The following is a 281747-nucleotide window of genomic DNA, read 5'->3' as shown; positions in this document are numbered from 1 at the left end:
CCCAACGTCCCCTCTCCGATGCCTAAGTCAGTGGGCCATTTTGAAGAGTATTGAGAGTTGAGAGTTTAGTATATTTTCAGCATATATTCAGAGTGTATTTTGTACCTGGGGTAGTAGCTTATTTATAAGCACATAATTCTCAACCGCATTGTTCCACCTTCATGTCCTGGCTGAGTGGGACCCTTAGTGGGATGAGATAGAGGTTAAGTGGGAGAGTGGGAGAGTGGGACACTTACTCCTCATGGGATAATGTATTTATTCCATGTGTTCCAAACATAGCCTTCAAGGTATTAGAAGACTCTGTTAAGCCTTAGTGACTGAGCGGGTCAAGTTAGGCCAGCAATATCAACTGGGCCCTGGTTCGGGTATAGACCCATTTGCCTAGGGAGTTTGGCGCCGTCTGTGGGAAGCGACAAATCGTTTCTTGCAAAAAAAAATAAATTCATAATGGTGACTTACGATCAAATCACATCTCTCATCAACAAAAGCAGATTCGCAAGGATCTGGGCTTACATGCAGCAAATTTGACAGATTTATTCTCAGTTGGCACCAAATCGATACTCACCCCATCAAAAATGAGATAAGTTTATTCTAATGTGTTTTCGGTCGATTTGTTAATCTTTAGCATTCAGCAATTGACTCAATAGCTTCTTGTTTGACTAATATTCAAGAAGATGACATACACAATCTCAAGAATAATAAAAATATTATGATAATTGATGAAGTTCTTCTATCTCTTCGTTTTCTAACAACAAAGGTTAATAGGAAGACCTGCTTTTAATCTTTCGATTTCCGTGCACTTTGTACAAATTCATAAAAGGAGGCAGCATATGATTTTGGAAATTGATAATTGTGTTTGATAAAAACCATTTACGTTTCATATATGCAAAATTGACCGTGGAACTGACACTTCAATTTATGGGCAAAAGTTGGTCCGCATAATGTTACTAGCGATGTTGTTCTAACTTCGAGAAATACACATGGCAATACTCAGCATCATAATTCAAGGCATCTTGTTGCAGGAAATTCTTCAATTGCTCAAAAGTCGAAACAGAGATCTACGATCAAGCGATCCAGTGATGTCCAGTCCCCAATAACACACATCAGATCCACGTTTCTTCAAAAGGAAAAGTATCTCAGAGGCCGAGATCACGCACAAACGGTTTCAGACGTTATACAGAGAGTCGAACCAGGTACAATTTTCAGAGCAAAGGCCCGACTGTCTTTTCCCAAGAAGTTTACCTTCCGAGCTCAAGCATTACGACCGAGTATCCATCGCAATCCTCACTATCTAGGCTCACTCTACGACATGTGTTGGTTCGAAAGAATAGCTACAGAATATTACCAGGGAGACTTTTCTCTCCCAATGTCGTAAAAAATGATCAATTCACGAGGGTGAAAAATCTGAAGCCGTGAAAATCCGAGCCAAGGGTGAAATTCCGAGCTGAAGAAAACAACCCGAACCAAGGATAAAATCAGAGCAGAGGGTGAAAAATCCAAATCCGTGAAAATCCGTGCCGAGGGTCCAATTTTCATCGAAAGTGAAATCCAAGCCAAGGATAAAATTCGACCGAGGCTCCAATTTTCCCGAGGGTGAAATCCTAGCCAAGGATCCAATCCGAGCTGAGGGTGAAAAATCTAAAGCCGTGAAAATCCGAGCCGAGGGTTCAATTTTCCCAAGGGTGAAAAATCCGAAGCCGTGAAAATCCGAGTCAAAGGTAAAACCGAGTCAAGGATAAATCTGACCGAGGGTCCAATTTCACCGAGAGTGAAATCCGAGCCGAGGATCCAATCTTACCGAGGATAAAATTTGACCGAGGGTCCAATTTTCCCGAAAGTGAAATCCGAACCGAGAATCCAATTTTACCGAGGATAAAATTCGACCGAGGATCTAATCCGACCGAGGGTCCAATTTCACCAAAAGTGAAATCTGAGCCGAGGATCCAATTTTACTGAGGATAAAATTCGACCGAGGCTTTAATCCGACCAATGCTCCAATTTTCCCGAGGGTGAAATCCTAGCCAAGGATCCAATCCGACCCAAGGGTAAAATCCAAGCCAATGATAAACTCCGAAGCGAGGATAAAATCCGAGCCAAGGGTAAATTCGACCGAGGCTCCAATTTTCCCGAGGATAAAAATCCAAGACGAAGATAAATTCAGAGCTGTGGAAACATTCCAAGCCAAGGGAGCAATCCGATCGAGGCTCAATGCACAACTTCATCAAATATGGAGATAAGTTTACTCTTTGCATTTTCATTTATGCTAGCCTACTCATAAATTTTTAGACAGTCAAATATATCTCATGCATTGATCAGTGAAGTTTAAAATGAACTTCTCACCGCAACATATAAAAATGATTACACATCAAGTCTAAAAATTGGGGGGTACTCACAAACTTTTCCACCGGTAGTACAAAACAAATATCCTAAACTTTCATACTTAGCTAACAATTAGCTAAGTATAAAAGTTGGGGGGTACCAACTCGGTAAAATAGAGAAAACTGAAACAGAAGACTATATCAAATCGCATGATTGAATCTTAGTGCAATTTTGCATACTTTGCATTAATAAATTGTTAATTGCTAGATTCTGCTGCATATATGCATACTTATGTGTCTTTTAGACACAATCAAGGCTAATATTTCATACCAGAGGTCTCTATCTAGCGAGATCGGAAAATTATGAAAAAATACTCATTCTTTGTCAAGCTTCTCCTACGCAGGTCTTCCTTGGCTACAAAAGTCAAGAGCTCGTCAAAAGGGCCCGTCGAGAGAATTTTGATGGCAACCAACTAAAGAATATTCATTGGAAGACATGTGGCTTCCAGAAGACCCTGTGTTGCATACTAAAACGCAAAAAGCCAACACAACAAACTCTGAGACTTGGATCACGTTGAGGGGATTCAAGTCGCAGAAATGCCGAGACTTGAATCACGTTGAGTGGATTCAAGTCGAAAAAATTCCGAGATTTGAATCACGTTGAGGGGATTCGAATCGGACAAATGCCGAGACTTGAATCACGTTAAGGGGATTCAAGTTGAAAAAAATTTCAAGATTTAAATCACGTTGAGGGGATTCAAACCGGACAAACTCTGAGACTTGGATCACATTGAGGGGATTCAAGTCGCAGAAATGCCGAGACTCGAATCACGTTGAGGGGATTCAAGTCGAAAAAATTTCGAGATTTGAATCACGTTGAGGGGATTCAAACCGGACAAATGCCGAGACTTGAATCACGTTGAGGGGATTCAAGTCGGAAAAACTTATATGACTTGAATCACGTTGAGGGGATTCAAGCACTACAACCTCATCCTGCCTCGAGATTACTCGGTACGATTTGAGCGCAAAAAAGCCTCGACACCAGTCAGAGCATCGAAAGCCTCAGCCAAGGCTCTAAACATCATCAAACGCCAACAACCACATTTGCTTGGAAATCAGCCTATCAACTCAGGTATGCAAACTAATCATTATTCGATACATATATACATCTGTTCTAATAGATTTCAGGCATCCTGCTTCGGCAAAAGTCATCACAACAAACCAAACAGGGAGACAACCCTTACAAAAGAAAATGTCTCCGAGACAAAAAAAAAAAAAAAAAAAAAAAAAAAAAAAAAAAAAAAAAAAAAAAAAAAATTGAGACTAAAAAGTCTCCAAGAAGAAAAATTTTCAAGTCTGAAAATGTCTCCGAGACAAAAAAATTTCCGAGACTAAAAAAGTCTCCAAGAAGAAAAATTTTCCAAGTCTGAAAATGTCTCCGAGACAAAACATTTTCCGAGACTAAAGAAGTCTCCAAGACGAAAATTTTCCAAGTTTGAAAAAGTCTCCGAAACAAAAAAAAAAATTTCCTAGACTGAAAATGTCTCCGAGACAAAAAAATTTTCCGAGACTAAAAAAGTCTCCAAGAAGAAAAATTTTCCAAGTCTGAAAATGTCTCCGAGACAAAAAAAAAAAAATTCGAGACTAAAAAAGTCTCCGAGATGAAAAATTTTCCAAGTCTGAAAATGTCTCCAAGACAAAAAAATTTCCGAGATGAAAAAATTTTCCAAGTCTGAAAATGTCTCCGAGACAACAAAAAAAAAAAAAATTTCCGAGACAAAAAATTTTCCGATACTAAAAAAGTCTCCGAGATGAAAATTTTTCCAAGTCTGAAAATGTCTCCAAGACAAAAAATTTTCCAAGACTAAAGAAGTCTCCGAGACAAAAAATTTTGCAAGTTTGAAAGTCTCCGAGACAAAAAAAATTTTCCTAGACTGAAAATGTCTCTGAGACAAAAAATTTTCCAAGTCTGAAAATGTCTCCGAGACAAAAAAATTTCCGAGACTAAAAAAGTCTCCGAGATGAAAAAATTTTCCAAGTTTGAAAATATCTCCGAGACAAAAATATCCCGAGGCCGAGATAGCCCGTGTATCCCGAATAGAACATTGTCAAATGAAAAAGATTGCTATATTGACACAGCTAGGAAATCTTCTGATCTGTCAACGGCGAGTATAAGGCTTCAACTGCGAACAGCTTCGAGCATTCAAAATTACTACCACATGCAAAAAGTCACAAGCACAAGGGGGTAAAAGCTATGCCGCTTACTAGACACTCCGACAACCATGGTCTCCACAAGCGTCTGACCATCAACATTGAATCCTCATTATCAACGGACAAAAATAGCCCCATCTGCAAGTACAAAAGAAGATTCCCAATGCCTGACCAATTGGACAAATCAGCCAATGGGAATCGGGGGTATCTGTTAGGGAAATTATCATCCCCTAGGCAAATGGGTCTATACCCGAACCAGGGCCCAGTTGATATTGCTGGCCCAACTTGACCCGCTCAGTCACTAAGGCTTAACAGAGTCTTATAACACCTTGAAGGCTATGTTTGGAACACATGGAATAAATACATTATCCCATGAGGAGTAAGTGTCCCACTCTCCCACTCTCCCACTCTCCCACTTAACCTTTATCTCATCCCACTAAGGGTCCCACTCAGCCATGACATGAAGGTGGAACAATGCGGTTGAGAATTATGTGCTTATAAATAAGCTGCTACCCCAGGTACAAAATACACTCTGAATATATGCTGAAAATATACTAAACTCTCGACTCTCAATACTCTTCAAAATGGCCCACTGACTTAGGCATCGGAGAGGGGACGTCGGGAGACCCCCCTCTGACGCATTGTTTGTTCTTCCTTGCAGATTATGAAGAACACGGCGAATCAAAGATCTACACGTCACCGGACTGAAAACTGTTCTAACAACTATATCATCCAGACGGTTTGCAGCTGTCTTCCCATATCTGTGTCTGAGACAGAAACACTATTACTTGTCGAACATTGAATGGCGTCCGGACGGTATTGCCACGTCATCCAGACGGATACACTCGAACACTAGATTCTTCTCGAACTCTTAATAGCGGCCGGACGATTTGCCATTACGTCCAGACGGATGCAATCTTGAACAGTTCAAAGTTTCTAGACACTAATGGGCGTCCAGACGGAAAGTTCTCGTCGTCCGGACGGATGTTGCTAACTGATGAGCGTTCGGATAGGAACACCACATTGTCCAGACGGTTGCTTGGGATCCGACTTCTCTGAGTTGGAATCTGCACAGAATCTTCCTTGAACACTGAAATAGCCTTCATAAAGCTTGTGACACTTGCAACTTGTCATAATACGACTCTTTCCACATCAGAGAAATAAACTCTGAATATCTGAAGACTCTGAAATATACGGCATCCTTGTGAAAGCAGCAACATTACATAATAGTGATTTTGTCAACAGAATGTTGCCAATCAAAATGTTATGGGCCTACTGGATGGATCAACTAGGAATACTCTTTGACAGCAGCAGCCCATGGTAGCAGAAGAGAGACAGCCCACCTCATCTATTCACCCACGTTCTAGAGGGGATATTCACCTAGCTTCTAGAATAAATCCACCTCATCTATGTTATTGTTTTATCCTTGTAACGGTGCGCCTAAAGCATCTTTTCATTGTATTCCTTTAGTCATATAGGTGGCGGGACAGCTGGCAATCGGTTAGAATATATTCTAACCGATTAGCCTATTAAAGGAGGGAGAAGGATAGTCAGCGGCAGAGAAGAATCAAGAAGAATTTCCATTGTATTGAGAGATTAGGCCTCTCTAAGAGCCCTTCTCAATATTCAGTACCAATTATCCTCACTTTGTCGCCATTTTTCACTCTCTTCTTAAGAAAAACCCTTACAAGTGGTACCAGAGCCAGTCTTTCTTACCCATCGCTTCTGCCCTCTCTCTCTCTCCCTGCCCAAAATTTTTTTTTCTCATGGCTGACGCTACTCGTCTTGCCCACCTGACCGACTCCTTAAAAACTTGCCATGACCACATCGCCCAGCAAGAATCCACTAATGAAGCTGTTCAACAACAGCTGACTGAGTTGACGGAAATGTTTCGAACTTTTATGGCCACTCAGCCCAGACCTCCCCCGGAGCATCCACCACCTGATGAGGCTCCTCCGTTTCAGCTTCCTTTTGCTCCAGGGCGTGTTAATCAACCCCCGCATGTTCGTAACAGGCGTGCTGTCCTAGAGGGTCGAGACGACCACCGGGTTCATAGAGACCACCTTCGCCAAGGAGGTCATGACGGTTGGGATGTGCGGGATGAGCGCCATCTTCGATTTGAGGATGACTATCCTGAGCATAACCGGGAGGAGCGCTTGTTTCCTGCTCGACCTTTTCGTCTGGACTTTCCGCGATTTGATGGTGAAAATCCTGCCAGTTGGTCGTATAAGGCGAACCAGTTCTTTGATTATTATCAAACTCCTCTGTACCAACGTATCCGCATCGCCTCCTTCCACATGGAGGGGGACGCGCTTATCTGGTTCCAGGATGCAGAAGATGCTGGCCAGTTTCCCACTTGGGAGGCTTTCCTTCAGGCCCTGCTTACCCGCTTTGGACCGACGTATGATGACCCAATGGAGTCCTTGATGCGTCTTCGTCAAGTCTCCTCTGTATCGGACTATACGTCCCAGTTTGAGGCTCTCTCAAACCGCTTGCGTGGGATTTCTGAATCCAACCGCCTTAGTTGTTTTCTTAGCGGACTCAAGGATGACATACGTCTTCCGGTCAAGATGTTACATCCCCCTAACTTGGTGGCAGCATTTGGGTTGGCCAAGTTACAAGAAGAGTACATTCTCACCTCTCAACGGCCGATCCGCTCTTCTTCCACATCTTTCTCTTTTGGCCGTCACCTGTCTTGGGGCCAGTCCAGCAGCTCCCCAGCTACCTCGAGGCCGTCCTTGCCCTCAACCCAGGTTGCCAAGAACCCTTCCGGGCTTCCCATCCAGCGCATTTCACCCGCTCAAATGAAAGAACGGTGTGACAGAGGCCTCTGTTACTACTGTGATGATAAATGGTTACCTGGGCATAAATGTAAGTCTCCACGGCTATATCTCATGTCTGGATTGGCACTTCCTATGGAAGAACCATCTGAGGACGTTTTTTATGATACGACGGATTTCGTCGATTCCGTTCCTGCATTCGATGTGGTGGAATGCAAGGATCCGGAGATCTCCATCAATGCTATTTCTGGTTCATCAGGCTCCAAGTCCATGCGTGTCCTCGGAGTTTTGCAGTTTCACCCAGTAAGCATCCTCATTGATTCAGGAAGTACTCATAACTTCCTGGATCCATCTATGGCCGCCCGAGTCAACCTCTCTATTATGTCCACTTCCATGTTGCATGTTAAGATTGCTAATGGAGATACTATTCCATGCTTCGGGCGTGTTTCGGCAGTTTCCTTCAAGGTTCAAGGACACCCTATTCTGGCCGATTTCTACATCATCTCCTTAGGAGGCTGTGACATGGTCCTTGGTGTTCAGTGGTTGCAAACCCTGGGGCCCGTTCTTTGGGATTTTTCTTTAATGACTATGCATTACTCATGTGATGGCGTGTCTACCTTGTTGCAAGGGTTAAGCTCTCTCGAGTTAACACTGGAAGAAGGGGGTCAATTTCTTAAACCAGCTGCTTCGGCCAATAAAGGGTTCTTACTTAAACTCATTTCAGGCTCTACAGATCACCCAAAACCCACGTACCCGCCTGCTCTCCAGTCCCTTCTTCACACATACAAGTCAGCCTTTGCCGAACCCACTGCCTTACCACCTCCTAGATCCTATGACCACAAAATTCCCTTGACTACCACACATCCAGTCAATGTACGTGCCTATCGTTACCCTTACTTCCAAAAATCAGAAATCGAAAAACTTATCCAGGAGATGTTATTGTCTGGCGTCATACGCCCGAGCCAAAGCCCTTTTTCGGCTCCTGTCCTTTTGGTGCGCAAGCCGGATGGTAGTTGGCGGTTATGTGTTGACTACCGGGCGCTTAACCATGTTACAATCAAAGACAAATTTCCGATTCCCGTCATTGACGAACTGCTTGATGAACTTCAAGGGGCGGTGGTTTTCTCTAAATTGGATTTGCGTTCCGGCTATCACCAAATCCGCATGCACTCGGATGATATTCCTAAGACGGCGTTCAGAACACACGAGGGACATTATGAGTTCCTCGTCATGCCTTTCGGCCTCACAAATGCCCCAGCCACTTTTCAAGGTCTTATGAACGATATATTCAGACCTTACCTCCGCCGTTTTGTGCTCGTCTTCTTCGAAGACATCTTGATATATAGCTGTTCTATGGAGGATCATTTGCTTCATTTGCAGACAGTACTTCAGGTTTTGGTTCAACACCACCTTTTTGCCAAACTATCGAAGTGTAGATTTGCTGAATCTGAAATTGAGTATCTTGGTCACTTGATTTCTCATCATGGGGTGCGGGCAGACCCATCTAAGTTGGACGCGATGATCTCCTGGCCTCTTCCCCAATCCATTAAAGCTTTACAAGGATTTTTGGGCCTCACCGGTTACTACCGGAAGTTCATCCGCAATTATGGATTGATCGCGGCTCCCTTAACAGCCCTATTGAAGAAGAATTCTTTTGTGTGGACTCCTGCCGCTACTCAGGCCATTGCAGCTCTCAAAGAAGTGGTCAGCTCCCCACCTGTTCTTCGTCTTCCAGATTTTTCACAGCCCTTTGTTATTGAATGCGATGCCAGCGGTTCTGGGTTGGGAGCCGTTTTAATGCAGGCCGGAAGGCCTATTGCCTTCCTTAGTAAGGCCTTGAAGGGCCGAGCCCTTTTTCTTTCTACCTATGAGAAAGAGCTGCTCGCCTTGGTCACTGCTGTTCAGAAGTGGTGTCCTTACTTGCTCGGGCACTCGTTCACTGTTCACACCGACCATCAGGCCTTAAAATTCCTTTTGGAGCAGCAGGTTGGAACGAGTACGCAACAGCGTTGGTTGTCAAAGCTTTTGGGTTACGACTTTGTCATTGAGTATAAACAAGGACGGGACAACAAAGTAGCCGATGCCTTATCAAGGCAGGCTGACGCATGTGATTCAACTCAGGCAGAATTCTCAGTCTCTTTAATTTCCTTTCCTACTCCGGATTGGATACCTGACTTAAAATCCTCTTACAAAGGTGATCCGAACACTCTGGCAGTCTTGGAAGAATTGCAGTCAGGTAAAACCAACTCTGGTCGGTTCACACTTCAGCAAGGTCTACTTCTCTGTAAGGGCAGACTATGGATTGTCAAAGGGTCTCCCTTTCTAGGGTTGGCAATTTTTGACACGACCCGCGAACCCGACACGAACACGACACGAGAAAATAGGGTTTAATAGGGTTTGGGTTTTTGTAATCGGGTTTGGGTTTTTGTAATCGAGTTCGGGTCGAAATCGGGTCAACCCGATTCTGACCCGATTACAATCGTGTCAGGCGGGTCAACCCGCGGGTTGACCCGCCAGACACGATTCTAAACCTCTTTTTTTTTTTTTTTTTAGAAAAAAAAAAAAAAAAAAAAAGAAAAAAGAAAAAAGAAAAGAAGTAAAGAAGAGTCGAAGACCGTGGTGAATCCGTGATTGATTCTGTCAAGTTTCAACCCGAACTGAAGGCCCGAGACTCCGAGTGCGAACCGCCAAACCCTAGCCCATTGCCCACTGCCGCCTAGTAGCCCGCACGCCGCCCGCCCGCCCGGCGACACCACCATCGGCAGATAAGAGCGAGTCGACGCCCGCCATCTACTGACCGCACCACCAACGGTCCAACACCACCGGCAGATACGGCTTACCCTTCTCTCCCCCTTCTCGGAACGCCATGTGAGTGTGAGTCTGTGACAAGTTCAACAGCCCAGCAGCACCACTGTACTGAACGGTCCGAAGACTCCGAACGCCACCACCCGGCACCCACGACCCACCATCCTATCCAGCTAGAATGGTCAAGCTCGACTACAATAGTTTTAAATCTGGTTTGGTATTATATTTTTATCCCTTTTGTTCTGTGTATAGGAAATATTAGGAATTCAAGTGGTTTTCCATTTTGCTTAAATTTTTGATACATTAGTTAATTTAGTTCTATTCTGTTTAATTTTGCTTAAATATTAGGAATTCAAGTGTCGGGTCGTGTCGGGTAAACGGGTGACACGATTCTTAGTCGTGTTTGTCGGGTCGTGTTCGGGTCACGTGTCACAACCCGATTAATAATCGGGTCGGTCGGGTTGACACGAACCCGACCCGAATGCACGAATTGCCCACCCTATCCCTTTCAACATCAAATTTTGGAGTTTCTTCACTCCAACCCAGCAGCAGGACATTCCGGGTATCATAAAACTCTTGCTCGTGCCAAGGTCAAAACCTTTGTCAGAGAGTGCCAAGTCTGCCAGGAAAATAAACATGAGACTATGCTCCCTGCCGGGCTCCTACAACCTCTGCCAATACCCTCTCGGGTTTGGTCAGATATCTCTCTGGATTTCATAGAAGGTCTTCCTATTTCTGATGGGTTCTCTGTTATTTTGGTAGTTGTAGACCGACTAACCAAGTATGGCCATTTTATTCCATTGGCTCATCCTTACACTGCCTCTCGGGTGGCTCACTTATTTATGGCCAACATTTTCAAGTTACATGGTATGCCCTACCTTCACAAGTTCGTTCTGGCGTGAACTCTTCCGTTTGCAGGGCAGCACCTTGACCTTCAGCTCCTCTTATCACCCTCAATCAGATGGCCAAACCGAGTCCCTTAATAAGTGCCTCGAAACATACCTCCGCTGTTATGCAGGGTCTAAGCCTAAAGCTTGGAGTACTTGGCTACCCCTGGCTGAGTGGTGGTACAACACCAGCCACCACTCTTCTACTGGGTATACTCCTTTTGAAGCTGTCTACGGCTATGCACCACATTCCCTACTCTCTTATGTTCCCGGCACCTCAGCAAATTTAGCCGTGGATACCCAGCTACGGGATCGTACTATGGTGCTTACTCTACTCAAGGAACACTTACATCATGCCCAACATCGCATGAAAACCTATGCCGACAAACATCGTTCGGATCGTCAATTTAGTGTAGGCGATTGGGTGTACCTGCGGCTCCAGCCGTACCGGCAGAAATCCCTGGCTCTGCGAAAGCATCTCAAATTATCACCCAGATTTTTTGGTCCCTTTAAAGTCCTGAGCAGGATTGGCACTGTGGCTTACCGATTGGACCTTCCATCCGAATCCCGCCTGCATCCCGTTTTTCATGTTTCTTGCTTGAAGAAGAAACTGGGCCAGTCTGCCTCCCCATTGTCTTCCTTGCCACCAGTAGACCTCAATGGTGAGCTTTACCCTGAGCCTGAGCTAATTGTGGATCGACAGATGGTCAAACGCCGTGGCCGTGCAACAACAGAAGTTTTGGTACGCTGGCTTGGTGCTTCGACTAAAGATGATACTTGGGAGCTTTTGTGGACTTTGCAGGAACGCTACCCGCACCTTGTGGGCAAGGTGCTCTAATGGGGGAGGCCTTGTTATGGGCCTACTGGATGGATCAACTAGGAATACTCTTTGACAGCAGCAGCACATGGTAGCAGAAAAGAGACAGCCCACCTCATCTATTCACTCACGTTCTAGAGGGGATATTCACCTAGCTTCTAGAATAAATCCACCTCATCTATGTTATTGTTTTATCCTTGTAACGGTGCGCCTAAAGCATCTTTTCATTGTATTCCTTTAGTCATATAGGTGGCGGGACAGCTGGCAATCGGTTAGAATATATTCTAACCGATTGGCCTATTAAAGGAGGGAGAAGGATAGTCAGCGGCAGAGAAGAATCAAGAAGAATTTCCATTGTATTGAGAGATTGGGCCTCTCTAAGAGCCCTCCTCAATATTCAGTACCAATTATCCTCACTTTGTCTCCATTTTTCACTCTCTTCTTAAGAAAAACCCTTACACAAAAAACTAACACGTCCGGACGATGTATGATCCCGTCCGGATGATATCCTCCATAAGGCAAGTCGTGCATTCAACATTCAACCGTCCGGATGTCAACCTTCATGGTCCGGACGCTCAAATTTCTTATATGGAAATTGCGTGCATCATTTCAACCATCTAGACGACAGCCTTCATGGTCCGGATGTGGCTCGAATCAGGAAAGAATTTCAGCGAAATTTTTAGAAATTCGATCGCACAGTTGTCCGTCCAGACGGCCTATGAATACCGTCCGGACAACACCCAATTTTATCAAGCCAAACGCTCATTTGAACCCTTAGTTAGAGGCCCTTAGGCTTGAGAACTGCAAGAATTCGGTATTAAATTTCTTTAGTGCTTAGAGAGTTATATTGTGAGATTATTGAGCTGAGTTAGTCTCTCTAAAGCCGTTATTGTGTGTGCTGTTGCTGCGCTGATCTGAAGTCTATCTTAGGAGTTGGACTTAAGGTAAAGGATTCCATTGAAGACTCTTTCAGGTAGGAGTCCTAGTTGGGAGGCGTTCGTGTTCAGTTACACGTCAGAGTTCAAGGTACGACCACTGCATTAAGTTATGTGAGTGCTACTACTTTGTAACTAGCTTTGTCTTCTGAATAATGGATATCCTGGGTTTAGCTGTCCCGTAGTGGTTTTTCTCTTAATTGAGTTTCTACTTCGTTAACAAAATATTTATGTCATTTAAATTTCGCATTTACAATATTTTGTTACACATTGCACACACGGTTAAATTAGAAGTCTCTTTATTTTTCACGCTTTTAAAGCTAACTAGGTACCTTAAGCTATTATTAGGCTAATCCTTGGTTCTATGTTCTTATTATATCTTGCTTATTAATTATAAGATGCACTTACTATTTTATTTGCCTACTTATTATTGTTAAGTCATATTACCATTGTTAATCCCTTTTTATAGTTTGTTGCTTATTTACTAAGTTACCAATATATTTTTAACTCATATATATATGCACATGTATATATTCATATATACATATACACATTCAACGCTTAAACCTAATCTGATGATACACTAAAATACTTAGTGTACATGGATAAATGAATTAGGTACTTAGTCACCTTACATTGCTATTAACTATAAGTCTTATAGTTAATTATCCATTTAAGCTAACTAAGTGTATTCGGTCCCTATATATATATATATATATATATATATATATATATATATATATATATATATATATATATATATATATATATATATAGAATGCTTATTAAGTTAAGCACAACCCCATAATACACTTAGGTATAAAATCATCTAATAACATCATCAATTGACTTCGGAATCTATTTACATATTTCCATAATATTACTATTTGTATTTGTTGTCCTAAGGTTATTTTGACAATTTACCATTTTATAGTATTCCCATTTAATCACTACACTTAATACTTAATCCTTACTAATAATTAATCATCTTAAGTAACTTAAGCTATAAGACCTTATCCTTATTTAATGTACTAATCTAACAACTCTTTAGATTAGATTACAATAATATTTTATAATATGAATTCATTTACTAAAACTTATGCATATATCTCAAAGCTAAGCATTATACTTAGGCTCTAGGTCTAACTCATGTTTAACTTATCTTACCTCAAGGCTCCAAGTCAATACCCAAGTCCAACATCATCCATTCTTGCATTTTAATACTAACAACCATAATAGAGATTAATCAAACATTATTCCTTACCGATTAGCTTATCAAAACAGCCCTTAGAATCCATAAAATACCAATCACCATCATTACAATCTCTATTCAAACAACAAGCCAAGATTCTCCTACCACCAAACCTTCAATATCTATAGCCTTTCATCAAGATCAATCAAAACGCCTCCTTTACATACAATGGGACATAGCCTTTAAGGACTACAAAAATCAACCACTAACATTAGACTCAATCTCTAGCAAATAATCATTAACCAACATCATCAAATTACCAATCCAAAAACCAGATTTGAATCCCATCAAAATACTCATCAAAACTAGCCCATACCTTCTCCAAAACTCAAACCATAAATTACCAAGTCAAGTCCTAAAACACAACATCAAATATGGCAAGATTTTCCTTCACATCAAACCACTAAAATTCCAATAGTCATAAGCCACAATCATCTACCAAATTTCTTCCAAAACTAACCCAATTCAACCAAACATTCTACCATCTACATAATGGAGCATTAACCATCAATTAACACAATTATCCATAATCTAGGAACACAAACCAGATCTGGAATTTTATCAAAATATTACTTTTCCAATCCAACTAACCATGTAACAATCAATTTTAGAGTACAATACATGGGCTACCATCTACAAAATCAAAACCCCAAGGGATAGCACCATTCGGCCATTACAAAGGGGCCATCAACAATCTCATTTATCTATCATGAATCTTACCCAAAATCAACTCATAATAGAGTACAAATCATAGATTAAAACCACGAAAAACATCAACTAAATCCTCTACAAACCGAAACCCATTGAGGCATATACCATTCGTCCAACACCTCCCATGAAACCCTAGATTTCTCAATAACATCCAAATCAATTTCTCCTTTCGTTTAGCATAACCCTAAAATTATAAACACAAACAATAACCCATAAAAACCCCAAGATTTCAATCTATAAATCAAACCTTAAAGAACCCATACAGTTTACAGAAAAACCAAAGGGATAAAAGTGAAATCATAGACAAGAAGGAATAGGAATCTTACCTACAGTTTCTGCATTTCGTTCTCTCAAATTTCTGCAAAAATCTCTCTCTTTCGGCAACTCAATCTCTTGGGTCAGAGGGTGTGTGTGCTAAAGAGAAGAGGGAGAAAGGGAGCTACATGTGGGGAGAAGAAGAGAGGAAAAGAAAGGGAATGGAAATGGAGAGGACAGGGGTCGGGTTGCTGCTAGTTTGGGCGTGACCGAAGGAAAGGAAGAAAGGAGAAGAAGAAAAGAAGAGGGGGAGAGAGGTGTGTCGTGCGTGAGAGGAAGAGAGGGAGAAAAGAAAGTGAAAAGGAAGAGATAGGGTGAGTGGGACATGTGTCAGTGTGTGAGTGGTTGGGAGAAGATAAGGTTATCTTCTCTGAGCCAACCGGATGCTGACACGTGGCAAGGAGGATTACATTTTTATTTAAATGCACCAACTTATGTAAATTACACTAGGACCCCATTTTATAATATTTCTATCATTTAAGAATTAATATTTGACCCCACATTTATTTTAACTACATTTTACTAATGCAATTATTTATTCCACTAGGGCTCATTATCATTATTTCCCAAGGATCCATCTTAACTCCGTTGTATTCTATTCTCATAACATGAATATTATTACGTAGGATATAATTATTATTCCAATTTCCATTATTTTATATTAAACTTTTAGTTCAAGTACATAAATATAGTCACTAAAAATATAAGACTAATTTCATCTTATTTAATAAATATGATCTATTAACTGCTAAATTCCCTATTTAATTTCTTGGTCTTTACATCATAGACTTGTGCACGCTCCCTCATCTCAGGCTGGGCAATGGCTCTGATACCATTTGTGACGACCCATCCTCAACAACACAATATTGTCCGCTTTTGGGTTCCCCGAACCAGACTTCACAGGAGATTACCCATTCTGGTACTACTCTCGCAGAAGCACGCTTAACTGAGGAGTTCTGATAGGTTCATGGCCATCACGGCTTTAAAACACGTTGTGTTAAGAATGGTGTGTTTATACATGTAACGCCCTGCTTTTTACAAAAAAGAGTAAGTGAAAATTTCAATTTTCATGTGACATTACGACATCATTAGAGCTAAGAATTTCTAGCGGAATATATATTTTTAACAATGGGGAATATAACACAATAGAGCTGACTGAATTACTTCTAGTCATTTATTAATAATCATCATTTTCTTAATATTAAATACATTAAGACATGTGTCGCAGATGACACAAAACATACAGGGAAATTTTAATGAAACACACATATCACAAGAAATACAATACAGTGTTTACAATGAAATACAACTAGATAGGCTAAGGACTCAAATAAGCGTCTGGCTTGATAAAGCTGGGCGCCGTCCGGACGGACAACTGTGCGACCGAAATTTTGAGATTTTTGCTGAAAATCTTTTCTGTTTGAGAGCCGTGTCCGGACGGTGTTGCCCTATCGTCCGGACGGTCGCACGTCCACTGCAAGTAATTTCCTTATAAAGGCTTCGCGTGTCCGGACCAAAGGAATGGTCGTCCGGACGGGTGATCTGCTACACGCAATTTCCATCTGTTGAACGCTTGTCCGGACCATGTCAAACTGGCATCCGTACGGTTGAATTTGAATTGCAAACTTGCCTTAAGGAGTAGCGCGTCCGGACGGGAATCCACGTCGTCTGGACGGTTGTAGCAATCTTCCCATATTTGCTTTTGGAATGAAAATCTAAAGCTTGGTCGAACACTAAGAGTCGTTCGGAAGGGCTGCTGAAATGTCCGGACGGATGCAAGCTGGAGCAGTTCAAAGCTTCTCGACATAGAGGAAGGTCCGGACGGGAATCCACGTTGTCCGGATGGATGATGCTTTAGTTTGATGAGCGTCCGGACGGTATGACACGTCGTCCGGACAGCTGGAGCTTTTGACAGCTGGGCGTCCAGACGGGATGACACGTCGTCCGAACGGCTGACAGGGAATTGCATTTTCTGTACATATTTTTTCAACCAAAGTGAAGGAGACAATTCGTAAAGAAATTGGTAATGCAAAGTTTTGCATAATTGTTGATGAAGCTCGTAATGAGTCAATGAAGGAGCAAATGGTTATAGTTTTAAGATTTGTTGACAAAGATGGTTTTGTGCGAGAACGCTTTTTTGGGCTTGTTCATATCTCTAATACTGCGGCAGTAACCCTACAAAATGGTATATATTTTGTATTGTCTTAACATAAGTTAGCGATTGAAAATATTCGAGGACAAGGATATGACGGCGCAAGTAACATGCGAGGTGGGTGGAATGGGTTGCAAGCTTTGGTTTCAAATGATTGTCCATATGCCTACTACATTCATTGTTTCGCACATCGTTTGCAATTGGCATTAGTGGCAGCATCAAAGGAAGTTATTCCTGTTCATTAATTTTTTACTAATTTGACTTTTATTGTCAATATTGTTTGTGCTTCGTGCAGTCGATTTGAAGAATTACGGATTGCCCAAACTGCTGAAATTGCTTACCTAATTAAAATTGATGAGATTTTGAGTGGAATGGGACTTAATCAAATTAGTAATTTACAACGGGCTGGAGATACTCGTTGAAGTTCTCACTTGAGATCAGTTTCTAGCTTGATCAAAATCTTTAGTCTAGCTTGTGAAGTTCTTCTTAAAATAATTGATGTAGGAACTACTTCTTCCCAACGAGCAGAAGCATATTCAGTTTATCAAGTAATGACTTCATTTGAATTTGTCTTCATCTTGCAACTCATGAAAGAAACAATGCAGATCATTGATCATCTATGTCAAGAATTGCAATCAAAATCTCAAGATATTTTAAGTGCCATGAATCTTGTTTCATCCACTAAAACATATATCCAACAATATAGAGATGATAAATGGGATGATTTACTTACCAATGTGAAGTCATTTTGGGAGAAACACAATATAGATGTCCCAGATATGAGTGCTTGTTATGTTGAGAAACGAGGTCGAGCTCGCCATCAAAAAGCCGACTTTACAATTGAGCAACATTATCAAGTGGATATTTTTTGTGCCTCAATAGATTCTCAATTGTAAGAATTAAATCGCCGGTTTAGTGAGCATGCAGTGTAGTTGCTTATTCTCGGCTCCGCTCTTGATCCTCGAGCCGCACGTGAATCTTTCAGAATTGATGATATTTGTCAGTTGGTAAACAAGTTTTATCCACAAGACTTTACTGATCTTGAAAATGAACAGTTGGAAATAGAACTTAACCATTATAAGCATAATGTAGCTCAACATTCGAGTTTCCAAGCATTATCAAATATTTCTGAATTGTGCCAATGGTTGGTTAGTACCGGAAAATCAACTATCTACCAACTTGTTTTTCGAGTTATTGTACTTGTACTTACTCTTCCCGTTTCTGCCGCAACTACAGAACGAGCATTTTCAGCCATGAATATTGTCAAAACTAGGTTTCGCAACAAAATTGAAGATGAGTTTTTGACGGATTCTCTAATGGTGTACATCGAAAGAGAAGTTGCTGCAACAATTAGCATAGATTCAATCATAGATGGTTTTCGGGATTCAAAAACACGAGGGGTTCCGTTTTGATAGGTGTTTTGGCTGAAATTTAATGTATTATGAAATACATATTTTGTATATTTTCTTTTGTTTATTTATTTAATTGATGTTAATTTCATCTTTATATATTTATTTCATCTTTAATCTTTATATATTTTTTATTCATGCTTTGACCCCAACTCATATTTTAATATATTTGTAATTTATGCCTTGACGGCTTGGCCCCTGCCGAAAATACTTTCTGGCTCCGTCCCTGCCTGCCAGTCCCCCCTTCTCCTCTGTCTCTGTGGCCATTGATGATTAAAGATCTTCCATCGTATGTCATGTTAATTGCCTCTATGAAATGAGCCTAAACACTTCAACAGCAACACGAACCAACAAAATAGCCACAACATCTCCATTGCACTACCTGATCAACTCTCTTTCTCAGTCAGTGGCCACAGTTTGAACCACTTGCAGCTCTTTAAATATAAAAATTCTTAGGCATGTATAGAAGAGGTTAGAGAGAGAGAGAGAGAGAGAGAGAAGAGACGACAGGGTGAAATTTAGTATTGTAGGCCGGGATGTCGACGACATTATGTACTTTTAGTAACTGATTGCAACGTTAAAATTATACATTACGTACGTTGTCTTTAATTTGGCTACCTTGGCTTAATGTTTTTGAACCCTAGTATAAGGCTACTTTTAACCCCATTTTATATTGGTAAACTTGATGCATTTTAAGTATTTTGTTCATGTTACTTATTTAAAATACGTTAAGTCAATGAATATGAAATAAGTTACTCTTTAATTTATACCGTCCTACTCTCACGAACCGAACTAGGATTTTTCACAAGGAGTATCAAAATATTAATAAGAGGCCACATCTAATTTTAATAGGATCCAAACTTAATTTTTAGGCAAAATATATATATATATATATATATATATATATATAAGTAAATATTCAAAATCAGGCCGATGACGTACCCTCTTGACACATGCATATATGGTTCTTTTTTTTCTTTTTTCTTTTTTCTAATTGATTGAGGAAAAGGGTTACAGGGGAGGATCATTTCCACTTCTGGTCTGATCCAAAAGGAAGAAGAAGTGGAGAATCCAACAAACAAAGAAGGGGTGGGCTCCCCAATAATGAACCCAGAAAAAACAAACAACACAAAGCCTGGGCAACTGATAACTAAACTAGGAATGAAAGTACGCGGAGGCAATGCCTCTGAAGAAGCGGGCCTAAAGATTCGTGATACAGATGTCAAAAATCGAGGCCACCAGCTAAAGTGGTTTAGTGTTGGTACAGAGCCCAAAGCTCCAAACACAGTAACAACAGAGAAGAACAAGAGGAAAAAACAAATAAGCCCAGAATTAAACAAAAAAAATACATAAACAATAACATAAGCAGCAGATGTCCAGTTGATGGAAAAGGAATGGGAGCCTACCTTGACGGCGCGTGAGGTCCACGTGCCACCAAGGGGAGACCTCTCAACATCAGGAAACACTAGTTTCACCCAAAACCACCAATGGCCTAAGCGTTGGGAGGCTGTGGGAGCGGACGTGGTCTTCACGCGTCGGTGAGAGCGATGAACTCTCTTGGCCGTGTAGGCCACGCGCTGGTGTGCAGGTGGTGGTGGAAAGAACGGAGACCATCGATGGACGCCAGAGAACCCGTTGGTGAGGAGCGTGTCTTGTAAAAATTGAAGGATGAGAGAAGATCTAGATCCAAAAATTTCAATAAAAAAAACTTTCCAAAAATTATAAAGAACACGGTGAAGGATGGAGGAAATAACTAGAAACAAACGCTAAGTGGAGACAATAAACCAAAAAACAAGTAAAGTTCTAAAAGGATAGATGGGTAGATGGAGCTTTTGCCTTATCTCCAGTGGCTGAAAAACTGTAAATAAGTAGGATGGATGACGGAAGGTGAGAAATATGGGTGGTTGGGAGGTATGGTGGATAGATGAAGTATGGAATGGAGATGGGTAATGGGGAGAGAAGCACAAAGCTTCCTTCCCATGAAGTTTAACACAGAAGACACCAGAGGATTCTAGAGAGAAGGGAGACTTTCTCTCTCTAACTTCAACTTTCAAGGTTTCAGCTATGCATATATGGTTCGTTAATCAATGAAACTTATCTCTTCATCATATAAAAATTTATCTCATCATCGATACATTCATCTCCGCCTTTTCTCTGTAGATTTTAATTATATTTTTGTAGTTGTCTTTTATCATTTGTATATATTTGTAAGTACTTAATTTTCATAGATTTAAAATCTATCATGCTATCTAAATATTAAAACAGACTACCTAAATTAATAAATAATTAAGTGATTATAATTTTCATAGAGTGATTATAATTAACTTCTTGTAGGAACTTAAATTCATGAGATAATAATGATTTATCGTATAAAATCAGTACATACATGTGGTTTAAAGACTTTATTTTTGTCCACCTCGGTTTCAATTCATATCATCGATGGCACCTTGCTTATAGCTAAAAATGGACATGATACTTCTGTCCGTAAATTGACGAAAATTCACATCAAACTAATAAAAAACTAACACGTGTACATAACGCCCCGATCCCACAATAGTTACATAAAACATATATTTATCTTTACACTTCTCATTTTCAAATACACCAAAAAATAGGTCCAAAAAGCTTAAATTTAAAAGTGGTTATGCAGTACTACATTATTACCCAAGATAATTTCCAGATTTTATTGTATTAGAGTCTACACATTACTAAAATGAAGAAGATCCATTTCATGGTCAGGTCGAATCTAGATTTTTTTTCATTTTCAAGTAAAATGAAAATGAGCTATTTAATAGTTAAGATTTTAATTTATTGCATTTTGATTAGAGAGTCAAGTTAGTTATAAAGAGTAAAATTAAATTATTAGGTATGTGTACGAACATAATAAAAGTCATATCTGCCCATTAATGACATCAAAAGCAATTGAAAATTTGTATAATAAAATTCATAATCACAAATATGATAACGCTTGAATGCTATTTTATCACAAATTATTCGTGTAGATCTTAAAAATATTGAAATTTTCTATGATAAACTGGATACTTAATTGACTGATGATAAAACAAAAAATTTCCTTCTCATGCAGATTCTGCATCAACCAATAGAGTTTTATCGATGCCTGGACATGGATCACCTCCAAAATTGCTGCTTGCTACGGGAATGGTAAATGTACTCTTCCCAATACAGGCCTAAGAAAATTGACAACAGTTCGCAAATCAATATGGGACTGAAACAAATGTGAACGAACAAAGTTTTCTTTTAAATTCGGCTAGAAAAAAATACCCGTATGCATTTTAAATGTTTATGAGCATTTTTATAAGAATATTTGATTTTCATATATAATTAAATACATGTTTTAAGAATATATATTAATTTAATAAATTAGGTCGGAGAATTTCTTTCCAACCCAATTTTGAGGAAAACTTTGTCCTCCAAATTGGATTGGGAAAATGTGATATATATAATTTATAGAATGAACAAAGTTTTCCTTCATACACTCATTGTCAAACGTTTTCGGCCCGTCTAACTTGATTGCATGGTTCCCGTATTGGGACTGAAATGTCTTCACAGGCAAGAGGAAGCGGCCCGGCCTCCTTGAAGCCTATAGCAACGACAACCCATTTTGTGTAAGGCATGCATTGTTTTTTATATCATCACGTTTTAAGGCATCGTTTTAATTTGATCGAATAGCACATATCACACATGCATTACATCAAATCCTACTCCAAATCAAGCGCTGACGGTGCTCCTAGTTCAAGTAGGAGCAGGAAACCTAATTCAGGTTTGACTTCACCTATTTGTCTATAAATAGGCTCATGCCTCAGGTATAAACTTCAGACTGAATATTTTATATATTGAGCATATTTTTATCTCAGAGACTGACTTATGCATCAAAGTGAGATCCCTGAAAGGGTCTCTTAATTTTAGTTGTTTTGTAATGATCGTGCCATTCACATCGTACCGAAAACTGTTTTAACAATGCTTAAACATAATATAATAGGAAAAAAAAATCAAATTAAGCGAATAAAGATTGGTCAAATAAGCATGTGGGATAATTGCACATTTGGTCCTTAGGGTTGACTTAAATTACAAATAACTTCCTGTGGTATAAAAAGTTCATGGAGGGTCCCTGTGGTAAACTATAATTACGAATCACTCACTGAACCCGTTTTTCGTCCACCAAGTTAATAGATTCCGTTAGTTTGTTATGTCATACCTAATAGGAAACCAACAAGTGGCCACCCCCAGGCCTAGGGGAGGCCGTGCGTCAACCCCCAAACGTGGCTGAGCCACCCCCTGCAACCACCCCTTTGCAATTTTCTATTTTTTTGAAAAAATAAAATAATTTTTAAGTTTTATTTATTTATTTATTTATTTACTGTAATGGATACGTGTCGATTTTTTATTGTGTATAACGTGGCAAACTAACGGAATCTGTTAACTTGGTAGACAAAAACGGGTTCAGAGAGTTATTCGTAATTATAGTTTACCACAGAGACCCTCCACAAACTTTTTGTACCATAGAAAATGATTTGTAATTTAGGCCAACCCCAGAGACTAATGGTACAATTATCCCTAAGCATGTCCCTAAACATTATTTGCCAACAACATTGGTGGTAGTATCCAAATTGGGGGAGGCATATTCTTGTGGGAAGGATTTGGTTTGTAGTGTAGTCGAATGCTTCCGAAGATACCCATGTCAATCGGCCCATCTAGATAATATGGCTGTAAGAACACAAGAATTAAGGTGGTTCGATCTATGACCTACGTCCATACTTCAAAGCCTTTTTTTGACTACATATTTCCTTCATTTATTTGATTATATACAAGACTTTATTTATAGAGAAAGAATTTGAATGTTACAAGTCTCTTCTATTTTTACATTAACAACAATAAATCTAATTTATCATCATGTAATTCTTGTCTCTTGAGTACTTATAACTCTTGTCTCTTGAATGCTTGTAACTCTTATCTATTGAATGCTAGTAACTCTTGTTTCTTGAGTTCTTGTAATTCTTGTCTCAATACACCCCTACAAACTCAACGGTAGATCACGGACATTGAGGTTTGATTTTGAACATCAAAGGGCTAAAAAAAAATGGCTACTATGGCTTAAATTAGAACATCGGTTTCTATGACCGAAACTTTGACTTCAGCGACTCTAGCCGGCATTGGCTACTATGCATGGCCGGTATTTGGACATATATTGACAACTTTATCTATAATTGGGCCAACTATGGGTATGAAACCTCTTTGGTATTTTTTTTTTCCAACAAAAGAGAATTGGGTATGTGATATTTGCTGGTAAAGGAAACAATGGTAGTGCGGCATGTCATTGTGACAAAGAGAGACTCACATGGGTTTGAGAAGAGAAATAGTTCAGGCACAGGATGAGAAAATGTGGAAGGATGAGAAAACCCAAGAAAAAAAATTGGTGCACGATGGATAATATTTGTGTGCATTTTGATTTTGGTTATGATTGAAGATGCAAAAGGATGAGTGAACCAAAAAAAACAAAGGAAAAAAAGAAAGAAAGAATTGGCACATGATTGAATACTAGTGTTAACCTATAGCTTTGATACCATATATATAAGAGCACATAATCTAGGAAAGATATAAGAATAAGAAAGAGAGACACACAACTAATGAGGTTCGTATAGAAACTAATAATTTTAAAAGATAAAGGAAAGAGACGAAAGAGACAAATATTAAGATGGTTCGGCCTCTGGCTTACATCCACACGTCAAAGCCTTTTTTGGGCTATATATTTCTTTCATTTATTTGATTGTATACAAGACTTTATCTATAAAGAAATAGTTTAAATATTACAAGTCTCTTCTAATTTTACATTAACAACAATAAATCTAATTTATCATCTTCCAACTCTTGTCTCTTGAATGTTAATGACTCTTCTTTCTTGAGTTTTTGTAACTCTTGTCTCAATAATGACTCGGTATCCATGTCGTGGTCAGTATAACATATGGAGTTAGGGTGGCAGCCGGGAAAGTCAGAAACTGAAACAGATATGGAATGATTTTCTTCCAAGAACAAGGCATCATCTCCTACGTTTTTCACTTTCACCCGCTCCACCACCCCTCCACTCTCATCATCTAGCACAAGCTTGTACACCTCAAAACAACCAGTCATACCCTGACCCCCAAGTAGGCAAGAATCGAAGAACCTCCGTAGCATCGACAAATCTCCGCTATATGTTTCCACCAGATATGTCTCATAAGCATACTCCAAATCTACCAACGCAAGTTTCTTTTTTTTATTGATATTAACATCAACGGACACAATCCCACTTCGATGATCAAGGGCGAGAACCTAGCCTTTAAAATATGAAACATCAGAGAACACAAACTCTAGATCTTTATCCACTTCCACATAAGTCCAAGATTGATCACCTAATTTCATGAAAGCCAGTTCGTTATATTCACCAAACATTGCCACAACAAGGCAATCCTCGGGAGAGGAAGCAGGGTCCGAGGACAACGTAACTTTTGCGACTGCATGCTCGTACTTGTTACCGTAAATTCTATAGCCTCTAAGAATATGTGGGAGACGGATTTTCGCTTTTCTGAAGGGGTTGAAGAGGGTAATGCACGTAGAGTTGGTTACAAAGCTCAACCAACCAAAGGAAGAACCGCAGCATCTTCTATTGTAAGGCATGGAAAGCTGGTTAACGTCAGAGATTTTTCGATTGGTGATGCTGTATAAATTCCGCATTCTTTTGGTATTGTCTTTGTTGGGAATCTGCAGCAACATTGGAGTTTGAATGACTTGGGTTTTCAGGCGTCGTCTCGCCTGTCGCTCTTTCACCGCCGTCCCCCATGACTTGCATACGGCACTGAACCGGATCCTGTCAAAGGGTGATGCCACCTTGTCCAGAATTGAATCAAGGAGTTCCTTTGGAAGCCATGCCCAATCCGATTCCGACGATGATATTGCCATGCTTGTAAACATTCTCAACTAACAAATTAGCTTGCACCAATATTGACGGCTACTATATGGAGCCTCTACCTAGGGTTGCACGGGGGGCACTTAACGTTATTTATGGAATTCTTTATGACTAGTGTCAAGTTGATCATTGACAGCACGTAAAAAATTAAATAAAATCTAACGGTTTAAAATAATCCAAAACTCCCCTAGTGGAATATATATATACGGCCCCATGGCGACAGGATTTGGCTTATTTGTGACGTTCGCAAATAACAAAAGTTATCAACGACCACAGTAGTCATCCCTAATACTATACTATTAACGGTGATCGTTGATGTTGTCGCTAAAAGTATAAATAATATTCACAAATGACGTTGTGAATATTAACGTCACTTTTAGAGTTACTAGCTCATAACCCGCACAATGCGCGGGATTATTAATTATAATAAAATTTTAAAACTTAAAAAAATATCTCCATTACACATAGAATATTGTATGAATATATAAATCACATTTACTTTCAAAAGAACCATAATTTTAGTTTTAATTCATATAAATTAAAACATTTAAAATATTCTCAGATGTGTAGTTTAAAAGAAGTGTAAAGAGAAAAAAAAAAGTAGCAAGAGAAAAACTTAGATTCTGATTATCAAAGCATTAATAGTAGGATTAATAGTAGGAATCTCTGAAAATATATGTTAATGTGATACCTATGACTTTTTTAATTTTATTTTTTTAAGTGTGTACCACGTAGGACTTTGTGTACAAATTGTGTGCAAGAAACATTTCTCTAAATTAAAACATTTTAAAATCTTTTTTCCAATAGGTCTAGTTTAGCATGAAAATAAGTATGAAGAAAAATAACAAGAAGAAAACCATGATTTTGATTATCAAAGCAAAAAATAGAAAATTAACAGAAATTATATTGTTGGTCTGATGTATACCTATTATATTTCAATCCTATATAATTCTGAACATTCGAAAAAGCAAACGAACGAAAAAAAATAAAAATAAAAATGAAGGGTTCACGCCATGTGTCACAATTCTAGGCCAACTCTAAATTAGAACTCGGCTTTATATATATATATATATAAGGAAAAGTTTATAATTTTAGATTTTTAAAAAAAATTCTCACCACTTAATGTTAATTATAATGACACTTAATGATATAATGCAATAAAATCTTTATTTTGGTCTCATGAAGATTCACACCCATAATCTTTTCATTATACGCGTAGATCTTAAAAATATTGAATTTTTCTATGATAAATTGTTTACTTAATTGACTGATGATAAAACAAAAATTTTCATTCTCATGCACATTCCGCATCAACCAATAGAGTTTTATCGATGCCTGGACATGGATCACCTCCAAAATTGCTGCTTGCTACGGGAATGGTACATGTACTCTTCCCAATACAGGCCTGAGAAAATTGACAACAGTTCGCAAATCAATATGGGACTGAAACAAATGTGTTGGGATGAAGTTTTCTTCTAAATTGGGTTAAAAAAAAAATCTATATGTATTTTAAATATTTACGAACATTTTTAAAAGAATATTTGATTTTCATATATAATTAGAATCACATGCTTTAAGAATATATAATTTATAGGTCGGAGAATTTTTTTCCAACCAAGTTTGGAGAAGAACTTTGTCTTCCAAATTGGGTTGGAAAAATGTGATATAATTTATAGAATGAACTAAGTTTTCTTTCAAACTGGCTGGGTTAGAAAAAAAAATATTCTCACACTCATTTTTTATTCTCATGTGCATTTGTTTTTTTGGAACAAATAGCATGTACTATATATATATATATATATATTTTAAATACATATCACATGCCTTAAAACATATATCAGTTTAATAGATTAGATTTGAGAAATTTTTTTAACCCAATTCCGAGGGAAACTTAGTCCTCCAAATTTGGTTGAAAAATGTGATATGCTTTATAGAATGGACAGTTTTGATTTTTGGATGCACCTTAAAAAATATATGTGAGAATGATATACTAAAAGAACATATATATATATATATATATATATATATATATATATATATCGGTTTAATAAATTAAAATAGAGAAGTACCATTTCTGCAATGGCACTAGAATTTGAGGAGTGACAACTTCCCATTGCATAGCTTTGACAATCACCAAAAGGGTCTCCATAACTTGCGAATAAGATCCTGGAAATGCTCCTTCCTGGAGGACATCGAAGCTGTACTTTAGGCCTTCTGCCGTGCTTCTTCCCGTTATTGGGTCTAGTTTGGTTTCGTCCCCCCGCCCATGAAACCAGTCGGGGTGGGTGTGAACGACCCACTTTCCCACACACATTTCCTATTGAAACAGTGTCTATGGAAACATCAAGTGGGTTTCCATTTTCTTCTTCTAATAGAACTAAAAGATTTCCGGTGGGCTTAAGGAAGGATCGAGGTAAATTGTACCTAAAAGGCAAAGGTAAAAAATATTAGTTAAATGATTAAATTATACATTTCCTACCGGTTTAAACTTTTGAGATAATTGGTAATTTAAGAAAAATCATTAGTCAAATCTAATTTAGCAACCATGAATCATTCAAGAAATGTTCATGCAAAAGCAAAAAATGTGACTTGGAGCTTTGAAGATATAGAAATTTCGGTGGTAGAGCTGGAAATGACTATGTTCACTGCTTTATATACTTGGATATATAGCAACACATCATAGCTTCTTTTTTTTGTTTTTTTTGAAGACGATGAATCCCTTCAAAGCAGGGCCGGCCACTTTGTGTATTCAGGACATATGCAAAGCGTCCCCTCCACGCAGATCGGGTAATATTCTAGTTTCGTCAACGGATTGGCCCCAAGAAATTATTTGCACCGAAGAGAATTCGAACCTTAACAACACATCATAGCCTTTTGTTTTTGTTTTTTCTTTTCTCTTCTTCTAGTTTTTCTGATTTTTTTGAACTTTTGCTCATATTTTTCTTATGATTAGAGGATTCTCTTGTATACTTCCCGTGTACTAAAATTGTGCCACTCTACGCTTTTCTAATGAGATTGAATTTACTTATACATATATTAAAAAAGAAAAGAAAAAAAGAAAAAAAGAAAAAGAAAAAGAAAAAGAAAGAAAGAGCAACAAATGTAAGGTCTGACTTTGTATGGATACCATGTTTGTGAAGGACTGTCATTATAGGTATGGAATGAGACCCAATATCGTCCAATACTCTGTCCATTGACCCAAGCTTCACCCTTTCCCATGGAACCAAGGTTTAATGCAACAGGGTCTTCTCCTCCAGGTGCATCAAATTGAGTCTACAAACCCACGACAAATAATTAGTGCTGATTAAGTATATATATGTCCCAAGTTCTAGCAAGAATTAGCATAACAACGCATAATTAGCAGAATATTTTTACCTTATACCATGTAAGTGGTTCATGACTAGAGCTCCCAAACTTACTCCATTGAGCATTACTTGATCCATTTTCTGTGTAAATTTGTAAATTTTCTCCTAACAATCCAACCTTCATGAAAATATTGCATGGAATTAGTTTAAGATTGTTAGATTATTAATTAAATAATTAAATTTACATTTTTCTTATTTGCTTGAGTTTTTCGGACAATTTGTGATTTAACATGATATAAGAGAAAAAATCCTGAGTTCGTAATTCGCCTCCCATTTCAACAGTGGCAGAGCCAAAAATTCATAGAAAATCATGTAAAATTCACAATTTCACTCAGAAAAAAAAAATATATAATTTTTTTTTTGTTGCAATTTTAATGTTAATTAGCCTGATTGAGTCTTGAAACATCAACACAAACTTGTTATTTCTATTGAAATGATTTAATTATATACCTGTAGCTCATTGTAACTTTGACAAAATCCCGTAAATAATTAGGATCAGAATCATTTAAAACAAATCTATTGAAAATAATAATAATAATAATAATAATCTTGAATAATCCATGTATAGCATAATTGGGAAATTTGTGGGAAGAAGATTTCTGAAGGCAAGTAGAAAGAGTAACATGAACACTAGCAAATTAAAAGCTTTACATATTGAAATAAAATAAGCAGTTGGTGAGCATAAGACACTCACCTGATATCCCCATGCATAGTTGGTGAAGTCTTTGAAATCTTCTTTGTCTTGAATACTCACTCGACGTAATCCAGCAACCCTACTCTCAAGTAATGGTCCTGAATCCTTTTGCCACAAATATAAGTCGCTTCTTAAAATGTATACTTGTTTGTAAATACCACATCATCGTTCTAAAAACAATTCTAGAGACTGAAGACCTTGCTTGTAAATATGAAATTAAAAACAATTTCAGACAGTACTCCCAACCACCCTTTGGCCATGTCATGTCTTGTTGAGGCCGACAATGTAACGATGCCGGAACAACGCTAGTCAAATATACGCTATCGTTCTAAAAGAACTAGTTAAGTTGCAATTAAAGCTCCTTAATATTAATTGCTTATAAAGCCATGTCTTACATAGAGACTTAGCACTCATGAATTCCTTTATAATTTATTCGCTCTATGTAAACTAAGTATCTTTTCAATATGAGAATAGGGTGTTGTACATAGGACATGCCACCTCCAAACAAGTTTGTCCTCCTAGGATCAAAGTACTGAGCAAGAGCCTAGTGCTCATCGTTCTTCTTCAACCATGAGAAAGTCCAATTTGTAAGTCATTGGGAGGCAGTTTAACAGACAAATGATTATGGCATGAAGTAACTGCTTCCCTTGTATTAGTGCATCAAAATATATGAAGAAAATGAGAGATAGAAGATTGAAACTAACCGGTAATCCAACCATTACACTAAGTAAAGATACATAGTTCGTCCCATTATTGAAAGAAACATTTTTCTCCAGGGTAAAACTTCCATTGTGGAAACTTCCGTGTGCAGATCCTAAAGACAAATACGGTAAAGTCAACAATAATGAAGAGATAAAGCAAATAAAGCAATAACAAAAGGAAGGTTTCTGGGGAAAGAGGAGGATCATGACAAAATTACTTGGACAATTTTTGTTGCCGAATCATGCCATTCAGACAGTAAAGGATTGCATATAAAAGAGCTATCAAAATAGACAGCAACATGGCTTCTCTCTGTTTTTGTACTGTTGAGATTTAATGAAGGCAGAAGGAAAGCCCACGCTTCTTGCAACACTATTGGGTCCAATCTCTTAAAGCCTCAACAAAAATCAAGGAGACCAACAATTATAGGGACATTCCTTATTATGCTAACTTACAACACGACCTTCAATCCGGTTTGAATCAGTCACAAAGGAAATTCTGTGTGTATGTGTGTATCAGTTGTACTAGTTTTTACCCGTTAGGGTGCAGCCTAGTGGTCAAAGGGCGAGCTTGGAATGAACCGTAGATTCAGACATCTTGGGTCATTCCACACTAAGAGTTCCCCTGAATTACCTAAAACATAGTTCTGGCAGGTGGGGTCGTGTATCCGGAGTTTACTTCCTAGCTAGGGGCGGGTTCGAAGGGCTCTACCTCAGTGAGGTTTGACGTCAAAAAAGAAGAAGAAGAAATTGTACTAGTTAAAGTTAAACCTTGTCTCTTCCAAAAACTTAAAAAGGGTGCGGACATAAAGTGTACTTATTTGTGTGTCAAGATTCAAAAGCATTTCTGTTAAAATATATATCGACAGATGCATAAGTTAATGTTATCATAAACAAACATCAGCATGTACTTATGATCATCCATTTTTTTAACCATCATTAAAGAATTGAAGGAGATTTAAAAGCTTACCTACAAATTCTCCATTAACAAATCCATACAAAACATGTCCAAGGGAGTCCACTTTGAGTATAGATCCGGTGTCCCAGGAATCATGCTGAAAACTACATATACATAGAACAAAGAACATAGTTGACGAACTTAACAAGAAAACTAAATGAAAAGGCAAAGTTCTGTATAGATGAAGACGTAGTCTAAATACAGCCAACTTTCATGTCCCCGAGTGTTTAAACTACTTAATTAGCTGGTAATTACCTGAAAGTATACCAAAGATAATCAGTTGTATCTTTTGTTGTACTCATCTGCTCCAGTAACACACTTTCTCTCAATGAAGTTTCATTGAAGTTAGGGATAGCTTCCTTATATTCTTCCCATACATCAGGTAAATCAAACTTTTGGTCTGATTTCATTGATCTTGTCCCAAATTGTGTGCTTACCTGTTCAATTAGCAAATTGAAACATAGGTTATTTGAACTTGATTTAATTTCATAAGTCAATTCATAACTGATGAAGAATATCTTTAGTCATTTTTTCACTATAACTTTTGCAGAACATAAATTCAGGGAGGTAAAGCTATATATTTGCATGTATAGATGTTATATGAACCTTTGCAGTGTTGAAGGCTTCAATCTTGCAGTCTGGTAGGATGCTAATTGACTTTGGAGGCAATTCATATGATGAATTCTCAAAAAAGACTCTGGCATTTCTTCGCGGGTCATTGTTTACAAGAAATGCAGCACATTCTTCTGAATTCCCTTTAAAGACATAGGCCTACAACAAAAGATTCTTTAGAAATCCCATTTATATATGTTACTCAAAACAAATTAGTTAATTAACATGAAACGAAGACTTAGGAATTCAGTGATAATGTTCTCACTTGCTGTAGTTGACCCAAAGGGAAAGTAGTGTGTTCTCCATAAAGTAAAGGCTTTAAGCACAACTTTATTGAAGCATGTAATTCCTTAAGGTGACCCCACTTTGGTTGCCTAATCAAACCTGAAATTTTCAAATAAAGAGGTTAACTTTAATATGCATTTATGTACTACAGTAAAAGTGTGTATAAGATACAGTAGTATACCATATTCATCGAGAGGGGCTTGATCATAGTAGCTTGTCAGCATATATTCAGCGGTTGTTCTTTCAAAATTGGTTCCTCCATGATACTAGAAAGGAACCATAATGTTAGGAGAGATGTTATAATGTTGGATTCAACTAAATTTCAATTTAGGATTACCATACTACATAACATAACCATTACAAGTAAAAGACAGTGATATACTGATGGAAAATAACTTGAGCTTTTATCCTTGTAAATTTGCCTATAAGAACCTTGAAATATTAGGAGAATTCTATTTCATGATGAATTTAAGATAATCACGAGAGATTATCATACCATATAGTAATTTACATAGCTTCCGTTCCTTGCAATGAACAGTGCAGTATGAAATGCTATGTCTTCTGCTGATCTCCTGTCTGGTGTTTCACCATATACTTGATAACTTCAAAACAAATCAAAGACATTAGATGGGTAAAAGCTCTTTTTTAATAAAATCATTTGCAAAATGACATAATCAAACATATGATTATGTGCCACAATATATAGAAATGAAAAAGTTATTTTCAGATTGCTTATTTACAACCAAGGAAAAAGTTATTTTCAGATGGCAAAGATGAGGACTGTTTTTTGGAACAGCCGTTTCAACTGCAACATGTGAAGGGTTTACTTGGAATTATTTAAGAAAGAGCATATATATTAAGCATTCGAAGTAAACATACAAACTCGTCCAGTTCTCTGTCCACATTGATGGCTTATTTGGCGAGTTGGGCCCTGCAAATGTTTCTCCACATCTTCTCCCATTGCATGTATTGATCTGCAAATTGCATGGCTTTAAGATCGGTATGATAAAACTGAATTAAGCTAAAAGCAACTCATATAACATAACAAAGTCTGTTGACTCTGTTCATGAGCAAATAAAAGGAAAAAAAAAAACAATTTCATGTTCTTTATTCATTCTACGAGAGAAGGTGACTGACCACTGGATCAGGAGCATCGTCTTGCTTACACATCACCCAAGGCACACCAGTTCGAAGTCCCACAGCTAAACTTGCAGCCCAACGAACATAAGGCGGGCCATTCTCGTGAAAAGCTCCCTCTATGGTTCCGTACTCGTTTTCGATCTACACACAAACAACTTTTGGTCATATGAAAATATTAGCAGCTAGCGAAGGGTTGCAAGTAATATTGGTTTATGAACTATACTTGTGACAGAATAATTGGCCCTCCCTGCGAAGCGTATAGGCGTTCCGATATCATCATCTCTACTAGCTTGGTCACAAATCTCCCCATGTGATACTGCCATTGATAAAATGAGAATGGTGTTAGCAGTAGCAATGACACGGTACGGATGCTAAGTTTCATGTTAGTTTCTTATTTTATAAGATTAAGCTTTATAAACAATTTTAAAGGAGTTTCAATTGTGACAATTGATTAGTTACTTTAGAGTGCTAATGCAAATGTGACTAGCACGCACTTTCTTTGGATTGTTTTAATAAGTACTATTTAAAGACAAAGACTTCCTCCAACCGAGTTTATAAAAATGTCACGTGTCCCTTAACACGTAAGAAACACATGTTTTTTTAATAAAATTTCTTCCAAAATTGTTCTTACTATTAAAAAGCATATGATTTTCACATGTTTAAGAGACACGTGGCCAAGGGGCAGGCTTGCCTTAGTAGTTGGGGGTCTTTGATAACCCCAAAAATTTTTAAAATCCTCGTAGAAATATTATTTTCTATACCATGGCCCCGTCAATGATAACTTTTTCACTCCTAGATAGGTAGATAAATCTACTCTACTACTCTTTATATCTATGTATTTATTTATTTACCTATATTCGAACTCTCCACACAAAAAAAAAAAGAAAAAAAAAAAAAGTCATGGTTTTGTCAATGCACATGACATTTTTAATAGTACTCCAAGTCTCCAACCCTGTTTAGTGAAACTCTGTCCAATGCTTACTGTGTTTGCTTTATCTAATGAAACATCCGTGTTCGCGTTATTTTGCCATTGGAATCATGACTCTAAGTAAGTAGGGTCATTTGTAAAACAATTTTAATCAAATCAATAAGAGCAATAAATAGTCCTATAGGGCACTCTTCCCAACGGTGAACGTAGGCTTCTAAGGCTGAAAACACCCCAAAATTATTGTCTCTCTTTCTCTTTTTACTTCCGCTCTTCTTTCACATATTTTATTTTATTATAAAACAATGACATGTTAAAAGTATATAGTATAATATAACCGATCATGTCTTTGGGGGCATGTATCATACAACTAGCTAGTTCAAATGTTCAATCAATAATCAATACCTTGAAAGGTTCATTATCGGATCGAAAAACAATGCCTTGGACATCGCGCAACCATATTGGTAGACCCCTGCACCGCCATAGTAAAACAAGTATGTGTAACATGAAAAAGAAAGAAATATATATAGAAATGTTAGAAATTACATTCACGACGTGATAATGCTAATCAGCTTTTAATTAAACGAGGTTGATTGTCATTGGCACGGCACGTCAACGTGATGAATAATAATAAAATAAAAATACGATTTCTAACGTAATTACTCCATTTTGGTGAAAGCATCAATACAAAGTGATTTTTACCCGTAATTCCATTCGGCCTCAATGAAGGGTCCAATTCTAAGGCACAAATATAGGCCTTGTGCTTGGACTTCCTTGATGAACCTAACAATGTCACGTCTTCCACTGAAATCAAACTGCCAAAGAAATATAAAAATTAGAGAACGGGACAGATCGATTACATGAGGGACGCTGTAACCAAGGATCGGGGCAATGATCCTCTCATATTTTTTAATTTTTAGGAGCTTAAAAATTAAGTTTGATTCCTTATTCATACTTTAGACTCTGATAAAAAAAAAAAAAAAGTGATTTCGTTTCTAGCTGGGCATTAGCATATATATGATATAGAGAGAGACCTGTCCAAGCTGGGGTTCGTGAAGGTTCCAAAACACATAGGTGTCGATGGCATCTAGTCCTCCTGCTTTGGCCTTGGCTATCAAAGATGGCCACATCTGCAACAGTAAACATGCATGGAAGCAAATAGGCCGTTTCAGTACCTTGCACGTACATAAAGTTTACACTAAACTAAAGAGATCGATTTAATAGACAAAATTAGGAAAAAAAAAAAAAAAGGGTGGAGGGTGAATTCTCATGCGCGCCCTAATACATTTTCTTTTTGCATTTCACTAAACAAAATCCAAAAATTATTTTTTATATAGGTTTATAACTTAATGAATAAATTATATAAATTTATTTGGATCAACATTTTTTTTTTTTTTTTTTGGGTGTGATTTGTGTACCGCAGTTTTTTTTTTTTTTTTTTAATTCCTATTTAATGCCTAAAATTTTTCACATCCAGCGCATGTGACAAAGGTTAGTGAAAATGAAAGAGTTAAAGGCCCACCTTTCATATCTTTAAGACCCAAACTACATTTCCACGATGAAGCCCAATCTAGAATTGGGGGCGAGAATAAGAATTAAAACAATTTTCGTGGAATAAAAATTAATTATAAATCGGTTTGTTGAAAATTTCATATAACTCACATATAAGAATGAGAGAAGCATATGCTATTAAAATAACATGTGTTTCTCACATGCCAAGAGACACATGTTAATCTTATATGTGATTGTATGAAATTTCCTACAAACCGGTTTGTAGGAAATTTCTGTCCTTTCTTTCTTGTGCTAGTCAACTTGATTTTTTTTTAATTCACTTTATTAAATTGGCACTTTTTTTCTTAAGTATATTATTTTCATTTATATTTTTAATAAAACACGTGATTCTGATAACTATATATTTTTATGTTTTAAAGACACATGGAAGTTTAAAAAGACTGAATTGAAATTCTTTTATCTAACACGTACACTTTTGAAGGAAATTCTACTCTTTGTGGATTAATTGTTTGATTGAAATATGCTCATGAGGAAGCTATCATCAACGATTGCAACATCTTACCATGATGAGTTTAGGGTTGAAAAACCAACTGCGAGTTGTACTTTCAAACAAAATTGGAAAGAAATTAAGTACCCATAAGAAATGAAAAATGTTTTACCCTTCAGTTGTACGTACGTAGGGTTGTATCTCATGCCAAAAAAATAAATGTTGTTGGATGGTGTCTATTTAATTCTTTGATAAATGCCAAAAAAAATACATAAGCAAATAAGCAAAGCACAATTTAACGCATTGTTTGAGTTTGTTAGGATCATTTGTTTTACATGTAGAGTACTGATAGAGTCAAAAAATATGGTAAAAGAAAGGGTAAATTTTTCAAAATACGAGAACATTTCCTAGAGTTTAAAAAAACAACACCAACTAGGCTGCAATCACTTCTCGCAATTTCAAACAGCATGTTTAAAAGAGCTAGACCTAATGGACGCTTAATATATATCTTGAATCTATATTAATTTTTATTATTTGGACTGCTTTGAATACAGAAACAGCTATAAATTATAAGAATAATAAAAAGAAAACGAGAAATGAAGGAACAAAATAACACCTCAGGAGTGCTACGAGGATAGTGGATTGAACCGGAGAAGAGAATCGTGTGTTGGCCATCGATGATCAAAGATCTTCCATCGTAGGTTACGTTGCTTGCATGAGTGGTGCCGAGCGCCGCCCATAGCAATGCAAACCAGCACAGCCACACCATGTCCATCCCACTGATCTTCTTCTTCTTCACCAACAATGCTTTGCAGCTAGCTCTTTCTTATAACCATCTTAACCCACCTCTCTCTCTCTCTCTCTCTTATTAAGGAAGCATATATCAATATTTACGTGGGTTCTGTAGGTGAGCTGCAGAGATGGAAAGAACAACTGTCGTACGTACTTAGCAAAAAAACCAAATTTACATGTTAGTCTAAATCTTGTGCCACATGCAATATTGCTGAAGACATATAAAAGAAAGCAAAAATTTAGGACGCATGAATGGAGTCGGCACACAAGCATGGCAAAAATCATTGCATTATAGCTAGCAGAAAAAATTAATTAATTGATGAGGAAAAGGACAAAAAGAAGTTCGGGGATCACAAAGAGCCAGCTTTGTTCTTAAAAAAGATTAATGATTGGGAGGTAAGGCCTCGTATTATGTCTTTTCGTAATTAAATTTGTTAATACGGTTAATAATAGAGACTTATGTTGTCGTTGGGGGAGTGTCTGAGAAGGTGCATGCATGCTCACAGGATAAATTGAGTTGGTGATTAATTTGGTTTTAAGATTTTTGTCAGCACATAAATGAGTTTTATGAGTTAATTGGTTTGAAATTGTGAGGTTGAGGTGAATTTTAAATAGTAAGGAGTTTCTTTGTTGTTTGTGAGTTGAGTACGAGGTGTATTTTCCTTCGTTAGTTTTAATGAAAACTTATTCATCCTAAAAAAATAAAAAATAAAAACAAGAGCCGAATTTATTCATTATTTTTTCTAATGAGTAACCTACTTTAGTCCTTGGCAAATTTGGACGCAAAATTTGTTTCCATTTTTTTTTTCCTAGTGATTTTTGATAACCAACTCCCATTTTAAGTAATGAGTACGTGCTGCTAGGGTTACAAATTGACTAACCAGTTCACGTATGTGGTGATTATAATATCAGTCACTAAACAATTAAAATTGACTCTCAAATTTTGTTTTATGCAATTTTGTTTACCTATGTGGCACCACATGGCACTCATAGGACTGCCGCATGAGTTTGTAAAGAGATATATTATAGGTGTTACAGTATTGATTAAATGATTAGATTTACCTATTCTTATAAGCTTGGGATAAGTGGTAATTTAATATGCGGTATCAGAGTAAATGTCATGAATTCAAACTCTATCTTCGTTAATTCACCTCCATTGCAATTAAAAATACTTCACATGTTGGGCATCACATATTGAAAGGGAATTTGAGCTCACATGTGTGGAGGAGTATTAAAGTATTGATTATAAATTATTAAATTTATATTTTTCTATAAGTTTAAGCTTTTGATATAAATGGTGATTTAACAGTGTATATATAAATAAACTATAGTACCCCAAAGCATTTTTCAAAAGTAATTTATAGATCCATTTATTTATTATTTTTTTAAAAAAAAAAAATCACTTTTCATAGAAGTTTCAATTCCACACTTTCTCTAAAATTACTTTTTAATATTGGATAAATAGCAACTAATAGTATGACTCAAAATATAACCATGTGCCTTATCATTTGACTTATCCAATCCCTATCATTTGGAGTTACTAGTGAGAACCTGTAAATCATCAATTTGAAATATAAAGATTAAAAATAAAATAATAAAACATCAACTTTTTAGTTTGTGCACTTTATAACATGGACCTTATATAGAAAGCAGATATACAATTTAATTCATAATTAAAGATAAAACTCTTTTGGCATTGGCGTCCTAAATCATGCGATATCTCATATTGTAGAATAAATATATAACCTTATATGACGTTTATTCTACATTTGATATATGTTGCGTTATTCAGTACCATACCATAATGGACAAAAAAAATTTACAAGCCAGTTTGTAGAAAATTTCATACATCCCACATATAAGATTGACATGTGTCATTTTACATGTGAGAAGCATATGTTATTTAAATAGCATGTACTTCTTACATGCTTTTTTAATAGTATTAATTAAAAAAAAAAAATATGTGTTTCTTACATATTTAAAGGACACTTGTTCTTTTTATATGTTAGTTGTAGGTAATTTCTGTCCTACCATAATATACTTCTTTTATATATAATTCTAATTAATAGTTAGGGTTAAATATCATCTTACTACTTGTGTTTTGCAGTTTTATCAAAAAGCTACCCGAGTTTTTTAAAAAAATTACAATTTTACTACCTTGATTTTACACGTTTATTAAATTGCTACTTTAGTCAATCTCGTATCCAAAAGGATAACGGTCATGACGTCATGTGAACATATCACCCTCATGTTATTTAACATATTAATTAAATATCTTAAGTTACAATTATGCTCTTATGTTAAAATAATAATAATAATTTTTTTAAAAAAAATAAAGAACAAAAAAAGGATGCTTATGGAGACCCACTATCTTGGGTCTCCTACCACATCCATGGTTGACCATATAGACCTACGAGTGTATAAGTATGGCGGTTATTAATCGGAAATAACCGGTAACCGATAATAACCGCCGATAACCGCTAGTTGAGAAAATCGAAAAATTGAAAAATTGAAAATAATCGCAACCGGATAACCGGGTAACCGGGTATCCGATTGCGGTTACCGGTTATTACATTCTGAAAAACCAGTTAATAACCAAATAACCGCAACCAGTTTTTATATATATATAATGTGCTTTCTGGTTGCCCTGAAATTCTCACAGCACTTGGGTGTTTGCTGCATATAATGTCATGGAAGAAGAAGTGGAGGTGGGTCGTCTTTTCTTCTCGCTCTATTGCCATGGCTTCTGAGAATTCCTCAATGAAAGCTCCACTGTTGCTGTTCAGTGAGGCTGAGAAGATCAGGAAGGAGTACAGGGTGATGAAAGTGACAAAACAAGCCATTCTGCAGGAATTGTCGGTAAGAGATCAATGATAGCTATTTCTATGTCATTTTATAGATTGGACAAAGGACAAAATTGATGCAGCTTCAAGAAACCATCGAATTTGTTAGCCTGCTTTTGTTTGTCTTTGCTTTTATGCTTTTTAACAGTATTTTTTAAGGAAACATAAGTATCAAAAGTATGATTAGGTGAAACTCTGATAACATGTTTATGAGAGCAGTTTTTTTGTTTTTGGATTTGTAATGTCATTTTTGGTGACTCAGGGGTGAGGATGCCATTTTTCTTGCTTTAACAATTTTTCAGAAGATGATTCATAATTAGTAATTTTTAGGAAAGAAAATGATGTAATTGAATGCAAATATTGGATTGAAAAAAAAATAAAAAAAATTCAACATATATGAAACCGGTTATCCGGTTAATAACTGGGTTAAAATAATTGGCAATTGGTAAAAACTGCGGTTATTAAAATAGCAATAACTGGGAACTCCGATTGCAGTTATGAACTAATAACCACTACCTTAACCGGTTATACACCCCTATGTAGACCAGCCCTCCAAAAAAGGTGAGGGTCACGAAGCTTCTACGACCTCTGATCTCTTGAGAGGTGGGTCACTGAAGCCCTATGATCTTCACGAAGTCTCCTCTGACCTCCACCTAATGTGTGAGATTCACGCACAGGCGCGTCAGGCTCCACGAGAGATGGGTCCCCGAGGCCTCCACGGCCCATTCGCGCCGAGGTTGCCTCTGCAATCAGTTGGACTAGAATCACCTTGTTCTAACTTCTAACCCAACGCAACAGAAAAGCCCAACTAATTGGAATACCATGCTAAAAAGTACTTTTAATTTTCTGGGCCTTTTTGGGCCCATCCTCATTCTCCATGAGAGTAGCCAGCTCGCTCAGAGAGTTGGAGTAACCCCCAAGCTGTAGTCTTCTTCTTTACCAAATTCTCCTCTAAGCTCGCTTTGTTCTCTTTCTCAGTTTCTCTGTCACACACAAACGCACGCACTTTACAATCCCAAAACCCTAGCTATGTCTGTAAGTCTCTCTCTCCGTGCCAGTTTCTCTGTTTTAATCCGAAACCCTAATCATTCTGTAAACGCAATTGTGTATTACAATACAACTGAGACTTACGTTCTATTTGCTTTTTGGTTCTTAGATTTTCGAGTACAATGGATCGGCTCTGATTGCGATGGTGGGGAAGAACTGCTTCGCCATCGCCAGCGATCGAAGGCTCGGAGTTCAGCTCCAGACAATCGCCACCGATTTCCAAAGGATCTACCAGATTCACGATCGCCTATTTCTCGGCCTCTCCGGCCTCGCCACCGACGCTCAGACTCTGTATGAATCCTATCGTAGCCTCCTTTTGGTTTCTATTTCTCTTTGCCGCTTCAGATACATTTTTTTTTATTATTATTATTTAGTTTTTGATTGATTATTTGTAATTTTGCTTGCTTTGGGTGGGTTTGATGTGTAGGTATCAACGGCTTGTGTTCCGGCACAAGCTGTATCAGCTTCGTGAAGAGAGGGACATGAAGCCAGAGACATTTGCAAATCTAGTCTCTGCTATTCTTTATGAGAAAAGGTGTGCAAATAACTTGCTACTAGTTTTATTTCTATGAAGCTGAAGCTAGGGTTTCTAATTATATTGTATTGGCATTCACATTGGGTCTATTTGTTAAATTTCATATATTAAGTGATTTGAAAATTATTTAAACTTTTTGAAGAACAAGATTCATTTAATGGTTCGAGTTGAAATTCAAGTGCGACATGAATTGCTTTGTCTATATATGCCATATACTTTACCTTTAGGAAAAAAAGAAAATGCCGGCAAACTTTGTTTAGTTTTTCGTTCTGGACATTGTAGACACAACATGTTTGTTACATGTACTGAGGTGTAGAATATGATATCACTTTTGTGCTCACCTATTCTGTTTAATATGCAATATGGAGATTTTTTGGAGCTGATTCTGTCAGTAGAGATGTATGCATTTGGGGTATAAAGAAATTAATTGCACTATGATATGTGACAATGTGGCCATTGCATTATAGAGCTATGGACACAACATTGATGTGTTGGAAGAAATGTCTCTGTGCAAGGATTGTGTTGAAGACTGGATCCACACCCCCATAGTTGTGTCTGTGCCGTGTAGCTTACATCAGAACAAATGCATATATGAAACTTAAGGAATGATTATGTTATAACGTATGGTTCAAATAAATGCCTTCCTATAATATGTGGTTTTTTAAATCATTTGTCGTTTTTCATTATTTCTTGTTATAATTAAATACATAATACAGAAACGAAATAAACTCCTTTGCTTCATTATTTTGATCTTTGTATGTAATTCGTTTCAAAAGTTGCATCTAATCTAGTTGGTTGCTAATTGCTTTCAAACATGGTGTTACTAGATTTTTTGTATTTGTGTACTTTTATTTTCTATTCATTTTTCTTTGACTCATTCAGTAGCAACTTCAGCTTTCGTATGATCACTTTTACTTTACTTTTGTTTGAACGATCTTATAAAATGCATATGTACTGAATATGGGTGTTATTTCCCCTTTTTCTTTTTAGGTTTGGTCCATACTTAACTCAGCCTGTAATTGCTGGATTGGGAGATGATGACAAGCCATTCATTTGCACTATGGATTCAATTGGAGCCAAGTAATTTGATTTTTCGTTTTCTAAAAGTTTCCATAATTTTTTAGATCTGAATATTTGCTAAGGATTTCAAGATACTTTTGCCATTATGTAATCCTCTTCGCTGATGTAGCTGGTAATAATGATCATGAGACTAATATGTGACTAGCTATTATCAACTTCCACCATTATAATGACTGCGGGCAGAATATTTTAAAGCTTGTACCTTTGCCATTCAATTGGACTCTTTAGTGTCCTTAAGCACTCTATTACATTTGGGTTTGTCATGACTCATGATTTATATCCGTGACTTCAATGACATAATTGAGAAAAGACTTACATGTCAAATTCAACAAGTTGATGATCATATGTTCCTTCTCTCCCTCTTTGTTTTAAAATAATCTTGTATTTTCTAATATTTTAGAGTCTCTATTGTTTTTCCTAACTATGTTGTTAATGTTAAAACCTATAAATAACATTCCTTTGAATGTTTCTGAAACTAATGTTCATTACAACACAACTTTTATCCTTGAGATTAGTAATTTGTTGTTCTTGCAGTCACATGTGGTCTATGTAAGCTGCAGTGTTGGCATCTTCTACTGTGTTTTCTGCTTATTTTCCTTGTGGTTTGTGCAATGCGAAAGCTTGATGATAAATGTCTAAACATCAGCATCCTGATCAACCTTTTGTACTTTATATAACATGCAAGTGTAGTTTTGTTCTCATATGTTGTTCATCTGGCAATGGACCCAAGACGTAAATTGTCAATGAAGGCAAAGTCTTAATAAACTTTTAAGTTTTTAGAAACAGTTATGAAGACTTTGATAGCTCATAACCAAAATATTATGGTTTCATTTATTAAGGTAGTAGTTCTGACGGCAAACTGTAATGTATAAATTACCCCCTTTGTTCCATACTATTGGTCTTGTTTAGAAAATTGAACCTTTTAAGGCGCCATCATTAATGCATTTTCTTTCAAATTGATATGTATAAATTTTCAAATTCCCCTCTTTAATTTAGACTCAATTAAGTAAATAAAAAGTAGGTGTTGATTTTCAAATGAACTAAAGAGTAAGTTAGAAAAGTTGTTAAAATGTGCTCATTGATTTTTTACAGTGGACAATATTTCAGGACATTCCAAAATAGAATATGCCTGTTAGTGAATGATGAAGGCTTTCTTTTTTCCTAGTTCTCTCAAAATCTCTCCTTACTAATATGCGCAAGCTTCATACTTAACATTATAGCTTTTGGGTTTTAGATTGATGTAAGATTTTTTTATTGTAATACTGAATATTGTGTTGTGTTGTATACGTCCAGGGAGCTAGCAAAAGATTTTGTTGTTGCTGGTACCGCATCAGAGTCTCTCTATGGTGCTTGTGAGTCGATGTTCAAGCCTGACATGGTTCGTCACGATATTAAACTCTTGACTTACTAGTTTGATAGGATGTCAAATCCAGTTGACCAATTGATGTTCTCACATCTATGGTGTATGAGATTTGCTACTTCATAGAAATATTATTCATGCCATGTCAATAATATCTTATATGCTCAAAATAATAAAATAGAAAGAACTGGAGTACTTTACTATGTTGAGAGTTCCCTATATGAATAGACAAGTGCATAATCAAGATACATAGATGCATTTGTTGGGCTGACTTCATGGTCCCATCTCACAATGCTGACTTGCTTATCAGTTAGAATGTATCGGATATTAATTGCTGCTCTGATAGTTGAATTTAGTCATCTTCTCTTATACTTTTTTGTCATACTAATCCGATCTAGTTTAACAACTCTTTGTTTCAAACTACTCAGGAATCAGAGGAATTGTTCGAGACTATCTCCCAAGCACTGCTATCATCAGTTGATCGAGACTGTTTGAGTGGATGGGGAGGACATGTCTATGTTGTGTAAGTCCTTTACTCCTTCCCTTCTTAAGTTTCCATTCCTGGGAATAATTTTTTCTAAACTATGGTATGGTACAAGTAATGAACAAGTGAAAACCATAACAAGGACTAGGTTAATCATGATAGTGCATGTAATACTAACCTTGATAGAACCTGCTGATGAATAGTGTAGTATTCTTGAGTATACAAGTATTTTGCTCTTGGTTGGTTGCCAAGAATGAGCATGATAGAAGAGAGAACAAAATGTTAAAGAAAATGGTCTTCCTTCAGCATTTGAAATATTTTTCTTTCCCTATTTCTCTTTTTTCCTATAAACTTAGCAAGTGTAAGGTTCCGTGGTTAGTTTTCTTTCTTTCTACTGCTGGGATGTTGAAAGGTGCAATTTGCTTATCTCTGTTCTGATGAAATTTAAAGCAAGGAAAAAAGAATGTGTTCATGAAATGAATGAGGCTGCTTGTACATTGAAAGGATAAGTTTTTCCATTAGAGTAAGTGGATTAATGTTTGTGAATGAAGCTGGCATGTCCAGCATATATCCGTATGACTTTTTCCATCACTTTGAGGTATGACATCTTACTATAATCTGGATCTTGAACCACGACAATGTGAAAAAGAAGAAACAAAACACACACACACACACAGAGGAAGGGAGGGAGGGAGGGCACTTCAACTTCAACATGTTGTAGAATTAATAATGCTTTTAGTGATATTACTATTATTATTTTTCTAATAACGAAAAAGAGCACTAATTATTCTTTCTCTTCCTGGTTAGAATTGTTTTATCAGACTGGGAAATTATTTTGACCGACTAATTTTTTTTCATCCTTTTAGCTAAAAAAATCACAATTTTCTATTTTAGCAGCTCACTTTTTCGTAACACCTATATTCCACTATCTATTCTAGCTATCCACTTTCACTCTTCCATTTAAATATTCTTTGTTTTTTAAGGCACTTGCATTCTAAAGTCACGTGCATGACTAATCAAGAGTTAATTTTTTTATTTTATTTTTTTTTTTTTCCACTTCTGGTGAGATACCGTGCTCACCAAATTGGGGAGCATTGTAGATGCTCACCAGTGTTTGGGCTAAAGTAGCTAGCCAGATGCAGCTACATTTTCACTCAAATTTGAATCATGGTTAGCCAAAATAACCTTTGGCTAGCGGGTGTGAATGCTATAGTCCTCTTCTTTGTTATATTATTTTACTTTCTATTTTTATGCTTCTTAATTTCTGTATTCTTGCTAGCAGCATTCCAATAGATTCACATTAGTAAAGATCAATGGGGTTACCATTCGATCGTTTATCTGAGAAGTGCTTGATATCATTTTGATGTGTTTGTTCACTTTGTGGCAGAACACCAACTGAAGTAACGGAGAGGACCTTGAAAGGAAGGATGGATTGAGCAACTGCTGCTTGGCAGAAAGCTAGTCCTTAGTTTTTCCATTTCTACTTTTTTTTTTTTCCCTTGTTTCATGCCTATGTAGCTTGCAGTTAATTTGATGTACTGTCGTTAATATTTATTTGTAGTTGACAAAAAGTTAGAATGAATCTGTCAACTCTTGTCGTTTTGATAGAATCTTGGGAATTAAGTTGTACTTTTGAATTACTATTTTTTTTTTCCCTTCTTTTGCTTGAAAAGTAAGCTGTTGAATGTTTCTCCTCCCTGAGAGCACATGCTTAGCAGATCTCATTCTATGCTTTCTTTCTTTCTTTCTTTCAAATAGGACTAAAAACAAACCCCATAAAATATCATTTTTACATGTTGCATTTGGAGATAGACAGCACCACACCTTACAACTTATTTTCTATGACATGTTTCTCAAATTATATTCTAGATATTGGTTTTGTGGTTTTAAAAAATAATGATTTTGAAATGCTGTAAATGAAAATGTAAAAAAAATGCAGTGAAGCTTTTAGTAAAAATTCAATTTGGCTTATAAAATTGTGCATTTTTTTAAAAATACACTGCTCGCCTTTTAGCATGAGCATGAAAAAGTGAATTTTGAACGTTTTCAAATAGTTATTTATTTTTCGAATGTAGTTATGATAATTTCCATCAAATGCTTTTGAAAAAAAAAAAATGGCTTCTATCAAAATGTATTTCGGATACTATTTTCTATCACATTTATAGCTTTGATACTTTTTCGGAGGCTAATCAGATGGGCTCAGGCCCAAATAAGGTACCGTGACTCGACATATAAATATTTATTGGAAACCCGCTTGCAGTTGAGAGGGAGGGCGCAAATCAGAAAATGGGGTGTGAGATTTTGGAACGGCAGTTGTACTCAACGTTAAAAGTTTTGTGGTTTGCCCCTCTGTCCTCTGTCTTTTCCATCATCTTCCTTTCATTCACTTCTGCAATCCAAATTGGGAGAGGGAAGAATGCCTCAGATTTTGATTACGACTACACATTTTACTCCTCAACACCAGACAAACCACTTCTCTCTCATTCCACACCTCAAAGAGTAACCCTCTCTCTCTCTCTCTCTCTCTCTCTCTCTCTCACACACACACACACACACACACAAAGGCATTAGCACCCTACGTACCAAGGTGTTTCAATCTGACATAGCAGTATTGTATTCAGTTTAAGTTTAGTATGCTTGATCTTTCAATTTTTAACTTAGATAAGGATTTCAAAATGTTCGTCGCAGTTGAATCTTGTATCAAATTGGTCATTTTAAAAAGTTCATCGCAATGTTAACCGGCATGCGCATAATCTTGTAAGATAGGCTGTCTCTACTGATCACCTTGCCTCCTATGGTTATTGTTTTCATTAGCGATATCAACTCTCTTTAGATAGTCTCGCTCCTTTCTGTTCCAATTTCACCAAAAAAAAACAACAGAGACAAGAATTCTAATCATTCTTATCTCTCTCCTTCTCTCCCTCTCTCTCTTTGGTTTTTATTTTTTATGTAGGAGTGAAAAATAGGTGGAATTTTTCTTTGAATATCGATCTCTACCAACTGTGAGGCTCTGCTTAAATTTTAGTCACCTGAATTGATGGGTAACATAATAGGTTCGTTCTTTTCTGGGTTTGGCAAAGTCGTTGGCGACCTTTTTGGCTCCCCACTTGATTTTCTCGCCGGAAAATCGTGCAGGTAAATACAGTAGTACTCGTCAGTTTCATATATACTGCCATGCCTAATTAGAGGCTTATCACAAGATTCTTGATCTAATCCATGATTATATTAAATCCTAAGTTTTGGAGGGTAGGATTGTTATAACTGCTTTCCTTACAGGTTGCATTGTTTTGGAATCATGGCGGTTAATTTTATATGTTACAACTACTGTCATTTGAAAGCAACCCATTTCCTGAAATTTTCATTTTTGTTCTAAATTATGATACTGTCAGTGTTTTGTGAGAAAGGATATATTATATGATTGGATCGTTTTTCAGCTCAGTGTGCGGGTCAACATGGGATTTCGTCTGTTACATCGAGAATTTTTGCCTTGCCAATTTGCTGAAGATGGCCATGGTATTGGTTCTAATCTACATTGGTGAGTTTGTTTACTGAGAACACCCGCCACAATTTTTCATCCCGCTTAAGCTTTTTGAATAAATAATTATTTAACATGTTATTAAAACAAATATCTTAAATTTGAATCTTGATTTAATAATTTTATTTCATTTTAATTAAATATTTCACAGGTTAGGTCTTGGTACTTATTGAATAAAGAGTGCTAATTATTAATTGAATTATTAAATTCATCAGTTTCTTCCTGCTTAACTTAAACCTTTGGAATAAGTAATGATTTAACATGGATAATTGGTGAGATAACTCTTGCTACATATGACCTGCCTAATCAACAAATTTTTCAGCATTACTAAGAGTCCATTTGGCTCAACGATTTTTCCCATGCCAAAAGTGCAATTTTAAGCAAAATTACAACAAATGTATAGCTTGGGAGCGTGTTTTTCAAAAATTGAAATTTAAAAACGTAGATAAATTTGTGTTTTTTAATCGCAGGCAATGGAACGTGTTTCTAAAAACGCACAATTTTAAAGGTTGAATAAGTTAGCTAGGCTTAAATTTTAAACGCACAATTTGAGGTTGGATGTTTCTTGTTTTTCTTTGATGATTGCAGTTCTCTTATTCCTCTATCTGTTATATAAACTGGGCATTTGCGAGTGCATCAGTCAATGCCTTTGCAGAATGGTATGGGCATGCCTCGCTTCCTGTTTTCGTGCATGGGAGTACTGCTTCATTTTCTTGAGGGTTAAGCTTCGTAAGCTCAAAAGGGTACACAGAGAACACAGACGAGACATTGAAGACGAGTTCGATACAAGTGATGAAGAAGATGAAGAAGATGATGATGATGATGATGAAAGCTTTTCATATGATCATGTTCCTATGGATGTGAGCAGGTCAATATCTCACCGATGGAGGGATTACAGAGGTGCTCACTTGAGGAAGTCCTTGCGGCCGAGGAATCATCGCATACAAGTAGGTATTAGTAGGGATTCTTCAATTCATGGTGGTAGATCAGGAAATCATATTAAGACCGTTGATCATGATGACATTAGGGTAATCAGGACATCAAAGTTTGCGCACAAAGGAAGAAATTATAAGGGTGGGGTTTATCACAGGCGTAGGTAGTCAAAAAAAAATACTTGTATTATAAGGAGAGAGTAAATTAAATGTATTCTACTTTTCTTCTTCGATATTCTTTTAATTTTCTTTACCTTTTATAATAAGCTTTTAGAATAAAAAGTCTGATCTTTTGCAACAACATTCAATTTGACATGCAAATGATGCAATTGATACCTTTTCTTTTCTAGGCCTTCGTCGCTACTACCTTCAGAACACAAAATAGGTTGTCATTGCTAATAGTGGGTTATCAGCAACGACATTTATGTCGTCGCTGATTACAGCTTATCAGCAACAACTTGAAGTCGTCGATAATAGTATTTACTTAACATAATATTAAAGCAAAGGTTCTCATTAAAAAGCTTGATATTTTTATCTATTTCTCTATGTTTTCATGATTCAAATAGAAAAATTAAAAGGACAAAAAAATGGTTTTACTCTACTTTATTTTGAATATAAGATATATAATTTTTTTCCCTAATCAATACATAGGAAAGAGAGGTTATAATGGAGTCTTTCCCACTTTTGATTTAAATATAATTAACATTGTCTTTATCATTCACTTCTTATTTCAATTAAATATTTTATATGTTGGGCCTTATTACTTACTTTCACGTGAGGGGAGCTTTAAAATATTAACTACCACATTCATATGTACATATATATATATATATATATATACATGCTTGGACTAGTAGATTGGGGATTGCCTATACGTGAGGAAAGGAGCGACTACAAATCTTAGTCAAGAGTTTGAATTTTGGAATAACGTACGTATATATAGAAACTTGGCTGAGATGTTCTATTGTTGCTTGCTCGATCGAAAGCTTCCCCCTTCCAAAAGAAAGCTCAAACCCCAGCTTTGGGCCTTTGGCTAGATCGAGGTGATCGATCAGGCTATAGTACTTGTAGAAATTTAACATTAGAATATTGAAATTCAAGACAGATGGTTTTCCATTGCTTGCCGTGGAAGTTTCCCTTCTCTGTACCGTAAGTTATGCCACTTTTTCTCCCCTCATATACCCCCCCAATCAATGGCTCGGTTTTCCACTCTACTAGAAGATCGAGATCATATCGATCGATATTTCATATTTGTCCTTCAATGGACCGCGAGGAGAACAGACAACCAGCTCCCAGGAGATTAATCCCCTTAATTAACCGGGTCGTTGAACAAGTCCAATCAGATTTGGCTTTAGCAATTATTTTGCAAGAACAAGAGAGGGCCTTCACGAGGCTCGCCACCATTGAAAGCACCTGCGAAGAAGATGATGAAAGTAATGCTTCTGATGATGGATACTTCGAAAGCCAAGAAGTTCAAGCCGAACTTGAGTTTCTTGAGGGAGAAGAAGAAGAAGAAGAAGATAGCGGCAGCAGCAGCAGCGCCACTGATGATGAAGAAATGGATGAATTATCTTACGAGGAGTTGATAGCACTAGGAGAGTTTATAGGAGAAGAGAAGAGAGGATTATCGACGAGCGATATTCCTACGTGCTTACGTGCATGTAAATGTAAGCCCGTTGAGAGCAAAACGGCCGGAGGCGTTGATCGGTGCGTTATTTGTCAGGTTGAGTATGAAGAAGGTGAAGCCCTGGTTGCTCTTGCTTGTGAGCATCCATTTCATTGTGAGTGTATAAGCCAATGGCTTCAAATTAAGAAGATTTGTCCAATCTGTAGCACCGAAGTTTCACCAGTACCCAAACTATATACTTCTTTATAACCCAATTAATTTGCACTGTAAAATGTATTACTGTTCAAGATATATGTGTGTGTGTGTGTGTGTTTGTTAGCATTTTAATGGAAATTTGATTTAATTTACTTCTTTTCGTTCCATGAACATCACCACCAATCTAAATATCAATTAAATTCCATCTTCAAAAAAATAAAAAGTAAATAAATATCAATTAAATTTCGAAAAGGCTATAAGAAAACTAATTATACAAGGTTTTGTCATTCATAACGTAAATCGTCCATGAGGGCAGATCTAAAGAGAAAAAAATTCTTATTCAAGGCAAAAACATGCATAACTAGCAAACAGCAGCAGCGGCCAGGGAGGAGATGAATGGCACAGCAAAGAGGTAGCCAAGATTATTGATCTGGTCGGATAACACTTACAAACAAAAGAAAAAAAACCAGAATGGGAGGATGAGGGTAGGAGTGGGGAGTAGAAAGAGAAAGGGAGATGAGAATGGAGGAAATATGCTCCCTCTCCCTCTCATATCTAATTTCTAAGGGGTGAAATCTAGGGCCGACTTCTTCTTTGCAACGTTATGAATTACAATTCTTCACTTAGTTTTCTTTGATGAATGAAATGCTAAGATATTTCGTACCAAAAACAATAAAAACTAATTATACAAAGTTAAATTACCGTTTGTGCCCTAAACTACCACCCTATTATTAAGTTGAGGAATACTAGGCATCCAAACACTTGTTTCCAGAATTTGGTTCCAAACTGATGTGTCACAATCCTATGAGATTGTGGCACACTTCCCGAAATGATAGATCTCATGAGATTGTGACACATCAGTTTGGAACTAAATTCTGGAAACAAGTGTTTGGATGCCTAGCATTCCTCTATTAAGTTAACCTCTAAACTACAACTCATTGCAACTCATATCTGTAAATTATCACAATGTCTTGAGTTTCCTTATTTGTCAAAATTGATTGTTACATGCTTTGCACATACATATTACTTACCAAATTACCCTCACTTGAAAAAAAAAAATGACACAACTACTCAAAGGCATAGCTGAGCAGCCGCCCCCATTTCTTTAGTGGAGAGGATATACGACCATCATTTTCCACATGTTTAAAAAGGGTGGCCGCAGTTATCTCAATCTGTTCATTCAAGTGACCACCCCAATTTGTTTAGCGGAAAGGTCTTACATGTGGCCACCATCCACTTGTTCATAACGGGTGATCGCGCAGACACCCTCATTTTATTAAGAAGAATGGTCAAACGCTTATCTCCATCTATTTAGTAGAGTGGTCACGTAGCTACTCTCATCTGTTTAATAGGGGTTCGTAGGGCTACCCCTCACATATTTAGAGAGATGGTCGTGCAGTTACTCTTTACCTGCTCAAAAAGGAGTTGTTGCACAACTATCTCCATCTATTCAATATATGGCTCGCATTTTCTAAGGAGGTGGTCACACATGAGTCACATGACCACCCCATCTGTTTAGAAGAGTACCCAGCCACTCCCGTAAGTCCTATCTGTTCAAAATGGTGGCCACATGGTCACCTGGCCCCTTATGTGGTAGATCGCCATATGCTGCCTTTATGGCAATTTTTTTTTTTTAAAAAAAAAAAAAAAAAAAAAAAAAAAGGAAGGAGGGCAATTTTGTAACTTACACGCACGTAGAAGGGAGGTGCAAACGTTTTTTCATCTCAAAAAACAATCAATTTTAACACAAGTGGCCAAAAAAAAAAAAAAAAACTTAAAAAATGGGATGATATTTAAGGGGCAAATTGTAATTTACCTTTTTTTATAAACGACAAAACATACAAGAATCAAGAAACTTCCTCCTTTTACATCGCTTTGCCAACTTGGAAATTAAAAATTAACGAAAATTTTGGTGTGCCACCTTTAGGATACACCTGCCCGATCTGAAAGTAGGTTTGGATTATATTTTTATATATATATATATAGTGGTCTCTATTTATTAGCTAGAATTATCTTTCTAGTTTTTTTTTTAATCTTTCTAGAATTTGAGTTGCACTTGCACCAGTCAATTTTAACTATTTCTAATTAAAGTATTGTTTATATTTTATGAATATCAAAGATTGTGCTCTACACACTCATGGCACTGATCTTATAGGTTAATAATATTATATTCATTAAGATTTAAGAAGAACATACAAAAAAAAAAATAAAAAAAAAAAAAAAAAACACAAATCACGAGAACCAGGGGACACGGGGCCTTGGCCTCCCATTTTGAAATTTTTCCTATATATATATATATATATATATATATATATATATATATATATATATATATATATATATATATATATATATATATATATATGAGGAAAAAAAATATATATATATAAATAAAATAAAACTCTGTGTTAAGAGTTGATCTTAGAATAGTTCCTTAAATTTTTAAGTGCACTAATGTGACCCATCAAACTATCAAAAAAAAAAAAAATTATCACTTTTGTTGAAATATTTTTATAATACCTTTATTTTCTTAAAAAGTAAAATAAAAAACTATTTTTTAAAAAATAGTTAAATTTAAAAAATTAAAAAAAAAAATAAAAAAAAAAAGAAAAGAAAATGGGTGGCTTTTAGTGACACGTATCGTCATTTTATTGATGCTAACGTGGCACACTAACGGAATCCGTTATAGATTTTGACGAAATTTGACTACAATGAGTGATTTAGTTTTATAAATGTACATTTGTAATATATTGATTTTTTTTTTAGTAAGAGTATCACATGTTATCATTTTGTAGGTGTTGATGTTGACACTAACAGAATCTGTCAAGTATTTTGACAGAATTTGACTACAATAACTAAATTGTTATTTTTTTTTTTTTCCCTAACTTGAAGCCCTTGAATTATTTTTTATTCCGTAATGAAATATTTGTAATTTAGGTCAATTACATGGATTGATTTTATATTTTTTGTTCATTTTTTTTTAAAAAAAAATAGTTTAGTTTTGGTTTTTTTTTTTTTTTTTTTTTAGTTTTTAAGAGACAGGGGTATTATAGGAATATTTCGACAAAAGCTACATTTTTAGCACACTTTGTTGTTTGATGGGTCACATTAGTACACTTAAAAATTCAAGGGGCTATTATAAAATCGACTGTTAATTTAGTGTACTTTTTTATATTTTTCCCTATATATATAATTTAAACTTATCTCCTATTAAAATTAAAAGTAATGATAAAAACCACACTTTTATTTTATTTTTATTCGACTTTGTTAACACGATAGGGCTAATTAACCCTTAGATCAGCCCCTATTAAAAAAAATTCAACAATTAATTGACACTGTCACATCAAAACAATATAATAAAAATATAATTTATAGCATTACTTTAAAATTAATCTTTAACTCTTTGTTTTTATACTCATATAAGAAATCTGTTTCATTTGATAAAATTATTTCTTTCTCTCTCTTGTTTTTTTTTTTATTAGAATATAAATATTAACAAACATTCAAAATTATTTTTATATTCATATCATACCATAACATTTAAAAATAAAAAATAAAAAAAATCACATGAGCGTGTTTTGGTTTGGAGTGTTAAGATGAGATAATTAATGGGGAAGGCACCATGCCACTTCTTTGAGGACCGGCAGGCTGCAACACCATTTAACACCCTTGTCGGTCCGCTGTTTCTTTCTAGAAATTTAGAAAAGCTTTAAGTAAAGATAAAAACTAAAAATGGGAAAAAGGAGGAATTTCAGTCTAAAACGAGAAAAAAAAAAATTAAAAAATTAAAAATAAAAAAATAAAAAAAATCATTTGCTATTGCTAGCTTTCTTTGTCCAGTAGCTCCAAAAAAATACAAACAAAAAGCCTACATTCCCAATAGATGTATCTATGAAAGTTATAAATATATATATATGAAAAATATTTGATATATAAATTAAACAATATTTGATAATTAAATATATTTATTTAGTGACTAACAACCAGTATTCCGTTTATAAATAATTTGTAGTAAAAGTTGTAAGATCATTCACATCTGGTTCATCAAGTTTTCTCCCAATTACAGTTTAAAAATTACATTTTTATATTTTAGCTAACCCCACTTTTCTAGTATATCTACATCACACTCTTTATTTTAATTGAACTTTTACTATTCTATTTTTAAAAAAATTTCTTTATTTTTTTATTAAGTAGAAAGAGAATATTAGAGATTAACTTTTTGCATTTGGTGAGGGTAGTGCTCACCAATTTTTTTTTTGTTAAAATAGCTAATTAAATGTAAATAATTTCTCACCTAAATCTTCATCTTGACTAACTTTTGGCTAGCCGGGTGTGAATGCTCTAATATTCCGGAACATTAATATTAATATATTTATTTAAAGATTTCAGTGTGCCACCTTTAGGACATATGTACATACACCTGCCCGCATAGGTTTTCAACTTTTGACTCAACCCCACATAAAATATAACCAAAAACACGTTAGTGGAAAGGTACGCCTTTAGGATTAGAGCACGCGGGACATTGATTTTGTCACAAAACGACAAAACAAAATAATTAAAATATTTTCTGTAATAGAGAAGGCAATTACGAGTGATAAATATTGGGTGGTTAAAACTTAAAATATTGGAATTATTAGACAACCCCTCGTTCGCACCGTAAAAATGCAATGATTAAACAACTTTATCCCTCCATTATCAGCAAGATCCAGCCAGTTTCGGACTGATGTTGAAAACATTTTACAAGGTGCGGAAAAAGGGGTTCTGTTTGGATAAGTTTCGGTTGAAATTATATCCGTCCAAATTTTGACACATATTTCGTAACAAGACATAAGAAAACACATATCTTAATTTTAACGGGTTTAATTTTAATTAAATCCATTAAAATTGTTACACGTATAAATAACTAAGTAAAAAGAGATGGGGGGGGACAAATTGGCGGCTAAAAAGCTCTGACGCACCCATGGTGACCAGTTTGAAAGAGATTTATTGTCAAAAGTGACAAAAGAAAAAAGTGAAGGTTCAATTCATTTGGACAGGTTGATATGCAAGGTTTCAGTACACGTCACGCCAACCGGAGTTTAACTTTTTCTGGACAGGGTTTTTTAGGATGCGGTGCTCGTCAGCCCACATTCTTCGAGCTTCGCACGCCAAAAAGACTCCTGGTTTTGAATTTTTTTGATTAAAATCATTAGTCCCATGGCTCCCACTTGTGTGTAAAGTTTCATGCATGTTGCATAAAATAGTTTAATCAGGGTGTTGATCGATTTCTCAGTTTTAAGCTTTAACTTTAATGTTGTGCATACGCATCAGGATTAAGGCATCATTGTTCACATCCGGCAAGCCAAATATTAAAAATGAAATATATATATATATATATTTTATTCTACCATTCTCTCTCCTCTGAATTTGCTTTCTTTCAAATAATAAAGAAATCTCTTAGAGAAAATAATAAAGCAATATTTACGAGTGTTCACATGTGTGATTGATACTTTTAAGGTTATTTGATCTTGACCTTCAAATTATGATGTTTTGGTCTTTGCCCACATAACATTAAACCAATAGGCTTATAGGCTATTATTCACGTGAGCTTATCAGTTATGACAGGCGGTTCATTGTATGTGTCCATCATTAACAGTGTTACAGTTACGTCTAATATGGACAAAAATTTATTTTAAATTGAGTTGGAGAAATTTCTTCTAGTTTGGTTTATAAATTTACTATATATTCTTTAGTACTTGCGAAACATATTATTTTTTAATAAAATTATTTAAAAAGCACGTGCAACAAATACACGTAATAATTTTATAAATGAAATTTCTGTCAATCTTTTTTTTTTTTTTGAACAAGGGAAGAACTTTTATTATAATATAAGACTCAAACGGTCAAACGCTGTAATTAGAGGTACAAAAACTCCTGAAAACAAAGTATAGGACTAATTCCTGACTTGAAGGGCAACTGCCATAACAGATAGACACACAAGAATACATCTCTTTACAATGAGTTTTACTATGAGGAGATAAAAGAGCAAGATCTAATTTAAAAACAATTATTACAGTTTAGATTTAAAATTTACTATAACAGGCTATAGGGATTAGTAACAAAATATAAATTAAAAAATCAAAAACACAAACTAAAACAACACTGGCTAGCAAAGAGCACTAGGAGTCGCCGGTAACAGAGCGTATATACCATGCGCCCACATCATCAGATGAACCACCAAATCTTTCGAGATCCACCTACCGCAAATTGGAGAAGATGAAGAGCCAACACTGGCCGACGAGGGAGGAGCACCTGCTAGTGCGTGCACACCATGCTCCGATGTACAGACAGCCGAGGAAAACATGCCTTGTTGCAGCAGAGGCAGAGTACGACGACGAACACCCTAGTGAGGCGCGTGACATGCATAGAATGAAGGGGAATCATAGATCTAGCTTAAAAAAAGGCTCGAAAACCGAGCTTGGCACCTTATCTAGATCAACCCAACAATAGATTGGACTATTGGAACCTACAAACTCCAAATCCTCAAAAGGATTAGAGAAAATTACTTTAACCTTTTGGTTTTAAAAAGAGCCACTAAAAGGGAAGAAAATCAACTGCCCACGGCTCAGTGCCGAGCCGAAATAAAGCAATAACAGAAAAGTAAAGAATAAAATCAAAAAAGCAAAACAGGGGTCGAGAGCAAGCCCCTTCCCCCCTCAACCAAGAACTTCTATCAATCTATTATTCTTTCGTGAGTTTAAGTTTTAATTTTTCAATTTAGCACTAAAATTAATAGTTATCATGATGATTTCTCATTAATTATTTAGTCAAGAATATCTCTATCATTTGACATTTGAATACAGTATTTTATTCTTGATCTCTTCCCCTCCTTTCTAGCAAACCATGGAAGAAAACTTGACCTTACAAATCTACTACTTATAGTATGTCCACGAACCCATCAATATCCTTGCAATTGAAAGGATATATAAGACCAAAAAATTAAAAAAATTAAAAATAAATAAAAAATTTGACATAATAAGTTAATGTGCAAGGTGTAAGAAAGTAAACCTAGGTTAAAACAAAGACTTGTGCCAGTTGGTTTGAAAGAATATCATTAATCATGGAGGTTGGGCGATCACCATGCCAAGGTCGTGGAGGTTGCTTGGGTTTATATTATATATATTAAAGAACTATCTACCGTTCTGGGCATCCCTCTCAAACAAACCTCATGGCTGATCTCAGCCGTCTACGCTTTGACTTCTTTCTAAGACCACCTGCACTCGGATTTCCCTTATCTTAAGAAATCATCGGAGTTAATTAAGACATATGGTGGGTCCACTAACTTAGACCCATCCTTTTAATTGTGTTGACGAATCGAATGGTCATAAGGTCAGACCAAAATCCAAAAGACATAAAATGTTGGTCGTAGGCACATATACATGCCTTACTATTAATTTATATTTTTTGAGCGAATCATAACACGACACGTGACAAAGTGAGGGCACTGTAGTCATTGAATAGCATACAAGGAGAGTTAATCAAGTCACCCGTGGCGGGGACTTGTGTAGGTAACTTCGTGTCCCTCGTCGTCCGCGTGTCCACCGATAAGGCCGAGGCCCTCCATATGTCATGGATGACGTGGGTAGCATCTATCACGAAGTTAGACCTAAATCTCAAGGCAACCCTATTACCCTTCCCTAATGTGGCGCAACGCAATTGGCTTGTCATGCAAACTTAGAATATTTGAATATGGAGGGGACACAATTATGCTTGTAACGGCCCTCGAGTTGATAGATCCACGTCAGGGGTTAAAAAAGTCCACGCAATTTTTTAATGTCAAATTGTCAAATTTGGGCCATGTTCTTAGCGTGGCAGTAGCGTGATTTGGCGGTTTCGGCGCTTGCCTAGTACCTTCCTTAATCCTTATCCTGCCAAGCCATCGGCAGCTTTCTCTTTTCTGCAAATTTATTTTTGTATTGAAAGGTCAGAATCTGAAATAAAAAGTAAACAAATATGGCACCAGAAAGTAATAATGTCAATGGACGGGGGCAGAGCTATAATTTCAGTTGAAAGAGACAAAAATAAAAATAAAAAATTATACTTTTCTTTTCTTTTCCTTGTTGTTTAACTAGTAAGAAATATATATTTCTTTTCTCAGTTTATATTTCAGCCAGCACTGCATTTCCTGTACAGATTAGCCCAGCCAATACTTATGTGGTTCCGAATTCATCGTACCATTATTAACCCGAACTGCATTTCCTGTACAGATTAGCTCAGCCAATACTTATGTGATTCCGAATTCATCGTACCATTATTAACCCGAACAAGATTCAGAATATAATAGGTATCTGATATAAATGTATATTATAAAGCTCTGGTTGATAACGTTTTAAAAGCAATTTTTATTTTTAAATACAAAAAAAAAAAAAAAAAAAAAATTGTTTCATTATTAAAAAATAAAGTAAAATACAAAATGCTTTTAAAAAACATAGGCTTAAAGAAAAACACTTACTGTTTGTATATCACATTAAAATACTTTTTCAAACAAAAACTAAAAATTATTTTTCAAAATCATTATCAAATATAAGAATTGAGATTATTAATTAATTGACATCTATAAAAATTCAAAAAATATACCAAAAAAATCAAAATACGTCACCTTTAAAACAAGAGAAAACAAAAATTCTACATATATTACATTACTCTTCAATTTATTATTATGCCTTTTTACTGGGTCTCGTCTGCCCTTGATGGTCATTCTCTTTCTATTTCTTTTCACTTCTTCCAAAAATATCAAATCAAAAATATTCTAACTTTTTTACACTTTTTATATCACATCAACTATATTTTATTATTATTCAAATAAAAAAATTCACTACAAAACAAAAATTTTTCACTTTTTTATAAAACATTCTCAAATTTTATATCACATTAATCACTTTTTATTCTACAACACACAAATATTCTACAATACAATTACTTACCAAATAAGCCCACAAACATTTAGAGAAAAAATTGTTGTCCTTATTTGCTTGCTTTCAGCATCGTGCAATACACGTGGAAGCAGACCTAGCTGACGTGTATCCATGATCCACCGTTAAACAGTGGCCTCGAGGACCGAGAAAAACCAAAACAAACTGCCGACTCCGCACGGATTCCAAGGGCAGTGGGCCCTGACCGACTCGCGAGCCAGTCCAAAACTAGTAACGTAAGCAGTGACAAAATCACCTCCATGTGGGCAATCGACACGCGCGCACCCCACTTGCACGCTTGCCACCTGTCCGGCTGCGGTCAGCACATAAAGCTCGTCCGCACAGAGCCCAGGAAAACGTTTATCGCCCACGTGTCTTCTAGAACTCACCCGCACGTTGCGCCACGTGTCCCTCATCCTCTCTATATATTCATCTCCCTCCCTTGCGTTCTAAGTTTCAAGCGCCGCCAAAGTCTACTCCACAGACAGAGAGAGAGAGATAGATCTACGAGCGCAGCGAAAAGGAAGTGTGAAAAGACAAAAATGACCGCGGAGTTACAGTTACCTCCTGGCTTCAGATTCCATCCAACGGACGACGAGCTTGTGATGCACTACCTGTGCCGGAAATGTGCGTCGCAGCCCATCGCCGTGCCGATTATCGCCGAAATCGATCTCTACAAATACGATCCATGGGAACTTCCAAGTAATTTTTTTTTTTTTTTTTTACAAGTAATTTTATTTTCAATAACTATGTAAAAATTTTCAATTATTTGTTTAATCTAATTAATTTATTTGTCTATTTACAGGAATGGCCTTGTACGGAGAGAAGGAGTGGTATTTCTTTTCGCCGAGGGATCGGAAGTACCCGAACGGTTCGAGGCCTAACCGGGCGGCGGGGACGGGGTACTGGAAGGCGACCGGAGCCGATAAGCCGATCGGGCATCCGAAGCCGATGGGGATCAAGAAGGCTTTGGTGTTCTACGCCGGAAAAGCCCCCAAAGGAGAGAAAACTAACTGGATCATGCATGAGTATCGGCTGGCCGATGTGGATCGCTCGGCTCGAAAAAAGAACAGCTTAAGGGTATAACAAATTCACCTTTCACAGGTCTTTTAGTATTGCAGGGGTATAATGGCAATTTCAATTAATAGGTTAAAGACCGACACGTAGGGGTCCAATCGTCCAAGTCCTCTATCTTACCCTTGACGTTTTCTAAGCCAGCTGGGTCTCGTCTGCCCTTGTTGAGATTTGGCGGCGTGGAGGGCTTGAATATCGTAAAAACCCGAGATGTCAAAATATCTTGAAATTGACGGTTGTGATCTACCATTGTTTTAATGAAATGGGATTTAATGGTAGATCTCAACCGATGGCGTGGTCTCAGACCGTGTGGGTCCAGCCAAAAGGATACACCTTGCAATTTGCATACACGGTATCGGGACCCTTTGCTATGTAGTGTTCTGATTGTAACAAAAACCAGTCGGAAACGGACCCACTTGAAATGGAGGGGAGCTGCTTGATGCATTTAGAGGATTAAAGTGATGATTTTATTTTTTTATTTTTCACTTTATCCCTTTAAATGCAATAACCGGCTTTAAAATGAGGATCCTTCTCCGACACGGTAGCGAAATTAAGTTTCTAATAAATAGGGAAAATATTCGTTCTTATCTCTTTCTGACCTCGGATTAGATACTGATAGATTAAGTTTTTTGAAAAATGGAAATGATTTTGATATGTAAAAATTATGTATCAATTAGAGACTGATCTGACGGTTGTGGCCTTTGCAGCTGGACGATTGGGTTCTGTGCCGCATATACAACAAGAAGGGCACGACGGAGAAGCAACAACAGGGAATCAACGTGCAGAAAACAAGCTTTTCCGAAATCGAGGACAAGAAGCCGGAGAATCTGACAATTGGCGGAGCCACGTCTGCAATACTTCCTGCCCCGGCAGCGACGCGGACGGCGGCGGGGGATGATTACGTGTACTTCGACACGTCGGATTCGGTGCCGAGGCTGCACACGGACTCGAGCTGCTCGGAGCACGTGGTATCGCCGGAGTTCACGTGCGAGGTGCAGAGCGAGCCCAAGTACTGGGAAAAGACCCTGGACTTCCCGTTTAATTACATGGATGCCACCCTGGACAATGGGTTCGGCGCACAGTTTCAGAGCACTAATCAGATGTCGCCGTTGCAGGATATGTTCATGTACATGCACAAGCCCTTTTAAATTTCGATGTGGGTCAGCGTCAAGACATTTGGGGCCGGCACATTGCACATTTGTTGGTGGGTGCATCGCGCGGTAACACGAGACAGAAAGTCTATGAGTGTGCCTGTGCGAGAGCGTGGATAATTGAGAATTAGAACGTAGAAAATATGAATTGTGTTGACCAAAAAAAAAAAAAAGGGAATTATACTGTGCGGTCCCACCCACAGAGTCGGGACCGGGGGGTGTTGATTAGGGTGGTGTAACGGTGCGTGATGGGTTTACAAAACGACATTGTGTACATCATAGTGTATAGGAAAGTTGTCATGTTTATACATGATAGTTTTGTGGGTGCTCGTTTTGGGCTTCCCATATTCTTATATTTGTAGTAGGTTTTATTATAAATGATGCTGTCATTGTTATGTCTTTTTCCTTTCTTCCTTTTTTTTCTCTTTTTTTTTTTTTCCTCTCTCTCTCTCTCTCTCTCTCTCTCTCTCTCTCTCATCTTAAATTGATTTATATTTTTATTTGTGTTTCTTCTAATTGATTGAATTTCGTGTTTGAAAATGGAAGTTATTTTCTGCTTTAATCCAAATCTGTTAACTTGTTTCGTTTTTTGGTTTACAGAAAAAATTGTTAGAAAATGTTTTACATCAAAGTAAATACATAAATTAGAAAGGAAAAAAAAAAAAAAAAACGTAATACCTTGCCATACAGGAAAATAAAAAGGAAATCATTCGTTGTCATGATTAATTCTTCATTTGATTTGTGGATAAAAACGAGTTCGAAATGCTAAAAGCAAATCGCTTAAGATGAAAATTAGGCTTGGTAATTTTTGACACAAATTGTAAACTCGGTACAAACACGACACGAAAAAATCGAATTTAAGTTTAGCATTATCAAGTGTCGATTATGACATGGTTCCTTTAAACAAAAACAAAAAAATTAGTATTTCAGATTTCAGACATTCAGTGAAGAACCCTACTCGAACAGCACACCTTTTGGCCATTCTCAGTGTTTTCATCACCGCACCTACAAACCCATCTCAAAACCACAATTCCCACCACGCTTCTTTACTGGTGTGAAAGCCCTCCTCCACCAAATAATCTTCCCCCTCAACCAAAAGGAGATAGAAGAAAATAAACAAAACAAAACCAAACACACATTTCTCTCGTTTCTCATTTCCACCCAAAAATGGCCTCCTCCTTATCCCTCTTCCAGTCGTTCTCCTCCCTACACCACCAAACCTCCAGCCCTCTTATCCCATGCAACCCAAAACCCCTTCACCTACACACCCAGTCCCGCAAACCCATCTCCATCAAAGCCTTCTCTGCTTCGATCCAATCCTCACGCAAGACGACCTCAAGAAGCTCGCTGTCGACAAGGTTGTGGACTATGTCAAGCCCGGCATAGTCCTAGGCCTCGGCACCAGATCCATCGCTGCCTTTGTTGTCGCCAAGCTCGGCCACCTCCTCCTAACCAGTCAGCTATCCAACATCGTCGGAATTCTCACCTCGAAACGCACCAAGGAGCAAGCCAAGCCCGCCAACTGGGTATCCCTTTCTCGGTCCTCAACGACCACCTGCGCCTCCATTGGTGTAAAAGATTATTTGCCATCAATGTTCCTGCCCAAACAATCTGCGAGATTCCGAGGACTAGATGACACAATTGCATCTCCTATAGAGCCTTACAAGCCGTGGGTGATGGGTCATGACCACAAGAAACAAGATCTACCAAAAGTTCAGAACGGGGCTCCAAATAACACCGAGTTCAATCATGTTTAGCGGATCGGGCTCATGTTACCCGATCCACAATCGGGTCGTATTCAGGTCACATGTTCCAACCCAATTAATAATCGAGTCGAGATCGTGTTGAACTCGTTTATGTAATCTGATCAGCCGGGTTGACACAAACCTAACCCGCTAACCCGAATTGCCAAGCAATGAAAACTATACTCAAGCAGGAGTGGAATTAAAAATTTTGATATGAGGTACAATTATTAAAAAAAAAAATGGGGAAGATATAATTATATTTTTGATGGTCCACGTATTAAAAAATACCATCAAAAATATAAATTTTAAAGAAATTTCTAAAATTTTGGTACCGGAGTCCGCCTTGTACTCAAGGCATTGCGTGAATTCCCCAAGATAAGGACCCCTTTTTACGTAATGTAAATCCCTAAATCTAGGGGGAGGTGACCATTTGGATTCTTGTACACGAATATATGTATTAAATACAAATATGACTTTATATATATATATATATATATATAATATAATAGAGGAATCAGTAAAAGCATTGTATAATATTGTGAAAAATAACTTTTTAAAATGCAGCCAAGTCTACATTTAAAGTTAAACATTTAAATATATATTGCCAATAAAAAATATATATTTATTTCAAAAACTTTAACAGTTATTTTTAACACCGTTTGAAGGCAAAGGCTGGGGGTGTATCATAACCGTTTACAAAAAAAAAAAAAAAAAAAAAAAAAAAAAAAAAAGATCATTTCAGTTTGCTCAAAGAAAAACTATTTGCTTCCCATCGCCATCTTAGCATTTCATCTATCAAAAGGTACTCTCACTTTCTGTTTGTAGATTGTTAGTTTTTTTTGTTTGTAAATTGTAAGAATCATACGTTTTTTAAGATTATATATATATATATATATATATATATATATATATATATATATATATATATATAAAATAATTTGTGTCCCCTTCATTGGGTCAGACTTCAAAACTCTTGAAAACACATTCCAGAACGTCATAAAAATGTTGTTGAGATTTAGTTGCAAATATTATTTCGGAACAAAAAAGATCAAAATTACCAACAAAAAAAATAAGCATCCACAACCGGAAGTAAGATAAATGATCTTCCCTTGCTGACCGCTCCCCACCCAATCTTCCATCCAATCAGAAGCCGCTTGCCACCGTCAGAGCAAAGCTCAATGGGGGAGGGACTAACGACTTCCAACATTTTACGTTTTTTTGTCTCCAGATCTTCTTCTGATGCATCTGACTCGGCTACCTTCTTCTTCAGTACTACTGTTACAATTTATTTAAAAAAAAAAAAAAAAAACACCGTGGATTGGGAGAGATCCACTGACGCCGTGACTCCCCAACAAACCAGAAAAGAAAAAAACGCAATCACTCGCTCTATCTTCTTCCCGTCTTGGCGTCTTCAGATATGATTTTATTTTTTAATTTTTTTTGCAAAAGAAAACTCTAGATGTTGTGAGTTGTCTTTCTTTTGGTTCAGATGAGACACAAACCTACTCTTATGCTGTTCAACACGTGCCTAAGCAACAGATCAAACCAAATGTTTTTACTACATTTGTATAGCCACGTGTGTCTCAGCCCTTATCTCTAGAATATATGTCTACTATTTGAGAAGTCTCATATAAGCACATGCCCATTTCATTCGAAAAAATTAAAAATTAAAAATAAAAATAAAAAATTCCTAATTTATAAATTTATCATATCATCTTTAAAATGTCATCACATTCTCTTCTCTCTCTCTTTTTTTTTTTTTTTTTTTTTCTTAAATGCTATTTTTACCTTCTTAATTTATTTTTTTCTTTGTCTTTGCTTTTATATTTTTTAAATTTTATTTTGTTAGACTTCACAAAGGAAGAGTCTAAATACTCTATTTCTTTCTTTGTCTTTGGTTTTATATTTTTTCCCTTTTAATTTATTTTCCTTCCTAGCAAAAGAAGAATGGATTGCGTTTTGTTGTCTTTTTTAAAAAAAAAAAAATTAAAAAATTAAAAGACTTTGCTTTGTAGTTTAAATTTCATTACTTTGATTTCTGCAAATCACCATATTATGTATAATGACTTTTAAATTAATGTTTAAAAGTATCGAATACATGTGATTTCTCTAATTCTATCTCAAAATAGTTTGCAAAAAAATGAAGTTGATCCGATTCTTCTTATTCAAATTAAAATAAGTTCCCTTAATTTGTTTTGTTGCATTACTTTGACTTACTTTTGCAAATAAATTCAAAATACACAAATGTACGTTCCCAATGTATATTTCTTACTACATCAATATTGTAATTTATAAATTGAATTGTTATATACTTATACTCTTCACTATCACATTTTTTTTATTATTCTCTTAAGTAATAAATAATATTATATGCTTTATTTGAGTTTGATGAAGTAAATGATATTATATAAAAAAAATGTGGTTTAATTTTTTTTTTCCTACAAATTTTGGCAACAGAAGAAAAAATGGAAAAAAGAAAACGATGGCATATGAGTAATTACAATAGTATTTAAACAATAGAGTCAACTGGTAAAAGTATGAGAGATGATGGAACTATCGATAGCTCAGAAAATGAAGATATTCCAAGTAAATTACTTAACAATAATTCTTTGATAAAAGAATTATCCATAAAACTAAACTAAACTAATTAAAAAAAACTACTTTATTCTTTTCCTTATTTCATATAGGAAAGTTTACACAACCTTTGAATTTTGGCCTAACTTCGTATGTATGTGAATATTGTGGTGCAAAAGTATGGTATGAAAAGAGAACAATAAGATCTAGAAGACTTATTAATTCTAAATTTAGCCTGTGTTGTATGGATGACAAAGTGAAGTTGTCTTTACTCAAAAAACCACCTGCTATTCTTAAAGAATTGCTAAATCCAGCTGGCGACCAGCGTTCAAAAAATTTTAAGGCACAAATTAGAAGTTATAATGCCATGTTTCCTAATTTTTTATTTTGATTTCTATTTTTATTCGTAATTTGTATTCTACAAATATGTCAATTTACCTTCTATAGATTATAAAACAACATAACTACAAACTTAATATGTTATGTAATATCCATTATTTGTTAAAATGTGCTTTAGTGTGTTTATTTTCTTTCTTATTCCTAATTTCTTTTTGAAGGGCTTATTCCTAAATTATAAAATGTAGTTTCTTATTACTAAATTCTTAAATGTAGCATTATAATATAATAACTCAACTTTTTTTAAAAACTACTTTCTACATTATCTATTACCGCATGGCGCGTTTTTAATTAGTAAAAACCCGCACATGACGCGGGTTATGTGCTAGTTTTAATTAATTATACTAAACCTCTTAACCCTACGGCCTCGTTTGGTTCGCGAAATGGCTATTCCTGCGAATAAAAGAAGGTAGAATGAAATAATTATTCCTATTCTTTTGTTTGGTTGTAACGGTGGAATAGAACATTGCATATGTATTCCTTTGTTTGGTACAATACAATACACTGGTGAATGAAATCATATTATAATCAAATTTCCTAAAACAACCTTATAATACAAATATAATTTACATTCTTAAGGACATTTTTTTCTTTATTTTAGAAAAATAAATAGTCATACTATGACTCTTTTTTTTTTTTTTAATTTCGCTGAGTTCGTGCCCTTTTTTTTCATATACAATTACGCTACTAAATAATTTTTTTTAAAAAAAAACCACATAGTCATCATATCACCATCATAAAAAAATTAAACAAACTCCTCCAAACATAGAAATGCTTTGAGCCCAAATTGGCCTGCAGGAAGTTTGAGTTGGGAAAATATTTTGCTTGTAGAATCTTAGTAACCATGGAAGTCGAATCTTGAATCAATCTCCACTCTCGTTTAGCAAGTAAGGCCTTGTTAAAGAGAGTCAAATCTCTAAAACCAAGACCACCTATAGATTTAGACCTCCAAATTTTCTCCTAACTCATCCAGTGAATTTGAGTACTATTAGCCATGTGAGTCCACCAAAAATTCTGCATCAACTTGTTAAGCTCCTTGCATAGAGAAACCAGCAATTGGAATACACCCATGTTGTAGGTGGGTATAGCTTGGACCACAGCCTTCAAAAGAACCTCATTCCCAGCTTGTGAAAGGAATTTGACCTTCCAATTGCTAAGCCTCAGTGACACCCTTTCAAAAATATCTTGGAAAGCCATACATCTGGACTTTCTAACAAAAGTAGGGCAAACCCAAGTAAGAGTCTATCCCAGTGGCTTCCGACAGACCCGATTGTAACAAAATCTCTTGGTTTTGCTCCATAGTAGTATTTCTACTAAAAAAGATAGAAGTTTTGCTAAGGTTAAGCTTTTGCCCCGAGCTTGCCTCGTAAATTCCAATGATCTTCAATATCCGTCTCCATTCCACCGAATTTGCCTTGCAAAACAAGAGGCTATTGTCTGCAAAAAATAAATGATTTAACCTTGGGCCCTTAGATGAAGTTGGGACTCCAGTGATAACCCCTCTCTTCTTTGCCTGTAGGAGTAAAGAACTAAGGGCTTTTGCAAATAGAAGAAATAGGTAGGGGAAAATGGGGTCCCCATGCCTTATTCCTCTAGATGGACAAATAGGGCCTACAGGATTTCCATTCACTACCACCGAATAGGAAACAGACCAAATACAAGTCATAATCAAATGCACCCACCTAGCTTCAAAACCCAATCTGATCATTATAGCTTCTAAAAAATCTCATTCAATCCTATCATAAGTCTTACTCATATCAATTTTTATTCCCATAAATCCCACTTTGCTCCACATTGTTGTCTGCATAAAATGCATAGTTTCATATGCAACAAGAATGTTATCATTGATCATTCTACCGGGAATAAAACACTTTGATAGCAAGATATGATATCAGGTAAGACTACTTTCAACCTCTTAGCCAATACCTTAGAAATCAGCTTGTAAATCACATTGCACTAAGAAATAGGGCGGAAATCCGTGACACATCCAAGTGTCGCAACTTTAGGAATCAATGCAATATGTGTAGCATTTATACATGGGTCCATATTACCCGAATTCAGAAAAGAGAGGATGGCAGCACATACCTCAGGGTATACCGTGGACCAGTCATGTTGGCAAAAGCAAGCAGAGAAGCCGTCTGGCCCCGATGCCTTGAGGAATGACATTTGGTTGAGAGCCCCAGAGATCTCCTCAATGGTAAATTCGGAGAGGAGCTGCTGATTCATCGCAGGGGTGACCTTGCTTTCTAGTATCTCCACGCATGCTTCTACGTTAAGGTTCAGAGACGTATTCCTCTCATTTTTTAGTGGAATACCTATTCCTCTTCGTAAGGGAATAGCTATTCCTCTTCGTAAGGGAATAGCTATTCCCTTAAAAAATATACAACCAAACAAATGAATAGTTATTCCGTATGAATAACTATTAATTTTTATGGGTTTAATTCGCGAACCAAACGAGGCCTAAATGTATGACTTAGATATTAAAATTTTATGTCGAATAAAAATAACGAAACGAACAAAAAGAGAGAAAAATATTTTAATTTTCTTCTTGGTACATAAGTCCATATTACTAATTTAGTAATTTTATATCACTTGAGGAGAGCTTCGTCTTTAACAGCATAATCAAGGTCGAAAGATTTTTAATTTACTATTTTTTTTTTTTTTTTAATTTGAGGGATTTAACATAACTTAAGTCCTACTTGTTTCGTTATTTTCTAGAGTTAAACAAATTAGTAAAAGAATGGAAGAAAAAACAACAAACATCTCACATAGGGGCAATGTGCTAAATAGTAAATACATATTGATCGAACTGCTTATTATCAATGCGTATAAATCATTAATTACACAGTTTTGCTTACCATTTAGGTTGCAAAAGGTTTGAAATACTCTTTACCACTTTTATTATAATTTCTTTCAAATTCACTTGGTGAATGTCACATGGATTATCACGTAATAATTCACATTTTAATGATTGACGTGATAAATAAATTTGTAAAAAATTTATAGTAAAAGTTATAATACATCATCCCTAATAACACTCTTTTAAATTTGCAAGACAACTAATCACTTTATTTATTTATTAACCGAAAGGGTAGAAGGGGGGAAACCAAATTGACAAGTCTACCTAGGGTTGGACGTGGGTTATGGCAGCCCCTGCCAGCCCAAGCCAAAATGGTGGGAACCGTAAGCTCTCCTTGAAGACAAATCAAGCCATAGGTAACACCAGTCCCACCTAAGACTAAGAGTCTAAGTGTCTAACAGCACCCAAACCAATAACCTCAAATGCTTTTCATTGTGAAATTCGACCTTAAAACCTAGACTCAGTGAGACAATCCAAAATGCCAGTATACCACACCATCGGACAGCTAATTAATTACTTTATCAATTTCACGAGAAGAAAAAATAAAACAAAAACCAACTTCACGTGAGAGTGTTCCAATTCGACTCAGGCTTTGAACCAGCTAAGCCATGTTTAAATGTTTCTCAGATTCCCAGATGTGGGTTCTACTTTTAGACTCAGACATTCCAATTGCTTAGCTGTGATGGCAGGTGTCGCTACTATAATATTTTACACAAAAATAGTACTATTATTTTCCCCAAATAGAGGAGGGTGCTACAACGTGATTTGATTAAGCAAGGGATGAATTTTTCCACCCAAGGAAGAAGGTTGAATTATGACTCATGAGAAGAAAGTAAGAGAAAAAAATATCAATTGAGCTATTTTACCATTTGAGCTCAAGATCCTCTAAAATTTTAGCCAGTAATTTTTTTTTTTTTTTTTCAAAGAGTTATATATATATTAAATTGACGTGATTGTCTATATCAACAACGAGGGTGGGACGGCTCAAAGGCTAAGAAGTTAAGAGGGCTGCTTAGTGCTTAAGGCCTCCAAAGATATAAGGTTTCTTTAAGCAATAAATGCTCTTAAAATATATAATTAAAAGGCCCATTGAGAAATAACAAACCCCCTGCTCCCCGCCACAAAAAAAAAAAAAAAAAAAAGAAAAAAAAAAAAAGAAAAAAAGAAGCAAATTTTTAATAAATGGAATGACCTCATAAAGTCAAACTTTAATGTACCTTAATTGTATTTTGCTACTTTCCTTTTCAATATATATACAAATAAAGGGAAGTGAACAACAATTCATGGTGTAATTTAAATAAAAATATATTATAAAAATTAAAAATAAAATTATTTAATTAATATATTTTTTTTTAAAAAAAAAAACCTGCTTAAATGGTTGACTTAGGCCTTCAATTCGTCACTATATTGTATTTTAGTATAGTGCTCCAAGCATTTTCAATAAGAATTATATTCATAATTATTTATTAATTTTTTTTTTCGTAATCAAATTGGAAAAAGGGTTGTAGAGAATCAAAACGGATACCTTGGTTTTGGGACTTAGAACATTTTGTTGACCATTTTTGAGGCTTGAGGGTCTGCAAAATTGCAAATGGTATCGGGCCGAAAAGGCTTTCAGCCCGTAATGCTTATTGGTTTCTTATGTTATGCTTGCAGAAATGATTAGTAAATCCAAATCCCCTCCGAGGCTCCGACCCAAAAGAAAATTAACCAACAAAAAAAATAAAAATAAAAAGACACATAAATCCAACGTCACAGCGTGGGAGGTGACATCGCAGATCTGTACGCCATTAACTTTCATTTTCCTGAGGCTCATACGCAGTCGTTGGGCCACGTCGCCAGAGTCGGTTAAACCATCACATCAAATAACTTCTGGACGCGACTGTTCATTCAAAATATCAGGATTAAAATGGCAACCTTCCGTCTCTACATACATGCATACATAGAGCAGAAAAATTGTAGAGCACCGCCGACGAGTGTTAATTAAGTTCTCAAGCTCCTTTTTTTTATTATATGAGAGTTAGTTTTATGAGTGATTTTTTAAATAAATTTAAATTATAATTTAACTAGCTAGTACTTTTAAAATAATAATATAGATATAATTAGCATATTTTTTAAGATATTACATACAGTTTTTCTGCAACTTGAATTGAAGGAATTGACATATGTAATTATGGTATTCAATATAATGACTTATTTCATTCAAATTGATTCATGAAAAGCCATTAAGATATTATTATGATATTAGAGCATTCCTAGTAGCCTCATCAAAATAGTTTTTTAGCTATTTTGGTGAGCCAATGATCAGCACACTTTTTTCTTTTTTTCTCTCATTTTCTTCTCTCATCTCCCATCTCTCACACGATAATGTCCTTATTTCATGGATATGAATAATTTTTTTGTAAAAAAATTATATAGAGAAAGAATAAATAAATATTATTTAAATAAAATAGTGATAATAAATAGTTAAAATGGTGAGGCTGCTGGGAGAATTTTAAAAAAGTGACTCACCAGAATAGAGAAAAGTGATTTTTAACTATTTTGGTGAGTAAAATTTGATAAAAACACTAAAAAACCACTCTTAATAGCCTCACCATTTTAACCAAAAAGTTTTGATAAGTGAAATTACTCACCAATTTTGATGAGTAATATTCACTCACCAACTCACTCATCAATTTTATTTCACATTTCTCCCTCACATGATCAGCACACTTTTTTCTTTTTTCTTTTTCTCTCATTTTCTTCTCTCATCTCCCATCTCTCTCACACGATAATGTCCTTATTTCATGGACATGAAGGATTCTTTGTAAAAAGATTAAATTGAGAAAGAATAAAAAAAATATAAAAAAAAAATTATTTAAATGGAATAATGATAATAAATAGTTAAAATGGTGAGGCTACTAGGAGAATTTTAAAAAAGTGGCACCAGAATAGAGAAAAATGATTTTTAGTTACTTTAATAAGTAAAATTTGATGAGGCTACTAGGAATGCTCTTATGCTGGTCAATTTTACTCCTCGATGGGAGGAAAAAAACTAAACAATTAGTTTAATCAATTTTGATTGAGGGTTCCTGACATATCTATAAATAAGAGCTCTGTATAACCATTTTTCGGCATTGGTAGACATAAGTTAGAAGAACCTCTCTAAATTTTTGTTTTTTAGATTCTCTGATTGTTGCATAAAAGTTTATCCACCTCACTTGAGCAAAGCAACAATTTTACTCCTCGATGGGAGGAAAAAAACTAAACAATTAGTTTAATCAATTTTGATTGAGGGTTCCTGACATATATATAAATAAGAGCTCTGTATAACCATTTTTCGGCATTGGTAGACATAAGTTAGAAGAACCTCTCTAAACTTTTTAGATTCTCTGATTGTTGCATAAAAGTTTATCCACCTCACTTGAGCAAAGCAATGGCCGGAGGCATTTATATAATTAATTATTCTGCTGCTAATTTATGTTGTTAATTAGCATTTAATTATATATTACTTAACATGTTGTATTAGAGCCATCTCTATACTATATTTGCTCAGTCTAGCATTTGAATATGTCTAATGTTAATGTTTTTTGCGACTATTGAAACCCATACGAGTGGATTTGTTATGGAGGCTCGTTCTTCTGTACCCTTGAGTTCTAAAGAAAGGAAACTAAGTCTGGTTGATGAACTGGAATTGTGCTCCTCTCCTCGGTACTGTTACTGGCGGCACTACCTCCATGAAAATTCTGGAACCCAAGGACGGAGTTAAAAACTCTTATGGACAAAGTCGAGGTCCAAAAAAATTTATTAGTAAGGATCAATAGGCTAAATTTTTATTTTTTACTTTATAGTTTTTATTTTTTACCCAACTTTTACTTTTCTTTTTTAAAATTGAGGGGGCTATAACCTTCACCGACGCCCCTCTAAATCTGTCCCTGCCAACACTGTGTCCGGCGGCCAGCAAACAGGGGCCCTTCATGATCTTCGTCTTTGCCTGTCACCTATAGCAGTAGCTGTAGGCTCCACTGTGTTGTGAAGATAGGAACAATACTTTGAAGTGGTTTGGTTGGTTGTTATATATAGTTACATTATCTTGTTCGATCGGTTGCTCCCAAGTCCCAAGTCACTTAGGCGTCCCATTGAAACAGTAATTCAGTTAATTCTCCATACAAGTTTTTCTATGGAAAATCCCACTCGAGATTTCAAATAAGTTTTTCCAACTCACTATGAAAGTGGTTAGCAGTTTATGGTAATTAGAGATTAGTAAGCTATTATAATTAAGTGCATGCCTTTTCACCTCTTTCATCAGCTCTTTTGTCTATCCAACAAAGAAAAAGGAAAAATAAATATTTACAGATCGAGGGAGCAAACCTGAAATTGGATGAACTTGAATCTAAACCACGTGCATTATGGGCAAAAGAGTTGAATAGTAACATATCTTATTAATTTCTCCATCTGAACAGATAAAAAGTACACGTAATATTATTGCATTGTTTATACATAAAGACGCCTGCTAGCTCTTCATATCCACATGTGGTGGGATGAGTCGGATGAACAATCAAAGCAACCAGAATTACCTCCCTTTTCTTTTTTCTTTTTTTGGTGAGTAACCAGATTTACCTTATTCATTAAATTATTGAGTGTCGGGCTTTTACAAACGCTGATAATTTTAAAAACTTACCGACAGTGAACTTATGCAAGCGTCGACTTTTGCTTTTTCCGACCGCTCCTTTGGAGGCGCCCCTATGCGCTAAAAATTTAGCTCCAGCATTTTATTTTATTTTTTGAAATTAAATAATAATAATAATAATTTTTACCTTACCCTAATAGTTGGGTGTTTTTTTAGTGACATCTGCTTAGCAAAAACAAAAGGCTAAGGCTGGCATGGCTATAATCTATATATAATTATATATATATATCCTTGCTGGGTTCCACTTAATGCTTGACCAAATGCTTGGCTAAGAATCTAAGATCCACATTTCTTTTTCAAACAGTACTCTTTAAAAGATATTTAAATTGAGAAGATCCAAGAATAACCTATTATCGTCAAACATCTGTATAAGAAAAGATTCCTGAAATCAAGATTTTGATCCTGACATGCTTAGACCACCTACATTTCTTTCTTCTGCATGCCTGAATGAGATTAGTTTAGTACTATAAATCAATAAACAATAGACTGAAATATATATTATATTCGATGCCTAGACCTAAGTTTGGTTTTCATACTCGAAATCTATAAATTAAGTTCTATTTTTCTAGGAAAAGATTAATTAATTGTAACAGATTAAAGTATAAAATGTTATATACAATTGAACACCATTAAATAATTGGAAAAAATACTTTGAGGTACTACAAGCTTTTACTACAATTCTTATAAACTGACGTGACAGTTTATATATGTAACGACTCAAGGAAAAGCGCTAGTCATATCTGTGCTATCACTCCAAAAAAACTAGTCAATTTGGAGAGATAGCGCAAATGTGGTTACCGCTTTTCCTTTAATCGTTAGAAATGGTATCAGAGCCACCTAGTAACGCCAAATCATGTGGTACTAAAGCATCGCATGACGTGACCCTGGCGAGGGACGTCAGGGGTTTAAGGGTAGAGTTTGTAACACCCCGGTCTCATATTGAGAAGAGATAAATAATTCACATAGAGTGAGTGGTTTATAAAAGATAGATGAGTGATAAGTCTCACATTGCCTAGTTACTAAGTGAAATTGAGCTTTATAAATAATTATAGGGAAAACTTCAAATCAATTAGTCCTTTTAGGGTGATAGCGTAGATGTGACTAGCGTTTTTCCATTGGTTATTACAACATAAGTGTTACGTACGTGGCATAACATAGTGAAAAAACTAAACAAGATATTTTTTTTTCAAATTTAATTATTAATGCTCCGTTTGTTTCAGCGTAAAATGATTTCTGGAAAATAATTTCGGCATTTTACGGTGTTTAGTAGGGACGAAAAATAATGGTCAACGAAAATCATTTTCAGTTTGACCGTAAAAGTTTCTTTAATTTTTGAAAAACGATTTATGGTTTTTAAAACCGTAAATCGTTTTCCGAAATTAAACTATTTGTTATTACATGCACGTTTGATATCCGATTGTCAGAATTCAGCAATTGTCGGTAGTCGGAATCCAGTCGGCGCCGGAGTCCGGCAACATCCAATCACTGGAAATCTACCGGCGCTGGATGTCGGCAGACTAGATTCCGGCTGAAACTGGCCAGAATATTGTCGGATTCCGGCTATGGTTAGAAGCCGGCTGGATCTGGCCGGAAACCAGCTAGATCTGGCTAGAATCCGGCCGGATCTAGCCAAAATGGCTGAGATCCGACCGAATCTTGACGGATCTGACCACTGATCTGGCCAAAACGGCCATGATCCGTTCAGATTCGGCAGGATTAGTGGCCGTATCTATCTCGGCCGAATCCAGAAGAGTCCGGCTAGAATCAAGCCAAACTTGCTCGCTGGAATCCAACAACGGCTACCAGACGTTGCCAGATTCCAGCGGCATTTGCCAAACTCTGATTTTCGCACTTTGTAATTTTTTCGTGCGAACCAAACGCCGGAAATTTTTTTCAAAAAAAGTCATTTATTTATTTTTTCTTCTGAAAATGATTTCGATGAAAATACGATGGAAATCATTTTACGTCGAAACAAACAGAACATTAATGAAAGTGATAAGTATTACGTGGACTGTCATGTCAGTCTATAAGGGACTTGAATAAAAATTATACTACCCTTAACAACAGACTAGATAACTAGCAACTTCATCCAATACCTCAATTATATATGGAACATCATAATCTTTTCCATGACCACGATTCAAGGTGATAGGAAATTAGGAATTTGGTTGAGTATGATCGATACGAGAGTATTCTTTTTTTTTCTTTTTTTTTGAAGGGACGAGAGTATTCTAACAAAAATGCAAAGTGAAGTTTTTATGCTTAGGGGAGTTTATTTTCTTTAGTCAACTAAACACATTTTTAATTTGAGCAAGATTTTTAACTGCCAAAAACTCTTGAAATTGAGAAAAATAAGATTTTAAAATAAGATTTTCCGTCCAAACAATCAGGACAATGCGAAAGGTAAAGTCAAGTATTAAACGTCTGGTGAATTGTTTTCCCTTTAGTATGGTGTTTGCTTAAAAAGCAATTTGCTTAAAAAGCAATTTTATATAACCCACATTGTTTTTCAAGCTACAATCCACCAAAGTCAAGGCTTATACCAATTGCCACCAACCTTAGCATGATATATATGTGGCAGATTTTGATTGGACACCATGCATCGTTTTTTCTCAATTTCTGAATTTTTCAATCCTTTTTTCTGAAATAAATAATTTAATTAATCTTCTTTATTTATTTCTAAAGACGTCTGTATTAAAGTAGGGGATTTGCAAATGATAGCTATCTATCCTACAGTCATTATTGTCATGTATATATTTGTTTATATTGATTTCTTGCTTTACACAATACATATGTAATTAAGACATATAATGCGTCACTCAATCAACATACAATAATTCAACCATTAAATTACTTCCTTTCATTTATATATCACTCATTACGTTATCAAATAGTGATTTTGTAAGCATAATTTTTACTGCTTTTCGACTTGGAATGAGACTTAATAAATTATTCACGTAGCATAAACACATGCATGAGATTTAATTTTACTTTGATGATACTAAATTTCTTGCAGCCGGATTGGGTAACGGGCCTCTTGCAAAAGATCAAAAACATAGAATTATTATAGTGATGTCGGATTAATTGAGGCGAACGAAAGAGCCTCATATGATTAAGTCAATAATTTTGTCTGAAAAAGAGAAAAATATAGTGGGAATCATTCTTTTGAAAGAGAAGCCGTATCTTAGTTTTTGGAGAGGATGTGTATTTTATTTGAAGTTTCTTGAGATTTTTTAAACTTTTGGGGAGAATAGACCATTTTTATTTTTTATTTTTTATTTTTAATTTTTTGAGGGGGAATAGACCTTTGTTTAAATTGGCCTTATTAGGCTTTATATAGACGCTGGTCTATTTTCTATCCACATCGTCCTTAATTATTTCCCGTTCTTAGCGGCATGTTAGATAAAACTCACATCATAACTCCTTTTTTGAAAAAATAATAATAATGAAAGATGACAAGAAATGATAGTATTTTCTATGATCATGTCTAAATTTAGATTACAATATGATTGTAGCACGATTCATATCTAAGAAGAAAATGAATGCATTTATCAGTGTTATGGTTGTACATAATTTTATTTTCACTCTCAAATAAAAAACAAATATTCAAATAAGCAAACCTCACTCTCTATAAAACCACCATTTCAGCATATATATAACACTTTTTTTTTTTCTTTTTTTTTTATATAGGTAATATTATTTTTTTATACAAATATTTATGATCGTACATACTTTTATTTCGACAAAAATTTATCACAAATTAGCCTATGAAAATAGAGTAATTCGTTAATGGTGGTTTTAAAAGCCATCTCTTTTTTTATGGACAGTTAATATACATTTAGAATTACTCATAAAAATGGTACGAGTCCCTAATTGGCATGTAAGAAGTTTTTTTTTTTTTTTTTTTTTTTTGTTAATAACATGTGTTTCTCACATGTTTTTTATTTTTTAATATCAATTTATAGAAAAAAAAAAATTTGCCATTTTTATTTTCACTATCAAATAAAAGCCCCGTTTCAGTAGATATATGACGGGTTTTATATATATATAAAAGATTAAGCTCATTAATTTATAGAATTAATATTTTTTTTAAAAAAAAATTATTACACTGGAATCATCTGAGCGAGCCATTGCGGATAACTTCAACAAATACATGAGAGTTGAAAACGTAATCTCCATATCCAAACAAAACCTTAAATGAATGAAACCAGAAAAAGAAAAAGAAAAATATTGTTAAGAGATAAAAAGCCAAAAAAACACACGAATCCCAAGAAAACAGGAATTAACTTGACTAACAGCAATCGGGAACCAATTGGGCTTCGTTTTGTTTCGCACTTGCCCACTGATGCTCATCATACTCTTCCGCCAATAAATAAAGTAAATACCAAAAAGATAAAATAAAAAATTACATCACAATTTTCTTTTCTTTTTTTTTTTTTTAAAGAAAAGGAAAAGAACAGACAGGAAAACAAACACATGGTGTCACTCACACATGGAAAGGAAGCGAAAAGACTCGGACTCACTGTCTCCCTCTCTCTCCCTCACAAACACACACATTCTCACTCAATAACGCTGGTTCTAACTCCATTGACGGAGCTCTCAGTTGTGTCTTTCTCAGAAAGTGAATTCCCTGGTAGTTTTCTTTCTTTCTTTTTCTCTCTTTTTTTTTTTTTTTTTTTTTTGATTTTGATTTTGTGGTACACTTTTTTTGTTACTTTGTGTGATTTGGATGGCAGTTAAAAACGGACGTTTCTGTTGCCCTAGATTCTGTGATGCTCTCTCTGATCTGATCTCCGTACCTTTTCCTAATTTTTTTATTCATGTTTAGTCACTATTAAGTCGCCTTTATGGACGCTGAATTTCTTGTAAATTGTTCAAGTTGCATGAAGATCTGAATTTGACAAAACCATGATCGCTGTTTGTCGTTGTTGGATTAGTTTGATTTGAAAGCTTGTCGGGGGAAGCTTACACTGTGTGAGCTTGCCTTTCACCATTTACACTATTTTTCTTTCTAAAGCAGAATTTGTGTGAACTCCATGAGGATTTAGGATTGGATGGTGAGGAATTGAGGTGTTGATGCTGCTCAGGCGGAGAAGCTGGGTTTCTGGGAAGTAACGACCAGAGAGTTCTTGGGCATTTGCAGTGTACGGGGAGGTACTTTCTTTTGTCGATTTGAATCTTAATGAATGTTGTCATTTTTTGATGGCTATGTATGTCCTGCTTGTTGGTTGGAGGATATGTTGCAATCTGAGCTACTATTGTATCAGTGTATTTGTTCTAAATTCTGGGTCGTGTTTTGTGATAATGTTTTAGTGATTTTTTGGGATCTGGAGTGGACAGGGTTATGGGAAATGGATATTGTGAAAGTTCGTTTGTTGGGGCTCTGATTTGTCAGTGCTAAACAACTAAACAAGGGTTTGGATTTTGGGGGGTTGCTGAAATTGGGTGCTGTAATCATATTGTGATGCTGGGAATATTTTTTTTTTTTTTTTTTTTTTTTGGGACTTAAAAAAAGCACATAGGAAATATAACTTGTAAATTGGTTAGTTATTCCCAACTTCCCCTCTTTCAATTGTCAGTGAAAGATCGGCAAACTGTGTGGTGTTTAGAATTTGGACTTGCAGCTTTATGATAGCTCTGGGATATTTCGTTTTAAAGGATTGGAGGGCATGGGCAATTGAAAAAGAAATTTGAATGGTACAATTTGCAACTATTAACCAGAGACCGACATTTACACAGACACACACATACACATATAGCACCTCACTCTTGGATCTTAGTCTTGGTTTTTATGATTTTTCTTATGAGCATATTTATGTGGTATGCATATCCAGGATTCATTAGTTTAGTAGAATTGATTAGTTGGCTTGATTTGCAGGTGGCCCAAGAGAGAGTTGAAGTGGTGTTTCGGTGGAAATGTCAAAACCTCCCTCCCCTGAACCACGAGAGTTCCTATCCTCTTCTACTTCTCGCCCTAGGTTAGCATTTTCTCTTTATTTGATCTCCTTAATGTGGTAACCAATTTAGCACTTTTTGCACTTTGGAAAGTAAATCTGTTATGCACCTGTATTGATGATAAATTGAAAGAGTTTAAAAGAAAATTATAAAGGAGCTCCAAACTTTAATTCATTAAAATACTTTTTTTTTTTTGACAAGTTAATTCATTAAAATACTTGTCATCATAATCTTTTTGGATTCTCTTTTAGAAGTTCAAATCAATGTAGATTTATTGTCTTGCAGTGTTAAATACAATATATATATATATATATATATATATATATATATATATATATATATATATATATATATATATATATATATATATATATATATTGTATGTGTTGCTAACTTTGAATACTGAATTTGCTTATTACATACAGGGAATTAAATGGAACAGCAACTATGGATGATCCAGAAGACACGATGGCTACTGTTGCTCATTTTGTTGAGCAACTACATGCCAACATGTCGTCACAAAATGAGAAAGAACTTATTACAGCACGTTTGCTAGGTATTGCTAGAGCAAGAAAAGAAGCTAGGATGCTTATTGGTTCCCATGGCCAAGCAATGCCATTATTCATAAGCATTCTCAGGAGTAGCACCTCTGTGGCAAAAGTTAATGTTGCTGCAACACTTAGTCTTCTGTGCAAGGATGAAGACTTGCGGCTAAAGGTGCTTCTAGGTGGGTGCATCCCACCATTACTCTCACTCTTGAAGTCTGAATCAACTGAGGCTAGGAAGGCAGCGGCAGAGGCAATATATGAAGTTTCCTCTGGTGGGCTTTCAGATGATCATGTTGGTGTGAAAATATTTGTTACAGAAGGTGTTGTACCAACCTTGTGGGATCAGCTAAATCCAAAGAACAAGCAGGACAAAGTGGTTGAGGGATTTGTTACTGGGGCTTTGAGAAATCTTTGTGGTGATAAGGATGGTTACTGGAGAGCGACCCTTGAGGCTGGAGGAGTAGATATCATTGTGGGTATTCTGTCTTCTGATAATGCTGCTTCTCAGTCCAATGCCGCTTCTCTATTGGCCCGTCTGATGTTAGCTTTCAGTGATAGCATCCAAAAAGTAATAGATTCTGGAGCTGTTAAAGCCTTGCTTTGGCTCGTAGGCCAGGAAAATGATATTTCTGTCCGTGCTAGTGCTGCTGATGCTTTAGAGGCTCTTTCTTCAAAGTCAACCAGAGCAAAGAAAGCAATTGTTGATGCTGATGGTGTTCCGGTTCTTATTGGGGCAGTAGTTGCTCCTTCTAAAGAGTGTATGCAAGGTGAATGCGGCCAGGCTTTACAGGGGCATGCAACACGAGCTTTAGCAAATATCTATGGTGGGATGTCTGCTCTAATACTCTATCTTGGAGAACTTTCACAGTCCCCTCGCCTAGCTGCGCCAGTTGCTGATATAGTTGGAGCACTTGCCTACACTCTGATGGTCTTTGAGCACAACTCTGATGTAAACAAGGAACCTTTTGATGTGACACATTTAGAAGATATTCTTGTAATGCTTCTAAAGCCTCGTGATAATAAGCTGATCCAAGATCGTGTCCTTGAGGCTATGGCTAGCCTATATGGCAATATCTATCTCTCAAGATGTCTCGATCATGCAGAAGCAAAGAGGGTGCTTACTGGACTGATAACAATGGCTATTGCTGATGTGCGAGACTATTTGATACTGTCTTTAACAAGCTTATGCTGTGATGGCGTAGGCATCTGGGAAGCAATTCGAAAGAGAGAAGGAATTCAGTTACTGATATCATTGCTGGGATTAGCCAGTGAGCAGCATCAAGACTATGCCGTTCAGTTGCTTGCAATCTTGGCTGACCAAGTTGATGACAGCAAGTGGGCCATCACTGCTGCTGGTGGTATTCCTCCACTGGTGCAGTTGTTAGAGACAGGATCTCAGAAGGCAAAGGAGGATGCAGCACATGTTCTGTGGAACTTGTGCTGTCACAGTGAAGACATTCGTGCCTGTGTTGAGAGTGCTGGAGCCATCCCAGCATTCTTATGGCTTCTAAAAAGTGGTGGATCAAGAGGGCAAGAAGCCTCAGCTTTGGCACTGACAAAGCTTATCCGAACAGCTGATTCTGCCACGATAAATCAGTTACTGGCTTTGCTCCTAGGAGATTCTCCAAGCTCAAAGGCCCATACAATTAAAGTTTTGGGCCATGTACTTACAATGGCATCACACAAGGATCTTGTGCATAAGGGTTCTGCAGCTAATAAAGGGCTGAGGTCTCTTGTTGAGGTTCTTAACTCATCAAATGAAGAATCCCAAGAGTATGCAGCTTCTGTCCTAGCTGATCTGTTCAGCACTAGACAAGATATTTGTGATAGTCTTGCAACTGATGAGATTGTTCATCCTTGCATGAAGCTTTTAACCAGCAAAACTCAAGTTGTTGCAACGCAGTCCGCTCGGGCATTGGGTGCTCTGTCCCGGCCAACCAAGTCTAAAACTACGAACAAGATGTGTTATCTTGCTGAAGGGGATGTCAAGCCTCTAATCAAGTTGGCTAAGACTTCTTCTATTGATGCTGCGGAAACTGCAGTTGCTGCACTGGCCAATCTTCTCTCTGATTCGCAGATTGCTGCAGAAGCCCTTACAGAAGATATTGTTTCAGCTTTGACAAGAGTACTGGGAGAAGGAACATCAGAAGGTAAGCAGAATGCTTCACGTGCCCTCCACCAATTGCTTAAACATTTTCCAGTAGGTGATGTATTGACAGGGAATTCTCAGTGCCGCTTCGCTATACTAGCGCTTGTTGATTCTTTAAATGCAATGGATATGGATGGGACTGATGCCACTGATGCTTTAGAAGTAGTTGCACTCCTGGCTAGGACAAAACAAGGTGTGCACTTAACTAACCCTCCATGGTCTGCCCTTGCTGAAGTTCCATCAAGCTTAGAGCCTCTTGTTTACTGTCTGGCTGAGGGGCCTCCTCCTGTGCAAGATAAGGCCATAGAAATTTTGTCTAGATTTTGTTGGGACCAACCAGTTGTAGTGGCTGACTTGTTGGTTGCAAGATCAAGATCGATGGGTTCACTAGCTAATAGGATACTGAACTCATCCAGCTTAGAAGTGAGAGTTGGAGGGTCTTCACTGCTCATTTGTGCTGCAAAAGAACACAAACAGCAGTCACTGGAAGCACTTGATGTGTCTGGATATTTAAAACCACTTATATATGCTTTAGTGGAAATGATGAAGCAAAATTCTAACTGTTCCTCTATGGAAATTGAAGTCAGAACTCCGAAAGGTTATATGGAAAGAACTGCATTCCCAGAAGGAGAGGAGTTTGATGTTCCTGACCCAGCCACCGTCTTGGGGGGCACTGTTGCCTTGTGGTTGCTATCAATATTTGCTTCCTTCTGTGCAAATAACAAACTCACTATTATGGAAGCTGGTGGAGTTGAGGCCCTCTCTGACAAGCTTGCAAACTACACTTCCAATCCACAGGTATATCCAGATTTAGATATTCTAGTGGCCAAGTGTTTTTCCTTCAGTGTGTACTGCCTCACCTTTTGCTTTACTGCTCTATGGGATGAGTCTTACAGGACTTGTTACTAGCTAGTAGTATGAATTAAATGTGGCATCATATGTTATAGATGATCAATGATGTTGAAAAAATAAATCTGGCATAAGTTGATAACTCTTTAAAATGTGAGAGATGTAATCATATTGAATCTTACACATGCTTAAGAGATGTTGATGATTTTATCTATACACTATAAAAAGGTTATCACCCAGTGTTGGTCACACCTACGTGGAATCCTTGGAGGGGTGGCTCGGATATGGTCCTACCTTTCAACAGTTTTTGCATGAAGTGGCCCAAGACTTCACCATTGCACGAGGCAATGGACCTATAATTTAAGGCTTATAGTAGAAATTTTATTGTAAAACTCCTTGCATTTTTTTTTCTTTCCAAATTCTACCTAATCCAAATTAGTGGCCCATTGCATGTAACTTGAATGCTGAATGGTTATTTCTCTGCCATATGAATATGTCACTACATTTTTTGCAAATATAGATTGTGCCGTGGATGTGAAGCTCAGATTAGTATTTGAATAGTGTGACAGGGGAATGAAATTGAGAAAGGAGAGAAGAACAATGGAGAGAAAGGGGTGGGGGTATGTTGAAGAGGAGAGGGTTTCAGTGTCTTTAATAGGTTTGCACATGTAGTAATGTACTTAAAGGCTTTTTAAGATGAGTCTAACATGCAACAAAAAGAATATTTCCTGAAATACTGGTGTTCCCACCAGAATTCTGCATGCTAGATTCTCATTCCCAGATAAAATGTATTGGTTTCTGATTCTTTTTAGTAGTTGTTGTAGCTGTTATTGCGTAGTTGATATACTGGTATGCATGCTTAAGTTTAAGAATGATTTGACTTGGTTTTTGTGGCTGAACCAAACAATAATCTTCATCAACAGGCAGAATATGAGGATACAGAAGGTATATGGATTAGTTCCCTGCTCCTGGCTATTTTGTTCCAAGATCCAAATGTTGTTTTGTCTCCTGCAACTATGCGAATCATACCTTCACTTGCTCTTTTGCTGAGATCTGATGAAGTGATTGATAGATTCTTTGCTGCCCAGACAACGGCTAGTCTTGTTTGTAATGGTGGTAAGGGAATAAATCTTGCCGTTGCAAATTCAGGCGCTGTTGCTGGGTTAATAACCCTAATTGGTTATGTGGAGTCGGATATGCCGAATCTTGTTGCTTTATCAGAAGAATTGTCTCTGGCACGAAACCCTGATCAAGTTGTACTGGAGCGCCTTTTTGATATTGAAGATGTAAGAGTTGGGTTCACTGCACGCAAATCTATTCCTCTGTTGGTGGATCTCTTGAGACCAATTCCAGATAGGCCAGGTGCCCCTCCAATAGCTGTTCAGCTCTTGACTCGTATTGCAGATGGAAGTGATACAAACAAATTAATCATGGCTGAAGCTGGAGCTCTGGATGCTCTGACGAAGTACCTGTCTTTGAGCCCCCAGGACTCGACAGAGGCTACTATAGCTGAACTACTGAGAATATTGTTTAGCAATTCTGATCTTATTCGATTTGAAGCATCAGCTAGTTCCTTGAATCAACTCATAGCCGTTCTGCGTATGGGGTCCAGAAGTGCTAGATTCAGTGCTGCACGGGCTCTCCATGAGCTTTTTGATGCTGAGAACATTAGAGATTCTGAATTAGCCTGGCAGGCTGTTCAGCCATTGGTTGACATGCTTAATGCTGCATCAGCAAGTGAGCAAGAGGCTGCTCTTGTTGCCTTAATCAAGCTGACTTCAGGAAGTTCTTCTAAAGCAGCCTTGTTGACCGATGTGGAAGGAAACCCACTAGAGAGTTTATACAAAGTATTATCTTCCTCCTCATCCTTGGAATTGAAGAGGAATGCTGCGCAACTCTGTTGTGTTCTGTTTGGTAATACTAAATTTAGAGAAAATCCAATTGCCTCTGAATGCATACAACCCCTTACATTGCTCATGCAGTCTGATTCAAGTACAGCAGTAGAATCTGGGGTTTGTGCTTTTGAAAGATTGTTGGATGATGAACAGCAGGTGGAGCTTGCAGCGGCCTGCGATGTTGTGGATCTCCTTGTTGGCTTAGTTTCTGGGACAAATCATCGGCTTATTGAGGCTAGCATCTGCGCTCTCATAAAGTTGGGTAAAGACCGGACTCCACGCAAATTGGATATGGTCAAAGCTGGCATTATTGATAATTGTCTTGAGCTACTCCCACTTGCACCTAGTTCATTATGCTCCTCAATTGCAGAACTGTTCCGCATTTTAACAAATAGTAATGCAATTGCTAGAAGCACAGCTGCCGCAAAAATAGTAGAACCGCTTTTCCTGGTTTTACTTCGTCCAGATTTCGATTTGTGGGGACAGCACAGTTCCTTGCAAGCGCTAGTAAATATTCTGGAGAAGCCACAGAGCCTTGCAACTTTGAAACTTACTCCTAGTCAAGTCATTGAGCCTCTGATTTCGTTTCTGGAATCCCCATCTCAAGCCATCCAGCAGCTTGGCACAGAATTGCTCGCTCATCTTCTTGCTCAGGAACATTTTCAGCAAGATATTACAACCAAAAATGCAGTCGTACCCCTTGTGCAGCTTGCAGGAATTGGAATATTGAACTTACAGCAAACAGCAATAAAAGCATTAGAAAAAATATCCACAAGCTGGCCAAAGGCAGTTGCTGATGCTGGAGGAATTTTTGAGCTTGCAAAGGTTATAATTCAAGACGACCCTCAGCCACCTCATACATTGTGGGAATCAGCTGCTTTGGTTCTCTCTAATGTTCTGAGTTTTAATGCCGAGTATTACTTTAAAGTTCCTCTGGTTGTTCTTGTGAAAATGTTGCACTCAACACTGGAGAGCACCATCACGGTGGCCCTTAATGCCTTACTTGTTCATGAAAGGAGCGATGCTTCAAGTGCTGAACAGATGACTGAATCTGGTGCAATAGATGCTTTGTTGGACCTTTTAAGATCTCATCAGTGTGAAGAACCTTCTGGAACATTACTTGAAGCCCTATTTAACAATGTGAGGATACGAGAGATGAAGGTTTCCAAATATGCAATAGCACCTTTATCGCAATATCTTCTTGACCCACAAACCAGGTCACAATCTGGCAAGCTCCTTGCAGCTCTTGCCCTTGGGGACCTTTCACAACATGAAGGACTTGCTAGAGCTAGTGATTCTGTTTCTGCATGTCGTGCATTAATAAGCTTGCTTGAAGATCAACCGACAGAAGAAATGACGGTGGTGGCGATTTGTGCATTGCAAAACTTCGTCATGCACAGCAGAACCAACAGGCGAGCTGTTGCAGAAGCGGGTGGCATATTGGTAGTTCAGGAATTATTGCTTTCTCCTAATCCAGAAGTTTCTGGGCAGGCAGCACTGCTGATCAAATTTTTATTTTCTAATCACACACTTCAAGAATATGTGTCAAATGAGCTCATCAGATCTTTGACAGGTGAGTTACAATTGAAGAAGTCTAATCCTCTTTTTCTTTATTAATATGTTAATATATTATTTTACAAACTAGCCAATGCTTTTCTTTAATCTTATATCTCCATCAAGGCATATGCATTTATTAATTGCTAGTGTATACATTAATAATCAGTTAATGTTTTATAGTTAGCTTCCTCAATGTGCATATATTTAAGTGCAGTTACAAACTCAATAAACCATACTCATACACCAAGTCCTAAGTGTAGTAAAGTTGTCTGTTACATAGCTAATGTATTTGGGCTCTTGGTAGCAAGTCAGTCAGATGCAAAACTGTATTGACTAAGATTGCCATTGGTAGCAAAATATACCATAATCCATCAAAAAAAAAAATTCTTTTTTTTCTTCTTCTTCTTCTGGCTTTTCTTATGGTTAACCTTGTCAAAGAGAAGTACCGCAATTTCTGTAAGGATAAATATGCATTTGAGTCCCATGCCACATTCCTTGAAAGAATACAGTATCTTGCATTGATCAGAGCATAGTTCTTAATGTCAAGCGAAAGAGGAAAAAGAAACTAGAGGGCATTTCTTTAGTACTCAATTTGGAGTTTACTAAAGTCAACCAGGTACCTAATCTATTAAGGAGACTACTCAAAAGAGTAACTTCTGGAGGAGAAAGTTCTTTTTTTTAATGAATAATAATTTATTAAAAGAAAAATTCAAAGCCCTCGCACACGAAAGTATGCTAGAGAGACAGCCACCATAAAAGATTCAAAGAAAGAGAAATTAGGGACAGGCTACAGCCTAATTAAAGAGAGATTTCAAACAAGAGGATTTTAAATAGAGCACATTGGACTCGCAATTTTCAAATAGGCACTGATTTCTTTCTCTCCAAATGCTCCACATTAAGAAAACATGAATAACTTTCTAGATAGCTTATCAAAGAAAGACTTCAACAAAGATAACTAGAACTTGCTTGCTTATCCTGGTAATGGGTCTGATCTCAAAACCATGCCTGTTAGACTAGTAGCCTTGTGATAGGACATGCCTGGATAGTTGCTCCAAAAAAGATTTTCACATCTGATACTTAGATCAAGAGGAGGTGTAATTGTTAATTGTTCTATTCTTAAGAAGTATGAATTCTAACATCGTGTTGCAAGATATGTCCTTTCATGTCTAAATAACCTTCTGAGAATTTTTCGAGCTTTGGAAGCTAACTGCTGTTATAACCATATATAAAAAATAGCCCAGAGAAGAATATTTCTAAACAAAGCATTTAATCCTTAGTAAGAGTAATATAGTACATGTACTAAAGAAATGTTAACACAAAAAATATGAACAAAACTGGGTGAAGATAGTGGATTGGCATAGCATGTACAAGCAAACAACTTTAGCTTACCTTTATTATTTTCTTTTAGTAAGTTTTTTAAACACTGGTCAATGTGTTGAGAGGTGGGGTACCCTCTTGCTTTACATTCCAACAATGGTCAACGTGTTGAGAGGTGGTGTACCCTCTTGCTTTACATTCCATTTAAACATTGAATCTTGTTGTCGCTTTGTTTTGCAGCTGCACTAGAGAGAGAGTTGTGGTCCACAGCAACTATCAATGAAGAGGTTTTGAGAACCTTAAATGTGATATTTACGAACTTTCCTAAGCTCCATACCTCCGAAGCAGCAACGCTCTGCATTCCCCATTTGGTAGGAGCACTTAAATCTGGTAATGAGGCGGCTCAGGATTCTGTATTGGACACCCTATGCTTGTTAAAACATTCTTGGTCAACAATTCCAATAGATATTGCAAAGTCACAGGCCATGATTGCAGCCGAAGCAATTCCCATCCTGCAAATGCTCATGAAGACCTGCCCACCAAGTTTCCATGACAGAGCAGACAGCCTGTTGCACTGCTTACCTGGCTGTTTGACTGTTACTATTAAGCGTGGGAACAACCTGAAGCAGGCCATGGGAGGAACAAATGCCTTTTGTAGATTGACAATAGGCAATGGTCCTCCAAGACAAACCAAGGTATTTCTTCCACTGAGTCGAGATGTGCCAAAATATTTCCTTGCTCATATACTTACTTATAATCCTACTTTTGGGTAGGGTGCTGAGATATTGATCTGATGGAATTTTAGAATGTGACTCATTGTTGCTTTTTGTTGGATTGTTTTCATCTGCTGGTGAGTCCCCATGTTTTGATTGCCTTCAGAGTCGCCATCTAATCGTAAGCCAACAAAGTGTTTTAGAATATTATTGTTCTTTGAATGATTTGGGAGAACCTTGAGCTGCCACTTACCTTAGCTCTCATTGGCAATGCATGCATCGTTTTCTTTCTTGACTCAAATCTTATTACTTACTTTACCTTTAAATTAAATAGCATATAGTTAACAGGAGAAGTGCAAAATTGCACATCTTATATATCATATTACATTTATTTCTAATATAACTGAAGCTTGGGCAGACCATTGACTTTGTAACCTCGTGGTACCTCTCCTCTCATCCAGGAAAGAGGTTTGGGCTTCGACCTATGATAGGTGTGGGATTTGTAGGAAGAACACATTCTTCTATTGATTAAAATGAAGCAAATAATAATAACAATATAAAAAAATAATAATAATAATAATAAAATTTTGGGAAAGCAGGATACGAGGTTTCCATCACGCGTCAGTTGCTCTATTTTCCTTCTTCTTTTTTTGTATTATTTTGTGAAATGTATGCTGATAATTATGATAAGTTGCCAGCTCTTGTTTCTTCATCACTCCAAGTTTTATGCTCCTAGGACTTCTCTTCCCTTTAATATCTCTCTATCTCTCACGCACGCAAGTGCACACAGTTCCCTTTTTAACACTTTCTTTTTGCCACATAAAACCATTAATTCATGTCATTTTGTTATAATTTACATGCCTCTTCTCACATAAGAGCATTCCATGATTTGTCAGTTGCACAAAACAATCAAACATATACTTTGGGTAAATATATTTTGACCTTATGAGATTCGGCATTAAAATATCGAACTCCCTAAAAGCTTTGTTTATAACACTTACCGCCTCACGGTCATGTCCAAAGTGTAAAAGCTAACATCTAAACAACACTTGACCTCCTAGCCAACACAAAAATGTCATGTTACTAAACATATTTTTACTTTTTTCTTCATTTTATCACTTATTTATTTATAATATAAAAAGGAAATCCAATAAATATTTTTTTCTTTTCATTTTCATGTAAGAAAAGGCAAATTAATTTAGCTTATATAGGAGGATTTTGTGGTTGAAGGTCTGCAGTTAATTCATGATGTCACATAATGTGATTGGCTATTAACTAATTATGTTGACTTACATCTTGAATCTTACTACAAAAGGCTGTGTTTTACAAACTAAACTCTAGGAAGGTTCTATGATCTACAGCCTAACAACAATGAGGTAAAATGTGTTTTTCCCATGTCTTTTTCACTTCCTTTCTGAATAAAGAAATTATCACGTGATCTTTGTTAAATCACCAATTATCTCAAAAGTTTAAGCTGATAGAAAAATATGAAATTTAATATTTAATTAATATTTTAATACTTCTCCTCACGCGTAACGGCGTAAGCTCATACGCTCCCTCAATAAGTAGGATACAATATATACATATTTAGTTGAAATGAGAGATAAGATGTAGAGTCAATGTTCAAACTAAGAACCACTGCATTAATACTATGTTAAATTATTAGTTATTTCAAAAGTTCTAACTGATAAGAAATTGTGCATTTAAACATTTATTCTTGTTTCCTGAATCTTCTTTGTTGAAAAAGATTTAATGGCATGTTATGTTGGTTTGAATTATTTAAAAGCGTGTAAGTATGTGTGCGCACAAACTATATCCTTTACCCCGATATGACATTTTACTTTTTCATATTCATGTTACTTCTTTTTTTTTTTTTTTTTTGATAAGTAAAATATTCATGTTACTTCTACCCCCGAAGGTTTGGAGAATAAGCTTTTTAAGATTAAGATCATGCTCTGACACGGTTTCTTTTCTTCTTGTGTGTGCATGTGTGTTTAAATTTCTGTAAATGGTTTCTAAGTTTGATTTTGGTTCTTAAAATTTTATAAATTGCAGTGTCTCCAAATTTTTAAGTTTAACTCAATTTCATGCCCCTATACTCCTAGTTGTGTATGGTAGTACTATGCACGTTTCTTCTGCATATTGCACAGTTCAAGAACTTGTACTCTATCATGACGTATGAGAGACTTGTTGAAAGATGTTTCACATTGCATGACATGTCAAGTGGTTATTAGATCTAATATTTCAATCAGCTTCAAGTACTCTCAGACTAACATTGTATTGTATCATTATTAGGTAGTGAGCCACAGTACCTCACCTGAATGGAAAGAAGGGTTTACATGGGCATTTGATGTACCTCCAAAGGGACAAAAGCTCCACATCATTTGCAAAAGCAAAAATACTTTTGGGAAGGTAATCAGATACCATTTACATGCTTTTAGCAATGTCCTTATCACCTGGTTGAGCCACTCATTCACATTGCCGTCACCATGCAGTCCCTCAATCTACTGAAAAAGCATAAGCAGTTCATTATCATAAACCTTTCTTGTTTGTATATGACTGTGCACTTTATATTTTGTGGTGGCAAACTGTTGTTGGCCACAATGGTAGGGTTCAATCCCCTCTAAAGCAGTGTTGCTTTCATTTTCCTCTTTTCTTTTTTTGTGTGTCTGGGTAGGTTGTTGCTTTCATGTTTCTGATTGAGAATGGTGGCTTTTTCAGACAACACTGGGAAGAGTGACCATCCAAATTGACAAAGTTGTGAGTGAAGGAGTATACAGCGGATTATTCAGCCTTAATCATGACAGCAACAAAGATGGCTCTTCTCGAACGCTTGAAATCGAGATAATCTGGTCCAACAGGATATCAAATGATGACATGTAAAGAGGTACAATATCTCCATATTAGCAAACACAATAAAGACAGGCGCAGGAAGAGCTACTCAGAAAGCTGAGAAAAGAAGCATTGATGGTTTTCCTGATGGGGTGTGGGAGTTTGGTTTGCTTGTAATTATTCACATCTTTTGCAGGTCCAGTTTTGTAGGTTGAAAGATTAAGCTGCTCGAGGTTAAGTGTAAATTATATTTATTAGTTTGCAGAGGTGATAAGAGGATTGAGCAGGTTTCCCACGTTATAGGGAATCTTAAAGCTGATTAGAAGTTTGTTGTACAGGTCAGTTTGTAGGTCCTGGCAAATTGGCAATTAAACATACTAGGGAGAAATGGCATCTGAAATTGATGGAATTGAGCTTTTTGCACAAAGTGCTGCCTTTCCAACAGTGAAAATGAGCTGTACCTAGCAACTTATTCAATTACGAAAGAAAGCCACTAAACAAAGTGATTCTGATAAAAATCTTACAAGCTGACGCTGCTTGCCTCAGTTTTTTTTCTATTATTTTTATTTTTATTTTTTAGGGCTTGTTTACTCAACACGTAGGACTGGGCATTTACAATTCCAAAAGCCAAAGTTGCTTCGTAGGACTACTTATTCTACTGACAGCGTTCCTCCCGCGAAGTGCTATTGTTTATCTACTCCAGCAATTGAAAATTGGGTAGTAAAAATTCTAATTATTAAGGCCACTAGGAGGTTCAATGGCACACGGCCCTCCACTTTTTCCAGGAAGATATAACTATCAAATTCCACGCCTAACCCTGCAGCCCATTATTATGTAGAATTTTAATGCAAAGTTTGTGAGGGCTGAAAAGGCACTATGGTGTATCTCCGACAACAATACCTAAAGTAGCTATTGAAAATATACAACTATTTATTTTAGCTACTGTTTTTTTTATATTCTCTCCAACATATTCTCTATTTTACTCTCTACTTGCATTTAAATATTATTTTGTGTGGAAAAAAGTGTAAAAGAAATAGGAAGAGAGAGAGAGAAGGAAATAGAGAAAATAATAAAAAACTCTTTGAAGTGCGAATAGTAAATACGCCGAAGTGCCTATTTATTATTCACACTAGAAACAAAAAATCTATTTTGCCTTTTTACAGGAGACGAAAAATAACTCATCATAGTCAAATTTGACTATTATAAACCATTTACCTATTCTATTGAAGATGCTTTATCTGTTGAGAACTCGCATACTAGCTGAAATTTTCATGTACCGACCCATAGCTAAAGTTAGCTCAAAGAATTGAGAGGCTACTGTTATATCTAGCTCCTGCTAAGCCCCTAAGATTCGTCTACTCTAAGGCCCCTCTGACCCGAACACAATTGAACTATCAAACCACCAAAGGACCCATAAGGCCGGTCTACCCCAAGGCCCCTTAAGCACAAACACAGCCCAACCCTCCACTACCGAAGGGCCCATAAGGGTCGTATGCTAAAGAGCTCGTCAACCTATCAAAAACACCAAAGTGCCCAAGAAAAAACACGTCGATCTAGCTCAATGACCTATCTTGTTGTAAGACCAAGATACACTTGTACCTCAATAGGATGCGCCACAACTACCTCAATAGGATGTGCCACAACCACCACCTCCCACCCACCCACCCACCCAACCAATATTAGTGGGCATATCGTACATGCCTTCAACAACATTTGGGAAAGAGTCTCCAAACCTCAACCAAAGAAAGGCGTAAACAATGAGCCCATATAAGGGGAGAACCCTTCACCAAGTACGCATTTATACACTTTTATTTAGACTCTCTCAATTTACTTTATCTTACCCTCACTAACTTAACCATCAGAGGTAGTTCTGCTGAACATCCGGTGAACCTCTCTGACGATATGTCTTTTCAGCCTCCTAGTGTTCGGTGTGCAGCAACGAACGTGTTGAAATCTAATATACTATACTAAGTTTCTCTCACTTGTTTTTGTCCAAGAAAAAGTAGGAATTAAATTTGTCGCCTCCAATACACCATAAAGGCATAAACTTTGTTGCCAGCTTAGCGCGCGGTACAGCATGTTGATGACACAAATCTTGGCTGTTGGCACAATTACAACTTACAACCCCACATTCTTAAGTCAGGTGACCTGCAGACTACATAAGCGAACGTACACTTCTGGAGCCAAAATCAAACCGCACAACATCTTGAGATTCTGTCTACTTCTGTGCCCATGGAGAGATGAATCGAACTGTATGCCTCACAAAGTACAATGCCAAGGGAAAACACCCCATGATAAGATGAACATAATTACTTTGCAGCAGCAACCAAAGCAGAGCGAGCTCGTGTAAAAGAAGCAATAAGCGATCCCAGTTGCAATTTATCATTGCACCCAAGACTCAAACCGTACCTACCAATAAAAGAGATCAATGCAAATAAAAAATGAAATTCCATAATCGTCTAAACCAACATGCCCAACAAAGCCCTCGAACAAAAATACCACAAACGAGTACCAAATATATTCCAATTAATATATAATGTATTTGTTCCAGTTAACTATTACTTTAAATGCATGATTGTGCAAATCCCTTGAATTTTGGAATCATTCATTGTTCACGGAAACTTGAGCTGAAATTGTAATAAATTTTGCAACAATATTTAGTAGTATCAGTGGGTGTTGATCAATATTCCATTGATAACAAATTAATAATACGTCAGTCCCATGTGTCAGTATAACTAGCTAGATCTATGTGGCGCCTTCTTGTTGACATGTGTTCGATCCTTGCATTGTATAGATCAAAGTGTAGATGGATAAAGACAGCATGATACAGCAAAGATGCAAGCGTACAAACTTGAGCTATACTAGTCCTCATTCCTTCTTTTTTTTAGATAGAGCATTTATATCATGCAAATGCAATTTTAGATGTGCACATCCATGAATTGGTGTGTCATTGAGATTCACACCATTGTTACATCATATCTTTGTTAAGGATCCCATACCAGTTGGGAGTGTGGTTATATATATATAATATTTTTGATATGTAAATCAATACTTATTAAAATATATATATATATATATATATATATATATATATATATATATATATTTGGGTCTCTCCACCTACTAGTTTAAGCTTTTAAGTTGAATGATGCTTCAATGTTTTTTTCTTCTTAAACTCCACATGTCGAGCCTTTTCATCTTCTTTTTTTGTTTTTTCAACCTGATTATCGGGCCCATTTGTCTTAGTTTTGGTTTCTATTGATCCTAGAAATGAGGGGGTGTTTAAGAATCCTATACCAATTAGGCGTGTAGTTGATTATAAGTAAAGGTACTTGGTGGGCTTCTCTATTTGTATAATTGAAAACATAAAATAGCATATAAAAATGACCAAGATATAGGTGCATACTCTATGTCAGCCAAATCATTAATTAACTGAACTCGAACATCTGATGGCATCCTGATCTTGAAAACAAACCTGTTAGAACAAAGCAGTGAGAATGAGATCAAATAAATAAAATGCCAAGCGGACACCTAGCATAATGCATGGCACTTACATTGTCACCTCTCTCACAATATCAACCAAGGCCAATCCTTTCCTCATCTTCATTTCAGATATTCCTATAAGAGTAGAGCACAAAATAAATAAGTAAATAAATGTTTGGGGAAAGAAACTTGTACAGAACTGTTACTAGTTGGAACAATAGCATCATAATTGAAGAGGTTGTATACGTTTGAAGCTCTCCACAAATGAATCATTCAAAAGCCAGTATGATATCTGCTCGATGTCTTTGGGTAATGGATTTCCAGTGCATAGGTAAACAGATTCTTCTGTTATCTGCTGAGAAGCCATATGCGTTGACTGCATACAAAAAAAGGACCACAGCAATGTTGTTTAGGATCCATTCACAGGGAGAAATGAAGAATAGAAAACAATCATAGCCCAGAATTCTAATGAACACGACCCTTCATGACAATGAAGAATGTAAATCTGTATTATCAATAATAAGTGCTTATTTTTTCTCTAAAAGGAGAGAGAGAGGTGTAAAAAGCCAAAATCATGAGACTGCATGCAACAGGTGCTTGCTTTTTGATGTCTGCATGTATTGCCACAAAGCTAAGTTACTTACAAGTGAAGAGCATTTTGAAACAAGAAATTCTTGGAAAAGTCTACACATTATACTAGCAACAATGGGAACATATCCTACCGTTGGTGATTTAAAATTTACCCCAAACATACCACATTTCATCAGATCAACATATGCCTTGATGGCCCATTTTCTATCATTTACTTTCTTTTTTGGTAATAACAAATTATTGACCCAAAAGAAATTGAAAAGGACAAGAATGATTGAGGACTGCTATAATTAGTCAAATTGATAATCATAACTACTCAACTGAACCAGCAACAATATGGCCACATTTCAGTTCTACAAATTCAATTTGGCCAAGTGAATGACCTACAACAGGGATCATTTGTGCATCAAGTACCATGTGAGCAATCAATTGGATGCTTACTACTTTCATAACCAATCATCTCTCTACTCCACATCTGCATAGAATTGAAGAATAACCCACCCACCCACCCCCCCCAAAAAAAAAACACACACAAAAAAAAAAAAAAAAAAAGACAATAGCAGCAGCAGCAGCAAAATTTGAGGGAAAAAAATTTATAACCTGCAAAATGTTCAAAGCCTTTCTCATATCACCGTTGCTAAGTCGTACGAGTGCCGCTAAGCCAGTTTCGGATACTTCAAGCCTAGACCAATGAAAAAAATTGTTGAAGGCATAACCATACACAAGCACTATAGCATATCATTTATCTACAATTTTTTTTATAAGGAAATTTATCTACATATTTTCAACATTAAGAAAGCAAAACTGCAAGCAGAAAAACAGCCGTCCAGGTGAACTGCCAACGTTCCTATTTATGAGCTTAAATGATTCCCAATCCATTTCTAAGTGAACTCTTCAAAGATATTTGAGTTGAATACCAAAAACCAAAAACCAATTTGCCTCTTCGAATGAAGCTATCAAACTATAGTGAACAAGGCATGAACTGCCAACTGTTACAAAGACAAACATTTCATGCATTCTAGCAGATCAACTATTGAGAATATGGGTAAAACTTTTTTTATTTTTTATAAATAATCGAGATATCATTAAAAGCGTAAAGAGCCCCATGTACACAAGAAGTATACAAGAGAAGCCACTTAACTAGTAGAGACAAAAAGAAAAAGAAAATCATGATGACTAATCACCAAAGGAGAAATATATGCAATTGTTCAACGATATAAAGTGCTGAAAAATAAATACTTGATCTCTTCCAAATTCCTCTTGCGGTCCTCAAAACTTTTATCATTCATTTCCCTCAATAAACACCACAAAATGCACGAGGGCACCATCTTCCACACAGCAGCACTCCGAGTGCTGCCGGCAGTCCACCAACTATCATATAAATCGACTACTCGTCTAGGCATAACCCAAAACAATCCAAATTGACTGAGGAAAACATTCCAAATGACATAAACTACCTCATAATGAAAAAGAAGATGGTCCGCGAACTCCCCATTCTTTTTGCACATACAACACCTATCAACCACAATCACACGTCATTTTCAAAGATTGTACATGGTAAGGATCTTTCCTAGGGTTGCCGACCACACAAAAAAGGCTATCCTCAATGAAACCTTGATGAACCAAACACTCTTCCAAGGAAAACGGAAACCATTACGACAACTCATGACACTATAGAAGGATTTAACACCATACAACCTTCTTTTGGAAGGGACCCACCACAACTTGTCTTCTCCTTCCCGTCTCATTCTCGTTGAATACAACATCACGAAGAACGAGACAAAGGTATCCACCTCCTAATCATGAACCATCCAAGTAAATCTCATGCTCCACTGAATGGCACCTCCAGAAATTTCACGTGAGCCACAATAGAAGCATCCTTGGTGCAAGCAATACCAAACAAAACTGGAAAAGCATACTTAAGGGCCATATCCCCACACCAAAGGTCATGCTAGAATCTAACGTTGGAGACATCTCCCACTTCAAATCTAGTGTGACTACAAAACTTCTTCCAACCTCTCCTAATATTCTTCCATAAACCCACCACATACGCCCCAACAAGCTTACTATAGGTAAAACTACAGCTCGCTTAACTCTTATCCTAAAAAATAAGATTCTTGCAGAAGCCAGCTTTGTTACGTTATCACTATCCTACTAAACTTGTGTATGTCAAAAATCCCCCACGGCAATAATCTAAAGGGTGAGAAAGGCACCATCCAAATTAATGGCAAAAATCCCCCAAACCAGCCCATCAAAACTTTTAAGAGCAACTCTTCTTATGTTGTGGGTGAAACTCAATACTAGAAATTCAGGTACACCCCTGTTTTCTTTTATTTCTTCTAGCAAAATAATTGATATGTGCGAACTTTTCACCATAAAAAAATGAATCATTCCTTTTTGTGGATATTTTTATTATTTTATAGTTATATATTTGTTGACAAGTAATAATAATTTTATACATGTAATTGATGAATAAAACACAATATACTTACTTTTCAGCTTCTATAACATGTTTGAGTCGCTCAGTGACATGAAAAGAATCAAGAGGAGCAAAACGAAACCGAGTACATCTTGACTGTAGTGCCGGAATAATCTTGTTGACATGATTACAGATAAGCGAGAACCTAGTGTTTCTTGTGTATTTCTCAATCACTATAAACCATAAGAAATAAGGTGTATGAGTGCATAGAAATGGAGAAAATAAATAAATACATAGAATGCAACTGTAACAAGTAATACCTCTGCGCAAGGCAAACTGTGCATCCTTTGTCATAGCATCAGCCTCATCCAATAAGACCAACTTTACAGATGCCTTTGCACTGTAAAAAAGAAAAAAATAAAACTCTTTAGAAATCGACTAAAGTGCATTTGTCAGTGACTTTTGGCTTTTACGAAATTGAGAAGTGTGACTTGACATTAGAACTAAAGCACAAACGAAATAATCTAATGGTCATAGAAAATTTGGCAGGGATACCATGCCATAGGATGTACCAAAACTCAAAACCCAGTACGAGGCCTTCCATAAATTCTGGAATACTGAATTCCGTAAGACGAGTGAACAAACCCAGGCATCACAGGAAAACAAATATAGAAAATAACAAGTACATGATGAAATATACCCAAAAGAGAAGCTCTGAGTGCTGGCAAAATCTTGTATCTGTTGTCGCACAACATCAATTCCCCTAGCGTCTGACGCATTCAGCTCCAGAATCATGTTGTGGTATTGCACTCCATAGAGCTTGCGCGCCACAGCAAGGATAGTCGATGTTTTGCCCGTGCCAGGCGGGCCATACAATAGGAGATGGGGCAATCTGTTCTCGCTTGTCAGCCTATCAACTATTTAAATCCAGCAACAAAACGAAGAATTAAAACAAGGTTTACAAGAAATATAAATATGATTCAAATTCAAGCTCCTCTTTTTTTCTTTTTTCTCCCGCTTTTTTTCCATCGTATCTTGTGCCATGGGTGTAATTTATTGGTTTCTTACGTCCTATGTAACCCCCTTTAAAAATAATAATACTAATAAGTATTGTGTTTTGCTTTCTTTTGCCACAATTTCTGAGCAAACAAACGAATGTTGAAACAAAACCCTGGAATTTCACAACCGAGTTAGGTCGGACTACCATCTCTAAACTTTCAAATTTCTCTACTTTTTTTTTCCTGAGTCCAAACAGACAATTACAGTAAACTGATCAGAAACCCTAGCGAAACGATAAGCAAGCTGAAGATCCCACATTACAATAGGCTTCGCTTGGAATCCAATTATCCGTTTCCTCCAAATTACCCTCTCCCTGATTTTTTTTCTTTTATAACAATTTTCACGGGAACCAAACGGAAAATTAGAAGGAAAAAAAAAAACCCTAGGGGACGAGAAGGGAAAGAAAGAGAGAGAGTTACAGTCAGATTACTCAACTGGTATCGACAATGTCACGGTGGGCGGCCACGTCGGCGAGGGACTGAGGACGGTACTTCTCGACCCAGGGGATGGCTTGTCCCTCCACGACGACGACGTCCTTTCCCTTGCCGTTGATAGGCTTGAGAGAGTGGTTGTTGTCGTTCTTGTGATCGTCGTCGTCGATGTCCATGAGAGATACTACCTCGGTCATGATGATCGATGGTGTTGGACTTGGACTGTTGGTGGTTCGGCCTCGCGTCTCGCTTCTCTTGCTGTGTTCTCTACCCTGTTCAAGTGCGAGGGAGTGTCAGCGATACAGCGGGGCTTTTGGGCGAGAAAGAGTTATGGCGCCAAGGATTTCATTTTGAGGCCGGTTCGCCTTTCGCATACGGTTCGTGATGTTACGGTTCGCATAAGGTTTTGTTAATGTATATTTTTAAAAATAAATAAATAAATGTAAAATGTTAGGTAAATGTGAAAATGGTTTTTGAATTTTTTTTTGGAGTGTTTTGTATTTTTATTTGTTTGTTAATGCTATAAATTATATTTTTGTTCTACAATATTGATGTACCATTCACAATCAATCTTTTGATTTGTTTTTAACAACTATTAATCTAAAGGTTAGTTAAAATTATTATGTCATTATTGTTAAATAAAAATATAATTTCTAACATTAATCTTTGAGAAGAAAAAACTAAAGGGAGAAATAAAACAATTCAAGAAACAAAGTCATATAAGGGATTTATAATAAAAAGTGTATTATCCCTACCAATACTCTTTGTTATAATAATTTTCTTTGCGTTGAACATTTATCAATTTGTACATGCAAAATTTAAGAGATAAGTCACAAGGACTTGCCGGTCCATAACCCTTCACTCTTTTTGGTTACCATGCCTCTCTTTTTTCCTCTCTCTCTTTATCTATCTCCTGATCTCTTTAATTTTGTTTATATTTCCTCTTGCGCATATTTTAAATAGTTCATCATTACAATCACTTAAACAAAAAAAAAAAAATCATTTAAAATATATCACTTAAGTGAAAAATGAGTAAAAAATAGCATTAGTATTGTTCAAGAATTCACTCCAAATCCTAAAACGAGATAAGTTTCTCCCTTCTTTCATGGCAATCATTTATCTATTTTTATAAATGCACCCATGATGCCGTTGTTATTTGACGCCAGCGCACCAAGCAAAAGGACAATAAACACAATACTGCACGGTAACAACAATTATTTCGTGACTACTGACTAGCATCAAAGTTCATGCCTAATCCATCGTTGCACAAACGTTAAAAAATAATAAAATAAAATTGAAACCATATTATATTTGTCTCCGTTATTAATCCTTCACCACCACTATTGATGCTCCCAATAAAAAGTCGAATCGTGAAATACAAATCCAACCTAAAATTGAAAGGCACAAATACCTAGTCAATCCTGTTTTTTTTTTAAAAAAAAAAAAAGAAAAAGAAAATAATAATGAGATTCAAAGGGCAAAAAGCTGTATTTAGAAGTACAATGACTCATAAAAACAAAATACATGACTAATTAATGACTTTGAGAGTAGCTGTCTTAGCAGAATAAGACAGAAAACACCTATATTTTATAATAAATTTCACTATGAGAAGATAAAAGAGCAAGATGCTATTACTACTAGAGAGAAGATGTGTAGATGGGGTTACACGGGTAATATTCTCTGCCTTTTCTATAGGTTTAAACAGTAAAGTTTAGCTCACATTTTCTTCGAGTGTAGCTTTAGTAGGAAGATATGGAGATCCATCATGGCTGACTGTAAGGTGCTGGATCCTCCGGATGATTGGAATTTGATTGTGAAATGGAGCTCGGCTGGTATGAAAGGGAAGAATTTATATTCTATAGTCCGTAAACTCTGCTTTGCTGCTACGGTTTACAATTTGTGGCTGCAAATAAATTGTCTTGTTCACAATAGAAATTCTAAGACGGAATAAGCTCTTCTTTCTAAAATTATATGGGAAGTTAAATAAAGGATTCTTTACAAGTTTTCTCATATTTGCTGACGGATCGGGAGCTGTGTTTGGATGTTGGAATATGGTTCTGGCCTGGTTGTGTTGGTGGTTTGGTTTTGGGTGGATGCTTAGAGTTGTAGTCTCGGATCTCTTGGAGGCTATTAATAACAGCGGAAATATTATAAAGTCTCGTAAAAATAAAGTTATCAAAGCAATTCTGCAGAGCGAGAGAGAGATTTCAATTACTGGAGCTACAAAGGTTAGTGGGTTACGTGGTCAACTCGATAAAGTTGTTCTAGCCTATAGTGGTGGCTTAGACACATCAGTCAGCTAACGTTGTGTCTCTATGTTTGTAAGGTTGTGTTTGTATAGTTTGTCCGGTTATGGTTTTTCTAGCAGACACTGTGTTGAGCCTTGGTTGGGGGTTTGTCCCTAAGTAGGTTGTTGGATCAAATGGTTACGGGAGAGTTGTAATCTTGAGTTTGGGCTATAAAAGAGTTAATTCATCAAAAAATAAATAAACTCAATAACATTGGCCGGCATAGAGCGTGGAGAGTCGCCAATAGATCTGTATAAGGTTTATTTTAAATGAAAAAAAAAAAAAATGCTATGGAATAAGCTTATCCGCGTACTTGAATAAAATCCCACCAAAACCTGATCAAGAATAAGCCTACTCCGTGCTAGAATATAAGTAACCCAATTGTGTATTCAAGCATCAGTCTTTTTCTCCATCAAAACACTGACGACGCCCTGAAAAATAAATACTTCAAGTTGTGCAATCCATCATCATTCATTAATCCTCAAATGTTGCCGACGACTCCTGAAACAACACAAAAAGTGCAGATTTGAGAGAAAAAGCCTCTTTACATCCTCAATGCTCATTGCACCAGAAACAAAAAACTGATTTTTACTCATAACTTTGAACATCCCAACAGTAGAGCAAAACCCACTAACTCCAAATCCTCAAAATGATTAGAGAAAAATATTTTTACCTTTTGGGTTTGCAGAGAGCTACTGAGAGGGAATAAATTTAACAGCTCACGGCTTAGTGGCAGGCCGAAAACAAAACCATAAACAGAAAGCAAGTAAACAAGATAAAAAAGTAAAGAGCAAAGGATAAGGGGTTGGGGGCAACACCCCTTCGCCCCTCAACTAAGATTGAAAGAGAAACCTGACTACTAGGATTTTTTCTTCAGAGAAAAGGTTAAGAAAAATTTGACGACTAAGATTTTATCTACCTAGTCAATTATGCCGATGCAAGTTATAGGTTTAACTGAACCAAAGAATGGGATTCAAAATTTGCATTCATACGTACCATAGTTCAATTTTCATGCTATGGTTTGTCATAATTGATCATTGAGATATATGAGTTCAAGTTGCAAAATGATTTGATTGTAAGCTTATTAGAGACATTTTTTAAATAGATATTTAAAAATTGAAACATAGAGAGAATATTGTAAAAATGACTGTAGTTAGAGCCTCAGAGCCTTGAGCATTTTCATTGGACTAAACTAAGGAGTAAAAATTGGCAAAAATTCATGTCCATTCGGCCAGCAAATTTAGCCAAAAGGATGGCTCAATAGTCTATAAATATATTAATAAAAGAAACGCTACCTCTTCTCTTTAAAAATAATAAAAGTGGATTTGAATAAAATAAGAAAAGAATAATATTTGAATAAAATAGTGAAAATATAAAGTAACAAGTACTTTAAAGAAGTTGGTAAGGTAACTACAAAAATAAATAGCTTAAAATAGTTTCCGTTTTTGTTTTTATTTTTGTTGTTTCTCAAAGAAGAGCCCAAAATGAGGCCCAAAGAGGCACAGAGATTTCAAAAATCAAAGCGAAAGAAAACGAATGCTAAAACAAAAAAAAATTCCCGTACTCGTTGAAAACGATGTACCAGAGCAGAGCCAAATTCAAAGCACCAGTAGCAAGTAAAGCAAGCCTCGTTTTGGAGGGAGAGGCACTGTCCCAAGGCGGCATTTACTTTGACCGGCATGTGAACTGTGTATGACCTCTCTAGACCCTCAAACCTCTCTCTCTCTCTCTCTTTCTCTCCATCTTTACGCCAATGTCCGCCACTAGCTCAACCAGGTCCCAAAGATCTACGTCCTCCATCTCGCCCTTCCGGTCCCGGAAGCCGCCGGCACCACAGCTTAAGGCAACTAAGCCGGCCGGCCGGCCGGTGACTACCTCATCCACCTCGTCTTCTAGGCGGCCGTCGAAGCTCTCGGTTCCTCCGACGACTTCGCCAAGCCCGAGCCCGAGTCCGAGCCCGCCGACTCTGACCCTGGACCACCCGGATGTAAGCAAGGCCAAGGAGAATGTTACGGTCACAGTCAGGTTTCGACCCCTCAGGTACTGAACCGCGTTTTTGTTTTTCTTCTTCTTTTGATTTGGTGATGGAGGGTGGTGATTGCGTTGTTACCGAGGTGCTGGGCGACGGCCGGGGACGCTAAGTTTGTAACTGTTTGGTTTTGGCTTTTGAGCAGTGTTAGGGAGATCAACAAAGGGGACGAGATAGCGTGGTACGCTGATGGCGATAATACGGTGCGGAACGAGTACAATCCGTCCATTGCGTATGGTTTTGGTCAGTAACGTTCATCTTAATCATGTTTAAGTTTAAAAAGTTAAACTCAGGTTTGTTTTCGAGAAATGTTCGTGTGCACTGGAACTTGTTCTTGTTTTGTGAGTGTTGCAATCATCTATATGACTATATCTAACAGTACTAAGCCGTAACGGGACTATTCGTATTTGGCTGTGCATTTGAAGGTCACATTTCCTATAAAATTCAAGAAAATTTGCTTTGCATTTGCAGAACATATTACTTACTTCTTTTGAAAGTGCTTGGAGTCAATGGTTTCTTGTAGTCGTCTTTGAGAATTCAAATTTTGGGTCTGCAGATAGGGTGTTTGGTCCGGCAACAACAACGCGGCATGTTTACGATGTTGCTGCGCAGCATGTTGTAAGTGGTGCAATGGAAGGGATTAATGGTAATTACTTGACTTTGTATAAATTAAAATTTTAGTGTAATGTGGAGTTCATTTTGGGTGGGATGGCTTGACTGCGAACCTTTGAGAAGGTGTGATTACCCAGAGTGGGATGCATGTGGAAGGAACAGCTTCAATAGTTACATTGTGAAGTCATGTTATGCTGCACATCATGTAATGTTCTGCGTATTGTGTTTCCTGCTAAGATAACAAGTTGTTTCCTCTTTGAACCAGTGGCTGGCAGGGCCTATACGTACATTTTCTATTTCTTTTTTGGGCCTTCTGGGAAACTAGATTTTGGTCCCAGCATTCCAACATACTCAGAACAAGTTGTTAATTTATAACCTATGCAATTTCCTAGCTTGGATTGTGTTGAAAGTACTTTGTACCATCTGGTTTCATATTTAAGGAGTGAATGTGAGTTTACTTTGTAAAATGTTTGTTTCTTTCATTATGTACAACTTGGTGGTTTGGCTAATAATTGCTCTGTTTCTATACAGGTACAGTGTTTGCCTATGGTGTTACTAGTAGTGGAAAGACTCACACAATGCATGTAAGTTACTGAGTGTCTATCCTTTGTCATGTCAGACCCCAGCACGCCCATTGGTTCATTTTTTCATGAACTTCATGAGAGCCAGATGTTCACTGATTGTAGGTCCTGCAATCAGAGGCTGCCCTTAGATTGACACATTGATGCACACTCTCCCATTAAGTCAGTGTTTCCATATTGTGTGTAGCTTGCTTTGTGTTATGGTGGTGGTTAGTTGCATGTATTGCTACCCTCAAGGTCAAAGGTTCAGAGGATGGTAGAGAGAAGCAGAAAAGAGAAAGAGAGAGCTTGCTTAGCTGGACAACAGTTTTTCTCCAATACTAGGACAAAAGGTTGATGTGAAAACAAGTTTGGGATTACCATGTCTTGTCTAAAAGATAGTTACAAGAAAAAAAGGGCTTGTCTTAGTGTCTAATAGGAATATGAAATTGGGCATTGTTTTTCTTTTGACAAACTATCCTATCAAATCCTATATTTTCCATAAGTAACAAGCATCTTCCATGGTGATTGGATGAATTTTTATAAAGTATACTTGACAAGAATAAAAGAAGATTTAGTTAGTACTACAAGCCATTCTTATTCAAAAGTTTTCAAGATACACCCTCCCTGCGCCTCTTAATGAGATTGGAACACCCTTACTTTTAGTGTGATGAAATAGTCCCTGAGTTAAGCAAAGGTCGTGATCTTGAAAATTATAAATAAAAGTAGGAGCGAGTTCCTTTGGTGCTTTTGATTGGCATTTTTGTTCTTTGTATCAGCCTTTCTTCTAGCTATTGTTGTTTGGATAATGTGTGATTGGAAATAGTATAAATCTCTAAGCTAATTAGTTCAAGATCCTTCAATTATAGTACCACGTTTATTCTATTTCTCAGTGCTTGCAAAGTATATATTACAAATGTTTACATCTCTTTTTGGAATTTCAGGGGGAGCAAAAGTCACCTGGAGTTATTCCCTTGGCAGTGAAGGATGTCTTTGGAATTATACAAGAGGTAATGTGTTAGTTTGTAGTAATTTTAATAACAATCAATATTATTTCTTTTGCTTAAAAAACATCCGTTCATTATATTTCAGACACCTGGACGTGAGTTTCTTCTTCGAGTCTCATATCTCGAAATTTACAACGAGGTCAGCCTTATTTCCTTTTTTTTTTAAAAAAAAAAAAAATTATTATTATTATTTTTTATTTTGTAAGAACCTTTTGACTTTTTGAGTCTGGTCATGGCTATTTTTGTAATGATTCTTCATTAGGAGGTAAGATTCACAGGCTGTAGAACCTTTAGAGTTGAGAGTTTAAATCGAGAAAAGGAAGAGGTTGGGCATTGTTATGACATTTTATCTTTCAAGATGTGGTTCGTTCAACTTAGGGAATATGTCACTAGGAATTATGCTCTTTAACTATATTATGGGAGAAGGTAATTAAACCTTAACAAATTGATAGCTGGAAATCAGATACCATCATGAAAGGATGGAATATTCTTTTGGATTGCAAGATCCAAAAGAATAATTCTTGCATAAAGATTCAACTCGATCAGTAGTAGACACCTTCTGATTGAGATTAAGATTATCAAGTATGTGGAGTGTTATTAAATAGTTATTATCAAGTATGGAAACAGAAGACACATCATGTAGATTGTTTTCTTTTGTCTTTTGTTTTGGGGTGCCGTGTATCTACTTTGAAGGGGTCAAGGGGTAGATGTCATTCAAAATGTACTATTCCTGGGAAGTTGTTGAATAAGACTTTTATTTACAAGAGAGAGAGAGGAAAAAAAAAAAGAAGGAAAAATCCATGGGCTTCTTCTATGGTGCTGGCCCAAATTACTGTCGACTCTTTTAGCCTAGGAAAACTTCAATAGAAGTGACTAGTGAGCTTGTGGCGTACAACCTCAAGGGAAAGGCAGAAAATACTTAATAGCAGCTAAATGTAGTAATGCAGGGTTCTAAAAGGGCTCCACCCTGACATTGCATCAACTTTCTATTGTCTTTTTAGACCAAAATCAATCTGGGATGTCGGTACTTTGTAAACCTCTACCAGAAAATGAGAAGCATGTCTTGCTCCCAAAAGTTACACTTAATTTTTTTTACCATAACTGTTTGTTTTGTTTCGCTTTGATGCGCGCTGTGAACAATCACTTGAAACTGGAGTCGCTTCGTATTTAATCTACTAAAATTCTGTAGTCAAATTTTACCAAGCATGTAGGACGCTTCTAAGAGTGTTTTGGGCCTCTGCATTATGAACTTCTTGAAGCACATAACAATTTGTTTTGACTAAAACTGCATCATTTTTCTGCTTACAAGGATAAACTTTTGTCATTACTTATTGAAGAAAAGAAATAGCTCCATATGAATCATTGTTGTAGTGTTGTTGTTGATATGATTGGCCAGTTTTACATGATTAATAATGGTGTAATTGTTTTTACCTGGCCAGAATGTGCAGTTGCAAAAGTCCTATTCGCCATAGAATTTTCTTTGAATTGACGAACTATAGCCAAAGCTTATTAGTCTGAAGTCCCGACATAAATAGAGTAAATGGTTTTTGTGTCTTCTTGATTATCACCTGTTGTTTGATTTTGTTCCCTTTCTTTACAGGTCATCAATGACTTGCTTGATCCAACAGGGCAGAATCTAAGAATACGAGAGGATGCTCAGGTGCTTCTAGTAAAGTAGGAAAGTTAAATATTTTGATCTTCTATGTGATTCTCACCACTTTTCTATACAACCTTGTATGCAAACATGATAACTATTTCAAGAATCATTTATTTTTTCCTATGTTCTTGTCGCCTAAATGGTTTCCTTAAGTATATATAATTATCCTGTGTACAATGGGTTGTGCCCATCTGCTCTTTTTGAAATATACTTTACTTGTATATATAAAAAAAGTATATATATATATATATATATATATATATATATGTACATGTACACTTTGAATGCTACTGATATAATATTCCATTATACTTTTGTGTGCCAATTGAGTCATTCTTCGGAGCTTAGAGGTATATTTGCCTATGTAGTCAATTCATCAGAGAAATTGGATAGAGGAGTCTCTCATCTTTTTTCGTTCATTGAACAGCAAAAAGATATTACAAATTACGATGAGCTAACTTGAGGATGGTCCTTGGCTTCTTGGAGGATTTTTTTTTTTTTAATAAGTAACTTCTTGGAGGAATTCTAATCACAGTTAACTTGAAGGCAAGAGATGACTTAGAACATGGCTTTTGGAAACAGGATATATATATATATATATATATATACACCCCTCTTCTATAGGGATCATCTAGAAAGTGGGTTGTTTTGAATGCATTCAAACAGAAAAGCTGGCATAGATGTTATGGGCCGAAGTTATATATCTATACACATACATACATACATACATACACACACATATGTTCAACCAGAAAGGGAGTCGTAATTCCTAAGTTATAAACATTCTAGGGGGCATGACTAAATGATAAATGCTATGAAATCTACTAGTTCTTAAATTGTTAGTCCAAATATAATCTTAAGAGTGGTAGCTTTGATTGATATTAATTTGCACCATCTGTCTACTAATAGTTGAATCTTGTTATTTGAACGTGTGGTATTTTTTGGGCAGGGAACTTATGTTGAGAGAATCAAAGAGGAAGTTGTTCTGTCCCCTGCTCATGCTCTTTCCTTGATAGCATCTGGGGAAGGTACTGAAAATAATATTTTTGCCACCTTCTTGGCAGTTTGATTTTGTTCCTTCAGTTGCTGTTAGTATATTTGCTTTTCTCACCGTGCTCTCCTGATTTCCTTCTTGAAGTGCAATCTGTGCTGTTCATTTGTTTCTTTTTACTGGGTCTGATGGCTGCTTTCCTCTCTTCCTTCAAGCATTGCATGTTCATCAGATGTTTGTTATGTGTGCACTTGAGCACCTTTTGATGTATCACCTTTTTATTCTGTTATTGCAGAGCACAGACATGTTGGTTCTAATAATTTCAATCTACTTAGCAGTCGGAGCCACACTATATTTACCTTGGTAATTATGTCTAATTTCCATATGATTAAGTTTTGTATGTTTGGCCTTGTCTTTAGAAGCTAAAGTTCAGCTTGGACCAACATGTAAGAGAAAGTGATGTAGACTGTGTCTAGTGTAATTTACTTCATTTAATGAATTGTTCTCTCCTATCATAGTTAATAAAGAAAAGTTGTTGCCCTTTCTAAATATCTTACTTAGAATCCTTGCATAAGCATTGAATTTTGTGTTGCTGATGTGCGGTTTAAAACTTGTTTTTTTCCCTTATATTTCAGAGAATTATTAAGTTGTGCCTTTTAGCAGTGCGTGTATTGTATTGGTTGAGCTTGTGGAGAGAATATATTGTAGTGTACTACATAGGGGACAAAGGGAAACATTGAGAGTTTCGAAGTCTAACTTTGGAATTCCTCATATGTGATTCTACTTCTTGGAAAGGGGAGGGGGGATGATGAGGGTTAGACAGGGAATACAAATTTCTGCCAGCCATGAATAATAGATTGTCTAGCTAATAAAATATGACCATACCTGTGGTGCTAAGATAAATTTATGCAGTTTGAATCTTCAAGTCACTCAAAACCTTGTGAGATTTGGATAATTTAGAGATGAAGCTGGGGCCCAAGAGTCACTCAACCAGTAACTTGACGACTTAAAGAAACTCAAAAGTAGAACATTTGTGGGTTGAGTTAGCTGGATTGATGAGTTGGTGGGAGATGCTGTGGTGTATTGGGGGAGATTTTAATGTGGTTCGTTTTCCTAGTGAGAGGTCTAGTGGTGCCGGCTTCTCCGCAGCTATGGAAGAGTTTTCAGGCTTCATTTTTATGCAAAATTTGGTGGATCTACCACTTGAAGATGGCCAGTTTACTTGGTCAAATAATCAGGAAAATCAAATATGGTCTAGAATCAATAGGTTCTTAGTTTCTCCGGAGTGGGAGGAAAGCTTTCCTGAAGTGGCACAGAGGAGATTGCCAAGACTTCTTTCTGATCACTTTCCTTTGTTATTGGATTGTGGGGCACCAAGAGGGGGAAACAAATATTTTAAATTTGAGAACATGTGGCTGAAATATGAGGGTTTTGTTGAGTAGGTTAAAAAGTGGTGGTTGTCTTATGAGTTATCTGGTTTGCCAAGTTACATTTTGGCTAATAAATTGAAGGCTTTAAAGACATATTTGAAAAAATAGAATGAAGAAGTGTTTGGTGATATAGGGAAGAAGAAAGAATTATTGGAGGGTATTCGAGAGATGGATTTAGTTGAAGAATGTCGTTGCCTAGAGGAGGACGAAAAGGTTTGAAAGGTTGATATGTCGAGAGAGCTGGAGAAGACTCTTCTTTTTAAGGAAATGAATTGGAGACAGAAATCTAGAGCTTTGTGGTTGACGGAGGGGGACAAGAACACAGTTTTTTCATAGGGTGGCCAATTCACATCGTAAATTCAATCAAGTGGACTCTTTGACTATAAATGGTGCAATTTCTAGGAATCCTGTGGAGATTAAGGAGCATATATTCGAATATTACAACAATCTGTTCTTTGAGAATTGTTCTTGGCAGCCTAGGGTGGAGGGCCTATCTTTCTTATCCATTGATGCAGATGAGAGCATTTGGCTACAAAGAGCATTTGAGGAGAAGGAGGTGTGGGAGGTGATCAGGGATTTGAATGGAGATAAGGCATCGGGTCTTGGCGGCTTCACTATGGCTTTCTTTTAGAAGTGTTGGGATATTTTAAAAACTAACATTATGGATGTTTTTGCAGAATTTCACACTCGAGGCAAGTTTGAGAAGAGCTTTAATGCTACTTTTGTCTTTCTGATTCCAAAGAAGACCGGTGCCATGGATGTGAGAGATTTTCGCCCTATTAGTTTGGTAGGAGGGATATACAAGATTATATCCAAGGTCCTTGCGAACAGGTTTAAATCAGTTTTGGGCAAGATTATCTCCAACACTCATAATGCGTTTATTGATGGTCGACAAATCTTGGATTCAGTGCTTATTGCCAATGAATGTGTGGATATTCAAATTCGATTAGGGGACCCTGGACTGCTGTGTAAGTTGGATTTGGAGAAGGCATATGATTATGTGAATTGAGATTTCTTGCCATATTTGCTGCACCGTTGTGGTTTTGGGGAAAAATGGAGGGCTTGGATTCATTTTTGTATTTCTATGGTGAGATTTTCTATTCTTGTGAATGGAACCCCATCAGGTTGCTTCAATAGCACTCGTGGTTTGCGACAAGGAGATCCTCTTTCTCATTTTTTGCTTGTGGTGGTTATGGATGCTTTGAGCCGAATGCTGAGTGCTGCATTGGATTAGGGCAATTTGACTGGATTTTCAATGGGATCCAGCCATCCAGGGAGTCTGAGGCTTTAGTTGTGAACCATTTACTGTTTGCTGATGACACGCTGATTTTTTGTGGTGCGCAAGAGGAACAAATTCGACATTTGAGGTGTATCTTCCTTTGCTTTGAGGCAGCTTTGGGTTTAAGGTTTAACTTAGGAAAATTAGAAATTGTTCCTATTGGTGCGTTAGAGGGTGTCGAAGGGTTGGCTCATTTACTTGGATGTCGGGTTGCTTCTTTGCCTATGACATACTTGGGTTTGCCATTGGGTGCTTCTTACAAGTTCGTGTCTATTTGGAATGGTGTTATTGAGAAAATGGAAAGGAGGTTGGCTGGATGGAAGCGTATGTATTTGTAAAGGGTGGGCGGCTGACTCTTCTTAAAAGTACGCTTTCCAATCTTCCTACTTATCTCGTCATTTTTTCCTATTCCATTGAGGGTGGCTAATCGTCTTGATAGTATTCAAAAGGCTTTTCTTTGGGGTGGTATTGGGGATGAGGTCAAATTTCATTTAGTGAAATGGAATAGGATTTGTACCCCATTGCATTTAGGTGGGTTGGGAGTTCACAATTTCATCTAGTTTAATCGAGCACTTCTGGGCAAATGGTTGTGGAGATATGGTAGGGAGAGAGAGGCTTTATGGCGATTGGTTATTGACGCAAAATTTGAGAGCCGTAAGGGTGGTTGGTGTTCGAAAGAGGTGTTGGGTTCCTTTGGAGTGGGCGTGTGGAAACATATTAGGAGGGGGTGGGAGAAGTTTTTAATTTTGTTCGTTTTGAGGTGGGGGATGGGTCACATTAGTTTTTGGCATGATTGGTGGTGTGGAGATAGATCTTTGAAATAGTGCTTTCCAGTTTTGTTTAGTATTGTGAGGAACAAAGATGCGATGGTGGTGGATAACTTGGTCGTTCATAATGGAGTTATTCAATGGAATGTTCTTTTTATGAGGCAAATCCAGGATTGGGAGATGGAGATGGTTCTTTCTTTCTTCGAGCGGCTTTACTCCACTTCGGTTCAACATGGAGAGGGAGATAGGTTAGTTTGGAACCCCTCTAAAAGAGGGTTTATTTGAGGTGAGATCCTAGTATGAAGTGCTTATTAGGAGAAATGGTCCATTATTTCCATGGAAGAGTATTTGGCGTGTTAAGGCTTCGACAAGGGTGGCTTTCTTTGTCTGGGTAGTAGCTTTGGGTAAAATTTTGACGCATGATAGCTTGTGTAAAAGGAATGTCGTAGTGATTGAGTGGTATTGTATGTTTAAGAAGAATGGGGAGTCTATTGATCATCTGTTGCTTCACTACGAAGTCACCCGTGATCTTTGGAGTTACATTTTTATTTTATTTGGGATAGAGTGGGCTATGCCACGAACAGTGTTGGAATTGTTGACTAGTTGGGGCGCGTTGGTTGGGTATGGTCGTGCTAAAGAAGCTTGGCGGTTAGCTCCATTGTGTTTATTGTGGTGTATTTGGCGGGAGCGGAAACGCGGCTCTTTGAAGATATAGAGACATCAATAGTGGAACTATGGAAGCGTTTGCTCAATATGTTATATCTTTGGATAGCGTCCAATCATTGTTTGAATGGTTTTACTTATGTAGAATTTTTAAATTTATTCTCTTCTCGTTCCATTTAGAAGCTTTCTTGTATACTTCCCGTGTATAAGGGTTGCGCCCATTTGCGTTTTTATTGAATTGAATTGCAATTACTTATAAAAAAAAAAATGGAGAAACTCAAGTGGGCCTCCAATCAAATAAAAGAAATCTTTCCAAATGCATTTCATTCAAAACATGCTCTTTCCTTTTGTAGTTCATGCCAATGATACATAATGTTGACTACTTTTGTGAGCCTTCCATCTTGTGTTAACACACTTGGTAAAACAAAATTTGTTTGTTGTCAAGTTTATTAGGTTGGACTAGCTTATAGGGTCTTACATATTGAGAAATTTGGAATTTGTTTGTTAAGCTATGATGGTATACATCTTTGACCAAGCAGGCATTCTTGCCATCGCTTCTTATTCTTATATAAATCTTATTATTGTATTGTTCCCATATGTATATGTAAATAGATACATACATATATCCATATTTATTTATTTCTCATCCATAATCTAATACTCAAGGTTCATTTTTAATAAATTGTTTATTGCTTAAAAAGGGTTGATATTCTACTGTACTTACTGTTTTATCAGACTATTGAAAGCAGTCCACGTGGTGAAAATCATGGTGAAGAAGATGTGACCTTGTCCCAGTTGGTAATATCTTACTCATTTTTCTTATTTAAATTTGAGTTGCCAACAGATTTATAGTTGATCTGACTCCTAGGTGGATGTATTTAAGTACATTTCTAACATTCTGTTTGTTACAATCTGGCTCTGAGCCCTGTATTAACTCAAGTATCCCATGCAGCACTTAATTGATCTTGCAGGATCTGAAAGTTCTAAAACTGAAACAATTGGGTTGCGAAGAAAAGAGGGTTCATACATCAATAAAAGCTTACTAACCCTTGGAACTGTAAGATATTGCTAATTTGCCCCATGTTTTCCCTTTCTCTATGTTATATGGTTTACAATCAATGCACAGTCCCTCATTAACATGATTCAACCTTATGCTTTTACATACTTTTTACTGCAAAAATTTATACATAAAAAAGAATAATATGAGAATGTTTTCTCTTATCTGAAATTCTTTCTGTGCATTTTCTCCCCTCATCTTACAAGGTTCAGCCACAGTATAATTGAGAACTGCAAAGGGTTGGAAGAATGGTAATAGTGATACTAATAGTAGTAATAGTTGTATTTTCTCCTCAGTGGAGAACTACTAGGCAAAATAAACTGGGAAGAATAATAGTAGTAGTAGCTGTAGTTGCATTTGCCCCCCACATTTTTTTTTGCTTAAGCCACATCTATTGCTGCAATATGATTGAAAACTATGAGGGGTCGAAATGGGTTTGGAAGAATGAGAGTAATAGTAGTAGTAGTAGTCACATTTCTCCCCTAATTGTAGATGGTTTTGCCTTGTTCATTTGTCACAGCATGATCAAGAACTAAAAGGAGTCAAAATGATATCGTAAGAATGACCATAGTAGAAGCAGTAATGGATAGGCCTACATTTAGGGGGGTGGGGGATGGCTCTCCATTATATTTGAATTTTCTTTTTTTGTTGAATCACCTACTGTCCCAAAAGCCTAAGATGATGATAAATGCTGAACTTAATTATTTAATTTATATTTTAACACTCCTCTTCACGTGCGGGTTCAAATTCCTCCTCAACAAGTGAAGTCTAACACATAAAATATTAACTGAAATGAGAGATAATTACGGAGTTAGGGTTTGATCTCAGGACCATTGTTCTGATATTATGTTAAATCATTAATTGTCCCAAAAGTTTAAGCTACTGAGAAATGGTGAATTTAATTATTTAATTAATATTTTATAATTTCTAAGAGCGTGATTTATTTTTTATTTTTTGGCAGTAAAATCATCTACTCTATAGTAATTCATGGTACTTTGTGTTATTTAATACTATTTACATTTTGACCCTAAAATGCTATTTGTTTATAAGGCAAAATCTCGAAAGTTAAATATCTCTTGTTGCAGGTGATTTCTAAACTAACAGATGGAAAGGCAACTCATATTCCCTATCGAGATTCAAAACTTACCCGTTTGTTGCAGTCATCCCTTGGTGGCCATGGACGGATCTCCGTAAGTTTTATACAATACTTTAAATGTCTACTCATCACATTTCATGCTAATTCAGGTTCACGTTTACTAATTGTGGAATATGATCTTGTATGTTGTTGTAGCTCATTTGCACGGTGACTCCTGCCTCAAGTAATAGCGAGGAGACACACAACACATTGAAGTTTGCACATCGGAGTAAGCAGGTGGAAATTAAGGCTTCTCAAAATAAGGTGAATTTGATTGATATTCACTCTTTATGTGAAGCATTACTGATTAACAAATAGTCCACTGGCGGCTACTTAATCTCATCCTCCCACCTTAATATTGCCTTTCTTAGATCATGGATGAGAAATCTCTCATCAAGAAGTATCAGAAGGAGATTTCCAGTTTAAAACAGGAGCTTCAGCAGTTAAAGCATGGCATGATGCATATTCCTAATATGGCTGCATCTTCTCAGGAAGATCTGTTTAATCTGAAGCTACAGGTTTGTGTTGTTACATGAGGGCAAAGTAATAATTGTTAGCAAGCATACTTGTTAAATTGTTACCAAGGCTCTGTGCAAAAATCAGCTCTACCATGACTGTAACTAGCTGGCATGCGGAACATAGTTACTCTAGTTTGAGGTCCAATCTTAGATTGTGCTGAAATATTACTGTTACCTATCTTAAGCCATTTTTTTCCCCATTAGAAAATAATTATCATCGGTCTTTAAACATAGAATTGCTGAACTTCATTGTGGATTTTGTTGTTTATTTCTAATATGTATTGTTTAATGGTGCCAAAGCTGGAAGCGGGTCAGGTAAAACTACAGTCAAGATTGGAAGAGGAGGAAGATGCCAAGGCTGCTTTGATGGGAAGAATTCAGCGATTGACTAAACTAATCTTGGTTTCTACAAAGAATGTTATGCCATCAAGCATTCCTGAAAGGCCTGGCCATAGACGGAGGCATTCTTTTGGGGAAGATGAGGTGTGCAATTTAGCAATTTTAAGCTCAGTTGTGTGACAATCAATTTCTTGATGGTTCAAATATATAGATGGCCTTTGGATGTACAAACTGTATTTTTAATAATAGCTTGTTTCTTGATATGGATTTCAACTTCTTGCGTGTGTAACTTGCAAATCAAAAAGGAAATGTCTACATTACCCTTGATCCATTGTTTATGCAGCTAGCATATTTGCCAGATAGAAAACGGGAATACATGATTGATGATGATGCGCTTTCAATGGAAGGGAAGGGTGATGTCACTAATATCGATGAGTTGGTTAAAGATTACAAAAGGAACAGAAGGCGTGGAATGCTTGGCTGGTTTAAACTGAGAGTAAGTTCCTTGGTTCCTTTGGCAAATGATTTCAATGTGAATTTTGATTTGGTTATGGTGTAGTTAGAAAAAGATGAAATATAGGATTTAATTGGTGCCTCAACTTCAATGCTTCCCTTGTTAAGTCAAGACTCTCCCTCTAGCTACATTTCTTTTGTCGTCTTCTTCAGATTCTCATTAGTGTGTACAAATTGTACAAACCATGTAGCACTCGTTGATCATATTCTTGGTAAAACCATAGAACTTTTTTTTTTTTTTGGGTTGTTGTTGTCAATGTGCTTCAATTAACTTGACTTGTCAATGAATTTATATCTTGACATATGGAGTTAGGACACTGGCACTGGCTTAGTGGCTTCCCTCTTCTTCTCCATTTCTATCTAAAATTTGGATTGAATCCACCAAAACTTACATGCATTGGGCTTACTGTTCTCAATCTAAACTAACATTGGGCTACAATGCTTCCCCTAAAATTTGGAGAAGTATTGCAGCTCACCCTAAAAGTTTTTTATTCATTTCTCTCTCTCTATCTCTCTCTTGAATGAAGAAAGAATATTTAATTTTTATAGAGATATAATAGATAATCTGATGTAGAGTGCATTTGAAAAACCTTAGTTAAAATAGAAAAAGTAACCTGGTTACCCTAAATTTAGATAGAAATTTAAGGAAGCCAATGCCAGTGCTCTTTGATGTTGGAATTTCGGATATTCTGCCCATTAATAGTGATAGTTCATGTCAAGTGTATACTGCCAAGTGAAGAAGGTAAGGAATTGTAGTTCGATTGTTCGAGTGATCTCTCTCTCTCTCTCTCTCTCTCTCTCTCTCTCTCTCTCTCTCATCTTTTTAAAATCAATTATAATGAAGGCTTTTAAGACTTAACTGTACCTTCTGTTTGGATGGATGATGTTGGCAAATCACATTAGCATTGTCATGGAACCAAATTTGGATAGACATGATCACCATGTCCACCTCATCTCCATACCCTACCATAAATTGGCATTCTGCCATGTTTATAGTAGCCATTTTATTCAACAGGAAGAGTTGATAATTGGGTTTTCTTTTACCACATGGGTTATGATTTTCTATGTTTGGAGCTGTCTGTCTGCTGACATATTAGGGTGGTGGAATTTATATCTGTTGTCCTACTACCACAGCTGCTGGCTATGCATGATATAATTTTTAACTCGTAATGCAAATCTACTGTGACAATATGTGACTGGCCTCCTTTATTTTTCACCTCTATATGAACTTGTTGAATATAGGGGAAATTTTGTACAAGGAAGAGCTGTATTGTTTCAATAATCAATGAGTTTAGCTGTTCTTGAAACATTTGGAAAGGGCTCAAATGAAGATGAAATTATTGTTATCTTGCAGCATGCAAGAACTTTTGTATCTGCTGAACAAAGGAACTTTCTCTAATGAAGTTTTTAGAGTTTTAAAATTTTAATAACGTATTAGCAGAAATATTATTCAAAGATTTGAAGATAGTAGATTCAAAATTTTGATTAATCTTGGATATTTGTTTGCACCAAAAAGTTGAAAGAAAAATGCTAGCCACAACCACTTGTGCCAAGGTCAGCCAAAAATGATAGGGCATCATGCATAACAAGCAGGCACCACCCAGCTAGTGCGGAGCACAAATTGGTAGGTTCTGTGTGTTTGCTCCGTTCTGTATAAGTGGCGGCTCCATGACTGTTTCGGGATTCTGCTCTTCTCATGTTTAAAATTTTAAACCAAAAGAGGCTTTGACATGATATATGCTTAAAATAATATATATATTTTGCTTCTGTTGTGCAGCACAAATAATATTTTATTCTTAGAAGCGGTGGTGTTATCTTTTAATGATTGATTTCATTGAACCAGTCCTTAAATTTTTCCTATGCAGAAGCCTGAGAATCTGGTAGGATTATCACCAAGTTCTGATAGTGAAAGATCTGCAAGTGGTTCACCTGCATCTAGTTCAAAATCATCTCAAAATAGAGTCATGTGTAATGATATGAAAGATGGGAGGAGAAAATCAGTCAGTAGAAGGGGAGATGAATCTGCTGTTATTGACTCATTTCCAGAGGCAACCCAAGCAGGTGACTTGTTTAGTGTGTCTGTTGGAGGTCGCCGTCTGCCGCTGGTGAGAGGAATTCTGACCACTACTTCATTATGCTTCCGTCATATATATATATATAAGTGCCAAAGGGAATGTTAGCATAACTTATGGGACCCTGCATCACAAAGTCATGGGCCAAGTTCTATTCATAATTAATGCAGTTGAATATAGCCTTGCCAATAAATAAAAAACCAATTCAATATAGCCTGCATTTCTCTTGTGTGCACTGGCCTGACTGTCTAAATGTGTATTACAGTTTGCATGAGCGAGTTAAATGAAAGTTTTTTTTTTTTTCACCTAAATTTATGTTTATGCTTAGATTTCCTTTCTGCATGCTTATCAAGTTTTGCTCTTTCATGAATATCTTTAGAAATGATTCAGTCATATCATGTTTTTATTGTCAGTTATGAAAAATATAATTGTTTTGCCTTCCTGGGGACAAGGTCAAACTTTTTGAGGTCATATGGACTGGAAATATCCACTTCTTTTCTTTTTCCTTGTTTGTTTCTGTCTAAGTGTAAAACATCCACGTTATTGCTTGTTCCCAACTGGAAATGCCTTGTCATCTAAAAAAATCTGTTACAGATTTGGAGGATTCGTTGGTCTGCTGAACTCTTAAATTGACACCATTTCATTCTGCTGTCACTACCTTAAACATTTACGGCAAAAAAATTGCGTATTAGTTTAAATACTCAACTTAATTCTACTCAATTTCAACTAATTGGGGTTAGCTAAATTGTATATAGAACAAATGGTTCTTGAGTTGTCATGAAGACCAATGCATGGAATGCATACAGCTTTATGTCAATCAATAGGTTTTCAGGGGCATTTCTTATATGTTCCCTGCCCCCAAACCAATAATAATAAAAAAAGATTTAAAAACTGTGTGTTGGTTTTGCAAACACAAAGAGATAGGGTTCTATAATTGAATCTTGGGTTATTTTACTACTAAAAGCATCTTTGTGTGTGTGTGTGTGTGTGGGCGTGCGCGCACGTGCGAGGGTCATATGTAGAAGTTTTAACAGTGAAAATAACTTGAGAAAATTAAATTGTTGAAGACTAGCCTCATAGCTGTCATATGGGAATAGCTCTGGAAAAGAAGCAGATGAGATGAAATTTAATTCTAAAATGAACTCCATATCTGATGCTTTACATCTCATGATCTATTAAGAATTGAACATATGGTCTGAAGTTGTTCACGATCTTGAAAATGCCAAAATTGATGTAGTGCTATGGGCACGCTCTGTAATTTATGGCAGTATCATATTGTTATATCATGGAGCATGTCAAGTGTCTGTTGGCTCTTTCGAGATTATAACTAAAACAAGGTTTCTCTGGTACTATTGGCAATATTCGTTGAATTGTTGATTTGGAAAATTCAATGCCTATAAGCTTGATGATTTGTATTCTTAAAAATGAGTGTATATATGTGGTTCATAGCAAGTGGGTGAACTTATAATTTTAACTGGAAATTGTCGAATGACTTTTTTCAGACTGGGACCACTATTACAGATCAAATGGATCTTCTTTGTGAGCAAGTTAAAATGTTGGCTGGGGAGGTGGCATTGTGTACTAGTTCTCTGAAAAGACTCTCGGAGGAAGCGGGTAGCAACCCTGATGATTCACAATTGAGGGTGAGCTTGCTCTTATTATTTTCTCATGAAGAACAAATTCAATCGGTTATCCTGGGTGACTCTTCTAATGGTCATATTGGTTATTTTAGGAACAAATGCAGAAGTTAAAGGATGAAATTAGTGAAAAAAAGCGTCAAATACGTGTTTTGGAGCAACGTATGATTGGATCTGTTGAGATGACTCCACATACATCAAACATCATTGAGAAGTCTCAGGTAACTATGTGCCTAGTGACGCAGGTAGAGTTTTAACAGTAATGAAAGAAACTGGTTTAGCCTTATATGGAATCAATAAAGACAAAAATTAGGTGGAGTTTGAATTTGATGCAAATGGTTTAATCTCATAAAAAGCTTGCTATTGCACTACAAAAGTGAACAGTACTATTAGACATTCTTTTGTACTAGCTTTAAGGGTACTTCGAGCTACTATCATTTAATTGAACTATTATAAAAGGTGGTAAAAATAGAATTTTCTTTTGAAATTTTGGAAATTCATTGACTTTTGTAGTGCTATTTAAATTTTACAAGAACTGAGATTTGTTTTATTATTGACTTTTGCAGTGCTATTTAAATTTTACAAGAACTGAGATTTAGTTTGGGTGCAGAACATATAAGGGACTTGGCTTTGGGGCATATTATTTCTTTCAAGATTGGGGGTCAATTACTGTAGTATATGATGGCATGTACAGTGGTATCTAACAACAATGATAACAATAACTGAAATATAAATTACAACAATATCAACCACAAAAACAACTGCAAGTCATGCTTGACCCTTTCCATGTGTGTTGTAGTTTAGTATGGACTTGTCATGCTAAACAGTCCTGGTATTGGCCTGGGATAGTTTGCTTGCCATGTAGTTGAGCTCGGTCTCAGTTCATTGTAGGCCATGCTATTAAGTGAGGCAATTTGGCCTTTCTATCTTGTTCCCTGCTTGGATGTGAAATCAAATTGGATGACTGATTTCCATGCGAGTAAGCGCAATTTTTTTTTTTTCCCCTGAATAGCACTTTCTTTGCCCCACTCAGATCATCTTTGAGAAAATCAACAGTTATGCATTCAGCATATTTCAATTTTATTTTTCTGATATGCTCTCACTGTTGCATCCAAATTCTGAAAATAAAAGAAAAGAACACTTATTGCATAGGGATGGTTTGAGGAAGTGGTTAAAATCTGTACTTCGACTTTTTAAAATAGACAAACATTTTGGGGCAGACCAAGGAGGAAAGCACAGTTCTTGTGAGATGGAGGAGTCAGCATCATCATAATCATAATAATATAATCATGATCACCATTGTTAAAATTTTAATGTGTTTGACATGATCACTTAGTCTTAGTAGTTAGTACTGTATTAATTTTTTCTAATTGTTCAATTACACTTCGATGTAGGCTGTGTCCAAGCTTGCTTCTCAGCTAAATGAAAAAACTTTTGAACTTGAGGTTTGTTATCCTATTTATTTTGTTGGCTGAAAAGATGATGTTTCAATATTAATTTCCAAAAATATTTTACTAAATTGATCACTTTGTCTTGGGATGAGTAATCAAGATTAAATCAGCAGACAATAGGATACTTCAGGAGCAGCTACAGATGAAGGTAAAATTCGAAAGCTGTGAGATCTCTCTCTGTATGTACAATTTTAATGTTTTAGATTGTCTTATTTACGCTAGATATCAGAGAATGCTGAGATGCAAGAGACAATTCTTCTGCTAAGGCAACAGCTCAACTCGTTATCAGATAATAGCTATTGTAATTTACAACAAATTGATGATGCTGGGGCTCCCACTTTCAAGACGTGTTCTGAACAGCTATTGCAAAATAAAATTGAAGAGGTGAAAGGATTTGGTTCATATGAAGAAAATTGTGCTGATGAAAATACTCCGACAAGTGTCATGAGTTTGAATAGAATATATTCTCTTGATGACTATAAAGAGTGCAGCAATGATTGGAAAAACCAAGTCCATATGCAGGTTACCCCTTTCTTTTTCTTGCTTGGCATATTCTGCATAGGAAGTCAATATACCATCTTTGTTCTAACATATTATCTTGTTGAATATTAAGAGTTAGCTAAGAATAAGTTCTTTGTTGTTAAATTGTTCTATTGATGCACTTTTATTATTTTATCTTAGGCTGCTGAGATAGAGAATTTGAAGCAAGAGAAGGTGAGGTTGACTGAAGAAAAGGATGGGCTTGAAATTCAGACTCAAAAGCTTGCAGAAGAAGCTTCATATGCAAAAGAGTTGGCTGCGGCTGCAGCAGTTGAACTCAGAAACTTGGCTGAAGAAGTGACTAAACTGTCTTATGAAAATGCGAAGCTTACTGGTGACCTGACTGCTGCCAGAGAGGGTCACTGCAGATCTATCTGCTGTCAGAGGTCTGCTTTGTATGATATCAAGCAAAATAGCACAAAGGATGGAGTTTTGGTTGAGGAGTTTCAGAAGGAACTTAATGCAAGAAAACAAAGAGAAGCTGTTCTGGAAACTGCACTATCTGAGAGAGATCAAATAGAAAGTGGCCTACAGAGAAGACTTGATGAAGCTAAACAGCGTGAAGAAGATTTAGAAAATGAGCTCGCAAATATGTGGGTGCTTGTTGCAAAGTTACGGATGTCTGGCACTAACGCTGATGACATGGCATCTAAAGGGATGTATGCATCAAATCTATTGCAAACCAGAGTTAGAAATGGATTTCTTCAACCAAATGGTCACTCAAATAAAATATTCGAAGAAGATGAAATCTATGAAAGCATAGATAAGATGAGTACGTTAGAAGAATTACAAGCCAGCTATCTAAAAGAGAGGAGAAAATGCAAAGAGCTGGAAAACCTTGTTTCAAGATTGAAGGTAATGCTTATTATAGACCAAATTTTTTTAAGAAGCTGCACACCATGTGCAGCTCTAGTGTAGGTTGAACTTATAGAATTTGTATGAATTGTAAGGAAAAATTCTTATTTAGTCCTTGGGGTTTGCAATTGTAACAAACTGATCCTTGGGATATCAAAAATATCATAAAGATCTGCTTTTTGGTCCAAAATGGTCCATGCTTTCAGCTTTTTGACAGAAATTGGTAGATGCACACATGGATCCACGTCAAAACTAATTGTCGATTGACATATGGCATAGCTGATGACTTAGCCTGTTGTAAAATTATAATTTTACACCCAAATTAAAAAAATAAAAATAAATAAATAAATAAAATTAAAAAAAGGAGTTGCATCTAGTGAGGGGAGGTTGTGAGAGGCAGAACCCCCCCCCCCCCCCCCCCCCCCCCCCTCTTTTATTTAAAAAAAAAATTGATTTTAAAATTGTAGTTTTAAAATGGGCTGAGACATCAAGTATGCCATGTGTCCATTAATGTTTGGTTCTGACATCCACGTGTGCATTTAACAGTTTTCGTCAAATGGCTGATGATAGGGATCATTTTAGATAGATAGCTTACTCGGGGATCTCTAAGATATTTTTGATACATTAGGAATCAATTTGGCACAACTGCAAACCCCATGGACGAAATAAGTAATTTTCCCTGAAGTATATGCAACAGTTTGCTGGATGATTAATGTTTTGTGACCAGACTAGAAATATATTAAAAATGTTTTTTTTTTCCCTTGTCCCTAAGCTATTCCAAAGGTCTGACTTCATTTCTTATTCATCCATGATGGTCATTGGAGCCTTAGCTGTTTCCCACTATGTTCAATTCTTAAATCTTAGCATATTCATTTTGTTCTAGACTGCATTTAGACCTTAAAGTCCTGTCTTTTTGTTTTCTTTTATTTTTACTTATTGTTTCATTATTTTTTTCACCTTTTGAATGAACTGTGTTTATTTCCCCCCCCCCCCCCCCCCCCCAGTGAACTGTGTTTAATGCGTCTTTTTTAGAAATGTGTCTGAATTTAAACACATTGCACTTATATTTGTTTAGTGTTGAGAAGATATCCATTACATGCTGCTATATCTTACAAATGGAAACTTCTTTTTAATTGAGGAAGAGCTGGTCCTCATAGCTGTGTTTTGGATTCTGTGCAGTTTCAATCTATATGTCACTCTTCTCTCTCTCTCTCTCTCACACACACACACACACGCGTGCGCGTGTGCACACATACACACACACATAGATTGACATGGATGTGGGTTAGCTAAATGCTTTACGTTATCTAACGTATCTATCCATTTATGTCCTGGTCTGTTCAATTTTCTTTTCTATTGATTCACTTTGTTATTAAATACATTTTACAATTTGTAAGTCACGGAGTTGAGTATTAGGTTATAGGGATCTGTTTTTGTTGCATGTCATCCAAAATCCTCAAATCGGTCAAGTGCAATTGACCCGTTTATGAAGTAATGCTATCAAAAAAGTTAATTTAAATGGATCGTGTCAGGGTGAAGATGTTGCTGGCTTGGACGTTACTGCTCTTGAAGAACTGCAGAACCTCCATGTTGAGGCTATAACAAAGATTTGCCATGCAAAGGTGATTTTTGTTTACTTTCTACCGTATATCAAGCATTTGATAAATAGAAAAGCTCCATCAGATTATGAAGGAAACCTCTGGCCGTGTCGACTCTTATTGGCTTTGTTTTAACTTGACTTAGTAATGGTTTGATGGGTACTATTTCATGATTGAGCTTTTTGTGTGTTACAAAATTGGTTTGAACAAGAGCAAAAAAAACATAGTTAGCTGACTTGTATTTGATGTTACCAATGGCAATTTCATATCTAGAGAGCTATTTGCATGGAAAAAATTTGTTACTGTACATACCAACAATATCAGCGTAGTGTTTGGCTTACTTTATATCTTATCTTATCCAGCAAATCTCTGTTGAACTCCTGCTGTCACTTTTTGATCTCCTGTGATTCTCTGTGTTCATGGACTTATATTAGTCATTTTGCACTATGCAGTGTACAAATCATGACTTATGACATCCTAAGATGAACCCGTAAAATTTGCTCATCCGCAGATGGAGTTGCTTGTCTTTAAGGTTAGTCTTGATCCAAAACTCTTTTGGGAAACGGGAATGGAGTTTGATGCATTAATAGCCAATAAAATATTGTGAAACCTTGGATAAAAAGATATTGCTTCAAACATGTTTCATATAGGAAAGGAATGGATATTCAAGATGAGGTTTCCTTTTTTAGCATTCTTTTCCGTGCCTGATAGCCACACCTTAAATTAATGGTCGATTATGTTATTGAGTTTATACGCTGTATTACGGTATTTGCCAATCTGCCTATGAGTAATCTAACTTGTTTACTCCCAGAATGAATGATAAATTAGAATATTTTTAGCTATTTTTTTACATCAAATTAAAGTCTGTTGACTTGTCAGTGAAGGGTACCACATCTTTGAATTTGCAGCCTGATGTCTCTTTATGATGTAATTTTTTTTAGTGAAAGAAGATTTATTAGTTAAGTTATTTCATTCTTATATGCTTATGTATGGACACGGAGTTGGACATGGAATATAGTATGGAGACAGGATAAGCCATCATTTATCTTTTTTAAAAAATAAAATAAAAACAGAAATATTAGTTATCATTTCTAAATAACAGAAAGTTAGGTTGAAGCAATCCTTTTCTGGTAATGTGCCCTAGATTTTATCCTAGGGTTATATTTGCAGAACCTTAGCGCTGGAAATGTCTGTGTAATGTGTATACTTGAGTGCAACTAAATTCATTAGAAAAAGAGATTCTATTGCGTTTTGCAACTACAGCGAATTTAGTGGCCCTTTCTTGAATGAACAAAGCAGCACTTATTGTAGGTGAGCCAGCTCAGTTGGTGAAGCTTTCTTGTCCTGGTATAAGAGGCATGGGATCGGTTCCCTCTAAACACCAGGGGAGAGAGAGGGTTAAGGGAAGGGAGAAATCTAAGAAGTAATTTCTCCTGGAACCGTTCATTGTATCATTTGTTTGACTTATCCGCTTACGGAATTTCTCAGATAAACAATCTAAGAAGCCACTACCATAAGTTATGCAACTTATTAACCTTTTCAAATAAATCCTTAACGTCAGTCTATACGAGTTCAGACTTGCTACTAAATACCTGTGGAAATTGCTTTAGTCTCTAGGTAAACCGCCTTAGCCCGCTAGCTTTTGAGCCTTATGCTTGTCTAGCCTGTTTGCATTTGCAAAGTCCATTGCAGGGTTAATTAGCCTGCACATTATCTAGCTAGATGGCCACCTTTACTATTTAAAGAGGATGCATTCTCATTTCATCCTGTCCCACATAATTGTAGTTCCCATTAGTGATCTCAACCCTCCCAGGCTAGTTCCTTATTGTGTTCCTGTTTTTTTATTAGTTTGTATTTGAAAAAATAAAATAAAATAAACCTTCGTGACGTAGTTTAATATAATATTCAGGAGCTTCCTGGGTGACCTGTTAAAATGTCTTCTGAAGCAGGTTGAAGAACATGCGTTAGTGTAATTTGTAATCGAATCCTTTGAAAAGCCTACGCCGTCTGTTCCCTTTCGAGAAGAATACCGTAAAATAACTTTAATTGTTTTAGAATTCTACACGTATCTGACCAATTTGATGCTGCAAATCTTGCAGGTACGAAGTAGGCATGGTAATGTATTCTGTACAGTCAATCAGTGAACTTCTTTGGTAACTCATTTATAGAGGAAGCAGTTCACGGAGATGCATTTTTCGGGTAATTTAAGTTAGCCAGCAGAAGATGGATCAGCACATTGTTGTTACAAGAACTCCTACCTTTTGTATCATAACATTCGTATTACTTAGTTTCTGTATGGGATATACCCATTTACATTTCCTACCTTGTAGATTATAAAGTGTACAAAAGGGAACACTTGTAAACCTCTAACTGCCAAAACAAACTTATGCATCCGTCCAATATATATATATATGCCTTTACCTCTGGCTTTGGAGCTTTTTTGGCCTACAAGCTTATTGATCTTCTCAGGAAGCATAAATTGCAGCTAAGAAAGCATAATTGGCTGCGGAAGGCTGAGAAAAACCTTCATTATAATCACGATCCACACTGTTAATAAACAGGAGAAAAAATTCCCTGTAAGAAAGCTCTTGGCAGAATCATAGTAAAGGAAGAAAGTTACGAGGGTATGGTTCAGGACTTCGGAAGCCTATCACAATTTGCAGGAGTCCATCCAATCTGCTGCTTTTCGTTGTCATAAATCACCATTCTATCTTGCAAAGAAATGTCTGAATAACGAGAAAGTATTAGTGAAAATTGTAGCATTGCATTCGTTTTTATAATGATATTCATCCAATAGGGTGTTGCTCTCAGGATTTCTTACCTCCGATTATGTTAAGATTTCCGAGTCCTATTTCGGCGCCATTCAAAATTCCCAAGCATGCGTTGCCAAATTTCTGAGATGGAAATTGTTAGCCATTTTCTTAACTATTTTTTTTGACATGGAAAAGAAACGTTAAAAAAAAAAAAAAAACAAAAAAGGAAAGAAAGAAAGAAAAAAGGAGGATTTGCATAAAGGATAAGAATCTAATGGCGTAATCGTCGCCACACGGTAATATATTGTCATGTCATTTAACATTTTAAATGAATTGACACCATGTGCCTTGTTAGATGCAACAAAATAAAATATTGACCGTAAAATGAATCATTTTCATTTCATGACTTGACATCATGTATTCCATTAAATGCAAAAAAAAAAAAAAAACAAAAAACAAAATATTGACCGTGAAATAGAACCATTTCACCTATTTGGTGTAGAAGTGCTTACCGTGACAATTAAATAAGCCTCAGGTGGTAAATTCAGCTGAACATTCTTGGCATTTGTAAAGCTCAGTACCAGAGGCTTGAAGTAGTTCTTGACATCACCAACAGATTTGAAAGGCTTTTTGCCTTTCCAGCAGATTGAAAGGGATTTGTCCTCTGCTGCATCTTTTAATGGCTTTCCATTTAGTTCTTTTTTTATCTGAGACATGGATTAAAAGTCAGTTCTTCTGCATATAAGAACAATTTGTTGAAGAATGCACTCCTTTGTTCCATTCTCACCAGATTGACTGTGGCTTGATAAGCTTGGGAATTGAAGTAAGTGTAAGAACTTCCACTGTCAAAGACCACAAGGAGGCCTTTTACGCCGGTAGACTTTCCACCAAAAAGAAGCTCAGCTGGTCCTGACGAGTAGTGGTTCCTGAAATAGATCCGAGTATTAGAAAGTGGCAAGGCGATTATTGATTATACACATTGCAGAGAAAATGATACATGAGAAGAGAAAGAGCAGAACTTGGAGGGTGCTTACTCGGCGGAATTGCGAGAAATTGGTGTCCATACGACTCCTGAAGAAGGGACAAGATCATCTCCAAAGAATAAAAACCCTCCCCCTCGCCCACTTAAACAGTGTCCGACCACATTCCTTGTTAGACCTATAGCATTCAATTGTGACACTATGTTTGCTTTGCCATTGCCGAGGCCAAGGACTCCGGCTGTGGATGGTGGAGAGTGTGGCCCATTATATTTTTGGTCATACCCACACCTGCAGCAGGGGGAACAGGCATTAAGCTCAAAAACAAATAAACATTTCATGTCAAGCTCAATCCATGCCAACAGCTGATCAACTTGCATTTCAACATAAAAAGTAAAACAAAGCTTTCAGATTCACATCAATTACAAATGTTGTCCATTTTGATGAAGAGAAGCAGATACCCACCCAAAGGCCAAACGGGGACCAATGATAGAGCCATTGGTAAACCGAAGGGGAAAGTAGTCCTTGACCAGCACACCAAGAGAAGAACCCTGATCGGCATACGTGACCTCATAGTCGCATTGCTCTTTCGGGTCCTTGCAATGGGAATTTCCCAGCCAGTGCATGGCAGCACATGCAGGGTCACCACAAGAGACAACGTTGTTGCTCGGTTTATAAAGGCGATCACGGGGCTGCCCAAGAACACACAGAAACACAAACAATAGGTCAGGAAATTATTAGACCAATGACTGAATTGATTCTCGTAATCAACAGAAAAAAAAAAAAAAAAATTAACCTTAGTGCAACCAGTACAAGGTGCATCACATTGGACCCAAGTGAGGTCACTGCCAGTATCAATATCAAGGTCATACTGCTTGGGTGGATGGCCTATGTTGAGGTTCACAAAGTAGTACCTGTGAGGTTGAAAGAACAAGAAAATTCCATAAGTTTTTCAATAATCATAAACTAAAAGGCTATAAAAATACATATGCAAAATCAAGTTATGATCCAAACCAATTTTAGAAATAAACAGTAAAAGTCTGATGCAAGAAGTCAAATTTGAAAGAAAAATGAAGTGAATTTAGGAAATGATCATTTGAAAAGCAGGCAGAAGGTAAAACCATTGCTACATCCATAATAGCTGCTTTTTTACTCCCTTCCACACCCACAGTGAGTGCTTACGCACCCCCATCACCTCACAGGGAGAGAAATAGTGTGTGGAAATATGAATTTCGAAGATACTTTAAAGGAAGTCAGACTTATTGGGGAAGAGACAGATAGAAAGATTAAGAGAGTTGAAAACTCATGTGTCTTTTTTTGGGGGGTGGTGGTGGGGTCTCAGAAAAAGTAAAAGTCATAAAACACCGCCAGATAGTAATATTATATTATTATCAAATGAATTAAAATATAAAAAGAAAATGAACAGCTGACAGACAATATCAAACAGATGGGTCTTAAGGTCTTCCCGGAGATCGAAATGACATCAAATTCAGAGAACATGTTTAAGAAGAACTTCAAAGATTAAGCTAAGTATTTTACAGATTATGCAAACCCAAAAACAACCAGGAATCTTAAATCGATGGAGAGATCAAAAAACCGTAGCAAAATGATAAAAGAAGATTACAGAGCAATTCGATATGAACCAATGGGATCCAGCAATTCTTCAAGAAACTGTATGCACATAAAAAATAAGAGGGAAAGTTCTAAAAAGATTCAATTAAGTCAACAAAATCACACAATCACAAAAACTCAAACAAACACAAGTACACAAACATCCAAGAAACCAAAAAAGAAAAGAAAAGAAAAAAGAACAAAGAACCAGGCAATGCGTAAGCAAGAGAAATAAATCAAAGCTACAACATTATCATTCAAAACTTTCAAAGATTCCAATAAATCATCAAACTTCATACCCAAGAGGATAAACATTCCCTTGGACGGGGAAAACAACGGAGGAGCCAAAACGATTAGAGCCCGTGGGGTGGGTTGACTTTTTATTCATCAGGGAGGGCTGGATAACATCAGAGAAACAGCCTGCAGGGAAAGTTGCAAGCAGACCCAGAAAGAAAAAGGTATTCAATGCAATCATTCTCTGCCTTTTCTCACCCATCTCGGAACCTTTCTTTCTTTCTTCGTCTGCAATCAAATTTGGTCACTTTTGGATCAGTGGCCAAGAGGGTTCAAAAGGTTTTGGATTGAAAGAGAGGAAGAGCAAGAAGATACCGGGAGTCCACTTGAGTCTCTGGTTTCTATAAGCTCGTGCATATATAAAGGTCGCAGACTGCCACGTGTTTCCGTGTCAGAAATCACAGTTTCAGGCTTTTTAAGACAGCGTTTGTGGAAGAAGTTTTAAGGAAGAGGTTTTAAGGAAGAGAAACAGAGGGTTGGGTTCATTGAAGAAGTTTCACAGCAAGAGCAGAGCCGCGTTTAGGACGCGGATAGTTAGTTGTGCCCAAAAGTCCAAATCGCCCTTGAGTTATTGAGGAGAACAGTAGTTTGCAATGGCAAAATTGTCTGCTAGATGATCCAATGTTTTATTCTGAGCTGTGACTAGTCTCTAGGTTCTTGCCCTAGTCTTTGGTCAATTACTTGTTCATTAAGGACTCCGAATTTCCTTTGGTTAAAATATTCTTTGTTTTTGATTAAAAGGACTTCGAATTCCTTCGGTTTAAAATATTATTTGTTTTCTTGTTTACATCTTGAAATTTCGTGCTGGCTTGTTTAGAAAAAGTTTTTTCTTTCAAATTATGTTGGAAAAAAAATTTGTAAAATTAGGCCACGTGATTTTTATTTGATTTATAAATAGTTTTTTTTTTTTTTTTTTTTTTTTTGGGTAGTATCAAAATAAATTTAGAAGTTCTTAAAGTATGCCAAAAAAATAATTTACTCATTACAATTAAATTACGTCCACTGAATTAAGAAATTTCGATAGTATGATTCGTCACAATCAATAAAATTATGACACGTATTCTATTTAAGTCAATGTCACATTAAAAGAGTTTGTTAATTTAATAAACAGAATTTGATTGTAAAAAGTAAATTGTTTTTTTTTTACATACCTAAAGGACTTTTGGGTTTATTTTGATATCACAAGGAACTCATTGTAAGTTAGGTAAATTATGTGGACTGATTTTGAAATTTTCTCAATTATATTAGAGAAAATTCTTATAAGTCGGTCTATCACATGTTTCAAGAATACATGTCAGTTTAATATATTAAATTTGAAGACTTTTTTATAATTCAATTTATAAGAAAACTTTGTTCGCTATGTGTTATTTTTTTTAAAATTATTTTCCGAACATTTTTTTTTTTTTTCATCAGCCATGCTTTTCTGAACTTCACTTAATTAAAATATTTTTCAAATATATTTTCTTGCATATTTCTTTCACAATTATATGATGATAACGAGGGTACGAGTTGGGTTTTACTGGGTGAGGTTATTGAGAGTAATAAAACCCTCAAGAGTCTTTGGTCTACCAGCTCTGTTTTTAGGTTACATTTTGAAAAATAAATTTCTTCATATCTCTACGCATCAATTAAATCGCGGATGCGCATCTTTGACTTTTAGGAGCCGCTAGTTAATAGATTTTTTATTATTATTATTTTTTTATTTTCCTTTTTCTAATTAAAAAAAAAGAAGAGAAAAGCTACGTGAATGTATCCTTTTTATATTAAAATTATTTATAATTATTTGTTCGAATTTAAAAGAATTTAGACAAATAATTGTGAAAAATTACTTATGTAACTCACTTGACCAAATAAAAATTTGGCTACCTAACCACTTCTCCATTCAGGTGAGTTTCATAAATGATTTCTCACATCACTTACTTAAATTCTCTTAAATTCGAACAAATAATTATAGAAATTCCTGATCAATCATTTTCACTACGAATACCGATAGAGACTATTGAATTAAAATTGCTGGATATTCTTCTAAATTCTCGGTGGAAAGCAGCCCACTTTGCAAATTGATAAGCTGTAGAACTTACATAATTAAGATTTTTATTTTTTATTTCTTTTTTACCACTCAAGAAGGGAAAAAGGATGCCTGCATGTGAATGTCCTCTATGGTGGCCAAGATGTGCGCCGGTCAGGGGAGTTGACGGCCAAGTTTACCCAAATAAATAGACTCAATATTAACGTTCACATTCAATTCAGCCCAAATAAATAGACTCAATATTAACGTTCACATTCAAATCAGATGGCAACCATAGAAAACTACCAAGAGAACTGCGTCATCAACCGTGCAAGTGGCCATATGATCCTACACCAGCATGACCATCCGTTGGATTTACGTAAGTACTATGAACTTCAATTATTATCTATATAAAAAAAAAAAAATGAACTTCAATTATTTGTTCACTTTTGGTTGAAGATATTTTTTAATGCATACAATATAGATGAATCTAAAAGAGAGAAGATCAGGAAAGAGGGAGTCTACGACGTTTCTTTCTACAAGGGTTTTGAAGATATGGGATTAAATTATTGACGGGCATCTTTGAATTTTAGGAATTATAATTAATAAAGTTATCTACTTTACCAAATCTGGGACTACCCATTAATTGCCCATATGATCCCTACACGAGTACCCATTGCCCAAATGATCCTACACCACCACCGCCTCCACCGATTCCACTCAATTTTGACAATTTAGACTAAATTGTCAATTCAGCAATTTTTTCAACATGGGTCGTTCCTAGAACATTGTTGACGTTGCTATTGTTAAGCCGTTACTTTCAATCGACAGCCTGAATTGTTTGAATGGCTGATCAAACAATTTCTCTAAATTGCAGGGATATTAATCCATTTAAAAGAAGGAAGATAAGGAAGGGGAAGAGGGGGTGTTAATAGAGACATTATTCATTTCTTTGTGCATGCATTAGAAACTAGGACATACCTATAGAAAAAAAACAAAAAGCCTAGGACCAATTCCTTAATATCATCAGTCATGCAAAAGTAAATGGTTTGACATCATCATGCTTTGGGCGGTAGACTTCAATAATTACATATTTAGAGTCTTCATGGAAACTTCTAAAAATGTCTTTGGGTCACCGTGACTTGACATGAAAGGCAAAAGTTTTTTTTGTTTTTTGTTTTTTATTTAAAAAAAAAGGGGCAAAAGTAAATTAGTCCTTTTCCATTTTTCCTTCTTTGTTTTTCCCTTTAATCTTTTTCAGGAGGGTAATACCATGGTTTTAATAATTATTGGGATCTCTTTAAATTAAGCGGATGGAATTTTACAAAATTTAGGCGGTCTAAAGGAAGGAAGGGATTATGGAGTCCACCAGTTTTGAATAGCTTAATGTGTATGGCTCACCTGCTTCGAGTAAGTGAGTTTCGTAACACTTCTCTCTAAAATTTTAATTATCTAATTTTAGAGGATTCACTTCTTTAAAAATTCAAGCCAAATTAAATATATATATATATATATATATATATATATATATATATATATATTGAAATAGTTCTATAAAATAAAAATATCTCATAAATACTCCTTGAAAATCTTGAATTAAATGGCGCAAAGAATTCCTAGAAATATTTATGGAAAAAAGAAACTGACGGTCTTTCAAAATTAAAACAAGTGAATGAAAAATAAAAACAAGAATAATAATTGCACTGAAAATTTATTTCCAAGAATTACATAACAATATTCTTCTATTTTAATATTTGGTAAATAAATTGTCACATAATAATTGGCTTGTTTCACATCATCTCTTCTCCTAAGATTGAATTTATGTGTGTTCGTACAGTTGATTGAACACCGCTAGTATAGTCAAGGAGACATATTAAGACAGGAAAAAAAATAATGGTGATTTGCTGAAAGCACAAACGAAAAACACTCTGATACTTAAATCAATGAAGTAATACTCGGAAAAAAAAAAACCAATAAAATAAGAATATAGAGAAAGATGTACGTAACTCATAATAGGAACCATTATCTTCATTTATAGGATCGCATCCATCAGCCTGGTAAGTGGGCTTGATATGATAAAGGCCAAAGGTAAAGACGTCACCAACGTGAGACTTATCTTAATTCCAAGAGACAATAATACGGATGCAATCCTTCGTGACATGAAATTAATAAGGTCACTCTAAAGTCTCAATATTAATTTTATTGGGATATAATTCAATGTACAACCTGAAATATATAATATCAGTTCACATGTAATTATGTTCAATTAATTAATTAGTACATCGATCTACAGAACTGCTTTCTTACAACGTGCCCTTTTTACTTTTCTTTTCTCTTTTTTTTTATTTTTATTATTATTATTATTATTTTGTGAGCACAATTAGCTTTAATCGTACGTGTGTATAGTATTGACGATTCAGTAGAATTAGGGGTGTAAACGAGCTGAGCTACTCGTGAGCTTACTCGAGATCGGCTCGAATAAACTCGACTCGTGCTCGAATCGATTATTAAATGAGCTTCTCGTGAACACGAAAATCAAACTCGATTATTAAACGATGCAAACTCGTATAAACTCGACTCGACTCAACTAAAGCTCGTGAACCCGCTCGTATAAGGATCGACTCGTTTATTAAGGCTCGACTCGTATATATATATATTTATAATATAGTATATTAATAAATAATATACTATATGTAAACATAAATTAAGTAATAAATAACAATAGTTATTAGTTAGTATATATTAATTGGTTATAGGTATATAAAATAATAAAAGTGAATAATATCAATAATTAATTATTAGTCATATGATATAATGACAATTTGTATACTTAATCATATTATTCATGTTATATAATAAGATTATATGGCTATATGATCATATAATAATATAACATTGTGCCATATGACATGTAAATATAAAATATGCAATCACTTTATTATATGTTATGAGTTTATCATTAAATACTTAATAATCATTACATCACGTGATCTAAGACCTAAGATTTAAGATCATACGAGTTGTTAAATCATGTTAATACATTAAATATGCTATCATATGATAATACTTAGATCGTATGATCATATAATATTAGTATTATTAGTAGGTAGTTATAAATTATGATTTATGACTCATAAATTCATAATGATCAATTTGACCATATTTAATTACTTATTATAGATTCATAGATAATTGTAATTCAGATTCTAGACTCATTGGCAATTGCCTTATTGTTTGCTTTTATTGCAAAATTCTAATACGTGCAAGTGCACATTATTTTGAAAATTTGTGGTTTAATTTTTTTTTTTTTTTTTTTTTTTGCTAAAGTCAATAATTTAAATTATGATACGAGCCGAGCTCGAGCCGAGTACTCGAGCTCGGGATCGACCAAAATGGCCGAGCTCGAGCTCGAGCTCGGACAATAGTTTTTGTTACGCGAGCCGAGCTCGCACAAGATTTTTCAGCTCGTGTCGAGCTCGAGCTCGAGCTCGAGCTTTACTGTTTGTTAAACGAGCCGAGCCCGGACAGGCAATACCCGCTCAGGATCGGCTCGTTTACACCCCTAAGTAGAATCAAATTGAGACGTTTGGTACTATTGCGTTCATTAATTAGTCTAGATTTCCCTTGCTATAATAATAGAGGTTAAGGAGATGGAGATAAGGTGCACTTACTTAATTAGCTGCCCGTATTATATATAATGAGCAATATAGGCAGATAATTGTATTTTATCCTGAGCCAGAATGAAGATTTCTAGCCTGTAATTTGGCTCAGAGGGCCGGGGGAGGGCTGTAATTTGGCTGGAAATTAGAACGTTTTTGCGTGGAAATATGAACTTCATGCATTGCATATATATCTTGCTTTTTTCTATTTTTACCAGGTGGCCTGGTAAGCTAATATTGGCATCCAAACCATTCTTTACATCCAACTTGTTAATGCTTCTATAATATTGCATTAAATATTTGCTAGTGGTGCCATGATCTTATTGTGGATCTTTCCAATGTGCACCGTCCATGCACTTAGAGCACTCCCGTGACTCTAAAATGATTCTCTTCCTTATGTTTAGGAAAAATATCATAAAAAATACCAAAAATCAACCACCAACAAATATCCTAAAATTGGGTTTTTTGGTTGGGGAAAAACCCAACCATCTCTCTCCTCTCTCCTCATCTATCTTCCCCCATCGCCGAAGCTCTACCTCGGCTTCAAACCTCGCCTCCCACCCATCCACGCCTCCTCTTCCACAAATTCAACATCCCACCATCGCCGGCCTCGTCCTCAGCCCCCTGCCTGTCGGAGCCTGGGCCTTCCTCGGCCTCACCGCATTCGTCGTCACTAAAACCTTGTCCTTCTCCTGTGCCATCTCCGCCTTCACCAACCAGAAGCAAGAAAACGAAAAGCTTTACATAAAGCAGGGAAAACAAAAGGGGGACTTGGGTTTCTTTCTTTTCTTCTTTTCTTGCTGCCTCTGCTAAGCATCTTCCTGGGATACTTTTTCTTCCTCCTCTGGGTTTTTTTTCTTTTGGAATTTGATTTTCTGGGTGTTCAGGTGCTGATCCTTTCGCGGTTTTGTTGATCATATCCCGGAGCATGAATATAAATTTCTCTTCCTGTTTTTTGAGCTTCGAATTCCTCAATCTGTTTTCTCAGATTTTCACTTCTTCTGGCCTAAATTTATGTACTTTTTACTGTTCATTTCCTGGTCAAAAGCTTTGAACTTTTGTTGATTTCTTGGCAATTCCTGTGCTCTATTTATTGGTTTCAGATTCCATGGGACTCTATCATGGAAAACCAATTGAAAACCAGAAACCAGAAGGCACGGTTCCGTTTTAAGCCGAATGAGGCCTAAATCCCTGAAGGAAGAATAAAGAAATAAAATAAGAAAGAGAAAAAAATAATAAAATAAAATAAAGAAATAGTATTTAATTAATATAGGAAAAATTTAGAGAATCTATTAATAAATGTTTTTTTATAGGAAAAATGGTAAAAAACTAATGAGAGTGCTCTTAAAAGAAATAATTATTGAAAAAGGCTGTCCAAATGAAACAAAGACCAGTCATTTAATAGTTCATGAGATTAAATTTTAAAATTTTAATAATGTATATATTATTATATAGCAAATATATTGACCGTATATACATACTATTAGATGCAACGAAACAAAACTTTGATAATGAAATGAAATAGTTGGTCTTGGTTTTAACTTTTAAGTCATATTCTGGTATTCTCATGATTTTGACAGTGATCACACATTGAGAAGTCTATTGCTAGCCCCGGACAAAGATTTTACCTTTAACTCAGTTGGAGGAATTTTATAAAATGTTACGTGTCTATTTTATATGTAAGAATTACATGTTTTTTTTAAATAGTAAAGGCAAAATTGGAAGAGGCGCATGTTTTTTTAATAAAATTTATTTAAACTATGTTCTTGTTATTTAAAAGACACATATTTCTCATATGCAAAATGAACATATTGACATTTTTATAAATTGGGTTAGAAGAAGTTCATTCAACTCAGTTTGAAGAAAAAATCTGTCCGCTAGCCTCCACCTATAACTATAATGCCACGTACCATTTAGACCTCGCCACATCAATTTTTTTAAAATGAGATATTTATGTAATTAAATATCTATTAAAGATGAGTCCTATACTTTAGTACTCTCTAGAATCTCTTGATATTAATTTGCTTTATTTGGTAACAACACTTCTCTCCTCTTCCCTTATCTTCGCTTCTCACACTAAAAGTCAATTTTAAAATATTTTAATTTTTTTTAAAATTACATCAATTATTTTTTTATTATTATTTAATTAAAAAACTCACTATAAAAACAAAACGCTTTTACTTTTTCATACAATTTTTTTTATTTTATTTTATATCACATCAATTATTTTTTACTCTATTAAAAAAAAATCACATCAACATCCATTACCAAACAAACCAATTGACACGCACTTTGTCCTTTCATCTATTGAAATTCTACCGCTATTACTCGTAAAGAGAACATTTTTTTTTTTTTTTTTTTTTTTTCTAATCCTCTTGTTGAAAGTGACAACTACATGGGTACATAGATTTATTCAAAATTTGGCATTTGGATGCACTCTAATTTAATTGAATAGGAAAGGAGCCGGTTAATTTAAGTAAAATAGTAAAATTGTCTTAAAAAAAATGAAAAAATAATTTTATCTTTATTTTTATAATAACAGGCTCTTCTCCAGTTATAAATGGTCTTTGCATGTTGCGTTCTTTGCTTCTCTTTTAGTTTTCATTGCAATGCCACGTGTCCCATTAGCTCAAGTCCAATTTTTCAGTGGAGCAAAAGCCCACTGTTGGATCAACTGAGTAGTTGATCTGCCATTATCGTCTTATGCTGGGGCTTATAGACGAAAACATAAAATCATTTGGAACCCTTTGAAATGTATGTAGCTAGTTTTAAAATTATCATTGAATTTGAGACGATTATTATTAAATATTGATTTAATTGTGATTTTAAAAGTCACATTACATTTTAAAAGACTCTAGTGCTCTTTATAACATTACTTGTTTTAATTAAGATGTATAAGGGTTCTCTGCAAAAATTACACTATCTAATTAAAACACGTATCCTATAACACGATATAAGAGACAGGTGTCTTAATTTCAATGGATCAATTTCTAAGTCCTTGAAGGATACGTACATTACAAAATTCGTACAAATTAGAGAGCCAATTACCCAAATTAAACGAACAATAAGAGTGACAAATTGCAGTGATAAAGTATAATTGGCACATAAAATAGAAGAGAACCTTTTCATCTCCTTTTAACAGATTGTGCTAAAAAAAGGCCTTATAAATCGCTTCAAGTTTGGTTTACCATGCATTCTTGTGTGGATAGAGTCAAAACTATTCTCTCTCTCTCTCTCTCTCTCTCTCTCTCTCTCTCTCTCTCATGGTGGACCTTCATCGCCTTAATGGCATACCCTCCTCCGTTCGAAACCTCTGGAAAGCTTACAAATCTATCCTCAGAAAATTTTATCAGAATAAGAAATACGAAGCCAAAGTCGAAGCGGAAGCTAACTCTGCAGCCAACGTCAAAGCTCACGAGGTAAGTAGTAGGTATATATAATCATGTGGAATGTGGAGGAGAATGATATAATAAGAACATCATGGCCAAAATCCGAAATCATAAAAGCTCAACAGATGTTGGGTTTTCTTTTCTGTCCAAGAAAAACGTTGAATATTTATGCATGCCATCCAAAAACAAGCAGTGTACGTCTATATCTGTTTCCTTCTTGTGATCTTAGCTTTCATTTTCAGGACCCTGGTGATGATAGACTAGAGGATAAAAGTATGAATGGAGTTGACAGCTTTAGATATAATGGCGATGGTATAGGGGGAAATGATCCTACAAGTCCTAGACGTTTGTTCAGGCATCAAAGCGTTGACAATTGCTTTCCTTCCATAACTTCTCCTCTCTCAAGATGTGGAGCTAAGAGAAGTAAAACCCCGACACGATCTTCTGTCTATAGAAGCGTGAGCAGAGAAGGCAGTACCGATGCAATGCCCTCCCCTGGAAGCATGAGACAGCAAAGCACGAATTCAAATCCCTCTCCTCCTTCCCTCTCCAAAGGCAGGAGTGGGAGGAGCTCCATTTCCGCCCCCATCATGTTTTCCAACTCCTCTGGGATGTTGAAACCCGCACCAATCGAGAAGAAGCTCGACTGCACGCTTGAGGAGTTGTGCTACGGGTGCAAGAGGAAGATCAAGATCACAAGAGACGTGGTTACAAACACCGGGTTGGTTCCCATGTTCCTTGAGTTTTTGTTTGGGCTTTTTCTTTCCTCTATTATTTATGGTATGATACGACCTACGAATTCGACACCACCTGAACCCCACAAACTTAACACATGCATAATTTGCGAGTTAGGATTAAAAGGTCTAATCAGGATTATGGCTAATTTATATAATTTTACATCAATGTCTGGACACAATTCGAACTTGACTCGCCAACACGAATCAGTGTGATCGATCAATAATTTTTCAAGATGGCTATGATCTGACTCACCAAAAAGAAAGACCATGTACATTGGTATGATCGGATCTGTTATCTGGTCAGCCCTGAAGAGCTTAGACAACCTAGCTAGGAATGGGGAGGGATTCTCCGAGTTCTATATATATATCAATGTGTTAAGAAAAGTATGAAGTATTTGTAAGCAAGTCATAGGCTTGAAATGGCTCAAAATTGAAACATTTTTTCCTCCTTGGCAGGGAAGTAACTCAAGAGGAGGAGTTGTTGACGATAAAAGTGAAGCCAGGATGGAAGAAGGGAACAAAGATCACATTCGAAGGGATGGGAAACAAGAGGCCAGGGTCATCTCCGGCCGACATAACTTTTGTGATTACAGAGAAACGACACCCCTTGTTCAGAAGAGAAGGCGATGATTTGGAGTTGGCAGTAGAGATCCCTTTAGTGAAGGCACTCACTGGCTGCACACTCTCAATCCCTTTGTTGGGAGGTGAGCAGATGAGCTTGACAATTGACGATATCATATACCCTGGATATGAAAAGATCATTGCTGCCAAGGGCATGCCAAACTCCAAAGAGCAAGGAAAGAGAGGAAGTTTGAAAATCGAATTCCTAGTTCAATTTCCAACAGAACTCACAGATGAACAACGATCTGATATTCTTGGTATTCTAGAGAATTCTTGCTGATCAATTACTCAAGCTTTTTTGAATTCTTACAGAAAATCAACGATTGTGTTTGCCATCGTGTGTTTTGTTTGAACAGTAATTTTCATGGGTTTTAGAATTCAGTCATCCAACACACTATATGTTCATTTTTGCATTTTGATTTGAACTGAATTAGAATCCTGTTTACAGAGTATCAGAACAACATGAAATTCTAGTTAACCAGGTCAATGAAGTTCTGGGAAACGTTTTCGGAAGAAGAAATAAATAATGTATGGTGTATAGCACAACACTTCAAGAAAAAACCCGACATTTCTAGCATACTTACAATTGAGAAATGCTATATATACCACACGAATATGCTTACATCTCCTATTATATGATTAGGTCAAATGTACAAAAGTAACTCAATAAAAGTAAAAGCATAGTTTGGTAATGATATTCTTTATTTGATCTGACCAATATTTGCATTATTTTAGAAGGATATTCAGGAAAACAACAGCACAGACTGGTAAGTCCCAGACTCCCAGTCTATTTTCATCTTTTACTCAAGAAAAGTCAGCAAGAGGTGCAAGTTTATGAACATGAGAGAGGTGGTGGTAAGGAGAGTGGCTCACATCAAACGTATGGGACCCTCAACCGGGTCTAAATCAATCTGAACCCACTAACAAGAACATCACATTCCTAAAAAGAATGACACAGTATTTCTTATTTTCATTTGCAGAATGCATCAATCTTGTTCAAATTTAAATTAAATTAAGTACCCTCAAAATAACTCACAAAAAAAAAAAAAAAGTACCTTCAAAATAAAAAAAGAAACAAAGTAACTTATATCCAGCACAGTCACATTCAATTATCTTTTAATCCTTCGACCATCCAATCAGAGCAAAGATTGCACCAAGTATACTACCACTTATCAGAGCCTTCATCAGTCTTAGCTTCCCCTTTGTGTATGGTGGGTACCTCACAGGTACATCGCCCCCAAAACCTCGATACAGAACTGCCTTCTTATGGCTAAAAGCATCAAAAGAGAATTTTCCATGATACGCACCCATTCCACTCTCCTGAACTCCTCCAAATGGTAAATTGTCAACCGCAAGCTGCACCAACAGATAGATATGTAATGTTTAGATCCTAAATATATTTAAAAAATGCAAATAGATTTGTGAGGATATATACAAGTACATATAAAAACACTAGATGTTTCTGCTTGTTACTTTACGTGTATACCAATGTTGGATTTAACCAGACATTATATGGAAGTGACTGGAAATGTATATAAGCTCAAATCTTCCCTTTCAGCCTTGAGACTCGTATCAGTATCCATATGGACCAACAAGAAAGATTTTGTGAGTTTCCAAGAAAATCCTCAAGCACACCTGAATTATCTTTAAAGATGTTCAGCATTGCATACGCAACCATAGTAACCTAATGAAGTAACAACTTCACAAAAGCTCCAAGGTTTCAGTTTACCTAATTACTGAGACTATCACTTCCTGTTTATGAATGTGCATGGAATAATTGTGCATACAAGTGCTGCTAAAAGTTCAAGGAAGAACAATCACATGTATAACGGTGTCATTGACGACCATGCCCCCCGCAGAGACAGCCATCACAAAATGCTCCTTGAGCTTCTTGTTGTTGGTAAATAAATATGCAGCAAGGGGTTTTGTTCCCGAATTTATGATGTCAACACTGTCTTCCACTTTTTCAACCTGTTCCAAGCAAAAAGGAATATCATTATTGATCTCCCCGTGTTTCACAAATAGAAGTGCTGAGAAATTTTACTGACTAAATTCTATATTTTTTTGTCAAATAAGTACCGGTTTCTAAATGATTATAGTGACTAGCCTCTGACTTTAATTACAATGCTAGATGCCAGCAGAAAATTCAAAAACAGATTGCTACCTCATAAATCAGCTGGTTTATAGCACGTGGCATAGGCTGCTTAAACTCTTTTCTCTAAGTAACCTTTCTAAGAAGACACTATTCCCATATTTTCTATGTCAAAAGATCAATTAGTTACAAGAATACCTAAAGTCAATTCTATTACCCTTGTCCAGCTTGAGGAGAAGAACATGAACTTGTTGATAAAGTTATATGGATATTTCTGTAAAAATGCATCCTAAAGAAACAATGGAGCTTGAGCCATATCTCGATATAATCGACTCTCTTGGTTCCTACCGTGATAATGGGAAGCAAGGGACCAAAGATCTCCTCATTCATGATCGTAGAGTCTCGTGGGACATCCAGCAAGATGGTGGGAGCAATCTTCCTGCAGTTGAAGGAAAGAAGCATCAACATTATGAAAGGCCCGCTGCACTTAGGGAAACTACAATAATGAACCAAAAAGAACAAGCAAATACACACTAACACTCACAAGTTTGGTTTGTCCCTTTCACCTCCATGGACAATCTTGCCAGAAACCTTATCCTCATCCAAGAGCTTGGTCAAGCGAGCAAAATGATTTGCGTTCACAATACGGGATAAGTCTTTTGACTCCAGTGGATTCTTCCCATAAAATTTCTCCAGTTCATGTTTCAGAGAATCCAACTGGAGAATCATAGGCATTAGAGGAAAACTGAAATATGCATAGAGTAACAAATGGTATATCTAATGGTATTATTGGGAAAATTACCAACTTCGGAGCATAATCTTTTGTTGTAATAATGTAATCCGCAGCAACACAGGTTTGTCCATTATTACATGCCCACTTACCCGCAATTATCCTTCTAGTTGCAACCTAGGAAGTACAGATAAATATAAGTAAGCACATAAGACACAGATGGCACAGTGTCCAAATTAACAATGAGGATAACGGACATGGCACAATTATTTCTGAGGATGATGTACACGGCCAAATGATCAGGCTGTGCAAGAAAAGAAGAGTTCTTACTTGTAAATTGATGCCTGAATCAACAACAACTGGAGATTTTCCTCCAAGCTCCAGAAGAACTGGTGTCAGGTGCTTTGCAGCGGCTGCCATCACAATCCGTCCAACTCTTCCATTGCCTGCACATTCAAGGATTACTTGAGTAGAAGAACAAACAATCACACCATTCAACAGTCAGAACCCAAACCATCCAAAAAATTATTTTCACTGCACAAGGCTACTGCCACAAGATAAAGGAGAATTTCCAATTTCCAGAGCAACAAAATAATCATAAACATGCTACAACAGTCTATTTGAGACATACTAAAGTTGACATTCAATAAGGCTAATACCGTCATTATAGTAAACAAGTAGCAGATATAGAAAACTCAGCAGCTAAAATTCAAAATGAAAAAACATATGAGATGGTTGGGTTACACAACATCCTCCTCAAACATACTACAATTGTTTAAGATTAGCTTGCTTGAATCAAATAACCATTTATAGGGATTCCTTGGTCTCCCTATAAAAAAATAATGTTGACCTCAGCCATCATTCACTGCAACATCTTATGTCTGAAGAGAAAATCAGAGAAGCAGAATCACTACGTCAGATATTGTATAAGACAGGACATCATCTCCTTATAAAGTAGCCTCCCCAAAAAGGATTTGTAAAACTACCTTCTATTAAGAAAATGCTTGAACTTCAACCCAGCAAGTGACACTAGAACTCCTACCAATATCCGAACTGCCTATATGAAAGTCTCTTCATACTTTCTTCAATAAACTCACCATGGGAAAGTAGTAGTGAATATTGACATTAGATATGTAGGAATGCCGAAAGAAGTGCAGATAATAGAAGCTATTTTACCACCCTGACAGAGACGGACTTCTTCCCCCCCTGTCAATCTTATCTAAGAATGAAAATTTCTGCATTAAACAGTACCCTGGTTTGCAGACCATATAAGATGGAGAAAAGCTACCCACAGTAAGCATCCAATTGACTTTGCCTTCCCTAAACTACCCATAAGTGCTGAAACAACCTTAAATTGCAGCAGTAAATAATCAAGGCACTAGAGTTTATCCCTCAACAAAAGCATGTGCCATTTCGCCATGATTAATAAGACACCTCCTTGTCTACCACCTGCCTCAATCTCAAAACCAATACCTTTGCAACATTAGATGTTTTTCAGTCATACAGGGCATAGATATCATTACCACCTTGAAGTATTTTTCGTTTCTAAAATTTGCAGAGCTTTGTGGGGACTTGCATCAAGCACACACATAGAGAGTTCCTCATACCAAATATTACCAGTCTATTCAACCATTCCAGAAAGTCAATCATCAAGCTCTAGTCCGGGTTTTTTCATCTTTTTTCCTCCCTGTGCCCACTGAACAGCTTCAACCAGAACTAGTTCAACTCTTCACATAGCCTTAATTTAATGTTCAAACCATCTGAAATCCATGCTCCCTTACAAGATCACATAATAGACTATAAAAGAATATGAGATCCGTATAATACATATACAAGGAGAATAATGCACATTAGTTTTTATTCAAAGAAATATCACTTGATCTATTTATTTTTAAAGATCATCTTAGAAGAAAAGGTAAATGAATGGCAAATGACTAAGAACCTGTATAACATATTTTGTCCCACTTTTGCTCCAGTAGTGCAGATGTTTCGGCAACAGCCCCCTCAACAACCCTTATCAAAGAGTTATCCATATATTCCCTGATTAATTTAGCAAGCAAAGCAGATGTGGCTGGAGCAATTTCTGATGGTTTCAGAACAACTGCATTACCAGCCGCAATAGCTCCAACAACTGGGTCAAGTGACAACACTGGAAAAGAGACATTAAACAATCATTACTAATATTAACTGGAGAGAATAGACCAACAATAATTTGTGGGTTCAGCTCTAAATCTGTAAAACATGTAAACAAGGGACTGACATACAGAAAGGATAATTCCATGGTGAAATGACCAACACGACACCTAAAGGCTCTGGCACTATTTCAGCTGACGAAGGAAAAGAGGTCATTGAAGTTTTAACCTGCAATAAAAGCAAAATATTGGATAAAACACGAATGATTAAATGTCAAAAAATACACAGAAGTTTCATTTGTTGTCATGATATAACAAACAATACCTTTTCTGGCATCATCCAATGTTTCAGTTTCTTAATAACCATTGTGCATGTGTTCTTTAACATAGCTACCTGCATAACAAACCAAAAAGGTGATCCATTTCATATCGAATTTTTAATATATTTTATATATCTCGCACAAGAACCTTCACAAGGCTAAATAACTATTATTCTCATAAAATGCTAATCGATCATATTATAATATTAGTTAAATGATTAAATTTACTATATTTTATAACTTCAGTTTTATGGGTCTAGTGGCGGTTTAATATGGCATCCAAACAATGATCTGGAGTTCAAATCCCAACTCCACAAATGAGAAAGAGGGTTAAAATATTAATTAAATGGTTAAATTCACAATTTTTTATAGGAGATAATTTAACATAACCCCACATATACTTTATTAAATTGGCTATAAAAAAACCAAATAAAGATTTGCTAATCTATTCCAGAATATTGATACACACGATAACATACATATGCATCTCCAAATAAAGCAATTGTTCTCATTTAAAAATTGTCATGACAGTAAATTAGTAAATTCTCCTGGTTAAAAAGTGTGCAATTTCAAATAATACAACAATCTATTTTGTATACAAAAAACACATTGATATATATTATTCTTCAACTGATCCTGAGATTTCCATATTTTAACCAATTTTGTTGTTATGAATAAACTCCAAAATTTTAAAATGGGATCCCAGTTTCAGTATAATTCCCTGGTTCATCACAATGACTCTTAGAATGACAAAACATTCACTTTCCTTTTGTAACAAGCATAGCTTTCCCATTTCCAATTAATTTTATTTTATTTTTATAAATAAATCAATCTCATTAGGAAGCGCAAAGGGCGCAACCCAAGTACTGAGAAAGAACTACAATTTCGGCGGGGTATGGGGCACAAGCCAATTCGTATAGTTCCGTAGCTAATAGGGTTGCCTTCTAAGCTTTTGTACAAGCTCGTAATGGAGTCTACAAGAGAAACCCCCAAGTAGGTAGAGCTTTCCCATTTCCAATTTAACTCATCTTTACTTAAATTATGACTGATAACTTCTAAAGCAAGTGGGCATAAGGACCATGGAGTATTCTGATATCTTCCAGTCACTACAAAATTCTAGCTTATCCCCAGTTACATAATCCTATTCTCTGACATCATTTGCATCGTTAAAACTTGACAAGAGAGTTTTAAACAATACTCTTGTGGAAATAAATATGAAAACCTGAGCCCTCTGCATTTGTCTCGAGCCACATATCAGTAGCACTTTCAAGAGGGATCGAAGGTTGGCCCAACTATGTCATAAAAAGTTCAAGTATGTTTGTCATTAATACTCTATCAACTACCCATACACAGAAACCTTTTATGTGTGGCATAAAAATGGTCCAAATCCTAACCATTTCACAAGAATATCCTCACAATCCCACTTTGCTTGACATTTAAAGCTAGAATTAAAGAGCACCTGTCAACTTATATCTAGATTCAAGAAGCGAACAAGTCGAACCAAATACAAGAATGAATAGGAATAGATTGATAACAAAGCAGTGTAAATGAGAACAAGTGGCTAATGCTTTGCCATAAGGACATGATAAATGAAAAACTGGGTCATAGAACTAGGTTCCTAACATCAAATTCGACAGGACTGACAGCTCAATCAATGCAAAATTCTTCAATAAATGCGTCAAAATATATAAATACATAAAATTAATTTTTTTTTTTTTTTAAAAAAAAAAAAAGTATAACTAACATCACTAAATTTTTCCAAATCTGAACAAAAAGACAAAATTCAGTGCTTTTATGGTAAAGTGACCCAGCGTTAATTGAAGCTAGAAACGCTATGTTTTAAATTTCATTTTCAAAAGAATCGTGTGTCTTGGTACTAGCTGTTTATTATGAAATGCCACCACCAATGAAAAAACACAGGAAAAAGATCAACTAAATAAAACGCCCATAGAAAATCACCAACCGGTTGTCAAAATCAATACCACAAGAAAGCAGAATACAAATAGAATCCAAACTCTCCAAGCAATGAAAACAGAATCACAGAAACACAAACAGAGCATCCACGATGAAAATCTCGAACAAAAAACATTTCGAATAAACCTTTTCTTTTTCTTAAAAAGAATAAGAAAAGCAGAAGGTGATTGACCAAGACCTCGTAGACGACGGACTCGAGCTCGGGCTTGGCGAGGTCGGAGCGAAGCGCCTCGGCGATGTCCTGCTCGCGATCCTCCATCATCTTCAGGATGCTCTTCAGCTGCGACACTCTCCACTCGTAGCTCCGAGTCTTGCCCGCACCAAAGGCCTCCCTCAGCCCCTTCACCAACCTCGCCGCGGCCTTCGCGTCCACCACTCTGCTTTCCTCCTCGGCCGCCATCGCCGATTCCGTACAGATATACACACAGTTGTAGTATACGTTATATATGGGAACCGGAGAGGCCCTGAATTGCGAACGATAGAGACGTGTGGCTGTGACAATGGCCCGCGGCTTTGTTCTTTCCTGGCCAGTGGGAATATATATATGAAAAATGATAGAAATACTCACCGTGTACAACACCGAGATACAATGGAGTACGCGTATATATTTTGGGAGTGGAAGTGTGGAACACTGCTTTGAGTCACCGATTCGTGGAGCGATTGACTTTCACGCAGTTTACAAGCGCGTGGGGTTTTGAGTTTTTGTCAACTTTTGTCCTGTGCTTTCGGCTTTTGCAATGGATTGGCGATTTAGGCCGGCTAGGTGGCCTATTCGATCGTATGATTTAACTGGCTGAGAGAATTTTCTTTGTTTGTTGCCGTTATCTCAATCATTTGAAGTCTGCATCTTGAGACCGCGTGATTTGGATATATCAGAAACATACCTCTACCGTTAGATGATACGTGCGGTGGGTTGATCGGACAACGGGTGAAGCCTACCGCCTACGTACGTACGCTACCAAAGGCCAAAGGGTCTTTATCCAATTCGTGTGAAGTTAGCCAGTTAGGTAATATTGTTGAGACAGGCCAAGCCGGTACACCAACTCGGTTTTCTCCTTGCACGTTACAAGAATTGAGAAATGGCAAGGCAAGCTTTTGAGAGGAAAAACCAAGGGAAGGAGGCTACTTGGAAATAGCTGAATGGCTTTTGGTCAAATTGTTACAAAGATCAAGTTTAAGGCCTTTCGTATTCAACAAACAAACAAACGCCTTAATCTTTGTGTTTACCAGTTACTGCAAGCGTTTTTCTTTCTTCATTGTATATATTCTTTGAGAAATGTTATAAGTATCAAATTTTTTATTAAGAGATGGGTACCAAGATAATGTAAAATTTATTAATTAGAGAAAATTAAAACAATTAATAAACAAAAAGGGTACAATTTTCAATGAATAAGTTTAACATCATCTTGATATTCCTCTTTTAATAAAAGATTTATAATACCTCTAATATTTCTAGTAGTGCTTTCATTGATATAGACTTAAAAGTAGGTGATAGACTTAAAATAGATTTCCTACATTTTGGAAAGGAGAGACTAGCTAGGAAATAGATATTAATTGATAGACGGAAATTTTTTACAAACCATAAATGTTAGAAAAAAATTACATTTATTTCCTTGCCACCCTATGCTCTGAGTACGTGGCTCTTTGACCTAGATTTTTTTATTATTATATATTTACATCAAGATCAGCTTTCGGTGGGATTCTTTACTGATATTTTATTCCTCATCTTCAATATATAGCTTGAATCCACATGCACCATCTACCAACACCAATTAATTAAAGAGAAAAAAAAAAAAAAAAATTGGTGTGGATTCAAGATATATATATATACCATGAAAAATGTCAGATGTGTGTACAAGCTTCATTCTAGTTTTTTATTTCCAATGGGCATGTTTTATTTTGTTTTACTAAGGACAAATAATTTTTTTAAATTAAGTTTGAGAAAATTATTTCAATTCAATTTATTAAACTGACAAATGTTTTTGGAATACATAACTCTTATGCATATTTTTAAAAGTATACATAAGAATTACACGTTCCAAAAACATATGTCAATTTAATAAACTGAATTGAAACGATTTAAAGAAAAACTTTCTTCTTTTTACAAATAGGAACATATATGTGTTCATCCGAAATGCCATATAGCTTTTGAAATCACCTTCATTTGAGATGATTATTATTGAATTTTAATCCGATGATAATTTTAAAAGCCACATGACATTTCGGATGACACAATAAAGGTTCTAACCTTACAGCATTACTTTTTGTTTTTATTTAAGTCATTTTTTTTTTTAAGTCAACCTGACATTTATAAAACATCTGAATAGGATACTATATCCTTACAAACAGCTTTCGAGATAGAACTTGAAAAAGACTCAAACTAAACCTTAGATGCATTTTGTTTTACAGCCATTCTCCCCAACCTGTGGGTGGCAACATTTCCTGTTCGCCGAACAAACTTCACCTACCACTGAGGGATAGAATCCAGCAACAACCTTGTATCTGCTAATATGCAATCAATATTTCCGAAAATATCTTCAACACCGATAAGCGCTTTGACAACACCCTGTGCATCACCCTCCAAAATTACTACATTAAAACCCATAAATCTGCATAGCTCCACACCTTGGTGGGCAGCAAAAGCCTCAGCCTTTTCTGGATCAGTAAGATAAGGCAAGTAACTACACGAGGCTACCCTCACCGTTCCCTCCGAATCGCGGCCAATGAGACCCACCCCCATTCGGTTTTTTTTACTATCCGTTGCTGCATCCCAATTGAGTTTGATCCACCCAGTTGGAGGCTTTACCCAGTTAGAGTGAAAGTTCTCCAAATTTTGTTGGATTGGAGATACAAACAACGCCACCAGCTGATACTCATGGAGCTCTTCTCTTGCGCATTCAACCAAACAGATGGGGGACAAAAACTGAACTCCAAAAATGTGCCGATTCCTCTGAAGCCACACTTTATAAGCAATCACAACCACCAACTCCAATTCTGCCTGATCAACTCGAGTGCTGATATAATGGAAATTGCTTAAAAAATCACCTTTAGCCATGACACACTTTTGAACCACCCGTGGACCACAAGCCCAAACTGCACTGGCTGCCCACACTGCCAAAGAACATGACCACTTGTTTCCACTTCCACCCCACACTGCTGACAAAAAGGATCCGATACAACCTTTCGATGATATAGTTTCTCCCGCGTGGGAAGAATATCATTGCATCCATGCCAGAGGAACAAGAGGATGGCACGTGGAATTCGAAGCTTCCAAATGATCTTCCACATCGGATGGATATCAAGGTTGCTAGAGCAACAACCCTGATCTCTCCTTCTTCTTTCAACCTCAAGTTGATATGCACTCCTCATCGAGAAGCCTCCATTCTTTGTACCCGCCCAGATCAACTCGTCCACTTGTGAACATGGGGAAATAGCCATGCTACATATCTCGGCTGCTTTGTGACCCGGGAAAATCGCTTCCACCAAAGGTGCATTCCACCAATTCACCCTTTGATTTATCAGAGCACTCACCTTTGCTTCACTATCTAATATACGTATAGAAGATTGAATTTTGTGAGTTTGTGTGTGGGGAATCCAATAATCCTCTCAAATTCGAATATTCTCCCCATTTCCCACCTTCCATAGTAAGCCCTCATGGACCAATTTCTTAGCATTCCAGATACTACACCACGCGAAAGATGGCCTTCACCCAATGTTAGATTGCAAGAAACAGCCCCGTGAAAAATATTTCTCCTTGTAAACTCTAGCCACCAATGTCTTAGGCAGTGTTAAAAACCTCCAACCCTGTTTAGCCAAAAGTGCAAGGTTAAAAACCTCCGAATCCCTGTATCCCAACCCTCCAGACTCACAATTCTTCCCCATCCTCTTCCAACTCATCCAATAAATCTTTGAAATATTCTCTTTGTGACCCCACCAAAATTTAGACAAAAGTGTATTAATCTTGTGGCAAAGAGTTTTAGGAATCTGGAATACACTCATTGTATAGGTTGGAATAGCTTGTAACACTGCCTTGATAAGAATCTCTTTCCCAACATGAGATCAAAAATTTTCTTTCCTGCCATTCATTCTTGCCTATATCCAACCCTTAATTCCTCAGAACACACTAACCTTATACCTTCCTACAAAAGCAGGAAGGCTAAGATAATTTTCATACTGCTGCGTAGAGGCCACTCCAATATCATTGATCAAAGTAGACCGAATATCTGATTTTGTGTTTCGGCTAAAGAAAATGGATGTTTTGTCCCTATTAATTCCATGTCCCGAGGCAGCCTCATAACATGCAAGAATCTCTCGAATTTTCCACCATTCCTCCAACTTAGCCCGGCAAAAAAGGACACTACCGTCCACAAAAGAAAAGTTGATTGATAGTAGTGCCCCCACGCGATATAGCAACACCTGAAATAGTTCCCTCCCGAGCTGCTTTATGTAACATCGAACTCATAGCTTCTGCACATAAAATAAAGAAGTATGGACAGAGTGGGTCACCTTGTCGGAGCCCCCTAGAAGGTACAATCTTACCGTGTGGTTGCCCATTAATGAGGATGGAATACGAAACCGTCCGCACACAAGTTATCAAAAGTGTAATCCACCGGCTTGCAAAACCCGTCTTCCTTAGAACCACTTCCAAAAAATCCCATTCGACTCAATCATAAGCTTTGCTCATATTGAGCTTTAGGGCCATATAACCGTTTTTTCATTTTATCCGTGTATCCATGGTATACAAAGCTTCGAAAGCAACAATGATATTATCTGTTGTTAACCTCCCGGGGATAAACGCACTTTGCTCCGAGGAAATAACAAAAGGTAAAACCTTCTTTAGACGATTTGTTAAAACCTTTGCAATGATTTTATATAAAACACTGCAAAGACTTATAGGCCTAAACTCCGTCACCCTAGATGGGGAAGAAACTTTTGGGATCAAAAAATTATGAGTCGAGTTAATGGCCCTATCAAATTCCCCCCCATTTAGAAAGTGTAAAACTGCATTACATACCTCCTTACACATGATATTCCAAGACTTTTAATAAAAACCAGCATTATACCCATCTGGTCTCGAGGATTTCAGAGGGTGCATTTGGAAAAGTGCCCCCCAGACCTCTTCCTCCACAAAGGGCATCAATAACATGCCATTCATCGCATCTGTCACACGGGTCTCCACATTTGCCAAACACTCATGAACCCTGTCCCAACCTTGACTAGTGTAGAGTTTATTGAAATAATCAAGGAAAACCCGACTAATATCTCCCTTCTTCTGCCACAAGGTCCCCCCTTCATCACTAATATGCCGAATAGAATTAGTCTTCCTCCGCTGATTGGCCCATGTATGGAAATATTTTGTATTCCGATCTCCACTTTGATACCAACTTTGCTTGGCTCTCTGTTTCCACTGAATGTCTTCTTGTGCCAAGAGCTCATCTAATTTAGCTTGTAATGTCTTTATTTCTGCAATAAGAGCTGGATTTTCCCTCTGTTTGAGCTCCTCCAATAGAGAGGTTTTCCTTTTAATTTGTTTAGGAACATTACAAAACTTTCTCCCACTCCACAGAGTTAGAGCTCTTTGACAAGAGGTTAATCGACGTTGGACCTCCCTCATTGGTGCACCACCCAACCCCTCGTCATTCCAAGCATCCGTAATCACTTCCATGCACTCACTGTCATGAGTCCAAGCCTCTTCAAACTTAAAACCACGGTTATATGAAAACCTTTTAGACTCTAGTTCGTTCGAGAAACAAACCTGGATTGGGCAGTGATCAAAAGCCCGAGCAGCAAGGTTGTGCACTGAAATTTCCCTATAAAGAGAGCATCATTCCGTATTTGCCACCACCTGATCTAACATTTCTTTCGTGAACATGGCATCTTCCCTATGATTACTCCAAGTAAATGGAATGCCCCGAAATCCAAGATCACTGAGTTGGCACTCCGCCAAAACCTTGCAAAATCCCTCCAATTGACTTTCACACTTGACTGCATCTCCCTCCATGTTCCAGTACTTCATTAAAATCCCCAACACACATCCAAGGGATAGGGGAATGAGATTTCAAATGTTTTAAAAGTGCCCACGACTCCTGCCTTCGTGCACACACGGGATGACCATAAAAGCCTGTAAATTTCCAGTAAGCACTTCCATCCCCCTTCCGAATTGTTGCATTAATGTGCCTCTAAGAATAATTGTAAATTTCCAAAGTACGTTCCTCCTTCCAAAAAAGAGCCAAACCCCCACTCTTTCCCACCGAATCCACCACAAATAAACCAGCAAAGCCTAACTTCACCCTTATCCATTCCAAACGTTTTTTTTTTCGAACAAATAGTTTCGATTAAAAATACGAAACTGGGATGCTTTTCCTTCACCATTTGATGAAGATCACGAACTGTCCCAGGGTGCCCAAGCCCTTGACAGTTCCAACTCAGCATATTCATTGTGGCGGGCGGGTCTGTACAACAGCCGCTGCCATCGCCTTCACCAAATTACTCGGACCCATAGGTTTCTGTTTCTTTTGTCAAATCCCCTGGGCAACGGGATCCAACGCCAAAGCCTCCTAACCTCTTTTCCCTAAATGGGATTGAGCTTGCAGAGAGATTGGCTCTTCCAAAGACAAACTCCGCATCATTTTCTGCCACACCCGAGCTGAAGTCGTCTTCGTTTCCCTCATATCCAGCACAACATGGCCTTTTCCTTTAGAAATCCCACCCACCTGCATGGTAGAAGAATCATGCAAAACAGTAGGATTTTCCAAAGTGTCTACGTGTATTATGTTGGGTACAAATCCCAGAGGGCCCTCATCCAGACCATGGAACTCAGAAAAATCCAGCTCCTGCTGCTGCACTATTTCCTGTTTGACTGCCACATAATCCCCTCCCCCCTTTACGTGGCTGTCCAAGGGGTACTGCATGCAAAGAAACTGGAACCACATGGATCCCCTTTACTTCTTGAATAACCGTTGGTGCCAGCACAACAGTGTCCACATTAAAATTTGGTCTCCCCTGGGATTTCCCCAAACCATCATTACTTAGCACTTTCTCCAATCCCTTAGAAGCGACCACTTTTGCCAACATGCCTGGACTTTCGGATGAAATAGGTGTCAGTGGAGCCCCACGTTCCTGATCCTACATGGCCACGTCCGCTGTTGGTTTCTCCAAAACACCCACCTTAACTGCCATCTTCACCAACTTCTCACAACTGTCAGATAAACCAGACACTGGAACCTGGCTTCCTCGCCGTCCACCACCCACATTAGCCACCAACTGACTGCTCTCTCCCCACCTGGCTTGCTAGAATTTGCCGAGGAAGTATGGAAAGATACCGAAGGATCAGCAGTCCTATCCGACCACCCTTTCTCAACACCAGGCCGTTTAAACGCCATAGAAGCCAAGAGCCAAATTGCAAATTGGCCTGATCCCTCGGAAAATGACCCCCCCTTCGAATTAAGACAACCCCCAACGCCATGACGGATGATTCCACAATAGAAACAAAAACGAGGAAGCCGTTCGTACTGGAAAGCAACCCAAGTCGATTCCCCCTTGTATTTGAGGAAACGTCCTCGTGCTAGTGGCTTTGTAATGTCAAGACGAAGCTTTACGCAAAAATACTCCCCCCATCCAATACCATACTCATCGATTTCAACTTCTTCCACAACTCCTACTGAATTCCCCACTTGAACTCCCATAGACTCACTCATATAAGCCATGGGAAGGTTAAACATCCGAACCCAAAAAGAAATAGTATCAAACACCAATTGCTTCAGTGGAACATAGCCGTTAAAATCTTCCACCGCAAACAAATTCCCTTCAAACACCCACAGTCGACCTTCAAGGATACGAGACTTATCCCAGACATTCACAAATTCCACAAGGAAAAGAGTCTCTCCCAATACCTTAAAACTAATCATCCCAGTCGGTCTCCACCACTTAACTAGAGTAGTTTTGAGAGCATCTTTGCCAATTACACGATCAGCAAACAGTTTTCCAACCACACATGACCGGCCCCTTTCTGCAACATCGGACAGCCCTTGGTGCAAAGCTTCCACCCCCAAACTCTCCTCCTCCGAAAGGGAGAAATTCTTCCATAAATGTGATAAAGATTCTGTCATTCCAAGAAAACTATGCCCCAAATTAATCCAAATAACACACCCAAAAACCAAAAACATCAATGAAACTTCCCAATCCTAACACAGGACGAGAAAACACTCTTCTTTCTACTCTAGAAAAGCAACGTTGCATCGAGAGAGAAAAACCGTGAGAAGCACTTCTGCTGGGAGTACTTAAGACCCCTTTCTTGTGCCTACATGCAGTCAATCTTTTGTTTTGCTAAAAAAAGAAAAAAAATCATTTTTAGTGGCCTTTTTATTTAAGTCATTGAATTGCATTTAATAGTAAATAGAAAATGAAAAAATCTTAAACATTTAATTTAAAAATAGGGATTATGATTTTAAAAACCGTATAATTTACGTTAATTTATCCTCTTGGTCTTAAGTAGTATTTATCTTCATTCAAAGGGAATGATGAGAATTCCACAAAGATTTGGGTTGTCGGCAAATGTTCACTAGGTCAGTCAAAATATTTGAACATATATTAACCAATAATGTGAGGACCATACCCACTAATTACCATTAATCGAGATGACTCTAAAGTTTCCCCTTTTTATTTATTTATTTTTTTTATCAAAGAAGAGAGCAATATTGCATAATTGAACCATAAAGGATTTGCACTCCCAACAAAAAATAAAAATAAAAGCATAATGCTTTTTTATCTTGTGGTGCGAATTGATGAGGTATTTATGAGACATTTTCTGGCCGGATATCACTAAAGCCATTTACTCAAACTTACATACGCATAAACAATCAATTAATTTTTAATTGATCATAACAAATCATGAATTCAATTCTCCCTAATTATTATGTACACAGGGTTTATGAGTGATTATGTGCATATATACCATAATAAGAAACAAAAATAATGGCACAAAATCAATCAACCAAAGCACCGAATTAAGTAATAACTATTTTTTTAGCACTTATTACGTACAATGAATACTAGGATTTAAATGTATTATTATTAATTTTTTTTAAGTGGATTTAAATGTATTATATATGGATCTTCAGTTATAATCCCTTTTTAGTTTTTACAGGCAACACCGTGTTGTACATCAATATTCTTCTTATGAATCAAACTTTTGAGTGAAAATGCTGGTTTCGAGTTCGTCAATAAATTGTTGTTGATTAATTGTGAATTATTTAGTATTATAAACAAATATAAATCCTGGGACAAATATCAAAAGAAAAAAAATATATAAAAATAAGCTTACCAAATATTAAAAATATATATATATAAACAACAATATATAACAATATCAATCATCTCACTATTCCTTGACGGGGCAACAAAAAAAGATTAATTAATTTGTCCTCCCATCTCTTGGTCAGCAGTACTACCCCCCAACTATCACACAAAAGCAATCAAGGCCACCTGATTTGGTGGCCACGACCATCAGATCAAAGAGATCTTGCAGTGATCCCAGTCATAAGATCGCACGTATGGGTGGTCACCCCATGACTGAGGAGTCGTCCAACCAATTAAAGGTTTAAATGTTTAATTGGTTGGGGTGCCGACAACTACCCTTTAATGTAGGCAAATATTTGTGGGCTAACGTAGCGCGCAGTGCCGTACTGTCACATTGTCACCCCTAAGAATGTTTCTAGCATTTTCTAACAAATAATAACAACAATTATATATATATATGCAAAAACCATGCACGAAAACAAGCACAAGTTCGAGAGAGAGAGAGAGAGAGAGAGAGAGAGAGAGGACCTCAAAGAACGACACTTCAAACGCGGGCTTGGAGAGGTCAGAGAAAACAGCGTCGAGAATATCTTGCTCGTGATGTTCGACCATCTTCAAGATACACTGCACCTGTGATATTCTCCACTCACTACAAGAAATTTGCCCTGTAGCAACGACATTTTTAGCAACGACATAAAAGTTGTTGCTAAATATCACTTATCAGCAACGACTTTTCAAAGTCGTTGCTGATAATCAATCTATATCAACGACTTCTATGTCGTTGCTGAAAATCGTTGCTAATGTAAAAAAATATTTATATCAGCGACGACAAACATGTCGTCGCTAATAAGTCGTCATAAATACCTTTGCGGTAATTTTCTCAAGGCGCGCATTACGTGGCGGGAAAGTATCAGCGACGATAATATACTATTTGCAACGACAATAATTGTTGCAAATAGTAATTAACATCAGCAACGAAAATTATCGTCGTTGATATATAGATCACCAGCGACGATATAAATGTCGTTGCTGATATTCACTCATTAGCAACGACTTTTCAGAGTAGTTGCTAATGAGTGGCTAATCAGCAACGACTAAAAGGTCGTTGCTATTTCTCTTCACGTTATTAAAATTAATAAAAATAAAATCACATCAGCGGCGACATATTATCGTCGCTGATACCCTATTATTAGCAACGACTGTCATTGTCGTTGCTAATAATTGATTATCAGCAACGACTATAAGGTCGTTGCTATTGCTTTGCATATTATTAAAATTAATAAAATAAAAACATATCAGCAATGACATATAGTCGTCGCTGATACCTAGTCATTACCAACGACTTTCAAAGTCATTGCTAATAATTTATTATCAGCAACGACTACATAGTCGTTGCTATTGCTCTACAGATTATAAAAATAAAAACACATCAGCAACGACTTATTGTCGTCGCTGATACTCAGTCATTAGCAACAATCGTAAAAGTCGTTGCTGATAGCCGTTATCAACAACGATTTAAAGGGTCGTTGCTGATAATCTATTACATCTAAACATAAAAATTTAAATTTAAACCCACATTTATATATATAAAAAATATTTCTTGTAGTGTATTTTTGTAAGAGTTTTTTTTTATTATTATTATATATGCACCATTCTATTCAATTTTTAGTAAAGTTTTTTTTTTCTATTTTTTTTTTATAATGCAAAAAAAAAAAAAAATCAATATTTTAAATCTAAATTAATTGGTTGTTGAACAATTAATTTTTGACGATCATTTGTTATGCAATCAAAGGGTTTTGTCATTTTCTCCCCTATCCACGGAAGGTTATTCTCATTCTTTCTCACAAAGTCTAGATACAACCATAAGTTGCAAAATATTAAGGATTTTTCCATCTCCAGTGACTCAAACTTTATCTTGCATGTGTGCTCAATACTGAAATTACCGAAGTCACAAATTAATTGATGGTAGGTCAAAGTACAACTTGAAGGAAATAATTAACAAGGTCCAATTCCTTTTTTGTAATCAACTATGATATAATATGCTTTGAATTTTTTATCATCTTGATACTCTAGTCTCATTGATCGTGGTAAGATTGAATAATCGTACAAACTCTTTTATCACAATCGATCGGATGATCTAACGATCCTATTGATCAATCACGATCGATCGGATAATTTATCGATTCTATTGATCTATTACGATCGATCAGATGATCTATCGATCACATTGATCGGATGATCTATCGATCATGATCGATGGGATGATCTATCTATCCTATGGATCGATTACGATCGATCGGATGATCTATCAATCATATTGATCTATCACGATTAATCGGATGATCTAACGATCCTATTGATCGATTAGATTATCTATTGGTCCTATTGATCTATCACGATCTATCGGAGATGATCGATACTATCACAATTGATCGGATGATCTAACGATCCTATTGATCAATCACGATCGATCGGATGATTTATCGATCCTATTGATCTATTATGATCGATCATATTGATCGATCACAATCGATGGGATGATCTATCTATCCTATGGATCGATTACGATCGATGGGATGATCTATCTATCCTATGGATCGATTACGATCGATCAGATGATCTATCAATCATATTGATCTATTACGACCGATCGGATGATCTATCGATCCTATTGGTTATTGATCGATCACGACCAATCGAATGATCTAACGATCCTATTGATCGATCACGACCGATCGAATGATCTAACGATCCTATTGATTGATCACGATCGATCAAATTATCTATCCATCCTATTGATCTATCACGATCGATGGGATGATCTATCGATCCTATTGATCGATCACGATCGATCGGATGATCTAACGATCCTATTGATCGATCACGATCGATCGGATTATCTATCGATCCTATTGATCTATCACGATCGATGGGATTATCTAACGATCCTATTGATCGATCACGATCGATAAGATGATCTAACGATCCTATTGATCAATCACGATCAATCGAATAGGATCGATACTATCACAATCGATTGGATTAACTATCAATCTTATTGATTGATCACGATCGATCGGATGATCTATCGATCCTTTGGATCGATCACAATCTATCGATCCTATTGATCGATTACGATCGATCAGATGATCTATCGACCCTATTGATCTATCACGATCGATCAGATGATCTATTGAGCCTATTGATCTATCACGATCAATCGGATGATCTATCGATCCTAGTGGAGTAGTCTGATCGATCGTGATAGAACAATAGGATGAATAGATCATTTGATCGATCGTAGTGCATTAATTAGTTTGATCGAATGTCTGATCAATCCTAATAAGTACTAGTCCACTAACAATTGTGGTACTTTCTGGACTGAGGCATCGGTCCGATCTATTTTTACATAAATGTCCGATCAATCAAACTTGACACAGTTAGCAGTTCGATTTAACGTGCAATCGATCATGACATGATCGATAGAATCATCCAATCGATCTTAGTGTATTACTTCGGTCGAAAAAACTAATTTTTCGAAAAGAAAAAAAACTAAAAAGGTCATTTTTTAAGAACAAATTAAAAACATTAAAGAAAAACGAAAAAAAAAAAGAAAAAAGAAAAAAGAAAAAAAGAAACAAAAAAAGAAAAACCTGTTTTCTATTAAATTAAAAAAATGATTTTTTTTTAAATAGAAAATTAACTAAAAACGAAAAAAAAAAAAAAAAAAACCAATTTTTTGAAAAAAAAAATCTAAAACAAAATAAAAAACTAAAAAAGTTATTTTTTAAAAAATAAATTAAAAAAATGAAAATTAAAAAACGAAAAAGATGTTTTTTTTAAAAAAAAAAAAAACTGAAAATTATGAAAAAAAAATTAACAAAAAAGATAAAAGAAAAACTTGTTTTCTATTAAATAAAAAAAAAACGAAAAATACTTTTTTTTTTCTTTTAAAAAAAGCAAATGAAAAAAAAAAACAAATATATATTCAAAATAAAAAGGCTCATGAATGAGCCAGGGGGCTGGGCGGGACACGAAAGTTTCGTGTCCCGCGCGCGCCACATCCAAAGAGTTACAAACCCTTTGTTTTATTAATTTTTATTTATTTAATTTTTGTTTCTTTCTAGAAAACATGTCTTCCTGTACGTCTCTCCTTTCTATCCCTTTCTCTCATTTTTTTTTTCTGTGTACAGAACCTATTTCTCTTTCTCTCTTTCCTTACTCTCTCCCTCTCATCTCCATTCTCAAATCTCTCCTCTCTCTCTTGCTCTACCACAGACACCGTCGGCCCTCTATCACCAGTAGGTCCTCTCTCTATCTCTCTCTCTACCTCTCTCACTCTCTCTGATCTCTTTTTCTCAGATCTAAAATCTCTTCTGCCTTCCAAGAAGCCTCAAATGGGGTTCTTCATGCTCTCACCAAAGGTCTCTTCTAGAATACTTTTTTATGATTTTTTAGTTGAGTTATGTATTTAATTTTTGTCTGGCTTTGTTTTGTTTGCTAATTAATAAATATTTAATAGTTATCTTTTCTTTTCTTTTCTTCTTCTTTTCTTTTCTTTTTTTTTTTTTTTTTTTTTTTTTTTTTTTTTTCTCAGTTATGAAGGTTGCATTGTATGAGCAGAATGAGAAACCTTCTTCTACCCTTGAGTAAGTTCATTTCTTTTATTTTTTTTTTTTTTTGAAGCAAATGCATTTTTTAATCTGATTTCAAATATATGTGCGTCACTTTGTATTTGGGCATGAATTGGTGATAGAATGTTCTTCTATAGTTGTGTGTCACATTCTTCTTCTTCTGTGTTTTTTTTTTTTTTTTTGGTTTTCAGGTATATCGGAAGGAGCCGGCATCACTTTCTTCTTTTTTTTTCTTTTTTTTTTGGTTTTCAGGTACACCGGAAAGAGCCGGCCATCTCTGTTCCGTCACTTTTTTCTTGTAATTCATATTTTTAATTAAATGTAAATCATATTTTATGCAAAGAGAGTGGAATATTTTGTATGGTGTAGAAATTTAATGGCAATAGCGAAATAATTTTTTATTCGACCACAATTCTTTATTCATAAAAAAAGAAAAGAAAAAAATAATGGCAAATTTAGCATTGATAATAATATAAATAAAATTATAAAATTAACAAAAATAAATAAATAAATATTATTAGCAACGACATGAAATTGTTGCTAATAAGTTGTACTCAATGTGGATTATCAGCAACAACACTTATGTTGTTGCTGATAACCCACTATCAGCAACGACATCAATGTCGTTGCTGATAATCCACACTATCAGTAACGATATTTGAGTCGTTGTTGATAAGTATACATTATCAGACAATATCAGTGACGACATTGATTGCGACGATACCAAGCTTATCAGCAACGACAAAAAGTCGTTGCTGATAAAAAGTTATTAGCGACAACGAAAAGTCGTTGCTGATGAGCAACAAGGACCATCTTTTTGCAAGGACTTATTGGCAACGATATGTCGTTGCTAAAAGTAATTAGCGACGACTTGTACACTATTAGCAACGACAAATTGTCGTTGCTAAAGACCAGATTTCTTGTAGTGACTCATAGCTTCGTGACTTACCAGCGGTGTAGGCGCTTTTAAGCTCATTCACCAGGGTTGACGCTGCTTCTACATCGAAGATCGTCTTCTCCTCCTCACTCGCCATTATTCAAACAACTAACGCACACGAAAGCAGCGGATCGAATCTATCTATATATGTATTGAGAGAGAGAGATCGATGTACTTTTTATATTGCTACTCTAATGCTTTGATTCATAGAAGGCTCAAGATAAGCAAAATAAAGAATGTATGGAAAGTGTATTGTATTTCCTTTTTTATAGCGGTAGTAGGTTTCCAGTTTCTTTATGTATTATTAATTAAACCGATAAGAACAAGACCCGTACGTTAACCACATGAATCTAGTCAATAATATTCCCTTCCACCAAACCCTCTTTCTAAATATTCTATGTTGACTGATACTTCGATCATTTCATTTCACACTCATTTATTATATTTGTTGACCCGGCTTAGGTACGTTAAGAAGAAATTACATTAAACTAGGGCTGGGCAACCCATAACGTTAAGAAAAAAACATTAAAACCTATGAATGAAAGTACGCGGAGGCAATGCTTCCGAAGATGCGGGCCTATTGGACCTTGACACGGATGCCAAGAACCTGGGCCACCATTAAAGGTGGTAAAGGGTGGTTGCAGAATCACAAGGATCCAAACACCACTGGGGTAACCATTACAGAGATTACGGTAGAATATACAACAGAAAATCCTACATAACAAAGAAATACAAAAAACACACCTAAACAAAACTGCCCAGAAATACAAAAAGAAAAAAAACACAACAACACAGCAGCAACCGGTCAGCAGAGGGGCGTGGGCTGGGAGTCCCCTGAGACAGCGCGTGGAGTCCACGCGCCTACACCAGAGGACCTCTCGCCATCGGCTAACACCACGCACGGCGCGAGACCACCAACAGAGGCGGGGGAAGGGGGAAAACCGGTTTAGTCCCTGGCGGCGCGTGCAAATCACGCTCCGGTTCGCGGGAGGCCGGTGGAACCGCTTCTGATGTCGATGGAGTCGGATGGTGGCGGCGAAGCTGATGGAGAGGCGCGTGCCCTGCAAATCATGGTGGAGGATCATAGATCTGGAAACAAAATTTCTAATCCAAGAACCCAACCAAAAGACACAGTGAGCACTATGGATGGAGGAAAAGACCGGTAGATGAGGAGTTGAGGAGCAGAGAAGCAAGAAACATAAGGCAAAAACAAGATCCAGCAAGAGAAAGGCTAGAGCATGTTGATGCAGGATAAAGGCTTCTTCAGAGGAAGAAGCAAGAGCCACAACGGAGGCGGCAGTAGAGGGGGATAAGGGGGAAAAAGGAAGAGGGGAAAAAGTAAAGGGAGAGAAGAGGGAGGGAAGCTCAGAGCTTCCCTCCCATGGCGATGGGATTATTTGGGGGTTCAGGGGAAGGGGAAACAGGAGAGAGAAGAGAGCGTTTGGGGGTCCAAAGCCCACTTTTGCAAGCTGTGGTCTTCGTTTAAATGACTTTTTTTAGCGGTGGACATAAACATGTCACGCTAATTTGTGTAAAATAAGTGATTTTTTTTTTTTCAATTAGAGTCGCCATTAACAAAATGAGTTGATATTTAAATGGTATGCATTTACATTAGCAAATTTTTTCTCAATTTTATCTAAAAATTATATATATATATATATATATATATATATATTCTTACTTTTCTAAAGCGTCTATGTATCACTCTCTATTTTATCAACTTACTTTCATTATTTAATTTAAATATTCTTTTATTTTCAAAGGACCTTCATTCCAATTAAAGTCATGCGCATATCTTATTGAGAATTTTTTTATTTTTTATTTTTGAATGATATCTTATTGAGAGTTAATATATATATATATATATATATATATATATATATATATATATATATATATATATATATATATATATATATATATATATTATGTTTGGTGACAACTACAATATTTTTTTACTAAAATAACTAGCCAAATGCAGCTATATTTTCATCTAAATTTAGGTTCTGACTGGTCAAAATAAAGCCCAATATTGTAAATGCTCCAACATTTGGCAAGTTCATTGCATTTCCATATATATATGTAGTAAGTCTTCCGCCACCACTAGTTTCAAAGTCATCAATTATGACTAGCAAGACAAGCAGGAGGCTATTCCATCTTCATATCTTCTAAGATCCACTCCTCTCAAAGTCAAGCAATTAAGAGCATTGTCTTTTGGGTTGCTTGACAAAATGATTAATTGCATGTCAGCGTATCATAAAACTAGAAAATAACTTAAATCAAAATACTTATGTCTTGTTGGTTCGCGGAATAAACCCCTGTAATGGAATGGCTATTCCTATAAAATAATCATTCTTTTGTTTGATGGGGGTCTATTCCTTGGAATAGGTATTCTCATTGGAATACCTATTCCTTTACGAAAAATGAGAGGAATAGGTATTCCTTGGAGTAAATGCAATATTTTCTAAAAAAAAAAAACATTTATTTTATATTTTATAATTTTTTTTAAAAAAAAAATAAAAACCAAACCCTTCACTGGTTGGCCGGCCACCCCAACGGATGGCCGGCCAGCCAGTGTATGGAGCCGGGGGTGGTGCGACCACCCCCGACGCTTTTGGGGGTGTTTCGGGGGTGGCTGCTCTTGGTGGTTTTCTTCTTCTTCTTCTTTTCTTTTTTGTAATAATTTTATTTTCTTTTTAATTTTTTTTTAAAAATATGGTGTTTTTTTTAATAATTTTGATTGAATTCCAATTAAAATATATGTGTTCTTACCAAACTAAAGATTAGGAATAATCATTCCATTCCGCCGCCTTTTATTCCTAAAAATAACTGTTCATTTTCCTAATAGAATAGCCATTTCACAAACCAAACGAAGCCTTAATTTTATTTTATTTTTGATAACAGGGGAAAGGGGAAAGGGGAAAGGAGAAATGAGATAAAGTTATAACATATCAGAAGAATTTTAAGAGGAAAAGGTAGACACAGATAGTCTTACAAGCTTGATCCAACACATCTTTTCAAAATGACATATCTCTTGAAGAGAGAGATGAGCTTATAAGGCCATCTCACTTAATTGCATCGTATATTCGTGTCAATTTCCAATATTTCTTTGTCATTGAGATTTGACCATTGAACTCTTCGAATATTTTTTATCCCTTATTTTGATGGCCAACAAATTAATACTCCTAGACAACTAAAGTCTTGGGTTACACAAATTCGGAGAAGGTATTCGGCAAGTGGGCAAATTTTGTCGCAAGTTGCATACTTGTAAAGGCCCCGTGAACGCGCGCATGCCTTGTTGTCAGAGTATTGGGCCATTTTTCGTGCAAAGTTTAGGAAACTGGTTTTAGATATGAGCGTGCGAGTAAATACCATGCAAAAATGCAAACAATAGGCATACGAGTGAATACCATAAAAGGTGATTGATAAAAAGTATAGGAGTAAATTTGAGTCGAAAACTTGAATACAGAACTCTTATAAATTCTATTCTACTAGTATAAGCTTGTCTAACTTTATTTTTATTATGAGTAATGTTCAAATTACTTTTTTATTTTCACAATTATCTCACAATATTGCTAATGTACGTGGTTGTCACAAACTAATAATTGATTTTTTATTTTTTTTTAACAAGTTAGAACTAATTCTAAGGTTGGTTGAGACTGTCATATCAATATATATTGTAAAGAGATAGTTGTGGGATAAAAATGTGATTTATAGCATTTATCTTTTATTACTTTTAGAGTAATATGGCTAAAAACTATACATTTTTATCCTACAATACTGACGTGACAGTCCTAACTAACTTTAGAATTTTTACGTTTTTTTTTTTTTTTTTTTTTTAACAATGATTGATCCAAGTGTTGGTTGGAATCGTTACACCAGCATTGTGGGATAAAAATGTAGTTTCTAGCATTACTCTTATTTTTATAGTATTATTTGACTTATATATGTTATAATGTGAACATAGTAAGTATTTAAAAAAAAAAAAATTATCTTCTTAATATAATAGATATACATTGAGTTATTATGATTGTGATTCTTGACATGGATATATACGTGTTTGTGTAAATTGATGTATTTATGTGTATGTGTATATATGTGTACATAATAAATTTATATACATACTATAAACATTAACATCTATATGGTCTTGGACTCTCGAGATTTTATTCTTTAAGATTCAGATTTATTTATCTAATTAATTAACTAAAGAATAGTATAAATTTACGGGAAACAAAAAATTAAAAATCATGATATTTAATTTATACAAGGAATACACACATTAATTGAGTAGCTCGTGATTAATAAGGTCGAGTTTGTTTGAAAAATTAAATGAACCGAATTTGAACATATTATCTAACTTGGTAATAAGCTTGAGCTCATCTCATGTTCGACACAAAATTAAACGAGCCAAACTTGAACATTCAATCCTCAACTTGACTACATCCCTAGATGGGAGTAAATATCACAAACATCCTTGGCCAACGTTTTTTTTTTCCTTATTATACTTATACTTTGGAAGTATTCTTAAATTTTAGAGGGGAAAAAACGTGTAAATCAAGTCGATTTAGTATAAAGTAATGCTACTTATCATACCAGTTGACGTAAGGTGTTTTAAGTTGCTAAATTTCCTTTTGTTTTATTTAATGAGCTAGCATGAAAAGTCACTTAAAACACATATTGTCAAACTGTCATCCAATGTGAAATGTATGTAATAAATGAGTGTGAAAAGTAGTATTACTTTTAAGTATATAATCTTTGTTATTAAAATGACTTCAATTAGTATTAGCCGTCTTGAGCCTCACGGATGCCCTAATGGAAATGAGTTAGGCTATGACTCAGTTGGACTTGAGAGACGTTTGCAATTCCCACTGTCTACGCCTCTCTTGTGTGGCTCCTACCGAGCATGTACTATTATGATCATGCCCAGGTGAAATAGTTACAGTTGGTTTCCCTCGCCTGCCTTTTTAATTAAAAATAAGAAAAAGTAATGACTCATTTTTTTATTTTTTTTTTATTTTTATAAAAATGAAATATAGAAATTAACAGCTTGATGAATGATGATGGTACTTTTTCTCCTTTTCCTAAAGAAGCGGGTTTCCTTTTGGAATAAGAGAGAAGATTCAACCAAAAAAAAAAAAAAGAGGTATTAAAGATTTTTTTAATTTGTGATTTGAAAACGCGATTTTAATTTATAAATGCATTTAAGCTAGCATTTGGTAAAATATTGTAGTTTATCTTTTAATATCGCAATTTAGTATATAAAATTGTGTGTTTTTTAAAATATACTACTAGATGCAATTTGAAAATCATAATTTTTTTTAAATATATTTTCAAACAATATATTGTTTATAATTTAATTTAAAACTGTACTTTTAATTTACGATTTTGCCAAACGTACTCGAAGATCATTACGAACGCGAAAAAAGAAAAGAGTTTTGGGAATTTGCCAAGAGAAAGGTAGATTTCTGCTGTGCTTGGCCGGTTTATATACTTGCTTAAAAAGAAAAGAGTTCGGGAAGGTTTGAACACCCTTTTCCAGTAAGTCGTGGGAATTGACCAAGAGGCCATCTTGCCAAGAGAATAGTAGATGTCTGCCTGCTATGCTTGACTGGTTTACTTGCGTAAAAAGAAAAGAGTTTGGGCTGGTTTCAACACCCTTTTCTCAATGCGGAAAAGGTTTTGGAAATGCCTTATCATATATACTTGTTGATGCTTTTTATTTATTTTTTTGAAATAAGATGCTGAATTCATTCATAAAAACGAAATCAAAACAACCAAGAGCATAAAACCTCTAAACAAACGGAGTCAAACACACTGAAATTACAGTCTCTCGTAGACACTCGGGAAAACTATTTAACCACACACGATCAACAGTATGATGAACACCCAGCTTTGCCAACAAGTGTGCTGCAGAATTTCGATCCCCCACGTTTAACATGACATATTTTCAAAGACTGGCAGTAATAAAGGACCCCTTGGATATCAGCAACAACTTGCCCATGCCTTTGTCAAATTTTGCCCAGACTTGTTGAGCGCCTGTACAACCTGTAAAGAGTCTCCTTCCATAATAATATTTTGTAGTCCACGATTTCTGCAGAACTCGGCTGCTCTCAAAGCTGCCAGTGTTTCGGCTAAAACCGGCTCCACGAGAGAATCCGAAGGAAAGCTTGCTGCAGCAGTGATCCTCCCCTGATTTTAAGACTCATGCTTTTTAAAGATTTTATTTTATTTTATTTTTTTAAAAAAAAAATATGTTTGAAAAAAGCGTTTTAACGACTAACGTGAGAAAAAGCAGTTTCGATTTTTTGGTTGATTATTAATGTAGTTGTTTTGAAAAGAAAAAATAAAAGAGAGAAGCAAAATGTTTTGTTTTATTCTTATTTTATTTTTAAAGATAGGGCTATAGATTAAAAGATATGTGGCACAACCTTTTAAGAAGTCAATATTGTGAATTAGAATATTCTTTTTCAGATAGACTTTAACATTATATTTAATTAATGGGTCTTATCCATTTTTTCCAAATTATTTAAAATAATGTGACACAGCCTTAAAATAAAAAAAATAAAAAATGTTGCAGCTTCGTGTCAAACAAGAGAGCAGTAATTAGTTCAACTTTTGACAACAAGAATGACCTAATTAGGGGGGGAAATGATTTAAAACTTTACTTTATAGAAAGAACACATTATTTGCATACTTCTAAGTTCGACCGTGAGTTCACTAATAAAGCCCTCAATCTTGTAATTTTTGGTCAATCCTGCCATTTTTTACTATTATGGTAAAAAAATGCTTTTTAAACGGTATATTTTTTTTATTAAAAAAAAGTGTTTTAATATAATATAAATGTGAAAGTATTTTTACGTATTTTGTATTTTAGATTATTTGTTAATATTTTTTTATTTTAAAAATAAAAACAAAAACAAAAGGTATAAGAAAAAATTATTATCAAACAAAACGGTTCATAATGTTTGCCACAAATATGGTACCTCTCAAGTCTCAACTCTGTTTACATTTCAAGGTCTTCACGTTTTGCGGTGCTTGGTCAAACACAAAGAAAGAAAGAAAAAAATTCACTAAATCCTACTTTATTTATATCAATAAAAAATACAAAATGCTTAGAGTGTTACAATTTTTATTACAACTTCTTACGAACTAACTTGACAATTTCTTACAAGTTACAGACCGATCACAGGACAATCCATATTCAAAGTAAACAAGAGTATCACGTAAGCTGCCATGTGACAATTTATATTTAGTAACTAATGTGATAAGTTTTAAGTGGATTGTCATGTTAATTAGTTTGTAAACATGAAAAATGTCATGTAAACTGTCACGTAGTCTATATTTTAATGGTTGGCATGATAAATGTTTTATGAACTAACATATTAATTTGTAAAGAATTTATAATAAAAGTTGTACGTAATACCCATATCAACCCTTATAAAAAAATAAATAAATAAAGGAAAAAAATGCTTAAGAGGTCCATTAAGTAGGGATTTTTTATCACATAATTTGATAACAATTAAAATGTTGGAGAATAAATCGAAAAAATTTAAACTTAATTTGATAAAAATTTAAACCTCCACAACCTCTTAAGCATTTTTCTCAAAAATTAAACCAAATCCCTTACAATTTTTCTCAAAAAGTAATTTAGTGGGAAAAGAGAATGTGCCTCTTCAGGATGAGGTAGGGCCACGAGCGCGCTCTTGATAAACCCGGCCCCATTTCCCAAACAAGGCCTGGTCCGGGCGAGCACTTGCGTTGCGTAGCGTAGCGTCGGCGCATCCAATCCAAAACCAAACGAGAGGCAGCAAATAAAGGCTAGCGAGCCGAATGGCAGAGCAACTGTCACTGACACTGCCACTGCCACTATCATCTCGATCATCAAAACCTTCACCACCAACCATGGCTGCTTTCACCGCCTATTCTCGCATCCTCCCTGCCGCCTCCAGAGCCACAGTCTCTCTCGCTCACTCTCCTTCTTCTTCCTCCGCTTCTCTCTCCTCTCTCAAATGCCTCGGATCCTCTCCTCTCGTCTCTCATCTCTTTCTCAACCAGGTCCAATCTCTCTCTCTAGTCATCTGTTCCTTTTTGTTCTGATTGTCGATGAGAAATTGTCTCTGATTTTTTTTTTTTTGTTTCGGATTAACTTTCAGAAACGATCTCCGGTGGCTCGTGTTGTGTCGGAGAGAGGCCTGAGCGCCGCGGCTACTCCGATATGCGCGGCGTCCGATCCTGACCAGCTGAGGAGCGCCAGAGAGGATATCAAGGAGCTCCTCAAGACCAAATTCTGCCATCCGATTCTGGTACTTTTTTGCATTTGCACTCTGATTTGCTTTTGTGTTCGTAGTTCTTTCTCTTGTTGGATCAAATGCATAGATTGTTGGGGTTGAACGACGTTGTTGAGTGTCTCGATGGGTTTTAGAAGTTAGGGGGTTCTTTCGCTTTTCACTTCCGCAAAATGCTTATTACAACTGTTGGAAACTTGAATAGAGCATTGGTGTCTAAATCCTCAACTGCCACCGGTAGTGCCTCAAAATGGTGTAGAAGTTAGGGTTCTTTCGCTTGTCACTTCCATCACTTACGTGAAATGCTTGTTATAACGGTGGCAAACTCGAGTTAATTGGTAATTTTTATGGAGATGGAGTAGAGGCGTTGGTGTCCAAATTCACAATTCAATTGCATTTTCGTATCATTGGCTTTGTAATTGGGTTTTTAGATTGCTATTCAATTTCATTTTGTGCCATCTAAATCCACGGTCGACACTCCTATTTGGTTGATATTGATGTTTATATGAGTACTGAGTACGCACATCTTTGGAAACAATTAAATTAGTTTATGTGTAAAACAGATTCGCTTGGGATGGCATGATGCTGGTACTTATAACAAAAACATTCAGGAGTGGCCACAGAGAGGTGGAGCTAATGGAAGTTTGAGAATTGAGGTTGAGCTCAAACATGCGGCCAATGCAGGTAATGCAATGATTCAATGTTGATTGTTAGTTAGCTTGGTTGATGGTAATATTGTCTTATAAGCTGGCCATTTCAGGCCTCGTGAATGCGTTGAAACTTCTTCAGCCTCTCAAAGACAAGTACTCTGGTGTGACATACGCAGACTTGTTTCAGTTGGCTAGTGCTACTGCTATAGAGGTTGTCCTTTTAATCTAGCTATAGAATTTTTTATGAATGGAATTTGAAATATTAATGAAAGGCTGAACTAACTGATTCCTTGGAAATTTCAGGAAGCTGGGGGCCCCAAAATCCCTATGAAGTATGGAAGAGTGGATGTCACAGGACCTGCGGAGTGCCCAGAAGAAGGGAGGCTTCCTGGTAAGAGGAACATAAACACAAATCAGGGAACGTTTCCTTTAAAGCTAGTTCCCACACCAATCATCCTATAAACAACAAACCTCCATCCATCTTCTACCCCAAAAGAAATAAAAGCGGAGAATCTATTTTGGCCAGCCCTAATACTTTTCCAAAGAGCACACATGAGGTCTTCGTACCTCCTCAAAAATCCATTTATCCATTCCTCTCCATACTTCACACCAAGAACATGTCTTGAAAAATGATGTTCCTCCTCATAGAAAGTGCCATAGCCATTTATCCAACAGGGCTTGATTAAAAGTACTGAATTTACTCAACCCCCTACCCTCCATGCTTCATAGGGGATCATACCATATTCCAATCCACCAAATGAAACTTTAATTCTTCGTTCGTCCCACAACTTCCACCCCATAAAAATCCACTAGACAAAGTATCTTAAGAAGCGTAAACCTTCCACCTTTCGATAAGTAAAGTTTCTTCCGTCCTGCTAACCACTTCTCTATCCTTTCTAAGACTAAATTCCACATCATAGAAGCCTTAAATGAAGATCCCAAGGGAAAACCATGGTAATAGGTAAAGATCCTAACTTACAGCACAACAATGCTGCCAACTCCTCTAAACCTTCAACCTTCCCTACTAGGATTAACTCATTCTTTCCAAAATTTACTTTTAAACCTGAAACAGGCCCAAAGTGTGGAAGCACATATCAAATATATGTAAGACGTTCAGCTGTAGCATCGCTAAACAGGATGGTATTGTAGGCAAACAGGAGATGAGAAATAATCGATACACCCCTAGAACCACCTCCCAAATGAAAACCAGACAGAAAACCACCCTCTAATGCTATCAAAAGCATTGGCCTAAGGATTTCCATAGCCAGAATAAACTACAGGAAAGATAATTGGTCCCCCTGTCTCAACCCCTAGGACCATTAGAGGAGCCAGCTGGGATTCCATTTAACAAAACTAATAACTGAACTGTGAAAATAAAAGAAATTATAGATTTCCTCCATTTATCTCCAAAGCCAAATCTGCTGATAAATAAATAAGACAATCCCAATTCACACGGTCATATGCCTTCTCAATATCTAGTTTACAAATAAATCCTAGAGTTGATCTCTGAGTCTATTGCCATGACATTCATTAGCAATAAGAACCAAATCTAAAATATTTATTCCATCAACAAAAGTGCTCTAGTATTCTGGCACTAACTTCCCCAAAACAGTTTTTGATCTATTAGCTAGAACTTCTCCAAAATATTGAACTAGATTCCCACTAAACTGATCAGCTAAAAATCTTTTTTGTATTTGGCTCCTGTTTTCATTGGCACAGCAGTTACAAAAGAAGCATGTACAATTTTGTCTCCCTCATGTGTTTCAAATTATAACTTCCAATTTGAACACAAATTTGTTTTTGATGGCTGTCATACTGTCAGGAGAAATTTTATCAGTGAAATTATCACCCTACAGTCATCCACTGTAAAATCTTTTGCCTTTTCCAATGGATATTTAACTGCAATAGAACTTCCTCATTGTTAAGGAAAGTAGGCATCATCTGTTATTCAATATTGCTTTGCTTGTATGCTTAGATCCTTGTTGCTTTGGTTTTCACAATTTTTAGGCTCTTTGGTCAGAAATCTTTTTTCTAGTTTAGTTTGCTTTGGTTAGTCCTTTTCTTTCTCCTCTTTCTTTTCAGTTTCTTTAATTTCTCAATTATCCGATGCTAGTTGTAAATCCACTTTGCTTCACCTTTTGCAATCTATTTTTTCTAAAAAAAAAAATCACCTGATGATTAGCTGCTGACCCCCCTTCGCCTGCTGATCATCTACGAGATGTTTTCTACAGAATGGGATTGAGTGACAAGGTAATTCTCATGTTGATATACACTTGGTTTCTGGATATTACCTCACTATGCATGTGATATTTTCCTCTAAAGCTGTTTTTTGTGCAGGAAATAGTTGCATTATCTGGTGCACACACACTGGGAAGGTCCAGACCAGAACGCAGTGGTTGGGGCAAGCCAGAGACAAAGTACACGGTATTGTATACTCATCTTCTGTGCATGACCGCAGAAGAGCATATTTTGACTAAGTTGCACATTTCATACCTCTGAGGGGATATTGGATTTTACTATTAAACAAGCATGTAAAATCTGTTATTGCATTCATAGAAAACTCAAAATGATCTTCGTAGCAATTAATCAGAGCTGTCAGAGTATTCTTTTCTTCATTGAACCTCCTAAGGATAGAAAATCACCAGTTTGTGTCAGATGATGAACCACTATCAATTACAGCAAATTGATTCCATAATCAACAGTGAGAAATAGCTTCAAGTAATTTGCTTATATGATGAGGCTATTGTATGCTGATTTCATAGTTTTGTCACCCATCAGACTGAGCGTACTGCATTATCATATTATCAGGAACATCCTTGAACATAGGTTGTTCAAGAGCCGGTAATTTATGCTGACTAGACATTTTTATACTCTCATAGATGGGCTGCTTCTTCTTATGTGCTTAGGCATAATGAATATTGAAATTTTCCAGATTAAATATTAATGAAGGGATATCATGAGACCATGGAGACCAAAGAGATTTATCACCTGATTACTATACCTGCTGAACAGCATGAACTCTCTAATGTTAAAATCCTTGTCTACCACATTTACTAAACAAAACCATGGAGAACAAGGAGATTCTAACCTTATGAGCAACAAGAGTCCTTTTATCTGTATTATACGTCTTTTTGTCTTTGTGTTCTATCTGTTAATATTTCTAATTTAGTAATTAAGATGTTTCTATATTTTCTGCTGTTCTGTACAAATGATAGCTCAAGAATCTAGGATTAACTAGTAGTCGCAGCTGTAATGAAAATAATAAGATGACAGAAAAACAGCAAAACTAACTGCTAAAAATATGACTAGCATATATTCCATGGCAGAAAGATGGGCCTGGAGCACCTGGAGGACAGTCCTGGACAGTGCAATGGTTGAAGTTTGATAATTCCTACTTCAAGGTTTGAAAATCACAATGATGGCCTTTTCATATACATTAAGAAGTACAGTCCATGCACCCCCCCTCCAACCCAAAACCAGAAGAAGGGGGGGGGGGGGGTGAGGATGTTGGGGAATTTCCTTTTGCTGATTGTGATTGAACTATCAGGATATTAAAGAAAGAAGGGATGAAGATTTACTGGTGTTGCCAACTGATGCTGTTCTTTTTGAAGATCCATCATTCAAGGTAAAACATAATGAGGTTTGGCTGTGAGGCAGTTATATAGCGTAAAATGTTTTATGATATATTGCATGATTTTCAGGTATATGCTGAGAAATATGCTGAAGATCAGGAAGCATTTTTCAAGGATTATGCTGAAGCCCATGCCAAACTTAGCAACCTTGGAGCCAAATTTGATCCTCCAGAGGTTTGTTATCCTCTAATGATTGTCTTTGTTGAATTTCAAGAGGATGCTAACCAAATATAACTAGTTTGTTTAGTACAATGTCATGTTCATCCACACACACACACGCATCTATGGAATAAACAAGCAATTTTCAAATATTATTAGTAGCTCTTGACTGAGGACCTACTAGAGAGACACCCACACACGTACTTGTAGTGCTAAATTTCACCAAAACTTCAAACTGGTGGTTCTCTAGGAAATATTTCCGTCAAATTTGATTTATTTTGTTTGCTTTATGTCAACCTAACCACCTTATAATCCCAGCTCCTTTAAAGACATGGAGAACATACATTTGTTGATGCGCAGACCCACATGGCACACAAAACAGCCATTAAACCATTATTTTTTCTTTCTTATTTGACTAATGAGAGGTCTAAAATAACTGCACTGAATTTGGGGATCAGGGTATCGTGATAAATGATGGTCCTTCAGAATCTGCACCAGAGAAGTTTGTGGCAGCCAAGTACTCATCCGGAAAGGTTGTAATTATGATGAACTTACATCCTAATATTCTTTTATTTGATGGTTGTCAGAAATTCCTTGCGTTTTTTAGCCTGAAAATATGTGATGGAGAAATTATTTGTTTGCAATTTGTTCATCTTTACTCTTCATGGTTTGCTGCAGGATTAAGAAACAAGTATCTTGTTTTCTTGTGCCGTGTCTTTTAATAATACAAGATGAAGCTACTTATCAAAAATAATACAAGATGAAGCTATTTTCAAATCCTGTGAACTCACATCTAATACATGGAAGTCTTAAATGAAGAAGAAAGGAATAAAATTCAATAGTGTTATACTTGCAGAGAGAGCTGTCAGGTGATATGAAGCAAAAGATTCGAGCAGAGTATGAAGCAATTGGTGGCAGCCCAGATAAGCCTCTACCGACTAACTATTTCCTAAATATCATAATTGTGATTGCTGTTTTAGCAGTTTTGACCTCACTATTTGGGAACTAGGTTGCCTGAGTTTTTTTTATTGAAAATTGCGTTGTTTGTTTGCGTGCACTTTGGTTGAACTGTTGCATTGTCAATGAGTAAATGGTCGGTCATGTGGCATCCATAGAAATCATAAAATGGTAATGAAGGTAAGAAATCAGGATTTGTGATTGTTTGAAATGTCTCAAACTCCATAAATTATTGTTTCGAGCTAATCGCATGCTAGCTTATAATGAGTAATGCTAAAAAGAGGACCCATGTCCTTGAATCATTTCAAAATTGATGTGACTTTTAAAATTACTATTGAATCAAAATTCAATAGTGATCTATCACATATCTAATAGTAATTTTAAAAGCCACATCAATTTTAAAATGACTCAATGAGGACATTAGTCTTCTTTTTAGTATTACTCAGCTTACAATATAGTTTGATTCATTAATAAATAGGAATTTGGTTCCTAAAATTAGAGCGAGGTTGAACCAAATCCTTGTTATATGAATTTTACTTGAACCAGCTTATTTTCTAGTCTAAACAATCCATGTGAATCCAATTGATTGAGTTGATTTATTTTTTGGGATTGGTTCTGAAGCAAACCAAAGCAAATCCCTGATTTTCCAAATGGTCCCAGAACTTTAATACTAACTTGAAATTTAAAGTCTTGATTTTCAAAGCTGTTGTGTGTGTGTGTGTTTTTAAGTTGCAGTAAATTAATTGCACATGCAAGCAAGTATTTGAAGTTGTGAAGTATCTTATGACGGTCATTTGTATCTTTGTATGTTATTCAAGGTGTTCTATCGTATAATTCATTAGTCTGGTAGTAGTATCTCTTTTCGCAAACGTATGAACGGTTGAGCTTTGGAAATTGCAAAGTGAAGAAGTTAACCTCAAAGGTCCAGTTTTAACCATAGTGCGTAACAAAAAATGCATAATTTTTTCTACCTTCGAAATGTAAAATTTGTATGACAGGCATTTGGTTTATGACAGCCAAAAGAATTTAAAGCCGAATTCTCACTGATATTGATATAATGAAAAATCCTAGATGCTTAGCTCAAATGTATTCTTTTCATGTGGTTTTTGTGAATGCATAATAGAAATTTTTTTCTTTACACTTGCTGCACAGAGTTAGAAAATTTCGTGTATCAGATAATCTATTGTAAGACTGATGTATCCAATTTACTCGTTTCTTTAGCTAATATTTGTCGGTTATATGTGTATTAATTAAAAAAAGAAAATCTGACTTTGGTGATTTCATCTATTATGTTGAAGGACATGTTCTATTGGACTGCTAGAAGAGCTATTGTGTTCCATGATACCGAATGTATTTTGGCTGTTAAGAAGTGATAGAAAGAAAATAGGAGAAGACGTGAGTAGAGAGAGAAGGGCTATTTTTCTCATCTCAGCAACCCTCAATCCATTCTACATAGAGAAACGCTTCTCTACCACCAAAAAGCACAACTTTTAAAAGCACAACTTTTAGCCAACTTGCTTATGTGGTTGTGATTTTTTTTTTTTTTTTTTTTTTTTTTTTTTTTTTTGAGAAAACACTATGGGCTAGTTTGGCAAACTACTTTCATTTTTCCTCTATTTCTTTTCACTTCTTTCAAAAATATCAAATAAAAAACATTCTAACTTTTTTACACTTTTTATATCACATCAATCATTTTTTAATATTATTCAAATAAAAAAATTCACTACAAAACAAAACTTTTTTACTTTTCTATAAAACATTTTCAAATTTTATATCACATCAATCACTTTTTATTACTATTCAAACAAATATTCCACAACACAATTACTTACCAAACTAGCCCACGTCCCCCCAAATCGCCACCCCTCTCTCTCTCTCTCTCTCTCCCTCTCGCTCAAATTTCCTCCCCCACCGAAACCATTGCCCCCCCCCCCCCCCTCTCTTTCTCCTTCTCACCGGTCGAGCCCATCTCTCTCCCCCAAATATTCCCCCCCGAAACCACCAGGAAAAAAGTTTGTACACCGGTGAGATTTGTTTAATGAAGTGACAGCCGGCCAAGAAGATGAGGAACACGCCGGAGGGGGACGGCCTGCCGAAGAGCGAACAAGTGAGAGAGAGGGAGGAAATTTGGGGGTTTCAGTGTTGGGGGGAAATTTGGGGACTATGCGTGGGGGGAAATTTGGGGAGAGTTGATTTCAGCTGGTTTTAGTTTTTTTTTTTTCAAAAAAAAAAAAGAAAAAAAGAAAAGAAAGTGCCACGTACACAAGGGTTGGTAAGAAGTTGTGCTTTTAAATGGCTGTGAATCACTTCTCTTCCACATATTAGGAGAATTAGGTACAAATTATTGGGGGAATATTATGAGGATGACAGCTAGCCTTCTAGAAGAGTACCTAATATTCTAGGCTTGCATTTTAACAAGAGAAATGCTAGAGGTACCAAAAATTTTACCAAGAGATGGGTACTAAGATGATGTGGAGCTTATTCATTGGTACTCATAACATTTTTTTTTATTAATTATTTTGATCATCTCCAATGAATAAGTTTCACATCATCTTGGTACCCATCTCTTTGTAAAATTTTTGGTACCCCTAGCATTTCTCTTCTAACAATAAGCAACATTTTCCTGAATTGAGTTAGCCAACAATACAGTAAAATAGGTCATCAATGATTATCTCCCGAGTCTTTTGTGTGTATATCTAACTCTTTTTATATTTTTGGTAGTGTCCTAGTGTCTTATATGATACAATATTCAAAGCCCATTTGAGTTTGTGATTTAAAAATGTGCGATTTGAAAACGTAATTAAACTTTTGGTAAAATTGCAGTTTAACTTTTAAAATTGTGTGTTTTAAAAACGTACCCCCTTACGATTTGAAAGTGTAGATTTTTTTTATGTTTTTAAATCATAATTATTTTTAAAAAAAAAAAACAAAAAAACAATTTACTCTTAAATTATATTTTCTGCAATTTTGTTTAAATTAACACTTTCAAATTACTCTTAAGTTATTTTTCCTTTTTTCATGTGGTGCCCGATTTCAACTCCAAATGAGCCCGTAGGCGGGGTGTACAAGAAATTATTATTTTTTATTTTTTGACATGTCTACTCAAGAGGGGAAGGGGAGATTGGAACTAGTGACCTCAACTTCACGAGGCGTGATACCAATCAACTGAGTTACCCTTGTAATTGCGATATCATTGCAAGTTAATATATATATATATATATATATGTATATATATTGGTGATAGAAAATATCGTGGAGCTTTATTTCATCGATCTTTGAGCGTATTCTTGGCCTAGAATGGAATAAAACTCAATTTTAGCAATTGGGACGTGACTAACAAGTGGTTGGGCTAGCCAGGTTAATCAGCTTCTTCTTCTTCTTTTTTTACTTTTTTTTTTTTAAAGTCAGGTTAAGCAGTATATGCAAGCTGTGTTGACCCAAGTGCAACCGCACAGGTCTACCGTGTTTGTCCATCAATCAATCAATAATGTGAGAAATTATATTTTTACCACATAATTATTATAAAATGTTAATGTGACAGTTTTAACCAACGTTGAGTTAATCCTTGTTGAAAATGTGGTATATAGCATTACTCATTTATATGGTAATACTACGGTGCTTAACTCAAAAAAAAAATTACAAGCTGATAGGCACTGTTATATCAGCCCAATAGAATAAGTGTGATAGTTGTAGAGTAATTTTATTAGTATATTAAGTATCCATCAAAATATAAGGTGGCTTTTAAAATTATCATTTTATCAAAATCATTTGATCAATCATACGTCCAATTGTGATTATAAAAGTCACCTCTCTTTTTATGAACACTTAATGTACTAATAGAATTATTTATAGTTGTAAGATGCAAAAAATAATAATAATAATAATAATTTCTAGCACTTCTCTCTCTCTCTCTCTCTCTCTCTCTCTCTCTCAATATATATATAAAAGTAACGTTATACATCATATTTTTGTCTTTCAAATATCTCAAAAGACTGATGTGATAATCTCAATCGACCTTTATTTTTTTTTGTACTTTTGTATTTTTTTAAAAACAAAAATTGATTTAAGAGTTGGTTAAAGTTGTCACGTATTATGAGATAATTGTGACAACCTTAACCAAAGTTTCTAGCATTACTCCAACTATAACTTCGAATTACTTTAAATTTTCTTCAAATATGTGTCACCTTTACGTAGATATTAGATTCACAAAAATAACCGAATGCGTTTATAATGCATGCTAATTAGAATTTGGGGAAGACGTGACACAACATGATGTTTTGCTGAAATTAGTGGCCATATTTTAGGCCCATCAAATATGTACGTTTAATTCAGTTGCCAATTTTTTTCTTCTCAAAATTCAGACAATGTTGGGTTATGTAAAGAAAAAAACATATGGGATATTATAGTTTTTACTTAAATTTTTTTACAAATTGATGTGACATGTTATCACAATCAAATTTAATTATTTAATAACTGATGTAATAAATGTTATGTAGACAATAAATTTACAAACTAACATAACGATCCATGTAACATAAGGAGCTAAAACTTGAGGGGAGGGGGGACAATTTTATTTTTATTTTTTGGCAGGGAGGGGGAGAAAAAATTAATTTTGAGTGGATATTCATAAAAATGTATATTTTTGGAGCCTTTCTCATAAACATGGTTTCGCCTTTGACTTCAACGTCAGTTACAATTAAATTTAATTGTTTAATAACTAACATGATAAATGTTATATGTACGCCGCAATGTCAATTTTTAAGGAACTTACGATAAAATTTGTAGTAGTCCTAACAACACTCTTAAAAAATAAAAATAAAAATTGTTGCCATGTTTGTTAATTACTTTGTTTTCTATCTTTTGTTTTTTTGTTCTTTAGTAAAAAAACACAAATAATTCAAAACAAAAAAAAATTAACAAATAATTTAAAACACAAACAATTTTCGCATATGTTTCACTTCTGAATATTTTTTGGAACCAGAAACAAAAAATGCCCAACCTAATGCATTTAATTAGACATGGATTACCGGAATCCTTATAAATTGTAAAGTGCTTAATTAAAAACTTCAAAATACTTTCTTTTTTTTTAAAAAAAAAAAAAACATTTCTTAAAAAATAATTAGTACTATTTATTTGTTTCAGGATGTTCATCTACAATTTTTTCAAACGTAGGGGTGCTCATTGCATATATAACAAATAAAAATAGTAAAAATCTTTTTTAAAAAAATCGGGGTAGTGTTGCCACCTCCATTAGCCACCAAATACATATGACAGTTGCGTAGTGGTCACCAAAAGTATATTATTGATGTGTGTCGTCGCTAGAAGCATATAACGGTCGTATGATGTCGTTAGTTCTATCTACCGACCTGGATGACTACGATATCACCGTCACAACGGTGGTAGATTTTTTTTTTACACTTATTATATCTTTTTACATTGTAAAACTTTTTTTTTTTTTTTTTAAAAAAAAAAATCTCAAAATTTTACCAAACAACTATTCTTTTATGAACCTAATTAAAACACTTTTTTTCAAAAGTGACCCTACCAAATCAATTCTTCATTTTTTTCCCTTTTTTTTTTTTTTGTTCAACTACAAATTTAAAAGGCTCGAAACTTTTTGCCCTAAACTGTTGGTAACTCTGTTAGTCTCTCGAAATGCGAAAAGAGTGAAAGAAAGTGTAGTTTTGTTCCTAATTTAGGGAGCACGTAGGGTAATGTCCTAATAATTACTCTCTATGGATTCATCATGTTTGGAAGCTGCCTTTTTGATATTGTTTATAAAAATTATAAGTCACATCCTTATTCAGCCTTTTCTGTAAAGTTGTTTTTTTTTTCTTTCTTCTTCTTCTTTTGAGAGAAGCCTTTTTCAGGTGGGGACTCGTGGTCGTGGACATGTACTCATTAATGTTGTGCTCTGTTGCATCATTAAAAGCTACGGGAAAGCTTTGAACTACCCTATTAAACACTTTTGTAGCCACACATGCAACTCCACAGAGAGACAACCAATTCAGTTGTTGCACCTGGCCGATGAGAATGGTTGATCGTCGGTTGGCCAAATCCACAGACAGACAAACTAGGTGGCCTTAATACGGACAAGGACTCAAAACCCATGTGCTTTTTATTTCACTTCATTTTATTGGGTCGACTCGTGATAATGTTATCCGATTTTCAATTGGTTATTGTCTAAAAAAATTAAATAATTATTGCCCCATCGGTCTAATGAAATTGGGAGTATAAATTTACAATTACTCAAAACCCAATATATCCATCCTTCTGGTGGCAAATATTCGGCCATATATTTGTTTAAATAAAGTTTTCTCCTAATTAAATTATAAACAAATAATCTTTTATTAACACAGTTTTTCCCGTAGTAAAATATCATGCAAAAGAGGAAAAAAGTACGCAAAAAGGCTTGCCGATATGGGCCGATGGGAAAGACTCTATGCTTATGCCCTTAATTACTTACCGTTGGTTCCTCCGGGATGATGATCTTTTGAGAGGCTTATCCCACGTTCCTCCGTTACCCATCATGAGATTTGAGGCTTACGAAGCGGTTATGAAAATTGTTCAAGTGATGTGGAAGTGCTGTGAGAGAGAATCTTGTGTGCCAAGGGTTTGTTGAGCTCAGGTCAGTGGGTTGGTATGTCGATTATATGGGCTCGTCAGCCCGTAAGTCCAACATTTTTAATTTAATTTGATCTATTAAATTGATATATGTTTTTAAAACTTGCATTCTCATATATATTATTAAAAATACATGTGAAAATTATATTTTTTTTAATTGCATGTCAATTTAGTAGACTTATAAGAAAAATTTGAAGAAAACTTTATTCCTATTTCGAAAGTGGGTTAAAGTTCAAAATATAAACCCTTCTTATCTCATTGTAAATTTGCAGTGCTAGTGGCAGTTGTTGTAATTAACAAACCTTTAATTGATCATGTTTGCCATTGTGAAACACAAATCTCTCCTTCATGCTTCATCCGTAGCAAAAAGCCCACTTTAATATGTCTATCAAGGGGAAAGCTTAGCAAATATTAATCATTATTGTGGCTATGCAGGAAACTATTAAAACGACTTTTTTAAAAAAAAAACAATAAAAAAAAATGATTTAAACTTTAATTATAGAGTGGTTGGAGAGTAATGAACGCACATAGAAAACTTACGTAGCACTTCAATTTTATATTAAAAAAATGAATAACTTACATTGGGTGTATAGATAATACATACACTCACGATGCCAAGTTTCAAATTAATTTCTTACTAATGGTGCGTTTGGAATTGTGATTTCGCAGATATAAAGTATGATTTTAAACTAAATAGCAAAAAAATAAATCGTTTAAAAATTACATTTTTAAAAATTTGCAATTTAAAAACTCAAAAAAAAAAAAACTATTTTTTTTCAAATTCAAACTAGCTAGTATGTAATTTTAAATGAAAAATTACGATTTTACCAAACACTTAACTTTTTTTAAAATCACTTTTTTTTAAATTGCATATTTTAAAATCACAAATCCAAACAGATTCTAAATGAGATGAGATTGAGCTTCATAAATGATTTTAGAGAGTAAATAGCTCAAAATTAACTAGTCATTTTAGAGTGATAAGTTGATAATTAACACAAATATAACTAATATTTCCCTTGGATGGTACGTAACAACTCTGAGGTTTTCTTCTTTTCTTTTTCTTTTTTTTTTTTTTTAAAAAAAAAAACCAAAAAAAAACAATTGATTCATATGTTTGCTGATGTGGTGTGCTATATTGTTACTTTTTAGCCCTAATCTGGTTGCTTAAAAACTATTCTGAAAGCAGTTGGTTTAGCCCCAAGCTTCCATAATAGATGACAACTCGTCAACTCTTATCATAAAGTAGTAATAGAACAGCGCTCAAATGATTCGTCCCTCCCAAAAGGAAAAGATGCACATAAACAAAAACATCCACCAATTATGATTTATTAAAGAGTGAGAAGTCAACGGAAGTAACTTGATGTAGTATTATTATATTAATTATTAAAATATAGATTATCTCATAGTATACACGGTTATACGGTATTTTTTATGTTTACAAACTTATACGCCAGTTTACGTGAAACTTACTACCTCGCTTACTAAAACATAACGTAGATTGCGACATGACAAACATTTTTTGAAAATATAAATTATTTTGTTAGTTTATAAAATAATTATAATAAAAGCGATAGTCCCTCAAATAATTTCTCGTAAATATTAGGGTTAAAGACATATTTGGTACATGTGATTTAAAAATTTTAATTTTTGGTACCTCAATTTCATTTCGCTTCACAGATAGTACTTGAATTTTGGAAAAATACTGATTTGGTATTCATTCAAAAAAAAAAAAAAAGATTGACTTGGTACTTATGTCTATTTTTTCGTCAAATTTTAATAGATTGTCACGTGTAAATCAACGAGAGTTGACACGTGGCACAATATAAAAAGAAAATAATAATAATAAAATCTTTAAAAATTAATTAATAAAACTTTAAAAAATAAAAATATTAAAAACATTAAAAAAATAAAAAATAAAAATAAGGGTGGCTCCTTTGGGCAAAATGGGGGTAGTTAAGCCAAGGGAGAGGCTCAATCACCCCCAAGGGCCGAAAATAGAAGAAGAAAAAAATGGAAAGTTTTGACTCTTGGGGGTGGCCGAACCACCCCATGGCCATTGATATATATATATATATATATATATATGTTTTTGCCTTTGGGGGTGGTCGAACCACCCTCGTGGTCTTTGGGGGTGGTCGAAGTACCCCCAAGTGCCAAAACCCTCCAAATTTATTTATTTATTTATTTTCTCTGAAGGCCATACGGATGGCTTAGCCACCCTTTTTTAAAAAAAGTTTTTAATATTTTTATTTTTTAAAGTTGTATTAATTTTAATATTTTAGTTATTTTTTTTTTTTTAAAAAAAAATATATATAAAGCGAAATGAAACTGAAATACTAAAAAATAAAGCTTTTAAACCATAAATACCAAATATATTTTTAACCCTAAATATTATAATCAATACAACATATTGTCTAAGCAGTAAGCATGTGATTGAATTTCAACTATTTTGCTCATATTGTCCTCACAAAACCTTAATAAAGGCTCAAAATATGTATAATGGCTAAAATCATCCAAGAAGTAACCCTTTTTTTTTTTTTGGTTAAATATGTTTTTAGTACCTGAGTTTTGAAAATTTTATTTTTTGATACATGAATTTCAATTCGCATCATAGACAGTACCTCAGTTTTAAAAAAATACCAAATTAGTACTTCAGTCAAGTTTTCAGTCTAAAAACTAACAGTCCGCCAGGTGTCAACCCTTGTGGGTTAACACGTGTTTTAGTAAAAAAAAAAAAAAAAAAATTCAAAAATTAATAAAAAAAAATATTAAAACTTTAAAAAAAAAATTGAAAAAAGAAAAAAGAAAAAGAAGAGAGGTGGCTCACCATGGGGGTGGCCGCCCACCCTCTTGACCGGTTATGGGATGGCCGAACCACCCCATGGGGGGTGGTTCGGCCACCCCATTGTAGAAAGAAGAAGAAAAAAAAAGGTTTGTTCAAGGGTTTTGATTCTTGGGGGTGGTCGAACCACCCCAGTGGCCCTTAGGGGTGGTTCGGTCACCTCAGATAAGTCAAGATGGTGGCTCTATGACAAAATGGGGCTGGCCAGCCACTCCTCTTTTTTCTTTCTTTTTTCAAATTTTTTTAAGTTTTTATTATTAATTTTTAAAGATTTATATATATATATACTAAAACACGTGTCAACCTTGCATGCCGTTAGTTTTTGGACGGAAAACTTGACTGGAGTATTAATTTGATCTTTTTCTAAAACTGATATATCACCTGTGATGCGAATTGGAATTTAAATATCAAAAAATAAAATTTTTAAAATTGATGTACTAAAAAATGTATTTTATTTTATTTTATTTGAGTTTTTATTATTGGCAATAGCAAAAGGTCAAGACACGAGTCTTTTAAAATCTGGAAATCGTCAAATCCTTGATTTCCAAGCACCATCGTACCTCTTTCAATGAAAATAATTTAATTTTATTTCACGCGTTACGGCGTTTGACAGTTGAACGAAGAATCCAAACTCAAGGATTTGAATAGTATTTAGCGTTGGATTTCCAATTCCCGTACGGTTCCTAGGAATTTCCAGATCAAAAGGACGACATAAAAAACTTTTAGATCTCTCCGTCACGTTATTATTTTGAGAATACGACAAATTTGTAGCTATTAAATTGATATTTGTATATTTTTAATAAATCGTTAAAAACAAGTGATTTTGTTACATATTTTCTTTTTAAAATAATCATATGCTTTTAAAAACAAATGTTGGTTTAAGATGCATTTAGGATTGTGATTTCGTAGATAATAAGTTTAATTTTAATATGAGTGATTGGTAACGTCCCCTGCCCACTTCTATTAATTAAAAAAATATTTTTTTTTATCAAAATGTGACATCAGAAATTACTTTTTGATAATTTTTTTTTTTAATTAAAACAGTCGGTTTATCGTCCCCAAATATCATTTTCTCAATTTTAAACTAAATTGCAAAACATAAATTGTTTGGAAACTACTTTTTTAAAAATTGGATTTAAAAACATAGAAAATCTGTCTTTTCAAATCGTATGTAAGATGATATTTTTTTTAAAACGCAAAATTTTAAAGGTTAATTTTTAAAATTGTAATTTTTCTAAACGCTTAACTGCTTTTTTAAAAATCATTTTTTTCAAATCGCACTTTTTAAAATCATAAATCTAAACCGACCCTTAATATACTAAACTAAAATAATTTTCTATAATATAATTTGAAAGAAGAAAACTTTATTTTATTTGTAGTGACAAGTTGTACGATTGCGATAAAATATGATTTCAAAAGCAGTCGATAGATACAAGAATTATGTTGATGATGTTTGTCGGCTAATTCTAAATTCAAATGCATTGCATAGGGTGGAGGGATTGTCCGAATTGTGATCATGTTACTTTGATAGATTTGCTCGAAATTTTCATTTCAAAATTGGCTGGCATGTGAATCTAATCATAATCATAATCATAATTCATCATTTTTGGTAGTGATGTTTGGTAAAGGAAGTTGGCTTATTTTCTCATAATTATCTAAATATATATATACACCTAAAAATGTTATAAATATTAATCATAAAGTTTAGATGTGCTTTTGATCTTTAAAATTTCTATAAATATAATTTTAATTTCATGTTTTTATATAAGATAATTTTTAATGTTAAAAATTTAGTCGGTCATACATTAATCGGATTAGATAACAATTATGGAATATGTTCAACTTTTTGCTTAATTAATGCTTGTTGAACTAAAAGAATTTTTTATTTTTTATTTTTTATTTTGTTTTAGTTGTCCTTTTAGACAATTTAAGTACGTATATATAATATTATAAATTTATAACCTTTTTCCATAATTCTATTACATAAATATTCTAATAAATTTAAATTAACTTTTTTTTAAAAAAAAAAAATTGTTTATTTTAAGACTAAGAAATACTATTCCATTTATCAAAAATAAAAATAAAAAGAAGAAAGAAAGAAATACTATTCCAAGAATAAGCATCATTCCTTCGCTATTTTTCTTGATCAGTCCCCACTGGTGTGTGAAACCGAATACAATTGTTTGACAAAGACAGGTACAGAATAAAATAGTTGGTTGTTAATTTCAAAATTCGTAAAAAGTAATGATGTGATATAAAGTAAAAAAATTTGTATAAAAAAATAAAAAAGTTTTATATTGTAGATTTGTAGTGATTTTTTTTATTTGAATAGTAATAAAAAATTATTGATATGATATAAAAAATAAATAAAATGAAAATATTTTGATGTGAATTGTTAGTAAAAAAAGAAAAAAAAAAGAAAAAAAAAGATAGACAGCGAAAAAAGTATGTAAACAGTAAAATACAGTGCTGTTTCAATCACGTCCTTGCCGAACAATCCCAAAATTCATAGAAATCAGAATTTACAGAAACCCACGTGGCTCTGTGCATGTCCTCGTGATAACTGGGAACGGTTCGACAAAATCTGCGCATGCAGACGATCATGCCCTTGTGCACGTCTCCAAATGGTACTGAAGTCAAAAGTGGGTCCCACACCATTAATGTATGTACGTCGTTTACGAGAAAACGTTCTGATGGTACTGGGAGTATGGGAAGACACGTGGTCCTGCTGCTTCTTTTATCAGTTTCATACTTTTATGGAACATCAAGGACTCACGCGTGGCTCGTGTCTGACAAACTTTTCTTCTTCTTTTTTTCTTTTTTTTTTGGGAAGTTATAAATAAGAAAGGTTATTGATTATTTATTTTAAAATTTGGATTAAATATTATTTAGCCCCTCAACTAATAACAATTTTTTATAAAGCATCACGGATTGATAAGTATCATACTTTGGTCCTTCAATCTAACAATTTGTTGCAACTTAACCACATTCGTCAGTCTTAATCGTTATGTAGCTTGAAAAATTAAATTTAACTAAAATGTTTCAAAAATACCCTTATTTTAACTATTGAAAACCGCAATTACCCTTTCTTTTTTTTAAAAAAATAATAATAATAATAATTGTCAAGGGTAATTTTTTTTTTAAAAAAAAATAATTTGTTAAGGGTCATTTTTCTACTAATTAATAAGTACAAATGATAATTTCGATTTTTCAATGGTCAAAAAAATTATAGTATTTTTGAAATATTTTGGTCAAATTTGATTTTCTTTCCAACCTAATGATTAAGACCGACGGATGATCGAGGTTAACAGTTTGAATGGCCAAATCATGATACTTGTCAATTCGTGGTGCTTTATAAAAAATGACTATTAATTTATGAGTCTAAATAACATTTAGGCCTTAAAATTTTAAGTTAATAAGGAAAGATACAGTTATTTATTTAAGTTACTATTTTAATATTCACCTCATGTTGTGAAATTCTTCCTTAGTTCCTTAATAACTTGACTCAAAACGTATAATTTATGTTTAACATCTTTTTTTTTTTTTTTTGATATGTCCACACAAGAACTAGTGACTTCTATTTTATGAGCGGTGGTCCTCAACCGATTGAACTACCTTTTAAGAACAATTTATGTTTAACAATATTTTAATATTGTTAAACATAAATTATTTATTAATCAAATCAAATAATTTATCTTCTCCGAAGCCATTATGGAATGGCTCTCTTTTGACGGTACTCGTTGTTTTTTTTTTTTTTTTTTTTTTTTTGTCATTAAATAAAAATTTGATTTAAAAAATTTCCTTCTATTCCTTTTGAAATAAAATTTAAATAGTAACATAGTTAATATAGAGAGCGATATAAAGCAATATAGGAGAGAGTGGTTTAGAATACTTTCTAAAAAGTACATTGACAAGTCTAAAGTTTTGTTGATTTTGTAGCATATTTAGAGTTTTTTTTTTTTTTTTTTTTAAAAAAAAAAACTTTATTATGATGGGCTCCTTAAAAGAAAAATTCAATACAATCCAAAATCTCTGGAGTTAAATTCTTAATTCTGTCCCGAGTTTCAAAGGTTGGCTATAGGAATAATTCATATGGAAATAAGTTAGATGGTCATAATTTTTTTTTTAGCATTCTTAGTTCTTATGAAAAAAATTAAACTAATAGTGAATATTCATGCTAGGCCAGGGCACCATGATTTTGGTATCATGAATCCCAGTAGCCTAACAATGGTTTACTTATTTTGATCTAGAGTATTGATTTGATGATTTTGGCATAATAACACTAATTATTCATACTTGCTTTGATCTCGTTATTTGTTTTAATAACCATTATTGTTTTAATCAAGGGATTGAATGGAAACTTCCAAGTTTCCTTCAAAAAAAAAAGGATTGAAATTAATGATCCTTTTCTTACTTCATGACACCACTTGATTTTGAAATTTAAATTTCAAGGATCTAGACCCATGTCCAAAAACCTTGAATCTTTATGCCGCCAAAACCAAAACAATTTCTCTAATTTCTTACCGTATGATTCTAAGTAATATATATATACCTCAAATTTGATTGGCTATGTTTTTTTAATTTTTTTTTTTTTTAAAAAAAAAAAAATTTTGATGTGACATCAAAATGATAAATATTTTTAGAATAGTTTTCTAGTAGGTTCCACATTAGGTATTATTATTATTATTTTTTTTAAAAAAAATATTCTTTTATTTTTAAAAATAATAAGTTAGCTCATACCCTTAGGAAAGTTAAGCATATATTTTGTCAAAATCTTCCTTAAAAAATAGGTAGAAAGTTTTATAAAAAGTATTTTATATTTTGAGTTGTTTAATGTTAAATTATTTTTTTTAAAAAAAAATAGCAAGAAATTCAAACTAAAAACATAAGACAATACATTAGCAAATATAGCCACTATTAATTTTTATAAACTAAGCGAAATGCTTATTTGCATTATGACATTAATGTCGTGTACATCTCCACTAAATTAGTATGCTTTATTCACTATTAGTGTTTTTTTTTTTTAAAAAATAAAAATAAAAATTAAATAAATAGAACATGCCATCTTAACAAAAATAAACGCGAAATAAAGGTCAAAATCCAAAGAAACATTTACCTTTCCATTATTGTAAGGCGACGCCAGCATGCAAATACGTCAATGTAGCATCTAATTGCAAAGGAAATTCAGATTCTTTCCGTTTACCATATTGGATTTTTTTTATTTTTTATTTGGTGTTAAATGTCTTTAATTGTATATGTAGGCGTTTTCATTTATTTATTTACTGATTATTGTTATCGTTTAAAAGGAAAATTTTTAGACACTACAGCTTTTATTAAAATTTATTACAATAAACATAATTTTGTAAATTTATAATACTGTCATGTAATTTATAAAATACTTAAAATAAAAATTATAATTTTCCTGACGCACTTATAATAATTGATTGCATGTGTCACACTATCAGTGGGGACAACAATTTTTTATTTTTAAGTGGGACAACAATTATTTGATCATAAAAAACATTTTAAATGTCTCAAAAACAAAAAAATTAAATAAACAATTTTTTTTTTTTTTTTTGAATATTAGAATCTGAGTAAAGATTCCTTTTTCTTTTGTAAATCTCAGTTAAGATTAAAATTCAAAAGGTCAACGTTGGGTACCACCAACCTAACGGCAGGTATGCCAAAGGAACTCTTAACGGTGTTTGTGGTTGGAATCGGACCAACGCACTCTAGAGTCTAGAAGGCAAAAGAAGACAATCGGAGGATTAGTTATTTACTGAAAGGGACATGCGTAAAGGGAAGTCGCTAAGCAGGGGTTTGATGGGGAAATTAAAGCCCCGTACGAGATTGGACTAAAATATAATGCAGATATGAAGGGGTTGGGGTTGACATGGTCTAGTTGAACATTGCTTTGAGGATCATCTAATTTAACCTATTAATATGTCTCTGTCTTATGCCAATTTCACACCTTTTAAACTAACTTATTAATTAACCTTCTTATGGACGCCTTTTCAGCTTTGCAACTTATTCAAAATAAGTGTGATGTCGTGTCAAAACAATTTCCGCGTTAATTATTTTTCTTCATTTTTCAAGGTTGGCACAACTCGGAGGGCATACCCTTTTAATTTCACCATTTGAAATCCTATTTCCTCAGCAATGCCACCGTGGCTTCAGCAACGGCCGAATATGTGATGTGTTGTTTAGGAATACTCAGCACCACCAACATCTCACCCCATCATCTCTTACTATCACACTAATGTCAGTCTTTTGCTTCTCTTTATCTACAATTGCATCTCAAATGATTTTGACAAACTTCGTTCCCTCTTTTATTATAAAAAAGAAAACTTCTCCTAAAAAAATAATGATAGATACTATATTTTTATCATACAATTATGAAAGATGTTGACATAGCATTCAAAATTAATTATTGGATTTTTTTTTTAAACAATAATTAATCTAAGGGTTATTTAGATAGAGTAATAATATATAGCATTTCAATCCCAAGAATCAACTTTTATATATATATATATGGTGTACAACTTGATCACTTATAATATATAATTTCCTTACCACCGATTAAAAAAATTATTCAAGTAAAAACTCATTTAGACCTATTTATTTGATGTTTTTTCAACCCAAACCCGAGTGTTTTCTTGTAAGTGTGGTCCACATGTATCCAACTAGGTAATGGAGGAGATGTTAGTAACATTATAGTCTTATATTAATGCTAATCTCATATTTATATGTTATTATGTTTGATTGAGTTTATAAATAATTATAAAAGAGTTCTACATTGTAAATTATTTTGAAGTAATAATTTATTGAGTCGTTACAAGATGGTGCCAGCCAGATTATGATGTCATTAATCAAGAGAAAGCTGTTTTGCTAATATTCTTTTAATTTGCGTGTGTCTTACTCTTGCCTGCTTTGGGCTAGGCCCAGGTGTGGTGGTCATTAGTCGGTAACCATCATAACGACATTCTTCCCACCAAAATAAAGTCATGTTTATTCACCTTCTATTCACACCAACACGCAAAACTTGCTGAACGTAAAGACTGTTCAAACTTTGATGCCATATTTTTATTGGATGACTATGCAGTAGACAGCCAAATTAAAGTCAAAAATATATTTATAAAATATATTTATTTTCAGATAAAATATTTTTCTCCTTTGCTGCATTGGAAGAATAAGCATGTTACTGGCATCAGATTGAATTATATAAGAGTATTGAATACGTGCTTAGCAATAAATACCATATTTAATGATATATATATGGGAGAATTAGTAAGAGCTTGGGGCAAAATGTTTCCAATTTGTTTTTTAAAATACCTCTATAATTATTTTAAAATTAATTTTTTACCTCTTTAATTTTTTTTTTTTAATTCCCCCTGGCATTTAAAAACATATTTGCACAACAAAACAAGAGAAAATCGGATTAAGCAACTATTTATTATTATTTCTAAAAATACCTAAAATTTTATTAAGTGCAAGTTTTCTTCCAAATTTAGTTGAAGAAATTTTTTATAATTCAATCAATTAAATCTATGCTTAGAACATATAATTTTCATGAGCATTTTTTGATTCACCGATACATGCATTCTCACATTAAAAATACATGTTAAAATTAAGTAAATTTAATAGGCTGAATTAAAGAATTTTCTCCCAAGAGTTTGATTTGTTTGTTTTTTTTTGTCTTTTTATTAGTTTATTATTTATTGAAAATCGAAGAAAACTTAAATTAGTTAATTAAAAATTAAATATAAAAATCTTAAAACCCCAGAGAAAATCAAAGGAGAGGGAAAGAAGTGAGAGAGAGTCCGAAAAGGGTAAACAGTGACAAGGTGCGTTACGCAGTGGCGGGTTCCACGAGCCTTCTTCTTCTTCCTACTTCTGATTCTTTGGCTTCTCTGAAACTCTGAAACCAAGTGAAAGAGAGAGATAGGGAGATAGAGGGGACAAACCCCAACATCACAAATCTCCATGCCTATTTTTTAATACTACTATAAACAAAAAACTTACAAAACCCATCTCTCTCTCTCTCTCTCTCTCTCGCTCTCGCTCTCTGTCTCAGATTCGTCAAATTCAAAACGGTTTGGTCTTCGGATTCCTTCGCATGGACGGTTCTGATTCAGCACCATCGATCTCAACGGTCAGATTCCCCTGCTTCCCCCCCTCTCTCCCTCACTCTCATGCACCAATGTCAATTACGCGTACTCACATACCACGTATGTAGTGCGTGTATCTGTCTATGTGCTCTGCTAGGGTTTATATATTTCAATTCACACGCACAAACACGCACTTGGATCCAGCGACTCTGATTCACAATGCTAAGCCAGCGTTTGTTGTGCGGGCAGGTCTGGACGCTGTGACTATGACTCGCATTATCAAGCCGCGCTTTTGGCTTGGGTTTGCTTGCTATGGGCTGCGGGGGCTCTAAGGTTGACGACCTCCCTCTGGTGGTGCTTTGCAGGGAGCGGAAGGAGCTCATCAAAGCGGCGTCGGATCACCGCTACGCTCTCGCCGCTGCCCACGTGTCCTACTTCCAGTCCCTCGCCAACATCGGCGACTCGCTCCGCCGCTTCATCGACGAGGAGTTCGTGATCTCGTCGCCCAGTTCTCCGGTGCTCACCCTGCCCTCCGATAAAGGAAAAAAGACTAAGAAGAGACCGAACATTAACGACTCGTCGTCTACAACTTCGATTTCGCTTTCGCATTTGGTCTCGCCGACTCAAGAGGAGGAGGAGAAGGACATTGCGGATTCACACTTGCATTTGTCGTCCGACTCCGACTCCGAATTGGACTCCGAGTCGGGTCACATTCACATCCACAGTAGCCCCGAAGAACAGGGACATTCTTCTTCTTATGCTTATCCTCCACCTACTAATTGGGGTCCACCTCCGACGAATTGGGGTCCACCTGAAGTGAATTCGTACGCATATTACATGAAAAGCTCCGGAACGCCGATACAGACGGTGGTGCAGGAGGACCCGGAGAGATATGCGGGGGCAAACGGGCAATGGTCTGATTCTTCGTACGGGTATCAGGGCTATCCGCCTGGGTACGGTGGTTTCTTCGGTTTCCCTCCGATGGGTTCGCCGCTAACTGATTCCCAGATTGATCGGCGGCCGAGTACGCCCCCTCCTCCGCCCTCGCCGCCGAGGGTGTCCACCTGGGATTTCCTCAACGTGTTTGATACGGTCGATAGTGCTGGGTATTACCCGGGGTTTTACCCGTCACACCAACTCGGGTCGACCACGAGTAGTCCGGATTCGAAGGAGGTGAGGGAGAGAGAGGGGATTCCTGATTTGGAAGATGAAACGGAGCAAGAGGTAGTGGTGAAGGAGGTTCAGAAGGAGAAGAAGTTGAAGGAGGCTGTGAATGTGAATGAGGATAATAACAGTAATATTGGTGAGGGAACATCAAGAGCTGTGCCATTACATGACTTGTCAAAAAAAAGAGCTGTGCCATTACATGGTTCAGGAAGTTCAAGCACAATACCATTGAGTGGTAGTGTTAGCTCGCACTCGAACTCTGGTCAAGGAAAGGAGATTAAGAGCAGCCCTGACACAATCGTGTCCGAAGAAGGGTCCTCGAGGAAGAAAGGGGTGAGTTTTGGGGTCGACGAGGCATCTCCAATGGATGTCAGATCGTCCAAGCCGAGTGGCTTGACCACATTGTCGGCCCACCATGGTAAGAGGGACCTTCAGGAGGTTGTGATGGAAATCAGGGATGAATTTGAGGTTGCCTCTGGTTATGGGAAAGAGGTTGCCCTGTTGCTTGAGGTGGGCAAGTTGCCTTATCAGCCTAGAGGCACATCATTCAAAGGTTGGATTTTGACTATTGCTTGTCTTAGTAGCTTATCATTTATTTGTTCATTATTTTTTCTAGTTGCTCCATAGTTTTGTGTGTGGTTACATTTACTTTACAATATTTGGTATCTCATCAAAACCTAAACGTTGACGCTCAATAGCTAAATACATGGCAAGTGAATCGTAAAGAGCATACTGGGCGTAGGAAGTGGAATTAATACCATGAATTGAAAAGCATCAACCCTCTCTTGTTTGGAAGAACTGAAACACATGGAAATGGTACCAGCCATACTTAATAATAGAAGGGTTCGACTGAAATAAATTACATTGTTGACATCGATGTTCTGCTGGACATGGGATGCTTTCTCTTGATATAAGCAGATCAAGATGTATTCAAGTGACCACAAATCTGAGGAGGTTTGAAAAACTTTCTTCGCTCTGCACCTTATGGGCTGACATCAACAAGATCATCTAAGAAGTTCAAAGAAAAGGCCTCATTATCTTGAGCAGACAATGAAATAAGAAATTTTTACAAAAAAGAAAAAAAAAAAAAAAGAGAGGAAAGAATAAAAGAATAAAAGAAAAAAAAAGGAAAAGAAAATTCCACATGTTTGCTAGATAGCTCTAGAATGTTTGTAATGCCTTTCTAACCTACTTGCATGGAGTAGTTGCTTTATATTTGGCGCATCTCATTTTTAATTAAATTTCTGGTATAGTAGCAGTAATGGTTTCATCAAGAGTACTCTCATTTATAAGATGCAGGAAGATGAAAGCACCAGAATTCACGTTTTAACATAAGTTGAATCATAAGCATGACTGTGATGCGACTATTAAGTATTGCTGAGCATCAGTACCATTTATTTGATTCATGGTTTTAGCAGGCTAACACTTGTCACATTTATATTTTGAGTTCTCTTCTCTGATCAATTCTAATTTTTAGCTCCATATGAAAATCATTTAGGACTTTGCTGAAACTTGTGTGTCTTTATGCAGTGATCTTTTCCAGGATCCGGTATCTGGTTGCACCTTCCAGGTTTTCTTCACACCCTCCGTCGAGGCTGTCAGTAAAATTGTCTTCTAGGACTATGAAAATGGCAAAAGCATACTATAGGGAATCTGGTAAGGGCTTCAACATGAAGGCCGGAAACCTTTCCTCAACCTTAGATAAGCTTTATGCATGGGAGAAGAAGCTATATAAGGAAGTTAAGGTATGGGTGCATCAAACATGCGTCTATGTTTGTTGTTTTATTTTAAATTTTGTGCACAGAAGTATATCCAGATTTGAGTTGTATAATCAAAATTGACTAAGGCTTCGTATATTAAAAGTCTATAACGGAGTTTGCTTTTTTGGGGACATTGTGAGTGCTAGTTGTTTGAATGTGGTTATTTCAGATTCCTATTTTTTTTTTGTCCTCCAACGCTCTTCTCTTTATATGCAATTTTGCTGAGGACATGATGGTGTTTATGTAGCTTTTGAGATAGGGTTTTATTCCTTTATAGATGCATACTAATAGTGCTTGTAGAAGGAATTCGAAGTTCATGTGCAAAAAGGGGGAAAAACACACACACACACACACCAATACTTTGAGAGCCATGTATGAATAATAATTCTTGACTATCTAAAAGAATACCCTTTCACAACAGCTGTTAGTTTAAGCCAGCATGTTGTTGTTTTAGTTTGTTCTTTGATATAAAATAATTCTTGATTCTTGTTACACTCATTGTAAGGGCATTTGTGATGTTCTAGTTTCTTGAGCAATTCCTGAGTTTTTCAATGCTCTATGCCTACTATTTTTAAGCTGCCATGCAACGAAGACAATCCCCTCAAACAATAAATTCTTTACTAGGAAATTGTATTCCATACAAATATCTCTTATACCTTGATGTCTGTCTTCCAAGACAGTTGTCTCTGCTGTCTCCGTGTTGATGCTGATCACCTGATGATCATTACCATAGGTTCATTAGCAACCTCTTATTGCATCAACCTACAATGCTGAAATTTATCATTCAAACGTTTCCTAACTGCAATTCATCAGTTTTTATGGGTTGTGATTTGTTTGTTCTCTTCATCTAACTCAGAAATATGCACACACACAAAACCGCTCAAACTACCTGTTCCCAAGCCCTTTTTTTGGGGCTATATTATATACTTATTTTGTAGTTATGGTTAATTATATTGATTTTAAAATTGACAAATGCACGAGTTCCCCCATCATACTTAGTTCCCAAATACAAGTGACAGAAGTATTTGTCCTCTGCAATTAATAGAAATCTGGGAAACTCTTTCTCAAAGCATAATCCTTGAACCATACTTCATGCCAAAAGCGCACTTTTCTACCATCCCCGACCATGAAACTGATGCAACCTGCAAACCTCTCCCTGCCTATCCCTAGTACTTCTTCAATAGCTGCACCCATGAGTACTTCTCACCAACGCTGTAATCCGCTGGCTAGGCTTCCCCGTACTTCTTACCAACAAACTGTCTCCATATATTGTCTCCTCTCCCAAACCATTTCCAAGTGTTTAATTTTTTCACACCAAACCCCATTGTTTAAAGAAGAGCATATTGGGTTTTATTAAACTGGACAAAGTTTAAATTCATTCCCTGGCCCCAAAAAGAATATGCTGCATCTTCTCCAATCTGTTTCCAATATCAGTAAGGATAGTGAAGACTTATGAAAAGTAAGTTGATGGGCTAGATAAAGTACTCTTAGTAAGTGTGAGCCTACCACCCTTTGAAAATTACAGTTTCTTCTACACAGCTAAATGCCGCTCCATTCTTTCCAGAATTTGGATTCTGCTCTGCACTTATCTTGAATGAAGTGTCTCTATATTTGATGTTTACTGTTTTTTCTTTAATTGTTTTTGTCACTTGAACTCTCCTTTCTTAGGTAAACAAACTATCTGAAATTGTTCGATTTGACTACTTCAACAAATTTGCTGCCAAATGAGAACCAGAATGCATGTATAATACTGTTGAGAGTTATTACCAATCAGTGCTGTTAACCCATAAACCTATTGTCAAGCCTTTGATATTTAGCAGAGAAAGCTGCAAAACAGTCTGGCTAGAAATGTTATGAAGCTTCCTCAAGTTCAACTGTCTTGTCCTGTGTTTTGACAACTTAGGGATCATCATCTTAATTACTGCTGTTCATATTCAATTTCTCCAATCTTCCTTTATACTATTGTGTTTGAAATTTGATTCTAGAATAAATCTGAATGTAAGTATGCATCCTCTTTGTCATTGGTGAGTGGCTCAATTTGCATTTTATCTTGTCCCACAGTTATGGCCAATTGGCCCTTTGCAAAAACCAAAGCATCACTTGCCCACAACACCCTTTATTGTAAAAGAATGTATTTGCCTTAATCCGTTTGTTGATTACTTTAAAGGACAGATTTAGAATGCTGAATTAAAAGTTTGGGATGTTAGGATTTCATTCATTTTTGTACATTTGGCAACTGAGTCCCTCATTATGGGCCAGAGGGAGTATTGCTTGGCGTAGTTTGTTTTTAGAATTTGTGTTCTTTTTATATAAACTTTTGGATGTATGACTCATAAGAATCCCTGCACTATCTCTTATAACTTAATGTGGTTTTTAGGTACTCATTTGACATGTTTGTGTTCAAGTGATGTTTTCTCGCTGGTTTATAACTGTGTAGCATCTAATGCAGATCTGAAGATAACATAAAAATAAATTTAAATGCATTTGTCAGCTTCAGTGATTCTTTAGTTTTAAAATTGTTCCATTATGGATCAAAGTACTTAAATATTATTCCTGTTCTGTAAAAAATTTCTTGTTATGCTAAAGTGTTTGCTCTGATTCTAGGATGAAGAAAGGCTACGGGTCAGTTATGAAAAAAAGTGCAAGAAACTGAAAATTCTAGATGACCGAGGAGCTGAGTCCAATAAGATTGATGCTACTCGGGCTTCTATAAGAAAGTCACTGACAAAAATCAATGTTTGTATAAGAGCTGTTGATGCTATCTCAAGCAGGATAAATAAGTTGAGGGATGAAGAACTGCAGCCCCAACTCACTCAATTGATTCATGGGTATCGTATTGCTTTGCTTCTTGGTCTAGTTAATGGCTATCATTTTTCTGCTTGGTTAGTGCTCTTTGCATGGGTGCAGAATTCTAATGGAAAAGTTGTGGAGGGCATTCCAATGTGTTTGGGCCCTGTCATCTCGCTCGTCTTTTCTTTTATGTTTTTTCCTCTATTTCTTCCCCTCTTTTATCTAGAGAATATAGGGCCCCGTTTGGTAACTCCTGTTAAAAGGGGTTATATAGTGATTATCATACTGAGATCTCATTTGAATATGTATTTTCCTTTCACCAGCTGGGAAATCGTTGGTTTGCTTCCACTGCCGGACCCTTTTGGGTTTTAATTGCTGACTATTAAAGACTTATTGCTGGTGATGATATGCAAAAAACTTGCAAATCCTTTACATGCCCCCTTGTTAAAAGGTGGAACTTTTTAGTGAAGATGGAAAGCATATCCATTAGTTTGTGGGAGCAAGCAATTGAATCGAAGATACTATTTGTTGTTTTTTTTTTTAGGTTTTTTTTTTTTTGTTTTTTGATTAGTAAACTGTGTTATTGTTTTCTGCAAGTGTTTAATCTTTTTGGATGCTTTGATTTGATATGACGAATAAACTTTTTATCTGCAGGTTGATAAGAATGTGGAAGTCCATGCTTAAGTGCCACCAGAAACAGTTCCAGGCTATCATGGAGAGCAAAGCTCGCTCTTTTAAAGTGAATACTGGCTTCCAAAGAGATTCAGGTTTGAAAGCTACTCTTGAACTTGAAATGGAGCTTCTGAATTGGTGCTCCCGGTTTAACAATTGGATTAACGCCCAGAAATCTTATGTTGAGTCCTTAAATGGGTGGCTTTTAAGGTGCCTTGACCAAGAACAAGAAGAAACTGCTGATGGACCTGCGCCTTTCTCCCCAGGTCGGATTGGAGCTCCTCCAATTTTCATTATTTGCAATGACTGGTACCAGGCAATGGTAAGAATTTCAGAAAGAAGGGTGGGAAATGCCTTGCATGAATTTGCTTTGAGCTTACACCAGTTATGGGAACGGCAAGATGATGAAAAACGTCAAAGGATAAAAGCAGAATTGCTCTCTAAAGATTTTGAGAAACAGCTTAGAACCTTACGTATGGAGACGGGGAGGATGGAGCTTGACCATGATGGATCGTCAGATAAAACAGTTATGTCAAAGGTTCCTTCTGAAAGCGGAGTTTCACCGCTGGATGATTTGAAAGTGGATTTGGATTCAATAAGTAAGAAATTATATGAAGAGCGAGCCAAGCATAAGGAAACTGATAGACTGGTTCATGATGCAGCTTCAAATAGAATACAAACAGGTTTGGTTCCAATTTTCCAGGCTTTGGAGAAGTTCACTTCGGAGGCTTTGAAAGCTCACGAGCAGGTCAGACTTCAAAACGCTGGAGGCTCTTGAGGGAATTTGAACTTTAATATATTGGCTTCAACCACACCAATTTGGCCTTTATGGGAGTGAGACCCACCTGTTTATGCATGGTGGTTGCCTGGAAATCATGCACATTTAGAATTGGTTAGATCGTCAGATGGTACACAAAAAAAAAAGCAGGGAATTACAGCAGTGAATTCTAGGCATAGTAGGCAACTTTGACAACATGCTGAAAAGAGGGGGTTGTGGAAGAGTAATGCTATAAACCACAGTTTTATTCCATCATTATCTGATTTTGCTGACGTAACCGTGCAAATCAATCATCGGATCATTTCTTGTTAAAGATTGTTAAAAAAAGAAAAAAGAAAAATCAATAATTGATTGGCACTGCATTGCTCTTCCGGAAATGTGCAGGAATACAATTGTTGGTAGAAAATGCGTTTGTGCTGTGGATCCTTGGGGGCCCTTAAAATGTTGATCACTTGTTTATTTTGAGATTTGGTTCTGCGTAACCCCTAAAATAGGTAGGTAGGAATTTTGTACAGAGATTTATTTATTGGTTGATTGGTTATCCGTAGCTGTATTGATTGTTTTCGGAATGTGTAGGAGGATGTTAACTAGGTTTACTAGATCGAAGTATCTAATGATCCATCTACTAATGAATACAAATATCATTTTGAATGACCTATATGATTACCTGGCCCTCATTGTTCTTTGGGGAGATTTCTTTTATTCATATTTGGGACACCATCGTGGACAGTGGCGGAGTCTTTTTTTTTTTGGAACAGAGACTTCATTTCATTGATAACGAAAAAATTGACCCCCAAAAGAGGATCTAGGGACGCAATTGTTCCCTAAGTACAACAACAGCAATAAAATTTGGGACTTCTTCTAACCAAACTGAATCCCTCAAACTACAAGAAGCTTCTTTTCCAAGAGCATGAGCAACACTATTAAACTCCCTAGAAACATGGACAAAAGAAGCACTCCTATAATAACGCAATTCAGATTGTATACTCTCTATAAAATGACCAATCTTGGATAAATTTGGAGAACTAGCATTGATGACTTTAACAACTTGCAAGGAGTCCCCTTCAAAAATAGCATCAAAAAAACCTGCCTCCCTACTAAAAATAACAACCTCCATAGCAGCCATAGCTTCAGCCATAAGCGGATCCACTCTCAACTGTTTTGAAATGCAACGGCCACCTAGAAAATTTCCGGAACTGTCCCGAACTACCACTCCAATCCCAATGATATCCATGCCCTTATTGAGAGATGCATCCCAATTAATTTTAATCTTACTACATGGAGGAGCTTGCCAACAAGCAACAAGAACTGGGGCTGCAACTCCCCCTCTATGAGTACTTTCATGTCCCTCAATGGAATTACATAATCTGAAATCTTCAAGGGATCTAACAGCCTCCTCATATACAACACCGAGGGGAGTAAAAATTTGGTCAAAAACCATCTTATTTCTTCTAAGCCAAATCCGTCTACAAATAACTGCCATTAATTCCAAGTCTTCCTTGCTTAGTCGATTTAAGCATACATCCATTAACAGATTGAAACTTCCACCTTCAGTCTTGCATTTATGGAAAACAATAGGCCCCCCTCCCCACACATCTTGGGCTGCAGGACAGCACCAAAGAGCATGAATAACTTATTCGGCTTCCCTAGTACAACAAGGACAAAGATTATCTTCAACTAATTTCCGACGACATAAATTAACCTTAGTAGGTAAGAGGTTGTGGCAAGCTTTCCATAAAAAGATTTTCGCAAGATTTTGCACCTTAAGGTTCCAAATTGCCTTCCAAATTTGCTGACCTTTCTCAGCAGAAGATGTGCTACCTTGACCGTGTGCCTGGAACTCCATTCCCATATGATAAGCACTCCTCACCGAGAAGATTCCATCTAAGGTCCCATTCCATATAAGCTTATCGGGAGGAAGGGTAGGGCTCAAAGGAATATTAACAATCACTTTTGCCTCTTCTGCATTAAAAATCTCCTGGATTAAAGATACCCTCCAAGCACACACCTCAGGATCAATTAAAGCCTCAACCCGAGAATCAGCTCCAATGATACGTTGTGGGGATTGTACCGAATAGGATATAGGGGTAGGTAACCACCGATCCTGCCAAATCTGAATACTTTTTCCATCACCAACCCTCCACACCAGCCCTTGCTTGAGCAAGTCTTTTGATGCAAAAATACTTCTCCAAACAAAGCTAGGTTTATTCCCAAGTGAAGACTCTAAGAAAGAGGACTTTGGAAAGTATTTAGCTTGGAAAATTTGGGCTGTTAGAGAGCACGGATTTTGAATAAAACGCCATCCTTGTTTTGCTAGAAGGGCCTTATTAAACATGAGCAGATCTCTGAAACCAAGACCCCCTGTAGATTTTGATCTCCCCAATTTTTCCCAACTCATCCAATGTATTTTTGACTCTTTTTACATATGTCCCCACAAAAAAGATTGCATCATACTATTTAGATCCTTACATAAGGTAACAGGGAGCAAAAACACACTCATACAATATGTAGGAATCGCTTGTACCACGGCTTTAATCAAGATTTCTTTTCCAGCTTGGGAAAGAAATTTTACCTTCCAATTTGTTAACTTATTCCAAATTCTCTCCTTAATGTTATTGAAGGCTTGGAATTTTGGATTTACCTATAAGAGATGGGAGCCCTAGATAGGTATCAAAGCGAAGAGCCTCAGATAGTCCAGACAGCTTAAGGATTTCTTGCCTTTTTTCTTGGCTGGTATTACGACTAAAGAAAACAGAAGTTTTGTCCAGATTTAGCTTTTGACCCGAGCCAACCTCATAAACCCCCAAAATTCTGATTAACCTCCTCCATTCCACTGAATTTGCTCTACAGAAAAGCAAACTATCATCCGCAAAGAAAAGGTGACTAATTCGAGGACCCTTGGGAGAAGTTGGGATCCCTGTGATAGTTCCTGAATGCACTGCCTTAGATAACAGGCCACTTAAAGCTTCTGCACAGAGGAGAAATAGGTAGGGGGATATAGGATCCCCCTGTCTAATTCCCCTAGTAGGACGAATATGCCCAACCGGATTGCCATTGATCACCATCGAGTAAGTCACTGACCGCAAACAAGACATAACCAGATTTATCCATCTATCCTCAAAGCCAAGCTTCCTCATTACAGCCTCTAAGAACTTTCATTCTACCCGGTCATAGGCCTTACTCATGTCAAGTTTGATACCCATAAAACCCACTTTACTCCACATCTTAGTTTACATAGAGTGCAAAAGTCTCATACGCAGCTAAGATATTATCAGTTGTCAACCTTCCAGGAATAAACGCACTCTGGGCAGGGGAAATAATATCTGGTAAAACTTCCTTAAGGCGATTAGCTAAAATTTTAGAAATAAGTTTATAGATAACATTGCATAGACTAATGGGCCTGAAGTCTGTTACATGAATGGGAGATGTTTTTTTGGAACAAGGGCAATGTTTGTGGAATTTATAAAAGCATCTAACTCCCCAGATTGGAAGAAATGAAGAATAGCATTACTGACCTCCCAATGAACCGTGGTCCAATTCTGCTGGAAGAAGCATACTGAGAAACCATCTGGGCCAGGAGCCTTGAGAGCTGCCATCTGATTTAGAGCTGTATTGATATCATCCTGGGTAAAGGCAGCAAGAAGCCTTTGATTCATAGCTGGGGTAACTTTCTTTTCCACAGCCCCAATGCTTTCATCCACTGCTAAGTTATCACCCGCTTTAAAAAAGTCTTCAAAGTAAGAAATAAAAGCCTTCTCAACCTTCTGCTAAGTGGAACAGGTACGTCCATCCTTATCTATTATTTGTTCAATCTGACTTCTTTTATGCTTTTGATTTGCACAGACATGGTAGTATTTTGTATTCCTATCACTGAACTTGAGCCAAGTTTCCTTAGCCCGTTGTTTCCACTTCACCTCCTCCTGCTCCAGAAGACCTTGTAAGGCCACCCTGAGCTCTTTTTCTTTCGCCGGATCATAATTCTCCTCCTACAATTGGATAGCCAATAATTCTTTGGATTTCTCCTGCACAGCTAGTTCCCCTTTATTACAATCATTCTTGACCCATTGCTGCAGAACACGTCGACAGCTACTGAGGTTGTGCCTCACATTTGACCATACAGAACCCCTATTCCCCCGAGGCCTCCACACATTTTTGATAGCTTCCATACTTCCCTTGTTTTTAGCCCAGCTCGCCTCATAGTGGAAAGATCGACGCTTTCTCCATTGGATATCCGTAGAATTAGAGAAGCTAATTAACAGGGGATGGTAATCTGAGCTACAACGGTACAAAACTTCTACATCCACAACATTGAACAGTTGACACCACTGGTGATTAGCTAAGGCTCTATCCAACCTCTCCCGAGTAATATCTTCCCCCGATCTCCCATTACTCCAAGTAAATTTAGGGCCACAAAAACCCAAATCCCCCAATTGGCAGTCATCCAAGACTCGTTTGAAGTCGTCCATTTGTCTACGAGGTCGTATTGAGGAGCTTGACTTTTCACCCATAGACGTAATCTCATTGAAGTCTCCTGAACAGAGCCAAGGCACCGGATCCAAATTACTCAGATGCTGGAGGAGCGACCAGGCTTGCATTCTTTTTGAGGCATCAGGATGTCCATAGAAACCAGAAAACTTCCAAGAAGTTGCCCCTGAGCGGAGTTTTATTATAGTATTTATGTGTCTACAACTAAAATTTTGAATTTCCACTGAAGATACCGAATTCCTTAGAAGAATAAGGCCTCCACTTTTCCCCTGACTGTCAACAACGAACATGTTTTCAAAACCAAGCTTCTGTGGTAGAAACCCAGCTTTTCTTCGTGACACTTTGGTTTCCATGAGGAAAACCAAAGTAGGCTTCTTATCCTTTACCAGGCGGCAAAGGGATCTCACTGCCTGGGGGTTCCCAAGCCCCCGGCAGTTCCAACTTAGGATTTTCATGGGGATGGGCGGGGTTGAACCACAGCCACCGCCTTCTCATTTTGAACGGGAATTTCAGAACCACCATCACTCCTGAACTTCTTTGAACAAACAACATCCTGCACCGCGTCTCCAGAGACAAGCTGTCTTTTACCTCCCGCCTGCACCTCCTGTTGTGGAGACTTAGGATTAGCTGGACCTTTTCTCGCACGTTTCTTCCACTTCAGATTTGAAGAAGGGCCTTGACGAATTTGATCAGAAATAGCCGGAGCAACTGGACTTTTTTCCCCCACCTCAAAGTGTTGAACAGCTTGCTCCAAGTGGGGGATAGGCTGTGGACGCTCAGGATTAGACTTATTACACATCCCCACACTATCAGTCACTTTTTCAACGACACGTGGAAAAAAAGAGAAAGAGAAAGGATCCCTTTCTAATTGAATCTCATTCTTCCCAACGTCCACTTTTTGCCACTACATCCGGCCCAGATTCGAGTCCCAACTACCCACGAACTTTGTTTGTAACTTACCCGAAACACCTTCGCTCGAATCTTCTAGGACGTGTCCCACATCTGGCTGACTTGGAGACAAATCTTTCCCAATTGAGAATTCACGTGAATCCCGGATATCCATAACTGGGGATATGCACGTTTCAGAATTATTCTCGCGTAACGTATCCCCCTTACCAGCTTCTTTCCTTAACGACTCCCCAGTTTCCATAGATGGAATCATCTCCTCCTCCCTCACAGAGCTAGGGTTTGTATCAACAGAATCCCCGCCGCCGGTAGCTCTTAACGGAACACCAGACCTACCCCAAAACTTGTGTCGGAGTGGAGATAACTCACCGACGACCGGATTCGCTGCGTTCATCCCTTCCGGTACCCCACCATTTTTCTCTTTTCCGTAACCAAACTTTCGACTATAGAAACTCACCCGCAACCAAGGTCCATAAGGGTTTTCTCCCTGAGCGCTAGGATTCCGATGAGGAACATACTGAGTGCAACCCTTTGGCCCATGACGGACAACCCCACAACTGAAGCAAAATTTTGGAATTTTCTCATATTTAAACGGGATCCAAACTGACTTGCCTAGTAGATGAAGTTTCCGACCTCGAGCAAGAGGCTTTGAGAGATCAAGAAGAATTTTCACCCTTAGATATTCATCCCATCCCACCTCATTGTCTATAATATCAACATCTACCACCTTTCCCACCGAAGCACCGATTTTGTGCCCAACTTCCTTCCCCATGCATGCAAGTGAGAGATTATACATCCTCACCTAGAATGTAGCTTTTTCAAAATCCATCTGCGATGGAGGAGTAATCCCATCGTAGTCCGCAAGAGACACTAGGTTTCCGTCAAACAACCACGGCCGCCCCTCCAAAATCCGAGCTTTATCCCAATCATGTTCGAAATCTGCTACAAACATATTATCGCCTAGGACGCGGAAAGAAACAGATCCCGTAGGTTTCCAGGCACGAATAAGAGGAGCCTTAAAAAACTCCTTCGGGACAATGCGATCCACCAACAGCTTACCCACCAAACATGATTTACCCCTATGCACCAAAGGGTTCAAATCATCAACATCCAATGACACCCCTTCCTTTTCGTCATCTAGAAGGGAAAAATTCCCCCACATAGAGAAAAGGTCTTCTTCCATACAAAATTAGAAAAATCACCACAGATGGAAGAGAAAGAAACCAGAAAAAAGAGAAAAGTGATAAACAAAAAACTCCCAAGGAATCAAGGACAGGCAAAAAACTCTCAGCCTTAAAAGAACTAGAGAAAAACAACTTCACCTCTAGACTTCCAAGAGGAAAACGTAGAGAGAAGGGAGACTTTTACGTGACCAACAGTGGCAGAGTCATAATGATGTAGGAGAAGACTTGGTACAAGTACAACAATTTATGTCAAAAAGATAAAACGAGCGTGTAGGATTAAAGAAACAATAAACTCCGTGAAGTGTTAAGAAATTCTCAACTTTAATTAATAATTCAAGGGTTTTTTTATTATTATATTGTAAACTCATCTATAAATAGTAAAAAAATACTTATACATAAAGTAAACTTAATCCTAGTAAGAAAATAAAATATTTGTAAAGAAAGGAAACATATTCCTAGTAGTGAAAGTAAACATAATTTTTTATTTTTTATTTTTTATTTTAAAAAAAAATTGGAAGTGAACATAATACTAGTAAGGTAATAAAATAAATAAAACAAATATAATCCTAGTAAAAAAAGGAATTAAAGTCTTAGTAGTGAAAGTAAACTTAATTTTGGTAAGGAAATAAAATATTTGTAGAGAAAATAAACATATTTTTAGTAGTGAAAGTAAACATAATCCTAATAAGGAAATAAAATAAATAAAGCAAATCTAGTCCTAGTAAAGAAATGAATTAAAGTCTTAATTGTAAATAAGAATAAAAAAAATTAAAAAAAAATTCCTACTTGACGATCAAATCTTTTCTTTTGTACTTTCGTTGTCTGAGAATAAATAAATTTCTAATCAAACGACGCTGCTCTAATATTATTTATAACATTTTTCTTATTTTTTATTTTCACCGAAAATATGGGTAAATTCCGTCCTACATCACATAAATTCATCTTTAGGTGGCGGAACTAAAATAATAAAAAAGTAACAATATGATTTTTTTTTTTAATAAAACAAAAATTTGAGTATTCACTTGTAAATAACCCCAAAAGAAAAGTGGCGAAGTAAACCTTGGAATATCATGAAAGTTCTCCGCCCGGATTGAAGTCCATGCAGGACTTTCGGTTGATGAGATATTTGGTTTTGATAGAGTTCCGTCAATGAAAACTTTGTTTTTTGTCCAAATCCATTTTCATCGACCTACTATGTGTGGTAGTTGTCTCCAACGAGCGGTTGAGATACAAGAGTAGATCTCCGACTATCACTGTGGTGTAGGTAGAATGCGTTGGAACAATCTGCAATGAAATTTGTAGACGAGGAAGATAAAGATCCATGGAAGAAGAAGAAGCCACGAGAGATAGAAAGAATAGAAAGGAAATCATATGAGCTTTGATATTAGTGGCGAAGCCAGGAAAATAAAAATAGATAAATCTTAAACTTAACTTTATACAAGTCATAAGTTATAACTGTATACAAAAGTTACATGTCTATAAAATCATCTTTAAAACTAACTTTTATTCCGAATACAAAAGTGTTCAAGTTTTGCTATAGACATGTACAAAAAAAAAAAAAAAATATCCAAAAAAGAACTTCGCATCCCCTTCGAATTGTGGTCAACGACTGTCATTCATGGAATAAAATTCATCCATTATCATTTATCATCTCTGTAGTAAAATCTTTAGCAATTTATTTCTCAATATAAACTAGCAAATACTATGCTACAAACTCATTCTATTCTATTACATAATCTAGTTTTTACCAGTAGTATAATTTTTTTAGTGCTTGGATTTCATTTTTTCCAAGGCCATCATATGGTTAACCCAAAAAATAATATTTTTTAAAGGTTTTTTTTTGTTTTTTTTTTTGGGGGGGAGAGGGGGGCATGGACCCCACCCTCTAAGGTGCCTCTGCCCCAGTCTGATACCATATTGGAAAACAAAGTATGCGGAAGAGAAAATGAGCTTTCTATCATTTGATACACTCAATTGATACAAAGTGTTTTTATTTATATAAGGAAAGCTAAGATAACTAAATAACATAAAATCAAACTAACAATAACATTAGGGACAGAGCCAGAAACTATTAGGGGTAGGAGCCAATGGCCAAAAACTTTTATTGCTATAGGCCAATAAGTTAATTTTTTTTGTTTTACTTTTTTTGTTCTTAAGAATTGGGAGGGGGGCATGGCCTATACCAGCCCCCTCCTTCGTCCCTGATAAACAAAATGATACAGCTCAGTATGCACATGTTGGTAATCTAGCTCATCAATGCACGTGGTGATATTCCTCCTAAAAACGTTTGATTTCATTCTTTTGCACATCTCTTGTCCATCTATGTATTATGAGAAATGCTTGACATTCCAACACTTTTTTTTTTTTTTTTTTTCCAGAATTTAGTTCCAACATGATGTGTCACAATCCTATGAGATTCTGACATATTTCTCCAAAAGATAGATCTCATGAGATTGTGATACATCAAGTTAGTACCAAATTATAGAAAAAAAGTGTTTGGATGTCTAGCATTTCTTATGTATAATGCCAGAAGTCACTCTTGTGTTATTCTTGTGTCCCTAAAAAAATGAAGTAGTATTTAAAATTACCATTAGGTTTGTGAATGATCATTATTGAAGGATATAAAAGTGACACATGAGAGACTTTTAAAATTACTCATGTATAAGAGATATATAACAAAATGATACCAAACACATCTCTATTCGTCCAGTTCACCATAACTAAAATAGTAAATATTAAACTAATATGTGAAAAAGTAAAATAGAAAAACATTATTTCACAGTTAAAATTTTGATTTATTAAAATATAAAAGATTTTATCGGTCAAGATCTTATTTTATTGCATTTAATAGTGTATATTTTATCCTATTATTTTAAAAAGAAATTTAGTGCCGTAACAACATAACGTTATTAGTATGTAAAATCTAATATGGAAAATGAAATATATGTTTATTAATATATTTTGGAGTTTTTTATTTTATTTTCTAAAATAGTATTTTATTTTTGACATAAAAGTAAAAATAATTATGAGTGATTTGAGTTATTGGTTAATATTCTTGTTTTAAATACACAAAACCGATAAGAGATCATTTGACAAATCGATTTTTTTTGTTTTTTTTTTCTTAAAACTATTTTCAATAATAAAAACAGAAAATCGTTTTCAATTGTTTTTCCATTAAAAAGACATTTTACGAACTGTTTCGGAAAGTTTCCGAAAACAAAAAAAATAATGGTAACAATTTCAATAAATATTTAACAAACGAAGTGTAAATAATTTTGTAGATATATTTTAGGAAAAAAAAACCAAACGCAGAACAAAGCTACCAGACGTACGTAGAGGCATTATTCTGTTTGACTAGGTCTTATTTATAGTATTTCTGTCTGTAATGGTCTGAGTCTTGTGGCTCAAGTGGGGTACACACGTAGTTGGTGGTGTCTTGTATACACTTATATGGTAATTTGTTATGTACCATTCTTTTGATTAACGAAAGATTTATTTTTTCTTAAAAAAAAAATTACCTCCACGTGGCACAATTTTATTAGTAAGCATACACAATTGTTTTACTCCTCCGCAGTACAATACCCAGTCTAAACTTCCCGAAGTGATGAAAATCTCTCACATTGAAATTCATATATACTGACATACTGTCAACACTTTCCAAACTAGCATACGTGTGACGAGACGAAGCCAATGGAATTCCGCCACGTCGTCAGGTATACCATATGTGTAGCGAGTACATTCGTCACCGAAATTCCAGCGAGTTACGAAGAAGGAAAAAAATCCAGATCCCAGAGGCCGCTCACGTGTTCGCAAGCCATATCTCGTTCTCTCTCTACTCTAAAACAGCATAAAAAGCCCCCAAACTCGCAAACACAGAACCAAAAAACCACAAACACAGAGACTGAATTGCGAGAATGGCGTCTAGGGTTTCGATTTGCTTCGTGGTGTTCGCTGTGTGTCTTTTCGCGTCGTCTCTGACAAAGATCGGTGCCGAGGATTCGGAATCGAAGGAGTTCGTGCTCACCTTGGACCACTCGAACTTCTCAGACACTGTCAGCAAGCACGACTTCATCGTCGTCGAGTTCTACGCCCCATGGTATTATAACCACCCGATCCTTATCGCTCTTCTCTCACCGTTGATTGTGTTGACTTTGACCGATCTGTGCTAGCAAATTGTGTCTGTAGGCGTCGTTTTGCTTTCTTTTTGTTGTTGATCTAGATTGTTGAAAATAGTATTTCTAATTTGCTTTTACGGTTCGAATTTAACTGTTGTTTGTGAGAAAATTCAAACTTGATTTGATTTCTTATCCTGCATGCAGTGTGTGGATCTCTCTTATTCTCACTCTTGTGAATTAACGTAGAAAATTCTCTTTACATTTGATCCAAAGCTGAAAAACAAATCTAGTTACAATTTTTTTTATTCATGTTTTACCGTATTTGTGTTTCTATTTTTTGCTTTTTAAATTTGAATTTTGAAGAATGTGCACTTTTACAGTACTCTTTTTTTTGTTTTTTGTTTTTTTTTTTTTATTATTTTGTCTCAAAGATTTCAGTGAATTTTGGACATCTAATTACCATCGTCAGTAAATTTGTTTTATGTTTGCATAGTTGCGAATATTGCATGATTGAGTTTCCAAATAACTAGATCTAGCAAAGATGTCACTATTTATATATAGTAATTTACATACCATGCTTCCAACTTATGAGTTTGTTGCATGTGCATAATGATTGGATACATTTTCTTTTTCTTTATTTTTATAGTAAACGTTTTGAATTTTTTTTTTTTTTCGTTTTCTTCTAGGTGTGGCCATTGTAAGAAGCTTGCTCCAGAGGTAATAAGATTTCTAAGCTCAAGTATTTGATTAGGATTTTGCCCTACACATTGGATATTTGCTCTGTAGAAACTTGTATTTGTTCAGTTACCTAACTACGTTAATAACTTTCTTTCATTTGTAGTACGAGAAAGCTGCATCTATATTGAGCCAGAATGACCCTCCAATTGTTCTAGCAAAAGTTGATGCTAATGAAGAGGGAAATAAAGAAATTGCTACAGAATTTGAGATTAGTGGTTTCCCCACCCTCAAGATTTTTAGAAATGGAGGAAAGATTTCTTCGGAGTACAAAGGTCCACGTGAGGCAGATGGTATTGTTGCTTATCTGAAGAAACAAAGTGGTCCTGCATCTGCTGAAATAAAATCCGTGGAAGATGCTAGTAGTCTTATTGATGACCAGAAGATAGTCATTGTATGTGCTCAATCCTGTTCGTTTTCTGTTTCTTTATTTTCTGTAAAGGTCAAATAGTAAAAATATACTCTCTCTCCACGCAGGTTGGTGTATTTCCAGCATTCTCTGGCGAGGAGTTTGTGAACTTCACGGCTCTTGCTGAGAAATTGCGTTCAGACTATGAATTTGGCCATACTTTGGATGCCAAACTCCTTCCGCGCGGGGAATCATCGGTGACTGGTCCTATAGTTAGGCTGCTCAAGTCATTTGACGAACTTTTTGTTGATTTCCAGGTATCATTTATTTTTATAAGTATCATCACAACAGATTCTTTTGATTTATTTCATGTATTAGATGCAGAGTTTTGTTTCTAATTTATTCTGACATCCATGCAGGATTTCCATGTGGATGCTTTAGAGAAGTTTGTTCAAGAACGTAGTGTTCCTATTGTGACTATCTTTAATAATGATCCGAGCAATCATCCTCATGTTGTTAAATTCTTTAACAATAAGAATGCGAAGGTAATGAATTGATTGTGTACTTAGTTAAATTTCTCAATAATTTCCATCATATTCTACTGTGGATGTGTTTATAAGTACTACCTAAAAAATGGTTTTAAAAAGTTCCTACATTTTTTTTGCTCAAAACTGTTGCATACCTTTGATCCTCTAGGTATAGATAGGGATTAATGGCTTAGGCTGTGTACTTAGTTAAATTTCTCAATAATTTCCATCATTTTCTATTGTGGATGTGTTTATAAGTGCTACCTAAAAAATGGTTTAAAAAAGGTCCTACATTTTTTTTGCTCAAAACTGTTGCATACCTTTGATCCTCTAGGTATAGATAGGGATTAATGGCTTAGGCTGTATTTAATCTTTTGTTAATTCTTCAATGAGTTCACATGAAATTGTTGGTTGTCTGTCCTTTTCCTTTTGGTTAGTTGGTTGAGAGAAGGAATGAAGCCAGATATATATTTGACATATGAAACATATAGTGGTGAGAGGTCCTGTCCTATAGGATTAGTAGAATTATGAAGAAAGCATAAGAAAGAGACTGTAATTAGGAAGCTTCAAAATAGTGCATACTGACATTTCCCATTCTCAATTCCTAGTTTGGAGCTCTTCTGATTCATGCTTAGTTATTATTTCATTGGGATAAGCTTTATCTTGATCATCTTCTAATTGTATATTTTGAAATTGGTAGGCTATGTTGTTCCTGAACTTCAGCAGTGAAGTTGCTGATTCTTTCAAATCTAAATATCGTGAAGTTGCTGAGCAATATAAAGGAGAAGGGATAAGTTTTCTGATTGGAGATCTGGAAGCTAGTCAAGGTGCCTTCCAGGTTAGAATCTTTTCCGTCTGCCACTCCACTTTTGCTTCTTTCCTCTATATGTTTCTTTGACATGGTGAATGTTTTGTAGTATTTTGGACTTAAAGAAGAGCAAGTGCCTGTAATCATCGTCCAGAAGGTTGATGGACAAAAATATTTGAAAGCAAACTTGGAGGCTGATCAAATTGCACCTTGGGTCAAGGAATACAAGGTGATTTTTTTCTTCTTCTGTTATTTACTGCACTAGTCCTGTAAGCAGCGTTTTTATGATCATATAGCTTTGGAGTCCATTTTGATTGAAGGAAACAATTGCAGGATGGCAATGTCCCACAACATAAGAAGTCTGAACCTATTCCTGAAGCTAACAACGAGCCTGTGAAAGTTGTTGTTGCTAACAGCCTCCAGGACATTGTTTTCAACTCTGGAAAGAATGGTGAGTACAATCAAACTTCAGTTAGACTCTGTCTGGTATGCTTTTTCAATGACTGGCATGGCTAAGCATTCTCACTCTACATTTTAAGGTATAATTCTATTTATTTCCTGTAGCATTGAATCATTACCTAATGGAAATAATTGATTGAGAAAACAACACATAAATATAGATGTCTTGAGTATCCAACAGCTTCTGCCATCGGTTTTTGGCTGATTGGCTTCTCCCTCAAAAAACAAGTTTGTAGGGTGAAGTAACTGTAAAATCCTAAGCAGGAGTGTGAGTTTTATTTAAATACCCAAGTTTGTAGGGTGTTCAGTGCCTTATCTAATGCTTTATATGTTTTATTCTTGTTCTTATCGAATTGCATGATGTTTCAATTTACAGTTCTCCTAGAGTTTTACGCACCTTGGTGTGGACACTGCAAAAAATTAGCTCCAATCCTTGATGAAGTTGCTGTCTCATATGAAAGTGACGCTGATGTTATAATTGCAAAGCTTGTAAGATCTATTATCTTGTTAACTCTAGGAAGAATTTTGTATATTTATTTCAATTATGAGTTACTGCTTACCATTTTGTTTTGAAGTTGCTGTCTCACCGGGTGGTAGGGAACTTGCTAATAAAAAAAATTTGTACAGAATTTTGTGGCATGCTTATTATCATTTTACATTGTGAACTGACTTCATCTATATCTATAATAGATCTACAGAACACTATATTATTGTTAGATTTTTATTATATTTCAAAATTGTTAAGAACGAATAATTCGAAGTAGTCAGTTTTAGCAAAAATAGTTTGAAGAACAAATATACATTTGTCCTTTCGTCTTTACATCAATATTTTCTGTTTATCAGAGTTGTATAGATGAGACTCTACCTGATCTCTTTCCTATGAATATCTGCTGTCATGTGTTATTGCGTTCATACTCGCTTTCTTTTTTGAACGTGGGTATTTTATCTTTGATATTGTAAAATATGTTCATATTTTTCCTCTCTTTCTAGGATGCAACTGCAAATGATATCCCAAGTGATACATTCGATGTCAAAGGTTACCCAACTATGTACTTCAGGTCAGCAAGTGGAAAGCTGTTGGAGTATGATGGCGACAGGACCAAGGAAGACATGATAAATTTCATTGAAAAGAATCGGGATATAACTACCCCACAAGAGACACCACAAGAGACACCAAAAGATGAGCTCTAAAGGAGGTAAATATGACTGGCTGTTAACTTTTTTCTATAATTTTTAAGTAGTTGTAAAGTATTAGCTTGGTCTAGCATGATACCGACACTCTTAAGCATATTTTGTTATGTAGAATAGACCTCTTGAATGGAATAACTTTCTATGAAATTGCCGTTTCTTTGTTTGGTCTCACATAAAAATGGGAGGAATGTTATTTATGAAGGAATACATTGTGTATTTTTTTTTTTTCCAAAATACTTACAAATTTTTATTTTTTTTTAATTCAAAACCAAATAAATAAATAAAAAAAAACAAAAAAAGTAATGAATCAATTCTATGTGTGGCCGACCACCCACAAAACACCGGGGCCCCAAGACCACCCCGTGCTCATCGGTGATATTCTTTCCAATGCCATTTGTTTAGAAAAACTATTAATTGTGACTGATACAGCCTATGTGACTTTGAATGCTTTTCTATTCAACCTCATGTAATATCTGATCCTGTCAGCAAGTAAAAAAGCAATTAGTTCTGATATTGTGCGTAGCATGACGTTTTTCTTTCCCTTTCCCTTTATTATTTATTTATTCTTAATATTTATTATTCTCCTTTGTCCCAAGAAAAATGAAGAATTACTAGGTCTATTTTGATGAATGGGCAGATAGTTGGGCTGTAGCAATAGAAGTGTACATATATGGCCTTCCAATATTTTAGACGTAAATGAGTTAAATACTTGCAGACTCTTCTGGTAGCCCCTCTAGAATGTTGAAAACTTATTGATGTTTTCTCTTGTGCAGGATGGACACCCTTTTCACTCTAGAGGTTACAGACTTACACAGTTTTGTATGCATCTGGTCGCATGTGTTCAATGGCTCTTACAACTTGGAACAGTAGCCCGATCTCCCTTCCTTTCCAGTCCTCTGTTTTCTTAACTCTCAAATTCTGTTTCCATGAATAAAATGGGAGGAACCGTTTGATATATTTGTAGCTGTGGCGTAGCATAGTTTACATTGTTGTAACAGTTTTGTGATTTCAGTTAAGTTAAATTAGAAAGGATAATTTAAGTTCAGAGAATCAGGTATCAAATTGTTTCTTTAACGAAGCAAAAGAGATGCGCATCTTTTTTTTGGCCCAGTTTCATGTATGTGTTGGAGTTGCTGCTCTAAATTATGCATGATATGATATGTGGTGGTACGCGCATAAAACTTCTGCCCAGTTGGTGATTTATCACAAAACAAAATCTAGGACTTAAAATCTGACCACATACTAAAACAGTAATTAAAAACCTAGGCTTTTTAATTACCAGCTTCCGTAGAATTGAACTTTTTATTTTTTCGTTCAGAAAGAGATTAACTTCGAAACGAACTTACTTTCAGCTAGACTATGTTGAGGGCTGTAACTGGATTTGAAAGAGACATAATGGTATTTTTAATACAGCACTACATTCATACTCCATTTCCTTGTAGAGGGAAAGTGGATCGTATTAAGCGTGAGCCGATGAAATTGCCATCCCTAATTAGAGCTAAAATTTGTATTCTATATGATTAAGTGTGAGCCGATGAAATTGCCATCCCTAATTTGAGCTAATGTTTATATCATCTCTACGAGAAAAGTTTTTCCGATTGTTTTTCATCTTTTGAAAGATCAACGTTCAGTTAATTTTTTCTTCATTTAAAAGAATCATAGAATTCCACTAGAACCACCTCTTATATATGAACTGCCAACCGTAGGACATCATGAGAATTCTGCCAACAAAACTAAATATATTCCTTAAATCTTATATGCACCCACACCGGTCTCCAACACAACTTATATACCACGGCTAATCTCTTAATGTTAGATCTTGTCTCTGAAAGCTCTAGAGATATTGCTTAATGTTATGTGCGCCTAAGTGTATCTAATTCTTACTTATACGACAGCTAATCCCTTCATTTTAGTTATCGTCTCCAATGGCTCTGGAGACACTGCTCTCCTTTTGCTTATAACCTTGTTGTTGTTGATCATGGTGATATCGATAATGTTGTCATTGTCATTGTCGGTGCAACTGCTTATGTCTTTATTAGAATGGACCAGAGATTTCAAGAGGTGAGGCTGAAGCTTGTTTACGTCTGTCAACTGAAGAGGCTTCAGAAGGAACTCCTCTGCCCCTTCTTCTAAACACCTGTAGACTCAAACATAGATTTCCGCATCTGGTCAAAGCTGAAGCCTTTATTCTTGAAAAATAAGTAATAAATGAAGGAAGAACATCGTGAGAGAAACTTACTTTCTTATCCTAGAGGGTACATTCTCTGATGACATGACCACTACCGGTATGTCTTTCCAAGAAGATCCCTACATGTGTAAGCCAAGACTTTTGCTTAGCCACTAAGCTAGGGAAGGAAAATAAAAGGCAAGACTTTCAATAATAACCTTATTTTGTGCTTTCAAAATGCCAACTGGAAGGGACTAATTCAAATATCAACAGCAAAACCACCAAATTCTTAAGAAGTGCGGCTTCCACTCAAACTTCTACTGTTTAATTCAAATTAAATAGTAAAATATTACATTTTGAAGTGAAATATTTAAAGATATTGCAGCTTTTACTATAATTTTCTTAAAAATTGACGGGACAGCCAACACGGCAACCACTAAAACGTGAATTGCTACGCGACAATCTACGTCATACTCATTTCTTTAAAATATGGACCGACACTTGATTTAATAAGAAATTTGTAATAAAAGTTGTAGCAACAAGTATTTTTTTTCTTTGAACAGTGTATATCCTTGTCTCTAAGCTTTCTTTGATTGTTTTTAGAGATGGATATTTCCTTTAAATTGTAACATGCACCATTTTCTTCATACATATCTGCATCCTTTAGTCTTGTCGCTAACTTTGTCAAATGTTTACAAACTATTATGAAGCATGCATGTAATATATATTACTATATTAGTTTAACAGAAGTAATCATTAATCACGGAGAGTGGTGATGGTGGTTAACCTTGACTCTCTTCAGTAAATCATAGCCGTTCATTCCGGGCATTGAGTAGTCCGTCATGATCAAGTGTACTTTCAACTCCTGCATTTGTTCAGACATTATTAAAAAAATATTATATGTTATTATGTACAAAATTATAGGGTAAAGTCATTTACAACCTAATGTGTCAATAATTAAGAAAAATTGATAAGCCAACTTTTTTGTTTAATTATTTCATTAATTATGGACTGCTACACACATCAGTTTTTAAATGAAGTTGCAGAAACCCTAGTACCAATCTTAATCATAATAGTTAAAAATAGAAAAATAAAGGGAAAGAAAAAGACGAACAATAACAAGAATGGCCAAAATTATGTGGAAGTTTAAGAATCTAAAATAGAGAGTGGGAAAAACTTGAGCATGGGAAAGTTTTTAGAATACTAATTAAAAGTAATTCTAAACATTCAACTCTCATTTCACTCTTGTTTTGCTGGGATAATGTGGCAGTACTCATCGGTCTTTGAATTTTTTCATTTCTTAATAGAAGCGGATCTAAATATTGATATGTACTGTTACGTCAATCTAGTGAGATGAGAATTAAGTATGTAGCATTATCAAATAAGTAAATCACCTATTTTTTTATCAGCGTAAAGTTTTTAGATTGCTAAAACTTCATTTCCATCATTCCCCTTTCATTTTAACCGGTAATTTAACAGCGAAAAACCTTGTTAAGATGAAGTACAAAAAGAGTTTCATTGTTTGCTTAGAGTAGGCTCTTCATAACATATATACATATATATATATAGACATAAATTTCCTATAAACCAATTTGTAGGAAATTTCATACAACCCACATATAAGATTGACATGTTTTCTTTAAACATGTGAGAAACACATGCTATTAAAACATGTGTTTTTCACATGTTAAGGAATACATGTCAATCTTATATGTGGGTTGTAAGGAATACATGTTTACAAACTGATTTGTATGTAGAAAATTTCTGTCCTATATATAAAAAAAGATGCAATGGCATTTCTGAGTTGAAATCTTAACATTCATCTGGCATTTTGATAGGCCAATAATCCGAAGATACATTAAAGAATATGCCCGATTGAAGGGATCGAGGGATTAACAAATACATTGCTTTTTCCCGGTACCCTAACTCCTTTAACGATATATATAGAGATAAATCAAAAAACTTTTATCACATTTCTACAGTAAACCTCGATCATGTTTAATACTCTTCTGGTTTTCGCTATATATTAGCAGTAAAACCAGGCATGCTGAGAGATGGTTCAATTGCATTTTTACCAGCCGTTAAAGGTGTTCCATCTGAAAAATTCGTCTTCATATATTAACTTTAATTCCCTTTAATAATCTCCTTGATGGTATAAAAATATAGGAACTCTTTTCTGAAATCATGACAGCTTTTGTTAAAAAAAAAAAAAAAAACCAACGATATATAGAACGAAATTTTCTTAATATGTTAAAAAATATTTCATGGGAGGCTTAGGGCCCTAAGATATTTACGAAATTCAGAGAAAATCTCACCTCTTGTTGTGATGATTGGGTGGAAGACGATGAAGCTGTAGAGTCACTCTCTTGGCCATCAAGCAGGCGCAGATATTCAAGAGCTTTATCCCCAGAATCCACACAAGTCACTGCAACGTACAACAATATATATATTACATTTACAGGAATAATATTGACGAATAGATCATAGAGAATTACATAGAATATGTACCTATTTTCTTAATTATTCCATAATTCAAACCCCAAATAATCAACAAGCAACCTTGAATTACAATTCGAGTAAAATTAGAAGAAGAAGAAGAAAGTGTGCTAGTTGATGAAGGTTGTAGATAGTCATGATATATGTATGTATATATATAGATACCTTTGCATGAAGATTCTCTGAGGAGCCTCTCCAAGATCTTCCTCTCAGTGAGACTATCATCTACTGCAAGAACATGAAAATGCTGTTTTTGGCTTTGTTGGGTGTCTGCAACGTTAACACCTGAACGTACCTCCATTAATTTGGAAATAAATAATGGGACTTGATCGAAAGAAAGAAAGTGATCGATCGGCTAGCTATTTCTTTTGGATTAGATATTCTGCAAGGGGAAATGAGATTGGTGTGTGTTTGTTGATTGTTTCGTAGGTTTAATAATAAGTAGGTGCAAGAGTTCTTTGCAAGATACAACATGTCTGTGCGCGCGTGCCCATGTGTGCTTTTCATGCTAGATCTCTCTATAGATTCTCTACACCGCGTTGGTACAACCACCACTCATCTCTTTCTCTCTCTCTCTCTTCTTTTTTTCTTTGTCTGGATTTTGTTTGATTGCTAAGGAAAATCTGGATATCTGTGTGTACCCATTTGGTCATGATGAGAATAGAAAGGGGTTGATTTTGGGTTGGATTAGAGAGACTTTGATAATAAAGGCAGTTAACTAATTAAACTATTATTATTAATTTTGATCTCTAGCTTGATCTTTTTCTTCTCTGATTTTTATATTCACATTGGCTTTGCATGCATGTTGGCCGGGGTTGAAAAACTTTGTTCCAACTACGGCCGGCCATGGCCCATGGCATCAGCCTACTACTTTTGTTTAGGGAGCTAGGATGTGACCCATGATATAACAGCAGCAAATTCATAAGATAAATTCATACGCCAACCAACCTTTTCAACTTCCAATTGTCTATTTCAATTAGCAGTCCGGCCTCTTGGCTATATATATATATACTAGCTAGCTAGCCCCATCTCCAATTTTCTGTACGTAGATTAATACAATATTTAAGTTCATCAAGCATGTTAATTAATACTTTTACTGCAGCAAATTCTAATGTTTGTTAATGTATTTAATTTTTGAGGGTTTTTTTTTTTTTAAAAAATATATATATATATATATATATTCTGATGTGAATATTAATTTGAGAACATAAAACAAAATGGTTAACAAAGATGGGTGATCGATGTTTTTGATGTTTCAATTCACATGTGGAGTTTCTTATAATGATATATAAAAATTCACTTTTCTTCTTTTTCTTTTCCTTTTTCTTAATGGTCTTTCATCTTTGGGATTTTGTCATCATAATGTACCAGTAACAGCAACTTAAAAAGTGAAAGGATCTCCTTTAATTTTTTGCTTAGCAAAACTGAAGAGATTTTTAATTCATTACTTTCACAATTTCCTTAGAAGTCGTTCTAAACTCCTTTTTTTCTTTTTGGGAGATACGAATGAATGACAAAAAGAAAAAGTTGGAGATAGGTTTTGATACGACTTTGGCAAATGGAGAGATCTTTTAATTAGACAGATCAATTACTCTCTTCTATATATCTATCTAATGTGCCAAAGTCGTATCAAAACCTAATTCAAATGGAGAGATCTCTCAGACAGATCAGTTAACTCTTTGCTATTCATCTAATGCATGTGCTGTATCAAAACCTAATTCTATATTTGCCAAATATTGGATGTAACTTTGATAAAATGCAAATGATCATTTGAAGATGTTGGTCTTCATGACACTATATAAAAATGCAGTTACTACAATTACTCGTTATAAAAGGCATAAGACACCAAGTAAAAAAAGAAACTTCCGTTTCGGACGCTACATTTTCTTATTCCTGTCAACTCATTTCTACAAGCTCTTTTGTTGAACTCTTATCTCTTTACGATAGACGCTGCCTTATCTTATTTCCGTCAACCCATTCCTACAAGTACTTTTATTGAATTCTTATCTCTTTACAGTGGACGCTACCTTTTCTTATTCCCGTCAACCCACTCCTACAAGCTCTTTTGTTAAACTCTTCTTTTCTTACAGTGATCATCTTGGCACGCGATCTACTGTTCTACCAAAAGATAACAAGATCCTAAACTATTGTTTTAGCTAGTTAAGAGGCTCACACATCCCCAACATCATAATTAACGAAAAGGGATTAATTGGGACCACAATATTAGAATGTTATATCGGCCATAGAACATATGGGAAAGGGAATCAATCCTGAAATATAATAATTATCTACTAGTGAGGCTGTGAGGGGGACATGAAATAAATAAAGTTTTCTCGGGGACCCCACGGAGCAAATAATTGAAATCTTATGTGGGTCCAACTGAATAAATCTTTTTGGGGGCCCTATTTCCCTTCTGCGCTAAAATCTCCAAAATTTCGAATCTGTACCTGTCGAGGGTGTCCAAAGAAGAAAGTTTTTTCTTTGGGGATCACACTACAGCCTCGGATTGTTCAAACTATTCACAATTGTGTGTGGGTCCAACCTGTTGTCTGCCACGTGTTGGTTTCTCTATATGGTCCTAAATCACAGTCAGACAATGGGGAACTGTGGATCTAGCATGGGTGCACATGAACCGATGGATAACGTCACTATCATGAATAATAATTTTATGGCCGGGGTTGAAATCTGAATAATGATTTTAGAGTAATACTACAAATTAACCGTTTTTTTTTATTTTTTTTTATTTTTTTATATAAAATTAATATTTTATTTTGATGACTAATCATTATGGAGTAATGCTATAAATTATTATACAATATTGATGTGTCAGTCTTAACTAACTCAGCTTGAATTAGTTTTTATTTAAAAAAATACCCTATTCAAATTAACTATCACTTAATTATTAATGTCTCACTCAAACTATAAAAAATTATCAATGTCTCTAATAACAAAAATACTCTTAATTAAAAAAAATTATAAAAAATAAAAGGAAGAAGAAGCAATCAACAAAATAAAAAGAAAAAAAAAAAACACATTGGAGAGGTTGAAACACCCCCAAGACCTAAGGGTGGTAGCCGAACCACCCCGGACATTTTATTTTTGGTAGCTTAGCCACCCCGGTCTGATTGATCCTTAGAAAAGAAATAAAAAGAAGAATATTTAAATGGAATAGAAAATAAATAGACAATTGAATGTTCAATACATTTGAAAAGCTAGCCATTAGCTAAAACAAAAAAAAAATTATATAGATTAATTATTTTAAATAGAAATGTACATGAGTCATCATCATGGATGCTCTAATATATGTGCCATGCATGTAGGCTTGGACTTATGAGGCCGGCCTACCCAATAATGTCACATTTGACACAATCAACCTCCTACATTACAAATTTACAATGGTCAATACCATGAAAATTAGCCTAGCTAGGTAATCTGGTTGTTGTTGTTAAACCAAGCGTAATAGGAATAATTATATGCAATAGAGTAATTAATTTTAAATGTTAATCTATTATTTTATTGGATTGACGTGGTAATATCTATCGACCTTTATTTAAAAAATATTTGATAACATTAACTAATTAGTAGAATAAGAATTTGAATATGTAACACTAATTACTTTATCCAATAACACACCATCCATCGTACACAAACATATCGTCTAGAAGCTAGCCCCCGAGCATTTGCCATCTAGCCGGCCAGGCTCGGGCGCCCCGTGATATATCGTGAGTCCAACCTCGTGAACATCTTTCGACATGCATGCGTAACATGTTGCTCGTAGAGGGGTCGAAACAAGCCTATAGCATCTGATTTTTGTTGGGAGGCTCATCATGTGTAGCAGCAGGTGCTACAACACCATATAGAACTGTCAGAGTACGACAAGATTCAGTCCGACAATGAATCTCTCTCTCTCTCTCTCTCTCTCTCTAGTTTATGACTTTGGTTTATGTTAATGAAGCAAATTTTCTTGAGCTTTGCTAGCCGGTCATGAGCTAGCTAGGAAATTTCTTAATGAATACTGTCAATGGAAAGAATATAATTTTCATTTTGGTTTATGTTAATTAACTTGGAAATTAACTTGAACCAATGGCTTTCAGCCCCTCGCATTAAAGTTGTCAGCTAACTTCTCAAACTAATGATAAGTTTTATCTTAATTAATTATTAGCTATATAGTAATGTTCTCAATTAATCCTACCTTATGTACTGTCACCCAATGCCAATGGAATATTAATACATAAATCATATATATCATGCATAGTCATGTTAAAATCACATGCTATATACAAGAAATAAGAATACATGTCAATTTAATAACTTAAAGTCAAAGAATTTTATCCATAGAATCCAATTTTTCTCACCAATAATGCCGTTGAGCAGTCTATATATATACACTCTTTCTTTAATAACATGATTAAAATCCCAGCTGGCTATTTTTGCCTTAACATGATGGCTATAATTATTTAGAAAACGGTCCAATAAAATTAGAAATGTTGATTGTGAAAACTCAACCTCAATGCAATATTCTTTCTTTTGTGAAAAAAATAAAAAAGCAAGACGTGTTTGTTGGCCAGCTTTTTCTCTTGGACGCTTAGTGAACGTAATTGCTGATAATTAAGTCTTGCAAGTTTTTATATAATTAGTTAATATGGATATGGCACGCAATTTATGGGTCCCGTCTTGGCTAGGAGGAACCAGATCCTTTCGACAAGTGATAGGTCAATCCAGAATCATTTATCAGATTTTCTTAGATCTAGCTTTTGGGTCCACTAAAAGTTTTGCAATATTCTAACTATGCCCTAAGAAATTTACGACCACTCATAGTTAGAGAGTTGTACGTAAAATGGTTGATCAAAAGCCTAAAAGCGCGTTCTTACGATTGATCTCTAATCCGAATGCATTTTGTATTTTATTTTCCTTTCTCTAATTACCATCAAAACCAACTCGGGAGAATGAAATTAGGTAAGCATTTGTTTCTTCTTTGTATCAGTACTTTTTTCTTTTTTTTTTTAAAAAAAAAAAAAGAAAAAGAAAAAAGAAAAATTAATTGAGAAAAGGGTTAGAAGGGAAAATCATTTCCACTGCCGATCAGAATAGAAGAGGAAATATATATGAATGATTCTAAAAACGAAAATGAGATGGACTCGATCTCCAACAACAGTACTCAAAATAAACTAAAACAGTACATAAATAATTACAAATAGTAGGAAATTGGTCAAACAAATAAATCGATCCTCTTAAAGGCCCACACAAAACGATTACAGAAGCAAAATGAGCACAGATTAAGGTGAACCTATCTGAACCCTCACTTGGAACCAGCAACAATCATTATAAAGAGGCTGAAACTGAAAATGCACTGTCATAAAAGAAGAACGTACTTATCTGTACTTGATCTTGTGTTTATATGAATCCATCTTTTAAAAAATATTGTACATACATACATATATGCCTTAAAAGTTTATTACATGCAACATAAATAGTCGTGATAAATTGCAGATGCTAAAACCATTTCAAAATTAAGTGAATTTATTTATTCTTAAATTGATTCAAAACCAAACTGAACTTCTTTTTTTTTTTTTTTTTTTTTTTGGGTTTTCTAATTAAACACCCTTCTAACATGTCAAATTTATTTTTAATGTTTTTTACATTCTATTTGTATCCACTATTTTGATTCTGCAGTCACAGTTTTGTACGCGTGAATTTTTATTTTTTTATTTTTTACTTCAAATCGGTTTCTCCTCCGACAAATCATGCTTTACAACATGCCAAGTTACGCGTGATCATGGAAGATTTCATGGTTGACATGTCACAAATTCTTTGGATTTTCTTTTCATGACGGGGGTCCGCCGGCCACATTCAAATCTAATATAATATCGGGTCCTTTTAATCACGGAATTCGTGCCCACAACTCAGAATTTAGAAGATTGAGAGTTAAAGCATTCTTCCCGCGTTTTAAGAGTGTTTGGCCCGTCAAATGCATGTGTTTTTTTAAATTAAAATCCCAAAAAGGTGTTCCTTTGAGAGTGTTAAAAAAATAGTGGTTCAAAAAAAGTGAAAAAAATTCACGATTTTATTTTTGTGAAGCAGGTGAATGGGTTGTATTTTTAAAAATGCACGATTTTAAAAGATAAATTATAATTTTAAAAAACAAGTCATGATTTATTAAATACTTAATCACATTTTTATTAACTGCGTTTTGAAATTGTTATTTTTTTTTTTTTAAATAAGATTTTGAATCCAGTCAACTAGAGAGATGCTCATAAAAGTTGATACGAGACCGATCCCCGGCCCTAGTTTTCTCACATGTACACCATTCAAGATACTAAGGGCACTAAATAACCATAATTCTCAACTATTAACACCATGAGAAATATTTGAATGTGCTGATTAAAATAAGTTGATATTTCAGTTAAACAAGGTCTAATACAAAAAAAGCAGATCTTTGATTCTTGAAGGTGATTCTCTCCTGACTGTTATTGTTCCATCAAGAATCTTCCGTGTTTTTTCTGAGTGGCTCTCAGCACCAGTGATATCCGATATCTAGGATATGATTCTTTCATTTCTTGTTTGGACAACTTTAAAGTCCTTTAGAAGTGCCAATTTTTGTGCAGCCCCTATTACTAAATGGGCTGCTTCTCATATTATGTTTGGAAATATTTATACCTCTTCTTCTTTTCTTAACTAGCTCTATTGGTATGTATTAGGAGTGACATCCCTCCCTTAATTGTAATCCTTAATTTTCTCTTTTCAAACAGCGGAGGAGCTAGAGCTATGCATGCTTCTTCACAGCAGGAGGTGCTCTCATTTGTTGGATTAGAAGCAGGAGGGAAGGAAGGAATCTTTTCTCTTTGATCATCAATAACATCTTTCGATCCAAAAATTATGCAAGTGGGACCCAAAAAATGGAAAAGAAAAAAGAAAAAAAAAAGAAAGAAAAAGCGAAAAAAAACGTGATTTTTGTAAATTAATGTTATTCTTTCCGTGCTTACCTTTTACACTTCTTCATTTTCCCTAAATTATTCCAGAGAATGCATTATTTTTGTACTGCCTGTAAGTTGTGAAAGTAACCTTCATTTAATATCCACATGAATCTTGTATTGTGAAAAATCTTACGTTTAATAATTACAAAAGATTGTACTGAAATTTCAAAGCAAGTTGGAGTACGTGGGGCAGGCCAAGCGGAATTAAAATTTTAGGTAAAGGTGAGACAAAACCTTGTTTTTTTTTTTTTTTTTTTTTTTTTTTTTTTTTTTTTTTTTTTAAAAAAAAAAGAAGAAAAGAAAAGAAAAAGAGAACATATAATTTAGGGTGGGGGAGTGGGGGGTAATTTATTTTCAATATAAAGAGCAATGGGGTGAATGATTTTTTTTTTTTTTTTTAATCTTTATTCTTAATGAGCTTATTTGTGGACTTAACTTCTCTATCATTGTTTTGTAGAATGTAAATTATGTACCATGCATGCACTTCATACCCATACGAGATTAAAGCAAGTCTCTTCTAATCCAAACAAATCGTTACGCCTTAATTAGTGCATGCTTATTTAAGTTTGTCTTACTAAATATTCTTCCGATTACTCTATTAATTCTATTAATTTTGAGGATTAGGATTCTCATGGTTTATATTAGATTTTTTTATACATCTGCAATGTATAATGTTAAAATATTAATTAAATAATTAAATTTATCTCTTCTTATTAGATTAAGATTTTATGATAAGTGATGATTTAACATGGTATCAGAACAAAAAATTTTGAGTTCGAACATTGTCTTAGTTATTCATCTCATTTCAATTAAGTATTAGACTTGTTGGATGTCACCTATTAAAAAGTAGTTTGAGCTCACATGTGAATGAGAATGTTAAAATATTAATTAAAGCTTTATCTCTTTTTATCAGTTTAAGCTTTTGGACAAAGTGATGATTGAACATATATAAACAATGTCACAACATGTTCACTATGTAACAATATATATCATTAAATCTCTAAAATTTAATCAAGACTATGAACATGAAATGGAATGGATCCTTAATTATACCAATTTGGAGGGCTTGTGAATTTTGATTACACATTAAAATATGTTATTCATAATTAATCATGGGCTTTCTCTTTTGTGATCATGGTAGATTTCAATGATTTCATGGTTGACATGTCACAAAGTCTTTGGATATTCTTTTCATGACGTGGTCCGCCGGCCACATTTCAAATCTAATATAATATTGGGTCCTTTTAATCACGGAATTCGTGGCCACAACTCAGAATTTAGAAGATTGAGTTAAAGCATTCTTCCCGCGTTTTAAGAGTGTTTGGCCTGTCAAATGCATGTTTTTAAATTAAAATCGCAAAAAAGTGTTCATTTGAGAGTGTTAAAAAAATAGTGGTTTAAAAAGGTGGAAAAATTTACGATTTTGTTTTTGCGAAGCAGTGAATGAGATGTGTTTTTAAAAATGTACGATTTTAAAAGATAAATTATAATTTTAAAGAACGAATTACAATTTACTAAATATTTAATTACATTTTTATTAACTGCGTTTTGAAATTGCTATTTTTTAAAAATAAGATTTTGAATCCTATCATCTAGAGAGATGCACATAAAAGTTGATACGAGATCGATCCCCCGGCCCTAGTTTTCTCACATGTACACCATTCAAGATACTAAGGGCATTGAATAACCATAATTCTCAACTAATAACACCATAAGAAAGATTTGAATGTGCTAATTAAAGTAAGTTGATATTTCAGTTAAACAAGGTCTAATACAAATTAAATAAGCATATCTTTGATTCTTGAAGGTGATTCTCTCCTAACTGTCATTGCCATCAAGAATCTTCCGTGTTTTTTCTGAGTGGGTCTCGGCACTAGTGATATCCAATATCTAAGATATGTTTCTCTCATTTCCTGTTTGGACAACTTTGAAGTCCTCTAGAAGTGTCAATTTTTGTACAGACCTTGTTATTAAATGGGCTGTTTCTCATCTTGTGTTTGGAAGCATTTATACATCTTCTTCTTTTCTTAACTAGCTTATTGGTATATATTAGGAGTGACATCCTCCCTTGTAATCCTTTCCCCTTTTCAAACAGCGGAGGAGAGCTATGCATGCTTCTTTACCGTGAATACTAGGTGTGATCTTTTACGACGGTTGCCATCCATCAATTTGACATTTTATTTGAGAATCAATGACATATATGCATAAGATCTTAATATCTCATACAATGATAGACAACATCGTGTGAGAGGTTGTTCGGATCTCACCCTTTATAGACAGATCAAGCCATACCTACTCGAATTATTTGAATCCCTATCCGAATATGTGAATCTTGAGCAGCCGGCCTCTTTGTACTGAATTTGGGTTATCCTAGTAACTTCAATGAGAATGCCTTCATTTTAGTTTCTTTTCGTATATGAAATAGCGAGAGTTGAGGAAAGAGGTGCTCTCATTTGTTGGATTAGAAGCAGGAGGGAAGGAAGGATTCTTTTTCTGATCTCTTTGATCATCAATAACATCTTTCGATCCAAAAATTATGCAAGTGGGACCGAAAAAATGGAAAAAAGAAAAGAAAGAAAAAGCGAAAAAAAAATGTGATTTTTGTAAATGTTATTCTTTCCGTTCTTGCCTTTAATTTACACCTTCATTTTCCCTAAATTATTCCAGAGCATGCATTATTTTTGTACTGCCTGTGAATTGTGAAAGTAACCTTCATTAAATATCCACATGAATCTTGTATTGTGAAAAATCTTACGTTTAATAATTTCAAAAGATTGTACTGGAATTTCAAAGCAAGTTGGAGTGGGGCAGGCCGAGCGGAGTTAAAATTTTAGGTAAAGGTGAGACAAAACCTTGTTTTTTTAAAAAAATAAAAAAATGAAAAGAAATAAAAGAAGAAGCTTTTCAGGAGGGTTAAAAACTAATTTTAGAATTTTTTTTTAAAAATAAAAAATAAAAAAAATAAGAACATATAATTTAGGGTTGGGGAGTGGGGGATATTTTTTTTCAATATATAGAGCACTGGGTTGAATTTTTTTGTTTTGTTTTGTTTCTTAGTGAGCTTATTTGTGGACTTTACTTCTCTATCATTGTTTTGTAGAATGTAAATTATGTACCATGCATGCACTTCATACCCGTATGGGATTAAAGCAAGTCTCTTCTAATCCAAACAAGGCATTACGCCTTAATTAGCGCATGCTTACTTAAGTTTGACGCCGTATGAGATTAAAGCAAGTCTCTTCTAATCCAAACAAGGCATTACGCCTTAATTAGCGCATGCTTACTTAAGTTTGACGCCTTAATTTTTTCTGATTACTCTATTTTTACGACTAGGATCCTCATGGTTTAGATTAGATTTTGTTACATACAATAGTGTATAATGTTAAAACATTAATTAAATGATTAAATTTATCTCTTCTTATTAGACTAGGCTTTTGGGATAAGTGGTGATTTAACATGGTATCAGAACCAAAGGTCCTGAGTTCGAACTTTGTCTCAATCATTCACCCAATTTCAATTAAGTATTAGACTTGTTGGATCTCACATATGAAAAAGTAGTTTGAGCTCACATGTGAGGGGAAATGTTAAAATATTAATTAAATTTATCTCTTCCTATCAGTTTAAAGTTTTGGACCAAGTGATGATTAAACATATATAAACGATGTTACAACATATTCATATGTAATATATATATCATTAAATCTCTAAAATTTAATCAAGACTATGAACATGAAATGGATTGGATCCTTAATTATACCTATTTGGAGGGCTTGTGATTACACATTAAAATATGTTATTCATAATTAATCATGGGCTTTTTTTGTAAGTAATTTCGAAGATATGTGGTGTGGGACTTGTGCAATAAATAAAAATAAAAGGTAACTTACAAAAAAAGAAAATAATAATAAAATAAAATAAAAGGTAGAATGTCAAAATAAAAGGAGAGGGGAAGAAAGGCAAAAGGAACAAGCTTTTCCCTCAATTAAGATTTTCTTTGTACCTTTTATTTGCTTTCACCTTAGTCACCCATGATTGTCATGATTGTCAAAGATATCATGCGTGAAAATCCACAAATTCAATAAAGTCTGACTCTGGTACACGGGCCCTCCTCCAGCCTCCAGGATGAAATCAAAATCACATAAATCTTTTGGTCAAATGTGGTCACCTAAATCCGCACTAGTCTTTGATGGACCATATTTGGTTTGCTCGCATTAAATTGATCTATGAGGCTGTGCTTCCCGATCCTGTTAAGGTGCTGAAATGTATTAAGGCTACATTTCTTCATCACTTGGTAGCTTGGTCTACTAGTGGTTGTACTGATTCTCTGCTGAATGGTTGCCGCCTAGCTACTATGGGGTCTCTTAAAGTGAACTTTGATGTGGCCATTTGGCCTTCTTTTGCAGTTGCAGCAGCCACCCTCAACGACCGCAATGGTAATTTCTTGACCGTCAATGCGTTAAAGCTTCTCACTTCGGTAGCCAACTTAAGTGAAGTCCAAACTGCTCTCTTGATAGTCAGACTAACTATTATAGTTGCTTTCTATTCTCGATGGGAAAGTTTTAAAAACTTCTAGACGTGCTAATGTTGATGCACACGTTGTAGCTAAATAGGCCGCTTCTCACTTTGTGTATGAAAGCTTTCACACTTTGTCTCATTTTCTTTCCTCTGCACATTTAAGGAGTAGCAAATACCCTCCTTTGTAATCTCCCTTTCTCGGTTGTCTTAGTTTGAATAGAAAAAATAAAATAAAATGTTAAAATTAATTCAGTGGGACTTGTCCCTCGTCAACTTAGCACAATCTTTTAGATAAATCTCTTAAAGAATTAGAAGAGCTAGTATACTGCGATGTGTGATTTAATCAAAATTCTTATTTTATAGATTCAGAATGAGAAACTGTCATTCCATTCAATCAAATTGGTATGCCCTTGACATGTCTCTCGGTAGAAAGAACATGAAGCCCATAATTATAGGTGTATATTCAATACTCCCAAATAAAAAGGAGAATTCGTCTATGGTCTATTCACTAACAAATAAATAGGAATTTATAGATGTGCCTCGTAAAAAAAAAAAAAAAAAAACTTCTTTTGTTTATGTGGAATCAAGTTAATCAACCATTCCATTTCTTTATAAAAGAAATGAAATTATGTATGAAAAAAAAAATCATAATATTTACATCATATTAAGGAATGAATAAGTTAATTGAGCAGTTCGTGAACAAGTTCAAATTCGTTCGAAAAAAAAATGAATTAAACTTAAATAAATAATTTAGCTCAATGATAAATTCAATTCGTGTTCAAAATGAAATTAAATGAAAAAAAATTTGATCAGGAAAAGGCAGACACTCTCTTATATTTGGATTTGGATGAGAGTCGTGGTTAGATCTTGTGCTAGCCAGGCTTGCGGCCCTTGCCTTTGGACGCTTTTAACAGGTTCTGTAGTGGGCCTTTAGGCATTTGGATTTTTCTTTGTAGTAATCCCCTTTTTGGGTGTTGTGGCGTGGGAGGAGTAGCAATTTTCTTCTTTCTCTTCTGCTGCCAATGGGCCCAAGTCCAACACAAGTTTGGACGGAAGATTTTGGACGAGTGGGGATTAGGGTCGCCTTGTTTTGATTTCTAGACTCTTTTAGAGTGCGTTTGAGATTGCGATTTCGTAGAAAAAAAATGTGATTTTAAACCAAATCGCAGAAAATGAACCGTTTAGAAACTGCGTTTTTAAAAAATTGCGATTTGAAAACGCAGAAAAGTGCTTATTCAAATCGCAGGCAATTGCGTGCTTTTTTGAAAACGCAATATTTTAAAACGCTAAATTACGATTTTAAAGGCCAAACTGCGATTTTGCCAAACGCTTAACTGCGTTTTTAAAAATTATTTTTTTAAATTGCACATTTTAAAATCACAAATTCAAACATACCCTTAAGCCGAGCCAGGCCAACATGCTTAGATTTATGATCTTATAAACTAGGTAGTCCTTGTCTCGCCCAACCACACAAATACCTTTTAATTCTAATAAACAAAAAAAATTCCAAAACTTTTTCTATACTTTTCTCAAAGTTTTTTATTTATGTTATTTTTTTAACAGTTTACCTAACATGCCCTTAATATCAAAAGACGTTTGTTTGTTTGTTTGTTTGTTTGTTTGTTTGTTTGTGTTTTTTTGTTTGTTTTTTTTTTTTTTTTTTTTTTTTTTAAAAAAAACGCTGTTTTTTAATTGAAATATCTAAATTTTTTGAAGCATGATGTTAATTCACAATCTATCGCCGTCCATCGATTAGGATGTCTAGCTTTATGCCCCGTTTGTTTCAGTGTAAAATGATTTATAGAAAATAGTTTCAATATTTTTCGGTATTTGGTAGAGGTGAAAATAATAGTCAACCGAAAAATGATTTCTGTTTGACAAAAAATGCTTAATAAATTTCGAAAAATGATTTACGCTTTTTAAAAGCGTAAATCATTTTCCGTAAATGGTAGATGCTGTCGATTCTCTTTTAAACAACGCAGTCGACCTTTACGTTCAAGCAGTTGACTATTGCCGAATTTCGACAAGTCAGATTCCTACTCCGGTCAGTGCCGGAATTCGACAAATTAAGCTGGAATCCGGCGACGTCCGATAGATGTCGCCGGATTCCGGGGATACCATGCCAGATTCCGGCCAGAACGGCCGGACCCCCGGCATCTGGCCGGATCCACCTGTTCTGGCCGGAAACTAGCCAGGACTGCCGGCTCCAGTCAACTGGCCGGGATCCAGCCGTTTTGTGCCGGATTTCGACAAAGATCGCTGGAATCCAACAAGAATGGCCGGATTCCGGCAAAGATCGCCGGCATCCGGCGAGAATGGTCGGATTCCGGCAATTTTTGCCGGAATTGTATATGCCAAATATAAAAAAAAAAAATATTTTCTATTATTTTCTATTAATATTTTTTATTTTGTGAATAAAATTTAATTTTTTTAAATTAATATGATTAAATTAAAATATAAAAAATATTTGTAATTTTTCATACGCGCCAAACACCGAAAAATGACTTTTCTAAAACTATTTTACGACGAAAATTATTTCACACCGAAACAAACGGAGCATTAGAGTGATTGTGTTAATGTCAAAAGTTACTTTTTTGTTATTTTTATATTATATTTAAAATGATGTAATTTTTAAAATTATTATTAAGTTTATAATTGATGATTATTATTTAATAATGAGCAGCAATTATAAAAATTATATCATCTCGGATTCTCGAGGGACAAAAAAAAAAAAAAAAAAAAATGAAGAGAGTGACTTTTTAGAATTAGTGAGTGTTAGGTGGAGGACACAAAAACGACAAAAACAAAATAAAACAAATGTCAGCGTCCTCACTCAGCTTTTGTGTACGGCCATCCTCTCGTTGGCTTTCCTCAATTACCCCCCATCCGAATATCCGATAAGGCCCCCTGTCTCTCTCTCTCTCTCACGTTCCGCGGCTTCTTCGCATCCAAGGTAAGATTTTCCTACACTTTCTCGGGCAAATGTTTCGATTACATTTTGGTCTGTTTAGGTTTCTTGTGCTCTGTTTGGCTGCTTAGGAAGAAAGAGGATAGAGAGGGGATTGAATGATTGATTGTTGAGCCGCGAGACAACTTTTTGGCTCAATTTCTTTGAAATTCTTAGTTGAAAACTTTGGACATTTTCGTTTCTTTTCCTCTGCTTTCTCAAATTTTGTATAAGTATCGTCTCCCCCCCCCCCCCCCCCCCCCCTTTTTTTTTAATCTACGTTGCTGTTTTATGTGTATGTACACAATACAGACATTTGGTTATTATGAGCATTTTCATTTACTTTTCTTGGCTCTCTCAACAACCAACAGACGTCAATTCAAGAAAAAATATGCTTTTTAATTCAATTAGCTTCTGGTGTTAATAGAAAAACCTAGAAACAACAGCTTCTTTCTTTTCTTTTTGTTTGGTTTTTGATTACCCTTAGAATCGGAAATTCTCAAGCTTTATATTTAAATATCCGACCTTTTGATTATGATCTATATTGCTGTTTTGTGTGTATGTACACCCTACAGACATTAGGTTAGTATTGGGATAATCTATGGCTTCGAGTGTTGTTAATGTGCCTTGCAATGTCCAAGCAATTAAGGGTTTGGATTGCCAGAACTATTTTGGACTTAAACCATCAAGGAATGTGAAGTTCAATTGTGTTAAGACTGGAACAACGGCTCGCCCACCATGTCTTTTCGTTGTAAGAGCTAGTGAGAGGCATGATGGACTGGTGAAGAAGATTGGATTGAGTGATGCAGAATGTGAGGCTGCTGTCGTGGCTGGGAACGTGCCGGAAGCCCCTCCTGTGCCCCCCAAGTGGGCAGCACCAGCCGGAACTCCTGTGGTCCCTTCACTTGTGAGTATTAGCATTGGGATATCATTTGGATAACCTTGCTAGATAGCCTGAACAAAAATAGTATTGTGATCCAATAATATTCGGTGTAATTTGGGGAAGTAGGTTTAAAAGTATTAGAAAGACAAAAATGGTGGATTCAATGTTAAAAGTTTTAGAATGTCAAAAATGTGAAGTGTTGGATTTGATTTAATGGCTTTGTATTGTGTGGATTTGAGCATCATTATTGGCAACTGCAACCCCTGCCTTGGTGATTGTTTTTGGTTTGTGTCAGCCACTGAATCGACGGCCTCGTCGTAACCGCCAGTCACCTGCACTGCGGGCAGCATTCCAGGAGACACACTTATCACCTGCAAATTTTGTCTATCCACTTTTTATCCATGAAGGTTGGTATTGATGTGGACCTTTCTTTTGTAGTTTAAGTTTCTGGTTATATGCATCTCTCTCTCTCTCTCTCTCTCTCTCTCTCTCTCTCTCTCTCTCTCTCTCTCTCGTGTGTGTCTGTGCTCACCTGTGCATTTATGCATAAACTTGCCTCAATGTGCATGATATGAATATGTCATTTCACGAAACTTGCAGGTGAGGAGGACACACCTATTGGAGCTATGCCTGGATGTTATAGGCTTGGGTGGAGACATGGACTTGTTGAAGAGGTGATGTTAACTGTAACTGATACTACATGTAATACATAAGTAAAATTACTTTTATTTATGTTGTATATCTCAATCGTTAATTCTCATGGTAATTCACTAATAGTTCAAAGGTTTACTGGTGTATCCCAACGAAAGTTAGACTTTACTAAAGATTTAGCTTTGCTAGAAACTATCATGACTCATGAGTAGATGACCTTAGGTTCCATTGGTGGAACTTTTTCATGGATCCTTCGGGTTTTAAAAAGCTGAAGCTACCAGCATTTTATAACCCAAAGGTGCTTTGGCTTTTTGTCATTTTTGTGAAGCAGCTTGTGCTTTTTAGGCAATTTTTGGCTGAGCATCTTGTATTTTTCAAAAGCTATGGCTCTCTCTAATAGGCTGAGACAATCTAATTCTGAGACTTACTCCACCCAAAAAGCAGCAGAAAAAGCACCAAAAAATAAAATAATTAATAGATTAAACATAAAGTTTCACCCTTTAAAACAACATGTTAATTTAGGATGCTATGACTTGTCATAAAAAACAAAACAAACAAGAAATCAGTAGAGATCATTGTATCTTGAGTGGGTTATAGAATCCCTTGTATGGATCTTTAGATGCCGGCACAAGTTTGAATGTATATTGCATTCTCCACTTATTTTTGGTAAGTATCCTGATTCGTGAGAATCATATAGCCTCTCCATGGTTCTTTAGACTAAGTTAACTGTTTAGATGTTAGTGTTAAGTATCCAATAACTTTTACAACTAGTTGGAAGTTAGACCTAGTTTGAATTGATATGATAGTAGACAAATCTTGAATGAACTTTTGTAGCATATCCAATTCGATCACATTTTAATTGTCGAATTGAGGACAAGTTTTTGAGTGAGCATTGTCTGAACCAGGTTGGAAAGGCTCGGGATGTCGGTGTCAATAGTGTTGTGCTCTTCCCCAAAGTTCCAGATGCTCTGAAGGTTCTTATTCGCTGATTTCTTTTCTTTTACCCACTTCTTTTTCATTTGGTTGGTGATTTGGGGGCAGGGGGTAAGAACGGGTTTCCTCTTCTGTTCCACATAATGATGTATCATGATTGTCTTTTTTCTTTTAGTCTTCAACGGGAGATGAAGCATACAATGACAATGGTTTAGTGCCTCGAGCAATACGGTTGCTCAAAGACAAATACCCTGATCTCGTAAGTCATTATCCTTCATTTAGATTTTTGGGCTATAGATGGATTTTAAGGTCAAAGTTCTTTGTCTTTTTGGAAATATGGCATTTTTTAAAAAGTTTTCTTGTTTATTTTTTAAATCTGCCTTTCATCAGGTGATCTACACTGATGTTGCTTTAGATCCTTACTCCTCTGATGGTCATGATGGTATTGTCCGAGAAGATGGTAAGATAGATGTATGTGATATTTTAGATATTGCTGTTATATTTAAAAGAAAATTGTTGATCTTTCTTTAAATGTTTTCTGAGAACTGAGGACAGATCAATCTAAGCAGGAAAAAAACCAATGACTTTTCTTGACAGTAGGATGCTCCAATGTCTTAGACAGCTGGTGATGTTGGATATGCTTGTGCTTTCTATGCCCAAGTTTCTATCGCACGCCAATAAATTCTAATAATCAATTATCAAGTTTCAACAAATGTTTGATAATTATTATAACGAAGCCAATTTCATGGCCTTTTTGTGCATTCTTTGTTGATCTCACATGGATACCAACGTTGAGTTTCTAATTTCAACTATGTATATGTTATTGATACCCTGTAGGTGTTATAATGAATGATGAGACTGTATACCAGTTATGTAAGCAGGCTGTTTCCCAGGTAATTTTGGTAGATTATATTCTTTACAATTAGTATTTACAGTTTGCATAAATAACAGATACATGTATTGGTATTTCAAAACATATCAGGGACTCTCCTGAGATTTCTGAAGGTGTGATGGCCCATCAAATTTTTTTATTTTGTCATTTTTAAGCCTTCTCATACCGAATGTTCCCAAAGGTTTTCATAGTTTGGCAACCAAAAGTTGGGTAAACTGAGATATTCCACTTGCAAATGATTAACTACTCTATCTTGGACTTCCAAAGTAGGGCAAGATTGTAGGTCTTTTAGCTGCTTTAAGTCTGCAAGAACTTGTACCAGTCTACTGTGGCTTGTGATTCATTTTACGTACAAATCTTGGGGCAAGGTTCTGGTTATAGAGCAACCTTGGTAGAGGTTTCTAATATTTACCTCCATGTTGTTATGCTGTGTGTTCCACCGCTGTTACCTGGCTAGTTTTTATTTTTTATTTTTTTTGGCTTGCTTACTTCTATACATAGGCCCGAGCTGGAGCTGATGTGGTCAGTCCGAGTGACATGATGGACGGACGTGTAGGAGCCATTCGAGAAGCTTTGGATGCTGAAGGCTTTCAGCATGTCTCAATAATGTCTTATACAGCGAAGTAATTTGCTAAAAATGATTTCTCATTTTATTTCTCTTTCAATCACTATCTAAATAAAATTGGGCAATCTCATTCCCTTGAGATGTCTAAACCCCCATCTAGTGAATATCTTCTTTATGCTATTACATTTTAGTCTTTATTTGTTTTTTGGTGGTTGTACTGTGATTTGTCTGCTCCTGGTTTCTAGGTTGACTAATTATTGTAATAGTCATAACTTTTGACTAGTTGGATAGCGTTGGCTGATATTGTCCTCAGCTATTTTTGCCACTTTGGTGATATCTATCTTTATCATGCTGCTAACAGATATGCAAGTTCTTTTTATGGTCCATTTAGAGAAGCACTCGACTCAAATCCGAGATTTGGAGACAAAAAAACGTATGTAGTTCAGTAAAGAAAAGTTTTATGTTAAATTTGTTATCGAATGTTTTGATGCTCAGTCTTGCTTTTAATTTGGAAACAAAAGTTATCAGATGAATCCGGCCAATTATAGAGAGGCTCTGGTTGAGACCCATGCGGACGAGTCTGAAGGCGCCGATATCCTCTTGGTTTGTAATTTTTTTTCCCTTTTTGTTGATCTTTGAACATGTTTACTTAAGTCAGAAGTTCACTGTATGCTACTTATAACTTGGGTGACAGGTGAAACCCGGGCTGCCTTATTTGGATATTATAAGACTTCTCCGCGATAACTCTTCTTTGCCAATTGCTGCATATCAGGTACCTTCATTAACTTTCATGCATCCAATATCATTTTTGATTACCTGATACTTCCACTTTCATCTTTAATTAGGTACCTTCCATAACTTCAATTCCACATGGTCATGAAAGTAGATCATGATTGTTTGAACTTTCCACCTATGCACTAGAAATGAATATTTGTTAGCTCTTAACTTTGAGGAGAAGCTGTTATGAGCCAACTATTGGTGCAGAAGCACATAAAGATTGAGAAAAACAAGATGATAATTATCTTTGTCTTGTTATGTTACAAAGTCAATTGTTTGCTCTAAATCCTATTTCTTTTATATGGTTTTGAGAAGGATTTTGAACCCCCATTCTTGGTGAAAAATGCTGGAATGTTGGTGCTATAAAAATCAAGATTAGTGTTAAACATGATAATTTGACACCCCCCCCCCCCCCCCCCCCCCCCCCAAAGTAAAGGTGGTATACCAGAAGTGGGCATTTTGGTTTATAGATTTTCTTTTCTATAAGGGGAAAATGTAGTAAGAGAAAAACTTCTTGTTTGCAGGATGTGTATACAAAGATTTCTTAAAGAATTGACGATCGGGGAAAATAAAAAATATATATATATATATATATATATATATAGGGGTTTTCTTGCAAACATAGCCACATTCCTCTCTCTCACCGGGGGGGGGGGGGGGGAGGGGACAAATGAAAACACTGAAGTGTGATACTTCCTTGTGGAAATGCGTAGGTGTGTGCATGCGCATGTATTTTTAGCTTAAGCACGATTCTTTTTTCTAGATACATAGTTTGTGCATGATTTTGGAATAGATAAGTGGCACAACCTTCGTCATCCTGTTTGGTTCGTACCCTTTCTCTAGAATTTCAAGTTCAAGATAACCTCAAGCATCTGACTTCCGTTAAGCTCACAATGAAGACATACGTATTTAAATGCTGAGAAGAGCTATGTCTAAGTCTTTCATTTCAAGATCAGGACTGGCACTGTTTCAACTTTTACCATGTGTAATGTCATACCATATCCTGTTTTGTATTTGTTCTTTATGTTTTGAGATGAATGCTGATGTAATACGGATGTAGTGATGCAGCAATCCTGGATAACTAGATTGATATAGAGCTATGGCTGTCTATTTGTGTTCCATGTGCCTCAGTACTGTGTCAACCCATTTAGTGATGGCGAATGGGTGTTCTTGTTGTTTATATATGTTAGAATAGGCTAATCTTAGTATATCACTCCTCTAGAACTTTGTGTATTTACCCTTTCCTATGTCCAATATACTATTTCTGTTGGCCCGACATGGTTAGATTATAGCAACGGTGCTGACATCATCCTTACCTATTTATCCCTGCGTATTGCTAAACTATGATGTTTGTTGAACATGTATAATGTGTGAAAACGCACATCGTAAAGGAAAGGTTTTGGTGTTCATGTACATGGCATGATCCCATCCTTGTTATACTGTTATACAGGTATCTGCAATTATTAGTATTGATTAGCAAAAGAAAACTCTTTCACCATATGCTTGCAAAGATGTGGGATTCTAGTGGATGTCCTCAAAGTAACTTTGTTTTGTAACTACACTCACCAGCCCTTCTGATCTTTTTGCTTTTGTTATACTGGAACTCACCTTTCCCCATTGAGTTTGTTATTTTTCTTAAGTTTCATGGACTCGTGTTGGGTGAGTACTCAAATTTTCTTTGTTCATGGTTCAGGTTTCGGGTGAGTACTCAATGATCAAGGCTGGTGGGGTTCTGAAGATGATTGACGAAGAAAAGGTTATGATGGAGTCACTGATGTGTCTCCGACGGGCTGGTGCTGACATCATCCTTACATATTTTGCTCGACAAGCTGCTAGATGTTTGTGTGGTGAGAAGAGGTGAGACTTTTTATAATAAAACAGCGCACTGTTTTATGTGAGAAACCTAAAAAAAACTTGATTTCTTCATGACATGAGAATTAAGCTGAAATTGGAAATGAAGATGTCAGTTTGTGTCGTTTCTATACAGCGAAAGTAATGTAGGTGCCCGTCTGTCGTTTCTATACAGCTAGAGTGACATAGGTGCTTGAGCGCAGAGTGGTAGTCTTGTTTAGTCCACATGACAGTACAATAAAGATGTAATCTAGAGTAAAACGTTTAGTTTTCTCAGTTTTCTTTGTCCTCATACAAGGGGAAAATATGTACGCATGTATTGTTCTGCTAGGTGCTGAATTGAGCAGGTAGTGGGTTATAGCCATAAGCTGAAACCCGATTGGTTAATTTTTAATCGCGTGGGGTTATGATCGGTGTATATGTTGCTTGCTAGTTACCACATCATTTAAATTTAATTTAAATGATATGGTACCATGCACACTGTTTGATGTCAAATCTAATATGGATAATGAAATGGTGATCCAGTTCCGTTCTGATGGGTCTGATAGGGGGCTGAGTAGAAGAAGCAATTAGTACTTCTCGATGATAAATTTGCAAACCTCTTAATTATTATTGAACAGGAAAGAGATTCATCGTTTAGGTTGTCATGTAACGTAGGATTAACTAACAAAAATGAGCCTCTCTTTGCATTTGTGTCCAAATCCAGAATCTGATAGAGGCAATTATCAGCTTATAAATGAACAGAATGATGAAAAACGAACAACTATATCTGTAACAACAATAACAAGGAAGTGCTAGTTACAACAACAGCTCCACCTGGTTCTTTACACCATTGAGAGATTTGTCCCTATTAACCCACCCATCCCTCCCTCCATTGGACCAAAATTCACAGAGCGCATCATAGGTGCTCGTTGAGGTATCTTTCTGCGATGGTGGCATGAGCTGCAGCGCCTATGGGTAGAACATCTTCGTCTATCATAAAATAAGGCGAGTGGCCTGTGTGTATAGAACCCAAGGTCTCGTTCCTTACCCCAATGTAGAAGAAGCCTGAGGGGACTACCTCAGAGTAGAAGGAAAAGTCTTCAGCACCCATCATTGGTGGGACCACCCTGAAATTTGTTGGACCCACCAAATCAATGGCCACCTTCCTCACATGCTCGTACATTTTCTCATCGTTCACAGTGGGGGGATATATGGTGTACTCCTTTTCAAAGAAGTCAACCATTGCCGAGCATCTGTAAACGCTGGCCTGTTCCACAATTACCTGTTTGTAATGATGAAGACAGAATATTGTCAGCTCATTTGTTTAAAGATCGGTAACCGAATCGCTAAATGAAAGGGCACCTCTAGATTCCCTTTAGTTAAAAATAAATTTCTCTTTTGTCCCCATCTCCTATGAAAATGAAACAATTATATATCTTTCTTATGCAAGAAAAAAGGGAGGTCTCCTAAGGTGGGCGAATTATAATTTCATCATCTCAGTTTGTGTGAAATGAGTGTGAATGGTATCGTTACTATTTATTCATTTGTAAAGAAATTGTAATAAAAGCTATAATATTGTAGAGCAATACAATTAATCCCAATATTGGTTACATGACAAACCTCTTTTATTCTATGGAGAAGTTGGTAGAAGCTTGTGTTGGAGAAAGCCCTGAAGGTACCACTAAGGACCACAGTGTCGGGGATCATGTCAAGGTTGTTGCCTCCGTTAAACGATGCCACCGACACAACCTGATCGAGAGGAAAGAAGGACAAGTTAAGCAAGTCAATTCAAAATAATACATAGACACACACAAACTGAGAGAAATTAGGAGCACAATACTGAGATATGGGACACACCTGTGAGTCCAAAGGATTTGCTTCGCGAGACACAATGCCCTGTAAGCTGATAACTGCGGCTGAGGCTGCCAAAATGGGGTCAACAGAGTGGTGAGGATTCTCAGCGCGGCCCATTTTACCACCGATTACAGCTCTAAAAAAGCCGCAGCCGGCGAGCAAAGGACCGGGTCTTGACCCAATGGTAGCAGTAGGATGCTCATGGGATACATGAACTGCGAATATGGCCTCCACATTTTCCAGAGCCCCATCCCCGATCATCCGTTTTGCACCATTCCCCGCTTCTTCTGCTGGCTGGAACAGCAGTATCACAGTACCCTGTAATAGCAAACCATTCAAACATTTTTTTTAGGACTATTGTAAACAGAAAAGAAACCAATTAAATTATGAATACGTGGATGTTAATATTTTATAAGAAGACTTTATTGCGTCTCCATGACCTTAAAGGCCTCTACTGGCTAGTCATATACCTAACAATTTAACTAGTATTATAAAACATTATTGGAGTGGTGAAACGGACAGATCATATTCTATTATATATAGCCCATCGATTCCATGTCAGCACGCGCGTACACCAAAATTGACTCGCATGCTTTCATCAATGAAAAAAAAAACATTGCTTTTATGTTTTTCTAGCATCATGAACTAAAACCATTAAATTTTTGTCAGTCTGTTGGGCCTCAAATATCTCAAATTAATCGACCTCCAATGAAAAAAGAAACGGTAGAGATGGAATGATTAAGCAGGGAATATATGGGATAATTCCAGTTATTTTTTCACTGAAAGAAAGCCATATCTACTGTTTATTTTTTCCGCAAGAAAAATTCCAGTGATTTTTTTCACGGCCGGAAGCAAGCCAAACTCCTCAAAATCTGAGGAGAACTTGTATCATCATATCCCTTTCATACTTAAATTAAACTACACCAATTTCAACCAAAAACTTGTACCTGTTTCCAGCTAACAATTTAGTCATGTAAACACTGTTGACCAAAATAAATATAACAATTTAGTACCACAAAGGTATTCATGCACATGTGATATTTATTGTGGGTTTCTGATTCTGAAAAACACCCAACATAGAATAAGGGACAAATGCAATACCCGACAATTATTAAAACAAGAACAGGAAAAGCAAAAGCGCAAGCGCGTGACAAAAAATACCCACTGTTCACACATCACACCCCCAGCAAATCAACCATTTATGTGTAAAATTATAACCAAAGATGTGAAGAATAAAACAACTTTCAAGGTTACACCAACTCCACAAGGAATCCCAAAGCTCATGAATGCTCTTTTTGTAAGTCAATTGATCGACAATGGTGTTCATAAAACATAACATGCTTGAGCTTTGTGCTATAGGAAAAAGCAAGAGCAAAGCTCGTCGTACAATATTATTATTACATCTATGGGTTGCAATGAGTGCCATTTTTACTAAGAGGAATTCATATCAAATTTAGTCCTTTTGCCAATGAATTCCAATATGCAGTTGTGCCAGTTGGGAATTTTATTTTATTTTACTGATTGCTCTCCTCCCCTACGTGGATGGATGTGAATCAAGTGGGCATAAAGTAGAAATAGCAAAGACAAGACAGAAGCAAAGGTGTTAATGGAGGCATTCTGTTCATGGCATCAATTGAAGAAAAACCCATTAATTGCCAAACAAACTGAAGCCAAGACAAGTTATAAATGCCACAAAACGTCCAAACAGCAAAGCAGAAATCCTTTAAGGTCATGTGTAGCTACACACGACGGAGTAATAAATAATCCCATCCTTTTGCAGTAGTACTTTTTGTGGATCCAATGTTGTCCACACAAATTCAACCCTTTTGAAAGGTATTGCACCACTCGATCCATCCTCTCACATTTGGCCTTGCAGAGGACAAAATTTCCCTCCTACCTAATTAATTAATCTAATATCATATGTCCAAAGTGTGAAATTTTAATCGAAAGGAATCCTAAACAATAAAGAAAAGGAGGAAAAAAAATCAGTCACAAAACAAAAAATGCAGGACAAATTTGAACCGTGCATTCATTAATCGTTATAGAAATGAGCTGATCGATCGAAGCCAAACCTTCAAAAGATGTTCGCGAGTCTTCAATATCTTGGCAGCACCAAGAAGCATGGCAACATGTGCATCATGCCCACAAGCGTGCATTTTGCCTGCAACTTTGCTTTTGTGCTCCCATTCTACAGCTTCCTGTAACAAAATTTAAAACAATATTTACTAACAACTTATTAAACAAAACACTCAAAATTACGTACGAACACTTTTTCAAACTTTCAAAAACACCCTTAAAAAAGTGTTAACAATCGAAACAAATTATGTAGCCTTATATCAGGATAGCATTTTCATGCTTTTGGAGTTTTCAGTGCAATTATCATCACAAGTAAAAAGAAAGAACTGCCCATAGAAACATACAAGCTAAGGGAATTCTTATTTGGACTAACTAGAAAACCCACAAAAGAGGCACATATATGAAGTCATTCCTTCAAAATAACCCACGCCGCCATGGCAGTAAAACTTTTTGCCTTGGGATCTGAACTGCATGTCCCATAATCCATCACATGCAACATTAAAAACATATTTGCTTTAAAAAAATATATATATATTTCTTTTATCTATTACAATTTATGTCAATAAATTCATGACAAACCTGTTTGTACTATGTGACAAGACAATTTATAAGATATTTTTATTTGTACTGTCTGACGTCTTTACTGACATCCTTAACGAATATCGTATCTTAATCTTTGTGTCACGTCAGTATAAAAAGGGAAATATAAAAATTAGAGAGAATTAAGTTGAAGCTTACAATAAATTTATTTATTTTTCTATTTTTCAGTTGCCATTGTTTTTAAAAGAAGGTTTATGAGTGACTAAATCAACTTATTCCAAATTTGGAAACACCAAGTAAGAAGAAAAATACTAAAAAAAAATATTTAAAATGAAGGTTTATGAGTGACTATAAATCAACCTATTCCAAATTTGGAAACCCCAAGTAATAAATAAATAAATAAATAAAATATAATCGAAGAAACATATCTTGAACTTCAAGTTTCCAAAAGTTCTTCATTAAAGAGACGCAAAATAGTTTTTTAAACTAAAAAGAAAAATCTACAAATTAAACCCAAAAACTATTTCAATAGTGAATATAGAAACCTGAATTGGGAGAGCGTCCATGTCAGCTCTGATCGCCACAAAAGGCGGGCCACCGGTCCCGATCCACGCCCGAATACCCGTCTTGGCTAACGGATGCTTGTACTCGACGTCCATGCGGTCCAGCTCGTCTCGGATCAACTTGCTGGTCTCGAATTCCTCGAACGCAAGCTCGGGGTTGGCGTGGATCCTCCTCCTCACGCCCCTGAGCCACTCCACCGCCTCGGGCCGCCTCGCCAAGCCTAACACCGCCTCCGAGCACGCCCTGGTCCACACCTCGCAGCCCGCACCCGATATCTCCGGCGAAGAAGCCGTGGCTGGCATGCAGGTCCGGTTCTTGTGAGCCGCCGACGAAGGCTTGGAACCAAGGCAGCAGCCCGGGTCGAAGAACGACCGGTCGCTTTCGGTGGTCTGTATCGGTTCGGCCAATCGGATTATGCTGTTGATGACCATCATAGAGATTAAGAGTAAGAAACGCAGTCCGTGAAAATGAAAATTCATTTTCACGGAGAGAGATCGAGACAGAGAGAGTTTAAGAGAGAGAGCAGAGTGGAAGAGAAGTATAAGAGGAAGAAGAAAATGAATTAGAGCACGTGGGGATAAAACGGGGCTGAGAATGGGACAGAGAGAGAGAGAGAGAGAGAGAGAGAGAGAGAGAGAGAGAGGGTATTAGAGCACGTGGGGGAATATGGCATGCGAGTGAGTAAATGGAACAGCTCGTTGAATTGATTAAGGCGTCGAATCGATCGCAGCTGATGGGCCCCGACCACCATGAGACGTATTCACACACTCTGCTCTTACATTATGAATCTTTGTTTTTAGTGCGTATTATTGCTATGTTTGGTATGTACGTTTTTGAAAGTAATTTGTAAATATTTTTATGTTTTGAATGTGGGTGTAAATGTTTTCTTTCTTTCTTTTTTTTTTTTTTTAAAAAAAAAAATGTAATCAAAAGATTTCTGAGATTTTGATAATAGAAAGAAAAAATTATTGGTTGGTTTGATAAAATTTGAAAAAATGTTACCAATCGAATTGCTCCTGAGTGTTATTGAAATTTTCGGTTCCTAAGCCAAATGTTAGCTTGTTAGTTTTCTAGAATTGAATTACTTCTATTCTTTTCATAATTATTACGCTATTTGTCATGAAAAAAAGGATATAAAATTAAGAATTATGTTGACAAAAACGATATAAACTTAGAATTAATGTCAACCTTTATCTTTCTTTTTTTTATATGGTTGCGGTACCAAATGCAGAGTGGCTTGTGCTAGTAGGTGCATATATATTAAATAAAAAGGTAACGTACCTTTAATTTTTCAATGAAGGATCTAGTGATTATGTATAGGGGATGCACGTATTTTATAAATAAGAAAACTTATTAAGAATTATTTTCAAGAGATTGTGGGAATTATGTAAGATATAGTAACAGCAAGAATAATAATAATAATATATATTATACCATGATTAATAAAATATATGGGAGAGATTCATGAGATATCAAACTTTCTACAGCTTGTATTTAAAGTAAGAAAATCTCGATATTTTTGTATGTCATGATAAGTATCACTAATGAGACCAATAACATTTGTTGATGGCTTTAGGAAAATAGAATAAACTTAATCATTTACGTACAACCCTTTCCAAGCTAGACTGAAGTTTGGATCGAATTGTACGTGAGAGGTACGTAAACTTAATGATCACGACGTAAAGCTACATATATGTATGAACCTTAATTCATTAATATTAATATTGATGGTATATCATTGTTGACAAGCTTAGGTGGGTGGCAATATTGACCATTACAAGGCCGCCTAATATTGACAAGATTAGATATATAATATCTCTATCAATTTTGTTGCTTGAATTGCTAGCTAATAATCATATATGTTAGATATATACAACAATGAGAATAGAGATCCCCATCAATTTTGTTGTTTAGATTGCTAGCAATCTGGACAACAAATGTGAGAGAGACTCCCACATGCCCCAACAAGTAGGTGACCTTCCCAATACCTACTTGAGCAGGTGGGTACCCATAAGGGTTTTCTCAAATTTTATAGATTTAATTATGTATATGTTGTCATATGGTGAATATGTTATTGCATTATAATACAATTTATCTCGTTAAATGCAATAAAACAAAATTTTGACCATAAGATGAGTCATCTTCATTTTATTTGAAACAAAGAGGATCCTTTTATACGTGCCAAAAGTAGCTGCTAAACATGGTAAAAATGAAATATTTTTGACATTATTGATTGTATAATAAAAGATTGGAAAAACTTCACCTATAATTCATGATCTTTCATCACTTTTGTAATTAAGTACTCAATTTTTATTTTTATTTTTTAAAAAAATGTTAATTTAGGGTATCCGTTAGAATTTTCTGTTAAATCTTGTCAAAATATTACTCTTTTTTTTTTAAGAAAAAAAAAAAAAAAAAAAACTTGCAAGGATTTAGGTGTTGTTCAGAATTTAACGGAATTTGTAAAAATACACATGCCTAAATCTATGAAAAATTTATAATTTTTTTTAAAAAAAAACTCAATAATATTTTAGAAATTTTGATAGAATTTAACGAAAAATTCTAACGGAGGGTTGAAATTGAAAAAAATTAAAAGAAGAATATTTTAAATTGATACTTTTTAAAACTTAAATACTTAATTACAATAATGATGAAATATCAGAAATTATAATAAAAAATTTCCGTTAAAAAACTATAACTTGATATAGCAACTTATGCTTATGATGTCACATCGTACATTAAAAACCATAATAAAACTTTTGTAATAAAATTAATAACGAAATCATAATTAAAAAGATCAATCAAATTAATGGTATGCCTACCACACTTTTGGAATGTAGCGTTTGCTAAAAGCACCTGCCATAACTGCAGTAAAAGTGTGGGGAATGTTTATTGTAAATAGCAGCCATTAGACGAAGACGTTCATATACCATGTATACAACATTTCCCACGTACGTAGACAATGTGTTAAAATCATATATATATATATATATATATATATACAGGCCATAGAACCAGATCGATTTCTAGTTCATTCCGAGGGCTAGAGTATAAATGAAGAGTTAAGTCTAATTTATAGAGGTCCATTATATATATATATATATGTTAAAACAGTTTTTTTTTTTTTTTTTTGTGTGTTGGAATATCAATCGAAAGGCACCTGCAAGACAAGGAAAATATAAGCAAAAGAACTTGCCAGTGTGGGCTGATGAAAAATAATAACTCTGATGCTTAATTAAGCTAACAAAGTGTTTTAGAAGATAATTTTGAAATAAAAAGGTTTTGGAAAAAGATAGACAGAGAATTAATGTATATACAACGTACGTATAAGATTGATTTGCTAAGCCTTAGAAAACGTACATGACCTCAAACATTTCAGATTGGACCACACTTGACGGTGGAAAAGCAGTGGAAGGTCCACTACTTGAAATGCTAACAACCTTATTTTCCACATGCATTGAAAAGGACTAATAGATTTGAATATCCATACAACCAGAATAAAAGAATTAATTGCAATGTTATAATTCACTTTTCCCTTGATCACGTCTTGTTTCCTGAAGTAAAAAAAATAAAAAAATAAAAAAATAAAAATTTCTAGATCTATTTCTGTGAAGAAAGAGCATAGTGAAAATTTGGTTCTTAACAAACTAAATAGATAATGGTTTATGCCGTCAAGTTTTTGGTGGGTCTAGTAAGGACTTAGCTAGCATAGGAGAATATTATAGCAATAATTGGCTCTTTTTTTTTTTTTTTTTTTTTTTGGTATTTACGATGTATAGTTAGAATATTAATTAAATAAATTAATTTTATTAGTTTAAATTTATGAGATAAGTGATGGTTTAATATGGTATTAGAATAAAGGTTTTGAATTTAAATGTTGTTTTTGTCATTCTTGTTAAGGAAGGGTTTTTTTTTTTTTTTTTTGGAAGAAAATGAAGAGTTTAATCACACACGTGAGAAAAAATGTTAGAATATTAAATAAATAATTAAATCAACAATTTTCTAACACTTAAATTTTTGTGATAATATATTAATGATTTAAGATAGTACTTAATTCATAAAAACTTCAAAATTATTTCAAGCAATTAATCCGATCATTATGATCACCTGCCATAATGTAAAAATACAGAAGTAGGAGGTCTTGTATATGCGCTATGTTGACAACCTAGCTAATTAATTATGAGGAACACTAGGAGAAGGATTAAAAGGTATTAAAGTAATTAATAACAACCTATAAGACTATTATATATTTCAATATTAATATATATGGATAAAGACGGAAGCTTAGAGCCTTAGAGGCTTAGTAATAGAATAGTTAATGGATACTTAGGTTGAAGTTTAATTTCTCTGAGCTTAGAAATTTAATTAATATTAAGCAATTGGAAGAATCAGTTGATTGGTACACCGACTTCTAGATCGATGAAGCTTGTGACAATAAAAAAAAAAATAAAGCACAAAGGACCCTGTCGAGTGTGTCGGTAGAGAATTACTCTGATGCTTAAGTCAATATTTTGTTAGAAGGGAAATAAACAATTTAAGAAGCAAATGAGAATTTCAAGTCTATAGAATGCATGCCTCTCAAGTGAGACTTGATCACCTTCTTTTCAATGGTGTGTTTTCTTACGTGCGAGATTGGGTAGGGAGGGGGTCGAATATTAATAATTAACCAAATTGATTCCTTGGTTTCCTCCATTAATTATGCAATGCTCCCTCACAGCCCAAGAATATCGAAGTGTTGAATAGAAAATTTCAGCTTAATATAGACTAAGCTAGGCTTAGTAAATTTCAACCTACGTTTCTAAGACTTAGATGTATAATTCTATTACTAATTGCTCAATCTTTTTGTATTTCAACTTTTGTGGGCCTCTAATTACTAATAATGTTTTTACTTCTTCCTAAGCTTTCTATTCAAATCCCTTGAATCTCTTACTTTGACCTTGTAATTGTTTATACTTTTTCCTAAATTTTCTCTGAAAATTCCGTGAATCTGAATCAGATCCTTCTTCTTATTTCTTTTCCCTAGATATTCGTGTCTCCATACTCTTTTGATAAATTAATTTGCCTAGATATTCGGGTCTCCATGCACATGCTCTTTTGGTGAGTGGACTTGTCGACTATTTCAACTCCTCGCCTCACATTTTCTCTCGGCCAGAATTAAGAAAACCATTCTATACATCATTTTTATCCATCCACCATGCAATAGAAACAATATTCTATCTTTCCCGTCATTCTCTTTAATATATATACCTCAGTGACTCACCTCCTTATATGAGGGACACCACCATTAATAACATCAAAATTGGATCGGATGTGCAATTAACTATATATGCGTATGTATAGCATACCATGCCAATAGTTCAAGTGAGAAGACAGGTAGATTCTTCACATGTTGGAGTTGTTTGAGCATATGCTTGAGCAAGTAAAGGATGTTTACCTACCCTTTCACATTAATTGCTCATATTACGTATTGTTGAAGTATTGATTAAATGATTAAAATATTTTTCTATTAACTTTAATTTTTAAGATAAGTGGTAATTTAACTTATGGATTGGTAAGCTAATCGGCCGATGTACGTAAATTGGAATCGACATACTCACCTATTAACCCGAGCTCACCAAACTATCAACATACATAATTCTCTCTCACATTATTTTTATGCCACTTAGGCAATTTTCATAACCACCTCATGAGCCTTGAATCTCAAGCATTGGGCATGTTAGGCGGTGAAGGAACTTGAGATAAGCCACTTTAAAGACCATCATCATGGAAGAGCCACATTTGAGTGCAAGTCATTATAATGGCTTTTGGTCTCCTCTAAAATTCTATCCTATTTCTGTTTCGAGCAATTTTCTTAGATATATAATGATTTAAGAATGAGAGTCATCCCCGCCAGCCCACGCCAACAAGCTTCATTGCATATTTTTCTCCTTTTTTACGAGTGCTTCTAATTTTGATAGATATTCCAATAAATAAATAAATAAATAGTACTTCTAACACATACAATAGGAATAGTTAATTAAACCCAATTTGGGACCAATAACATCTATTATTCAGAAGGAGAAGATTTTACACAATACTTTAACAAAAATATTGATTAAATGATTATATTTTTCAATTCCTGTCAACTTAACTTTTGAAATAATTAATAATTTAACATAATACGAATGCAAAATCTTATCTTCATCATTTACTTCTTATTTTAACTAAATATTGTAGATATTAAATCTCACCTATTAAAAAAGGTTTCGAATTCACGTGTGAAGTTAATCATTTTTATTAACCGATGATTTCACATAAGGATTATATGCAGTTAGCAATGCATAAAGGATTAGAATCCTCTATAATTATTTACTCAAATTTAGACAAATAATTATAAAAGATCACTTATAAAATTTACCTGACTGAATATATGACTAAAATTTATTAAATAATTGTAAACAATTCTAATATATGGATAAATTGTTGGGTTTGAAACTTTAACTCATAAAAACTGGTTAATCTCGCTAGGAGGGAGGTTGTTGGATCACCTATTGGACCGCGTCAATCCTTATCTCTCTGTCGTAATAGCATCACTTTTTGTTGACGTAATGGAAGGCAGGATTGGACATCTGTCTCTGTGAGAGGTTAGTTATTGCACATTTAGCAACCGTTTCAGTGGCCCAATGATGCTTTGTTGGGAGCCCTCAGACCCTGGCAATCATCCACCCAAAGGAAAAGTAATAAGTAATAAGTAAACTTATATATATATATATATATATATTAAAAAAAAAAAAAGAAAAGTAAATTAAAAGCCATCGCTTACTTTTTAACCCACACGAGGCGCGTCATAATAAGACTCGAGTTATGATAAGGGTGAATCATTATACAGTATGATTAGACTCTAAGTTATGGTCATAATAAGACAAATATTTGATATAATATGATTAGACTGAAATTGATAGTATTTAACCCCTTTTTTTTTTTTTTTTTTTTTGGGGGGGGGGGGGGGCCTCAAAATGAGATATGTGGTGTGATTCTCAACGAAAGTCAGTTTTCCCCTGAGTAATGTTCCCCCGGCCCAATGGAAGCCCGGCCTATAAGGTCCACCCATGACTTATATTACAAGTAAGCCTTAGTTGGCTAAAAGTCATACTAATCCTTATTCTCGAACTTGTATAGTTGTACCACAGAAGAAGAAGAAAAATAATAATCGAGAAAAATGTAAAATTAGTCCAGGTAATTTACTTAATTTGTAATTAGTTACTTATGATATTAAAATGGATTTAGAAGTTATTGAAATTTGTCAAAAAAATAATTCACTCTATACAATCAAATTATGTCCACTAACTTAAAGATATTTAAGTTAATGTGTCAGAGAGGGTTAAGTGTTTGTCTTGTAAAGTTTGTATTTCTGCTTAGCAGCTGTTTTACTAAGCCAGATCCTTCTGGCTTAGAGAGTTGGAGGGTCATGTCCTTTATTTTCAAGTTGTAAGTAGGGTTGGCAATTCGGGTTCACGGGTCGGGTTCGTGTCAACCCGACTGACCCGATTACATAAACGGGTCTGACACGAACCTGACCCTATTATTAATCGGGTTGTGAAACGTGACCCGAACACGACCCGACAAACACGACAAATAAACGTGTCACCCGTTTACCCGACACGGCATCAATTTCACTGTTTTCACATGTTTCAACCTTCAATTTTAGTTTTTACCTTCAAATTTTTTTTTTTTAATCGGGTTACTGGGTCAACCCGCGTAATCGGGTTATAATCACGGGTTGACCCGCCAAATACGATTATAATCGGATCAACCCGATTATGACCCGAACCCGATTATAACAAACTCAAACCCAGTTTTTTCGTGTCGTGTTCGTGCCGGGTTCGAGGGTCGTGTCAAAAATTGCCAACCCTAGTTGTAAGCCTATAAGCTGTTTGCAGTATTAATGATAGCGCATACTATTTTGTTAAAAAAATATATATATATATTTAAGTTAATGTGACATTAACTTAAATATTACACTAGTTTTAATTTTATTGGTTCCGATGTGTTATGTTATTGAAACTTTCGACGTGGCACACAAAGGGAGGATCCTTATCCATTTCTCGCTTTCCCGTTTAAAGTATTGTCGAGTGGCGCCAATAGTCCAAGGTTGACTTGCCGTTATGACCTAGAAAACCCGCCCTTTGTTTTCCCAACAACCTTCAGCGGTTAATCCCCTGAAACAAGAAACCGATAGTCCCTAAAAAATTTATTTCTTTGTGGAAAATCCTACCCACGATCACTAAACATAGTACTATCTGTCTGTGTCTGAGGCCTAAACCTAAGCAAATGGCTGAGGTGTTTGCAGGAGTAGAAGCTGAGAGGAAGGTGATGGTGGCCATTGATGAGAGCGAGTACAGTCACTATGCTCTCACTTGGGTGCTTGACAATCTCAAAGAATCCATAACAAATTCATCGCTTGTGATCTTCATGGCTCAGCCTCCTCCCAGAAGTAGTTTCACCTTCTCCGCGCCTCTTGGTTCTGCTCGCATGTACTGCCCTGTTTCAGCCAGTTAAGTTATTTGGTTCTTTTATGCTCTTTGGTGTTTGTTTTAGTAGCAGAGAGCAAGCGATGATTCGGTATACCTATTTCTGTTTAAAGTTTGATTTTGAAGAGAAAAAAAGAAAAGACAAGAAAAGTGGGTTTGGGTTTCTGTTTAAATCCTTTGTGATTTTTTTGTTGTATGCATGGATTTTTGAAACCATAATCGGGATGTGGAACAAACTGATATTAGCTACTTTGTTCTTCTTGTATTTTGCAAGCCAAACCCTTGCTAGCTCATAATAACATTTGCTATCAAATCACCGATTATTCCAAAATCTTAACCCGATAAAAAATAACACATATAATATTTTATTTGAAATGGGTAAATTTTAGGAGCTGGGGTTCGAACTCAAGATTTCTACCCTCGGACATGTTAAATCACTACTTATTTCATAACCTGAAGCAAATGGGAAAATTGTGAATTTAATCCACTATTAGTTGTGTGATATTCCCCAATTAGGAACTAAAGAAGTAACCATTTTCATGACACTTATCGTGCTTCACTTTTGTTTCAATTGAACAGAGGAGGGTAGTTTTGTATCTTAGAATCAGAGCATCCACCTCCTACTTAAGGTTTAATGTAGACTCCTTATGTCGAGATGAGACTATTTGTAGCTGAGAAGTTGGGGCAAAGGTTTTCCTCTGCTGATTTGGAGAGCTGATCCCATTGCCCTTCTTCCCCTTCTTCTTGTTTTCCATTTTCGAATAGTTAGTATGCTTGCGGGATGATACAATGAGTGAAAATTCTATTTGAGATGTTGGAGTTTCTATTGATATGTTACATTTGTTTGTTCATGACAGCTCCGGAGTTAACAAACTCCATCCAAGAAAATCATAAGAAGCTTACATTGGCTCTTCTGGAGAAAGCTAAGGATATGTGTGCTAGTTATGGGGTACGTCCATGATTAATTTTTCCTTTCTTTTCTAAAAGTTCTAATATTATTAAGGTAGTAGAAATTTATGTATTATTCAGTCCAATTTGGTTTAGATGGTAATTTAACACGTACTGGTATTGGTAGTCCGATATGGAGATACCAATGTAATAATATCGTATAAGGCCTTGTTTAAAGTTAACTGAAAACTTCAAATTGACTTACCTCAATTCTACATGAAACAAGGATGATTCATTCGAATTTATGGAGCTCTAAACACCTCTTTGGACTCTCATAGCAGGTTCTTTTTCTCTTAAAATCATCTACAGCATAAACGAGTACAATGGTGATACTGTCCTATTTATTCTTGTGATTATTTCTTCCAGGCTTTTTTCTCTTCCTTTGAAAGCTTTTGATACGGCCAACAGGAAAGTTCCTACACCAAAGAGGGGGGTTGGGGTTAGGAAACGAGGGGGAGGGGGGTTGGAATGGAATGTCATGTTTGTGATAGAACTTACCTAGACAAAAGGGTAAGGACAAGTGTGCATGTTGATGGCTCTCAACTACCCTTTTTTCCAAAAGACTTTCTCATTTACTTTATCAAATGCATAGCAAATCAGCAGTAAAGATGAGCAGAAATGATGATGAAAACTAAACCCTTAAAGGCTGCGAAAAAAATTAAAACATTACAAAGATAAAGTAGATACTAATTATCCTCAATGCCTTCTGTCAAATGATTACATGGTGATACAACTCCTGCAGTAACAATACAGCCATTAAAGGCTGTTCACATGATATGATCCCTCATATCTTCTTGTTGGTGCTACCAATTTTTGCCACATAACATCAGAAATTCAGACTTGTTGGGTCTCTTGAATGCCTACTGTTGCACCTATTAGGTAGAAAGTAAATACCTTTTTGCTATATCAAGTAGATCTAAGCTTCTTTTCACTGCACCGATGAGAATGCTTGAATCATTGATATATCATCAAAAGTTGGGAAAGATGAGGGAAACATCTTGAATGATGGCTATATGCGGAATACATATACAGTGCAGTTTCTGTGGCACATGTTCTGCACTTATCTTTGTCTTGGGACCATCCATTTGTGATTTGCCCCTCGTTGGTCAACAGAAAACATAAGCCTTATTCAACGTTAATGTGCAACCTTAACAACTTTAGTCAAATAAATTTGTTTTAACAATAAATGAATACCTACATCCAAAATAAACTTTTTAATCTTTCAATTATGCTCATTCTAGATACCTCACATTTAAGATATAGATCTATGAAATTTCATATGTTTTTTCCTTGAATCCTTTTGACCACACCGATGAATAAATGCTGTTTTTGTAGGTAAAAGCGGAGACAATTACAGAGGTTGGGGATCCTAGTACGGTCATATGTGACGTCGTTCAAAAGTTTGACATCACTTTACTTGTTTTGGGTGAGCGTGGCCTTGGAAAAATCAAAAGGTTAGTGTCCATTAATCTTATTCTGATGCAATGCTGATGTTACCAATGATGCAATCAGCATCCATACAGACAAATGAAACTATAGGTTTGCAACTCATGTTGATGTATCTAAGTAGAACTACATGCCAAGATCGATGGATGGTAACATTTAAATGTTGGGATCATCTAAACATAGATATAGACGCATCAAACTCAGGCAAACACAGAGGATCTGTTTACAGAACTGCTGAAATTGAAGTTCATAAGCTAGGGGAATATTTTCCCTATCTCACTTAATTAACAGTGAAGAGGACATAAACCCTTTTCCTTGCAATGTAGTATGCACACTTGAAAGCACCTGTTGGTCACGTAAGTGCAATAGATGTATTACATCCTTGCCATGGGCCCTCCGATTTTAATTCATGTTTATTGAAATATGATTTTATCTCCAGACTTGTACAGTGAGAAGCGACGAAAATACTTTATTCCGCATCTTTGCCCTTCTTATTTTTTATTCTTGTACAAATGGCTGTGGGATGGATTAGTGCTCCATTGCATTCTGTAGCGCATAAGATTAGATTGGCAATTAGGAATATGCTTATCATGATGCATACTATTGCAAAGAAGGCCATCCCATTATTGGCCACTGATACCCTTGTGTTGATACAGGGCTCTTCTGGGGAGTGTGAGCAACTATTGTCTTCAGAATGCAAAATGCCCCGTCCTTGTTGTGAAGAAACCAAAGTAGCGAGTATGCTACATTTCCAATCTTTTGAGTTGACTTGTGCTTCTTTTCTTTTTTAATTTTTTTGTGAAATGTTGTTTGATACAACTCAGAATGTAAATGCAGTGAATGATGAGAGAAGGGAAGGTGACCTATTTGACAAATTTGGATTTTTACTATATATATATATATATATATATATATATATATATATATATATATATATATATAGTGTTGTTTCATCTATATTAGTGTTGTTTCCATTTATTACTATATATATATATATATATATATATATATCAAGCTGCAATTAATGAGAATAATCTGCTCAAAGTTCCTCCGAAGCAGCTGTAGCCAGAAAAGTGGAAGATTACTAGAAGAATGATGTTTTATATCTAAAGAAGCAATGGCTGCAACCTTGTTTCTTATTGACACTGATTGACCCCCAGAATGGTCTATAGCTTCAGCTGTGTGCTACTTAATCCCATAAAGCATAGAAGAAATGTGTAATCACTTGAAAAAGTAATGGTTGAGAATTGCTGCCAACCGAACTCCAGCTTGGGCCAACCGCAAATTGACTATAGGTAACCGGGAGAGGAAATATTCATCTGCAAACAGCTTTCATATTATTTCCCATATGCTGAAGATTGAAGAACAAATGAACAAGCACAACTGGTGAACTCATAAGGATTTACTGGTTAAATTACCTTCTAAAACTGAACCTTCAGTCACACCTTTGTATGCCCAGTCGCAGGCTGCTTTGATGCCTTCAGATGCATATCTGCAGAAAAGTTGACCAATTTAATCTAGCTTTATATAACCATCAAGTTGATTATGATAGAGTAATCAAGAAGTGCTAAATATACGATCTACCCTATGGTTTTGAAGAAAGAAAATCAAAATACTAGGACCAAGTATTAAAGTTGAAAGAACTACTGATACAAATCATACAAATAATAGCAATGTGTTGAAACATGTGAGTGGCCAGGAAGTACAGGAGACAACATGTCCAATTTGTACAGATGCAGAAGTGACTACAACCTTATCTGCTTTGGTACAAAAAAAAAATGACATCTAAGACTAAAACCTACCTTTTGTAAGAGATTACCTTTATGAAGAAGATATGGCATTAGGTTCAGGAAAAATCTAAAACGTACAGCCACTGTGATAGTTCATTCAACATATTACACAGAAATGAACTTGCTCATAAATACTAGGTTAATAAACTGTGGTTGTGAAACATACACGTTTGCACATGTTGTATCAGTATAGCTGCAGTTCTCCCATGTCTGAACTTGATCTGCCCATTTAGTCTGTAGTTGAAATATATTTAAAAAAATAAAATGAAAACACATTAGGTTGATGATGACTGTATATAAAATATACCAAGTCTAACACAGGCAAACTAAGCAGCAAATAAGCTACCGTAATATTTTTCTGAATTGCAGCAATCATGTCATCCACATTAGAGTTGTAGAACCTTTCTTGAGCTGTCTCTATTATGTTGTCGTCCCATACCTGTATGCATCAGTGTGAGTTTATAGGCAGCTCTTTGTAGAAGGCAGATCAAGAGTTTGTTTAGTCCTGCGATTTCGCTAGCTTAAAAAAATCACGGGAAGTATTTTGTTTGCAATTACATTTGAAAAACATGACCATTTAAAATCTACTTTTTAGTCTTTTTCAGGTCCCAAGTAAAGCCGAACTGCGATATTACTGAACACTAACTGCATTTTTAAAATTACATTTTCATTAACTGTGTTTTGAAATCGCTATTTTTTTCAAATCGCATGTTCTGGAAACGCTAAACCAGACGGACCCTAAGTTGGCTCCTAGACTCACATGATGAAGATTTTGCTTCCTCGTATACCAGTGAACATCAATCGTATTGCCTCCCTTGTCTGAAGCAAAACCAGCGTGTAGAGGCTGCAATAAACAAGTACTGTAGTTAAGAATGCATCAGTAGTTGGTGATGATAACGTAGCACATCCAGACACAACGTCTATATGTTTCATACCTGATGAATGTCTCCCATAAAATGAGAGTAAAATAGAAGTGCTTCTGTGAGGTTTTCTGATATTTACAATCCATTGTATTAGAAACACAATTTGGTTAGCAAAGTTGCATTAATGGGCAGAGCATCCATAAAAGAAGCACTTTATGGTGAAAGAAACAGTATATTGTAGTTTTTGTTCAAGAATTTACTCGAACTCTCAGCATTGCTGCCGATGGTTAACAGCTGCTTGGTGTAATTTTGGACTGCCCCTGCAACGCACCTCCCTTTCTCTCCACTTTCATCCTTGCAATCCCCTGAACATTGAAATGACTGTTTAGTATGAGACAATATTAGTATACTTAGAGCTTGACAGTGACTATGGCTCACAACTTTTGACACGATTTCCGAACCTACACGAAAATATTAAATTAGGATGAGATGTCTAACACATTTCATTAGATGTGTTGGGTTAGGGTCACCTATATAATTTTATATCCATATCTCGACACGACCCAAATTCGACACACGGTATTTAGGGTTGACAATTTTTGACAAAACTTGCAAACCCAACATGAAAATTAGTGGCTTAGTGTTGAGGGGTATAACTTGTTTAATTAAATAGATAGCGTTAAGATTGACTTATATTGTTTTTAATGCATACCTCGATACGACCTGAACACAAATTGTCACCACTAACCTCTAACTGTGACTTTCTAAAATTCAAGGATCAAATTATAATTTCATCTATTTTTAGGGTACTATTATAGGTGTTCGTCGATGTTTAAGAACTTATATGTCTATGATACTGCCATGCTAGATAGATTAGCTTTCCCTTCGTAGCCATATACAATCCTACTTCTATGGAGGATAACAGCTACCCTACCAAGACTCCAGGAAAAGAAACGAAAGAAAAGAAATATTTCGAAGCAAGGAGAGAGAAAGGAAACTCACTGTCGAACTGGTAATTGCAAACATCAGGGGTATTCACGTAGTGAAGGGATCTGGACCAGGGATAATGAAACTTGATCTCATCTGCCCATGAACAGACACTCCCCAACTCATTCTCTGCAGATTTTGGAAGCAGCTTTGCCACTATATCTGCTGCTGCCTTGTTCAAGCGTGACTGTTTATTACAACACAAAAACACACACATGGAATGAATATTTCTGAGAGAGACAGAGAGGGACAGAAACAGAGAGGATCAAGTACCTGCGCAATCTTACAGACTATGTGATGCCCATCAATTCCCCAAGCATTAATGACTGGGAATAGAAGTATCAGTGACACAATAGCCACCATCTCGGCTCTGCGGCCCTTCATCTTCCTGCCCTTCAAAACCATCAACATCACTGCAACCATTTTATGTTCTTTCTCTTGCATTTTCAAGTATAAGAACAGAGGACCCAGAAAGGAAACTACAACTCAGGATGGTTTGGTGTGAACTGTATGAATAACCAAAGAAATCATTCTAATGATTGTTTGGCAAAAGTATCCATGCGTCTGTCAGCTTTCGTCCATGACATCCTCTTAAAGTAAAAAGCGTAAGTGACGGCTAGAAATGAATCTGTTCATATTGAGCTTAATCTAATGGGTTCATTTGGAATCTTAGACATGCCTGAGTCTTGCTGGTACGTGCTTGAAAAGGCAAGGAACTAAATAGGATATTCGAACTGACGGATAAATGTGGTGTGGGTTTGGGATTGTAACATTACTTTGACTGTAAAAATGGCAGAATCTAAAGTTTACGTTATAAAGATCCTGCACAGTCGGTACAATTACTATATGGAAATTAAGATAATAAGGTCTGGATTTTGCATTTAGTGAGCATATATATATGATGTCATATGATGTCAAAATTCCACTATAGGAATCCATCCTACATTTTGGCATTGTGTCAAAAAGATTATACTGCTCAAAAAACATGGGGGGGGGGGGGGGGGGGTGGCAGCTTGGGATGATTTTCTTAGGCTTGATCAATCTGGCCCCATAAGATAAGGGTTCTCAATTCCCAACTTATCTACCAAGGTAAGTGGCTTTAGATATAGCAGATTAAATCTTTTTGATTTCGAGTCCATTTAGCCTTGCAATTTTGCACGTCAAAACTCATTTTTAAACAAAAAAACAGAAAGTTCGTTCAAGATTAAAGGGAATCAATAACTTTGCTTGTAATGGAGATGGAGAGGTTTAAAGAGAGAAGAATGACTAAAGAAAAAGTATAGCTCTAGATAGAGCTCTGCACACCTTTTCTTCACTTTCGGAGGTAAAATCGAAGTCCTAAAATTCATTACAAGAACAATAATCCTGAAAACTTACAAGAGAATAATCATGCAAAGATGAATTTCTCATTCATGAGAATTTCTTACCAAAGTTGCAATGCCTTTCTTCACAACTTTTCTCCACTCTTGGAGGTGCTTCTTCTTCTTCTTCTTCTTCTTCTTCTTCTTTTTTTTTTTTTTTTTTTTTTTTTTTTTTTTTTTTTTTTTTTTTTTTTTATTATTATTATTATTATTATTATTTTATTTGGCTTCACACTAGCTTGAAAGGCCTCCAAAAAAGATTTATATATATAGACAGTGGGCCTAGGTTATGTGGTAACAATCACTAAGTTTATCACATGTCAAATACATGTATCGTATACGATACGAAGAATGAGTAGTTAGGCACGCCAAATACACGTATCGTATACGAAGAATGGGTCATTAGTTTATACATTATATTAAAGAATAATCGTTATATCAATAATGTGGAGTACAAGTCATACTTTCGAGACAATTTATAAAAGGAACACACACGAATCAACTCAATAAGGAAATTAACTTAGACCTGAAGCCTTGAGAATAGCCATCGTCATCGATGTTTAAGCAGTCCTAATCCTAAACTGTTAATTCTTTTTTCGGCCACTTAATAAATCTGTTAGTATGTACAAACTGTTAAAAGCATTTTTCAAATTAATATGTATATATATTTATTTTGTGTCTCGGGAATGTTTTAAAAGGAATGTGTTAAAGAGTATTAAATAAAGATAGTCTCACATGAGAAAAAAAGAAAGTGTAGTTGGCATTTATAATGCCCAACACACTTTAAGCATTTAAAGTAATGCTTGGGTGTATACTTTATTACGGTGCGAAGCACCGGATACACATGCGTGCGCATGTAACAGTGGGCGCTAGTGGCACTTGTCACGAAGCATCAGAGCTCGGAGCGATCTAATTATGACCTTTTTAATTTTGGATGGTTATGATCAATCAATTTGGTGGTTTGATTTAAACCATAAGATGCTTCTTAGGTAGATCCAGTGATTGAATTTACTAGACCATCACTAAAATAAATTATAAGGTCAAATCACATTTGATCTAATGGTTGAGATTAATTAATAACGATCTAATGGTTATTATTAAATAATCATTGACAGTTATTTGATCTGATGGTCAAAATTAAGTATATGTTAAAATAGTAGTTTATGACTGTTACTTAAGCAGTTATGGAAGGTTGGAATAGCAGTTGTTCAACATAATATATAAGTTATTAATAAAAAGGTAACAAAGTTTCTTTTATCTTCAATGCTTTTTCTGATACCTTCTGTATTTAAAATTACAAGTCTCTATTTGTCTCTTGCTATAGTAGAAAAATCTGAAAGTATTCTAGTTTAATTTTCGTTTGTGCAAAATGCAATTAAACAAACAGAGGATTCTGGACTCCATTGTATCCTGAAGAAATATTTGTTGTAATCCTTTGCATATCTTTTTAGTGAGAGCAAATAATTTCTTAAGAAAAGCGACGTTGTAACGCGCCTTTGGAACATTTCATTTTTCTTCTTTTGTTTACTTTTTCTAACACAAACAGGACTAACTTGGCCTAAGTCAACATTAAGCATGCCCAGTGGGCTCCAATGGGGCAAGCACCGAGAGATTTTAGCAGTGAGATATAAGATATCAAGTTTCAAGAGTTACATCTAGAATACCTGTTATTTGAACTTCGAATTTCCTTAGTGACCTTTAAAACCGGATGAGGATTGATATACCCAATGTGGTGGGTATTCAAGAAAAGGGAGATTTGCAGACAAGAATGCAAGGAGAAGGAAGATAAATGCGGAAAGATTTCACTAGAAGAAGATAGAGCTCTTGGAGAGGCCCAAACTCTCGAGGTAAAGCTTACAATTTAATATCTCAATCCACCTTTCTTCTTACTATAATATTCTATATAGATATATGATTTCCTGCTAACTTTTCACACAACTATCCTATGTGACAGAGAATTATAGGATGGTTGTGATTTTAATTTTTTTTCAAAGAACTTATGACTCTTTGCCACATAGGATAATTTTATGAAAAGTTGGTAGGGAATCATATATCTTCTATATATAGGCGATTATGTTTTTGAATCAATCCAACAGAATGGCATCCTATCTCTTTCCTCTAACGAGCTAAGGCATAACAAGAAAACAGAAATAGAATCTAGCAATAGAAAGGTAAATGAATAATGAATCAACGATCTTCGAGAACTTCCTGAAATCATCCTTCAGCTGAGTCACAAGCTGTCCCACAACCACCTCGTTCCATGTCATCTCTGCCTACTCCCTGGTCGTGGCTTGAGATAAGCATGGCAGACCCATAACACCCAACTGCCATCTATCTCGAGGTTCATGGGCCCGACGATAGCTAAACCACTCACTGTTGAAGGCCCTATAAAGCCTGTCTACCAAAGAGTTTGCTAACCTATCAAAGACACCAGGGCCAGTGGGCCAAAGACTTATCATTTTCTAAAACAAGGATACACATATACCTTGATGGGACGCATTACAACAAATTTCCCCTCTCGCCAGGTCAGATAATTGTTTTGCCACACTAGGAAATAGTGGTGGATTTTTTTTTTTTGTCCCTTTCCCTTTTATCATCGTTTTAACTGGTTTCATATAATTTGAAATGATAGCTTCATTGTTAAAACTTTTTCCTTTAATATTTCATGGGTAGCAACAGACATGTCTAAGAAGGGTAACAATGAAATGAACTTTACAAAGTTGTAGAGGTTTTATTTAAAGTAAATGAAAGGGGTTTAGTAAAGTAGTTGATTCGAAAAGTCACACACTTGGCAAAACTCGATTTCCTAAGGATGTGTGGCAAAGATAATGTAAAATGGAGATTCATTTCAATATAGCGAGATTGAATTAGAAAAGTCTAGAAGATATGCGTTTCATTTGTTTTGTATTGCGTTTAGCAGAATGTGTTTTATGTAGAATATAGTGTGCTTTGTATAACAGTTAGTCGTTACTGTGTTAGTTAGAGTGGGCTCTTCGCCTCTTCTAACAAAAGGAGTAAGAGAATATTAGTTTCAAAAGCTATGTCATTCAGGTAAAGCCTTGCGAGAAAGCCGAGAAGCACACAATTCATCCAACTGAAATTTCTCAATTTCAGTATAGAAATTGAGACATTTTTTTTATTTTTATTTTTTATTTTTTGAATCTTTGGACAGCAATTTTCTCTACCTTTTTTTTTTTTTTTTTTTTTTTTCCAAAAAGCTCTTTTTAATTTTGCTTACTGATTTTTAATTTGAAGAGAATAATAAAAATATCAAAATTGGGTTATGTTTAATTTACTTAAAATTTACCTTTATATATATATATATACAAAACCTCCCCCAATATTCGTGGTTGGAATCATCCACGCCTAGCCTTGAACAAAATTTGAGCGGAGTTCCCCAATGTCCTACCCTTATCAAGGTATGCATTTTATACACCTTTACTTGGGCGCTGTTAATTTACTTCCTCTCTTACCCTCATTGGGTTAATTATAAGCATCAAAAGTGGTTTTGTCGTGTCTCTCGACGACCTCTCTAACCTACTGTATTTTTTTATTTTATTTTTTTAAAATGTTATTTGTTTCATTAAAAAAAAAAAATTGTTTATTCCTTATTCTTTCAAAAACATAGGAGCTATGAGTATGAACTATATCCGTACTCCTAAGTATACAATTTGTTAATCCCACTCATCAAAGTTTACATAATTAAATTGTGATAATTTCATCCTCCTTTTAGATTAGCCCATTTGAACGGTAAGTGATGTTATAATAACAGAATAAAAGATAAAGTTTTTCTAAAATATTCTATCATATTAAATTGATATTTATCTTTAAATTGCTTTGAAATCACATTAAAAATATGTGAAAATCATATGCTTTAAGGGAATTCTTCCACCGGCACCCCAATTAAAACTAAATGCGTTTAGTGAAAAGAATTTTCTCCCGTCTAATTTGGAGAAAAACTTTGTATAAAATAAAAATACAAAGCGGAAAACAGAAGCAAAGAAAGATGAAATGCAATACATTAAATTATGCCCTTATTTTAATTTGAATCTCCCTGTGCTATGCCTTTTGTTTATTCTGCAATAATTAGAGAATCATTTCTGTTTACAAATTAAGAACTTGTCCAGAGCGGAAATAATGTAGAGTTGATGTCTATAATTGCTTTACTTTATCCTTTTCTTTTTGTTGTCAAGTGGACATTTAATGGAGGACAAATAGCTTATTGGCATGTATGGAACAAGAATAATTCGTTAAGATAAGGAAATTAGGTGCCTCACCTTACCTTACATTTTCTTTCTTTTTGGATATGCATTACGTCTCTGTTTTCGATACTACACAAGAAAACCAAAACCAAAACCAAAACCAAAGAATTCTTCAACTGCACAAATTAACTTTATAATGCACACAACGTTGATTGAAACATTTGGATAAACTATTATTAAAAAATTAAAAGTTTGTTGGGATTACCATATCAGAATTGTGGGATAAAAATGTAATTTCTAACATAATTATTGTTCAAATATCATGGGATGAATTTGGAAATTTGAGTGTTTTGCCCAGAGTCATTTGAGAAAATGCGTAAGTTTTTTTTAGATAAGTAGTGATTTAATATAGTGGTAGAACATAGGTTCTGACTATAGTTTACCATCTTTCAATTAAATATTATGTGTTGGGCATCACTTAATGAATGAGAGTTTGAACTCATATGTGAAGAGGAGTTTTAAAATATTAACTTAATGATTAAATTTATCATTTCTTATTGATAAATGATAGACCTTGAAAACTCATATGGCAGGTAACACTACAAGCAAGCTAGACCAAATTAGACCCGACCTTGGGGAGCCCAACAACTTGATAGACAATGAGTCTAAGAAAAAAGTACCATCCTGCCACGTTGTGTCACTTCAATCACTTTTCATATTTTCGGTAGAATATCAGACAACGGCACACATTGGTACACATGACATACCTTAACACCTTACAAAAGTAAAATGTATCATTTAATTCAACACCATTACTTCATCATAACCGTATTGTACCGAAGGCGAGGCATGTCATGTGAACTTATTCATTAGGATTAGTAAATAAATACCACACTGAGTCAGGGCATTGTCCGATGAAAAATGCTAAACACCCTAACACTTTTTTCTAGAATTTAGTTTCAACATGATGTGTCACAATCCTATGAGATTGTGGCATGCATCCCCAAATGATATATTTCATTGAATTGTGACACATTAGATTAGAACCAAATTTATTACTCTTTTTTCTTAAGCAAGCATTAACTTGAGCATTAGAGTGTTCTTTAGTCGGTACACCCAATAAAACCACTTGTACTTATTCTATTCTCTTATTGCAAGTTTTGGTGGCTGAGAGTACGGTATCCGACGAACCGAGTGTGAAGTGGTAAAAAGCATATATTTGATATAACAACACCAACACGAAAGCACAATATCTCATCGTGGCAATTGTCAGTCATATTTGAGAAGAAAATTAGTGAGTACCAAACATCCGGCCAATTGGATATGAACCATCAGCCTATGCTCAACCAATAAATATAATCTCCTACCTAATACTGAACCAACAAGTGGAACCCACCCACGACATTTTTCCTCAAGTCTAAAATTATAAAAAAGCATCATGTCCTGGTTGTGGTTGCCCCACCGGCCACCGGCCACCCTTCAATCATTATTCTTATTTGCACTATTCTTCAGTGGTCAGTGAGTGTGTGATTTACGTGGATAATATGGTTGGTCACATCAACTTAGTCACTTTGCTCATTTCAACATGGACGGACGAGCAAATGGGCACGATTTAAATTCACAGTTATTTGTTATTTAAATTCGAATGATAAACGTGGAGGAGTCTTTATAAAATTCATATGCTTGAATAAATTTCAGGCTAATAATTTTAACAATAAAATTACTAAGAATCTCTATCTCAATCTCATAATCTCGAAATTTGACCCATTAAAATTAAGCCGTGTCTCATTTCTAGACAAAAAAGAATACATAGTCATGAAATTGGGCCACTAATATGGGGGTGGAACTGTGTGTTACTTTGGGGGATTATTAGGCTAATGTCCCCTCAAACTTCTAAAATTACTCTTAAAATTTAGGATTTTTTTGTATGAAATGTCTCTCTAAACTAAATTTTAACCTTCTAATTTTTGTTTTTTAAAATTTTATCCCCCACCCTCGAAGGCCTGGTTGTGCCCCTGACCCTACGGTAAAAACACTGGGATTGTTTAAAAGTCTACGTTTCAAATTTTGCTGGTTTTGGACCACTCAATATCTGAACAGAAAGAATAGGATAAATAAATATAATGTGAAAAGAGAAAATGATCGGTGGAAAAGAACAATCCATATTAATTCACATGATTCATGAATTTGGGCTACTACTATGAGTCTATGACCTCCATACGAAGAAGTTGTTTGAAATCAGGAACTATGTCAAATTTTCTTGGTTTGGACCACTAAAAATTTGGCCATAATAACGCCCACAATTTACTAGATCATAACTTTGTGGTGGGGAATGACATAGACTAATCATCTAGAAACAAACAGAGCCCGTTAGGGGTTTCCAAACTTTCATTATAAGTTTTTTTATAAAATGACGTGACGTGACCTTCACTAAATTATAAATTTTATTTATCAAATTTTACTGTTTAAATGACGTGAACTATAATTTATAAGAATATTATAATAAAAGTAATGGAGAAATTACATTCTTTAATAGGATAAAAATATAATTTATATTATTTTTTTTATGTTTTATTATCCCAAAATAAAATATTGAATCAATCAGAACTTAGCTGTCGCCGCGTGTCAAGATCCGAGTAGTGGAAGCGGCACTAACCTGACCACCACAAAATTTGGGACCGGATCATCATATGTTTAGAGGATGAGATCCTCTGTGTCTCTCTGAGCATATGACATCATGACTCAGTGCCCCATAGGCCATAGTCGCTCACTCCATCATAACTAGACGCTGACTCAGCCATCCCAATCTATTCCTCGTTCCAAAAAGCCCGCTGCCCTTTTCTGACGTGTCGCCAGGAATTCTATTCCAGTAAGCCAACCGTTATCCTGCACGTCACCGTGAGAAAACCTGGAATCATTTTTTATCATCTGCCTTTAAAAAGCCCACGCCCTCTACTCTCCCAAACCTCCACTTCTTCACCTACCTCTCTCAAGACTACCATTTTCTCCGGCTCAAAACTCTGTCGTTTTGATGGAAGTCCCAGTGATAATCAACAGGCTGAGCGATTTCGAGGTCTCACTGCAAAACCCATCGCTGCTTTCTCGGTTTATTTTGCTCTCCAAATGGGGCGCGTTGATTCTTGCACTGGTCGCGTCTCTGAGCACCATAGTGAACAGACTCAAGGTTTTGATCGTCAAGCTCCGGAGACAGAAGTCGATAGCTAAAGAGCCTCTTTTGAAGCTCGCCAACGATGATGATTTTGACAGCGAAGACGAAACTTGTTCTTCATCGTCATCTTCTTTAGGAGAAGACCAAGAAGAAGAAGAAGATGATGATGATGATGATGACAACAAACCCGAAAGGGATCGGTGGCGATCTATGGATGAAGATTTCCGGGTGGCCGGTGGGTCTGGTCGATACGTGGAAGGTGAAGGGCATAATCGTAAAAATAAGTTCCGGAGACGGTTCTCGTGGGCGGACTTCGCCGGTGGTAGGAGCGTCGTGAAGCTGTGGGACCATCTGGGCTTAGGGTTGGATTTTGACGTTGACGACGATTCTTCGGAAAGTTTGATCTCCGTCTATGACACTAACAGAGAGAAGGGAATTTGCTCCCATATTGGCGGCAAACAACTTTTTCCGGCAGTGTCCACGTCGTCATCGCCGCCGGTAGTAGTGACGGCTTCGAGGGCTAGCGCTTCCGGGGGCGTGTCGCTGCGCGTGTGGGACACACGCGTTCGGTGTCGGTTACCGGCGATGCTCGCCGAGTGGACCCGGCGGCCCCAGCTCGGAAAGATAGTAGGCTACGGCGGATATGGCGGCGTCGAGAAGGTCTACGTCAGGGATGACACTAGCGGGCACCTAACGGTTGGGGACGTGAGGAATGTTAGCTCGCCGTTAGCGAGTTTAACGGGATCCGACGTGGACGCATGGTGAGACGCTGATATCGTTATGGTTCCGGAGGAATAACGAATTTCACGACGAGTGAGAAACGAAGCGGGGAACTGAACTGACTCGGTCGTGACTCGCTGTTAATTCGCGGTTAGGTGTCTTGGCTGTTGAAGTGGCCAAAGGCCCAATACAACGGAAAATTGTGAAAATTTTAGGGTGGGGGGTCCACTTTATAAATATTTCTATTTATTTTTATTTTCTTATGTATTTAATTACTTTATTTTTCTTTTTTCCTTTCTAATCCCTTTGTATTCTATCACATGGCTTGTGATTCAGGAATAGGCCAGGATCTTTGATTCTTATTGTGGGAAATTAAGTAAAAAAACAAAAAAGAAACCATTATGAATAATTCTTTCCTCAAACAAACGTGTTGATTTATGAAGTGTGTGAACTAAGGTTGGTGTTTGGCTGTTTGCTGATTCGAACAGTGTGAATGTTGCAATAATTTGTTGACAATTTCAAATTATTAAATTAAGGCTGATTTCAACTCCAATTACCAAGAAATTTCAGACACGAATCACGTGCCTTAAACGATAGTTTATCCATGGTAATCTCAAACTTTGCATCAACCACATGCTTGAATGGACTTGTACTATTTTGGACCAGATTGATGTCATGTGTGGACAAAAGTAAAATACAGAGATTTAATTTCACAATTAAGATACTTAACTGTATATATAATATCACATCATTTAAATATGATATTATATTATTTAAGATTTTAAATAACGTGACAATATATATATATATACAATTATTTCAATTTAAAATTACTTTGATTTTATTTTACTCATGCTCAAATGTTTATTAATTCTTAAGTAACAAGGTTGATCCGCTTAAAAGAAGTGAAAAGACAGAAATGGATATCTTAAGGAGCTTCAAAATAGAAATCTAGGTTAAAACAGTTGAAGTCAATGTGGCTAATTAGTTATTGCTTCTACATGTAAAATTAAACTAAAAAATCAACTGATACAGAAATAATAACCAAGGCCCACTCAATTAAAGAGCTGTAAAAAATTGGAGTTACGTCCCAAACTCGAAAACTTTTTATATATTAAATAGATATATCAGAAAAATCTATCCGACTTAACTATAGGAGGCTTCCCACTTAACACTACCCCCAAACCGACGTCACACCAATGATATTTTTCCTTATTTTACAAGTTCTAATCATTCAATCCGACCGTACAAAAATTCACTTCAACATCTGCACTTTGTCGTGGTTTCAAAATTAAAATTGAATAGCAAAATAAAAAGTTCTGGACTATCCATAATTTTCAGTTTCATCTTGTTTTGGGTGAGAAATGGTGGAGTTGTTTTCTTTGGGCTGAATTTAGGCCCAACTGTGTGCTTTTTATAGATAACTCCAGCCCATGTTCATCTACATAATCAGAACTGGACAACTACTGTGTTATTGACATTAATATTCCATCCAATAATAATATTTGTACTAATACATTGAAACGACCTTCCAACCAAGAATAGATTGCAATGTTGAGAAAATTTTAGAAAAGAAAAGAAAATATTACGCAAATCTGGCCAAATTTTCTTTTTTTAACAAAACAAAAAACTTAGAGCACTAGCAGCAGACTCCCTACTATTTTCCCTAATTTAGGAAAAATTTAGGAAATCAAACAACTTTTTTTTTTCCCTATATAAAAACACATCACAACAGCTTCCTTTTATCTTTCTCTATATATTAAAATATTATTTTTTTACGTTTTACAATTTTTTTGTTTTTAACTTTAATTATTCTCCACTCTCCAGAAGCATCATCTTCATTCTTTTGTCTTCTCTCCCATCTGTCTTCCTATCCGATTCCATCTCTCTCTCATCTCCATCTTCCCATCATGTGAAGCAAATCCACAAAGAAAAGTGGATTGTCCCGCTGTTTCCAAAGAAAAGTGTAACTCGTCGAGCTTATTCGTGTTGTCCAGCCGTTGTCTTTCCTTTTTGTTTCTACGGTGGGGGTTTTCGGGATTTTTTTCATGGTGGGTGGGTTTTGTTCTTAGGGGGATCTCATATCATGGCGAAGATTCTGGAAATCTCACATCATGGCGTAGATTCTGGAAACTTAGGGCAAGGATTTCATGTTCCTCTTTGTTAAATTGGGGTTTTCTTTCCTTGAATCAGTTTGGGTATTTTGAAGTCTGAGTTGGGCAAGCGGTTTTATTTGTTGAATTGGGGTTTTCTTTCTGTGGAAGCTTTCAAATCACAAAGAAAAGTGAAGAATTGAATGTTGGTTCGTGTCTGTAATTCATGTTCTTCAGCGGCTGTGGACATGGTGAGATGAAAGGAAAATAGAGAGAAATCTGTGCGAGGACAAGTGCGTGAAGTAGAGAGGAGAGAGAAGTTTTTTTTTTTATTAAAATAATTTATTGGGTAGCTACAGTGCTACCCAATGTATTAGGAAGCATTGAAGCTTCCCAAGGAGGTGCGCGCATGAATAATAGGGTAACTGTTGTGGTGTCATTTTTTTGCAACTTTTTTGAAATTTTCCTTATTTTAGGGAATAGAATGACTTATAGGGCATCTGTTACTAGTACTCTTAGGGACAATTAATTTTCTTTTTTAAAAAAATACTATAATGATTAGACAGATCCTATATTGGTATATATATATTTTGCTACATGGTAAATATATTACCATTTATCACGTTATTTAAAAATTTTAAATGATGTGACACATTATACACCATTAAATGCTATAAGAAAAATCAGAACCATAATATAGTTTTTTTTTTTTTTTAAAAATTCAATTTCAAGTGAAATGAAAATTGATCCTAATCCGTTTGAGAAAAGGACAGGCCTGATTTTTTTTTATTTTATTTTTTATTTTTTTGAACGTGTAGCATGTGTTACATCTATTGCGAAGCAAAGCCATAATGCATTACAGAGACAGACAAGAGGTACAAAGAGACATCTACATCCTAAGTCAGAACCAAGTCTGACTTAAAAGCAGCTGCCTAAACAATACATAAAAATTACAAGGACACCCTTTTGAGCCTCTCTTTACAATTAAGCACACTCTAAAAAAGAAAGATGGCTGATCTAGCTACCACAACAAAAAAATAGCCCAATAAAATTTGTGCATTATATAGACACACTGTGAAAATGAAGATACAAGAGAATATACAAAACCAAAAAACCAACACTGCCAGCATCAAAGAAGATCACATCCTACTAAGGTGGCGCGTGCTATCTCATGAGGCTCCCCAAACAGCAAACATCCACCGCCAACTACCAATCACCACCAACTATGGCCTGAAAAATATGGCGTAACCCACACGCGCCTATCCATAGAAAAAGATCCCCTCACGTGCAGACCACGCATTGACAAGAATGAGCGGCAAGACCACTAGCTTAAGACAGCTGGACCAGTTGACGACAGTGAATACAGCTGAGAAGCACGTATCATGAGAAACCCAGTAGAAAATTACAGATCTAGCACACAAAAAAACGATCTGTTGAAGCACGACTAGAGATCCACCGAAGACACGATGGAGAGTGGCCGATCCTCCAAACCAACTCTGCATGAAGGCCTTTCAGTCAGAAAAAAGAGAAACAAGAACACAAACTCCTCAACCTATAAGGGTTAGGACCTAGGAGAGCAAAACCTCTACCGGAACAAGTCCGAGAGGAACAAAACTCCCTGCCCTAACGGGAGGGAGAAACCTAGCCTCCAACGGAACTAGCTATGGAGGAACAAAAAACCTCCTAGAGACTAGGAGGACCGAGGACCCAGAGGAGGGAGGCATGGAGCATGCCTCCCCCGGCAAGCAAACTAAAAACGAAAGCTTTCTCTCTCTAGAAGATTCGGGAGTCTCTATCTCTAGAAAATCACGAAATCTTCAGATAGTCTTTTGACGGGCCTAATTAAATTGCCCCAGATTTTGGAAAGTCTGGTTGAAAAAAAGAGATATTTTATGTCCTGGTTATGCATCCACTCTGAGAAGTGAAAACTATGCCTTGTTAGTTTTAGTTCATAAGTACTTCACATGAAAATGATCAGCCTAGCTAGCTAATCATTACCTAAAAATAAATGTGAATTCTTGATCAAACGGGCATCGTTCGAAACTGTATTTGACGTGGATAAAAATAAAGCTTATTAAATAGGTCTCAGTAAAATTAAAAGTCCAGTCTTACAAAAGTCCCAAAAAGTTCTTAGGGAGCTTCAAATAAAAGACCCATCATCTCCAAAACCTAGGCAAGTCTCCTTCTTACTTGACTGTCGGAAGCTCTCCCTCACTGGCTCCAGGCCATTGTCCCGTCCGACCGTGCAAAATTTGGTATAATCATGCATAGTACATCTGACCACAAAATCCACTAGCTTGCCATTGCATGCGAGTAACTTAAAATTGTTTTTGGGAAAACACCGGGGACTTTCGAGCTCGTACGTACATCATGCCATTTTATAGGGGCGTTCAAAAATGGAAAACTTCGGTTGAGGGAAGTTAATTCTTTTGGTCCATTGAATGAGATGTGTCGATGTGAGTTGGAAACCGAAATATGGAATAGGCGTCGCAGGCAACTGAATCATCCATTAATAACTTGATGAAGTCGGTTGGAGTCAAATGGCCTTTGTTTTGATCAGGATCATGGAGCAGGTTATTTTTTAAAAAGTTATTATGGTTAAGATAAGATTTCCATTGATAATTAAAAGATTACAGAGCTAGAGATTGGAGGCAAGCCATGTCATTGATTGATCATCAAGATTAAACTACATAAATGATTAATCAAATTGGTGTTTCAGTACCAGACGATCCTTGTAGCATTAATTAAGTTTTTCTCTAAATAAGACCTGCACCCACTAGCATATTTAATTAGTGTGCTTTTTAACTAGCATTATCCTTAATTACATGCTCTTTCAAGAAGAGTAATATTGCTAAAAACTACATTTTTATCATCATGCTCTTTCAAGAAGGAATATATGTATATAAAGAGATACGACGAAAGCTAGATCATCAAACAAAAAAAGCACTAATTAAACTTATTTATAGGACATTAATAAGTACCATACAGACCAGGAGAGAGATAGATCAATTTTCCCTTTGATGGCCAACGAATCAATTAAATGATCTTATAATTCACAACGGATGCTAGCTATCTAATTAATTTCTAGTTGATCCATATCCAAAACATTGGAGACGTAAAAAACAGAAACAAAAACAAAATAAAATAAAAAAAAAAAACATAGAAATTAACACCAATCTATGTACAATGCAGGCAGTAAATTAATTACTGCTAAACCCTCAAATATATGTATCTCAGTATTCTGGTAGTCCTTTGAGAAACTCGAAAACAGACGGTGACATGGAGTTACCCACGTTCGGCGACGCGTACGACGAATCAGGATATCTATAAACAGGCCGAGGCGAGCAGAAGAAACTGCTCGAATTCGGGGTAAACAAAGGCATGTCAGCAAAATATTGATTGGTTTGGTTTTGGTTTTGGTTTAGAGTTGGTAACAAGGACGACGAGCTTGCCTTGCCGCCGCCGCAATTCTCATCTGTGAGAGCGGAAGACGAGTCGTTGTCATCGTGGCTAACAGGCTTCATGTGACGATCATTTCCACCTTCCATAGACAAGCTGATCTTATCGCTATTATGGGGATGATGATGATGATGATGATCAGGCTGTGCAGTGGCTTCATCGTCGTTGGGACGCGACACGCCGGTGAGCTTCTGGACGAGAGCCATGAAATCCCGAGCCTGGGTGTGGATGATCTTGGGAGAATGAGTGTATATAATAACCGGTCGCCGCTGTTGCTGCCTGACCGGAGCAACGCAATCAGAAAGTACCGAAGAGATTGACGTTGAAGAGCTCGAAGATTGCTTCTGAATAAAGTGGGAGCCCTTGTTGATCTTCAAGGGGGACGGACGTGGACCTTTGATGTCCCTCCCTGAATGCTCATCATCATCGTCGCCATGAAACTTTGCAGGGCTCATGTTAGAGATTCTGCTTCTTCTATATTCGTATGTCTTTGGGGATGAAGAGGAAAGGAAGGAGAGAGATGGGGATATATAGAAGGGTCGTTGGGGGGGGGGGGGGGGGGGGGTGAAGAGGGTTAGAGATAGACGAGGATACGATAGCCAGCGATTCTGACCGTTGACATACATAATAATATATATATATAGAGAGAGTTGTATATATATAAGAGATTCATATATATATATATATATATAGTTGTTATATATATATATATATAGTTGTATATATAAATGATTCATCATACGGTGTTGAAATGTTTGGGTTTAGAAGAAAGAAGCTGTTAGACGTTACCATTAGTTGTTCTCTTTGCCGTCTTTGTCGGCTGACAGCGGACGGCGCAGTTGGCGGGAGGGCAAGTAGTTTTTTTTTTTATTATTATTATTATTTATATTTTAAATAGGTGCTGTATATGGTTTTTTTCTTTCTTTATTTAGCTGTTTGTTTTCCTTGTTCAAATTTTAGTTATTTATTCTATTTTGTATCAGTTAATTAGGTTGCTGAACAACATGTCAAGCCAATTATGCAAACCTAAATCTGCGAGGACGTTTGATTTATTTTGAATCGTGGGTAACCAATTAAGAATCATATTTAGATAAGCATATAGATAGGCAGTTTTCTTTTCAACTAGCTAGGTTTGAAGAATATATTTCCTCAAAATTAACCTATTAAACTAATTATATATGTGATTTTTATATGCATTTTATATTTTGAAAAACATGTTAGTTTAATATACTAAATTTGTGAAAATCTAACAACCTAGTCTGAAGAAAACTTTATTAATTAACTTGTGATCAAGAGAAATGATCGATTATACATGTGTGATGGATTATTGTAGTTGGGGGCTTTTTTATTTTATTTTCTTTTTCTTTCTCATATTTTTCCCGGAACTTTAGGCATGAACTTATCTAATTAGGTTGAAGAATGCAAAAAAAGGGGGTAATTAGGAGTGAAGAGTGGGTGAATGGACAATGCGGGTTCAGACCATTTAATTTACAAAGTAAAAATAAACTTAACTCTTCATAAGTCATAACAAACAAGCATAGAATGTGGAAGGGCTTGAATGCTCGAGCCAAATTAATGCAGCATATGCATGTGCGCTTAAACTTGCAAAATAATGCAAATCTCATGTCTCGATCAGCTCGGCTTTCTTGTCTTACTCTGTTAAATATAAGGAAAATGCTAAGATACTACATAATTAATGCTCTTGTGGGTACGTGAAGAGTGAAGAATAAACATGCTTAATTATTTTTCCAATATAGATTAGCACGTTAAGTTTATAATTATAATAAAAGTTAGTAATGTGCATTAATAAAGATTAATAAAGAAGCCAACTGACGAAGATCCTTTACAAGGTTTGGCATCTTGATGTCGGCTCTTCGCCACCTGGAACTATAATATGTTCCAAGGATTGGGTTGTTTGTCCATTAAAGCGGTACGTGAGCTGGGGATGAATTTGTGGTGTCAACCTATAGGGTTTATCGTTTTTATACTTTCTTTCTTAGTAAAATGTGAGAGATTACCTTTTGATTTACCAGAAGCATAAGAAGAATTAGTAACAGATTATCAAACAGAATATTCAGGCATCAAATTTGGTTTATTTTATGTTGCTTCCTATTGATCGATCCATTTCACTTATGATTTTTTTTTTTTTTTTTTTTTTTGTGTTGCATCTAATGGTGTATATTATGTTATATAATTTAAAATTTTTAAATAATGTGATAATGTATATTATGTAAACCATTAAATATATAAGTAAAATTTTGACCATAAATTATTAAATGACTCCCTATGTAAAATGGAGAGGGTCTTGTTCCTATTTGGACAACTAGTCCAGTAATGCTGGCGATCAAGTCAGCTCGATCTTCAAGGCTCATATCCTGCTATTTGACTTTGAGATTTTGACTACGATTAAATTTGAAACATAAAGTGTAGTTAATTGGATGTCACTAAAGTCAAAGTTTTTGAAGTTTTATTTATTATTTAAAATAAGTAGATCAACAGCTAATTAACATAGAGGATTTAAAAACAGCTATCCTAATTTTGTTGACTAATTAATAAAAAGATAACTGTGAAAAAAAATTAATAAAAAGATAAACAAAGGCAAGTTTGAATATATCAATTTTTATTCTTTACAAAAGTCAACTGAAGCTTAGTTGATGCCTTGCGCTTGTTCATAATCTTCCTAGCTTACCAAAAGCAGGAGCCGGGGGTCAGTGGAAGCCAAAGCCAGCTCCATTGCCTCCATTGATAAAACGACCATTCCTCCAACTGTCGTTCATATATATATATAAAATGTGGAATTCTCTAAAAGTACAAGTAGAAGACGTATGAGTATCCCCTACAATTTCAAAGAAATTTAAAATTCTCAAATTATATAAATTTAAGTCATTTCATACATTAAACGATATGAAATTTACGACATATTAAAAATGTAATATGTTAACAATAAGAATTGAATATATTTTTATCAGGTTTTTACACTTTATGTCGTATAAAAGCTTCAAGCAAAAAACTGTCTTTTAGTTTAGTAAAGAAGAAGTGTCTCTTCAAAAGTTAAAAAAAATAAAAAAATAAATGCCTTTTGGAATTTTTTTTTGCCTCAATATGTAACATGTCATATCTTTAATGTTTAATATTTTTCACGTCATTCGATATAAAAAACGGCTTAAATTCACATAATTTGAGAATCTCAAAATTTTTTAAAATTGTAAAGGATCTTAATCCGTAGCCACATACTCTATAGGTGATTCTCTTCCCTAAATATAGGGAAAATTTGAAAAAAATCACAAAAAAATCACCTATATCAATTTTCCTATAGAGTAATGTTTCTTGCACAATTCTAACAACTTTTTGTTAAGATCAACTATTGAATATTAGGACCCACATGTAAGAAAACAAATCCAATAGTTGATCATAAAAAAAATTATAAAAAAAAATTATTTAGAGTTGTGCAAAAGTTATATAAGAGTTGTGTAAGAAACATTACTCTTTCTGATATTTCCCCTAAACCTTTAGGTAGCTACAGTGCTACCCAATGAATTATATAATGATAAAATAGCAAAAAGTAAGAAGTAAAAAATAGAATAAAATAATAGGAAAATGTTTGTTTTACAACATGTGCACAACCCCCCCTCACATGAGGATGGGGCCCACTGTGCTAGACCCCACCCTCATGTGAGGGGGAGAGTGCACATGTTGTGCACTCTTGTAGTGCAGCAATCATTGCCCAAAGTAATAATAAAAAAAGAATATTTAATTGATATAAGGAAATATGATAAAATTTATTGTGAAACATTTTTTTATAAGGAAGCAAAAAATAATTTTGTTTCTTAAATTTTAAAAAAATGGTTGGGTTAATTTTAAGGGGCCGAATTGTATTAAAAAAAAATCGCGAAATAATATATATATTATTTCAAGATTTTTTAATTATTATTATAATAATTTTTTGAAGTTAAATATGTAATTTCATTAAAAAAAAAAAAGAAAAGAAAAGTCGGAATTTGTAAGGGTATCACAAAGGATGATTTGTCAATTTTTAAACCTCAAAAAAGTTATTTGTTGTCAAATTTCAAGAACCAATTTAGCAATTTTCAGTTCTTTCTACACGGAGTTGGGTTGAATTGCTTAATAGACTTCAAAGTTCAAACCACGGTTAGTCAGACAATCGTAGTAGTACGCATCCCAAAGTTGCCGATGTTGACAGATGAAATCTCTAATTCACCATCAATATTCAATAGTATTAGTCAAATCCATGAAACAAGAATTTTAATAAATGAAACGAAATGTATGTCCATAACTTTCAAAACCATTCACAATTTTAAATTGACGGTCACGTCCTCTTCTTCTTTTTCAGAGAGAATAATTGGAAAACTAGCCTTGTCCTCGAATTATATATATAATAATAAAAAAAAAATAGAAAAATAGCTTTCCAAAAGCTATAATCTTGAATGATAGGTGATGCCAAGAAGGGCCAGACCCAAACTAGTCCTTACTCCTTAGTTGAAACTTCCATTCGGATGAAATCCTTTTTATCTTTTTTTTTTATCAAAGTGTCGCAATTTGAATTTGAAATATTTCTATTAATTAATTTGTTGGGGGGTTGGATCGTGCTAGAAAGCACAAACAAAAAATTAATAGAGATGAGCGACGTTTGACCTTATTTGGGTTGGTGACTATTTTTAAAGGATGAATAGGTGAATATTCAATTCGTGCAAGTTTCTATATCACAAATGCCGTAAAACAGTTGAAATGGAGAATAGTCAATCATTTACTTTTAAAGATGTAAAATTATTTATAAAGAAAAAGTGAATAATTTTGTCCCTCTAGGCTTTAATATCTTCTCTCGATCTTTTTCATTTCAAATGAAAAGGTGATAATCCTTCTTTCAAATATTGGTTTGTCACGCCAATTTGTAATAAAAATATTGTAGTAAAAAGTATAAAAATATTGTAGCTTATCTCTTGTTTCCTATGTTTTGAATTTGTATTATTGCTGATGCTTCCCCCTCCATGACTCATGTACTTTGACAACCAATCCCACGATTAAAAGTTTTCAATTAGCAATGGTTATTGGTGAAGGTGTAGGTAGAAAAATTGCTCCATTCTCTTCTGAGTTTTCACCCATAAATAGAGACTGAGTATTTTTTAATTTTTGACAATTATAAATTGAAGTTTTGACCATGTGGCAAATAGGTCATTCCGTCAATTTTCTTTCAATTTTTAATGGTAAATGTGTAAGCTGAAATATTGTCCATGTAAGACCAATGAAATCGCGTTGCGTGTAAAAAGTCTTATCACCATGTCACGTCT

At 35.6% G+C, this 281747-nt stretch overlaps 23 protein-coding genes and 1 long non-coding RNA gene across 39 annotated transcripts; 14 read left to right on the top strand and 10 right to left on the bottom strand.

Moving 5' to 3' along the window:
* Window positions 1–21669: 21669 nt before the first annotated feature.
* Window positions 21670–25546, bottom strand: LOC133865616 (F-box protein At2g17036-like). The gene is made up of 3 exons (XM_062302034.1): window positions 24974–25546; window positions 24674–24919; window positions 21670–21780 (listed from the first exon to the last, which is right to left on the bottom strand). Exons 1-3 carry the CDS (start codon window positions 25544–25546, stop codon window positions 21670–21672), a joined length of 930 nt encoding a protein of 309 aa, XP_062158018.1.
* A 1284-nt stretch (window positions 25547–26830) lies between these two features.
* LOC133865615 (beta-galactosidase 16-like) lies at window positions 26831–36998 on the bottom strand. The gene is made up of 19 exons (XM_062302033.1): window positions 36846–36998; window positions 35265–35360; window positions 34933–35045; window positions 34636–34702; window positions 33529–33621; window positions 33303–33446; window positions 33045–33139; window positions 32662–32767; window positions 32347–32431; window positions 32146–32264; window positions 31875–32039; window positions 31524–31705; window positions 31281–31372; window positions 30317–30426; window positions 29613–29717; window positions 28929–29036; window positions 28681–28826; window positions 27623–27977; window positions 26831–26958 (listed from the first exon to the last, which is right to left on the bottom strand). Exons 1-19 carry the CDS (start codon window positions 36996–36998, stop codon window positions 26848–26850), a joined length of 2445 nt encoding a protein of 814 aa, XP_062158017.1. The 3' UTR covers window positions 26831–26847.
* Window positions 36999–40739: 3741 nt separating this feature from the next.
* On the top strand, window positions 40740–46066 carry LOC133865276 (proteasome subunit beta type-3-A). Its single transcript, XM_062301654.1, has 7 exons — window positions 40740–40899; window positions 41021–41202; window positions 41339–41446; window positions 42437–42526; window positions 43820–43904; window positions 44315–44409; window positions 45758–46066. Exons 1-7 carry the CDS (start codon window positions 40894–40896, stop codon window positions 45804–45806), a joined length of 615 nt encoding a protein of 204 aa, XP_062157638.1. The 5' UTR covers window positions 40740–40893; the 3' UTR covers window positions 45807–46066.
* Window positions 46067–48561: 2495 nt separating this feature from the next.
* Window positions 48562–49005, top strand: LOC133865614 (uncharacterized). Its single transcript, XM_062302032.1, has one exon. The coding sequence runs from the start codon at window positions 48562–48564 to the stop codon at window positions 49003–49005; it is 444 nt and encodes a 147-aa protein (XP_062158016.1).
* Window positions 49006–49720: 715 nt separating this feature from the next.
* Window positions 49721–50811, top strand: LOC133866818 (E3 ubiquitin ligase BIG BROTHER-related). The gene has a single exon (XM_062303468.1). It carries the CDS (start codon window positions 49994–49996, stop codon window positions 50711–50713), a length of 720 nt encoding a protein of 239 aa, XP_062159452.1. The 5' UTR covers window positions 49721–49993; the 3' UTR covers window positions 50714–50811.
* A 9244-nt stretch (window positions 50812–60055) lies between these two features.
* Window positions 60056–62235, top strand: LOC133865783 (NAC domain-containing protein 2-like). Its single transcript, XM_062302252.1, has 3 exons — window positions 60056–60312; window positions 60416–60690; window positions 61392–62235. The coding sequence occupies exons 1-3, from the start codon at window positions 60153–60155 to the stop codon at window positions 61830–61832; spliced, it is 876 nt and encodes a 291-aa protein (XP_062158236.1). The 5' UTR covers window positions 60056–60152; the 3' UTR covers window positions 61833–62235.
* Window positions 62236–78546: 16311 nt separating this feature from the next.
* Window positions 78547–92371, top strand: LOC133867451 (protein CELLULOSE SYNTHASE INTERACTIVE 3). Of its 2 annotated transcripts, none has more exons than XM_062304220.1 (8): window positions 78547–78712; window positions 79128–79233; window positions 79958–80057; window positions 80460–83529; window positions 84504–87048; window positions 88590–89044; window positions 91358–91474; window positions 91784–92371. In XM_062304220.1, exons 3-8 carry the CDS (start codon window positions 79996–79998, stop codon window positions 91943–91945), a joined length of 6411 nt encoding a protein of 2136 aa, XP_062160204.1. In that variant the 5' UTR covers window positions 78547–78712; window positions 79128–79233; window positions 79958–79995; the 3' UTR covers window positions 91946–92371. The 2 variants fall into 2 exon arrangements, with proteins under 2 accessions (XP_062160204.1, XP_062160203.1); XM_062304219.1 differs by having other exon boundaries at window positions 79100–79233.
* A 1270-nt stretch (window positions 92372–93641) lies between these two features.
* Window positions 93642–103072, bottom strand: LOC133867427 (replication factor C subunit 3). Of its 3 annotated transcripts, none has more exons than XM_062304190.1 (11): window positions 102839–103072; window positions 102501–102666; window positions 99882–100149; window positions 99088–99304; window positions 98708–98787; window positions 98461–98620; window positions 96569–96650; window positions 95624–95753; window positions 95449–95512; window positions 95301–95369; window positions 93642–94303 (listed from the first exon to the last, which is right to left on the bottom strand). In XM_062304190.1, the coding sequence occupies exons 3-11, from the start codon at window positions 100072–100074 to the stop codon at window positions 94204–94206; spliced, it is 1095 nt and encodes a 364-aa protein (XP_062160174.1). In that variant the 5' UTR covers window positions 100075–100149; window positions 102501–102666; window positions 102839–103072; the 3' UTR covers window positions 93642–94203. The 3 variants fall into 3 exon arrangements, with proteins under 3 accessions (XP_062160174.1, XP_062160172.1, XP_062160173.1); XM_062304188.1 differs by having other exon boundaries at window positions 102479–102666; window positions 102839–103071; XM_062304189.1 differs by lacking the exons at window positions 102501–102666; window positions 102839–103072 and adding an exon at window positions 101598–102230.
* Window positions 103073–103673: 601 nt separating this feature from the next.
* On the top strand, window positions 103674–127312 carry LOC133866776 (kinesin-like protein KIN-7C, mitochondrial). The gene is made up of 26 exons (XM_062303406.1): window positions 103674–104205; window positions 104340–104437; window positions 104751–104840; window positions 105338–105390; window positions 106311–106376; window positions 106459–106512; window positions 107974–108033; window positions 108980–109058; window positions 109317–109384; window positions 113896–113958; window positions 114113–114217; window positions 115303–115407; window positions 115509–115616; window positions 115724–115870; window positions 116171–116353; window positions 116553–116705; window positions 118588–118827; window positions 120297–120437; window positions 120527–120652; window positions 121826–121876; window positions 121983–122030; window positions 122105–122404; window positions 122564–123277; window positions 124810–124899; window positions 125328–125407; window positions 126975–127312. Exons 1-25 carry the CDS (start codon window positions 103919–103921, stop codon window positions 125346–125348), a joined length of 3450 nt encoding a protein of 1149 aa, XP_062159390.1. The 5' UTR covers window positions 103674–103918; the 3' UTR covers window positions 125349–125407; window positions 126975–127312.
* Window positions 127112–130985, bottom strand: LOC133866777 (aspartic proteinase Asp1-like). 5 transcript variants are annotated; one of them, XM_062303408.1, is made up of 10 exons: window positions 130826–130985; window positions 130516–130738; window positions 129402–129519; window positions 129071–129297; window positions 128663–128896; window positions 128416–128554; window positions 128141–128335; window positions 127697–127769; window positions 127514–127601; window positions 127112–127422 (listed from the first exon to the last, which is right to left on the bottom strand). In XM_062303408.1, the coding sequence occupies exons 2-10, from the start codon at window positions 130710–130712 to the stop codon at window positions 127341–127343; spliced, it is 1353 nt and encodes a 450-aa protein (XP_062159392.1). In that variant the 5' UTR covers window positions 130713–130738; window positions 130826–130985; the 3' UTR covers window positions 127112–127340. The 5 variants fall into 5 exon arrangements, with proteins under 5 accessions (XP_062159392.1, XP_062159391.1, XP_062159393.1 ...); XM_062303407.1 differs by having other exon boundaries at window positions 130516–130981; XM_062303409.1 differs by having other exon boundaries at window positions 127112–127388; window positions 130516–130981.
* An 8286-nt stretch (window positions 130986–139271) lies between these two features.
* On the top strand, window positions 139272–141508 carry LOC133865584 (dnaJ protein homolog 1). The gene is made up of 3 exons (XM_062302009.1): window positions 139272–139596; window positions 139809–140287; window positions 140760–141508. The coding sequence occupies exons 1-3, from the start codon at window positions 139441–139443 to the stop codon at window positions 141202–141204; spliced, it is 1080 nt and encodes a 359-aa protein (XP_062157993.1). The 5' UTR covers window positions 139272–139440; the 3' UTR covers window positions 141205–141508.
* Window positions 141509–141865: 357 nt separating this feature from the next.
* Window positions 141866–163152, bottom strand: LOC133865583 (aldehyde dehydrogenase family 3 member H1). 2 transcript variants are annotated; one of them, XM_062302008.1, is made up of 11 exons: window positions 163037–163152; window positions 157998–158118; window positions 146204–146272; window positions 146011–146107; window positions 145689–145895; window positions 144077–144192; window positions 143819–143923; window positions 143561–143733; window positions 143365–143455; window positions 142746–142895; window positions 141866–142280 (listed from the first exon to the last, which is right to left on the bottom strand). In XM_062302008.1, the coding sequence occupies exons 1-11, from the start codon at window positions 163135–163137 to the stop codon at window positions 142041–142043; spliced, it is 1470 nt and encodes a 489-aa protein (XP_062157992.1). In that variant the 5' UTR covers window positions 163138–163152; the 3' UTR covers window positions 141866–142040. The 2 variants fall into 2 exon arrangements, with proteins under 2 accessions (XP_062157992.1, XP_062157991.1); XM_062302007.1 differs by lacking the exons at window positions 157998–158118; window positions 163037–163152 and adding an exon at window positions 148351–148719.
* Window positions 161651–162487, top strand: LOC133865550 (uncharacterized). Its single transcript, XR_009899774.1, has 3 exons — window positions 161651–161893; window positions 162067–162118; window positions 162295–162487. It is a non-coding gene; the product is annotated as an uncharacterized LOC133865550 (long non-coding RNA).
* Window positions 163153–170773: 7621 nt separating the features above from the next.
* On the top strand, window positions 170774–176821 carry LOC133866028 (probable L-ascorbate peroxidase 6, chloroplastic/mitochondrial). Of its 2 annotated transcripts, none has more exons than XM_062302592.1 (12): window positions 170774–171098; window positions 171197–171346; window positions 171892–172012; window positions 172089–172189; window positions 172282–172369; window positions 174161–174228; window positions 174316–174402; window positions 175305–175379; window positions 175526–175603; window positions 175680–175784; window positions 176228–176302; window positions 176626–176821. In XM_062302592.1, exons 1-12 carry the CDS (start codon window positions 170874–170876, stop codon window positions 176776–176778), a joined length of 1326 nt encoding a protein of 441 aa, XP_062158576.1. In that variant the 5' UTR covers window positions 170774–170873; the 3' UTR covers window positions 176779–176821. The 2 variants fall into 2 exon arrangements, with proteins under 2 accessions (XP_062158576.1, XP_062158578.1); XM_062302594.1 differs by having other exon boundaries at window positions 170775–171098; window positions 176448–176821.
* A 17194-nt stretch (window positions 176822–194015) lies between these two features.
* Window positions 194016–202008, top strand: LOC133866615 (nitrate regulatory gene2 protein-like). Of its 2 annotated transcripts, XM_062303197.1 has the most exons (5): window positions 194016–194344; window positions 194550–196020; window positions 196998–197212; window positions 199832–200055; window positions 200672–202008. In XM_062303197.1, the coding sequence occupies exons 2-5, from the start codon at window positions 194613–194615 to the stop codon at window positions 201465–201467; spliced, it is 2643 nt and encodes an 880-aa protein (XP_062159181.1). In that variant the 5' UTR covers window positions 194016–194344; window positions 194550–194612; the 3' UTR covers window positions 201468–202008. The 2 variants fall into 2 exon arrangements, with proteins under 2 accessions (XP_062159181.1, XP_062159179.1); XM_062303195.1 differs by having other exon boundaries at window positions 194016–196020.
* A 264-nt stretch (window positions 202009–202272) lies between these two features.
* On the bottom strand, window positions 202273–204604 carry LOC133865613 (uncharacterized). Its single transcript, XM_062302030.1, has 3 exons — window positions 204109–204604; window positions 203265–203690; window positions 202273–203069 (listed from the first exon to the last, which is right to left on the bottom strand). The coding sequence occupies exons 1-3, from the start codon at window positions 204602–204604 to the stop codon at window positions 202273–202275; spliced, it is 1719 nt and encodes a 572-aa protein (XP_062158014.1).
* A 7223-nt stretch (window positions 204605–211827) lies between these two features.
* On the top strand, window positions 211828–217336 carry LOC133865703 (protein disulfide-isomerase-like). The gene is made up of 11 exons (XM_062302140.1): window positions 211828–212138; window positions 212844–212874; window positions 212999–213286; window positions 213370–213558; window positions 213661–213786; window positions 214469–214606; window positions 214686–214805; window positions 214910–215027; window positions 215412–215524; window positions 216026–216231; window positions 217000–217336. Exons 1-10 carry the CDS (start codon window positions 211957–211959, stop codon window positions 216224–216226), a joined length of 1506 nt encoding a protein of 501 aa, XP_062158124.1. The 5' UTR covers window positions 211828–211956; the 3' UTR covers window positions 216227–216231; window positions 217000–217336.
* A 554-nt stretch (window positions 217337–217890) lies between these two features.
* On the bottom strand, window positions 217891–221578 carry LOC133865704 (two-component response regulator ORR9-like). 3 transcript variants are annotated; one of them, XM_062302142.1, is made up of 6 exons: window positions 221055–221564; window positions 220902–220952; window positions 220709–220818; window positions 219181–219258; window positions 218466–218533; window positions 217891–218363 (listed from the first exon to the last, which is right to left on the bottom strand). In XM_062302142.1, exons 1-6 carry the CDS (start codon window positions 221188–221190, stop codon window positions 218111–218113), a joined length of 696 nt encoding a protein of 231 aa, XP_062158126.1. In that variant the 5' UTR covers window positions 221191–221564; the 3' UTR covers window positions 217891–218110. The 3 variants fall into 3 exon arrangements, with proteins under 3 accessions (XP_062158126.1, XP_062158127.1, XP_062158128.1); XM_062302144.1 differs by having other exon boundaries at window positions 218255–218391; XM_062302143.1 differs by lacking the exon at window positions 220902–220952 and having other exon boundaries at window positions 221055–221578.
* A 13618-nt stretch (window positions 221579–235196) lies between these two features.
* On the top strand, window positions 235197–242284 carry LOC133865190 (delta-aminolevulinic acid dehydratase, chloroplastic-like). The gene is made up of 13 exons (XM_062301550.1): window positions 235197–235331; window positions 235901–236232; window positions 236504–236615; window positions 236809–236882; window positions 237765–237833; window positions 237968–238051; window positions 238183–238252; window positions 238630–238685; window positions 239186–239307; window positions 239611–239682; window positions 239771–239852; window positions 239944–240021; window positions 241720–242284. Exons 2-13 carry the CDS (start codon window positions 235927–235929, stop codon window positions 241885–241887), a joined length of 1293 nt encoding a protein of 430 aa, XP_062157534.1. The 5' UTR covers window positions 235197–235331; window positions 235901–235926; the 3' UTR covers window positions 241888–242284.
* Window positions 242285–242536: 252 nt separating this feature from the next.
* Window positions 242537–247454, bottom strand: LOC133865189 (IAA-amino acid hydrolase ILR1-like 6). The gene is made up of 5 exons (XM_062301549.1): window positions 246875–247454; window positions 245786–245911; window positions 243717–244031; window positions 243480–243608; window positions 242537–243141 (listed from the first exon to the last, which is right to left on the bottom strand). Exons 1-5 carry the CDS (start codon window positions 247370–247372, stop codon window positions 242776–242778), a joined length of 1434 nt encoding a protein of 477 aa, XP_062157533.1. The 5' UTR covers window positions 247373–247454; the 3' UTR covers window positions 242537–242775.
* Window positions 247455–255062: 7608 nt separating this feature from the next.
* LOC133866521 (uncharacterized) lies at window positions 255063–258672 on the top strand. The gene is made up of 4 exons (XM_062303077.1): window positions 255063–255426; window positions 256261–256352; window positions 257687–257805; window positions 258454–258672. Exons 1-4 carry the CDS (start codon window positions 255204–255206, stop codon window positions 258530–258532), a joined length of 513 nt encoding a protein of 170 aa, XP_062159061.1. The 5' UTR covers window positions 255063–255203; the 3' UTR covers window positions 258533–258672.
* A 206-nt stretch (window positions 258673–258878) lies between these two features.
* On the bottom strand, window positions 258879–262955 carry LOC133866519 (endonuclease 2). Of its 4 annotated transcripts, none has more exons than XM_062303076.1 (10): window positions 262865–262955; window positions 261711–261830; window positions 261453–261624; window positions 260711–260815; window positions 260523–260578; window positions 260348–260431; window positions 259934–260026; window positions 259754–259821; window positions 259216–259289; window positions 258879–259116 (listed from the first exon to the last, which is right to left on the bottom strand). In XM_062303076.1, the coding sequence occupies exons 2-10, from the start codon at window positions 261819–261821 to the stop codon at window positions 259019–259021; spliced, it is 861 nt and encodes a 286-aa protein (XP_062159060.1). In that variant the 5' UTR covers window positions 261822–261830; window positions 262865–262955; the 3' UTR covers window positions 258879–259018. The 4 variants fall into 4 exon arrangements, with proteins under 4 accessions (XP_062159060.1, XP_062159059.1, XP_062159058.1 ...); XM_062303075.1 differs by having other exon boundaries at window positions 261711–261825; XM_062303074.1 differs by having other exon boundaries at window positions 261711–261850; window positions 262865–262954.
* Window positions 262956–269952: 6997 nt separating this feature from the next.
* LOC133867050 (uncharacterized) lies at window positions 269953–271298 on the top strand. The gene has a single exon (XM_062303724.1). It carries the CDS (start codon window positions 270032–270034, stop codon window positions 270932–270934), a length of 903 nt encoding a protein of 300 aa, XP_062159708.1. The 5' UTR covers window positions 269953–270031; the 3' UTR covers window positions 270935–271298.
* Window positions 271299–275912: 4614 nt separating this feature from the next.
* Window positions 275913–276984, bottom strand: LOC133866482 (VQ motif-containing protein 8, chloroplastic). The gene has a single exon (XM_062303021.1). The coding sequence runs from the start codon at window positions 276894–276896 to the stop codon at window positions 276216–276218; it is 681 nt and encodes a 226-aa protein (XP_062159005.1). The 5' UTR covers window positions 276897–276984; the 3' UTR covers window positions 275913–276215.
* Between the last annotated feature and the right edge of the window lie 4763 nt (window positions 276985–281747).

This window comes from Alnus glutinosa, chromosome 4 (genome assembly GCF_958979055.1).
Source record: "Alnus glutinosa chromosome 4, dhAlnGlut1.1, whole genome shotgun sequence".
NCBI lineage: Eukaryota > Viridiplantae > Streptophyta > Magnoliopsida > Fagales > Betulaceae > Alnus > Alnus glutinosa.
The sequence above is the reverse complement of the archived record's forward strand: the minus strand, read 5'-3'. Positions and strand labels throughout refer to the sequence as shown.

Coding starts and splice junctions, on each gene's coding strand:
- LOC133865616 (XM_062302034.1), bottom strand. CDS start 25,546: ATGGCAATATCATCGTCGGAATCGGATTGGGCATGGCTTCCAAAGGAA. Junction 24,920..24,973: donor AATCTTGGACTTATGTGGAA/GTGGATAAAGAT, acceptor TTTAAAGGCTAG/GTTCTCGCCCTTGATCATCG. Junction 21,781..24,673: donor GTGGAGGGGTGGTGGAGCGG/GTGAAAGTGAAA, acceptor CAATTTTCTTAG/GCCTGTATTGGGAAGAGTAC.
- LOC133865615 (XM_062302033.1), bottom strand. CDS start 36,998: ATGGTGTGGCTGTGCTGGTTTGCATTGCTATGGGCGGCGCTCGGCACC. Junction 30,427..31,280: donor TGTTAATGGAGAATTTGTAG/GTAAGCTTTTAA, acceptor ATTTGTCTTTAG/GATCTGCACACGGAAGTTTC. Junction 28,827..28,928: donor AACCACTTACATGGTATAAG/GTAAAAATATTC, acceptor GTGGGTTTGTAG/ACTCAATTTGATGCACCTGG.
- LOC133865276 (XM_062301654.1), top strand. Junction 42,527..43,819: donor ATGGATTCAATTGGAGCCAA/GTAATTTGATTT, acceptor GTATACGTCCAG/GGAGCTAGCAAAAGATTTTG. Junction 43,905..44,314: donor CGATGTTCAAGCCTGACATG/GTTCGTCACGAT, acceptor CAAACTACTCAG/GAATCAGAGGAATTGTTCGA.
- LOC133865614 (XM_062302032.1), top strand. CDS start 48,562: ATGGTATGGGCATGCCTCGCTTCCTGTTTTCGTGCATGGGAGTACTGC.
- LOC133866818 (XM_062303468.1), top strand. CDS start 49,994: ATGCCACTTTTTCTCCCCTCATATACCCCCCCAATCAATGGCTCGGTT.
- LOC133865783 (XM_062302252.1), top strand. CDS start 60,153: ATGACCGCGGAGTTACAGTTACCTCCTGGCTTCAGATTCCATCCAACG. Junction 60,313..60,415: donor CGATCCATGGGAACTTCCAA/GTAATTTTTTTT, acceptor GTCTATTTACAG/GAATGGCCTTGTACGGAGAG. Junction 60,691..61,391: donor GAAAAAAGAACAGCTTAAGG/GTATAACAAATT, acceptor TGGCCTTTGCAG/CTGGACGATTGGGTTCTGTG.
- LOC133867451 (XM_062304220.1), top strand. CDS start 79,996: ATGTCAAAACCTCCCTCCCCTGAACCACGAGAGTTCCTATCCTCTTCT. Junction 89,045..91,357: donor GTCCTCCAAGACAAACCAAG/GTATTTCTTCCA, acceptor TATCATTATTAG/GTAGTGAGCCACAGTACCTC. Junction 91,475..91,783: donor GCAAAAATACTTTTGGGAAG/GTAATCAGATAC, acceptor TGGCTTTTTCAG/ACAACACTGGGAAGAGTGAC.
- LOC133867427 (XM_062304190.1), bottom strand. CDS start 100,074: ATGACCGAGGTAGTATCTCTCATGGACATCGACGACGACGATCACAAG. Junction 99,305..99,881: donor CCGTGACATTGTCGATACCA/GTTGAGTAATCT, acceptor GGATTTAAATAG/TTGATAGGCTGACAAGCGAG. Junction 95,370..95,448: donor ATTGTGAGAGAGGTGACAAT/GTAAGTGCCATG, acceptor TTGTTCTAACAG/GTTTGTTTTCAAGATCAGGA.
- LOC133866776 (XM_062303406.1), top strand. CDS start 103,919: ATGTCCGCCACTAGCTCAACCAGGTCCCAAAGATCTACGTCCTCCATC. Junction 109,385..113,895: donor GCCACACTATATTTACCTTG/GTAATTATGTCT, acceptor CTGTTTTATCAG/ACTATTGAAAGCAGTCCACG. Junction 122,405..122,563: donor AAAACCAAGTCCATATGCAG/GTTACCCCTTTC, acceptor ATTTTATCTTAG/GCTGCTGAGATAGAGAATTT.
- LOC133866777 (XM_062303408.1), bottom strand. CDS start 130,712: ATGGGTGAGAAAAGGCAGAGAATGATTGCATTGAATACCTTTTTCTTT. Junction 129,298..129,401: donor CTTGTACTGGTTGCACTAAG/GTTAATTTTTTT, acceptor GTTCTTGGGCAG/CCCCGTGATCGCCTTTATAA. Junction 127,602..127,696: donor AAATCTTAACATAATCGGAG/GTAAGAAATCCT, acceptor CTCGTTATTCAG/ACATTTCTTTGCAAGATAGA.
- LOC133865584 (XM_062302009.1), top strand. CDS start 139,441: ATGGTGGACCTTCATCGCCTTAATGGCATACCCTCCTCCGTTCGAAAC. Junction 139,597..139,808: donor CCAACGTCAAAGCTCACGAG/GTAAGTAGTAGG, acceptor TTTCATTTTCAG/GACCCTGGTGATGATAGACT. Junction 140,288..140,759: donor GACGTGGTTACAAACACCGG/GTTGGTTCCCAT, acceptor CCTCCTTGGCAG/GGAAGTAACTCAAGAGGAGG.
- LOC133865583 (XM_062302008.1), bottom strand. CDS start 163,137: ATGGCGAGTGAGGAGGAGAAGACGATCTTCGATGTAGAAGCAGCGTCA. Junction 158,119..163,036: donor GCTGGTAAGTCACGAAGCTA/TGAGTCACTACA, acceptor AATTTCTTGTAG/TGAGTGGAGAATATCACAGG. Junction 143,924..144,076: donor ATTCAGGCATCAATTTACAA/GTAAGAACTCTT, acceptor TGTACTTCCTAG/GTTGCAACTAGAAGGATAAT.
- LOC133866028 (XM_062302592.1), top strand. CDS start 170,874: ATGGCAGAGCAACTGTCACTGACACTGCCACTGCCACTATCATCTCGA. Junction 171,099..171,196: donor CTCATCTCTTTCTCAACCAG/GTCCAATCTCTC, acceptor ATTAACTTTCAG/AAACGATCTCCGGTGGCTCG. Junction 175,604..175,679: donor TTGAAGATCCATCATTCAAG/GTAAAACATAAT, acceptor CATGATTTTCAG/GTATATGCTGAGAAATATGC.
- LOC133866615 (XM_062303197.1), top strand. CDS start 194,613: ATGGGCTGCGGGGGCTCTAAGGTTGACGACCTCCCTCTGGTGGTGCTT. Junction 197,213..199,831: donor AGCTATATAAGGAAGTTAAG/GTATGGGTGCAT, acceptor CTCTGATTCTAG/GATGAAGAAAGGCTACGGGT. Junction 200,056..200,671: donor CTCACTCAATTGATTCATGG/GTATCGTATTGC, acceptor TTTTATCTGCAG/GTTGATAAGAATGTGGAAGT.
- LOC133865613 (XM_062302030.1), bottom strand. CDS start 204,604: ATGAGGAAGCTTGGCTTTGAGGATAGATGGATAAATCTGGTTATGTCT. Junction 203,691..204,108: donor AGGGCTCCCATCTCTTATAG/GTAAATCCAAAA, acceptor CCTCTTTCTTAG/AGTCTTCACTTGGGAATAAA. Junction 203,070..203,264: donor CACATCTTCTGCTGAGAAAG/GTCAGCAAATTT, acceptor GCTGTCCTGCAG/CCCAAGATGTGTGGGGAGGG.
- LOC133865703 (XM_062302140.1), top strand. CDS start 211,957: ATGGCGTCTAGGGTTTCGATTTGCTTCGTGGTGTTCGCTGTGTGTCTT. Junction 214,607..214,685: donor CTAGTCAAGGTGCCTTCCAG/GTTAGAATCTTT, acceptor AATGTTTTGTAG/TATTTTGGACTTAAAGAAGA. Junction 215,028..215,411: donor TTTCAACTCTGGAAAGAATG/GTGAGTACAATC, acceptor TTCAATTTACAG/TTCTCCTAGAGTTTTACGCA.
- LOC133865704 (XM_062302142.1), bottom strand. CDS start 221,190: ATGGAGGTACGTTCAGGTGTTAACGTTGCAGACACCCAACAAAGCCAA. Junction 219,259..220,708: donor CCCAATCATCACAACAAGAG/GTGAGATTTTCT, acceptor GAACAAATGCAG/GAGTTGAAAGTACACTTGAT. Junction 218,534..219,180: donor ATTTACTGAAGAGAGTCAAG/GTTAACCACCAT, acceptor TTACACATGTAG/GGATCTTCTTGGAAAGACAT.
- LOC133865190 (XM_062301550.1), top strand. CDS start 235,927: ATGGCTTCGAGTGTTGTTAATGTGCCTTGCAATGTCCAAGCAATTAAG. Junction 236,616..236,808: donor TCCACTTTTTATCCATGAAG/GTTGGTATTGAT, acceptor CGAAACTTGCAG/GTGAGGAGGACACACCTATT. Junction 240,022..241,719: donor TGCCAATTGCTGCATATCAG/GTACCTTCATTA, acceptor TTCATGGTTCAG/GTTTCGGGTGAGTACTCAAT.
- LOC133865189 (XM_062301549.1), bottom strand. CDS start 247,372: ATGAATTTTCATTTTCACGGACTGCGTTTCTTACTCTTAATCTCTATG. Junction 245,912..246,874: donor TGGACGCTCTCCCAATTCAG/GTTTCTATATTC, acceptor ATTTTGTTACAG/GAAGCTGTAGAATGGGAGCA. Junction 243,609..243,716: donor CAAATCCTTTGGACTCACAG/GTGTGTCCCATA, acceptor CCTCTCGATCAG/GTTGTGTCGGTGGCATCGTT.
- LOC133866521 (XM_062303077.1), top strand. CDS start 255,204: ATGGCTGAGGTGTTTGCAGGAGTAGAAGCTGAGAGGAAGGTGATGGTG. Junction 255,427..256,260: donor GTACTGCCCTGTTTCAGCCA/GTTAAGTTATTT, acceptor TGTTCATGACAG/CTCCGGAGTTAACAAACTCC. Junction 256,353..257,686: donor ATATGTGTGCTAGTTATGGG/GTACGTCCATGA, acceptor CTGTTTTTGTAG/GTAAAAGCGGAGACAATTAC.
- LOC133866519 (XM_062303073.1), bottom strand. CDS start 261,881: ATGCAAGAGAAAGAACATAAAATGGTTGCAGTGATGTTGATGGTTTTG. Junction 260,432..260,522: donor TTATGGGAGACATTCATCAG/GTATGAAACATA, acceptor TGTTTATTGCAG/CCTCTACACGCTGGTTTTGC. Junction 259,290..259,753: donor GATACAACATGTGCAAACGT/GTATGTTTCACA, acceptor ACTTTTCTGCAG/ATATGCATCTGAAGGCATCA.
- LOC133867050 (XM_062303724.1), top strand. CDS start 270,032: ATGGAAGTCCCAGTGATAATCAACAGGCTGAGCGATTTCGAGGTCTCA.
- LOC133866482 (XM_062303021.1), bottom strand. CDS start 276,896: ATGAGCCCTGCAAAGTTTCATGGCGACGATGATGATGAGCATTCAGGG.